Source organism: Lemur catta, chromosome 7 (assembly GCF_020740605.2).
Source record: "Lemur catta isolate mLemCat1 chromosome 7, mLemCat1.pri, whole genome shotgun sequence".
Lineage (NCBI taxonomy): Eukaryota > Metazoa > Chordata > Mammalia > Primates > Lemuridae > Lemur > Lemur catta.
This window is the reverse complement of record NC_059134.1, coordinates 46,466,341-46,754,698: the sequence shown is the minus strand read 5'-3', so window position 1 is coordinate 46,754,698 and position 288,358 is coordinate 46,466,341. Positions and strand designations below refer to the sequence as shown.

The following is a 288,358-nucleotide window of genomic DNA, read 5'->3' as shown; positions in this document are numbered from 1 at the left end:
AATAAATGTAAAAAAAAATGTAGATCCTGTTAATATCCTCTCATCTCTCTACATTGGCCCTTAATTTTTTTTTATCAGTCCCATATTAAAACAGAAAATGTCCCAATTGAGATACTGATAGACCCAAAGATGGGAGGCAGATTGAGGTCTCTGGTCACCAGGCATTTGTTTGGCCAGGTTTCCTTAATGAATAATAATGAAGCACAACAGGAAAATGTAAATGTTAAGTCCCTGAAACTGCAATACCAGCAAGGGAGAGTCCAGTTGCTGTCCTCAATTCCTCCAGCATTGATAAACAGTCTGCTTGGCTCCTTACAGATGTTGTCTATGAAGTGTAGGGTTACAAGTAACTATTTTCCAGCATGTAAAGGGATCCAGTCTTGTCCTTCAAAACAGCTTGGCTGCTTCCCCAGGATACATGTAATTAAAAATATATATCCCTGCAAAAGCTGTTTCTCCAACAAAATTGCCACTGATGTCAGGATATGTGCTGTTTCCAAACTGAGAGCTAGAGGATCATTTCTTAGGCTTTTATAACCTAGTTCCAACGTACTGAAACTTCCAAAGGGATATTTCACCAGCAATAGGTCTAATCCCAACCATCTTTCCAAAACCACAATCTAACTTTTAAAATGACCTGTGTAAGAACATGCACCTAGTAAGTAAGCTATATGTCTGTTTCTTATCTCTCAGAAGTTACAGCCAGAACCACAGATTCCTGAAACTTAGCCTGGACAACTAACCTCTATTTTTTCCCCCACAACTTCTCTCTTCTCAAATTTTCTAAAAATCACTCAGCCTCACCAACCAAAACACAACCAATGTTAACACTTTTTAACTTTTCATTTCAGTCCTTTCCCCCCAATGAATTGGTGGTTATTTTTGTGTTTGTTTTTCCAAGATAACAATCACCCTGTACATGCAAATTCTTTCTTCACTTATTATTGTGGCATATTTTCTAAATCATTACATAAGCTTTACATTTTTTAATGACTGCAAAAAAAAAATTTCTTCCAATATTCCAATTTGCCCTTCTGGAGCTTTTTCTCGCTCTCCAAGCATTAAGCCTGCCTTCAACACTGAGAATAAGAACTCAAGCCAAACTAACCGTTCCTTCATGCATGACCTCTAAAACCGCGAGGAGGGGGCATTCAGACGAAAACGGTGCAACGGTGTTTCATTTAATAACACTGCAAAAGTATCGGGGAGAAAGAAGGTTGGTGAGGGACCGGGAAAGGAGAAGTCCTGTCTCCTTATCTCCCCTTCCAAGTCTCAGCTACAGCTGGCTGCCCTATCCGGGACTCGCCCACCGAGCAGCAGCAGCCGAATCCTTGGCAAAGATAACTTTCAGCTCCACTGGGGTTAGGGGCTTGGCCAGACATGGGTGGGCAGGGGAGAAAAACGGAAGGGCGGGGTGTAAGAGTCGGTTCTTTCCCAGGCCAGATGACTTACACAACGTTTTGGCTTCCAGTCCCTGAGAAAGGACAGAAAAGTGGGGGTGGGGATGGAAATCACTTTTCCAGCAGAGTTGCACCCTTCAGGCTGGGAAGCGGACAAGGGGTTCGACTTGGCACGGACTCCGCCAAGTTAGTCTGGAGCGTCCCTCCCCAAGGGGGTCCCGCCAGGGGTGGGGGGGGCGCCCACCTGCAGCTGGCTGGAGCAGCCGTACTGGATGAGCGGTGTGAAAGTTGTCAGCTGCAGCTCGGCGTCTGTCTGCAGCTCGTGCCCCACCAGGTTGGGCATCTTGGTCACGTTGTAGCCCAGGTTCTGGCACATGGAGATACGGATGGGGTCGCAGCGCCGCTCCTCCTCGTCTCCGAAGCCCCGCGCCGGCCCCAGGAGTAGCAGCAACTGCAGCAGCAACCGCAGACTGAGCCCAACGCCCCCGGGCGCCCCCGGGACGCTCGGCCCTGCGCCCCGCCAGGCCATAGCCAGAGTGAGGGGCAGCGGCGGCGGCGGCGGGGGCTCCTCCGGGAGACACCCCCAGGTTGCACGGGGGAGCCGGCTGCCCGTGCTGCTTCCAGCTCCGGGAGACGAGTGTGATAAGGCGCCAAGGGCGACGAGGGGGCAGCGGCCGGCTCTCCGGCAGCTGCGCGCGACCGTGTGGGACACTAGACGCCCCAGGCCGAGGCTGAGGGACAGACTGCGAGGGTCATGGCTGCAGGCGACGAGCCCACAACCCGGCGCCGGCCGCGTCCGCTCGGCGTCTCGGCGAAGCCCGCCAGCACCCTGCGCCCCGCCGCTCTCGCCGCCCGAGCCCTGCGCGGCGCTGGAGGCTCGCTGTGCGGCGGCGGGCGGGACGGACAGCGCGCCGCTCCAATGGCCGGGCGCCGTGGGCAGCGGGGGGCGGGGCTGCGGGCGGGGCCGCCTCCCGCTGGAAGGGTCAAGCCCCCGCCCTCCGGCCCCCCTCTCCGTCCGCCCCACCCTCCCTCCCCGGAGCGCCCCGCCCCGCCCGGCCCGCCCCGCCCGGCGCACACTTTCCTCCCACCCGGATCCAGGCGCGCCGGGGGCCAGGCGGGGATGGAGCCCAGTTGCTCCGGCCGGGGCAACCCGCCCCCTCCTCTCCCAGGTGAGAAGTGCCGTCCCATCCATCTGCCCCCTTTCCTCTCCGTGTCTTTCCAGCTGTCACCTAGGCCCGTGGCAGGTTTCGCTCCCCATCAGGCAGAGAAACGTACACAAAGAACACGGGATTTGGATTTACGGATTGTGGCTTTAAATCCCGGCTGTGTGACCTTGAGCAAATTGCCCAGCTTCTCGGCGTCAGTTTTCTCCTCCGTCAAGTGACTTGGGAGGATTAGCGATAAAGCGTAAAACGCTTCGCGCCGTGCCTGGCACAGTGCGAGTTCGCAGCTATTTTCACTCCTGCCTCGCTAGGGTGGGAGCCCGGCCCCTCTCCCCGCCCCCAGACTCGCCGACCTGCGCCCGGAGCTGCCTAACTCCTGCAGCCGGGGGGGGGGGGAGGCGCCCCGGAGCAGACGGCCCGCCGACGGGCTCGCGCTCCGATTTCCTCACCGTATGAAATGAAATTCCACAGGGGGATTCGAAAGGAAATGAGACCGGGACGCTCCGTGCTTCTCGGCCCGCCGCCCTTCCTGTCTCGGGGACACGGTTTCTAAATAAGGTTGGGAGGGTGAAAGGGTGGGAGGGGAGAGGATTGACCTGTGCACTAAGGGCGAGGACGGCGCTCAACCACCAGGACTCCCCTCCCCCAGCCTTCCGGGCACCCCTCCCCTGCAGCCCGCACCCCTTTCTTCCATATTCTGCTTCTGCGTTGGGTTCTGGGGATCTGGAGCTCATGCCACCTGAGTTTCAATCCAACTGTCGTGACTTTCATTCCCACCCCGGGGCTTTGTGCTGCTCCACCCTCTCTCTGCTTTCCAGTCGCCAGTGAAACTCCCAAGCAGGTGGATTCCGCCTTGCTCGACTGTGGTCAAGCTCCTGCGCCTCTCTAAGCCTCAAACTGGCCATCTGTAAAATCGAGAAGTTCGTGTCTGCCTCACACAGTTGTTCTAAGTTAAATGAGATAATGCCTGTAAATCATGCAGCGCAGTGTCTCGCGCATAGTAAGTACTGAATAACTTGGTTACTGTGTTTGGGGATTTTTTTTTTTTTTTTCTGGAACAGCTAGGGGAGGCCAATTATGGTACAACCGCCTGCTTTCCAGCCCGGTGTTAAAGACATCTCCAGCAACCCAGATCTGACAGTCTGGATAAAGGGCTTTCTGCCCTCTTCCTGAGATCCTTTTGTCCACACCTGCCACTGTTTTCCTAGGGCTGTTTTTATGCATGTTTGTATCCTCTCATTTCAGCCAATTATCTGGCACACGGCAGAAGCTAGATACAAGTTGGAAGGATATCTGTACCACTCATGTGGTGCTCATAGTCTGTCTTGTATTTTTAGTCTTCTTTACTTATATTGGAAGCTAGACTTGGCTGAGGGCAAAAATGGAATCAACTTTTTTTGGTATTTGGCTCTGTGCCTAGAACTGTGTTGGACATATAGAAGCTGCATTGTCTCCAGTGATCATCATAACATCCCAGTGAAGGAGACCGTATTAACCCCTTAAAGAGATTAGGAAACTGAGGCTAGAACCAGAGTAGTAGTTGGAAAATGACAGCACCAACCAAACCAGGGCCCAGTCAAGGCCCTTTAAAGATGGAAAGCAGGGTTATTTCTCCAGAAAACGTTCCCAGGTGAAAGTCAATGTACTCAGCAGTAGGGTTGAATCTTCATGTGTTGAGTGATGCATGAGACCCATGGGCCTGCAGAGATGAATAAATAATCATGAATAGATCAAATGAATAGATGATCCCTATCCCCTAGTACCTCACAGGAGGAAATAAAGAATAAATAAACAACAATAACTTAGTGTGGTAGGTGCACAGATAGAGAATTTTGAGTAAATTGAAAGTAGAGGTAGCTGAGTTTGGAGGACTACTCAAAGGGGGATGACCTGCGAAATTCTGAACTCAACAAAGTGGAGTTAGCATGCAACTGGCACTTCTCCTAGGGTGGAGTGGGGGAGAGGGCAAGCTTTGTGCTGAACATATACGTATGTGGTTATTAAACAATGAACCCCTCGAAGTTCCTCACACAGAGCCTGGCACAGAGAGGGACATCATTGGTGCTGGGTGAAGGAATACTATTATCAGATCAATAACAAACCATTTACATAGAACTCTTACTCTGTGCCAGACACTGTGTTACGTGCCTTACATTCATTATTTTACTTATTTCTCACAACACCTTGAGAAAACTGTTGCTGTGAGAGGCCAAGTAGTTTGCTCAAGATCACATAGTAAGTGTTGGAGAGGGACCTGTGCATATCTGCCTAAACTCTGCAAGCACGGTACTGCTCTTCCAGAGGAAACTGCTTAACACCTGACCTAATCTGTAGTTAAAGATGACTCTTTTGTGATCTGGATCTCTTATTCCTAAACCTGGCATCTCTGCCTCAGCTTGCTTGAAGCAACTGTCTTCTTTGAGAACACACGAAGGAGCCGAAGGAGCCGCTTGCCTGTCAGAAGCTTTTCCTGTCAACAACTTTTCTTTCTAGTCATGGAACTCATCACAGGTATTTTACAAAAAAGAAAGCCAGGAGAATCACATTTCAGTCTGAATGAGGAAGAAAACAAAGACCACGACTTAGAGCTGTGTGTGAATGGCCTGGAGCCCCTCAGCCTCCCTCTCATGGAGTGGTTTACACAGTCTACAATCTGCCCCTGGTGACAGGCACGGCATGTTTGTCTTTGTTACAGAAAACACTTCCCTGAGGGAGTTCCAGGCAGAGGGATATCCACCCTGTGACATGCACAACAGTTCTGAGAGGAAAAGACAGGGACTAGTGAATAGGACCTTCAGTTAAACTAAAGCACAGGCCATGGGCCTCTGGTGGCTCTGGCTTGAATGCCTGGGCAGTTTCCCTGGTCCCCCTCTGAGCAGTAAAGATGCAGCTACTTCGGAGCTGCAACAAACATGACTTCAGCAGGCTGTTGGGCAGTTGGAGGGCTCTCCATTTGTATCTAATGAGAGGCTGGGTTCTAATTAACTCCTGTGATGTGTTAATTTTTCAACCTGACATTTTCTGCTCTAATAGATTCTTGTAATGGTTCCTAAATTAAAGGCTGCATTGGAAGACTAGCGTTTAGGTTAAAATCCACCACCTAAGGGGGTGGGAGCCATAAACATCCTTTCCCTCCTAAGGAAAACCTCTCATTTGCAGTTCTCTGCTAACCCAATTAAGTGCTGAAGTAGTCACCCCAGAGCCTGCTTTTTATTTCCTGAGAAACAATCCAACTAATCCATATTCAGTAGCTTCCAAGAAAAGTCTTATTCCAGCCACTCATGAAGAAATCAGCTTCTTTGAATCTAGACAGAACATTTAGAACTCACAAAGAGCTGTCTTGATAGAAAATGCAAGAAAGTGGTTCATTATTACCCTAGTTGGTTTTTGAGGGAAAAATTCACTGGGACTAAAACCCCATAAGTAGTGGGAATTTACTGCGGAACAACAGAAGCATAGGGAGAAGGCATGCCACATACCATCAGTTTATAAATAGTCTGAGTGCTATATCTTCCTCTGCACCCAAACTAGGAAGCAAACAAAAATGTGTCTACTGGGTAAGGTGGAAAGGATCTTGCTCCAAGTTGAGGAATCAGAGGCCCCAAAAGATTAAGCAATAGCTATTAAGTGACAGAGCCAAACTCCCTTTTTAGTCTGTTGCACCACTGGCCAGCAGAGAAGAATCATCACCACAGAGCTTGTGCACATCAAGAAAGCAAAGCCCTGTTGCTCCACCCACCTATAAAATTAGCAAGCACAAGATGGTGCATCAGACATTGTTATTTATTGGTGGTGATTGTTTATTGTAAAGATAGGCAACCAAGAACCTCTGCAGGAGGCCAAAAATAATGCAAAACACTTTGTACCTCTACAGCCTCTTTTCATTTCGGTATTTATCAGTGAAGCCATTAGCAAATGTTTAGTGATGGGTTATCGCGGATGTGTCACTGAGCTGGGTACTGGGGGGTGGTATGCAGACATGTAAAAGGTGGTTCCTGCCTTCAAGGAGTGTATAGTCACATTGGGCATTGAGGGAGATTGAGACATGGGACCAAGAGTGAAATGAGTTTGTTTATGGTTGTGTGCTTTTACTTGGGCTTCCTTAGCCTCAGTCTCTCCTAGTCATGGTACATAGGTTCTATGTTATAAGGGTTTTGTTTTGTTTTTGGCTCTTTCATTGTCCCGTAAGGTCAAAGTCTGTATCTTATTCACTGTGGTGCCCCTGAACAGCATAGAACAATATTACCTGACCCATGGAAGGTGCTCAGTCATTATCTGTTAAATAAATAAATGAATAGTTCAGGCTATAAGTGACCTGATTCTTCAGAAGAAGAGAACCTTCATTATGGGCTAGGTATCGGCAACCACAAAAATACAATCCAACTGGTTCCAGAATGATGGTCAAGTCCAGGTTATAAACCACTCCTAAAAGTCAGACATTGTTCACAGCTTTCAGCTTTCTTCTAAAATCAGATGTTTTGCCAATGATTTATCTTCTTTTTTTATTTTATTGTGCCTATTCTTAAACCTTTAAGGTAGAAAAATATCTTGATCAAATTCATTTACTTCAGAGGCAAATGTATTTCTCTATTTCTTGAATCAGCCCAAGACATCTTATCACTGTTTATTGGCTAGTCAATAACTTGCCTCATTATTGTCAGCTGAAGCTGTTAGGAATTATATATGCCACAAGAAAAATGGTAAGAGCAAGGCTCTCAAGCCAAGGCATTGTAAGTCAGGGGATTAGCTGTAATTGGTAAATCTGTAGAAAAATTGAAATGTGAGCTTAGCTGCAAAGGGTGGATAAGTTTCCAAGAGACCTGGGAAGCATGGAAAGGAAGTCACTTGTAATAATATTTTCATAGGCGGTACTCTCATCAGTCGATACAGATGAGAAATGAATATGAATAAAAATAATGCTAAATAATGACAGAAGCGTAAACTAGCCACATGTTGTATATAAGCATGAATAAGACTAGATAAAGTCCCAGGTGGTGGTTTTAAAACATGGCCTCAAATCCTTCAATGCTTCTCCCATCAAAGGGTAGAGTTTATGCTCCCTGCCCTTGAATATGGGAGAGCTGTGACTTCTTCAATCAATACAGTATGCTGTAAGTGACACTAGGTGACTTCCAAAGCTACATCATAAAAGGCCATGCAGTTTCTACCTTGTTTGCTGGAAAATTCACTTTGCACCTCTGAGCAGCCTTGTAAGAAGTTCAACTGACCTAAGACTGCCATGCAGGAGAGGCTACATGCAGGCTCTTCAGTTGATAATCCCATATGAGCCTGCCCTTCAGCTATCCCAAGCCAGATGCCCAATATGTGAGTGAAGAAGCCATCTTGAAAGGGAATTCTCTGACTAAAGCTGTTCTTGCCCCCAACTGTTTTGAGTCATTCAACGCAGACATTGTGGAGCATAGGAGAACCATCCTTGCTGTGCCCTTTCCAAATTCCTAACACACAAAATCCATGATGGTTATTGTTTTGTGCTTAAAGATTTAGGTTGGTTTGTTGTTCAACAGCATATAACCAGAACAGAATTAAGTAATGAGATATCAAAGGAGAATGTGACTCAGCTAGAAAAAGAATGCATGCATATCACACAAAGATGGATAAAGGGACTTTATATTCTCTCTTGGGGAGAAGGATGGCATGTTTTCAGTTGCATGAGGGATAGTTGTATCATATGAAGTGAAAGCCTGATTTTGCTATTGTCTTTACTTAGAGGTTAAGTATGGTTCAAAGAAGTATGTATGCTTATCAGGCATATAAGTAGACCCTGATAGCTTTGTACTATGTTACTTTAGCTAAAATGGAACTACCTTTCCCAGAATTCCTTTCCTACATGGTTTCAGATTAGAGTTGGCTACAAGAGAAATTGGCACAAGATTGGAGAGGTGCAAGTAAAACAGCATTTTAATGCTCTGAAAGTCAGTAAGTGTTGGGTGCCAGGCACCGTGGTGGCTCATGCACATTGTCACTGATCTGCTGGCTCCTCTGTTGGCATGGGGCAATGCCTGAATGTGCAGCTCTTCCAGCTCCTGACAATCCCCTCTTTCATCTTCTCTGAGTCCTAGGCCAAGTGTATGAGTAGATCTGTGGCTATGGGTTCTAGCTTCTGCAGGTAACTGGCATCATCAAGTTTAGAGGTGATTAAAGATAGACATGGGATCTAGTTTGTCCCTGTGGGTTCCACTTTGCCTGTGATTTCCCAAACTTCATATCCAGCTTTCCTTCTTTTCTTAAATACCTTTCTTTAAAAGTTTTGTTTTATTTTTAAATTGACAAATAATAATTGTATATGTTTATGAGATACAATGTTATTTTTTAATACATGTGTACATTGTGGAATGACCAAATCAGGCTAATTAGCATATGTGTCACTTCAAATATTTATAGTTTCTCTGTAGTGAGAAAATTTAAAATCTTTTCTTTTAGTGATTTTGAAATATATAATACATTGTTATTAACTATAGTCACCATGCTGTGCAATAGAATATGAGAACTTCTCCTATCAAATGGAAATTTTGTATGGGATATGTTAGTCCGGGTCTGATCAGAGAAGCAGAGTCACTATGAGTGAGGTAAAATAAAGAATTTATTACAGGGATTAGACTTTACAAAACTGTAGAAGCCAGCGAAGTACCCTATGAAAGGTGTTGCCTCTGTGTCTGGTATTAGGTGTGAAGTCGCTATAGATCAGCCAGGCCTGCAATCAGGAAGGAAAGCTGACATATAAAGATGCACATAAATTGGAAGTGAAGGGATGGAAAAGGATATTCCATGTAAATGGAAACCAAAATAAGAGCAGGAGTAGCTATACTTATATCAGAGAAAATAGACTGTAATTCAAAAACTGAGAAAATAGATGAAGAAGGTCATTATATAATGATCAATGGATCAATTCAGAAAGAGGATATAACAATAGTAAATATATATGCACCCAACACCAGAGCACATAAATATATAAAGCAAATATTAATAGATGTGAAGGGAGAGATAATTTTGCCACACAAGAATAATACCCTACTTTTGGCAATGAATCATCCAAGCAGAAAATTAACAAAGAAACATCAAAGTTAAAATATACTCTAGACCAAATGGACCTAAGACATTTGCAGAACATTTCATCCAACTCCTGCAGAATACACATTCTTTTCATCAGCACATGGAACATTCTCCAGGATAGATCATATGTTAGGCCACAAAACAAGTCTAAACAAATTGAAAAAAGTTGATACCATATCAAGTATCTTTTCTGACTACAATGGAATAAAACTAGAAATCATTAACAAGAGGGACTTTGGGAATTACACAAATACATGGAAATTAAACAACAGGCTCCTGAGTGATCATTGGATCAAGGAAGAAATTAAGAAGGAAATTAAAAAATTTCTTGAAAGAAATGAAAATGGAAATAAAATATACCAGAACCTATGGGATACAGTAAAAGTGGTACTAAGAGGGAATTTTATGGCAATGAATGCCTACACCAAAAAAATAGAAAGACTCCAAGTAAACAAACTAATAATGTACCTCAAGGAACTAAAAAAGCAAGAACAAATCAAACCCAAAATCAGTAGAAGGAATTAAGTAATAAACATCAGAGCAGAAATAAGTAAATTGACACTAAAAAAAAATACAAAAGATCAACAAAATTGAAAGTTGGTTTTTTTTAACAGACAAATAAAATCAACAAACCTTTAGGTAGACTAAGAAAAAGAATACCCAAATAAAATAAAATCAGAGATAGAAAAGGAAACATTACAACTGATACCACAGAAATACAAAGGATCATTAGAGACTATTGTGAACAACTATACTCCAAGACATTGGAAAAACTAGAAGAAATGGATAAATTCATGGACACATACAACCTCCCAGGATTGAACCAGGATGAAATAGAACACTAGAACAGACCAATAATGAGTAAGGAGATTGAAGCAGTAATTAAAAAAAAGTCTCCTATCGAAAAAAAAAAAAAAAGAAAAGAAAGAAACAAAAGAAAAAGAAAAAAAGCCCAGGCTCTGATGGCTTCACTGCTGAATTCTATCAAGCACTTAGAGAAGAACTAATATCAACTCTACTGAAACTATTTCAAATAATTGAAGAGGAGGAATACTTCCAAACTCATTCTATAAGGCCAGCATTACCGTAATACCAAAACCAGACAAAGGCACAACAAAAAGAAAACTACAGGCCCATGTCCCTAATGAACATAGCTGCAAAAATTCTCAATAAAATATTAGCAAGCCAAATTTAACAATGAATTAAAAAGATCATCCACCATAATCAAGTGGGTTTTATTCCAGAGATGGAAGAATGGCTCAACATACACAAATCAATAAACATGACACATCACATAAACAGAATCAAGGACAAAAACCATATGATCATTTCAGTATATGCTAAAAAAGCACTCAATAAAATTCAACATTGCTTCATGATGAAAGCCCTCAAAAAATTGGGTCTAGAAGGAACATAACTAGACACAATAAAGGCCATATATGGCAAGCCCTTGGCCAATATTATACTGAATGAGGAAAAATTGAAAGACTCTCCACTAAGATTTGGAACAAGACAAAGATTCCCACTTTCACTACTTCTATTCAACATAGTACTGTAAGTCCTGGCCAGAGAAGTTAGGCAAGAGAAAGAAGTAAAGGGCATCTAAATTGGAAAGAAGAAGCCAAATTAGCCTTGTTTGCAGATGGCATGATCTTACATTTAGAAAAACCTAAAGGCTCCACCAAAAAACTCTTAGAAATGATTTTTAAAAATTCAGTGGAGTTGCAGGATACAAAATCAACATGCAAAAATCAGTTGCATTTTATACACCAACAGTAAATAATCTGAAAAGAAATCAAGAAACAATCCCATTGTTGCTACAAAGAATATAAAATACCTAGAAATCAATTTAACCAAAGAAGTGAAAGATCTCTACAAGGAAAACTATAAAACACAGATGAAAGAAATTGAAGAGGACACACACACCAAAAAGGAATATATCCTATGCTCATGGACTAGAAGAAATAATATTGTTTAAATGTTTATATTACCCAAAGCAATCTACAGATTCAGTATAATCCCTATCAAAACACCAATGACATTCCTCACAGAAATAGAGAAAAAACTCCTAAAATTCATGTGGAATCACAGAAGACCTCCCAAAGCTAAAGCAATCCTGAACAAAAAGAACAAAGCTGGAAGTGTCACACTACCTGATTTTAAATTATACTACAAAGCTATAGAAACCAAGACAGCATGATAGTGGCACCAAAACAGACACATAGACCAATGGAATAGGATAGAGAACCCAGAAATAAATCCATGCACTTATGGCCAACTTATTTTCAACAAAGTTTCTAAGAACATATATCAGGAAAGTACAACCTTTTCAACAAATGGTGCTGGGAAAACTGAATATATGCAGCAGAATGAAACTATATCTCCATCTTTAGCTATATACAAAAATAAAATCAAAATGGATTAAAAGCTTAAATATAAGACTTAAAACTATGAAACTACTAGAAGAAAATTTGGGGAAAATGCTCTAGGACATAGGTCTGGTCAAAGATTTTTGGGATAAGACCTCAAAAACACAAGTAACAAAAGAGAAAACTAAATAAATAGGATCACATCAAGTTAAAAAAGTTCTGCACAGCAAAGGAAACAATTAACAAAGTAAAAAGACAACTTACAGAATGGGAGAAAATATTCGCAAACTATCCATTTGACGAGGGATTAACAACTAGAATATATAAGGAACTCAGAGAACTCAATAGCCAAATAATGATAATAATAATCCCATTTGAAAATTGCCAAATTATCTGGACAGACATTTCTCAAAAGAAGACATACAAACTGGGCATGGTGGCTCATGCCTGTAATCCTAGCACTCTGGGAAGCTGAGGTGGGAGGATCACTTGAGGTCAGGAGTTCAAGACCAGCATGAGCAAGAGCCAGACCCCATCCCTACTAAAAATAGAAAAATTAGCCAGATGTGGTGGCATGTACCTGTAGTCCCAGCTACTCAAGAGACTGAGGCAGGAGGATAGTTGGAACCCAGGAGTTTGAGGTTGCAGTGAGCTTTGATGATGCCACTGAACTCTAGCCAGGGTGACAGAGAAAGACTCTGTCTCAAAACAAACAAATAAAAAAAAATACAAATGGATAGGTATATGAAAAAAAATGCTCAACATCATTAATCACCAGGGAAATGCAAATCAAAAGCATAATGAGATAGCATCTCACCCCAGTTAGAATGGCTTTTATTAAAAAGAAAAAAAACTGGTGAGGATGCAGAAAAGGGGAACACTTGTACACAGTTGGTGGGAATGTAAAGTAGTACAGCCATTATGGAAAACAGTATGGAGGTTCCTCAAAAAACTAAAAGCAGAATGACCATATGATCCAGCAGTCTTGCTGCTGGGTATGTATCCAAAAGAAAGAAAATCAGTATATCAAAGAGATAGCTGTACTCTCATGTTTATTGACGTGCTCTTCACGATAGTCAAGATATGGAATCAACCTAAGTGTCCATCAATAGATGAATGGATAAAGAAAATGTGGTATATATGCACAATGGAATATTATTCAGGCATAAAAAATAATTAAGTGCTGTCATTTGCAGCAACATGGATGGAGCTGGAGGTCATTATGTTAAGTGAAATGAGTGAGGCACAGAAAGACAAATCTCAAGTGTTCTTACTCATATGTGGGAACTAAAAAAGTGAATCTCATGGAGGTAGAGAGTAGAATTGTGGTTACTAGGGGCTAGGCATGGAAGCGGGGAGGATGAGGAAAAGTTGATTAGTGGGTACAGAAAGACAGTTAAAATGAATAAGTTCTAGTATTTTGTAGTATAGTAAGGAAATTATATTAATTGTTAACAGTAATTTATTGAATATTTCAAAATAGCTAGAGGAAATGTAATGTTCTCAAGACAAAGCAAAGATAAATGTTTGAAGTGATGGATATTCCAATTACCCTGATTTGATCTGTATACATCGTATATATGTATCGAACTATCACATGTACCCCCAAAATATGTACAACTATGATATAGCAATTAAAAAATACAAAAAAGAGAGAGAGAGAAAGAAAGAAAAAGAAAGGAATGAAGAAAAGTAGGAGGAGGGAGAAGGAAGAGAAGGTAAAGGAAGATAGAAGGAGAAGGAAGATAGAAGGTGAAGGAGGAAGGGAGGAGGAGAAGGAAGGAGGAGGAGGAAGAATGAGGGAGGAGAAGGGGAAAGGGGAGAAGAGGTGGAGAAGAAGAGGAAAAGGAGAAGGAAGAAGAGGAAGAAGAAGTAAGAGGAGGAGGGGGAAGAAGAGAAGAAGGAGAAGAAAAGAAGGAGGAGGTGGAGGAGGAGGGAAGGAGAAGAAGAAGAAAAAGAAAAAGGAAAGAAAAACAAAAAGAAAGAAGAATTGGCTGAAACTTTGTACCCAGCTGGGTACCCAGCCAGATAACCAATCAAGTACAAAGTTTCAGCCAGATTTCCTTCTTGATACTTTGTACCTAACTGGGCATCAACCAGGTACCCAACTGGGTACAAAGTTTCAGTGAGCTTTCCTTCTTGACTGTAGGCCTGGCCAGTCTGTAGTAGACTTCAGGCTCAACACCAAATATGTAGGCAACACCTTGCATAGAGTACTTTACTAGCTTCCACAGTTTTGTAAGGTCTGATCCCTGTAATAAATTCTTTATTCTACCTCATTTATAATGACTCTGTTTTTCTACTTGGATTCTGACTGATATATCTCATAAAAATGATTAATAGCACTGGAAGCTACCTTGGAGTGCATCTTCTCCACTCCTCAACTGAGGCCCCAAATGTGATTTATGCAAGTGGCACATAAATAATGAGTGGTTGAATCCATTTGCTAATCTGCACCTTAGGTCTATGACCTAAGTATTTTCCAGATTTTTCTTTGACCTATGGAATTGCAACTGGCCTGCTATATCAGATCATATTATCTATAGCAAGCACCTAATTGAGCCCCTCTGTCAGGTACTATGCTAAGTACCCAACTATGCGAAGTTTTACATAGATGATCTCATTTAATCCACATGATTTCCAGATTATATCCTAAATTTGAACTACTTCTCTCCATTTCCACCACCACAAGCTGTCCAGCCTTCATCAACTCTCACTTGGATAACTGTCTCTTAACCGTCTTCCCTGCTTCCCCATCACTCACTGACAATCTATTCTCTACACAGTAAGAGGGATCTTTTAAAACCAGCTCCATAGATCATGTTCCTCTACTGCTTAAAGCCATCAGTGGTTTCCCATTGCTGGTGGAACAAAATTTATCAGACCTATGAGATCTGGCCCCATCTCCCCTTCCCCTTCAGTCATACTCTGCCCTCCTCACTACACTCCAGTCACCTTGAGCTCTCCTGTCTTCCCAAAGCATGCCAAACTAGTGCCTGCTATAAGGTCTTTGCTATCCCCTCTGCCTAGAATGCCTCTCCTAGATCTTCCCGTGTCTATTCCTTCCTGACAAATATCATTTCCTCCGAGAGGTCTTCTCAGAACATTCATGTTGCATCCTTCCCTTCACTCACTCACTCCTTAGCCACATTTTATTTCCTTCAAAGTATGTATTGATGTATATCACTGTCTTAGGTATTTAATTGCTTACTTGTTAATTTTCAGAACATAAACTCCATGAGGGCAGGGTCTTGACTGTCTTATTCTCTAGTATATCCTTGGTGCCTAGCAGGTGCTCAGTAAATATTTGTTAAATGAATAAACCCATATGGTACCTACTGTTATTCTCTCTATGTTACAGATGAGAAAACAAGAGTATCTGAGAGATTAAGAAACTAGCCTGAGGTCCCACAATAAATGGCAGAGTTGATATTCTAACACAGGTCTGTCTGACTCTACAGCCTGTACTTTTAACCATTATGCATACAGCTTAGACAGCTTGATTGCCTCCACAGGTTTCCTCTGCAAAATTTATCATAGAATATTAGAACTGCAAGGAACCTTTGATAATCAGCTAGTTCCTTGCTTAGTCATTATAGTAAAGTTAATCAGTTGACAACTATTTATTGAATCTTTATAGTATGTACTGCTAAGTTAACTGAAATCCCTCCCCAAAGCAGGGTAGACATTAAGAATCACCCACTCGTCACATCCTGGAAATTTCCAGATGCCTGCATTTTTATCTGATTTTCCTTCAATAGCCCTTAATTTTTTCAAGAATTTGATGGAATTGTAGGCCTCCCTGCTTTAGTTTTTCTCTTAATATCCCTTTTGCCCTCAAAAATCCAAACCTGCGGTTTCATTTTTATTCTATTCTAAAACAAGAAGGGTTGCATTTTAAGAAAACAATTTGCACACACATGCAAAGAAACAGTAGCAGCTGATAGCATCAATTAGATTATTAGGGACCTACAAGGAATCTTCCAGATTATCTGCTACTCCACTTGACAGATAAAAAGTCTGAGACCTAATGAGTGGAAATGACTTATCTAATTCAGGGTTAGAACTAGATATCCCTTACTCTGTCTCCAGAGCTCTTACCACCACATCACTCTGTCTTCTGTCTCCTTTCTCCAGAAACCATGATTTCTGTGGAAACCAGGTTATGGAGTAAATATTAGTAACAACAAACCTATCAATTGGACCTGAGGCTTCAGACTGCACACACTGGGAACTAGGTTATAGATCTCTCTATATAACCAGGCCCTTCCCTGTTCTCAATAACACCGCCACACATTATCACTCACTAATAATGAATAGATGTGACCTGCCTGCCTGCCCTTCAGAGTGGCCAATTACTCCTCTACCTCTGCCATCTCATTTCTCCTTCCTCCTTGTCAAAACATTGTGTTCAGAAAGACATTGTGTTGCATGACTTTCTCATTTCTGCCTCTGTGATCTATTTAAATTTCCCTTGAGGAGCAAACTAAGGATGTCTGAATTGCAGCGTCTACAAGAGGCTGGAATGGTAGACGTTTTGTGGCTCAGAGGATGTCAGAAGTGGAAGATACCTTAGAGACCAAGGAGTCTACCTCTTTACCCCACTTTGTAGATAAATGTAGACACCAAAAGAAAGGGAAATGTTAGTTGACTGTCCATGTTGATATTGCTAGCTAGATGCAGAGCAGGGCTAGAGAACCCAGGCCTGCTGGCTTTGTAGTCCAATATTTACTACGTCACACTGAAGCCTTGGCATTTAGAACACAAAGGACACAAGGAAGGAGCATGGTAATCTGAGGGTGAAATAAATAAATAAATAATCTCTTTGAGGTTCCCAATAGAGCCCTAAATAACCAGCATCCTTTTCCTTCCTGGGTTCAAAACAAGTTGAATAAATAAGTTGAAATATTACCTTTAGTAATGAGAGAGGGTAGACTGGTCAGTAGATGCTCTAGTTCCAGTGCAAAAAAATAGCTGCCCTTTATTCACTAACTAGTATATGCCAGGTGTTGACACTATTTCTAAACCTCCTCCAACCACTGGGTAGGTAAATATTATGATCCCCATTTTGTAGATGATGAATCTGAGTTAGTAAGTTCAAGAAGCAGGATTCAAACCTAGACCTGACGAGACTCAATGCTCCCATTTTCTTACTTGGCACTGCTGCTTCTGAGGAACCAGCTGGAACTTCTACAACCAAAGCCCAATTAAACTGACCAAAAATTCTTACGCAATTTCCCAAGTTGTCTTTTGACAGAGTTTCCCCCACCCCCAATTTCTCCTTTGGCACAAACCATAAGGCCTGGCTCCTCCAGCAGATGTAGAAATGTGTAAAGCCTCAAGTCCTCTGATTCCAGATTATTTCTCATTGCCCCTGGGAGCACTAGGTCTAATGCCAGCACGGATGTACTATTTTGGAACTAACTGCATTTCTCAGAAAACTCAGGCAGAGTGCCATTTCAAGGACATATTTTATATCATTGCCCCTCGGTGCGGTATCACTGCTACTGTTCTTCAGTCTGGAACTTGCTCTCCTATGGAGAAGAGTTGCCTTGTTCAGTATTTGCCTCCCAAGTGTGTTGGGAAAACCACATTCACAAAACCCAAAGGGATATGTTACTTTAATGGGTTTCATCATTGCAAAGACACATTTTTCCATGGGATAGTTCTTATCTTAGTTTGGATTCCTTAGAAACAGAGCCTGAGATGGGGATTTGTACTCAAATGATTTACTAGGTGTTTTTAAGCCAAAGGGGAAAGAGACAAACAGGATAGGACAGGGAAGACAAGCATTTGGCCTCTACTGACATCTAGCTTCAGCCTGACCTCACGGGGAGCACTGAACCACAGATGAGGGTGGCTGGCCTTTTGTGCTCCCCATGACAGTAAGTCCTGAATCACTGGCTGAGGAGGTCAGATTTTTGAGTGCTTGTGCATGTAGCTTCCTGGTCAAGGTGGCTCCCATTAATTAGCTCAAGGTTTCTTCCCGTTGGCCAAGAGCAGTTCTCCAGAGAAGGGAGTAGCAGTGAGTTATATTAGCCAATTCTCCCCGTGGCTGAGGGTAACTGCCTGGGTGCATTCGCTGTAAAGGGGATCTGAACAGGGCACCCACAGCAGGTCTGAATCATATGACACAGAAATCATTTGAATCTGAGTATTGGTTCATTAATATCACAGTTCCCAGGGACTATGCCTCAATCTGTATTCCTTTCTATGCATTTAATTGGTGAGTAAACCAAGGCAAAAATCACATTGCAAAATAGTCCTACAATTCCAAGTAGCTGTGACTAAAGATCATGTTCTAGTAATATCACCCTATTTCAACATTCAGCCAGCCTTCTGAATTTTACAATTTTGAATGTTACAGCATGAGTCCCCTTTATATTCATTTTTATGACCAACAATACTGCACATAGTCCAATCTCACCATATGACCAATAGGTGGCACCATAAACACCCATACTAATTTATACAGTATGTATATATGTGCTAAAACATCAATCGTTCTCTACTTTTTCATGTTGAGAAGGGACTTACAACATAGAATCCAAACCAAAACTTGGTAACCTGCAGTTTCCCATTTGCTATTTGATCTCTTTCTTGTAGGGTTATGTGAGTGTGAAAAAAATAGGGTGATAGGGCCAGTGAATTCAGAAAGAAAACATCTATTCATTAGCAAAAGGAAGGAAAAAAGACTGGAGCCCTGCATCCTTTTCCTTCAAGGTCTCTTGAGTGTATAAATGCTGAAGATTATTAGGAAATATTTGAATAACAGGATAAAAAAGTCAAGGATACTGCCTCCAAAACATGAACTTTATTCCCCACTGAAAACAAACTTGGATGGCAACCAAGTATTCAAGTTCAAGTATTGCCCTGGCCGATATCTGACCACAGGGTTCCACTCCGGGAAAGGTGTCTGAGTCCAGCATTCACCATTTTCAAGTTTGTTTCTTTTGAAGTTTGTACTTTATTGTTGGTGAAGGGAAGTAAAGGGGCGGAGGGTGCACTACATCTTCTAATTTTTTCCCAGCAATCCAGCATTGTGCTCTTTCCCTACATCAGACTATTCCAAGGAGCAGAATGACTTAGAGGAAAAAGCACTGACCTGAGAATTAGGCCACAATGTTTACCTTCCAAGCATGTTGGGAAATAACTAAGTAAACTTAACATTTACTAAGTATTTTTTGTGATCATTATTTGATCCTCCAACCATATTAAAAATGGGGACACTTAGTCTCAGAAAGACCATTTAGCTAGCAAGGATCCCACTTCAGTTCATCTGACTCCAAGACCAAGGTTAAATCTAGATGTGCCATGAGCTTGCCATGCAAATTGGACAACTTATTTCACCTCGCTGGGCTTCAGTTTCTTCTACAACATAGGAGGCTGGACTGCTTGGCCCCAATGTGCCTTCCAGCTAGAAATCTCCAGATTCTGAATAGTACGTGTAAAGTGTAGTGTCTTGTGTACTGATTGGGGCTGGAGGTGTGGTTTGGCACCATAGTCAGTAGGAAGGGAGGGTAAAGCTCACTTTGATAGCGTTCCAAAGTGGAAGGTGACACGGCTATTATACAATGCGTTAAACAGTCTGGTTCTTGTATTTTGGGGCAAAAGCAAATACCAGGTCCTGATTAGCCTTTCCTATACCTGTCATCAGCTTATTATACTGTAAACATGGTGCCTCTGGGAGCTTTTTTTTTCCAGATGAAATGATCCCAAGGTTTGGAATTTCTTTTAACATGGCATACTCTTCTGCCAGGCATGCCGCAAATTATTTTCACTGCCCTTCTCTGAACCTTTGCTATTTTTGCTCTGCCTTTTTGATGACAGGACTGATTAAAGAGAGAATTTTTTCTTTTTAAATTTTTACTTACAAGATAGAGGTAAATAGAGGTAACAGGACTCTTCAAGGGTACATATGGATTCCTTGCTCGCACACACTTCCATAATGTGAACAGGAAAAGTCAGAAAAGAGGAAGAAAGTAAACTAATCTTAACTAAGTGCCTATAATGTGTCAGGCTCTCTGCTAGGTGCGTCTGTTATCTTACCTCCCTTCATTCCCCTGGGTGGGAGGCAGTGCTGTGTAATGGTTACAGCCCTAGGCCTGGCTTCCCAACAGGCCCTGGTGCTGCCTCACTGGTGACTCTGGGCAACCTATGTAACCTTTCTAAGCATTGGTTTCCTCAGTGAGATAATATACATAGAGTACTTAATATTGGCCCACAGTAGGTGCTCAGTGAATGTTAGCCAACATCTTTGCAATCACTCTAGGGGTAGATTTTATCTACATCACACTAGATGAGAAAATTAAGGTTGTATAGGAAGTTAAGTAAATGATTTTTGAATCTATATTGATCTGACACTATTATGAATATCTGTTTTTCTTTTCCCCAGCACCCTGTTTATCCAGGGAAACCATCCTCCTCCCCCACCCCCATCCCACTTTGTTTTGCTAGAACAGACCCTATAGGTTTTGAGTGAACTCCGGAGTGGATGGTCTGCTTCAAATCTCAGCCCTACCACTTGGGTTCGTACAAAGATTAAGTTAATGCAAATGAAATTCTTACAGCAGTGCCTGATATATAGTAAGTGCTCAACAAGTGCAAAGTATTCTTCTTACCCTACCTGCCTCCCAGCTTCAGCCGTGGGCACATGACTCAGATCTGGCCATCAGATCATCTTGTTTGTTTACCATGATTGGTCAAGGGCAAGGTCAGCAAAATTTTTCTTTAAAGAGCAGATAGCAAATATTTTAGGCTTTGTGGGCCACGTGGCCTCTGTCACCACTACTTGACTCTGCTGTGGTGGTGGAAAAGCAGCCACAGACAATACATAAATAAATGGATGCTATTGTGTTCCAATAAAACTGAAATGTGTGGACACTGATGTTTAATTTTCATATGGTTTTCAGGTGTTATAAAAGATTACCCTTCTGTTTTTTTAACAAATCATTTAAAAATTTAAAAATCACTTTTAGTTCATGTGCTGTCTAAAAGACAGAAGTCAGGATGGATCTGACCTGTGGCTTATAGTTTGTTGACTCCTGGTCTGAGGAATGGATATGTAACCCACAAAGGCCCAAAGTCCTGCCATGCGATTTAACACGTGGACAATGGGAGAGAGCATGTGCCTCTTCCTTTTGGATCATGATTCCTGTGGCCATCTTCCTTCCCACTTGGAGAGATCCTGTCTGTAGGAGGAGAGCATGAGGCCAAGAACAAAAGGAAGTAGAGCCAAGCAGAGCCAGCTAAGAGATAAAGAAAGAAAAACTGAGCCCTGGCTTCATCAGAGCCTCTAGATCTAGCCATGCCTACTATTTCCATGGATTCTTTTCTTTTCTTTTCTATTCTTTTCTTTTCCTTTCCTTTTCTTTTCTTTTTTTTTCTTTTCCTTTTCTCTTCTTTTCTTTTTCCTAATTTGGTGTGTTAGGTTTTTGTCACCTATAGTGAAGTTCCGATAGAGACTTAAGGAGTTGTTTTCCGTACACTATGCTGTATACCACTGCACATAATTATTAAGAAACAGGGACAGCTAGCCTATATTGTGTACTTGCCATTTGCCAGGCAATTTGGTAAGTGTTTTCACATATGAGCTCCCATTTACTTCTTACAACAACACTCTGAGATTGGCATTATTATCTTCATTTTACCAATAACACAGACACATTGGATGCCAGTATGTAGCTTGCTCAGATTCAATATTTGATGGCAGAATAAAGCAGTTAAAAGGATTTAGTGCGAGTGGATTGTTGAGGCCCCTTTTCTCACTCACCTCACTCCCCGGGAAAGAGTGATGGGAGAGTAAACTTCGTCACAGCACACTTAATCCCTTTTCTGGGAAAGAGGGCATGTACTGATCAGGAATCCCCACTGTTCCCGCTGGCTGTTCTGGGCAGGGGGAGTGGCGGTCCTGCAGTTCTTGCCCAGCTGCCCAGCAGAGAGTGGACAAGCAGCTGAGGCGCCCTGATGAACAGCTTGGGTTAATCCAGGCTGCAGCTTGCAACTCCCTTGCAGGACCCATCCAGGATTTCCTTCAGAAGTATCACATCACAGCAGCTGGCTGGCTTGACTTTGCCAACTGCTTGACCCCTGGCTGCACAGGAAACTTCAGCAGGTAGAACTTGGCCAGCCTGAGGAGCAGACACACCCTGTGATCCTTAGGATAGAACAGAAAGGCTTGCACGAACAGGGCTTGCATGACAGAGGATGAGAAAGCAGCCAGGTAAAATAATTTCCATGTCCAGTAACTCTCACCTTGATACATCAGCCCTCTGAGTTTTGCACTGAAGACAAACAGCTACCATATTAACAACTACTATTAATACTTATTGGACAACTACTGTATCTCATTCCATTTCTTATTAAAATAGCTATCACTGTTTATCAATTGCTGTGTGCCGGGTACTTCACCTATATTATTTTTAATCATCTCAGCAACCCTGCAAAATAGACATTTAAATGTTACCTACTGTTTTATGGACGAGGAGATTGAAATGACTAGAGGTTACAAAATGATGCACACTAGAAGGGAAGGGGAATGTGCACCTGGTCTGTCTCTATTTCCATCCGCTACCCTGAGGGGTGGGATATTAAATGGGAGGAGGGGGCAAGACTTTTCCAGCCTCCAGTCATTGGTCAGGACATGTCAAGCCAACCAAAACAGAGATGGAACATGAAGCTTGAATCCCTCCTCAAGCTCTGGGACTCTTTGAAGGCAGGGAGTTGTGTTATTTTGTATTTACCTGGTATACCATATGCACCTAACTCATACTTGGCCCAGAGCAGGGGCTCAATAAATGTTTGTTGAATAAATGAGTAAATGAGTCTAGGTATCTCTTTCAGTAAAACAGCACGAGGCTGAGGGGACACTGATTTGATGAGGTCCTCTCCTTGTCGAAGCTGCTTTCTGGAACTCTTAGAGGTCATGTGAATGCCTGTGAGCATCTACACTACCTTTTAGGGCAATGGGGTACAAGTTTAAACAACTTAACAGGTCATTTTATAGGATTGCTTTACCTAATGCCATCAGAATGGTCCAAAACAGCTAATACATCTTTCAGAAATACATCTCCTATTGGACTTCGGGGGAGTAGCTTGAAGCAGGGAAAGAATCTGATTTCAAAAATGTTCTTTTAGGCCTTTTTGCTGAACCTTCACCAGGCAGCGATCAAGTACTGGATGCTGAGAAAGTTAAGCAGAGACCTCTAGAAGGCAAAGGGGGTGGAGCACAAGGAAGGAAAAACTGGGCAAAAAGGTCAAAAGCTGGAGGTTTGCCTATTCCCTGCTCAGGAGGAAGGCCCTGAAGCCAGTTCCCTTGTGCTCGCTCTCTGGGGCAAGGCTGAGTTAGCAAGCTATAAATTCCACCAGTGTAAGTGTGAGGAATGTGAAGATGAGTGTGGGGAAGTCTTCGTTCCAGAGGAAAGGGCACGAGAGTGGGCCAGCTGGAGATGGAAGACAGAACACATCCCAAGTGTGAGCCAACGGAGATTTGAAATTAGAATCCGGGCTCAACCTGCATCTGGGTTTTAAGAACTCTCGTTGTAAGTGGATAGGGCTGTCAAGTAGTTGGAAGAAAGTCCGTAGAGACCTGAAGTGACACGGGATGATTTGCCAAGAAAAATTATTAGCATATTTATCTGATCATTTGAGTCAATGGTTTTCTTGGCAGGCAGAAGCATTTGTGCAGGGAAATGCTTTATGCATAGGAAGAGTGAAAGAAGAGGACAGCCCTGTAAAGGTGAGCAGGAGGTCAGGTGGTACCCAGAGAAGCCCATCTGGCTTTGCCATCAAAGGCATGTTGATGGACATGAGAAGTGCAAACAACTGGCTAAATTTCCCATGTGTTATGGGTGGCACCCTCCCCTAGAACCTGTGGACTGGGATCCAGGCCTGGAGCTTACTTTGGAAATTGCTGCTGTGAAGGATCATTTTTATTGGGAGGTGTGGTTTGGAAGATAAAACTGATGAAGACTGTCTATCTTTGAAGATCAATGTTTGCTGGCACTCACTGAGGATCTCTGGGTTCTTGGAAATTTAACAACTGCCCCTTTCCTCACCACAATTAGACTAGGTATAAATAATGACAATGTGAGAACTAAGAATTCAAGGATGATGGCCTCTTTAAGGTTTGCTTTGAGTGGAAGGATTTAAAACTATGTCCTCTTAACATGACTTCTTCCAGTCATAAGGATTTAAAACTATGTCCTCTTAACATGACTTCATCCAGTCATAAGGTGTATGAATAACAGAAAAGGTATTGCATTAACAGCCAGAAAGTCGGGGCTCCAGGCCAACTCTGCCATTAATGTGTGAGGTTGGGCAAGCCAATTTACTTCTTTGTGTCTCATTTTCCTTACCTTTACACTGGAGATAATAATATCTTCTTTACTTTTACAGAGGTTCTTGTCCAAGTAAAATGAAATGATAAGTAGCCAAGTGTTTTCCAAGTATGAAAATTGATTCAACTGTGTTACATGTAAAAGGCTTGTGAGTTTGTGTTTAAATCCCAATTCTGTGATTTACCACCTGTACAATCTTGGACGTGTTTCTTAACTTGTCAGTGGCTCAACTTCCTGTTCTCTAAATACTTCTCTCAAAAAGTTGTGAAGACTGAATAATGTATGGTAAAGCACCTAGCTTATAATGGGACTTGAAAAATTCTGGATATGATTATGACTCTTATCAGGCAAGGAATACATGTTAAGTGCTGGAACCAGTACCTAATTCAGTGCTTGGTAAATGATAATTATTACAATGATGATGATCATTAATGTTTTATCACATATGAAAAACCAGGTAGAGGCAGAATTCCTCTTGCCCCTCAAGAATGGCTGAATAAAACGGAAATAAATCCAATCTATGCAAAGCAACCTGAGCTTCATTGGACCTAGACCTTTTCCCACCACCTCCGGAAATCCTGTTTCACAAGAGTTTTCATTTTATTCAAATGGGAACAATGAAGGGAATGAAACCACTAACAGTATTTAATGCATAGGCAAAACCCAAACTGTGGATAAGCCTTGGACGTGATTCCTCAGCAATAACTCAGTAGCAACCACAGCCCCACCAAAATAATGTTCTGCCAGAAGCCTCAGAGCCAGGGTGGTGTCCTTCCACTAACTCACCACAGAGACTGTACCAAAACAGTGGGGTAGAAGGAGCCCACGTTTTAAAAATTACAGGATAAAGAAACGGAAGTCCAAAATACTCACAGGCAGAATGTATAATAATCTCATAACATCTATAACTTCTAAGAGAGAACTATGCCGGGATGGTTTATTCAGTGAAAACTTATGGTAGGGTAGTAAGATTGGTATAGGCTTGCTAGAAAGCTAATAAAATACCTAGATATTTATATTTCTAGCCCAAGGGTCTAATGGTCATATCTAAATTTTTTTCTGCCCATTAATATCTTTTTGGAGGCTGTTCTATTTTTGTGTTTAATGAATTCCTGAAAATTGATATGAAAAGTGTAATATATAAAAATCAAGCAATAACTTCACATGTTATATGAGGAATTTCATCCCTAAGAGCTAAAAAAGAATTATAAATTCTTTAAGTATACATTATAAATATTTTAATCTTGGATTAAAAATAGAAACCTGAGGATTGTACAATATATATGTGATTATCAAAAATGTTCAAAACACAAATTAAACGTTAAGTACAGACAATAAAATTACTTATCTAAAGTAATTGCTTACCTCAAATTCTACTCTTAGCCAACTTGAAATGACATTTTGTAGACATAAGATATTGATTTAGTATTAGGAAGGAGGACTTTCTGATGGAGATTTTTCACTGACTTGGGCAGGGTATTTTTCAGGGGAATGAGCAGACTGTTCAGCAAATTGTGATGCAGAGGTGGCTTATGAATCTTTCACCAAATTTCTTTCTTGGATCAAGATGATGAAATAGCCATACCAGTCAAGCCAATTATGCAATCTTGCTTCTCCCACCCTCTAAAGCCCTTAAATGAACATGAGTGATAATAAAAAAGAATTAAGGTTGACAGATTTCACAAAAATAAAAATTAAAAAACAGGACACATCAGTTAAATTTGAATTTCAGATAAACAATGAATTAATCTTTTTGGTATATCTCAAATGCACTGTTTTTGACATACCACAAATGCACTATTTTTTATCTGACCACCATAAAAGTAATATATTCATAACATCGTACCATCAGTGGATCATAATTATGAAGAATTTTTGGATTCAATTCAATTGGATTTGTCCTGCAATTCTATTTGTAGGTATTTACCTAATAGAAATGAAAAGACATGTCTGTAAAACACCTGTTATAAGAATGTTCACAGAAACCTTACTTACGATAGTCAAAAATCTAGAAAAATGCAGTTGTTCATCTGCAGTATTCTAGATAAACAATTTGCATTTGTAACAAGTTCTGAAGTGTTGCTGATGCTGTTAGTTTGGGTACTATATTTGGAGAACTACTGTTCTAGAGAAATCTATAGAAAATACATTGAATCATAAGGATAAAAGAAGATTGAAAGAAACTCTCAGCTCAGAGTCGGGGTTACTATAGGTAAGAGCAGGAGGGGGTCCTGAGACAAGCTTCAGGATGATTAATTACAGACCTGCAGCCAGAATGGCAAAGCCAGTCACATCCCTGACTCCCCATCACTGCCACCACTGAGTAGCCAACAGCAGCAGCCTCAGACCCTGAGTTAAAACCCCAAAAGACTGTCCCTCCACATGATATGAACTTGCTATTTGGGAAGGATAGTTATGTATGGGAGGAGAGGGCTAAGAAAGACAAACAGAAACTTACAAAATGGACTGAGAAGAAATAAATATATGCCATTTTTGCTTAGGAAAAGCATTCATTGAAGTCCTCCCATGCCAAAGTAAAGCCCTCCTTATTCTAGCAATAAGGTGAGGAGGGCAGAGGGTCTTCAGCCTGCTTGTCTGCCCCAAGCCCATGCTCTTTACCATGAGTCTCTGGATTAAGGACCCATCCATTTATATGCAGACCACAGCCACCCTTTCTTGTAGGGCAGAGACCTGTGGGGAGAAACAAGCCTGAGTAGCTGCAGAGGGAGCCCATTGCCAGACACCGAAAACCACAAAGACGTGACCAGACAACTAGGGATCACCAGACACCTGAGGATCACCAGGCATCAAGACTGAGAAGGAGCAAGAAGAACAGACTGACCAGAGGAAGCAGAGATAACTCAGGGAGCAGAGAAGAACTTGAAAGAAATACTAACTTGTGTACTAGGAGGAATTTGAGAAGCTATGATATTCATAAAACACAAACAGGAGCAATCATAGCTTACAACTGCCCAAGAAATGTAATAGATGCTAAATATGACAGAAGGTAGTTTCTCCTTTGTTTTCTTTGTAAATAATAATGGCAAGATGCAATAAAATATACAGAAAAACCGTTGAACAGAAAAAATGTGACCCTGCCAAAGCAGAGCTATGGGCTGGCAGGTGGTGCAGCCACGGGATACCTCAAATTGCTCATTAAACTGCAAGTGTATGAAATTCCAGATTTGGTGTGGGAAAGGCATTTTAGGGGTGGCATGTGTAATGTGTGAAAATCGGGTTGTATAAAAGTTGAATATGTGAAAGTTAAGAACCATCTGTGTCCACATTCCACTTGGCTTTCCCTAGAGCTTAGTAATATAAATCCATCAGCTTAAACTCAGGGTCACCATTACAATAACTAATATCCATATACTACTTTCCCACTTAATAGTTTATAAAATGCTTTTACTAATTATTATATTTAATCCTTATCTTGGAAGGTAGATAATATCTCCCTATTCTACCCTTGAGGGAATAGAGGCAGCCAGCAATTTTTATCTGTAATCTTCCAGGAAATATGAAGACTGGTCAGAAAGGCATTTTTGCAAATTATTTCCCAAAGAATGATCTGCAAATTGTTGATTCTGTAAGACAGTAATTCTCAAACTTCAGTGTGCATCAGAAGTGCCTGAGGGCTTGTAAACACACACACACACACACACACACACACACACACACACACACACACACATTGCTGTGTTCCCCCAGTTTCTGATTTAGTAGGAGCCTGATGATTTGCATTTGTTTGAAAATTTGCGTTCCTAATAAATTCCTAAGTAATACTGCTGCTGCTGGTCCAGGGTCGACATTTTAAAAACCATCAGATGCTTCTGAAGAAAGAGTTCCATGGTTAAACTGAAGTGTATTTATTGTGTTATAGCATGCAGATAGCTTCAGAAAGAATGAAAATAGTTATACTAGAGTAATAGGATTGTAAATAATTTTTACTTGAAAAATCTTTTTAAATGTCACAAGTTTATCTTTTAAACTAAAATGGAGAGAGGATATAGTGTACTGAAAAATAACTAAAATAAAAGGTAATATACAAAGCTTAACAAAAAATTCTTAATGATCTGGGAAACTGTTTATAATGTATGATATGATCTTAATCATAGATCTTAAAATAGATCTATCTTTTTCTATGACAGAGAGAGAGAGAGAGAAACTAGAAGAAGCTACCCCAAAATGTTTGCAGTGATTATCTTTGGATTTTGAGCTTATATATAATTTTTAGTTTCTTTCTTTATAGTTTTTATAGTATATACATACTATTTATGTGGTTAGGAAAATAAATGTAATTTTTCCTAAAAAGGTGCTTAGAGTCAGTAAGCATCCCAATTTAAGAAAGGAAGAAAATTCCCCATTTTTTAAGCCCATCTTTAAAATTCCACCCCCTTTGTTTAAGCAATCTCTCTGATAGAATTACACATTTCTTGTAACATACTTCATATAAAAGGCAATTTGGGGCTATTTGTGAGTGCAAAAAAGGAATTATACCATTAAATCAACTAGTGTTAAATTACCACATTTCATTGCGTATAGGCTATTATTAAGGCAAGTCTAAACTAGACTAATCTTTTCTGGGTTTTTTTTCCTGTTTCCCATAATAATCTAGTTTTGTCTACTTCCATAATACTCTTATGTATTTTTCTCAACTGTGTTTGAAAACTGCCCCAAAGTTACAAGCCAAACTCTGATATTCGTACACAGCAGTTAATGTTTTGTGTATTTCAGAAAAAGAATGTAGATAAACCTGTGCATGTTGTAGTATGTTGAGTGCAACAACTGCATGCTAGAAGAATGGGTTCCCATGACATAAGTTTATACTATACAAGTTTCAGTGTAGGGAAAATAATCCCCCCAGAAAATGAATGAATCAATAGTTCAAACATTAGCTGAATTTTAAAAACATTTCACAGACTCAATATGATTTTTTTTTGCAATAGCTAGCTTGAATCAGACTGAGACTAATTAAAATGACCCAAAATTATTCTAATTTCTGTAATATGTTCATTAAAATACCCCTTCAAATATTCAGTTAATAACATATATGTTGTACATCTTTTAAGTACCCAATTCTATAAGCTCTACAAAAAGTTTCCTGCTGTAAAAGAGTTTCTGTCTAAATAGGTAGAGATAAAGTTTGCACACATGAAACAATAAGAGATAAATGAAAGTATAAATGAGTGCCTCAGTGAGGGCTAGCCCACTAAACGAGGGAACAGGCTATATCCTAACTATCTTCAAACCTCTTTAAACACTACTATAACAGATCAGTGATATTAAGAGTTCAGAGTATTTCACAGTGTAGCAGTTTGCCTTCTTTCCTTCCTTCCTTCCTTCCTCCCTCCCTCCCTCCCTCCCTTCCTTCCTTTCTTCCTTCCTTCTTCTTTCTCTCGCTCGCTCTCTTTCATTTTCTTTTGTCTTGCTCTGTTGCCCAGCCTAGAGTGCAATGGCATCATCATAACTCACTGCAACCTCAAACTCCTGGTCTCAAGCTATCCTCCAGCCTTAGACTCCCAAGTAGATGGGACTACAGGTGCACACTACCACACCCAGCTAATTTTTTCTATTTTTAGTAGAGACAGGGGTCTCGCTCTTGCTTAGGCTGGCCTTGAACTCCTGACTTCAAGCGATCCTCCTGCCTCAGCCTCCCAGAGTGCTATGATTACAGGTGTGAACCACCGTGTCTGGCCCAGTATAGCAATTTCTAAAAGGATTTTGAAATTTACTAAATTTCTAAATTAAAATGAATCCTTGATCTGGGAAGTCTGCAGTAAGGAATCATTTATTTTTTTCCTTCTCAACCCTACTACTATCAGCCTTTAGTACATTTACTATTGCACTGCAAGCTAGTGCAGGAATAGACAAAGAGTATTTTCTCTTAGCTCTTGGCAGCAAATAAAAGAAAAGTCCACTCAAACAGACATAAATGAAGAGGAAATCTCATGTCTCACAAGATAAGAAGCACAAAGTGAAGGTGAGTTCTAGGTGTATCAGGATTAGAAGTTTCTATCAAGGACCCAGGTCTTTTCTTTATTTGTACCTAAATCTCTCCATCCACAGGCTGGTAGCAGAATGGCTCCTGCCATTCCAGGAGGCACTCCCAGACTATATTCCAGTGGATGTAATCCAGGGCAAGGATGGAAAAACTATGACCCAATGGGCAAATCTAGACCACCACCTGATTTTATAAGTAGGTTTTACTGAAACACATCCATATGCATTCCTTACATATCATCTGTGGCTGCTTTCACATTATAGCAGCAGATTTGAGTAGCTGCAACAGAAAATTTGAAAAATTCTCACAAAGCCAGGCCAAGACAAGAGATGGCCAGATCACTGCTGCTCATTGTTCACATTAGCCATAGCTATTTCTAATGACCCATTCATCTGTCCCTCCATGCATTGACCCATACTTTCACAAACATTTATTGGATACTGTCTGTCTCTACATGGGTACGTTAAGCTGAACTATACACACACACACACACACACACACACACACACACACACACACACACACACACACACACGCACACCCCTGTTTTAAGAGAGTCAGAGAGATCCCAAATAGACTCAGAAACTTGTGGGACTGCTTGACTCTGAAAATTTCTAAACCCTTGTTCCTTGTTGCTCCCAATCCTTGAACTAATCATTCTTTCCTCCTCTTTCTTCAGGCTAAAAGTATCTTCATCATGGGGCTCCCTTCCGTAATAGGTCTTATTCTTTAGTAAATGGAGGCTGCGAGCGTGCAAGATAAGGAGAAGAGAGGAAAGGGAAATAGAATAGCATCTACCGTGGGTTTCCTATGAGCCATGAATTACGCAGGGCACCCCACATACTTCTGTCTTCACATCTGAAGTCAGCTGAGGCAGGCATGAGGAACCTTGGCAAGCGACCCAGGAAGGGGATGCAGACGGAGACTTTCATTAGTTGTTACTAGGGAGAGAGCATAGCTCCAATTTGCTTGACAATCACTCGGGACCTTTTCATACTCAGGCTCCCGCTAAATTAGATATTCTTTCTAGTCCTTCCCTTTCCTAGTCTTTCTGAGGCCTTGGAAACTTAAAATTAGAGTAAAACTAGAGATGACCCTGGAAAATATTCCATGCTAGGGGATTCATCCTCAAAAGGAGCTTGTGCAAAATGTTAATACTGATCACAAAGGTAATGATGTCAATTTTCTGTGAAATGACATGTTAAGAGGACCATCATTTATTGAACATCTGCTACATGTCATGTGATTTGTATATTAATCTCAGCTAATATTCACAATAAGCCTGTGATATATTGAAATTACTTAGGAATAGATCTGGCTGAAAAAGGCAGAAAATCTGACCACAGTGGATTCAAATTGATGGGTCCACTAGGTGGTGCTGACATTGATTCAGCTTCTCAGTGAGGACATCAAGGAGCTAATCTCTGTCTGCATTACTATAGTTAGCAAGTTAACATTTAGTCTCATGCTTGTTATCTCATGATTCCAAGATGGCTTCATCAGCTCCAGATGGCATGTCCACATTCAAGGTAGAATTGGGGAAGGATAAGGGCTGGCACAAGAGTCCTCATTTCATTAGGAAAGCAAAAATGTTCCCAGAAACCCTCCCCCCATCAGACTTCCTCTTAGGTATCATTGGCCATAGCTGGGCTGCATGGATACCCTTAGTTGCAAAAAAGGCAGAGAAAATAGGCAATAGGATTGTTAGGGTTACCTTAGACCAGGGGTGGGCAAACAACAACTGAATCTGGACCACTGCCTGTTTTTGTAAATAAAGTTTTATTGCACCATAGCCACACCTATTCATCTCTATGTATTGTCTATGGTTTTCTTCACACTACAATGGCCGAACTGTGACAGAGATTGAACAGCCTGAAAAGGGAAATATTTAAAATATTTTCCATCTGTCCTTTTTCAGAAAAGTTTGCTGACCCCTGCCTTAGACCACTTGTGAGCCATCACCTAGGCTGGACACTTTGCTCCCCCAAACAAAACTGGGAAAGCTTCTGATAGGAAAAAAAAAAAAAGAACATTGTCACTGGATAGGTCACAATCATTATTGCCCTACACAGCTGTTGTTATCTCTGTTTCAGATGAGGAAACTGAGAATCAGAAGGATTAAGTAACTTGCCCAAGGATACAAGTTAAATGAGTACAGTCCTATGTTCAAATTCAGGACTGAATTCATGTCCTTTTGACAATATCACGATTTTGTGAGCTTTCTCATCTGTGAAGGAGCTGTAAGGTAGCTGCTACCTGTTATTCAGTTCAGCCCTTCAGCGAGTTATATAAAAGATTCAGAAAGCTCATGAATCTATCTAAATAGGTTCACAAGAAAATTAAGCATTTACTTTTAAATTACATTTCAATGTTCATTTTCTATCTTAGTCTCTTTCCCCTGCATATATACGTAGTCTTTTAGAACCCGAGCTATATTAGGATAGGTTTTTTTTTTCATCTTTTTCTCCCCAGCTCTTCACAGCTATCTAACACACAATAAGGACTCAATAAATGTTTGTAGTACCCCTACCCCATTACTGTCTTATATCAAGTAAAGATAATGCCATTCATATTTGCACATATTATCTTCCAAATGAGGCTGTAAATTACAGCAGTGGATACACACTCTGCACTCAACATACGCTTAATGACTGAATGACATGCCTCAACCCCAGCATTGGCCCTTGGCACTGAAAATGATTGTGGTCGCAGTGTTGAAGGGCAACATGAATGGCCAGTTGCCTTTGGCCTGGCCGGTCAAGCTCACCTGTGTGTGATGGCAACAGCATCTATGTGGAGCTTAGGTCTCAACCTTGGGCTGCCTCTGCTCCTGTATTTCCTCTGCAACCTTGAAACAGTAGCACAAGTGGTAAGAGAGCCAAAAACAGCATACTCTGGCACAAAGGAAAAGGGCAAAGTTTTGAGATGAAGAAGAGGAAGGCTTTAGAAAATCTATTTTTCTTCTTTTTCCTCTCACCTTTCTTCATAAGTCTAAGGAGTCACTGGAAGAAACCACTTCCCCTCTTCCCGTCTTCCATTCCAAGTTTTTGAAGCTTCCTCAAATGCTCTACCCTCTCTTGCTTGCTGGTCTAAGCCATATCCTCAGCCTGGAAGATCCTTCTCTCTCACTCTCCTTCACCATTGTCAGGCTAACTCCTCTTCTAAGGTTTTACTTTAGAATCAACTTCCTCCAAAAAGCCTTCCTCAGTAGTTGAAGGTGCCCTAATGTCACAGCCATAGCATCTTGCACAGTGGACCTAAGACAGACAGTTATGTCTGTCTGTCTGCTGTCCCTTGTATGAGTCTATCAGCAAAGCCTATAAGGAGCTATATCTGACTATTCGATGTACTCAATAAATAATCAGCAAGTGAAAGAATGAGGAAGAGAAGTCAAAACTGAGAGGGCCTCCACCCCTTCCAATGGGTCAAGCCAGGGATTTCCTACGGGCATCTGATTCTCTACTCCCTAGAGGGTTTTATTTGCTCCTCAGACCTTGAAAACTGTTAACCAGAATGAGTGTCTCTGTTTGGAGATCTTATCTGTGTGCTTCACCACGGGTGTTGTTTCCCTCTATCTCTCCAGCCAGGCATTCTTCAGCTCTTTAAGTGGTGGAGCCTGTCTTCCTGGATAGAGTGCAAAAGCTACAGTGTAATCTTGCTTTTTTGCAGGGCCACTGACCAGAGAAAACAAAAACTGGACTGATTGGGCTCCCCTGATGTGGACCAGCCAGTGGCTCTGTAGTTTCCTTCTGTGTTTAAAATTCCTTATCTGGCATTGCTAGCAAATCCAGCAGGCCCACAGGTCAACTGGGGACTTATCTCCAGAGCTGGCACTTCAAAGAGATATATGCACACCACTCCCATGGGTCAGATAGGCCGTGTCAGTGAGAGATGGAGTAATTTGGGATCCGTCAACTTAACACACATAACACAACCCATTAACTTTTTTTTAAGAAAAGCAAAGTTTATTTTATTTTCCCCCCATTATGAAAGTAATCAGTGTTCATTATAGCAAATCTGGCAGACAACAAAAAATGTAAAGAAAAAAATTCCTAATAATTTAGTATATTTGATATATTTCTCTTTAGTTCTTTAGCATGTTATTTCTTTAATAGTTGTGATTATATACATTTTGTAATAAATACACATTTGTGTTATGGCTTTTTTAAACTTAAAAATATAACAGAAATATTTTCCCAGATTTTTATGTTATTGAGTAAACATAATTTTAATGGTTGCATAATTGTTTATATTTATATATAGAATAATTTATTTAATTATTTCCTAATTCTTAGGTATTTAGATGTTTCCCAATATTTTTCATCTGAATTGTTATGAATGTCATTGAACATAAAGCCTGTTCTAAATTTATACTTATTTCCTTAGACTGGATTCCCAGGAGAGATAAAATGATACGAATATTAAAGGTTCTTGGTATATATTGCAAGATGATTTGACAGAAAGCTTTTTCTAATCTATGCTGCTACTAGCAATGTTTGAGAATGCCAGTTTATAGCACACTAGCCAGTTCTAGATAGTCTTCTTCAATTTTGTATGTTTTTCTTATTGGATATGAAAAAAATTCATCACAGGTTTAACTTGTATTTCTTTAATTATTAATGAGGTTAAACATTTTTTTCTCGAGTAAGTATTCCTTTTTTGAACATAATCTATTCATGTCCTTTTTCAACCTCGTTATTTGTCCCTTAATATTATTCTTGTTAATTTTCATGTGAATTAATTCTTATCTTCTATATATGCTACAAATACTTCTAGCTTGTTGCTTTCCATTTGATTTTGGTTTGTCTAAGGTACAGAATAAATTTTTTTGTACTTCACTGTATTGCTTTTCAAGATTATGTTATTTTCTGTTACTTTTAAACTTAAATGGTCTCTGTCCTAGAGATTTGATAAGAATTCTTCTGTTTGTTCTGCTCTGATTGCATGGACTATGTCTGTTAGTTTGTTTGGCTAATGAGGGTAGTGATGAAGAACCCAAAATCTGGAATTGGACTGTCTAAATTCCAGTACCAGTTCTACCATCCCCCAGCTCCATAATGTGGGGGCAGGATACTGAAACTCCCAGTACCTTCATTTTTTTACCTGCAAAATAGGGACACTAATGTACAACTACCTCAAACAGTTGTGCTGAGTATTAAATTAGTTAATATATAGAAAGCACTTAGAACTATTCTCAGAAGCTTATGGTAAGTGGTATGTAAGTTTTGGCTATTAATATTTATGGTAGATTTGTACTGTTTTAAAATCTAACAGAGTTGTATTTCCTTATTTTTCAAAATTGCTTATTTTACAAAAATTTGGATAGTTTTACATACTTGTTTTTCAGGATGAAATTTTAGTCATGCTCCTAAAAAGATTTCCAGCGAGAATTGTATTGGCATTGCCCCATCTTCTTTTGTGCTGGCTTTACAAGGCTGCATGGCATGGTAAGAGGCACTGGCATAGTGGCCAAGAGAAAGAATTGTAGTATCAGGCACAACTGAGTTTGTGTGCCCCTCAGCTTTGCCATTGTCTGGCTGTCTGACCTTGGTCGAGTTACTTTTCTGAGGTTCAATTTTCTTATATCTAAATAAAATAAGAGTAGTAATAATAGTACCTGCAACAATCCAAATGTCCACCAACTAATGAATGGATAAACTAAATATGATACAGCCATACAACGGAATATTATTCAGTCATAAAAAGGAATGAAGTATGATACATGCCACAACATGGGTAAACCTTGAGAACATTATGCTAAATGAACGAAGCCAGCCAACATTTATATAAAATGTACAAAATAGGCAAATCTATAGAGACAGAAATTAGATTAGTGGTTGCTTAGAGCTTGGGAAGCTGGGGAAAGTGAAGGGTGATAACTAAAGGTATGGAGTTTCTAGTTAAGTCTTATATGGTGTAACTGGCTGACAGTGCTAAAATCGTGTGTCTGTGTCCTTATTGCAAAGGGGACTGAGAATTTCGAGTTCTATTACACTCAAAAATTTACCACTTGAATATGAAAATTTCCCCGAAGCTAAAAAAAGTTATTCAAAAGGCAATGGGCTTTTTGATTATAATAAGATGCCTACTATAAGGACAAAGCATAGAATCCCAGAAAACCCAAAATCTTAGGGGCAAACAGAGGAAGAGGATCCAGAGAAGAATACATAGAAGGAGGGGAAGTATAGATGCAAAGAAAATCCAAAAAGAAAAACAAAATGTCAGAAAGTGGATTAAGGAATTGCAAGAAGGAGGGAGTGATCAAGAGTATTATTAATATACTACACGTAAGTCAAATCAAATAAAGGCTGAGAAATATCCATTGACTTTAGCCATTAGGAGGTCATTTATATCTTTAGCATGAGAAGGAACTCCAATTTCAGTGGGATGAAAAGAAAATGGGAGATGATGACATAAAAATATACACTATCTCAAGACCTGAGGATCTAGTCCCAATGTATAGGTATTTAATAAACATCATCATATTTAATCCTTGTAAATCCTTATGAGGAAGGGACCATTATTATTCCCATTTTATAGATGAGCAAACAGATTTTGAGACCCAAGATCATGAGAGCAGCAAGTCTGGATCTTACACCAAGACTTATCTGACATGAGTCAGAAAGAACTCTTAAGCACTAGATCACACTGCCAACATTTTATAATAGTTGTGTGTTTTAGGACAATCCCCCAAATCAGAGATTCTCAGAATGGGAAGGGATTTGAACTCTGTTCTTCCTGGTTCTACCTCATTGGTTTATTCTTAGATCCTTAAAGCCAGAATATGTCTCTACCCAATCCTTTCATTATGTTTATTCCTCTATTATCTTTGGTTTTGAATCCATTTCCCCCCTCCCTGATTTTTTTTTTCCCTCTGAGAAAACACCCATTCTACCTTGATCCATTTGCTTTGACAAGTGCCAACTTCACCTCTGTCCCCAAGGCTGAGCAAGTCATTCAGTCTTGCTGAATTAGAACCTGGCATCCCTCTGGCCACTGTGGTAAGTGTAGGGGTAAACCTTGCAATGAAAGCCAGGCCACTGTGAGTCACATCTAAGGCTTAATGCCATACTATTGTGCAAGAGAAGTTCTATTTTCTGTTAGATTTGAATCTGGGAGCATGTAGACCTGGAACCGTAGGAACCATCACACAGAATCTAAAAATGAAGGCTACCCTTAGGTGAGCAGATCCAGAGGTGAATAGATTTGGGGTCCCAGTAATATTATTTGAGCCCTTGGCTCAACTTTCATTCAAAGCCAGGATCTCTGTACTTTTCATAATATGAGCTAATAGTTTTGTCTGTTTGTTTAAGTCTGTTTGAATGGAATTTTTTCTCATTTCATACCAAGAGAAACCTAATACATGGCTTATCCCTGCTTGCACGGTATTTTCTCCCCCAGTAGAATGTTAGCCAGAGTGCCCCGATCCTGCCATGTTTCTACTTAGGCTCTATCCCCGTCGATGACTAGGATGGTGTCTTGTATGTAGCAGGTGCTCAGTAACAGTCTGATGGATTCGGTAGAATTGAATGTAGGCTGATTCCACAACATTCTCTGAAAGTTGCTTTAGAAAAGCCTCCCATCTGTATGTATGCTGACTGCCACTTTGTCTCATTTTCACAAACGTATCTGTAGAAGAAGTTCCAAATATTTGATCTTTCTGTTTGTTTGAATCCACGTTAAACTGGAATTTAGTGTAAATACGTACTTGGAATGTTCACTGCGTGCTCCAACAAAACAGATTGGATGATGTGGAGTGGATTGCTCTGTCAGTGACTCGATAAAATGCAATGTTTACTTCATGTCCTTCATAAAAAACTGGTTTTCTCTGGCGCTTGATTCCTTTCACACAAGGTTAATGACATCCTCTCAAATAAAAAAGGGGTAAAGAAGTAGGACATTTTTCTGTTTATGACTGTGAAAACTTGGCAGCAATTCTGCATCAAAATGGCCATGAGCTATTGCTGCTGGGTACCGTTTAGGAACACTGCTCTTTGGGCTGGGCTCAATAAACCAGAAAGACACAGATAGAAATTAGTACTTTCAGAACACATTAAGGAACAATGTTAAATGATGTGTCATAGCAATGAACATCAGGAAAAACCTGATTTGCTTGTATTAATAACTGCTGAGATGACAGTTTCACATTGAAATGAGTAGGGAGAATCTTCTACCATATCTTTACAGCAAAAAAACAAGGGAGGAAATATGAATTGATCATATAAATATTTCAATTCATCATAACTATAATTATATCTGATTCTTACTGAGTACTTATTACATACTCAGTATACTCGGCACTGTTCCAACATTTTATGCTTATCAGTAAGAGGTAGCAACTATTATTATCCCCATTTTACAGATATGAAACTGAGGTACAGTACAATCACTTAACTTGCTCAAGGTCATACAGGTTGTAATGAAGAGCTAGGATTCATATCAGATACTCTTGCTCTAGGGCTTCTGTTCTTAACCATTGTGCTTTATTGCTCCTCAGAATATTTGCTCAGATAAGTTGATAAGCTTATAAGAATGTAGGAACATGACCTTTTGGGAAAGTCATCTTGTAATATCTACTAAAATTTAAATTACACTTAACTTTATCTTAATCTAGGAACATACTCTACAGAAGTAATAGACATATACTAAACAATTTATGTACAAGAATGTTTATTGAAATGTTGGTAGGAACTGGAAATTTCTGATGTCCATCAATAAATAAAGGTTGAATTAATGAGACACAATCATATTTTGCAGATATATTCTGAATGAATTGGATCTAGATATACTGACCTGGAAGTATGTCCATGTGTATCATTAAATGAGGAAATCAAGTAGCAGAGAACTATATGGAATGTGATACATTTTTATCAAAAAATGAGCAAAGAGTACATGTGTGTGTGTATGTGTGTGTGTGTGTGGTATCATGATAATTGAATAGAATTAGGATATATCAGGTTGTTAGTATTTGGAGGTGGGGGGGAAGAAGTGGGCACAAAATAAGATAAGAAAACAGACTAAAACAACACAGAACAACAAGCATCGCATAATGTCAAATATAATATAAAATTCCATAATATTATTGTAAATATGTAATAATTGAATATGCATTTTAGGAAGAGCTAGGCAGTAACAAGAACAAATGTTAAGTCAAACATTAAATTGATTAAATGATCATCGTATGAGAAAACTTTTTCTTGGATCTTAATATAGATGTTTGTAATAAAGGACCATTAATAGAGGGAAAAAGGATTATAAACCTTTTTAGGAGAGATGCAAGTTTGGAACCCAGAAGTAAAATTAAGATGAAATTAAGTACTGTGGTCAATTTATTGAAATGTGAATATGGACTGTATGAAGTGTGGTGGAGATAGCATTGCCAAGTCTTATGGCTGGGAGCCCAAGAGGAAAAAGTCAAGGCAACAATGAGCTGGAATGAGACTGATTCTCTCGTTCCTGATTTATGACTTGTTTGGCCTCAGATCACAGCTGCCTTGGACATATTATATATTTATTAAAACAGTCACTAGTGACTTATCCCTTGCAAAGACATTGGCCATCTCATCTATCCATCCATCCACCTATCCATTCAGCTGTTCAACTAGCAACAGTTACATGCCTACCATGTGCCAGTTATTTGCCAGGTGTTCATTCTATGGTAAGGTTGCTTCTATCACCAAAGATAAACTTATTCTATCCTCCCTCCCAGAAACCTTATCTATGCATAAGCATGTCTGCTTACCCTGCTTACCATGCAAAACAGAAAGGAAGGGAATACTTTTTTTTTATTGAGGTTGGAGTGGACTAGTGGCCACTTTTTACTGGTAATGTCCCTGTTGAATATCCATTACCTCCCATGGCACACAAGGCTCTTTACATTGTAACACTGACCCGTTTGCTCAATATCCTCTTCTACCACATCCCACACTCTGTCAACACAGCCATACTAAATTTCTGGGTGTTTCCAGAACATAGCATGATTTTGTAAGCCTCTTTGTCTTTGGAAATGCCAGTCACCTTGCCTGGAAAATCCTAGACATCCTTTAAAAGTCAACTCAAATGTCACCTGTGTGAAGCCCTCAGTCACTTTTTCAGAGAATTCTGAATTTCTCAAGAATTCCTCCATTCTTGTCAGTACCAGTTGTTATTAGTACTTGAGGTCTACAGTAAGTTCAAGAAGTTGGAAAACTGTGAAATAAGCTACCTGTATGATAGTGAACCTCTAAAGACAAAGAATGATGGTTCAGACCGGACATAAAACATCACCTAGAAAACAACAAAGTTCTCAAGCCTGTAGGATTTGATTGTAACTTGATTGAAAGAAAAATTTTATCTAAGAGAGATTGTTCAGTTGTAAGGCACAGAAAAATAGTATGAGAAGTGAATGTGAGCAATTCCCATTCCAGCATTGCCTCAGAGGGTGAAACTTCCTTGCTGGAGGTAAGACTTGAAATATTTCCAGGTCTAATGACAAAGCTGTACCTAGTGTGGAGGTGGATATAGGACATTATCGATATCAGTCCCATCAGCAAAACCATCCTGTTGTAACAATGATATAACAGAATATCTTAGCCAGGCCACAAAGGAATATTATGATTATGATTAGTTTTCCTTAATAACAAGAAGCATAAACATCCTTCAATGTAATGTTAATATTTCAATCTATTTGACAGTTTAATTTCTCATTGACAATTTTTTAGAAAAGCATTGTGGTATCTATTTTTAGTGTTCTATACATTTTATTTATCATGAGTCAGTCTGGCAGGCTCCTGTTATCCCTGAGCACTGACCACAGCAAGTTTATAGTCTGGCAAAGCAGAGGGAGAGATCTTGGAGGTGAGCAATCACTGAGACGCAGGCCAGTAGTTCTCAGCCTTTATTCCGCAGTGTAAGTGGTGAATGGTGTTCATGTGAACAGTTCCCGTGGTCAGTCCCAGGCTGATGTGAAATCTTAGTGTGCTAGCTGTAACTCCTTTCTTTTCCACTTAAGAAAGTACATCAAGGCCCGGTGCAGTGGCTCACACATGTAATCCTAGCACTTTGGGAGGCAGAGGTGGGAGGATCACTTAAGGCCAGGAGTTCGAGACCAGCTTGAACAATAGCAAAACTTCTGTCTCTACAAAAAAAAAAAGTAAAAAATATTTAGCTGGTCATGATGGTGTATGCTTGTGGTCCCAGCTATTTGGGAGGCTGAGGATGGAGGATCTCTTGAGCTCAGGAGTGTGAGGTTGTGAAGAGCTATGATCACACTGCTACACTCTCACCCAGGCAACAGAGCAAGACCCTGTCTAAAAAAAAAAAAAAAAATATATATATATATATATATATATATATATATATATATATATATCAGAATACAAGTGAGTACAAGGTTGCCGCAGAGATAACCTTGAATCTACTCTAATTTTTAGAAGTAAATTATTCTTGTTATTATTGTTTTTTTTCTAACAGCTCCACTCTGGTTCTGCTCAGTTTTGAGGGTGAGGTTTGTAAAGGACTTTAGCAGGTCAGTGACATGACATGATTGTATTTTAAAATTACAAAATGACAGCTATGTATGTATGTATATGAATGCTGCTGCCTTATCTGGGCAAGAGATAATGGTGGCCTAAATCAAAGTTATGGCAGTGAGGATGGACAGGAAAGGATAGATTTGAGAGCTATTTAGGAATAGAATGAATAGAATGAATGGATATTGGTGGGAGTTGAGTGGAATTAGGGTGGGGAGGAGGGTGGTGATTATGATGCAGAAGTTATAGACAGCATTACTTTGCTTGAATGAATGCAGATATAGTGGAAATTGTAATACCACTAATAGTAAAAGGACTACAGGATAAGAGCTGGTTTGGAGTGGGGGAGGATACATTTGCTTTATATACCCCGAGTTTGAGGTTCCTGAGGGAAATCCAGGTGGGGATGTCAAGTAAGCTGTCAAAAATACAGGTCTGGAAATTAATACAGATATGTAAATATGCATTTAAGAGTAACAGGAGTATGAATGATAATTGAAGTCAAAGCAGTAGTGTGCAAGGTGAAAAGGAAAGGCAAGTGAAGAATTAGATCTACGAGTAGTAATATGGAAGGCTGACCAATGTAGGAAGAAGCCAGTAAGAAATTAGAGAAGAGAGATATTGGAACTCATCAGGAGAATCAGGAGAATGAATTGTCATGGAAACAAAAAGAGGAGAGGATACTAAAAAGAAGAGAGTGATATCAAATACCCCAAAGAAAGCAAGGGAAGCAATGACAAATATGCATTGGCCTTGGCAGTAAGAAGGTCATTGAAGACCTTTAAAAGAACATCAAAGTCCACAAGCAACAGAAGAAAAATAAATCAGTGAGACAACATCAAACTAAAAAGCTTCTGCACAAGCAAAGGACACAGTCAACAAAGTGAAAAGGCAACACATGGAATGAGAGAAAATATTTGTGAACCATATATCTGATGAGGGGTTAATATCCAAAATACATAGAGACCTCAAACAACACCGTAGCCAAAAACCAAATAATCCAATTAAAAAGTGAACAAAAGACCCGAGTAAACATTGTCCCAAAGGAGATATACAAATGTCCCACAGGTACATGAAAAGGGTCTGAACACCAGTAATCATCAGGAAAATGCAAATCAAAACTACGATGAGATATAACCTCACACCCGTTAGATTGGCTATTATCCAAAAAACAAGGAATAAATGTTGGCCAGGGTGTGGAGAAAGGGAACCCTTGTCCACTGTTGGTGGGAATATAAATTGGTACAGCCATTATGGAAAACACTACAGAGATTCTTCAAAAAATTCAAAACAGAACTACCATATGATCCAACAATCCCACTTCTGGGTATATATCCAGAGGAAATGGAATCAGTATCTCAAAGAAAATCTGCATTTCCACATTCATTGCAGCATTATACACAGTAGCCAAGACATGAAAATAACATAATTGTCTGTCAGTAGATGAGTGAGAAAAGAAATTGTGGTGTATACATACAAACAATGGAATATTATTCAGACTTAAAAGAGAAGGAAATCTCATCACTCATGACAACATAGGTAAATCTTGAGGACATTATGCTAAGCAAAATAAGACAGAGAAAAACAAATACGTATTATTTCTATATAGAATCTGAAAAATTGAACCCATAAAAACAGAAAGTATTAATAGAATGGTGGTTGCCAGGGGCTGGGACTGGGGTAAGGGAAATGGGGAGATGTTGGTCAAAGAGTACAAACTTTCAGTTATAATATGAATAAGTTCTGGGGATATAATGTACAGCATAGTAACTACAGTTAACAATACTGTATTGTATACTTGAAATTTGTTGAGAGAGATCTTAAATGTTCTTAACACACACACTCACACACACACACTTACACATATATACACAGTAAGTAGGTAGAGTGATACATATGTTAACTAACTTGATTGTGGTAATCATTTCACAATATATACATATATCAAATTATCACGTTGTACATTTTAAATTTATACAATTTTGTCAATTATACCTCAACAAAGCTGGCAAAATTTTAAAAAGTAACTGTGAGGAGATGGATTTGTTAATTAGCTTGACTGTAGTAATCATTTCACTGTGGATATGTATATCAAAATATGTTGTACACCTCAAATAGATACAAAAAAGAACTATTTAAAATGAAGAAAGGACATCAAAGTGTGTGGAGCATGCGCACTGGATCGCAGGGGGTTGGTGTATGAACATAAGGGAAGGAATAAAAGGATGCACAGTAGAGTTTAGTGACGAAGGAAATAATAGTGATAGTAACATTTGTTGAGTGCTTATTTTGTGTCAGGCATAGTGCCTGACACATAATTTCTCATTTAATTTTATGAGCTATGTAGAATCATTAGGCCCTTTTATACACCAGAAACACATTTTGGAAGTTAAGCAAGTTGTTAAAGAGCATACAATGAATAGGCTGCAAAACATAATTCAGACCTAGTGTTGACTGACCCAAACCCAGGATGTTGACCACCACAGTAGAGCCAGAGAAGAAGGCGGGGCCAGAGTGCAGTCTTGTTAATATGACTATAAAATTATAAAAGGAATGCTTCTTATGAAATGATAGATTTAGTTTTTAACAATGAAAATCACATGCACAAACAAAACCACAAGGGACTATTTTCCTTGAATTGCCATTGTGATCTCATGTCTGGAGTGAAGTGATAATGAATGACTCCTGTTATTTCAGTATCAAAACTTTGCACTCAGCCAGCTAGCTGGTCAGTCGTTTATATGTGCTGAGCATACACTGTGCAGGAGGGTAAACTTGAAGTGGAATTAAAACACCAATGTCAACTTCCTGGACCCTTGAGGAAACAGAGCAAGTGAAATAGAGAGGAAAGAAGAGTTCTAGATCCAGAGAGATCTCAGAAAGGTGTGGTTGCAGTGTCCTTGAGGCGATTCGGGTCTATTCTTGAGTGGGCCTGAGAGTCTGTTTCACTCTGGGACTCTGGGTTTTCTTCAGACTCAATCTGGAAAGACCTGAGTTCTCGATTCTATTACAAAAGTGGACTTCCTGACGTCCCTTGGCCCCATGAAGCACCCATCACATGCCAGCCATGTGCCAGATGCTCTGAGGGTACAAAGCTAGCTGCTGATGATGATAGAGAAGAAGAAAAAACCATTATGACCTCATAGACCAACCTGGAATCCAAATATAATCACATCTCTTTAATCTCTTCAATTAACTGTTGTACCCCATATGCCTTCACTAGCACAAAGTCCAGCACCTCTCTCCCCTAAATTATTTAAGAGTTCAAAACATTTCCTCAGTCCAAAGTATAGTGACTCACCTCCAAAAGTCAGGCTGAAAGAAGACCAGTGAGTTGATCAGTCCAAAAGTTTCTTTGTTCTGTTTCTGCCATACTGGGTCCTTGCTGAGCCATAACAGTCTATTGGGTTTATTTACTGCTGAGGAGGATACTCTTGTGGTCCAGATCCTAACCTGGCTGCAGGGTGCACCAAGCTTTGCCCTCCAGGTTCAGTTTCTCAGCTTACTTACTACACACTCCGTGTGTTCCATCTTTGTTTCCCAATGGCATCCAACCTCTGTCAGAAAGCTGAACCAGGCCCAGTGCTCTACAGACAGCCCTTCCCGTATGGCAAGTGCCTCTCTGGGGCCCTTGCTCTTCTTTCCTGCCAGTAGACCTCAGTCAGTATCATCCCAATTCATTTGGGGTCCAATAACCTAAAATGTCAAAGAAAAAGGGTCAGAACTTCTTTTCCTTTCCTCTTTCCAGGGCAGCCTCTTTGCACAATTCCAGAGGCACCATCCACATTGTGCCCTCAGAATACATCTTTCACAATAGATTATAATATGGATGGAGTTGTGCAACTCTGCACTGACTCACCCACCTAACCCCCAACCTTCTATACAAGGGGAATGGAAGGAACAACTATTTCAGGACTAAACCATCCTATTGTTCTCTTCTTCCAAGGCAATAGTCACATAATTCACTCAGGTGATTCTTGCAAAATAAAGATCTGCTCCAGTACTATTTTCCAAAGCTTGTTTTTTTAAAATAAAATATATTTTCTGCTCTTCCAGGTACCTCATTACACAAGTACCAACTATCATTTATCCAGAAGACAGGGTACTAATATTAATACTTTATGTGCATTTTCTCATCTCTTGTGGAAGAATTCTAAGAGTGGAGCTAAAATGTACAGAAATTATAATACAAGGTAGAATGTGACAAAAATTACATGAGTGAGGTAAGTGCAAAGCACCAAGGGAGCTCAGAGGAGGGAGAGATTACTGCTAACCAGACAGGCTCATTCAGTCAACATTCAACACATCATTATTGTGTATCTTTTACATCCTGGTATTAAGAATCTCACAGACCATGAAGAAAAGAACAAGGAAACAGATAATCTCAACAGTGTGATGTCATTTGATGACTGCAGTCAGACCTCCAGGGCAGGCTCTTTGAAAGAGGCAGCACATGAGCTACAAGCACTAGAGGTTACAGGGGCTTCTGAACACACAAGGATGGGGATCCCTGATATCCCAGGGTTGCACCTGGATCCTATTACACCAGCCCCATCCTCTAGAAGAGAGAGAAACAAGGGGTTGTTAACTTCTCTGTTCATTTCTCCTCCGAGGCCCTAATTTTGAAGCCTTTAATGGTAACCAGTCCTTACCCTCTGTGCAACTGGCTTTTCTCCCACTGCAGATTGCATTGCACTTTGCCTTACTTAACTCCATTCAGTTTGTGACCTCTTCTCCAATTTACCAATTCTGATTCACATGTTCCATCTTTCTCCCACAGAGAAGAAACAGCCAGCTTTTGGACTTCCAAACCTCCTGGAAAAAAGCCAAGCTTTCATAAACTCCAGAATATTATTGTGTGAATTAAAATGTTCACATGGTATCAACCATGCAGTTACTCCAACGTTTATTTTGGAAAATATTACATTTGGAAAATGGGAAGCATTCCAGAGCATTCCCTTACCTTGAAATATCAGTAGACACAAGGGTATTTTGAGATCATTCTTGCTTGAAAGTTAGCAAATAATCCGTACAATTAGACACATAAAATTGCCTTAAATAACATTAGTTAAGGACTCTGGGGCTTAAAAAATTTCTAGAGTATTTGTTGTGAAATTTGGGACAAAAGGCTGCAATTTCAACTCACTGAAGAAAACTTTCAAAATGCTTTTGAGTCAATTCTCAGTTGGCTCTTATTGCACATTTCACTTCCAATCAGTGATGATTAGACCTTGCTCAGTTGCATTTTTTCCCAAAATCTTACATGTTTCAAACTCCATCCCTCTGGCTACAAAAGGCAAAGCTGTCTAGAGCCCTAGTGATTATCTAAACCCTAAAGACCCAGGCACCCAGCTGCCCTAGGGGCCCATACATTTCTCCCCCACTCACCCCTTCCATCCTTTTCTTCTCAGCTCTGTTTTTGCAATGTAAAGCCACAAGAAGAGAGTGCCATGGGGTCAGATGTCCCATGGGGGTCTTATTGATGCACCTCTATCTTCAATGTGGCACAATTCTCAGTGCCTATGATGTGTTTGCTGTGGCTACAGATGAGATTGGAGGGCCTTGAGGAAGAAAAGGCCTGGAATGATGGACAGGTTGCAGTCCTTCTTGTATGTTCTTTCTGGCTTTGAAATTCGATATGGCTTGAAACTCAACATTGTCCATCATTTCAGTTACGAAAAAGAAAACCCAACACACAGACGTGTATGTGTGTATAAATGCATAGAGAAAAAGTAGGAGGACATATACCAACAGAAACCAATGGTTACCTCTGGGAAAGGAAGTATAATTAGATGGGAGTAAAGGCAGACTCTTAAAAAATATATATACATATATGTAGGCTGAGCATGGTGGCACATGCCTGTAGTCACCATTACTCAGGAGGCTGAGGCAGGAGGATCACCAGGAGTTTGAGATTTTGAGGCTGCAGTGAGCTATGATGATGCCACTGCCCTCTAGTCTGGGCAACAGAGCAAGACTCCACCTTGAAAAAAAAAAGAAGAAAAAATATATATATTACATTGAGAATATATTCATGTAGTGTGTGAGTAATTAAGCATAATGAAAAAAATGCTTAAAATACAATGAGAAAATATTTAAAAAAAACTAAATAGAATTCTCTATATAATTTCTATGTACTAATACAGAAATCTCTCCAAGAAATGTTGAGTAAAAATAGCAAGTTTAAAGTGATATAATAATTCAGTTTTGGGGAAAAATGTAAATGTACCCACACATAATCAATAGTATATGCATAGAAAAAATCATGAAGAATATACAAATCTTATAACTGGTTACTTCTACATTCTCCATTCAGTTTGTGACCTCCTGTCCAATTTACCAATTCTGATTCACATGCTCCATCTTTCTCCCACAAAGAAGAAACAGCCAGCTTTTGGACTTCCAAACCTGAAAAGAAGTCAAGGTTCCATAAACTCCAGAATATTATTATCTGAATCAGAATGTTCACATGGTATCAACCATGTAGTTACTCCATTAAAGGACATTCCAACTTTCTACACTGTATAGTCCCTATAATATTTTAATTTTTATTTTTTATTTTATTTTATTTTATTTTTTTTTTTTGAGACAGAGTCTTGCTCTGTTGCCCAGGCTAGAGTGAGTACCGTGGCATCAGCCTAGCTCACAGCAACCTCAAACTCCTGGGCTTAAGCAATCCTTCTGCCTCAGCCTCCCGAGTAGCTGGAACTACAGGCATGCGCCACCATGCCCGGCTAATTTTTTGTATATATATTTTTAGTTGTCCAGATAATTTTTATTTCTATTTTTAGTAGAGACGGGGTCTCGCTCAGGCTGGTCTCGAACTCCTGACCTCGAGCGATCCACCCGCCTCGGCCTCCCAGAGTGCTAGAATTACAGGCGTGAGCCACCGCGCCCGGCCAATATTTTAATTTTTAATAATAGTATGTATTGATTTTTCTAACAAACTAATTGGCTGACATAGTATCATGCCCTTGTTTACTTGATATTGCCCTCAAAAGACTTACTGGCTAGTTTTAACGGACCAACATTTAACACCACACTGGTTGATCTAAACAGCTAATTCACACCCCAACCCAAATGATAATGTTCATTGGAGGTTCTTAAGTTTAATAAAGACCCTAGCTTTCACACCTGTGTCTACCTTAAATAAGCAGTTCCATCTGCTACAAATTCCCTTCTTCATCTCATTCTCCTGATAAACTCCTATTCATCCTATAATAACCAGCTCAACCATTAGCTTTCCCCAACTTCCTAGATAGGATTAGTAATTTCCACCTTATTCCCATAGGATTTGAAACATACTTCCATTTCTACAAGTTACTCCCTATATTCTAGTTCCTTTTTCAACCTTTTTATCCTCTTCTGAATTGTCAGCTCCTCCGGGCAGGCATAGTATCTTATCTTTCTATGGGATCTACCTCGGGGCTTGATGTAATGGACAGCACTTAGTAGGTATTTAATTAAAATGTTTCCCCAGCCTTCCCCAATATAAGAGTTTTAGATCCAGTGGACCCCAAACATGGCTATGATCAGAATCACCTGGAGGCACATTAAAAACCACAGATGCTGATACCCCACTATCAACATTCTCAATCCAAATCTCCCAGATGGTTCTTTCTTTTCCTCTGCCCCTTCCCTTTCCTTTGTTTTCCTTCCTGAGCAATTCAATCCAAAGCCATTAACTGGATCTGCACAAGGTAGGGATCTGCACAGTGGTGGTGTGGACAGAGACTCAGCATGGGATAACAAAGCCTCAGCTAGGTGAGGAGGGTATCTAGGAGGGAAGGTGATGCTGCATGGATGTCTGAGCCTGAGCAGAGTGAGGCGGGCATTCACGCAGGGAGTGACGCAGTGGTGGCCTGGGACGGAGTGTCAGGGCCTAAACAGGTTCAGAATTGTACTCCCGTAGGAGTGAGATGAACCCAAGCAAGATGAAAAGTGTCTCTGTGCAGAATCTTCCTGCTTGGATGGAGTGTTAGAGCCCCAGAGGGGTGAGGAGCATATCTGCTTGCATGGTGGGGACCAGGGAAAGAGAAGATTACTAAATAAGTAAACTTCTTGTTGGAGGTCTCTTACTGTCAAGGAGTTACAAACATGGAACAGGAGAAAACTAGAATGAATCTTATGGTACTGTATTAAAATGGGAGGCTCTATGGGTTTTCAATATATAAATAGGTATAGAAATAAATACAGATGTGAATGTGTGTATGTATGCATGTGTGTATGTGTGCACATGCACATGGCCCTTCATATCTGCATGTTCTACAACCACAGGTTCATCTAACAGCAGATGGAAAAAATTCAGAAAAAAGCAACAACATTAAAAAATAACAATATAATAATAACAAAAACAATACAAATAAAAAAGCAATATAGTATAACAACTGTTTACATAAGATTTACATTGCTTTATGTGTTAAAAGTAATCTAGAGATGACTTAAAGTATACTAGAGGATGTGAGTAAGTTATTTGCAAATACTATGCCATTTTTCGTAAGGGACTTGAGTATCCATGTGAGGTCCTGAAACCAATCCCCCAAAGACATTAAGGGGCGACTGTGTGTGTGTGCATGTGTTTGTGGGTAAGTGTGTGTGTGTGTGTGTGTGTGTGTGTGTGTGTATATATATATATATATATATATATATATATATATATATATCTCCACTTGAAGAGTTGGAAATAGCAACATCCCAGTAGCAAAGGACATACCTAGCATCTTGATTTCCATACACTAATAAGAAACAAGAGTTCATTGGAGAATTGGCTGATTCTACTGCTAGGACAGTGAAAGTAAAAAATGAACTTGGACACCTTGTCCTAAAACAACTGAGTGTTCAAAGAATAATGGGGACATGTCTAAGGAGCATGGAAGATAGCCTGAAGGAGTTTCCACTAGCTATAGCTGGGACAATTTGAGCATCAAAATGAGTAATGACAGTAATGGATTAAAAACCATTGGATAAAATAGGAATCCATGTGTGTATACTAATGTAAATCAGTGAATAAATTGAAAGTGGGATGAAGAACAGGATATTTACATAGCCTTAAGTTTCTTCCCCACAAAAATCTTATTAATTGCAGAGAGAAAAAGAGTGGCTTTATAGGAGACAGCAGACACCATCTTAATAAAGTGACCAAAGTATCCATAACCAGTAATGGGGGGGACAAATCAAAACTGATAGGACACAATGAGAAGAACGTGGCTTCACTTGTGTTATTCCTTTCAGAGATGCACAACCAAAATCTAATCGGGAGGAAACTTTAACCAACCAAACTGAGGGGCATTCTAAAAATACCCTGTAATTTTAAAATGTCAAGGTCATGAAAATCAACAAAAGACTGAGGAACTGTTTTCAGCGGAAAGGAGACTAAAGAGACATGACATAAATATGACGCGCAATTCTCTACTCTCCATTTACTTTAAAGGATATTGAGGGAACACTTCGCAAAACTTGAATGGGGTCTGAGGAGTAGAGTGAGGAAGCATCAGTGTTAATTTTCCTAGGTTTGTTAGGTTTTCTTTTGTTATATAAGGGGACAGTCTTGTATGTAGCAAATACTAAAGCATTTGAGAGTACTAGGGCATCCTGTCAACAACTAACACTTAAACAGTTCAGAAAAAAGTCAATTGTACTCTGCTTGCAACTTTTATGTAACTTTGAGATTATTTCAAAATAAAAAGTAAAAACAAAAAAAAATATTCTCAGGTCCAGGACATCTGTTACAATTGAAAAGCTTCCCAGGTGATTCCAATGTTCGGGCTTAGAAACTACTGGGCTAAAGAATGTGAGTGGATCCTTATTAATCAACCTGGGTTTTCCCTTCTTATTGCAAACTTCTCCATCATATGAGGGTGCTTGGAAAAATATAGATTCTTAGGCCCAGCTTGAAATCCACTGGATTAGAATCTTTAGAAGTAAAGCATGGATATTTTTATTTATAATATGTAACTCTTAGGATAAGACAAGTTTGTGAAACACTGTAATTCATCATGAAGGTCACTGAACCTTTGGTCCGTGGCATGCAAGCAGGGGGTGGTGGTTTAGAATCAAAATAGTAAATTATATCTGTGCACTGAGGAAGGTCAGGTGGCCAGGACAGAGTCAGAGGATAGGTATGGCATTCTCCTCTGACAACACCTTCCTACAGGTGGTCTGCAGTTTCCTGACTCCTAATGGAGACCTGGGAAAGTCTCTATTCCAGGTTCTCAGGCTGAGACGGGCAGGGTTAGGCAGAGGAGGCTTGGTGAAACTAGTTACACTAGAGACACCACCTGAGGCTATTGCAAGTGTTGTGCAGCTGCACGGCTTAATTGCTAAGACTCCTGGGTAGCACGGGTTTATATTCCTTGCATGGCTCTGAAGACCCAGGTTTTTCTGGGACCTAAGTAATGCTGAATTCCGCTCTTGTCTTTGGCAGCTTTATGCAACATAAACAGAGGTGCACAACTGACCATTTTAAGGTATGATCAGCACAATTTCATTTGTTACTATTTATTCAGAAATAACTGCTATTTTCCTTTCTTAAACTCTGCAAGTCTCAAATTTTTCATCCATAAAATGATCTACTGTGAGAATCAGGGGTAAATGTTAATAACATAGGTAAACACCTAAAACTGTGACTAATTCAATAAAATGATAATTATGATTGGTACTTTTGTTATTATCATTATTAATTCTTTCTCCAATTGACAATTCTTCTTGCCTTTTTCTGTTGCTGTTGGCTTCTAAAACCCCTTCCAAATGCATTATCTTCTTGCATTATCAGTTGTCAACTTTTAATCATCAATAACTCTGTGGTAAAGATGTAAAACATCTAAACAAATATAATTTTTAAATTCCATTGTACTTTTGTATTTTACCAAAAAAATCATTGCGGCATTCCTGTCTCCTGTGATTGGCAACTGTGATAAGACCTGGATTTTGTCTTTACCTGGGATGCGAACATGATTATTGAAATGTAAGCTCCAGGGAGCTAATAGTCTAGCGGAAATGATAAGATAGTGGGTAATGGTAACTACATGCTCAGAGATGTCCGAACTACCTTTCATTTTCATTGGTGTGTGTAGGACTGCCATGCTCCCTTACTAAGTATGGCATTTGGGCAGGAAACTCCAGTTGAAAGTAAAATAGCCACTCATTTTAGAGACGAGCTTCTGCCTGCCTTCCTGGCTGCCTTCCTGGCTGCCTTCCATTAAGATGGCAAGTGGGTGCAGGAGAGGGAAGGTGACGTAAGTAAAGATGAGGATGAGGCACTGGGGACAGAGGATGCTGGGGGGTGAAAAGGGCAATGGTGTAATTGAAAGAGGTAGTAGGGGCAAGTTTGTTGGTGGGACTATGCAGAGTGGTTGAGGGTCCAGGCTCAGGGAATCAAAATACTGAGACTCATATCCTGCCCGCCCCCCACCTGTTAGGTCTCTGACCCTGGGCAATCCTCTTGATCATGAGCGCTGGCATTTTCCTCATCTCTAAATAGGGGTAATGAATATACCATCTTCATAGGGTTGTGAGAATTAAATGAGACAAGAGACATAGAACAGAGCCTGTAATGTGGTAATGCTCACCAAATATGATTTTGGTGGATGATGGCTAGGACAATGTTTCTTGCCTTGGGTGTGGTTAGCCATGCAAGACAGCCTGCTGGGAGGACCCATGCAACTCAGCCACACGTGGGACAACTGCTTTCATAACTCTTTGCCTTTCCTCTGCCTCCAAGAGAGCAGGAGAGTCATTTGCCTGGCTTCTTGCTGTACCCACAGCAGCTAGAATAGTGCTGCTCACGTAATGCATACTCACTGGATATTTGTTGAATTAATGAAGAATGACTGCATGCCTGGAATGAGTTTTAATCCTTTATTCATCAAAACAAAAAAACCAAAAAAACAACCCTGCTTACTATTTCTTCAACACATTATTCAACTTCTTTGAATCTCCTCTGCTCTGTTCCTCCAAAACTTAAAGAGAAGTTAGGCATTTCTGCCTTTGCCTTTATTTACTCATATATTTTGCATTATACTTTCATTTTAATTTCCATAGATATCTTCCTCATTACACAGGAGAAATCACAGAAGCTGGACTGATTGTGTTTTAATCTTTGGCAGAAGAATGCCTTGCAAGGGACTAAACTTGTAAGTTTTCTTTCTACTATAGGAGGCCTTAGGGGATGAATTATTGAGGCACAAATCCATAATCTCTCAGAGGGTGACAGACAGGAATCCTAGGATTTGGAATTTGGGATCCAGGATAAGCTTTCTAAATCCTATTGCCAAGGAAGGACCTTTGGTGTCTAAGGGTCCACTGTTGCCCAGAGAGTAGTGGCCCTGGAGACCACCTAGGTAGTCACTTTAGCCAAGGGCATGCAAGGGCCTTTTGTATTTTTATGGTTGAAATGGAAAGTGTCTTGGCCTCTGGTTTTGTAGTCTGTGAGCCAATATGAGTGATATGTCACTGGATTGACGGTGGGGCTTGAAGGAGAATGGTTTTATGTGATGGAAAGGACGGAGCACTAAATGCTGCAGACTGGGAGATCCAGCAAGGGACATTCTCTGTTAATCATGGCATTGAGAGAATGGAGCCTCTCAGGAAGATACCCTCCATCAAAGTGTCAAACTGGACCAGCAGCAGCATGTGACCATGGAGCTGCTGTGGGGTCTGGCTGACAGTGGAAGGCCAACTTTCAACAGCAACACCATGAATAGCATCCGGGAATAGCAGTGGGTATTTGGATACCAGGGTTTATTTTAGCTTGGAGTGGAAGTCAAATTGGACCTCCTAATTGGACTGTGTGCACCCTTCAGGGTTCAAAAGATCTAGAAGAAGGGAAAGGGACCCCAAGAAAGAGATACCAGATTCCCCATTAATCTAACATGAGGGGACTTAGCCATTTTTCATTTAATTAGGAGAATTGAATATGCAATCATAATTCCACCTTGAGCGTTGAGGAGTTTACACCAGCTACACTTCAGGGGATCTGCTTTGGTTTCTCCAGTACTGCTTATCACAGGTTGGGATTCATTACAGGATTACAGTACTAACAAATGGATAATCAGAATGTGACTATAATGTGCATGATCAATATGATTTCCACAAATTCAGCTGGGAACCCATTTAGGCCTTCTTTTATATTATGCAAACCTTATGTTAAATAGGTTACTGAGACGCAAAGACTATATTTTATTGTGCGTTCCAGATATATAAATGTACCCAGTCTACTCAGACCTTACCAGACTGTGATTAAAGATGAGGTCAAGTTTACCTTGTAATGTCCAAATTACTGTGGCTCAAACTTTCATCTCATCTGATGACAGAAAGTCATGTCTTTTATGAGGCTTCTCTCTGCAAGTCGTCTTTGCACCTCCCAGCCGCTCACATGTTCCACGAATCCATGCTGCCCTAGCCACCTCTGTGCTTCCAGATTGCTCACTGCAGCTCTTCTACTGTTACCCCTCACCTCCTGCAACCCCAGGATTGATGCCACCACAGCTACACTGACCTCAGGTCGGGAGGAGAGGCTTCTCTTCCCCTTACTAGATGTTCCCAAAGATGGACACAGACCCTTCCTTTAATTTCCCACAGCATTATGAGCATCATGCTGCAATATAGCATAATTTTACAAAAGGCTTAAGGATATGAGAAAGGAATTATAAAACCGACAAACTTAAAAATGGCTACTAATTCTGAATGCTCTCAGAGTCCACAAGCCAGAGCACAGGCTGTTTTAAGCCATTGGAGGTCGCCTCCCTGCCTCGTTCCCAAGCTTGGGCTATCTGGTAGGGTCTGCTAATTGTCTCCCTTGAGGGTGCCCTCCAGTGAGTTGGCTCTACTGAAAATCCAGGCCCCAATTTCCAGAAGCCCCAGAGAAGACTACATTTTTCCCTCTAATGTCTGTAGGTCTCAGGCCTGCCTCCCCTATCCTCATTTCCCGTCCACTCCCTCTGGGGAAACTCCAGCCCTTCCTCATTCATGAAGTCACGGCTGTCCCTATGACTTCCGTGAAATCATCATATAAAAGCAAAATATCCAATGGCGCACATTCTCCAAAGTCTGCATCTCAGTATTACCATGTCTTAGATAGTAACAGGCCAATATTTTAACACTAAGCCTAGCCCAATCCTATTTCTTTCTACAGCATTTTATCCAGCGTGAACTCAAAATCAGAATTGTAGTTTCTCTGCAGTCCTAAGGTCTTCACTCCCAATCTCCTGTGAGAAGCAGTTTAAAGAGGAAGCATAAGCACGTCTATTAAAATAAACAATACCATACAGGCTGGGATAGTCTACACCCACATTTTACAGGATACATTTCTCCAAAGGGATAGTAAACTGCAGAGATGTAGCTCCACTCATAATGAAGACAATTTTTAACATCATTATGCTGAAAAGTTTAGCTCTCTGGAGACAGAGCTGTCAAATGCCCATTCCAGAAAAGGGTCTGACATGTTAGATATAAGCATATCTAAGTTGGTCTATTTAGATCACTTTCTCCAAAACCAAGGATTAATCTGCCTCAAGATGAATACAGTTTCCCCTCTTGCAAAAACTACTTGAAGATCTGAAATTACAACATTCAAGCCACCATCCTCATTCTAGCCTTCACAAATCTCCAGCCCGTTTTTAGTTAGGGCTCTAGTTACAGGTATCGTGTGGCTGCCTACCCCCAGCAGTCTGCTTTTCTTCAGGGCATCACTCCCAAAGGGGAGTCCAGTTTTAAGATGAGGGCAAAAGGGAAACTGCTGCCTCCTTCCACAGGACACAGCCTTTACCCTGCCACGTAAATATGGAACTAATTTTGATTTCTTTTTCTTGAAACTTAGATACCTAGCTTGTCAACAATAATCCAAAAAGAATTTTGTAAAGGTTAAATAATTAGAGTTAGCCAAATTGTGGAATTGAAAATCTTTAGGGATTCAATTTCTGTAGTCATAGGTCATGCAGAATTAAATGAATTTGGAGGTGTGGATTTTACTGGGTTTAGGCTGTGGAGACTGTTAACTCAGACAAATTGAAACAAAAGGTGGGTTTTCTCAATATGTTTCTGAATAAACTTGAACACTTTATAATTAACAACAGCTGGCAAGGACTCCCATGTCTATTTCCATTTATATTGGCCACTAGCCCAAACAATAAAAATAGATTTTTGCAAATCATAAACTTAAAAATCACAGTGGGGAATGCCATTTTTAATTTAACAACACAAGTAGATATACAGTATACAGAAATGAGTCATAGAGAAGTTTCCATTTTCTTTTCTTTCTTTTGGTTCCATTCATTGAAATACTTATTGCCTATGATGTGCCTGGCACTGTGCTAGGTCCTGAAGTTGACAACAAGATGAATAAACAAACCTACTGTGTGTGTCATTACCATGTGGTTGGGGGATAGAGGTGAGTGGAGTAGCAAGAAACATTGTTAGTTAAAATATTAAAATAAAAAGTCTATTCTCAGTTGATAAGAGAGATGTGGATCATGTGTTACGGAAGCACAAAGAAGAACATCTAACTCTACCCAGAAGGCTTCACAGAGAAGGTGCATTTCAGCTGGATTTTGACAGTTCAGTAGAAGGTCACAAAAAGAAGGGGAGAGGAATTAAATATTTATTTAATGTTTATCCTTCTTACTAGACTGACTATAAGTTTCATGTGGGTAGGGACTTGGTCTTATTCAAGGTTATATCTTTGGTGTTCAGCTTAGCACTTGGAACAAATCAAGTGTTCTAAAATATTTGTTGACTGAACAGCATTTCAGCCAGAGAGAACCACAGTACAATAACAAAATGAATTAACACAATGATTTTTCTAGACTATGGCTTATAATAGCAACACCATTAGCTCCTGGAAATGAAGAAGTATATCTTAAGACAACTGAAAAGTGAAGGGACTGTAGAAGGAACCAGAAGATCTGTGTTCTAGTCCCAGCTCTATAATTAACTAGCTACATAACTTTGAATAAATGATTAGTCTGTACCACCTTTGGTTTTCTTATTTGTACAATAGCCCTGGAAGGGTACATTATTGTAAGAAAAAAAATTAAAGGAGAAAGAATGTAGCACTACATTTTTTTCTTCTTTTCCTCAATGTAAAATTAATACATGCATCCCAACTTTAAGATGGCAGGCTGCATGCATACTAATCATCTCTCCCTCCCTGACCAAAATTGCAGCACTGACGGAAATTGATTCATGAATGTTCGAAAACAGGAAAGGGACATACCTGGGATCAGAAGCTGTGATTAAATAAGAAACCAGGGGAGTGGCTCTCCCCATTGCAAAGCTGCTGTTCTTGATCATGTGCTGCCCTGACTGGTAGTCTTCTAGTTCTCTCTAACCTAACTAAAAAGATAATGACATAGAAGATAGAAATGGAAAGAAAAGCTAAGAGGTATGGAGGTTACAGAGATTTTACCATTAGTCTAAAGCAGGCATTTAAAAAATGTCTTTGTACCAGGAATCTCTTTGGCAGTTTAGTGAGGATTATGAATTTCTTCTCAGAATAATACCTTTTGATCCATAAAATACATAAGATTGCAAAAGAAATCAATTATATTGAAGTATAGTTATAAAATATTTAAATTATGTGATATATTAACATACCAACAGCTGGTTTACTATCATTTTTGAGATATCTGCCAAATTATAATATGAAAATATCTGTGATTTCTATTGATGATAATGTCACAGATACTGTCAAGACTATTGTGGTTTGTTGCCTATATTCAAATGGTGTAAAATATTACATTTCAGTTAGTGAAATTAAGAATGCAATTGTAATTGTTATGAAAATGAAAATGTAATTGTCTAAGATAATGGACTCCCCTCAACTCTGTCCATAGATCCGTAGGTTAAAAAATTCTGGTCTAACAGAATTTCTAAAAGATTTCCCAAGAACAGAAGATATATAATACTTTAAGTTTCTAGAACTAAAATAAAATGTGATACTTCAGATTTAAAAGGTTTACTAAATGCTATCAGAACAATACAAAAATATGAAATAGAGAAACCTTACCAGAAACATATAGTATTAATATGAATATCAGAGATACAGAGAAAATCCTAATAAACTACCAGAGTAGAAAGACTAAAAACTTACAAAGGAAAAAGAATCAATACCATTGGCTATTTCATGAGAAATTCTATGCAAGAAAGCAATAGAAAAATATTTTTTAAATGCTGAGGGAAATTTACTTTGAATCTATAATTCTATACATAACCGAATTATCATTAGTTTGAGGTAGAGTTAGTAAAATAATGACATTTTTGGAAATGTAAAGATTCAGAACAAATAGCATTCATGACCTAAAAATAGACTCTAGCAAGAAAAAAATTAATCCAGAAGGAATGTTGGAATGCAAATATAATATATACCAATTGAAAAAAATTAAATAATATAGTATATATAAAATAAAAGGTGAAAGGGCTCCATCTCATCCCCTTATTTGTTGTGTATTCTCCTACACTTTTGTCAATGACTATGTAAATGTGTACACAAATATGTATACACACAATACCTTTTATTCTTTAAACAATGAATTTGCCCTATATAGTTTGTGCTTTTTTCCCCATTCAATGGAATATCATGAATATCCTTCAATACTGGCATGTGCATATCTACCTTACTCTTTTTACTATCTGCATTCTACCATATGGGTATATTATTAACATAATTTATACATGTACATTTAACATGATCATTTAGGTTATTTTAAATATTTTTTGTCCTTATAAATAATGCTGGAGAAATTTTTTTGTCAGTATTTCTATTGGATAGAGGTCTGGAATTAGAATTGTGGGGTCACAGGATACATATATTTAAAATGTTGATAGATCCTGCCAAAATGACTTCTGTAAATATTGCTAATTTATAGTTAGAGTAGAAGTATATGAGATGCAGTATATTAAGAGAGAAAATCTTCAAGCAAGAGGATAGATACAAAATAGAGAGAATCTGGTTGAGAATTTTTTTAGAGACAGAAAATATGTATTATTTTGAGTGCATATGACAGATGGCTTTGTCCTCCAGACCATGTAGAAAATACTTTTACCAAAAGAGATCACAAACTAATCCAAAGAGATTTAGTAAGCAAGGAAGTCTCCAACTATTCAGTTAGGTGTTATTCTGTTAAAAGCAGATTAAATAAATTCTTACAGATAATTTTATCTTAAGACATGTTAATTTTAATGAGGAAAACCTCTGCCTTTGGACTTGATTCTAATCATAGTGGAACACTGATTTGTACTGTGAAAATAACAAGATCCTTGAATAAAAAGAACTTGCATAATCTTAGAATTTGTAATATTTATAATACGCAAGAACATGAGAATATGATGAGCATGTTTAGACATGTACTTAAGACTTTGGGGAAACATCTATCAGGTACAATGTACACTTTTCTGGTGAAGGGTAGACCAAAAGCCCTGACTTCAGCATTATACAATTCATCCATGTAAAAAGAACACTTGTACCCCCTAATATTTTGAAATAAAAATTATTTTTAAAAAGATAATGAAAAATTTAGAGAGGGAAAAAATATAAATGGCCTATTATTTGATTCTTCAAATGAGAATATAACTGTGGGGTGCTAACTATAGAGGGTTAACTATAAAGTTATACTTTAAAATATACTTTAAAGTTGTATTTTACTAATTTAGCAAATATTTGATTGTGCTTCTATACTAGATACTGGGTTAGGCACTAAAGACATTGCATTGATTTTGGAGGAAATTTCAGTTTTAAAGAACTTAATGTGTTTGATATATATCAATTCTCTAAATTAAGCAAAAATGTATCTCCATTTTGCAAATGGGTTAACAGTTGCAGACAAACAATTGCATTTATTAATATTTTATTTATTTATAACTTGAAAATATTACAGGGCTACAAATGTTTAGGTTACATATATTGCCTTTGCCCCACCCAAGTCAGAGTTATAAGCATGTCCATTCCCTAGACAGTGTGCACTGCACCCATTAGGTGTGAATATACCCATCTCTTCCTCCCCCGCCACCTGCCTGACACCTGATGAATGTTGCTACCATATGTGAACATAAGTGTTGCTCAGTTACTACCATTTTGATGGTGAATACACGTGGGGCTTGTTTTTCCATTCTTGTGATACTTCACTTAGGAGAATGGGCTCCACTTCCATCCAGGATAATACAAGAAGTGCTAGATCACCATTGTTTCTTGTGGCTGAGTAGAACTCCATGGTATACATATACCACATTTTATTAATCCACTCATATATTGATGGGCACTTGGGTTGTTTCCACATCTTTGCAATTATGAATTATGCTGCTATAAACATTTGAATTTAGATGTCTTTTTTACAGAATGTATTTTTTTCGTTTGGGTAGATGCCCAGTGGTGGGATTGCTGGATCAAATGGTGGTTCTACTTGTAGCTCTTTGAGGTATCTCCATATTGCTTTCCACAGAGGTTGTACTAGTTTGCAGTGCCACCAGCAGTGTATGAGTGTTCCTATCTGTCCTCATCCACACCAACATTTGTTGTTTTGGGACTTTTTGATAAAAGCCATTCTCATTGGAGTTAAATGATATCTCATTGTGGTTTTGATTTGCATTTCCCTGATCATTAGAGATATTGAGCATTTTCATATGTTTGTCTGCCTTGAAAAGTTTCTGTTCACATCCTTTGCCCACTTTTTAATGGGGTTGTTTGATTTTTTCTTGTTGATTTTCCTGAGTTCCATACAGATTCTAATTATCAGCCCTTTATCAGATGTGTAGCATGCAAACATTTTCTCCCATTCTATAGGTTGTCTGTTTGCTTTCATGACAGTTTCCTTGCAACTTACCACGAGCACCATCTGCCACACAGGGAAAAACAAGTGATGATCCATGTCTTCGGATCACTTGCAATTGTGCTAGAGTTCCAAAAAATATGGTTTAAAAAAAGGGGTAGAACTTTTACAAAGAAAAATAAAATGCTGGTACTGTATGTCATGCACAGATTTTGAAAGGAATTGTGAAAAGTTAGAAAAAGAAACACCTCATCAAAAAAGGACACATAGGAGAAGTTGTAAGAACTCTGAGAATATAGCTAAATCCCAGAATGAATAATTGTTTGGGAGTCACAATATTGTCAAGGAGTAAGGCACTGTAGGTATGTTTGGAAGAGGCTTCAGATAAAGAGAGGAGTAGGCCCTGTGCTTAGGGGCAAATGTTGCAATCTAAGTGGATGAAAGGCAGAAGACAAAGTGACTAACTCCTCTTTTGCTTTTGTATTGTCTATCAAAAATAATCATCATTTATTAGAATGAATAAAATCAAGGATAAGTGAAATCCAACGTAAGTGAGAAGACAATAAGAATTAATTTGTTTTCTAAGAATTCAAGTGCCCAGGCCTAAGTAAGTTATATCACTTACATATTATATTAATAGAACTATAATGACTTGAAGATATTATGGAATTGTTGAGCTTATGGATAGTTTTGTGGGTTCACAGATAGTTTGAGAGAACCAGAAGCATGAAGTCAGGCTAATATTGTCCTAATATTAAAAAGGAAGTAAAAGGCCATTTCTAGAAATTATAGACTGGGATGATAAACCAAAAATTCTATAAGGGAGTTAGTCATTCATTCCTTCAAAATATTGTGGGTCCATACGTGTATGCTATGTGCTGAGGGAAAATATAATAATGACAGAGCATAGATCTGCCTGCAAAAAACTGAGAGTTTAGTAGGAGGGTTAAGGAAGTAAAACAAAAACAAACAAGACAAGCAAATAAATTAGAAATTGTAAGTTATAAATATTCTTGAATCTTGCCTTCTTTTTAAGGAGAAGAGTACAGGGCTTTAAAATTTTTCTTCCACCAAGTCTATCATTTATTTATTCATTAAATATTAAATGTGTTCTATGTCCAGGGCATTGTGCTATGTGGTACAGAAGATAACAAAGATGAATCAGAAATAGATTTTCTCTCCAAGGGGCTTACGATGAGAGGAAGGATTAATGATACAAAGGTATGTGATGATGATCAGCCTATTTAGTTAATTTATAATAAGCTATACCGTTGCACATAAATTCATTTAATAAAGGAGAGTCATGTAGTCCACAAGGGTGAAAGAGAATCAGCAGAGATGATTAGCTTGTTGTCTTACAAGTGGCCTCACTTTGGAGTTGGTGTCTGTGGCAGAGACGGTGCTAAATGCTTAACAAATCTCATTTAATTTTCCTTTTCTGGTCGCATAGAAAGACTACATTTCCCATCCTCCCTTGAAGTTAGGTTGGGGACATATGACTAGGTTCTGGAAATAGGATGTAAGCAGAAGTAATGTGAACCACTTTGAGGCCTGGCCCTTAAGGTAGAAACAAATATCAGTTTCTACTAAAGTTAAACATATGCCTGTCCCATGACCTAGCAGCTCTACTCCTAAGGATATATGCTTAAGAAAAGCAAAAGCATACACCTACAAAAAGATAAGTAAAAGAATGCTCATTGCTGGTTTATTCATAATAGCTTGCAATAACCCAAATGTCCTGGAATAGAAATAATCATGTAGTATTCATACAATAGAATATGACACAGCAATGAAAACGAACTATAGCTACACACAAAAACATGCCACAAGATCTTGAGTGAAGGAAGCCAGACACAAAAAAATATTCAATGTATGCCTCTGTTAATGTAAATTTCAGAAACAAGCAAAATGAAGTTATCGTGCTAGAAGTCAGAATAGTGGTTCTTTGTTTACAGGCTTATTAACTGGGAAGGTGCACAAGAGAGCCTTCTGGGGTGATGGAAATACTCTTTTTCCCAATCTGGATAGTAGTCTCAAGAGTGAAGGCAAATTTAAAAATTCATCAAGCTGTACACTTAAATTTTGTGCATGCTACCATGCATAATAACCAAAAATTATGTACAAAAAAAAATCAAAGAAGAAAAAAAATCAACCTTTGAAGGCCCAATAAAGATTAAAAATGCTGTATCCCTATATCCCTGAATCATTACTTGGAGAGAACTTGCCCTGTTGCCCTGAAGAGCTGGCCAACCTTCTTTGGACTTTGTGTAAGCACAAAATAAACCTCTCTCATTTTAACCCCTGATATTTAGGGGTATATGTCATATCTCAGCATAGCCTTACCTTTTTTGGTTGTACAGTAGTCATCGCCAACAAACCACCAGGATCATAAACCTGTTTTAGAAGCACAACAGGGTGGGTTCTATCTCTAACAGGCTAGGTGACACAAAACAAGCTTAAAAATGAATGTATAAATCAAAATGCCAATTTATTAAATGACAATAAGAAAAAACCCTCTCATACAAAATAGGATATCTGTTACTATGATCGTACATACTCATTCTCTCACTCAAGACAGACCTGCAAGGGCAGCTAAACCATAATAACATTTTGTTTGGTATACCTATTCTTAGAAAAAGGGCACTAGTTAGATGAGTCAAATGTTTAATGACAGCTGTCCAAGACAGCCTATGAATCCGTTTCATAGTTAATACCTGAAATGCCTGGACTGCAGTTCTTACTTCTAGGCGTATGTCTGAATTGCCTCAGCGACTCTTCCTTTTTGTGCTTCCAATTTTATCAACACGCTTTTCTTCTCTAAACATGTTATTGCATTAATCTAACTTTTTAGACATGTGGCTGGCCTCTGAGGCATTCCTTTTATACATCTACTTTTATCTATTATATGTTGATTTTGTATTTTTCATTCAACGAATAATCACGAATCTTTTATTTTTAAATTCTATGGCTGGAATGGTAAGAGTTTGAAGTGGAGAGGATGATATTCTTAGCCATAGCTTCCAAGTACTGATAACATCATCAAACTAATATAGATGCTGGGAATTTTAAAGACAGTGTCCCTGAATATTTTGTAAGGTTGTCTGAGAGTATTTGGTGCAATTCTTGAAGGTTTGAAGTGAGGAAACTATTATCAGGGGCTGGGAAAAAAGGGATTCCTGTTATGTGGTAGAGGAAAGTTTGGCAACACTATTGCCTGCTGAAATGTTGAAAATAGAAAATATATCCAACAAACTGGTGCATCTGGTTAAGGAAATTTCCAGGCAGAATGTTGAAAGTGCTAACTGAGTTTTTAAAAAACTATGTGTGATAAGATGTTCCAAGATGAGATATAAAAGGAACTATTCAATTTTTAAGCAGAATTTAGAGGAAATATAAAGAAACTAGGACCTTTGGGTTCAAAAATAAAACTGTAATTCACAGCCTCTCCAGATGGTAAAAGCTTTTGAAAATAAGGCATTACCTTAGGGGAAAGGTTAAATGCAGGTTGCAGCTGTAAGACTCTTTTAAAAAACTGTACAAAGATTTAAAGCTGTTTTACCTAGACCCTTATCAGTTAGACAAGAGGACTTCTATTACAGGTATTTTCCATCAGTTTTCTGACTCTCAGCCCAAGACGAAAAATGTCTGTCTCAAAGAGATTTGTGGATGTGGCTTTTTTTCTAATGGAGTAGATTATAATTTGATATATATGAAGTACTCCAAATTTTAAAGAGAATTGTATTGGCAGAAACACTGCCTGCTTGGATGGAAAGAGCATATGGATCTCTCAATACCTCAGCTTTCAAATATTTATATGGTAAAAATTTATATTTACATCTTTTAAAACTTTTTTTTTAATTTTTAATTTTTATTTTTTGAGACAAGTCTCACTCTGTTGCCTGGGATAGAGTGCAGTGGCATCATCATAGCTCATTGCAATCTCAAACTCTCAGGCTCAAGTTGTCCTCCTGCCTCAGCCTGCTGAATAGCTGGGACTACAAGCATGTGCTACCATGCCCAGCTATTTTTTCAATTTTTTTGTGGAGACTGGGTCTTGCTATGTTTCTCAGGCTGGTCCTAAACTCCTGGCCTCAGGTGATCCTCCTGCCAAAGTGCTAGGATTACAGGCGTGAGCCACCATGCCTGGTCTATATTTACATATTAAAAACTCAATATAATATATATGTATTTTTAAAGGGTTCTCATTTCTTTTTCTTCCTTTCCTTTCCTTTCCTTTCTTTTCTTTTGTTTTTTTTTTGAGACAGTCTCGCTTTGTTGCCTGGCTAGAGTGAGTGCCGTGGTGTCAGCCTAGCTCACAGCAACCTCAAACTCCTGGGCTTCAGCGATCCTACTGCCTCAGCCTCCCGAGTAGCTGGGACTACAGGCATGCGCCACCATGCCCGGCTAATTTTTTCTCTCTATATAGTTTAGTTGGCCAGATAATTTCTTTCTATTTTTAGTAGAGACTGGGTCTCACTCTTGCTCAGGCTGGTCTCGAACTCCTGACCTCGAGCGATCCACCCACCTCGGCCTCCCAGAGTGCTAGGATTACAGGTGTGAGCCACCGCGCCCGGCCTTTCTTTATTTTTTTTTAAGAAAATAAAAGCTATGTTGCCCAGGCTTGTTTTGAACTCCTGGACTCAAGAGATCCTCCTGCCTCAGCCTCCTGAGTAGTTGGGATTAGAGGCATGTGCCACTTCACCCAGCTCAGTATCATATTTTAAATAAAATGATGTAAGTTATATTGCAACAAAAATTGGTAGAAAATCAGAACCATATGTAGGTACTCTGAAAAGCTTGCCTAGTATCAACAAAGGGAATGTGTATCTTGAATGTTCCTGGAATCAAGATGTACCATAGTGTCATATTTAGTGTGATTTATGCTTTGTCATTGTGCTTGCGCTTGATAAGCATTTCTACAATGACTGTGCGTAGATCCAAGCAAGTTTAGTGTTGTTAAATCCTCTGCAAAGGATCTTGAGAGCTCTTCCATTCTGTTCTGTTGACTCTTCAAAGCCAGAATATTGCAAGAGCAACAGTTTCCATCTTGGCATCTCTTCAAAGCCTTTGAATTCTACTACAAATTGCCAGATTAGTTTTCGTCATTCACTGTGCATTTTCTTTGGAGAAACCCTTTGCTTCACCATGTTGATGCACCTTAAAGCCTTTTTTTAATAAAGGCCCAAGAAAGCATCCAGTCAAACTACTGTCATAGCCTAAAAGAATAAATGGCCCATGCACATGCAAAGTTTAACATTATTCTTAAACTTACTGGCAGCTTGATGAGAAGCCTTTCTTTTAAAAAATGACCTGCTATGTTTCAAAATACTATGCATAGAAACTTATAAATGTAAACTACTGGTTTACTGCAAATTGCTCCATTTTGAAAATTATTTTTTGCATTCTAAAGCATAGATAACCTCCTCTGAGGACTTATTAATGCCTTCCTGTTCTAGAGTCTGTACAGCCACACTAGAAAAGATAAAGTATGCTTTTTTTGAACCTGAGAGTTTGCCTGAAATTGCCCCTTTGTCACCCAACTCATAAGCATTGTCTCTTTGGGCCCCAGTGACAACAATAAGTCCGTTCTCAAATTCCTTTAAGCTTCTAGTCTCCATTTCACAATTAATTTAAAAAAATCTGCCTGGTTTTAATTGTAATTTTAAAATTTCCTTAGTCATTGATGTGTAATTGCTGTGCTACATGGTAAATATATTGTTTATTATAAGGCATGTAGACTGCATGTGCTATTACATTCAGAAGCAACTTACAGTAACTGTATTGTTTGATGAATAAAATGCTATTTTTAAAGTACTATGCGTCTTAACATGATAGTTTGTTGCTTATATTAGACATTTTACTTTATTTTAAATTTCTGTTAAGAATCTTTGGGTTGATATGTAATGCATTTTATTTTTTCCCAGTTAAAAATAGGCTCCTACTAACAGGATGGAGGTTCCTCAAAAAACTAAAAATAGAAATACCACTGCTGGGTATATATCCAGGAGGGGAATTTGGTGTATTGAAAAGATATCCGTACTCCCATGTTTACTGCAGAACTATTCACAATAGCCAAGATTTGGAATCAATGTAAGTGTCCATCAGTGGATAAATGGATAAAGAAATTGTGGTAAATATACACAAGGGAATATTATACAGTCACAAAAAGAATGAAATCCTGCCATTTGCAACAAGGATGGAAGTGGAGAACATTATGTTACATGAAATAAACAAGTATGGAAAGACAAATCTCACATGTTATTCTTCATATGTAGGAGCTAAATATTAAAAACAATGGATCTCATGAAGACAGTAAAATGATGGTTATTAGAGGCTGGGAAGGGTAGTGGGTGGGGATAAAGTGGGGATGGTTAATGGGTGCAAAAATATAGCGCGATAGTTAGAATGAACAATATTTGATAGCAGAACAAAGTGACTATGATCAATAATAAGTTGGGGTATACTTTAAAATAACTAAGAGTAGAACTGGAATGTTCCTAACACAAAGAAATGTTATATGTCTGAGGTGATGGCTACCTCAATTACCCTGATTTGATTAATTCACACTGTATAACTGTATCAAAACATCACATGTACCCTATAAAGATATACAACTATTATGTATCCATAATAATTCAAAATAAAGAGTGTAATTGGAATGTTCCTAATATAAAGAAACAATAAATGCCTGTGTTGATGGATACCCGTTACCATAATTTGATTAATTTGCATTGTATTACTGTATCAAAACATCACATGTGCCCTATCAAGATATACAACTATTATGTATCCATAATACCTAAAAATTAAAAAAATAGGCTCCTATTTAACATTTTCTTGCAGACAGACCATCAGATTTTCAGGAATGGATTACTGAAATTAAGTGAAACAGGCTTTCATTGCTATTCCTGTCATTTTTATGGACAAGTTTATGCTGTATGTTTCTGATCCTCTTTATGAATTGGAGATTTTTTTTTTAACATTGTGATTATCTTGTTCCTATTCCACCATTGTATACTGGGTGTGTTGAGGGGGAAGATAACTTTAACATAAGAGCTGCATCTGATCCTGAGAAAGACCTGGACTTTGAATAGGTTACAGTAACTTCATGGGATTTTAGGTTGTTTCCCTTGGGAAGGGAAAGTATTAATATGTTTATCTGTGGGAAGAATGATGTGCCCAGATATTTGGGTGGCCAGAGCTGCAGAACTATGGCAGATAGTGCTAGTTGCCCCCAGTATCTGTTCTTTCTATTTGGCTCAGTAGTAAAACCCAAATGTTAGCTGGGAATTTGCCCAATTAATAATAAAAAAAAAATAGTCCCCAGCCTCTCTTGCAAGTAGGTGTGGCCATTTGATGGAGCTTTGGCCAAGGGATGTAAGGAAAAGTGATTTGTATGGATCTTGTGGGAAGTTTTCTTAAAGAGAGGAAGTATGTCCTTCTTTTCCCCTTTCGGTAGTCTTCCTGGCTAGCGTGTGGCTGTCATGCTAGGTGACACAGTCATTTTATAAGTCAGGGTGGAAATCACAGGTAACAGTTGGCAGAATAATAGCCTGTCAGAAAGAGACTGGGATTCTTGATGGTTTGAGCCACTATCTTAGCCTAGATGATTAAGAGACGGGGGAGAGAGGGAGAGAGAAGGGGAGTGAGGGAGAGAGAAAGAAAGAGAAACTTTTATCTTTTTATCATTGTTGTTTTGGGCTTTTCATCTGAGTATTTCTCTTTTATTTCCCTCAAACAACGATACCTATCTTATATAATCTTGTTTGGTTTTCTTGCTTATTTTCTGTCTTCTCCCTCTAGAATGTTAATTTCATGAAAATAGAAACCTATCTGTCTCATTCACAGCTGTCTCTTCAGGGCTTAGAAGTGTCTGGAAAATAGTAATGGCTCCATAAATATTCGTAGAATGAATGAATGAAGACTGGAAGATTAGAATGGAATTCCTCAAAAGGGAGTAAGTTCCTGCTTTAAGAAACTATAGAATTTAGAATTCCAAAGAAAGTAGGTCATTATGGGTAAGGAGACTGACATTTAGAGGGGTTGTATGACTCACGGGCCACACAAATCCCTGTTTACGCTAATGGTTGGCCAAGCTCCCTAGCCCGGTTTGAGTTCTAACACACCACTGCTGTCCCCACTGCGTGCGCTGTTTGGTTGACGAGCATCTGTCAAGGACGCTGTAGGTAGGGCTGCGCAGTGGCTTAGCGTTCGGACAGGATGACCCAGCCCCCTCTCCCCACATGGCAGGTGTATGAACACAGCTGAGATTTTGTCAAGCCTTCCCAGAAAGCAGTTCAATTGTAACCAGCGGGCAGCCTTATCTGGCCGCTAGGGAAGGGGAGCTGGCAGTTCTGGGGAGGACGTCTGCCTCAGGCACTCCTCTGGCAACCCTCCTCCTCTGCCAGCTCCCAACAAACACATTTAATCCCTTTCTTCCACTACCCTCAGCTGCATTGTGCCCGGCTTCGGAGCCTGAAGTACAATCTGACCCAAGCCGCGAACCACTGCGCACTCGGCAGAGCGCTCGCGCCCCAGCGCGGGGAACGGCGTCCCGGTGGGGCGGCCGGCGCGTGCGAGAGCCGCGCTCCCGGCTGGAGAAGCGCGCGCTCTCGCGGCGACGATTCTCTCCTCCTCCGCTCCCCGAGACGCGGTGGGTTCCGCGGGGCGCCGCGCGCCAAGGCCGCGGGGGCGCGCCCCGGCGGAGGCCGGCCTGAGGGAGCGCGCACGCTCCGCCTCTCCCCGCCTCCCCGGTGCGCGACCCGCCCCCTCGAGCTGCGATACGCCGAGCGCTCAACATCCGAGGACTCTGGCCCCGAGTAACCCCGCTCGCGTGACCTTTCCCCTCCATTCCGCACCTCCGGCTGCAGGCCCGGCGAGAGCGCGGAAGTTGGGCTCTCGTGGCCCTCCGTCCCGAGCGCCGGCTCTCCCCATCCCCGGCCCTCCGCGCCGCTCTTCGTCATGGCGGCCCTCAGCAAGTCCATCCCTCATAACTGCTACGAGATTGGCCACACTTGGCACCCTTCCTGTCGGGTCTCCTTCCTGCAAATCACCGGGGGCGCCCTGGAGGAGTCTCTGAAGATCTATGCCCCTCTGTATTTGGTGAGACCCGGCAGCCCCTCCCCTAGGGCGAATTAGTATGGAGGATGGGCGGGGGGCTGCAGTCAGCGCACCCGAGGAGCTCTGGGGCACTCGCCTCGTGTCGGTTTCTCTTTTGGAGGGTCGGAGTGTTTTGGTGGAGGGGTGAGCGGGATGGGGGAGGTCGCAAGGGGCGGATATCCTACCTCCTGCACAGGAAAAGGGGAAGGGGAATTAGAGGTTGAGCTGTCATCCGAAAGCCTGTTGCTGGGATGAGAATGGGCGCCCAACTTTTAGGATTAAGTTTAGGACACTTAAAAACATGAATTCAAAGACCTGCGTTATTTTTTCTCTCTCCTGCCTTTTGATGGAGAGGTGTTTGTAGGTCAGCGAAGCAATGAGAATGGCCCTCAATCTTCTCTCGTCTAATTCCCCCTGTTTTATTTTGCTTTTTATTTTTTCAATGAAAAAGGGTATATTTGACCTTAAGTCCCTGTGGCCACAGATCTTGTCTCAGTGTGGAATGACAAGATTGTGACTTGAGGGTTTTGCAAGTGTTTTTGCAAGTTAACAAAATAGATTACTGGCTTGAGGTTGTACGTGGTGGTTTAAAGGGTGATTCCAGTCTTTGAGTCTGTGTTGGTGTTTAGGAAATCTGACTTTATGTAATCTAGATCCGTACACAACTTTACATGTAGGGCGGTTAATAGAGAGTATTTGGAAATATGTGTATGTAACACTGACTGAGAACTAAGATGTTTGTTCTTAAATGTTCTCACCAATATCTTTTTTTCAGTAACCTCATCCTTGATATTAAAGATTTATGATTTTGGCCACTTAAGTTCATTGTCTAATTTTCTTGCCTTATAAAGTCTGTGTCCCAAGAAGGCAGAGAAAATTTCATTCAATATTCAGTGATGAATACTTATATCTCATTTAAGTAATTTGGATTTATACCCTAATATGCCTGAAAGTGTGTCATGGCTATATCTGTAATACTACTTGAAAAGCCTGATTATTTATTGCAGAGATAACACAGAAGAAGATGGTGATACTCTCTTGAGGTTGCAGGAGCCTGTTTGATTTTTATCATATAGGCTGATGCTTTTCAAACTGTAATGTGTGCTAGGAATTCCCTGAGGATCCTGTTAAAATGGGAGTCTTGATTCAGTATGTCTGAGTGGGGCCTGAGAGCCTGCATTCCTAACAAACTCCCAGGTAATGCTAATAGTGGGGGCCACACTTTGAATAATAAGGATCTAGAGTAGAGGCCAATAATAAACTTATTATTGGAGCTGGAAATTTTTTCCTTGATTTTCTTTGTCAAAGTTTCATTTTTATCTGCTTTTCTCCACGAATTGAGGCCAGTCTATGGCTCAGATTTCTTTTTAAATAAAACATCTATGAAACATTATTAGCTCCTGATGTATTCGACTATACAAAAAGATTGTTCCGGCCCTCAGAGGATTATGATGTAGTTGGGGAGAGTTTATGCTATGTAATTCTCCCTCTGAAAATCCATAGCACTTTCATTCATTCATTTAACAAATGTTTGTTGAATGTCTGATACTTGTATCTATAGCTTAGACAATTTATTGATTATGTTCTATGATAGGGAAGTTCAAGGGAGCAAGAGGAACATAGGTTTTCCCACTCCAGCGAGGTAGGGTGGGGTGGGGGAGTCAGGAAAAGAGTTGTATTTTACTATTATATTTCCAACTAGATTAAATGCTTCTCGAGGGCAAATTTTCCATCTCATATGGCCTTTATCCCTTCTAGCTATGTATTTCAAACTTTGGGTTGTTACTCATCAGTGGTTGTGAAATAAAATTAATGGGAACTAAGTAGCATTTTATGTTAAGTGAAATAGAAGAGAATAGAAAGTGTTAGAGTGCATTGCAGGTGCTAAGGATAAGCATTATTTCATGATAGTTTTGTTTCAGTTATATATGTATGTGTGGGGCTACTTAGAGATATAGCAACACTATGCTCTTTGTAAGTATTGGATACTTATTGGTTAAATGTGTACCTCCACTTATCAAGTTGCAAGGTGGTATGGTGGGAAGAAGTTGGTCTTTAAAAGAGAATCAGGGATATCTGGATTTGAATCTCAGCTCTGTTAGTTACCAGCTATTTAACTTTGTACGTGTTACTTTAACTTTCTCTGTGAGGATTAAAAGAAGTAATGCATTGATGATGTGTCATATATTTTCTAGTATATAATAGGTTTTGAATAATTATGCATTTTCTTCTCCCTCTTTGCCCAGTGGCACTTAAATTAGGAGTGAAGTTCATGGAGGGTGGCTAGAAAAGGCTCCTTGGAGGGAGTGGCATTTGATTTGGGCCTTGAAGATAAGGATGGACAGACATTGATTCATTTCATAGATATTTATACAGTACCTATTATTAATGGAGAGGAAGGAGAATAGTGTCAATTGAGGGAGAAATCTAAGTGATTTCTTAAGAGAAGCAATACATACATTGTCTAAAACAAGGTTTGTGTACAGGAGTTATGAGCTATAACTCCTATTTATTGAGCACTTATGTGCTTTACATATTTTATGTTATTTAATCCTCACATAACTTATCCCCATTTCATTGGTAAGAAAACTGAAGGTTAGAAACATTGAGCGATTTATAAGATTTAGAGTTAGTAAGAGAAAAAAACGGGAGGCAGTTATCAGTTTTTTTTTTTGGATCAAAGTCAGACTGAAGATCAGCTCAAGGAGCCATTGAGGATTTTTTTTTTTTTTTTGAGCTTAAGGCAATGTCTGAAATTGAGGGTTTTTCTGAGCAAAAGAGTTTACAAGTACAAAATGGTGCTTTAAGATGATGATATTGGTGGCACTGGGTAGACTAGCTAGAAACTGGGTAGACTGGATAGGAAAGATTGCTTAAAATTGATGCAGTAGATTCAACAAGTGGTGGAAAGAGTCAGAACTCTTGTGGAATTCCACCTTGCAATTTACTATCAATGTTATCTTAGGAAAATTACCTCATTGCTTTGAGCCTTAATCTCTTGCTTTGCAGAAGATAATTATACCCATTTTTTTTTAAGGGCTGTTTTGAGTACTTAAATGGGATAATTGTGTGTTGGAATAGCAGCTGTCACGTAGTAGGCCCCTAATAAAGTAGTGTTGTTATTGAAGTAGTGCGTTAATTGTGATCTTTGTGTCTATCTCCTGTTAGAATAGTGGTTTGTTCAGAACTAACACAGTACTTCAATAAATGCTTAATAAGTGTCTGAATGAGTGCAGGTATGAATGAAGGAACTCATGGATAGTGTAGGAGTGAGGAGATACTGGGCAGATCTGCTAGAGAAAATGAAATGGCACTTCTAGAGGCATTTCACAGAATGAATGAATGGGACTTAGAGACTGAGGATACTGGGGCAGCATGAGGACTTGTTTAGCTTCTAGAATTTCAAGTCTGATTTGACACAGTTGCTGTTATTGGTAGAAATGGTGAAGTTCTGAAGGGAAGCTGCTTTGGGGAAAGATTTTAACCAAGAGTGTTTTCTGCAACCTTTAAAATGGGTCTTATTTATCATATTTACTCTCTTGTTCTATACATCTGCTCTCATGCTTCCTTTCATTGTGGTGTCTACATCTGTTCTCAGTGAGTATTCACCTCCTACTACTTAAACCATTTCAAAATGTAGATGTACTGTTCCTTTTAATGGTGAATCTTTGTGTTTTCACAATTTGTAAAAAAATATCAATCTTCAGTCATCAATTCACTTCTTTTAGGTTTTTTAATGATCCTACATATTTTGTAATATATGCTAAAAATTTATGTACCAAAAATGTATTTTAGGAAGTTATATTTTATTTCTTGGATGTTAGTTATCGCCACACATTCAAAATAAGTGGGACCCCTTGCCACACACATACACACAAAACAGTAGTTAAATTATTTAAGCCCTAGACTGCTGGTAAAATTAAGGAAAGTAGTGTCCTTGGTTTTTGTGGCAAATTTGAAATACACAATTGCCCATTTGAGAGTATGGATTCTATGCTGTTTAGGTTCTTAATTGCCTTCCCTAAGAAGGAAAATTTGTTCACTAACCTCAGGTGATTCCAAGACTTTTTCTTTTCCTAGGTGGCTTTCTTCAGGACCTCCAGATTAGAGTACTGGCATTTAATCCTTAACTAAGTTCAAAGTAGAGCCTTTTGCGTTTTGGGGAAGGAATGATTTAAAACTGGCTTTTTCAGCTGGGTGAGGTGGCCACACCTGCAGTCTGAGCACTCTGGGAGGCCAAGATGGGAGGATTGCTTGAGCTCAGGAGTTCCAGACCAGCCTGAGCAAGACCCTGTCTCTACTAGAAACAAAAATTGGCTGGGTGTTGTGGCTTAGGCCTGTAGAAGGTTGAGGCAGGAGGATTGCTTGAGCCCAGGAGTTTGAGGTTGCTGTGAGCTATGATGTTGCCACTGCACTCTACCAGGGCGACAACACACTCTGCCTCAAAAACAAAACGAAACAACAACAAAAACAAAACAACACAAACCTGGCTTTTTCATTGATCTTTAGACATTTAGAGTTTTCTTCAGAGTATGAATATGTTTATTCAATATTTACCCCCTTTGAACCATTTAATGTAACAAATCTATTGTAGTCTAACGAATTTGTTAGATTATAAAGGATCAGTTCATCACTTCTAGGCTGAGTAAACATTTAAACAAGAGTTGGAATTCCTAGAAATAAAAAAACAATTTATGGACAGTCCCCAGTTGCTAAAGGCTTGAAAACCACTAACTGTGAAGAAATTATTTCAGTGATACAAACTGAGTTTTTAAAGGCAGTGATTTAGCAGGTTTTCTAGAAGAAACAAGAATAGCAATGAGACTTTTTGAAATTTTAGGTAACAGATATTTGTTTTGTTTTTGCTTAAAAAATGCAAACTACTGAGAATATCTGTGTGGATTATCTGACCTTTGGAGACCATAGAATTGTAAATCTTTGTGTAATCCACCTTTGATTTTTGCTTGAGACCTAGTTTACAGGAGTGTCAATGAGGGGCTCATCTTCTCTCTCTATTTAATAACTACAATCTTTTTAATATCATTTTGTGTTAAATGATGATTTTTGCATGATATGTTGTTATCCCTTTGGACCTCCAGATTAGGGTACTGGTCTTTGAAGATACAACAAGTCATTTGGTCTTTTTTCTTTTAAATGAACAATTAATGATGAATTTTCGTATTTATGTGACATTTTGAATTTGTTGAACTTGTTTTTGTATGTGACTTATTATTCTTTGCTCTCTGTTGAGTACAAAGTACAACTCCTAGCACATCACTTCTAGTTGAGAGGTGAAGGCTTGCTATTGCAGTAAATACTTTTTCATTATTATTATTAATATTTTGCAGTAAATACTTTTTCATCATCATTATTCATTATTATTTTGAATAATCAGGCCTTTTATTTACTATTTAGAAAATTATATTTGTTATGAATTTTTGACTCTTAAAAACTTTTTTTTTGGTTATTTGCTGATAAATATTGATGAAATATATACAGTAATGAAGGGAGAGACTGTGAGATTTGATGGTTAGATTTAGTAATATCTGAACCTAGACTGTTAGTGTTGGGATATTTATCCCTTACTTATTTATCAAGTATTATTGAGTCTGCAGCTGTGTCTGCTGGGAGCATTTGAGTCTTGGTCCAAAGAGTCAAACACTGGATCTGGAGGAGGGGAAGGCCCCCCACAACCAGAATCAAATAGTGCATGTGGAGTGTGTTCCAATCTGGGCTCCCTCCCCTTACAAGACTGGATTGGAAGGAGATTTGCCGAAGCTGAGCTTTCTCTTAGGTGGCGAGATCTGTGGACAAGGATGGCTTTGTTAATTGGGGCTAGTCTGTGTTTGACGTTGCTGGGCACCCCAGCCTGTTCCCTTGGTCAGTTGCGGGGAGTGAGCCCTTGGGTAAGGATGCTCCTAAGGGAAGGGAGGGTGCAGTGCCCAAGGGGGCACTCCTTAAGACAAAGGGAACAAGAGTGCACACTTTCCTTGTGCCTGAGAGCTCTCCGCTCGTGGCAGAGTGACTGTGCTGCTTCCAGCAAAGACGTGGGTACTGTGCCTGGCTCAGCAAGGGGGAATGTGATTCCATTCCAGTGGCCAAGTGATTTCAGCCTTCTGGGATGGACATGGAGAGGGAGACTCACCCCCAACCCGCTCCCACTGTTGTGGTCACAGCCATGGCTGCTCCCGCAAGAGGTCTGCCCAAGTGCAGCAGAGGACGGCCATTCTAGGGGTTTTTGAGTGCAGCTGCAGTGCCACTGGTAGAGCTGAGGTGGCCACCCCCTGACAGAGTTCTCGGCGAATTTCACCAGGAGATCCCCTCGCCACCCTCATCAGGGCTGGTGCTTGTGCCCACCATAGGAGTATCTAAGGATAGGCTAAGCAGTTCAGCTCCACACAGCTTTGCTTCCCACTCAGGCTGAGCAGGGAGTTCAGGCCACTGTGCATTCCACAGACTAGCCCTCTGCTTGAAGCAATTGATACCTTCTCCTGGTAAACAGAGAATAAGCATATACCCATCTGCTTCTGCTACAGCCTGCACTTACCCACAAGTGCCACCTACTAGCCTATAGGTTGAACTGCCCACACCAGTACAAAACCTGCTTATACAAGTATACAGCGATTGGGAAGGAGGTTAGCTTCTTGAGACCCCAGTCAGCCTAGCCACCTAGGAAGTAGTGAGCCTGCTCACGTGCCCAGCACGTTGTTACCATAACCAGCATTTGAAAAAAACACTGCACAAAGGATATCTGTAACCAAGGAAATCATACTGATTTGTTTTTGCTTTGTTGCTTGGAGTACCCAGAATCAATGACAAATGATTCTGTGCAACATACAATATAATCACATCTTCAAGGGGGGAAAAATCCCATCCAGATGAAAGTAAATTTAAGTATAAGAAAAAGAGATAGTTTATTCAAATGAGAAGGAACCAGAGAAATAATTCTGGGAGTATGAAAAATCAGAGTGTTACAAACTGGTCACACTAACTCTCTAGCAATGGATCCTAACCAAAATGAAATCTTTGAAATACCAAATAAAGAATTCAAATATTTTAAAGAAACTCAATAAATCCAAGAGAAAGTTGTGAACCAACACAAAGAAATCAGAAAAACAAATCAGGATATGAATGAAAACGTTATTAAAGAGATACTTTTTAAAAAAACAAATAGGACTTCTGGAAATGAAAGACTCATTGAAGGAATTGCAAAATACAGTTGAAAGCTCTAACAATAGAATAGACAAAGCAGAAGAAAGAATTTCAGAGCTTGAAGACAGATCTTTTGAATTAACCCACTCAGAAAAAAATAAAAAAGAATTTTAAAAATGAACAAAGCCTTCAAGAAATATGGGATTGTGTAAAATGTCCAAACCTATGAGTGTCTATGGAAAACTGTATGGAGATTTCTCAAAGAACTACCATTTGACCCCACAATCTCACTAATGGGTATCTATTCAAAAAGACTAAATTTAAGTATCTTCTTTTCTATCCTGAAAATTGTATTTTTATAGAGGAGCCAGTAAAATGCCAGCATTTTTACCTTAATTTTTGACTATATTCTTTTATTCAGTAGCTTTGATGTAAGAACTAATGTAAGTGAGAAAAGTTGGTTGATTAAACAAAAAAGCCTTTCTCTTTCCAGATTGCAGCAATTCTCCGGAAACGAAAATTAGACTATTATTTACACAAACTACTCCCTGAGATCCTACAATCTGCTTCATTTCTGACTGCTAATGGGGCCTTGTATATGGCTTTCTTTTGCATATTAAGGTTGGTACTCATAATCACCACTGGATGTTAATACAGATTCCTTTGTTGAAATGGAAACAAACATGTTTACATAAATGTTGTATGGGTTACTGCCTCTGTTTTGTTTTTTTTTTTTAATTTGTGAATTGACATTTATCTCAAAGCTTATGAACCCATCTTGGCCTCAAGATGTAAAATAAACTTCAAATTATTGGTGTGATTATATAGCAAAAATGCTTTAATATATCATATATTTTCTGAGGCCTGTTATATTTACCAAGTTGTTGATCAAGATTTCTTAGTTTTTCAGTTTCGTAGATCAGGAATTCAAAGCAACTGTCCATAGCATAGGTTAGGGCCATTTGCAGAGAACAGACTTCAAAAGGACTATAAAATGTACATATTTACCTACAAAACAATAAGTTAACTCCTGGTATATCCTACTGTTGGAACCTTTGCTCCTGATTTAGTCTTATATACATTACCTGTGCTGCATGCTTTGTACATTATATAAATGTAGATAGAGTTCAGTCTTTTGAGTGCTGTGACATACCTAACATAAATATGTTAGATATTTACTTCTTTTTATCTTTTCCCCACTGATTCTTGTTGAAAACTCAAACCAATATTTTTTTAATGTGTCAAGTTAAAATATAACTTTTCCTTATCCTCATATTAGTGCTGTCTAAAGTACTTCTGCAGGTATATTTTAACTGAAAGTAAAAATGTGATTTCCAAATATCTTTTATAGATTTTTTTCCCTCAGAGCATTAACATTTATAAACTTTTAGATTTTATACTGTTAAACAAATCATGTCTTTAAATTTACATGAAAATCTGTGTAAGGAAATCTCTTCATCACATGCTCTCTGGAAAGTTTCTAAGACTTATTAATGCTTTAAAAATAAGGTTATAAATAATTAGGTTTTGAAAACTTGCTGTGAGTATATGTTGCTATTGCAGCATATTTCTTTATGTTCTATGAACCTGTTTGGTTAAGTTGTAGAAGGATAAAATACTTATAATTAAATAATGTCCATGTTCCTCCCATAACTGATTCATTTAGTCCATTTTTCTTTAGTTTGTACATTCAATAACTTGTTAAGTCCTCTGTGGATTTTATATTGGAGGGAAAACCATTTTCAGTCTTCTCAAGCAGGTTTCTGAAAGTACCCAAGTTAATGTGTCCTCAAAAGCTTTTCTAATCTTTTTAAATATGAGCTTCAATTTAAAATATTATTTTGTCTGTGATTGTTGATTCTTGCCTGTATATATACATTTTTGTTTTTGTATAATACATCATTTAGCAATTGATCAACTGAGTTCAGATAATTTCTTATAATTTTTATGTGCTGCTTCTCCCTTGCTTAGGAACATATTGTTTTGAAAGGAAAAAAAAATGTTCCTAACATCTCCAAATTTCTTTGTTTCCTCTTTAAAATCTCAAGCCACTAATGGTCATTTATAATGTTTGAGGCACTATGAAGATTCCTACTTTCAAGGAACATACTCTGGTGAATGAAAAATGATATACACATAAAATTAAAAATATAAAATGCTTTAGTAAGTGCTATAAGAAAAAGTTATCAACGGATGTAGAAACAGAAGGAAAAACATTTGTTGAATGTCTATTACGTGTTAAAAATAGTAATAATAATAACAGTAATAATTGTAATTTTTATAGCTAACACTTTCTGAGTACTTTCTATGTGCCTTGCATGGTGCTGGGAGACATCTCATGAAGTCCTCATAACAGCTATATGAGATAGCTAATGTTATTATTCCTATTTGATAAATAAGGAAACTAAGAACACACAGGCTTTGCATAACCAGCAGGTTTGAATGCAGGGAATGCCTGAATGAATACGGTTGACTAAATTATTGGAAGGAGAGATGAGATACTCATTACTTTGCTATTGTTGCAGCTTTAATGAGTGATGGTGAGGGACTTAACTAAGAAAGGGACAGTAGGTTGGAGAGGAACTTTAGAGATAAATTGTATATGAAATACTTTAAGGAAATGATTTAATACATGGGGTAATGGAGACAGAAAGTTGAAGATGACTGTAAGTATCAAATATAAGTGGATAGGTAGTTGATGATGCCCATTAACCTAGAAGAATAGAGGAGGAAGAACAAGTTCATAGGGATAGAGGAGAAAGATAATAAGTCTAGTTTTGGACATGTTGAGTTTGAGGTGCTAGGGGACATTTAGAGGGTAGACTAAGAAGGGAAACTTCTACTCATAATAACTGAAATGAGCAACAAGGAATTTCATACAAAAATTCCAAATTTGAATTTCAGGAGGATACTTGGAAAATTCTACTCATGGAGTCCTGGCTTTGGTGCCGCTTTGCCAGCATCTTATGTGGCCATTCTAATTGAAAGAAAAAGCAGGTAAAGTTTTACATATCTATTTAATAGAACTGGTTGCCTGTCCCTCACCCCAACTAGAATTTTTCTTTTTTTTGCTTATTATTTATTTATTGTAGTCCTGGGATGAGAAATATTTCCAGGTGTATTTTTTCAATTCTATAAATATTTGATTGAAAATTACTTTTATATTAATATTATTTGTATTTATTGTCTATAAAAGTACAAAGATTGACATTATAGAGCAGCAATACTCAGTCTCCAGTCTCTGTTCACTAAAAAATTAGAGAGTTCAATAATGTGACCTAACTAAAACATGGCATATGCAAATTCTAAGGAAAGATCTTTTCCATAGATACAATACCATTATTACATCCAAGAAAATTAATGATAGTTTTCTATTATCATCTAGATTTATACTTTGCTTCAAGCTCATTGAGTGACCTCTGTTAAATCAATTATTATTTTTAAGGCATCTTATCATTAAAAAATATTTTGATTATTGTCAACCTGAGATTTTACATGTGCATGAATAAGATTTCTATAAAATGCTATAAACTTATATAAACTGTTCAGTCAGGTGAAGCATTGAAGTTAAAACTTTTGCATAAGAAAATATTTGCCATCTCATGAATAATTATTTTTAATTACTCAGAAATTTATCAACCTTTGTTCCAGAGAAGCAAGATGGGGGCATGCATTAAAACTGTTCAGTTTATGAAAATGCTTATTGTAGTCATTGACCCCAGAGTAAGAGTATGAATAGATCTTATCAGATAAACAAATATTTACTTAAACTACCTGAAGCCATTCTTAATGCACATTTGTACATATGATATTAATAGTATCTAAATTTTTGTGGTTCTCTCTTTGATTATATCATACTTTTAGATTCTTAGAATTACTAAACTCAAAGGTCTGGTCAATATTATAACCTCAGCAAAATCAAGTTGGTATGCTAGAAACATAGGTTTGTCCACCTGAAAGGACAGTACAGCATGATAGTTAAAGCATGGATTTTGGAGCTGTGCTATCTGGTGTAGGAGTCTGGCTCTGCTACTCACTGTGTGGCTTATTCCTTACCTGAAAAATGGAAAGATTGCCATTTTTTTCTTGAAGGAGTGTTCAGATAATTAAGTGAGTTAATATATGTAAAAATGCTTATAACAGTACCTGGCACATAGTAAATGTTGTGTCTGTGTTAAGTATTATTGTTGTTTTTTTGCCCGTAGTTATGAGGAAGTTATTCTGGTGATTGTAACTTCCTGATCAATTAAAAATGTGAATATTGGTTTTGAAAATATATTTTCAAAATATATGTTACTCGTATGTGAACCTTTACAAATGCTTTAAATCAAGTATACTACTGTATACTAATTTTTAGCACTTGAATAATAAAATAGCATTTTTGTAGTTATATGCCTATTTTTCAACAGAAACTGTTAAACATCTTTGTAACCGGAGTCAACAGTTGTTAACATTTTGCCATTTTTACTTTATTTGTATATGAGTGTATGTGTATGTATGGTTTTGTGTGGGTGTGTGAATCATATGGAAGCATTTTGTAAACATCGTGACACTTTATTCTAAATATTTCAGCATGCATCTCCTAAAATGAGGATGTTCTCTTACATAATCACAGCTCTATTATCACACATAAGACAATTAGCAATCATTCCTTAATACCATCCAGTCTATATTGTCCTAAAATGGCCTTTATAGCATTTTTGAACTAGAATCTAGTGAAAGTTTATGTATATTTTTATATTTCTTTATTTTCTTTTAATCTAGGATAGTCTCCCCACCTTTTTCCCTCACAGCATCGACTTACTGAAGTGACCAGGACAGTTGTGTTGTATGTAATACATTTCTGGTTTGTCTGAATTATTAACTCAGGGAATTGTGTAGTTGGTTCATTTATCTTGTATATTTCCTATAAACTTAAAGTTTGGTTTAAAGGCTTGATTAGATTTAAATTAAAAATTCTTGATAAGAATATACTTCATAGGTGATGCTGAGGCCAACAGGGAGTCCATATCTTGATGGTTGCAAGTTTGAATATATGATTGAGGTGATGATCACCAGATCTTTCCAATAAATTTATTATTTATAATGAATTAGATTAATGGATTTTATGATAGTTCATGATCATTGCTTTGCTGGGATAAACCTCACTTAATCATTTGTGAGATTGAGATTCTAGTCATTTTGTGTGTGTGTGTGTGTATTTGTTTATCAGGATTGGGTGCCATTGTGATATTTACTTCATAAAATATGTCAGAAATTTTCCTCGTTCTTCCTTGCTCTGGAATAGTTTAAACAGTGAATTTTCTGGCCTTTGAATTCTGGTCACTTGCCTCTGTGAAACCTCCTGGGCATGATGACTCTTTTCGGTGGTAGTTCTTAGAAAAAGTTATGTTTTCTCTATGAAAATTGATCTGTTTAAGCATTTAGCTCACTCAATAGAGAGTTTTAGTAACTTTGTTTAAGAGCTAGAAAGTTATCTATTTCTGAAAAATTATCCATTTCCCAGAAATTATCCATTTTAAAAGATTTTTGTATTTATTTATGTGGAGTTTTACAAAGTAGTCAGTTATGATTTGACTGAATTTTTTGTTTTTGATGGTATTTCTGAACTTGTTTACTTTATATAATTGTGCCATTCCCTTATTTATTAAGTTAGCAATTTTGTTGATTTTTTTCAATGAGTCATCTTATTTATTATTGCTATTTTTTGTATTCTATTTTGGTGTTCTAATTATTATTTTTATTGTTTTTTTCTTTCTACTTTCATTTGACTAATTTGTATTCCTTTTAAAAACTTTAGTTTGATGCCTAATTTATTTTCATTCTTTAATTTCATTTGATATAAGTATTTAAAACTATGAATTTTCTTCTGATCACTATTTTAATTGTATACCATAGATTCTGATATGTAGTATTTTTTTTATCATTTTCTGGAAAAGTCTGCAATTTTAAGTGCTATTTCTCCTTTGATATAAGAATTATTTAGTACAGAGTTTAAGAAGATGAAAGGGCCTCTTGTTATTAACTTCTAGTTTTATTACATTCTTACCTGAGAATGTTATTTGTAGTATTTCCTTTGTATGGACTTAATAAAATTTTCTTTGGGGCTTAATTTGTGCCCAGTTTTGTGATTGTTTTATGAATGTTTGAAGAAAAGGTACATTCTCTATCATTATGGTTCAAAGGTTGATAGATAGCCATAAGATCTATGCTACTGATTATGTTACTTAGGTTGTATCTTCATTTTCAGGTGGCATTTCTAGCATTAAATTTATCTTTTAATTATTGAGTTGTAAGGATTCTTTAGATATTCTAGATATAAGTCCCTTATTGGATACATAACTTGCAAATATTTTCTCCTGTGTAGTGTATTGTCTTTTCATGTTCTTGATCTTGTCCTTTGAAGCACAAAAGTTTTTAATTTTGATGAAGTCCAGTTTATCTATTTTATTTTTTTGTTGACTATGTTTTAGGTGTTATATTTAACAAACCGTTACCAATACATGGATTTACCCCTTTATTTTCTTTGGTAAGTTTTATAGTTTAAGCTCTTACATTTAGGTCTTTCATCCATTTTGAGTTAATTTTTGCACATAGTGTGAGGTAGGGGGTATTACATTTTTAATTTCATTTTCTACAGGTTTATTGCTATGACATATAAATACAATTGATTTTTGTGTGTTTACCTTGATGCCTGTGATCTTGATGAATTCACTTACTAGTTCTAAAAGTTTTTGATACATTCCTCAAGATTTTCTATATAGGCAACTATGTTGTCTGCAAATAGGGATAGTTTTTTTCTTTTCCAATCTGTATGTCCTTTATTTCCTTTTCTTGCCTTATTGTGCATCCTTGCCTTGTTTCTAATCTTAGGGGGAGGGATTCAGTCTTTCACCATTAAGCATTACATTAGCTGTAGGATGTTTTTTATACACTTTTTGTCAGGTTTAGGGAGTTTACATCTATTTCTAGTTTGCTGAGAACCTGTGTTATGAATGATATTTTGTTACATGTCTTTTCTGTATCAATTGCTGTGATCATGTGATTTTTCTTCTTTAGCCTATTTATAGTATTCTTTTAATATCAGTAAGATCAAGGTCATTGGTAATATTTTTTACAGCTGAGTTTCTCAACCTTGGCACTATTGACACCTTTTGGGCCAGATAATTCTTTATTGGGAAGGCTATCTTGAGCATTGTACCCATACATGCCATTATCACTCTCTTCCCCTCCTCACCAAGTTGAGACAACCAAAATGTCTCCAGATATTGGCAGATGTCCCTATGGGACAAATCAGTCCTTGTTGAGTGCTACTAATCTATATCTTTACTAATTTTTTTGTCTAGTTTTATTATTTGCTGAGAGAAAAGTATAAAATCTCCAACTGTAGTTCAGGAATTGTCTATTTCTGTCTTTAATGTTACCAATTTCTGTGAAGCTTCTATTGGTAATTACACATTTATGATTATCATTTCTTTGTGATGAATTGACCTTTTATCAATATGAAATGTCCTGTAACTCAGATAATACTCTTTGTTCTGAAGTCTGTTTTTATTTGATATTAATATAGCTGTTTTGGTCCTCTCTGGCTTACTGTTTGCATAGTCTATATTTTCTAATTAATTTCAAGCACCTGTGTCTTTATATTTAAAGTATGTTTTTAGCAGGTAGCATATAGTTGGGTCTTTTTTTTTTAACATCTATTCTGCTAGTTTTTACCTTTTAATTAGATTATTTAACTGCATTAACATTTGATGGATTTAGTGATATAGCTAGGTTGAAGCTACCATTTTATTTTTTTCTGTTTTTCATTTTTCTGTTCCTCCTTCCTTCCTTTGCATTATGTAGTTTTTTTTAACAATTCCATTTTAATTTTTTTGACTTTCTTCTTTTAGTGTTTGATGTATGGGCTACAATATCCATCTTTAACTTTACAGCTTCATAGTGTTAATATTTTACCACCTTGCAACATGTAGAAATCTGTCTAGGTCTATCTTAGAGGCTGTTTATCATTAGATCTGTTTTTTGTTTTTTTTGTTTTTTTTTTCTCTTTGAACACTACATTAGTTCAAATACAATAACAACAAAGTAAAAGTGTGTTATTGATATTAAAAGCAATAATTTCTTAGGGCATAAAGAGAAGTTTGCTTGAGGTGAGGTGATAACATGAATTTGGGTTGCTAGTTTATTTTCACTTTTGATAGGTGAGATTTTTGTTTTTCAGTTTTTCTACTTTTTCTTGTAAGTGAGCTTTTGCAGTAGTGTTTCATTCTTAGACACTGGTTGTTTATAGAAAATTTATAGATGTTATAGATTATGACCTATTTTAAATATTAACTGAAGTGTTTTTATTGTTTTGAAGGCTTGCTCAAAATTTTGAGTCTAGCTTTACTTATAATAGCTTCTTTGTAACTGCTATCGCATGGTTGCTGAAGAAAAATTTATCCTTCCCTTGATTTGATTGTTATATAATTGAACTCTTTGTGACATGTGTTGATTTAGTTCTTTTTTTTATTAGGTGATACAGTTAACAATACTGGGAAATAGCTCCATAGTTCTTTCTGTTGAGTGTTGTGTGTATATATGCATATATCAACCACAAATCCTGGTTGGGTGTAATTAAAAACTGTAAGTTTTAATTTTTAGTGTTGTTCGGAAGCTAGTGACATTTTTAAAAAGCAGATTTTTGTGGGTTTTTTTTTTTGGAATTTAAAACAGAGGAAAGCAAATCTTTTTGCTTTATCTCTTTACAAGTTGTCTTGTAGTGTCTTAAGTAAACATCTGGTCTGTGCATATTTGGAATTGTACAAGAGTTAACTTAGTGGCCTAATTTGCTCTGAAAAAGTATTCTTTATTTACCACAAATTTATATTAAGATTTCATTACATATCAAGATCTCTTAGTAGATTATAAGTAATTTACAAATGTTGAAGTTATGTATATTTTAAAATTATTACATCTAGTGCCAAAAATGAAGCATATTAGTATTATAGTTCTTGTTTTATTAGGATAAGGAAAAGGAATCTATAATTATGCCTTTAATGGAGGAAATCAATAATATGTTCGTGGAGCTAGCCAATAGGTAGCTGGAAATATGAGTCTAGATTCAAGATAAAGATGATAGAAAAATAAAATTGGAAGATTCCTTCTTATAGGTGGTCATTGAAACTATGGGAGTAGATTAGAATGTGACAGCCCGGAAGAAGAAGAGGTCTGAGTTGAAAGTTGGGAAACAGCAACATTTAAGGAGCCATTTGTCAGTGGAGATGTGTATAGTTTAGTCTTTTTTTCTATTAATATCTACAATATCTATTACTATATTGGAAAGAATGGAAGGAACATATTGTGAATGACTAACAGGTTTTTTCTATTCTCCAAAATAGTAAATACTAATAGTCCTAATTTCTCATGCTCTAAAACTTTATTTAATGGTGAAATCTTTACTCTGAGATTTTGTACTCAGTTGTGTAATCGGTTTTTCAAAATGTATTTAATGAGGTGAGAATATGCAATATGCATCTCTAATCTATCTACTTGGATATAGATACAGATATGTAGATGAAGATCTATCTGTATTTATAAATATGTCTTCGTGTATATTGATTGAACTCTCTTTCTTACTTAACTTTTTTTTCTCTCTAATCCATCCATCCATTCATCCCACCCTCCTCCCTTTCCAGTATTGAGTAGGCTTTGCCTGCTAGTAGTTTCTGACACCTAGTAAGAGGGCAGCTTACTTAAATCTTAATCATGTCATTGTGGGGTTCTGAGAAAGCTTTGAAGTTGTTTCCAGGGTTGCTTAAAAAATTTGTGCCACAAAGAGCTATGATCATAGTAACTCAGCAGGAAGCATTGGTAACATCTAGTTTATCTGTAGGAGGGCTGTTAAGAACGAGTCTTCTCTTTCGTTTTCTAGGAAGTGCTTTGTGGTTTAGAAAGAAGTTCTGATGGATTTTGTTTTGTAGAATTGCTATAGAATTTGCTTTGATATTTAGTGTTAGTTTAGATAATTTAAAAGTTGCAGTGTGCTCAAACATGAGCCTGAATTAAAATATCAAAAACTGCATATTCAAACATACTCATGGGTTGAGTTATTAAATTACACTATAGTGGTTATATAATTCCTAACCAGACATGACCAAAATGAATGAACCATATAATGTGAATAACAGAATACTGTGAATTTGGTCTGTAAATTCTTGGTATCTTTAAGTTTCAGTGACATGTTATATTCACAGGAAGAAAATTAAATACCTTATAGTCTTCTGAAAAGTTTACTCTGTATTATGTACTGTATATGATAGAATATGATTATAAATTCTTGCTATAGACTGAAAGCTTCCCTTGTTCATTCCTGTGCATTAAGGAAGTATTTTTATACTCTTCTAAAACATTCTGACAGATTAAAATCTATTACATCTTGAAAGATTTTCTGAGATGATTAAATAAAATTTCTTAGCAAACCATTACAATATATAGGAACTTTCGCTTTATTTTTTCTTTTATCTCTTTCTCCTTATTTATAGAACATGTAATTATTTTTATATGTATATATAGAATATATAAATATTTAGAATTTAGATATTACATCATTCCTACTATGCTCCCCAGTGAGACCTCAATTATGAAATGTGTTACATAGTGTCATTCAAAATTTTGAGGTTAGCTAAAGAATATATGCACTATAGTTTCCAGAAAAAAAGCATTTTTATTTATTTAATTAGAAATGATAATGTTAGAATATATAATAATGCTTGGAATTCCGGCAGGATGTGAGGATACATTTTAATCTACTAAGATGTTACAGAAAATTATTTTAATTTTTCCCTATGGGAATGATGATACTCTGATTACATAGTTTCTATAGCAGTGGTTCTTAATACTTTTTTAGATAATACCCCTGGAAGGAGGTGCAAACCCATTTAAGCTTTGTATGAAAGTTTAAGAGAGTCAACCCCTTCCCCCACCAAAAACAAAAAATAAAAACAAAACAACAAAAAAAAAGCAAAAAACAAGAAACAATAACAAAAAAGCTTATCCATGGTTTAAAGAAATACTGTACTGCTTATTCACTGAGCTTCGCCAGCCTTCTACTCTGGTGCTTCTTGGCAGAATGGGAGAACAATGTATGTGTATCAAAATCTCCTGTGAAGTTTAAAAAGTTACTTACTGTACTTACTGGTCTCAGCCAGCCCCTTCTCTTTAGTCCTGTGCCACCATCTATTCTAACCTGCACCACTCCCTTCCCCATCAATATTGTAGCTATTTATTTATTTATTTAGTAATTAATTAATTAGAGACAAGGTCTCCCTATGTTGCCCAGGCTGAACTCCAACTCCTGGGCTCAAGCCATCCTCCCACCTCAGCCTCTAAAGTAGCTGGGACTACAGGTGGCTGTCACCTCTTGTAGCGATGTTTTTATATGTAAGTTGGTTTCCAGAGTACTCACTAGGAAGGGAGTGGCCTGTTTGTCTTCAGATTTAGGCTAGATGTAGTCAAATGTTAAATAATAAAATGGCACTTAATTAACTTCTCAGTTTAATATAACTGGAGAAGTGATAAAATAAATCATTGTTCTGACATGGCACAGCTACAGAGTTCACATTGAATGAACAGAAAATGAAGGCATTACACCAAGGAAATCCTGCCAAAAAGAGTGTGGCCCTGTAATCCAACATATTATGCCCTTCACAGATAATGTCTTCTCATTCTTGAGGCTATTAGCTTTGGGTTGGAATTCAGAAACAGCTGGGAGGGAGGTGATTTTGGGAAGGATAAACTGAAACTTGAGACCAGAATGGGACATAATCTAGTAACAATACATCCTCTGCTTTTTCACAATAGTGAATGTATGTCAAGGGTTTAGTCATCCTCAAAGTACAGAAGCCTGTTAGGACACCATATTAAATAAGCCAGTGAATTGCAAAGTTTAAAGGTAATTTAGTAGTACAAAGATTTTCCACTGTAGAAGCAGCGCATTGGACAGAACCCAAAACTGGAGTTAGATGAACTAACTCCTAATTTCAGCTTGTCTTTTTTGCTATTTTTACATTTTTAAGAAAACCACGTTACTTCTCTGATTCTTGATCTTCAACAGAGTAAGGGTACTAGTATCTACTTTATAGGACTATTGGGAAGATAAAATTTGGTTTCATAATACTAATTACACCTTGTGTAAGGCAAGTGTAACATCATCTGATCATTGCTTGCTAAAAAACTGGTATCATTAATTGGCTCTCTCTCCTAGTGGCTATCCTTGGTGATTATATGTTTATAATATGCTCCCTTTTACAAGGCTGTGTTCCTGGCAACAGCTTGATGGTTATATGTCTAGTAATTCCACAATCATTTGTTTAGCACTTCTTAGATGCCAGGTACTCTTGCAGGTTCGTGGAAATTTAAAGGTAAACAATAATAATCTTTGCCCTGTAGTTAATAGATAGTTTTATTATCAGATAGATGGAGGCTAGTGATGAAACTGTGGCAGTATTACTGTTGAATATTATAGAATTAGGTTAATGGAACAAATGTTTTTAAAAATATAGGTTGAACATTCCTAATCTGAAATCTGAAATCCTAAATGTTCCAAAATCTGAAACTTTTTGAACGCCAACATAACGCCACAAGTGGAAAATTCCACACATAAATACTTAATACAAACTTTGTTTCATGCACAAAATTATTAAAAATAGTGTATAAAATTACTTTCAGCCTATTGTATAAGGTGTATATGAAATATAAATTAATTTAATGTTTAGACTTGGGTCCCTTCCCTACAGTATCTCATTATGGATATGCAAATGTTACAAAATACAAAAATACCCCAAATCTGAAACACTGGTGGACTCAAGCATTTTGGATATGGGAGGCTCAACCTGTGGCATCATACCTTAGTTTACTTTGTATTGAAATGTATTCTCAGGCACTACCAGGGAAAGTACAGAAATTAAAAATAAAAGGAAATCATTAATTACAAATTCCAAAATAAAAATTTTTGGAATTTGTAATTAATGATTTCTTTTTTTTATATGTAACCAGCTTTTGGCAAAGATAGGTATCACGTGAAGCATTTAACTTTTCTTTCTCCTCTGTATGTGTGACTCCTGGATGTTAATGTTATCCTAATTTTTCTCTATATAAAGTAAGTAATATTAGAATATCTTTGATTTAGAATTTGGTAAGGAACTGGTAAGATTGGTAAGGATTAGTAAGGACAATTTCAATCCTTATGTAGAAATCATAGAAAAGAAGATATAAAAGAGACCTTATAAATCATCTTACCAGTGATTTTTAAATTCTTTTTTGGAGGAGCAATAGGGTTCTCTTATTCTGCTGGAATGAATTAGGATCTGCAGAGGATGGAAATTGCCTGGGGTGTGTGGCACTGAGGATCCTAGATCCTCTTCTACTTTCTGTCAGAGAAAGTCCAATGTTATATTTTATATATTGGTAATATATGTACATTTTTTCCTTTAAATAATTTTTATGTTTAAAGAAATGTAAGTAGATAACTAGTCTTGTTCCCTTGTTTTAATGACAAAATTACAGAGTACTAGAGAATTAAAGTTAACTGGAACCCTGACTTCTTTACTTCAGCACTATTCAGTTAAATCATACTGCCTCCATGTGGCTTTAGGAATATTAAAAAGCTTAGTAAGCTATTATAAATAATGAATTTTCAAGACTATGTATAAATCTGATGTCAAGATTTCATTTACAATATTAATATTAAGACCTGACATGATATTTAAATGAAAGTGATTTGATATTGGTATTTGTCTTATGTATGTGGTATTTTTTTTGAATACTAAAAATGTTCATAATTGGAACCCAAATAAGTTTTTGTAATTTTCAGAGTCTGTTCTTTGAACTCTGCCCTTGAACTCTGAAAACATGTTAAAGACCTCTTTCTGAGAGAATAGGATGTGCTTCATTTATTTCTTTTATGCAGTATAAACTAAATAAACTGATTAAAGGCAGAAAAGGATTCTTATCTTTTTCTACCTGAATTCTCATTAAATAAGTTTGGTAAATATGTACTTTTTTGGTTAAATGAGTGTTGAGAGAACAAACAAAATTTTGTTTGTCCTCTGGCATTAGAAAGTTCCCTTAGTGCCTAACTTCTCACTTAACAATGAAATTAAAACCAAGGTGATTAAGTATGATTTGTAATGATCAACTAATGAAATGAACAACTGTGTGTGAAACAAATGGAAAACCTGATTTTTTTTTTGCAATTAACTTTTATTTGGTCAGAATTATTCGAGATTTGACTCTTTTAGCAAGATAAATTAGTTAGGATTATTTATTATAAAATTTAGAATTCTCTAGCATAAACATAGATGAGTAACAAATTATACTATTCTTGTTAATAACAACAATAAGGCAATAGTAATTTAAAAATTTAATTAATGACCATTAAACAGAATATTTAATGACCACTAAACAGTATGATTTACTGTTTAGATCCAGCTAGTATTAGGGCACTGAGAACTTAGTTCAGCACAATTTACTTTTTTTCCTAAGATATCAGTATGTTTCTCAGCTCCTGATAATTCTTTTTGAAGATTTCTAATAAATGATAAAGTGATTATTAAATTGAAGCTTAATCTTACTCTATCTTTTTTTTTAATTATTTGCAGGAGAGGGCTGCTCACAATTTATATGGCCAACTTGGTAAGTAATTCATTTTATGTTTTTTTTTTAAATCTTTGAGGTTTTTCAATGTACTGTATTTATTTTTTTAAATCACGTTTTCTTAAAAAAACAAAAGGAAAGCCACTTGAATTTGAGAATGATTTCTGTCACTGTTTTAAAGGATACACTTACATGTTTAAAAGAGCCTTGATACCATCTGCTTTGTTCCTGTCATACAGAACTGAATATCACTTATTTTAGGAGGAAGTGATTTGCTGCCTCTTTGCTCGTGACTCAATCTTTTTTTTTTTAATCTTAGATCTTCATCTTTGATAGGCTGTATATTTATGTCTATATATCTGTCTCTCTACATGTTGAATTTCATACTCTGCTTCTGTTGCCATGTCTTGTGGAAAAAATGATTTAAGGATGGGTTTTTATCATATATATTCTTCTTGGACATTAAAGCAACATTAGTATTATCTCCAAACACTAAGTACATTTAATAATATAATTAGCTAGGCTTCCAGATTTTTAAGTTTACAGACATGAAGTTGATGTTATCTAGTCTGATATTCTTTAAAGTAAATATATACTCAAGGTTATATAAATTTTACTGCCAAGTTCATATTTTAAAAACATATTTATATGGAAGTCTTTTAAGGTTATTTAATAGAATTGATAGATAACATTAAAAAATTCAACTAAGAAAACACAAATAATTATTTACTTAAGGTTAGATTCTTGAATTCTGTAATAAGGGGATATATTTCTGAGTTATATTTAGCAATTCATTTCAGTTATAAAACATTTAATTTTTGCTCAGTACTTACCATGTGTTACTTTGCTAGATGCTGGCAAGCAAGATAGAGGTAGCTTTTGGATTCATGTTTACTGTATAGTGTAGAAGGCACAGAAAAATAATGTGTGAAAAGAACTGAAAGATGAATTATAGGGTACTGTGAAAGCCATAATAGCAGCACCAAACTCTTCTGAGTGGGAGGAGTTGAGTCAGAGAAAAGTGGTTAAAACTCTTTTTGGGTCATAGACCTCTTTGAGAATCTGATGACAGATATGGACATCCCTCACAGAAAACCTTTCATATGTGGAAAGATACTCAAGTTTTCATTACAATTTCAGAGGTTTCATGTAGCACCAATTAAGAAAACCTAGGATATGCCATCAGGTAAGTTATTTTAAAACACTGTAGAAAACTAGGTATTCTAAGTTTAATTGTGATGAAATGGAAATTTCAGGACAGCAAGACAGCAGAGTCTAGTTAAAGGATTTCTTTTTGTCTTTATTCTTCTCGAGAATTACTAGAATGTAAAATTCTGAGCTCCTAAACTGAGTCTGGCATGTAGTAGAGATTTGATAAATATTTATTGAATTAATAATGATCTTGCTGGACATAGAATTCTAGGTCGACAATGATTTAAAGATAAAAATCCTTTATTCTCTGTAGATACTTTTTGGAATCTGTTGTCAGTCTGGTTTTACTTTTTAGGTAATCTCTATTTTTTTCTCAATTGTTTTTAAAGATTTGCTTTTGACAAATTTATTTTTGGCATGTTGGGTTGACTAAGATATAGGCTTATTTATATTTAGTTTGATCAGGACTCATTTTGCTTCTTCAGTCTGAGGACTAATGGTTAGTTCTAGAATTAAATTCTTATCCATTCTTTCTTTGAATCTTGCTTCTCCCCTGTCTCTATATTCTGTTATTCTGGAACTTCTTTTAGATGTATGTTAAATCTTATTTTCCTCTTCATAGTTTCTTAATTACTCTCTAACATTTTTCTGCTTTTTCATCTCTCTGTGCTGAATTATGGTTATCTTATCAGATCTGTCTTCAAGTTAATACCTGTTTTTAATGTACTGCTTAACCTATCCATTAAAAATTCACTTTGAATGATGACATTTTAATTTTCAAAAGGTGATAAATATCAGACATAACTTAAAATCCAGAAAAATTACATACTTTTATTACAGAATCATCTTGTACACCTACATAACACTTTTGCCCATCATTTATTGGTTATATGCTCTTTGTTTATTTCTTCATATAATGACTCTATAATATCATTTTTGACAGAGAAGATCTTAAAAATATAATTTAATCTTTCCTGTTGCATTATTTATAAAATATGTTTTTTTAAATTTTTGGTATTTAGAATAGTTAAAACCATCTGATTTAATACACAGACTTACCACCTGTTTTGAATTCTGCTACAGGTAGTGCTTCTCAAATATAGGAATTCTATAGTAAAACATTCTCTATAGTACAATTTCCATTGGGAGAAAACCCTATAAAGTTATGATTATTGATAATAATTATAATTATGTTCATTTTCTTTTTTTTATTTCAGAATATTACAAGAGTACATACATTGTTGGTTACATGTATTGCTTTTGCACAGTTTGAGTCATGTTATGAGTGTGCTCATCACCTAGGTAGTGTTTATTGTACCCATTAGGTGTGAATTTACCCCTCCCCTCTTTCCCCAACCACCTGCTTGATTTCTGTTGAGTTTTACTTCCATATGTGCACATATGTGTTGATCGATTAGTTCCAGTTTAATAGTGAGTACATGTGGTGTTTGTTTTTCCATTCTTGTTATACTTCACTTAGAAGAATGGTCTCCAGTTCCATCCAGGTTGTTAGAAAAGACATTATAATGTTCCCCATTTTTTTTATAGCTGAGTAGTACTCCATGTATACATATACCATATTTTATTTTATTAACCCATTCATGTATTGATGGGCACTTGGGTTGTTTCCACATCTCTGCGATTGTGAATTGTGCTGCAATAAACATTCTAGTGCAAGTGTAATTTTTTATAAAATGATTTTTTTTTCCTTTGGGTAAATGCCTAATAGTGAACATGCTGGATCAAATGGTAGGTCTACTTTTAGTTCTTTGAGGTATCTCCATACTGCTTTCCATAGAGGTTGTATTAGTTCGTAGTCCCACCAATGGTGTATAAGTGTTCCTTTCACTACACTGCATTTTCTTGACAGGAAAGAAATTTCATTTTGACTAGGCTTTGATAAGAATCAAATCCTCTGCTTACTATTTTACATACCTGTTAATTAGTAGAACTTTTGACAATCTATCTTCTGGCTTTGTGCATTTCAAATCATATTTCTTTTTTATCACCCATACATTTTCAGGGCTTGCCATCCTAGTACGTGTCCATATGTCAGTATGGCGTCCAGTTCTTTACCTTTGTGTCATGACAGAGTAAGTTGGCACAGTGGATGGTAGAGTATTCCTGGAAGCCACTCTTTTAATGAGCCACTGGCAATCAATTTTCTATACTTAGAAGCACCTGAAAAGTAAATTAATGAATATATCTTGCTAAACCCAAAGTCAGCATGTCTTGCTAAATTTAACTCATATGATCCCAAAGTGCCTGTGGATTTCAAAATGCCTGTGGCTATCCCAGTAGTATTCACCACAAGGGGACGTGTGACAGAGAAATTGGAACATAAAGCGATAGTGCTCTTAACCATCTATGGTTAAAATACTTTTTGCAAATTTTACCAAAATGTGACTTTGTGAACAGGTTATGTAAGGCTCTTCTCAAGGCTTGGAAGGAGCTTCCCTGTGAAAATGTGGGGTCTGTTTGCTTCTCTGGCCTTATTTCTTGCCACTGTCTCTTCCTCATTCTCCGCTTCAGCCATACTGCCCCCTCTGGTGTTCAGTGAGCATGACAAGCATCCTTCTCTTCAGGACCTTGGGATTTGCCATTCTTTCTGTTTTGAGCTTTTACTTCCAGATGTCTGTATGTCTTACTCTTTCACTTCATTGAAACTCTACTGAAATGTCACTGTTGTGAGGCTTTCCATATCTATCGCACATAAAATAACAGTCACCCTTCATGTTACCCACACCTTTGCAGCCCCTAACCTATGTATCTTTTTTTCATGGAATTTATTAATATCTGACATATATCTTCTTTGCTTATTATTTTACTATCTTTCTACCTTGGAATTTATGCTCCCTGAGTATAGGGTTTTGGTCTGTTTTATATATTGCTATATCACACCTGGAACAGTGCCTGATATGTACTGTGTGCCATAATTTGTTAAATGAATCATAGATGAATATGTTTATTAAAGAGAAGGATTTATAGGAGAGATACCAAATTATATTTAGATGTTTATTTAAAAGCTGGTTTTAAATATTTATTTACTTTACTTTGCAAGTAAAACTTTGCTTTATTTGGCTACATTAATGTTATATTTTTGACTAAAAAGAATACAAAGATAGAAAGTTGGTGGTTGTGATACTTAGATAAAGCACATGACTTAGTTTGAACTGAGTGTGGACACTCTTATTTTGTCAACTTATGGTGGTGTACTCAGAATCTAGAGAGATAAATAACTGGGGAAATCATCTACTTTAAAAACAAAAGCTTATGTTATTAAGTGATAACAAATGCTACAACATGCAAAAAGTTTAAAACAATTGATAAATCTTGGTTATGTATTATCTGTATTACCTAACAATGTGTTATTGTGTGTATCACTAGTTCATTCCTTTGCATTGCTGAGTAGTATTGCATGGTATCAGTATACCCAGTGAAGGACATCTGGCTTGTTTATAGTTTTTAGCTATTATGAATAAAGCTGCTATAAATATTCATGTGCAGTTTTTTGTGTGAGTATGAGTTTTCATTTGTCTGGGATAAATGCCCAGTAGTGCAATTGCTGGGTTATATGATGGTTACATGTTTAGTTTTTAAAGAAGCTGTCAAATTGGTTTCTGAGTGGTGGCTGTACCATTTTGTTTTCCTAGTGTTCCCAATCTAGAATAAACCTTTGACTCTTTAGTTCTTTAAAATGGAAAACTTTTTTTTTCAGAAGGGGGGTACATTTATCTGTTAAGTAAGTTTGTAATTTTTGTGTTCAGATTAATAAATTTGAGTACTAGAAAAGTTTCCGGAGTAGTGCAAAATATGAATTGGTCTTTTTTGCCAACCGGTTATAAAGGGTCTGTAATTTAAAAATTTAATGAGATCAGAGACTTTACACAGAGATTTTCGCTATGTCTAAGGGAAAGTGAATTTGTACATGATTATGTTATATTCTAGATATTAGTGATAATCTAATAGGCTTCATTTTCCTTTATCTAAACAGCCATTTATTTATACTACTACTGTATAACTATTACTACACTAAGAGAGTACTTGGTTCAGAATAGGTAGGAATTTAAACATTTTTGGAGAGAACTAAATTTAAGCTAAAAAAATAAGTGTCCTATAACTTGATTATATTCCTTATGAGACCGAGTTGAAATTGTTGGCTTATAACTAACATCCAACAACAAAATTTGTTAATGTTGGCAGCTTTGATTTAAACAAAATATTTATTGTATTTTGGTATGGGTTTCTGATTTGGAAAGTACAGGAAAACATAAAGAAGATAGCAAAAATCACCCTTTTACCATTTTGTACTTACCAACATTTTATTGTTTATTTTTTATTCCTCTCCACTTCCAATGTACATACATAAATATACAAACCTAGATGTACATACACATTACATGTTAAGCGCTTATCTTTTAAAAAATTGGGAGCATATTGTTTTGTGACATACTTCTTCATTACTATGCCATATAGTTTTTATTGCTTATCATATTAAATAATCATTTTTTGGGGGTTTACTCCTACTTTTTCACATTTTAGTTATATCTTCATTACAATAGATTGGTTTTACACATGTGTACAGCCCACTCAAATTGTTGGGAGATAATGAAATAATAATTATTTGATCAGTAATAATATCATTTTGTTAGTTTTGGCTGCGGCAATTACTCATTCCTTAATTATTTTGACAGGGAAGTTTCAAAGACATTGCCATGAAATGCATTGTGGATTCATGCATCATGAATACGTGATACAAGAATGTATAAAACTAGTTCCATATTATCTTTATCATCTTTATCTTTATTTTCATCAGTGAACATTTATTAAGTACAAAGCGCTATGTTAAGTATTGGGACACAAAATAAACCATTATTCTGTCCTTGCACTTAATTTATTAATTTAGTTGAAGGAACAAGATATATCTAGATCTGGATTTTAAATGAATAGATAATTAACAGTACAAGATAATGTATTCATGACAAATATGTGATTACACACCAGTCTTTAGAACTTTAAGAAAGAGTTAGCCTTGAGCTGGGACAACTGAGGAAGGTTCATGGGACTTGAACCTTCGAGAAAGGAGAGAACTTAGCTACATCTTAGAGATGTGTCATTGATGACCTCAGGACAAAATTCTTGCCTTTCTAAACTGCCAAGGTTTATAAAAAAAAAACAAAAAAGGATAAGAGACATTTATTGAGCATCTACTGTGTGTTAGACACTGTAAGTGATATTGGGCTTACCAAAATAAGCAAGATATAGTTTCTGTTTCCAGGGACTTCCTACTTTACTGGAGGAGAGAAATTGGTAAGCCAGTGAAAGCATACCTCATCTGTGTTTTTTAGTTTTAATAGTTATTTCAAAATAAGTGCTTGTACTATGTGATTGTAAATGTAAATTTTGCCAATTGTGTTTATGTTGGGTTTGTGGGGAGCAGGTGAAGAACCGTATACTCTGAAATAAGGGGACATCCCTATTATGCTTTCATTATTATAAAAAGATCTTCCCTTGGGCTCTCTTATAGTTACTTTTTATTACTCATGATATCTGCCAGTAAGGCCTGATAAGTTACAGTTAGACCAGTAGAGTTTATAGCCTTAATGATTAACTAGAATTTTTTAAAAATACAAACTAAAGGCAATAGAACTAATGTCCATCTGAAAATGTTTTCTTGTTATATGTTAGTGAACATGTAGAGGGAAAAGTGCATAATTTTTAGAATAGTATAGTTTTCTAGATTTTTTAAATTGACAGTGAATTAGTTATTAAAAGTCAAAATGAATAAAAAGCATATAGAAAAGGTATAGAATAAAAAATTAAGTATGTTCTCTGGCTTCTGCCCAAGATATGGCTATAAACTTATGGAAAAATTTTCCTGGGGCTAACTAATATGTCAGAACCAATTACCCACAAGAACACTTGCTGGTAGGATTCAACTTTGCAATAGTATATTTTAAAAGAGAACACATAAGCAAAATTTGCATTTACTGATTTCCCTTTATTATGTTGGTTGTGACAATTACTAAGTTTTCCAGTCTTAACCACCATATGCTAACAGTTACTTAAGATGTGATGTCATGTGTAATTTGTTCCTTTATGTTTAATTATAAGAAAAATAATTTAAGACACTTAAAAATCCTTGTGTATAAGTCATTTTGAAAACTTCTCTCTGTAATTTCATTTACACCACCAAACATTTAACAGTATATGCATTTTAAAATTGTAAACATACACCTAGTGGGCTTGTCTCTAGCATTTGTTTTTTAATGTTAAACATGCAATGTCTTTGATTAAAACATCTGTATTTGATTTTTCAAACATAAGGTTTGAAAATGTTGATTCATATGTTTTCTTATAAGGCCACTTCAATTTAATTGGATTTAGCAGGTATTTATTATATGTATCAGTGCTGTGGTCGGCATGTGAGGATCCAAAAGAAATACAAAACGAATTGTAAACTAGTTGGAGAAATTTGACAGATGAACTCCAAAGAAATAAAATGAGAGTATTAAATTAAAAAGAAAACAATTATAAACACTCTCAAATTGCTTCCTTAAGCCTTCTCTGTGTAGCAAATGACATCAATCATCCATTTGCTTAGGCCAGAAACCTAGGAATTTTAATTCTTTTCTTTTCCTTTATATTCCTAGTCCAATCCATCTGGAAATTTTATTCTGCTTCTGAAATATATCCTGGATCATACAGTATCTTATACTTCCACAGTTGTAACCATAGTCTAAGCTCTAACATCTCTTACCTAAGTTATCTTAGTAGCCTAACTGTTCTACATCTTGCCACTCTTGTCTCTCTGTAGTCTGTCTTCCACATAGTAGTCAGAGTCATTACAAATACAAATTAGAGCATGCTGATCCTCTGCTTACGATTCATAAAAGCCTTCCTTTCCTGCTGCAACCCAAATGAAATCAAATGCCTTACTGTGGCTCACAAGGCTCTTTATGATAGCCTGTACCTCTCTGACCTCATTCTTCTCATTCATTGTGCTGGCCTTCTGTCTCTATGTTGAACATTCAGTGCCCATTATTTCTTTATAGCCTTAGCACTTGCTTTTCTTTTTGCTTAGAAATATTTTTCTCTAGATTTTTCTAGGATCTTCTCCTTCTTTACTTCTCAGTCCAGTGCTAAGAGAGCCCTTCCTTACTATCGTAAAGAAGTTTTCCCTCACTTCTCTACTCTCTAACTCATAATCTTAAATAGTTTTTCTTCTTGCACAGTATGTAAGCTGTTTATGGGTAAGGACTCTGGCTTGCTCATTGACATATCCCTAGTACCTACAAATAGTGCTTAGACTATAATATATATTCAGTAAATACTTATTGGATGAATATAGCTTGGGAAAAAATACTCCTAAAATGGCTAAGATTAGAGAGAATGATCCCTTTCTTCTAACTTGTCAACGCTAATACTAATTCTTCTTTTTCCTCCCTTCCATTAGCCCCAAGGACCAAGGTCCTTTAAGCCTACAAAAATGACCTTTTTTTTTTGTCCCCACAGGAAGGTAAACAAATGAGTAAGTGGACCTGACCACTTTTTTTTTTTTTAAATTATAGATATGTAAGAAGGAAACAAGCTTAACTTTTAGAGAGAGGGTTCTCACAGGAATTTTATAAGCATTAAATGATCTAGTCTCTTACTGTAAATTGGTATAATCTATCTTCTGGAAAAGAGACCCAGAGAGCCTTGCAGTAACTTGTTAAAGAGTGGCACAGTTTGTTGATCTCATTTATTACCAGGAGTGACAAGACTTGTCAAATGATGTTAAAGAGCCCTGGACAATGAGGGGTTTTCCAGAGGGTCTCTTCTAACTAAGATCAGGCTTACAGACATTGAATAAAGTGTCTTTTTCATGTTCAACTCTGAAGAGCTAGGCCCTGAAGGGCTCTGTATTTTTCTTAACAATTTCTCCTTTGTATTCTAAATTGGGTGAAGAATATAAGACTATACTTTAAGGAACTGGTTCATAAACTTGATCTTTATCAGAAGCCCTGGGGTAGCTTTTAAACACACACACAGGTTCTCAGGCCAAGCCCCAGATCTACTGAATCAGAATCCTGATTCTGAGGCTCAAAAATATTAATATTTCTCTCCCTTCTTCTCTCCCTCTCTTAGTCTCTCTTCTAAATCACTCTAAGCGATTCTAGTGGATATTTTCTGCCTGCTGTTTGAGAATTACTGCTTTAAGAGAATTGTCTTCAAACATTATTTGCGAAGAAAGTAAATCAATTTGGTGGTCATTAAAATGGAGGCAGTTGATGTTAAAGGGATTCCCTGTGGGATTTTTTTAAGGAACTTTATTGAGAGATTTAAGACCAGTATATAATATTTTAAAATAAACTATAAAGTCGCATTCTATGTTTTTTCTGAAATAGAACTTTAGATTTATCTTGTCTTGTTAGGTTCTATTTTTACATTTCTCAAATAACCAATAATTATATAGGGTGAAAACCAGTAATTTAATTCTATTTCATTTATTATTTTTGAACATGAGGTTTTGTGAGCACATGGCAATACTATCATCACTGGTGCATATAAGATTCCCACTTATTTTCTTTTATTAGGTAATTTAATACTGTGTTTTCAAAATATATGCATATTGTTGTGTTTACTTTGAACTTGACACTGTGTTTTCAAGACCTATGTGTGTTGTTTTATATACTTCCAATGCATTGCTTCTGATGGCTGCATAGTGTGCCAGAATATCCACCCCTTCTATAAGCTTTATAATAGCTTTATTGAGATACAATTCATATACCATAAAATTTACCATTTTGAAGTTTATAATCCAGTGATTTTTAGTATATTCAGAGCTGTGTGACCTTCACCACTACCTAATTTTAGAACATTTCATCCACTACATTTTACTTGTCCATTTTTTCAGCAATGGATCTCCAAATTACTTCCAATTCCTCAATATCACAAACAATGCTATGTTTTTGTACATGACTGTTTTGTGAATTTCTCTGGGTGTGCGTGAATAAAGACTAGTGCTTTTTCTAGGCTACTGTATCCTATCTAAATGTTATTGGTTGATAACCTTTTAGAAGTTGAGACTTTTTGTATGGATATCAAGAAACAATCCTGAAATGTGTAAACGGTTGCAGTATAGAACAGGATTGTTTCATGTATGGTTTTTAATTAGGTTGTAGCTGGAGATCTGGAATGCAATGGCAGTGTTTATAAAAATTTAGCACCACTATGGCAGCCTCAGGCAGCAGCATGGGACATTAATTCAAAATACTTCTATGTTAAATCATTTTATGTCACTTTGGTCTGGAAGGTAAAGCATTACTTGTACGTCTAGGAATTAAATTATTCAAGTGTGTTGTATGTTTAAGCTCAAAAGAAAAATGACTTAATTTATATTCATTTAGACAACTACTAATATTTGAGTACTAAAAATATATTCTTTTACTATGTTACTGTATTTTGTAGCTCCTTGGTCAGCTAATCATATTTTTATGATTTTTATATGTTTCTTCTGTTTTGATATACATAACCATGATTTAACATAATATTTGGTAACTTTTTAAAACCAGAAGCAAAGAACTATGTCTTTATGTGATATCTATTGAGCTCATTCCTATTGTAGAACACAAAATTTAATTGTAAAGTTAAATATCTTTATAATCTCATATGTAAAATTATTATAATACTAAAATCACCCTTAAGGAAAATTTAAAGTAAGTGGCAAAGACACATTTACTAATTTAGAGGCTTAAATACTTTAATTTTAAAACAATATTATCTGTTAAATTTTTTGGAGGAAAGGGTGTAAGGCTGATTCCTAGCATGATGTAGGTTCTCATTTGTTAAATTATATGGCTGAAGGGCATGTGATAAATAAGTTTTTTTCCATCAGTAATATCTTGTACCATTTAGTGATACCTCTTAGCAGATTTTCATGAAAATAACATGAGTTTAACACTTAATTGTACTGCTTATCTGAAATGATTAATTGTTTAAGAAATTATGTCTAGATGTATCCTATGATGTATAGATTCTGGAATTTTTTGCACTCTGGCGTAACATACACTGTAAATTGGTTCGATAAAGTGAGCTGCATGATGAAGAAATTTCAGAGATATAATTGGGTTTAATGTGTAGGAGAAAAATAGTTTATTTACAATATGTCTCTAAGGCATACCCTTTATGCTTTCAATAGTAATTAGCAAATCAAAGATGAAAGAAAAGTCATGGCCCAGTTTATAAATGCCATTTGATGAAAGATAGTTCACTTTGTAATTTCTATTTTTGCTAAAAAGCTGCAGAGTCAGGCAAGGATTACTTTTCCTGAAAGTTGATCTTGTATTTGTGAAGAACTATTTATTTAAAGAAAAATTAAAAAAAGAAAAAAGTGAAAAGGAAAGAGAAACTTGTTTTTGCTAAAATGTACTTCTACGATATGGGCTCGAATCTTTCAGATCTGGCATTTATTATTTTACCTCTGCAATTATTTTCATTGATGATTAATAGAAATGACAATTTAATAAAGATATTTTAAAGATTTAACTATATTTCATAAAATTAAGTACTTGTCACAGGATCTGGTTCATTGTATTAGTTAATATTAAGTTGCCTTTCGGTCCCTGAAAGTGAGGCAGCAACAAGGTCAAGAGATAGAAAATGTGGAAGAGTGGGAAAGCAAACTGGTATGGAATCTGGAGACCTAAATTCTGGTATCAGTTTGCACACCAATTTCACACCAGTGTCCATGTCATTTGACTCCTTGGCAAGTCTTGTAAGCTTGAGATCTTTTCAGTACTTTTCAGTACCACTTCACTACTTTGTTTTTGTCACCAAGAAAAATTTTCTAGCCACTGCCTCTTACTTACTGGTTGTATGATGATCTTGGTCAAACCATTTTACTCTTATGCTTCTGTTTTCTAAGCTGTGAGATGGGGATCATAATAGTACCTACCTCATATAATAATATTGTGAAAATCATATAATACATATAAAAGACTTACTAGTACATTAGAATATCTCAATTGATGTTTGCTTTTATTATTGCTGTTGTCATTATTGTTGTGCCTATGATTATGATCATGTCTATCAAATCTTCATAGCATGAAAAAGTTTATCTGTGTTTTCAGGAAAGGTATATTTTGGAAAGTTTACATATTATAAAGGCAGAAAATTTCCTTTGGTTTAGAACTAAATCTTCTTAGTTTAATATGGTTTTATGATATCTGTATAGGTTCAACTAAATTTATGTATCTAAAAAGAATTTCTTTTAACTCTCCCACTCTTATGTGCACCCCTGCCCCTCCCCTTGAGGTATATAAGGTAGTTATTAGAACAATTGGGGTTTTATTTTTCTATGGTTTTATTAATTTTGAATTAGAAATGGCTTTATGGTTATGGATAATATTGTATAGCAAATTATACTTACTGTCTTTCCTCCAGGGAGTTCAAATATTTTATAGATGTAACTATATATTTTAACATTTAACATTTAGATATTCTTTTAATTATCTGTATTTTACTGAGGAGAAATATGCAATGTAGAGGCATTGAGAATATTTGTTATGTCTGAGGGATTTGGAAATTGGTGCTAAAATATTTTTAATCCCTGAGGAAATTCTTTCTCTTATGCTATGGATATTATAAAAATTCTTAAAGTAATTTGGTCAGAAATGATGATTAAGATTGAAGTTCTCTGCTTTTATGCAAGAAAACCAATAAAGAAAACATGAAAATATGATGACAGTTTGACATCAAAGACCAATAATATATTGATCAAAAATATTGATGATAAGGTGTGATTAGGTAAGTCTGCATCTGAAATATAGTTTGTAATACAGAGATGGTGTCATTTGCCAACAGGCTGTCTATTAAAAAGAGAAAGAAAATTTTCAAGGATCTTCAAGGTGGCAGACTGGTCACAGTCGTTTACTACTTCTGTCTTTCCCCCCAGTCTTAATGAAATGATAGCAAACATGTACAAAAAGGAATAAGTCTGTAAAAATATTGGAAGAGACTAGATATTTTGATGAATATCTGGAAGCTAAATAACTAAAAATCCTTAGAGCAATAAGGCACAATTTAACAGTCACAGATGAATGGTTGGAACCATCCTTCTTTCTTGGTAGAGCTCTGGGGAGATCTGAAGCTGGGAGCTTGATAAAGAAAAAGAGTCAGCAGGAGTCATGAATTCATGGGATGTATCTGGAGGAGTGAAGTCATTCCCCCTGTGTAATGGGTGGGGAGGAGTTGGGTGGTACAGGGTAACTTTATTCAAAAGTAAAATTTATTAAAGGGTTTTAAGCATTTGGGAAGCTCCCATATGGCTTGCTTACCTGCTTTCGGCTAGTTTCATTAAAGTGAGGTCTGCCAGTCATTATTCCTAGGATATGTATATAACTTACAGTTTGTCCTCCGTTCAGAGGAAAGTGGTGTTGGATAAACAACCTCAGAACCATAGTGGACATTTCTATGGTTGTATTTCTGTGTGTGTGTGTGTGTGTGTGTGTGTGTGTATGTGTGTGTGTGTGTGTGTTTCCCTGGTTTTTCATTCCTAAATATGAATAGACAACCAAGTATTACCAGGCTTTTAAATAAAAAGGAACAGCACAAAATAAAAGGCTCATTCTGAATAAACATTGGTCTTGGAGAAAACAGGTAATTCAGGAATAGGAGCAAACCTGCAAAAAGTATCCAATTTTCTCAGAGAATTTTGAGGCAGTATGGCTATTACAAATCAAGAGTAGATTGCTTTGGAAAAGAAGCATTTAGAGAAATAAAAGGTGTTCTTAGAAATAAAAAATATGGTTGGTTAAAAAAACTATAAAAACAAAAGGGTAAAAGATAAAGCAGAGGTTATTGCACAGTAAATGGAGCAAAAAGCTAAAGATGAAAAATACTGAAAGATAAATTAACAGATGTGGTAGAGTGCCCTAATTGGGAATTCTAAAAAGAGAAAATAAGATGGGAGGGAAACAGATAGTAGAAGCAATTTTCTTGAGCTGAGGAAAGCCATTAGTTTTCACATTGAAATAACTCATTAAGTGTTGAGCCAGATGAATGAAAAAAGACTTATCTGTCATATTCAGGTGGAATTTTTCCAGAGGAAAAAAACCAGGTGATTCACAGTGGAGGTAGAATCAAATTGGCATCAACAATCCTAAAACCAGGAGACAGTGGTGAAGTGCCTTCATAGTTCTAAAGGAAAATGATTTTTTTTTTTTTTCCATGTTTGGTTCCCTCAGCCATTTTAAGAATTTCCTTTCGGCTACAGAGGTCCATAGGAGAGCACAGAGTTCTAGGCCCTCCAGGAGACTCTGGCCTGTAACCAATTTAATCATGGGGCAGACAGGTGAGCAGCATGTAACCCCTTGTCAGATAAGGCAGTGGAATAAGGGTTGACACATAGAAGACAGCACTCAGGCTGCTCAAAGACAACAAACTCTTCTAGGCACAGATGATAAGGGTCTAATGCTCCCAGACTTGGAACACGAAAACAACAACTATTTCTTACTCATTAAGAGAAAGACACCAAATGTCCTCTTTGGTCAGTATTCAAGCTCAGGATATAAGAAGAAAGCTTCCCCATACTTTAAACATTCAAAGTGGAATTCCAAAAATCATAACTATAAAACATGCAGCTAAGCAGGCTCTATTGAATCCAGAAACATTTCCACGTGGTCAGACCACACGATAAATGTTGCTTTCAATATCAAACCTGGAGCTGGCCAGTTTCACAGTTAATCCCAAGGCATCCATGATGTCTTCCAAGCTTCTATTGACTTGCACACAATCTTTCAGCCAGACTTGATGGAGGGCCTGAAATGATTTGACTAGGAAGGCCACGGACACACTAACAGACCTAAGACCCAGCCTAGAGAACGAAAGCTGGAGCAGTGAGCCAAAGCAGAAAGCCCTCTCCCTAGGGCCACCAAATGAAGGCCAGTGAAACTAAGTTTGTTGTGCAGTCCCAGGCCCCAACTGAGAGGCATCCAAATGTCTTCTCCAGCTCAGTTTGCACACAGGACAATGAATGGAGTGAGAGAGGAAAGAGAGGCAGGGAAGAAGTTTTCATCCTGATTTCCAAAGAAAGCTCCTCAGGGTAAAAAGCAAAAACCAATGAATGGATTGCTGCAAGGTATGAGGTGTTATCAGTTTTCTATTCTTTGTGGTTTTAAAAATGAAGCAGAAGGGTCCTCCGAGTCCAACAACAAGGCAGCCTGGGCCATGATATTCTGCTCTGCTCTGTGATTTTGGCATCACAAGTGCATAAATTCTCTCCGTGCTTCTTTCCTCCCACATGGAAGGACTGCAGGAAAAGGCACAACACAGCAGCATTGCCCTGGGGTGGGTGGCTTCCCAGACCAGAGTTAGATGTCCCCATGGATGACTATGTGAATTCAGGATCCCTGCATTCAAAGCTCCAGTGACAAAAAACAGTCTCTGACCAGCTGCTGGAGACTAGAGAAGACCCATCAGGCTGTGTGCTCAGGCCAGCGCCTGTTTCTCCCACACCTCATGGGGGGACCGTCTTGCAGGTGGTGGCAGCTCAGTGGAAGCACTTTCGGCTCTGTTCCTGCCATTTGTTGTAAAGTATGATACCAATGACAATGGCAAATACAGAAAACACCAGAGAGAAAAAGACGATGAGAAAGAGGGCCAGGCCACTCAGGGGCGGCAGTGGAGCTGTCATCTCAGGCAACTTCATATTGTCCACCGAGGGTAAGAACACATCTCGATGCAGCTTCTCCTCTTCTGGGGTTCTTTCCACTGTCAGCTCAAACAACTTCAGGGAAATGACATCATGATTATCCGAGAGATCCCCAGTAATGGAGGAGGTGCCAAAGTAGTAGCCACAGGGCAGACGGACCCCAGGCACCTCAATGCAGTCCCTCCACTCATGCTTGCCATCGATGTCCATCATTATCGTCAAATGCCTCTTGACATAGTGAATCACAAGGAAGGTGTCATAATGGAGATTGCGGACAATGGCTGTACAGCCCCCCAGCTCTGTAGGCCGCCCATCCCGCTCGTGATCATAGCTGAGGGAGCCGTTGTTCACCATGGCTGAGATGTAGGGGAATACCGGCTCTTGCTGCTTCTCCTCATTGGGGTAGGTGTCTATAAACACTCCCAGCCCCACAAATTTGTCCATGTTTCCAAAGACTGGCCCTGGCTGCATCCGATCCTTTGTGTACCAGATTGCCAAGCCATCCCCATGCAGATTCTTCTTCCCTTGTCCATGGATTTTGAAGTGCACCTGCAACTCCCAGTCTCAGGAAACACGGCACCCGATTCCGCAAGGCACCCTGTTTACTTTGCATATCTGGGGTAAGGCGGATATACTGGGTCATCACCATGGCATTGCCCATCAGATTCCACAGTGAGGAACCGCCTGTGCCCACACCCTGGTAGGGCTTCGACAGCGAGTGCTCCCTTTTCAAGTACTCGAATGTTTGACTCACCCCGACTTGCCGTGGCCCCTGCCCAGACCCCAACAAAAGGAGAAGGAGCAACATCCTGGAACAATCCCGAGCTGACAAACGTCGCCGCCACTGCTGCCACCACCGAGAGAGTCCCAGAATCACCGCCATCTTTCCCACTCCTGTCCCTTCTTCCGGAAAATGGTTTTTTTAAATTAAATTTTTTTTTTTTTTTAAATTTTTAAAGACAGGGTCTCTCTGTCACCCAGGCTAAAGTACAGTGGCATGATCATAGATCACAGCCTCACACTCCTTGACTCTTTGATCCTCCTGCCTCAGCCTTCTGAGTAGCTGGGACTACAGGCACACGCTAGCACGATTGGCTAATTTTTTATTTTTTGTAGAGTTGAGGTCTTACTATATTGCACAGGCTGGTTTAGAACTTACAGCCTAAAGTGATCCTTCCGCTTCAGCCTCCCAGAGTGCTAGGACTACAGGCGTGAGCCACCACACCTGGCCAGGAAAATGATTTTGAACCTAGAATTTTATATCCAACCAAAGTCTGAATCTGAATCAAGTGAAGGCAAAATAAAGACATTTTCAGCCGTTTGAGGACTCAGAGTTTATCTTTTATCTAGTCTTTCTTGAAAGAAAATTATTTGAGAATGTATTCCAGCAAAATGAAAAGGAATCCAATAAAGAGAAAAGTAACACATCCTAGAAGCAGTGAAAACAACCCAGGAATGCAACAAAAAGAATTTCAAGATGATAGCTGTTTAGCAGATCTTGAAAGGAGTTGGTGTAAGTTTAAATAGGAAGTCAGGGGCTCCAAGAAGAATGTGGATTTCATTTAAAAATATGTGATTAAAAAAGTGGAAAACTCAGTAATCTAATAAAAGCATGTTCCTTCCAGCAATGAGAAAAGGGAAAATCAATTAGAAAGTCTATGAAAAACAAAAAGATGTACAGGAAAGTAATAGTCCAAATAAGAAACAGTATGACATGATTTTGAACAACTGATGGAGAATTGACCTTGACATTTGCAATATCCTCTGTAGAGCTGTACAGAGTTCCTGTCATTACACTGACGTCCAATTCTATAAGTCCCGACACAGTTACTGATACTGAACTTTATATATTTAGTACTTTAAACATTTATTAGTTTTTAATTTTTGCACCAATCAATAGACAAAGTTCAGGATACTTAATTATATTTACAGAACAGACTATAAGTGCGAACCATGACAATATAACAACTATATCAGATAAAAGCTGGGAAGTATTAATAGAAGAGGGGAAGAGGAGAGATGAAAATTTAGGTATTATAATATACTTTTACATACAAGAGAGTAATATGACTGAAGATGGTAGATTAAGAAATAGGAGATGAAAATATTATCTAAAGTTATAAAAAAACAGCAGAATGAAAAATGAGGTAAATAGAAAGAATTGGAAGGGTTGGTGCCAGGGTAGTTTGGAGGTAGCATAAGGGCAATAAATTCCTTTTTCAAGTTGATAAATCAGGAAATAAATGTATAAGCATTATTTAGATTTATGATAACCCAGCTGCATAACTAAAATAGTTAAAGAAAGCTTTGGGTTGCCAATTGAACAAGGGGCTAAAAATATTTACTTCTATTTCCCCTTTTGTCTCTTCTTTTTTATTTTATTACTTTTTTAACCAGATGTGATTATGGGGCAGGTGTTCTCATTATTTAGGTTGTTGCTATCAGCATGTATAGAATAGCCAAAATTGTTACGATAAATATTCACTAATTTTTACTAAAACATCTTTGTCAGCTTAACACTCATGTCATTGTCTTTCTCAGTCTCTAGATGATGTTTCATGTTGCAGACATTTGACAGTTCAATGCAGATTCTGTACAATCATTGCTAAATGAAATTACAGGTCTTGTTAAAGATGCAGCATTTCTTGTCTCCCCTAAAAGTTAGTATCTATGAATAAATTTAATTTATGACAAATGTGGAACTGGCAGTCAAGAGCTTGAATGAACTTTTTTAATTTTTTTTTTTGAGACAGAGTTTCACTCTGTTGCCCAGCTAGAGTGAGTGCCATGGTGTCAGCCTAGCTCACAGCAACCTCAAACTCCTGGGCTTAAGCGATCCTACTGCCTCAGCCTCCTGAGAAGCTGGGACTACAGGCATGCGCCACCATGCCCGGCTAATTTTTTTCTATATAGATTTTTTAGTTGGCCAGATAATTTCTTTCTATTTTTAGTAGAGACGAGGTCTCGCTCTTGCTCAGGCTGGTCTTGAACTCCTGACCTCGAGTGATTCACCCGCCTCGGCCTCCCAGAGTGCTAGGATTACAGGCGTGAGCCACCGCGCCTGGCCTTGAATGAACTTTTTAGAAATTTAGTTTTATTTTTCAACTAAGGTCCCAGTTAAACCCTTTTCTCACTATTTACTCTTAAATTTTAGACTTTGGTTTAAGCCAACCAAAATTCACTTTGTGGGCTTTTTTTGATTTGAATTATTTAGATAATGTGAACCTTCTAGATTCCTTCTTTATAATTTTGTTTAAGTTAAGGGAAAAAAAGTACTTAGACTATGGCTTAGGAGCCTAAGGAAAGAAAGTAAAATCATCATTCTGCCAGTTAGTAAATTAGACTTAGTTCATAGGGCCAAGTTTGCTTTTGAATAGTTTCTTCCATGTGTCAAATGAGTTATAGTTCGTACTGACAAGGCAAAATGAACCTCTTTTTATTGGTGGTAATGTGAGGCTTTTTTAACTTACTGAGTTGTATATGTTAGAGGAATGAACTATAGTATAACACTTAAACTGCTTTTGTATGTGTTACAAACCAGTTGTAAATAAGGGTAGAAGAACATAATATTGGCACTGAGAACTGAGGGACATTAGCAGTACAGAGCTTGGACATAATTTCACACATTAGCCAACCAAAGGTACAGTTGTTATAATGGCATGCATGCCATCATAAGGATTTGACAAAATAGCTAGTCCTGCACATAGCTAGGAAAACAGAAGTCTAGAATAGACTACTGATAATATTCCATTACATTCATGCATAGATACCATGATTTGTCATATTTGAACCCAAATGAAGGCAGTACACATGAAGAGTTTTGGAGGAATACTGAATATTGAGCTATGTAAGATAAACCATCTTACATGATGAGTTTGTCAAAGATGGGGAGTGATTAAGCACTTAATGACATAATTTACAGTGTAGGTTTAAAAACATATTAAAGAAATGTGTTTAAATTTATTTTAAAAATTTCCGTAGGCTAAATCTTAAGAAACATTTCTATACTGTCTATTATTTTGTTAACAAAATTTTGTCATAATGCTCATGGCCTGTAACATGTTGTTAATACCTTCTTAATAATTAAACTTAAATTCTAGATGATTTTAGTTTGTTTTTGTCTCTACAGTGGAAAGGATTTTAGTGAATTTAATCTTTAAAGACCTCTATTTTTATATTTCAGGTAGAATTTTTTTAAAGTACATAAAGTGATTTTATTTGGCTTGAGAGCTATGATTTACTCCTACCCCCCCTCATGCCAGTCCCTCTTTAAGTAAATGCTTTGGTAGTTACCTTCACTTTTATACTCCTGCAACTGAACTATATTTACACTGAATTTACTATCTTTGAGTTCTATAAATTGTATAGTTTCATTGACATTGGCTTTTCTATTATTTTTTTGACTTCTAGTTCATTTTAGGTAGCTAAATTTAGAAATATTTACTCTTGACAAGAATAGTCAAGATTTATCTTTTTTGGGAGTACTGCTTATAAGAGAAGTTTACTTACAACTCTGAAATTTTCCTTCCTAAATGAAAAGTAAGTTTTATACACATAGCATTTTGAATTTAATGTCACAAATAAAAGAAAAAAGATTAGATCCTGTCATATTTAAATTCATTACTGGGCTAATTATATTTGAAAGTCAATCCTAGAAGATCCTAGGGAAACTTGTACCAAAGAGTTAGAAATTTTTTGTACATTAAATCGATTTATGTAGTGTTGGCTAATTTAACATAACAGTGAAATAAAAGTATCAATCTATTTTTTAAGGATACATGTTAATGATAATTTTAATTACTTTAGTAAATCTAAGGATTAAAAAATAGATTTATGAAGTCCCTTTTCAACTGTTACTCTTGAAGAAAATCAATTAACATTCATTCTTTTGTTTTATAGTTTTCACTCCCCTGTGTCTGTATGTGTGTGTATGTATATGTATGTGTATATAAATGAGAATAGCTATTTATTGATATGCCGTAAGTGCATGTGTTGCCATAGTTTGAAATGTAAAATTCCACATTTTCTAGATCTGGAATTGACAGAATTCATCTAGATAATTGTTAGCCTTTATAAACACAGTTTTATTGTGCTTAAAATAAGAAAACAGTAATATTGAAAGCCTGTGCTTTTCTAACATATGGCTTCAATTTGCATTTTAATCAGAATATGGAAGTCATTACTCTGACATCTGAAACTGAGGTAGCAATAAAAAATTATCACTAACAGGACAGCAGACACGATTTATTTTGTGTTTATTGCTGGGTGGCCCACTTGAAACTTTTCCCGAACTTAATTGATTCCAGATATTAGAAAATTGCAGTTAAGTTATAACATTTATTTTTGATACATTTAAATTAACTGTGTTAATGGGATTGGTATAAATTGGTGATTAATATCTACTAAGATCTATAGCATATATTATATATACAAACACACATATATAGTACAAGCGTACCTTGAAGATACCGGTCTGGATCTAGATGACTGTAGTATCACAATAGAGTGAGTGACATGAATTGTTTGGTTTTCCAGTGCATATAAAAGTTACGTTACACTATACTGTATTCTATTAAATGTGCAATAGCATTATGTTTAATAAAAGTATATACTTTAATTAAAAATACTTAATTGCCAAAAAATGCTCGTTATCATTTGAACCTTCAGTGAGTTATAATCATTTTGCTGGTGGAAGGTTTTCCCTTGATGTTAATGGCTGCTGACTGATCAGGGTGGTGGTTGCTGAGGGTTGGGATGGTTATAGCTATTTCTTAAAATAAGACAACAATGATATTTGCCCCATTGATTGACACTTCCTTTCACAAAAGATTTCTTTGTAGCATGCAATGCTGTTTGATAGCGTTTTATCTATAGTAGAACTTCTTTTAAAATTCTGTTCAATCCTCTCAAACCCCGCTGCTGCTTTCTCAACTAAGTTTGTGTAATATTATTCTAAATCCTTTGTTGTCATTTCAACAATGTTCATAGCATCTTGACCAGGAGTAGTAGATTCCATCTCAAGAAACAACTTTCTTTGCTCATCCATAAGAAGCAACTTCTTTTATCCTTTCAAGTTTTACCGTGAGATTACAACAGTTCAGTCATATCTTTAGGCTCTACTTCTAATTCTAGTTCTTTTGGTATTTCCACCACATCTGTGGTTATTTCCTCCACTAAAATCTTGATTCCCTTAAAGCATCCATGAGATTTGGATTCAACTTCTTCAAAACCCTGGTTCATGTTGATATCTTGATATTCATGATTCCCATAAATCATAAATGTTCTTAATGGCATCTAGAATGATGAATCCTTTCCAGAAGTTTCTCAATTTGCTGTTCCCACATCTATCAGAGGAATCACGCCCTATGGCAATTATAGCCTTATGAAATGTGTTGCTTAAATAATAAGACTTGAAATTTAAAATTACGCCTTGATCCATAAACTGCAGAATGGATGTTGTGTTGGAAGACATGAAAACAACATTAATCTCCTTGTACATCTGCACCAGAGCTCTTGGGTGACCAGGTGCATTGCCAGTGAACAGTAATATTTTAAATGGAATCTTTTTTTCTGAGCAGTATGTTGCAACAGCAAGCTAAAAATATTCAGTAAACCATGCTGTAAACAGATATGCTGTCATTTAGGCTTTGTTCCATTTATAGAGCACAGGCAGAATAGATTTAATATAATTTTTAAGGGCCCTAAGATTTCCAGAATGGTAAATGAACATTGGCTTCATCTTAAAGTCACCAGCTGCATTAACCCCTCACAAGAGATTCAGCCCGTCTTTTGAAGCTTGGAAACCAGACCTTGACTGACTGACTTTTCCTCTCTAGCTATGAAAGTCCTAGATGACATTTTTTACAATAGAAGAGTGTTTCATCTACTTTGAAAATCTGTTGTTTAACATAACCACTTTCATCAGTTTTCTTAGCTAAATCTTCTGGATAACTTGCTGCATCTTCTACATCAGGACTTGCTGCTTTACCTTGCATTTTTATGTTATGGAAATGGTTTCTTTCCTTAAACCTCATGAACCCATCCATCTCTGCTAACTTCACACTTCTGAAGCTTCCTCACCATTCTCAGCCTTCATAGAACTGAAGAGAGTTAGGGCCTTGCTCTGGATTAGGTTTTGGCTTAAGGGAATGTTATGGCTGGTTTTATTTTTTATCCAGACCACTGAAAATTTCTTCATCTCAACAATAAGGCTGTTTTGCTTTCTTATCATTCGTGTGTTCATTGGTGTAGCATTTTAAAAATCCTTCCAAAACTTTTCCTTTGTGTTCACAACTTGACTGTTTGGTACAGAGGCATAGCTTTTTGCTTAGCTAGGTATTCGACATGCTTTTGTCATGAAGCTTAGTCATTTCTAGCTTTTGATTTTAAGTTAGAGACATGCAGTTCTTTTTTCACTGGAACACTTAGAGGCTGCTTTAAGGTTATTAATTAGCCTAATTACAATATTGTTGGATCTCAAGGTGTAGGAAGGCCCAAGGAGAGAGGGAGAGAGGGGAATGACTGGTTGGTGGAGTAGTCAGATCACACAGAACATCTATCAATTAAATTGACTGTCTTATATAGGCTCATTTTGGGGCACTCCAAAACAATTACAATAGTAACATCAAAGATCACTGATCACATCATCATAACAAATAGAACAATAATGAAAAAGTTTGAAATATCGTGAGAATTACCAAAATGTGATACACAGACACAAAGTGAGCACATGTTGTTGGAAAAATGATATTGATAGACTTCCTCAAGGGCAGGGTTTCCACAAACCTTCAATTGGTAAAAATCATGGTATCTGCTAAGTGCAATAAGACAAGCAAGGTATGCCTGTATATGCATATATAGTCATTGTATTTACATTGTATTTATGTAGTCATTTGCATGGCAAAGGACCCGAAAGGATTCATCTGAGAGTGCTAAATGGCTTAGTACTTGTATATCTGAAATGGGAAATGTTGGTGGAAAAAGAGGATTGCATGTTATATTATAAATATATTTTTAGTCTTATAATTTGAATATATTACTTGTATAATAGTTTGTAGCATGAGATGAAATTTTGTTAATTTCTAAATTTTATTTGAACTAAAATATTAATCACAATGGTTCAAAACACTTCAATAAATTGTTATAGCAAATTAACTTCTAAGAGTAAAAAAATACTTAAATGTACAGTGTTCCATTATTTAGAACTTTATTGTCTTGAATTAAATCTCCAAGATAATCTTTATTCATGTAGCAAATTTTGACTCTTATGTTTTGTACATTGAGTTAAATGTTGTAGAAACAATGATGAATTGGGAAACTCAATGTTTAATGAGATGTAGGTACCAGTAAATATATACATTGCAATATGATGTAGTAAATATTATTTTAGCAGTGTGCAGGATGGATAGAACAACTGCTGGAAAATGGAGGAAAAGTTGTCTGAGGAGTTTGCATTTGAAGCATGAGTAAGAATTTTCAAGGTATGTAAGCAGGGCAAAGGGAATTCTCAGCAGAAGGAGTACTGTGTGTGAAAAATGGAGTCCCGAGTTGACATCTTTATTCATCCTTTCTTTGTTCATTTATTTATTCTTTATTGAACTAATATTTTTTGTACTCCTGTGTACCAGCTGTGTGGATATATCATAGTGAACTTGATAGACATGCTTCTATCATAAAATTCAGTCTTGTGAGGAAGAATAAATAATTAAAATTATGATAAGTGTTACAAAAAGGAGAGCATAGGGTATTATAGTTGTATATAACAATGTTAAATATAGGAGAAGTGACTGTAATATTGAGGAGTGGTTGGGGGGAAATTTAGTCCAATTGTGAAAGGTATTATATACTGAGCACAGGAGTTTAAATAATATTTTATTAAAAAATTAGCTACAGAAGTTTCACATTATGATCAAACTTTCTATTTTAGGACAATCATTTTGAAAGTACTTTTTTTTTTTTGAGCCAGAGTCTTACTCTATTGCCTAGGCTAGAGTGCAGTGGCATCATCATAGCTCACTGCAGCCTCAAACTCCTGGGCTCAGGCTATTCTCCTGCCTCAGCCACCAGAGTAGTTGGGGGTACATGTGTGTACCACCACACCTGGCTAATTTTTCTATTTTGTATAGAGACAGACTCTTGCTCTTGCTCAGGCTGGTCTTTAACTCCTGGCCTCAAACAATCCTCCTGCCTTGGCCTCCCAAATTGCTAGGATTACGGGTGTGAGCCACCATGCCTGGCCTTGAAAGTACTTTTAAGGGTGGGTTATAGTAGGGATAGATTGATGTTAATAATTATGGCCAGTTAGGAAGTTTTTAGGATGTTCAGTCAATAGAAAGTTTTAATTGCTTAGAATTGGCATGTGGGCAGAAAGGAGAAGACCTAGAATGTGTCAGTCTACATCTGAATTTTTAAATCAGTTTTTTACTTCCATTTGATACAATTTTCAGGATATCTCTGCTAGATATTTTCTGCCTAAGTTATACATAATAAAGCAAATTAATAGTTTCATTCTAAATCCTTCCATTGTAGCCAGCTTCCTCATAACAATGACTAATTTGTATCTAACTTATTTCACAAAGCCGTTAGACTATTGACTAGCAGCTTTGTGTTTTGCCAGTCTTTTGCCAAATCCTGATTTATTTAAAAACTTTAAATAAAATAATTTAGTTTTGTAAACTGTCTAGCTATTACTACTTGGTCATATCTCATCAGTACTGTGCAGATCCATTTTAGAACCCTCTCTCAGGTACTAATTCCTCTCTTAGGCATTAATGTTCAAGGTCAGGGGTTGGCAGACCTTTTTCTGTTTAGATCCAGGTGGTGAATTTTTCCAGTTTGTGAGTCATATGGTCTCTGTGGCAGCTGTTCAATTTTGCCAATGTAGGGCAAAAACAACCATGGATGATATGTCAATAAACAAATGTGTCTGTGTGCCAATAAAACTTTATGTACACTGAAATTTGAATGTCATTTAATTTTCACATGTCAAGAAATACCATTATTTTGATTTTTTAAAAAACTATTTGTATTAGTTTTCTAGGACTGCTATAACAAATTAGCACAAATTTGGTGGCTTTAGACAACAGAGATTTATTCTTTCTCAGTTCCAGAGGCTAGAAACCTGAAAGCAAGGTGTTGGCAGGGCCATGCTCCCTCTGAATTCTCTAGGGAAGAATCCTTCCCCTGCCTTTTCCTGCTTTTGGTGGATCCCAGCAAGTCTTGGTATTCCTTGGTTTATATCTGTATCATTCTAATCTCTGCCTCTGTCATCACATAGTCATCTTCTCTGTATGTCTGCGTGACTTTTGTTTCCATATTCCCATTTCTTTCTTTTATAAAGGCATCAGTCATTGGATTTAGTGCTCACCTTAATGTAGCATGGCTCTACCTTAACTTGATAGCATCAGCAAAGACCCTATTTCTAAATAAGGTCACATTCACATGTACCAGGATTACAATTTATCTTTTGTGGGGACAATATTCAACCTAATACACTGTTTAAAAATTAAAAAATCATTGTTAGCTTGAGGGCCATACAAAACAGGTGGTGGGGTTGATTTGGCCATGGGCCATATTTGCTGACTCCTGCTTTAGCCAGAGTTGGCTTTTTATTTATTCTCCAATTAAACGTCTTTTCCTTATTGAGAGATAAGGTGAGAATTAACATTTATTGAGCCCTTACTATCTTCCAGACATTTTACTTGGTGCATTAACATCTTTTACCTTATTTATTCTTCAAATAACCCTATAAGGCAGATGTTATTATCAGCAGCAGCTTATGAAACAAACTGAGAACAATATTAAAATTACTTGTTCAAGCTTACATCTTATAGCAAGCAAATAGCAAATATAGGATTTCAGTTTGCATCTGAAACTAAGTGACAGTAATGTTTTTCTGCTATGTCACCATAGTTTCTGTGGATGTAGTGATTTCATACCGCTCCTTGGAATAGGTCCATAATGCTTAGCCTCTTGTTTTAGCTCTTCACTAGGATGATTTCACATATATAATGTTTCACATATCTATTATAGTCGCTTTGGATTTATAAACAGAAGCCAATTTCGATAGCTTAAGACAAAAGTAGGAATTAAGAGAAGGACACTTAGATGGCTCACAGAATTGAAAGAAGTTCTAAACAGTCAAGTCTTAGGAAAAACAGGAACCAGAGTAGCTACAGGAAACTCAGCAGTAGAACCTTTCGTATGACACTGCTATTTAAGTGACTCAGCTGTACCATCCCCTTCCTCCCACCCTACCTTTAACCTCAAATTTCAATCCTTTGGGAGGAGAATCTGATTGGCCTAGTTTGCATACAGTCTTATGCTGGATCAAACCCCCATAGCGGGTAGGAGTGCAGCAAGGGAAGAGGGCATTGCTCAGATACGACCTCTGTAGCGTTTTTCATGGATTAATGTGCAACTCAAATTTTGTCAGTGACACTTTTTGTATCATATGTATTCATAAGGTTACTCTGTGGTACAGAGGGCCACATGGGATGATGTCCATTTAATACATAGTATGTGCTGTTATTTACTGATCATGTACCTATGGCAGTGACAAATCTGAATTTAGAAATCTTTCCTTTAGAATAGGTTATGTTCTCTTCTGTTCTCTCATGGCACTTAGTTGATTATTCCGTAGTAGAATAGTGATTTCCCTCCCTTGCTGCTGCTTCTCTTCTTTTCTGCCTTCCTCCTCCTCTTTTCCCCTATCCCCTTTCCTCTTCCACTTCTGCTCTTCTCTCATTACACTGATAAGCTTTTCCAGGGCTGAGATTTTATTTAGTCATATTTGTTTTCTAATACTTGAAAAGGAAAATGCTTTTAGGATCAATATTAGTTTTACTTCCTTGCTTTTGTGTTACTACTTCTTCCACTTCACAAATATTTATTGAATACTTGCTGTATGCCTGGCATTGTTCTATGTTTTGAGACAAGGGCACAAATAAAATAGTCAGTTCTGCTGTCTTTGTGGAGCTTACATTCTAGAGGGAAAGCAGGACAATAATCAGGTAAATAAATAAATTAAAATATAAATGTCAGAAGTGGTAAGTGCTAGGTAGAAAATCAGCAGAGTAATGTGCCAAGGGTGAGTGGTAGGGAGTGGAGGCTTTTTTGGACTCAAAGTCCTCTCTGAACATATGACATTGAGTGGCCCCTGAATAACACGAAGGAGCTGAATCTTGAGAAAATCATCTTCAAGAGTGTAGTGCATGGTAAGGAAACAGGCCTCTAAATGGGAACAAGATGGTTCATTTGATTTATAGCTGAGAAGGCTGTTATAGCTGGACAGAATGGCATGAAATGAGGTTGGCAAGATAGGCAGAAGATCATATTTAGGACATTGTAGGCCATTGTCGAGTATAGACTTTATTTTCTATATAGTAGAAAACCACTGGAGACTTTCTTTTAAAAAGCAAAAAAGTGATGTGATTTGATTGGCATTTTAAAAATAGCTACTGTAGCTGATTTGGAAAGAAGTATTAATAACTGTATGGGAGATGGGCAGCAGATTTAGAAGCTAGGAGGCCAGTTCTTAGGCTATTGCAGCAGATTATAAGAGCTCCAGAAAATTTATATATAAAAATGCCTTATAAAAATTCATTTAATTAAGCTTTACAGATAGTTTATTTAAATGAAGATAAATTTTGGTTAACTTCTAAAATTTATGCTAATTTATACTCATTGTTTTACTCTTTTAACAAAGTAAATTTTGCAATCTGTACTTGGAACATATACCTTTTCTCTCCCTGCCATTCCCACTCACCCTTTTTCATTTGTTTGCAACAGTGGTTTCAGGAAACAATATTGTATTGAGGCCTGCTGTATGGCATGTTCCAGTAGATTTTTACTTGTTTTAGTGAAAATAGTAGAATTATCTCTTTAATAACATAAATTACCCTGAATTGCATCCCAGTGTACATTACTGAGTGGGAGACAAAAGGGTGAATTGTATCGAGCATAGCATTACCCATAATCTTGGAATACCCATGGGAGTGTTCTGTCAGCCATCTTAGGATTCATGATGCAAAAAATGGTTGAGAACCCCTCTTACACCAGATGAAGTGTAACCATTTTATTTGTTTATTTAGCCATTTGTTTTTATGGCAGTCAGAAACTATCTTTTAAATTAGAACATTTATATGAATGTGACTTGTTACTTTTAAAGTGAATTGCAAACATAGAGTATTTGTGTTTTAATTCATAGGATCTATGTAAATCTTTACTGATCATTTTGAAAAATAATTATCATTCACATCTTTATCTTAAAACTTATTTTTTGTAGCTATCTCTTTAGAAGTCTAGACTATTATGCCTAAGCACATAAATGTGTATTTATATAGTAGCATTAAAAACATATCTAAATTATTTTACTTTTTTCAAATATTTTATAATCTTTTATTTAACAGTTACCGATAATTATTTATCCTTTCTGTAAAACCTGACAGTTTAAAACAATTAATTACATTATTTAACTTTCTAGCAAAAATTAGTGTACTATATTCTACTTAATTTTTTTTGGAAGGATATTTTTAGTTCTTACTAAAAATGTATAAATTTAAAAGTGCAAAGGGTTTTGTTTTGTTCTGCTTTTTTTCATATACACACACTACATGTATACATACATGCTTGCAAGAGAAAGGGACTCATTGTACCATTAGAATGCGATGTTTTTAAAAAAACATGTTTTCCATTTTTCATGTTAAAAATTGGTAATAAAATAAAGTCCCCATGAAGTATAGCCTATGCATATTTAGAAGTACTAGAAGGAAGCATTACATTTAAAAAAGGCTGGTTTTAATTACTAAGTAAGCATATGTACTGTATGTGTTTATAAAATTTATGTTTGGATACTGAATTCTTTTTAGAGTAATTTATGATGGAAATAAAAGTGAATAGCAGAGGCAAACTAGAATGGGAAATGGTGAGAATTTGTGGAATTAAAGGGAATGATTAAAAATTGGAATATATTACATCCTTTTCAAGAACACACATACAAGTGTAGATAAAAAAGACTGAACTCGTTTACGATAGATTTATTAACAGCCCCAGCCTGGCAAAAAACAACGTTGATTGAACCATTTTGGATATTTGCCAACTCCTGTTTACTTTGTTAAAACCATAACAAGGTAATCTGGTTCCTTTTGACTTAAATAAGACAAAGAATTCAATATTGAGGCACTGTTTATAGGTTGTTAAACATTTCAGTTTAGTGTCTGAGGATAATGTTTAGCATTATGTTCAATTAGTGTGAACTAACCAGTTGGAGTGCCAGATTTGTAAATGTCTTACTTCAATTAATACAAAATACTAAGGGCTCCATTCATTCCAAGTTACTTGCTCCATGGGTGCCGGCCACGTGGTCGCCATAAGCAGGCCTTTCTGTGGACTAATCAAGATTCATGGCCTCCAGGTTTTGTGGCACTGGCATTTTAGAATCTGGAATGTCACTTTTTCTTTTCATGAGCTTCTCTGTTTTTATGCCTAGTTCTTTCTCCCATTTTAAGTTATATAAGGAATTGAACTTGTATGATAATCTAATGTAGTTATAAATGAGTATGATTTGGTAGAATATAGTGGCAAGTTATTAAGTAAGCAAATCCAAATAAAACTCTAGACCAATTTAGGATATTGATCTTCAGTAGACTAAATAAATTTCCATAAGAGCTCAATTAAAGATAGCAGCAACTTTGTTTCTTCCTACCCATGTTAGGGTAAGATGTTGGTAAAATGGTCAAATAGCCCAATTTTTTTGTTCGGTATTTTTTCACCTTTTTCAGCATCTCTGTTCCTAGTTCTGTTCCCTACCCAACCGCTACCCTCAGTGAGGTGCCTATCTGTGTAAGTTTCCTGTGTCCATAGATGTTTTCAATTTAGTGCAAATGTTTGTTATTGAATGAAAAATAATCCTGACTTTTCCAGCAGAAAATAATAATGTAAATGTGGTTTGTGATTGCACTGTGAAAGGAAATGAAGATCTATTTTGAGGGTGGGAGGAACTTTGAACATTTCTTAAATCCAAATAGGCAAATAAGTGCTCTAACTAGCTGATATGCTGGATCTAGGATTGCACTTTGGCCTCATTGTGTCCAATTCCAATTATTCCGTCAATTGGTTACACAGATAGTGGAGAAATTGCTATAGATATACTTGTATAGTCTAGTAAAACTCTTGTTTTTTAACCTTTCTTAATTTCCTTAATAATATTAGAGCTGGAAAACAAAACTACAGCTCCTCTACACTTTGATGTCACATTTCTTTCTAATCTTAATTATGCTTGTGTGTGCATGCATGTTAACATGTATGATTGCATGCATGTGCATAAGCATGTGCATATGTTTGCTTCAAATCTCCTATTGCTTTGTACTCCACTGACTATGGATCTTTGCTCTAGCTGTTTTAACTCTCTAAATGCTCTTTTTTCCTGGTAGGTTTCTGTTACCTGTAATAAGAGAATCTTTACCAGAGCAAGTGTCTTTGATTTTCTTGATACTACGAGAAGGTTAAGGAAATGCTTTTGACTACTGAGTTACCTCCACATGTATGGTACCATTAAGAAGATAGTCAATAAGTATTTGTTGAACAATGAATAACTGCACTTTGAATTATCTTTAGATACTTTCAGGATATTTGATGAACTTTCTTTTGTTAACCCTAAGAAAAATATTATTAGGAAATGAACTTTTATCTGTTGTTGATAGGAGTACCAATTAGTACAACCACTTTGGAAAACAGTTTGGTACTTTTAAATAAAATTGAACATATACACATCCCATAACTCTTCAGTCCATTCTTTAAGTATATTCTAGAAAAATTTCTACCCATGTGTAGAAACCAGGAGAAACCAATACGAGTGTTTAGAGAAGCATATTCATAATTATGAAAACTCAATTCAACTCAAGGGCCCATCAGCAGTTGAATGAATAAGTAAATTGTATATTCATGTAACGGAATACTGTCTGGCATAGGAGCTTAAGTTGGTTCTAAGAAATTCCAATGAATTATTTCATCTAAATGCCCATGCTGTTCCTTACTTAGAAATTAAGCAGCTTTATTTTACCTAGAGTTATAGCTTAACTCTGAATATCTGGGGCTTTTGTATCTTCTAACTTTATGATTTTGTAATTTTAAACTTTTATTTCTCCTGTAAAAAACCTTATTAGTGGTACGTGTATATATAAGGTTGGCATTATTAGCAGAGTTTATTTTAATATAAAACTGTTTATATTCTGCCTTTGGAAAAAATTGAGCCCTAAATTAATAAAATATAAATATTTAGGAAACTATTTCATAATTCTGCAGACATCTAGCATCCAGAATATAGGAATGCAAAGTTTCACTCCAAGATAAAGATTTTATTTTAATAAATTCTGAGGCAGATTCTTCACTGGGTTTATACATTTGTTTGGCTGCAAATACCGAGATACTCAACTACAAATGACTTAAAGTTTAAGTACATTTTTTTTTAAGGTAAGTTACAATGAGTCTTGAGGGTACCAGTTCTAGGATTTAGTAATGTTATCAAGGGCCCAGGCTATTTCCATCCTTCTGCTCTGCTGGCCTTGGTTCGTTGGACTTTTGCTTTTGTGCTTGTCAGTAAATTCTATGATAATGATGATAGTAATGATAGTGAAGGACATATAATTCCCATTTCTACCGTTTTCTAGGAGTACTTGAATGAACAAACTAAAAGGGCATAAATCTTCGAAAGTAAAGTTCTGTTGATACCATTTTAGAAATCAGAGGACTGAAGTTCTGACATTATTATGGCAGGGGAATGACCTTCCATATTGGCAGTTCCTCCTTCTGTCTCTTGCTCCCACTTCTTTTTTTACTATCCTTTTTATGGCTTGTAGAGATTGTATCTGGGTATCACCATCATTATGAATGACTCTTTGGAGATAGAATAGCTGTTAGATATTTTAAAATGAGTTAAATTCAAATTGTTAGAATGATCTAACTTCACCTATTTTTTGCATGTAATTAAATTAATGTGGTTTGTATAAAGGGATGCTAATTCTAATTTATGTGTTTTTGTTAAAGTTTTGGATATTTTTTTCTTTTCTTTTTTTAACCTTGCTATATGACCTTCCATTTTCTTTTTTCTTTTTTAGGTTGTGCATACATACTTTTAAAAAATAGGCTTTATTATTATTATTTTTTTTTACAGCAGTTTTAGGTTTATAGAAACTTTGAGCAGAAAGTACAGAGAGTTTCCATATTACCCCCACCTTCCCCTAGTATTAAAATCTTGCTTTAGTGTGGCACATTTGTTATAGTTGATAAACCAATATTGATACCTTATTATTAACTATTAATAAAGCCTGTAGTTTACATTAGGGAACATTTTTTTGTGTTACAGTTTCTATAGGTTTTACAAATGCATAATGTCAGGTATCCACTATTACAGTATTATACAGAATAGTTTTACTACTTTAAAAATCTCCTGTGTTCCACCTATCCATTCCCAATACTCCACCTATTCATCTCCTCCTCCCTCAATCCCTTGCAAGCACTGATCTTTTTACTAGCTCTGTAGTTTTGCCTTTTCTAGAATGTAAGAGTTGTTTATTGGTTTTTATCCCTCACTATAATGTAGTCTGCTAGGGGCAGGGAATATGTTATATATACTATTATATCTGCAATTCTGTATGCTTGGAATACAGTTAACATTCAATGCTTAGTTCTTAGTGAATGAATAAATTAATAATTATGTGCCTAAAGCTACTATGAATATTATTTAATTTTTATGATAAGATGTACTGCACATTGATTATAAACATACTGGGGCTTTGGAGATAGAATACCCGATTTCTGATCCTGAATCTGCCGCTTACAGTGTGTCCTTCAGGAAGTTACTTTACTTCCCTGTGCCTCAATTTCCTTACCTGGAAAATCAGGATAAGATAGAATATATCTTATAGGGTATTGTGAGGATTAACTGAGATAGTGCATATAGTACATAAAGCAGTGATTGGCACATGGAAGGGTCAATTAATGTTTTTTAAAATTATTATTGCTATTGTTAGTAAGGTTTTAAATAGGCTAGCCTGGCTTATATGAGAGAATTAGTGGAAAGTCCTTTGTAATTTAAGAGTTAATAACTATATATATATATATAAAATATAAGTGGCTTTACTATTACCATCATTATAATGTACATGATATTCATTGTAGTATAATACTAACAAAAAGAAAATTTTGATTTTGAGGTAAAGTCTTGACTCTTTTCACATACTTAATGAAGGGAATAATCAGGGATAAACTTATTGTATGATGTTTTGTTCTTTTAGATCTTTGTGAAGTCAATCAGAATTATTAGTTTTTGGTTTTTTTAAATAGCCTTATTGAAATTCATTGAATATTTAATAAAATACACTTATATTAGTATCCCCTTATCCACTGGGGATATGTTCCAAGATGCTCCATGGATGCCTGATATACTATGTTTTTCTTTCTTCTATATATACCTATGATAAAGTTTAATTTGTAAATTGGGCACTGTAAGTGATTAATAACACTAATAATAAAATAGAACAATTGTAACAATATGCCGGCATCACTACTCTTGCCTTTGGGGCCATAATTAAGTAAAATGAGGCTTACTTAAACACAAGCACTGTGGTACCATGACAGACAATCTGATAACCAAGAGGGCTACTAAATGCTAACGGCCTTGTAGCAACTACAGAGTGGATATTTGGACAAAGACAGGATTCACGACCTGTGGTGGGAGGGAGTGGGACATCTCAAGATTTCATCACACTACTCAGAATGACAAACAATTTAAAACTTATGAATTGTTTATTTCTGGAATTTTCCATTTAATATTTTTGGGCCATGAGTAACTGAAACTGAGCAAAGTGAAACTGAGGAAAAAGGGACTACGGTATTTAAAAGTATATTTTGATTAAGTTTTGACATGTTTATACCCCCATGAAGCCCCAAATAAGATAATTAACATAAGCATCATCCCCAAAAGTTTCTTCATGCCCCTTGGTAATCCCTCTCTACCTACCCACATACCCAGTGGATGTCTTCTGTTAACTATAGATTTATTTGTATTTTGTAGATTTTATATAAATGGAATCGTAGACCATGCAAGCCTTTTATTGAAGGTACCTCACTCTTTATCTCTTTTAAAAACAAAACAAAACTTCCCCCCCATTTTATTGAGGTATAATGATGTATAAAACTACACGTATTTAAAGTATATTGATAAGTTTTGACATGTATATATATCCATAAAACCATCACCGCAATCAAGATAGTGAAAATATCCATTACCCTAAAAGTTTTTTTGTGCCCCTTGGTAATCTCTCCTTTCATCCCTTCTTCCCATCTTCCCAAACAACCACTAATCTGCTATTACCATTGATTAATTTACATTTTCTAAAGTTTTATATAAATGGAATCATATTCTCTTTTTTATCTGGTTTCTTTTAGCTTAATTATTTTGAGATTCATCCATTTTATTGTGCATAACAATAGTTCATTACTTTTTATTGCTGAGTATTAGCCAATTGTTTGACTCTGTCACAATTTGTTTCTCTGTTTATCATTTTTTTATTGCTTCTAAATTTTGGCTATTGTGAATAAAGCTGCTGTATAATTCACATACAAGTCTTTTTGTGGGTGTATGCTTTAATTTTGGGGGATGGATTATGTTAGTTTGCTAGGGCTGCCATAATAAATAGCACAGACTGGGTGATATAAACAGCAGAAATTTATTTTCTCACAGTTCTGGAGCTAAAAGTCTGAGATCAAGGCATTGGTGGTTTTCTTCTGAGGTTTCTTTCTTTGTCTTATAGATGGCCATCTTCTCCGTGTGTCTTCCCTCTGTGCATCTGTATCCACGTTTTCTTTTCCTATAAGGAAGCCAGTCATATTGGATTAGAACCCACACTAATGACCTCATTTTACTCTATTATCTCTTTAAAGACTATGTCTCCAAATATAGTTACATTCTGAGATACTGGGGCTTAGGACTTTAACATGCATATTTTGGGGGAGAGGACACTATAAAGCCCATAATGGGGGTTGTATGATAGGCACATGTTTATTATTTTAAGAAATGGCCAAGCTGTTTTTCAAAGTGATTGTACCATTTTACATTCATATAGGCAATATATGAGAGTTCCAGGTGCTCTCCATATCTATGCTAACGCTTAGAATGGCCAGTCTTTTAAATTTTATCCATTCTCTTCATAATAGGTATGCAGTGATAGCTTTAATTTATGTTACCCTAATGATTAATGATGTTGAATAAGAAATTGATTTTTAAAATGTGATTATTAATTATCATAGATCTTCCTTAGTGAACTGTCTTTTTGAATCTATTGCACATTTTAAAATTGGCTTGTTTTTCTTATTATGGTGTTTTGAGAGCTCTTTATATATTCTAGATGTATGTTCTTGATTAGATTTATGTTTTGCAAATTTTTTTTCCATCCTGTACCTTATTTTTCATTTTCTAAACTGTACCTTTTGAAGAACAGAAATTTTGAATTTTGATTAAATCTAATTTATGAAGTTTTTTTCTTTATTCATTCATTTTGATGTGCATCTAGGAAAATTTTGCCTAATTCAGGGTTACTAAGAGTTTCTCCTAAGTTTCTTACTTTATAGGGCTAGGTTTTACATTTGGCTCTATGATCCAGTTTGCTTTAACTTTTGTATATGGTGTAAGTTCATTTTATTTTATTATTTTTGTATATAGTTGTCCAGAGGTTCCAGCATCGTTTGTTCAAAAGATCATCATTTTTCATAGAATTACGTTTGTACCATTGTTGAAAAATCAGTTTTTCACAAATGTGTAGGTCTGTTTCTGGACTCTATTCTCTTCCATTGATTTATTAGTCTACCAAAACCATGCTGTCTTGATAACTGTAGAGATATGATAATTTTGGCTGCCAGTTAGTATTAGTCTTCCAATTTTGTTCTTTAAAAGTTGTTTTGGCTGTTTTAGAGCCTTTGTATTTACATATGAATTTTAGAGCAGCTTTTTAATTTCTGCATAAAAAGCCTTCTGAGATATCTGTTAGAATTAGGTTTAATCTCTAGATCAATTTTGGCAGAATTAATATCTTGACAATATTGAGTATTTTGACCCATGAACATGTTATATTTCTCCATTTATTTACAATTTCCTCTAATTTTTCTCAGTGATGTGTTTTATTTTGAAGTATACAGTTCTTGCATATCTTTTGTCAAACTTATCCACAAGTATTTCATATTTTTTAATGCTGTTGTAAATAATGTGTTTTATTAGCTTGACTTTTCAATTGTTCATTGTTGATATATTGAAATACTATTGATTTTGTATTGTATATTGATCGTATGTGCTTAAGCTTTGCTAAACTCAATTTTTCGTTCTGGTAGCTCCTTTTTGGGATTTTTTACAGCATCTTTTACATAAATGAGCATGTCATCTGAAAAAGAGAATATTTTGCTGCTTCTTAATCTGGATGCCTTTCATTTTTTTCATGCATTATTACACTAGCTGAGACTTCCAGTATAATATTGAATAGAAATAGAGAGCATCATGACATTTGACCTTATTCCTGATCTTAGAGGGAATGAATATATTTAGTGTTTCACTATTAACATGTGATGTTGGCTATAGATTTTTTGTAGATGCCCTTTTTCCCTTTGAGAAAGTTCCCTTGGACTCCTACTTTTTATGAGAGTTTTTTTTTTTTAAATCAGGAATGGGTGTTTGATTATGTCAAATGCTTTTTCTGTACCTATAGAGATGATGATACAGTTTTTCTTTTTTTAGTTTAATATGGTGAATTACATTGCTTGATGTTTGGCCTTGTATCCTAGAATAAACCCACTTGATATATTATTCTTTTTGTATATTGTTGGATTCAATCTGCTCAAATTTTTTAAAGAATATTTATGCCTATGTACATATTGGTGTGTAGTTTTCCTGTAATGTCTTCATTTGGTTTTGCTCTCTGGGTAACACTGCCCTTGCAGAATGAATTAAATAGTATTTCCTTCTTTTCAAATCCCTAGAAGAGTTTTATAGAATTAGAATAATTTTTTCCTTAAATGTTTGGTAGAATTTACCAGTGAAGCCATCTGGACCTGGAGTTTTCTTTCAGAAGGTATTTTATTACTATTTCAGTTTCTTTTTATAGACATAGGGCTATTTAGGTTATATATTTCTTCTTGTGAGAGCTTTGGTGGTTTGTGTTTCCTAAACAATTTGTCCATTTCATTTAAGTTGTAAAATTAATTGGCATAAAATTATTCATAATGGACTCTATTGTCCTATTAATTTCTGAAGAATTTGTAGTTATGTCACTTCATTCCTGAAAATGATAATTTGAGCCTTCTTTTTTTCTCCAGATTATAGTTTATCTGGGGAAATGTTTTGTGTGGATTTGAAAAGAATATTTATTCTGCTTTTGTTTAATGCAGTGCTCTGTAAACATCATTAGGTCAAGTTGATGGGTATTCTTCCAGGCTATATCTTTACTGATTTTTCTCTCTACTTTTTCTATCAGTTATTGTAGAAGGATATTGAATTCTGTAACTATAGCTATGGATTTGTTATCTTTGTCTTATGAATTTTTGATTCATGCATTTTGAAGCCCTGTTTTTAGACACATACGCATGTAAGCTTTTTATGTTGTCTTTATAAATTGACTCTTTTTTATTATGGAATGACCTTCTTTATGTCAGGCATTATATGCCTATATCGAAAAAAACACATGAGAGGAATGGGATTACTATTATTGATTTAATTAAGCCAATATCCTTGTAAGAGAAGGTGAATATAAAACAAAATCAGCCTTTTGTTAGAATAGAGGAAGGAAGAGGAGGAAGGGAGAGGGATGTTGTATAGTCATCCAACAATTATTTACTACATATGCTAAACTATGATAGTTAAATGAAAGATCAAATTTAGATATAATTCTTTATTTCCCACTCTCAAATTTAAAGTTAAAAAGACTCTAAATTATTAAAATATTTGATATTATTGCCATTAAATGGTTGAGAAAACTCAGTTCTGATAGGAATAGTGACCCAATTTTATTTTATTTTGAACAGAATTGAAATCTAACTCTAAATCTCAGCATTTGTGTGGGGTTTTTTTTTGGTTGTTATCATTGTTTGTTTTGACTTTAAGTGTAAGAAGATAGCATTGTGGGTGAAAAAATCTCATGCTTTTCTTTTGTTAAGTTTTATTATGTTAAAAGAAGAAAAGCAGAACATAACATAGTATGTTATTACATCATGTCACATTGGATAGAACATGACAGAACATGTATTTACAAAAGTACACTCTTCTTTAGAGCCAGATGACTACTCTGAATTTGGAAACAAACCATCTGCTTATCATTTAAATTCCTGGGTAACTTACCAACCCACATTTCTAAACAGAATTAACATTCTTCATAACCTTAAAACCACTGCTAAGGTCCATTGTCTCCATATGTAATTCATATTTCCTGTATTCTGAATGAAAACAGATTATGACAATTATTATGTCTAAAAAGACCAAGTTGATTTCATTAACATAAGAGGCTAATGAAATATACTGTCAGCATTTGAAATTTCTGTAATACAGTTTGGGACATATTTGTTCACACTTTGGTAAACCACGTGCCCCCAAACAATCAATAAATAAACACTTACTTGACGTATTCTAAACGACTGCTTATTCATTAGATCTTACTTCTTTCATTCATTCAACTTTTATTGAGTGTTTCTTAGGTATAGTTGCTAGAGTTATAATAATGAGTGAGAGTCAACCTATAGTCTAGTGAGAATTTTAGATGACTAGTTAATATATGCTATGATGAATTGTTGAGGGAGAAGAAGGACTCAGATATGACTCTTAAGTTTTTGTTTGGACAAATGGTGGATGGAAACACAGGTACAAGAGCACTTGCAAGTCAAGGTGAGATTAGTGACATTTTTCGACTTGCTACTTTCTATATATAGCACTTATTTTCCTTAATTATCAAGTTAAGTGTATACTAGAGCAGTGGTTCTTAATTGGTGATATGTGTAGAATTTTGTATGGAATGCAGGGTTTTCATAACAATTTACTTTTCTTGGATCCTCAGTCTACCTACAAGTATGACATGCAGACTCTTGTCTTTACTGGATTATCCATATCTAACATTTATTATTGCCTTAATATTTCTGATCATTTTCTGCTGCTTTGATCACTCTCCACCTCTGCCCTGAGTTTATGTAAATTTTTGAAGTTTGTATGAATTTAAGATGAACTTAAGATGAATTTAAGAATCTATGTCTAAAGCACATGAATCTATGTCTAAAGCATATTTGTCCTTCCTAAAAAAAATTTCTGTGAAGGCTGTACCCAGGTTTTTCCTAATTAGTGGGAATTAAGTTACAAATTAGTTGAGAACTACTTTTGTGGGTGAGACTGGGTAGGGGGGAACAGGTGTGTTTTCTTTTTTAAAAAGAGCTTTATTTTCACTTAAGGAACATTACATGTTTTAAGTTTACAGTTTGATGAGTTTTGGCAAATGTTTATAGTCATGTGATTACAACCACAATCAATATGTAGAATATTTCTGTATTCCCTAGAATGTCCCTCTCTTCCCTTTGCAGTCAATTTCCTTACCCCAAGTAATCACTAATTTGCTCTCTATCACTATAGTTTTGGCTTTTTTCTCCCCCCAACAATTCATGTAAATGGACATATGTTTTCATTTTTCTTGGGTAGATACTTAGGGATAGAATTGCTGGGCCTTATGATAAGTTGTATGTGTACATTTATAAGAAACTGCCAAATTGTTTTCCAAAGTGACTATACCAGTTTGTATTCCCACTTGCAATGTATGAAAGTTCCAGTAGCTCCATATCCTCACTATCACTTGGTATTGTCATTCTTTTTACTTTTACCCTTCTAGTGCATGTGTAGCAGTACTTCATTTTGGTTTTCATTTGCATTTCCCTAAAGACTAATGATGTTGAACATCTTTTTGTTGACTTTTTGGTTATTCATATGTGTGTATGTGTGTGTTCCGACACATACATATATATATGAATATATGGGTTATTTCAGAGTTGTTTATATACTCCGAATGTGAATGCTTTGTCATGTATATTTGCATATATCTTCTCTGAGCATGTGGCTTTTTCATTTTCTTAATTGACTCTTTTCAAAGAAGAAAAAGTTTTTAAATTTTGATGAGGCACATTTTATCAATGTATTGGTTATCTTCTGCAGTGCAACAAACTACTCAAAACTGTAGTGGCTAAAAACAACAATCATATTTATTTTGCACTAATTTGCAGTTTGGAAGTGGTTTCCCGATAGTCCATTACTGCCACTTGACATCAGCTGGTGCAGCTTATGTCACTTAAGAAACATTGTGGGATGGGATGTATATTGGTATGGCCATCTTTGGGCAGTACAATTTGCAATGATGAATTTTTTCTTTAATATTTTATTCTTTTTTTCCCCTCATAATGTAACATATTTTTGCCTAACCCAAAATCAGACAGATTTTCTCCAGTGTTTACTTTCAGAAGTTTTATGGTTTGATCTCCAACATTTAAGTCTATGATTTGTTTTGAGTTAGTTTTTGCGTATGTGGTGAGATATGGGTTGAGGTTCATATATCCATTTGGAAGTTCAGTTGTTTCAGTTCCATTGGTTGAAAAGACTATTTTTTCCCCATTGAATTACTTTGGTACCTTTGTAGAAAGCCAAGTGGACATAGAGTGTGGGGTCTATTTCTGAATTCTAACCTTGTGCCAATACATGATGCCGTCTTGATTACTTGAAGCTGAAAATTATTCCATTTCATTGTATGTGTGTGTGTGTATATTAATATCTATTTTTGGTTTTGTTGCCTGCGCTTTTAGGGTCAAATCTAAAAAAAAAAAAAAAAAAAAAAATTGTTGCCCAGACCACTGTTGTGTAGTTTTTCCTCTTTTTTTTTTTTAATGTAGTTTTAGAGTTTCAGGTCTTATGTGTAAGTCTTTAATCCATTTTGAATTGAATTTTGTTTGTGGTGTGAGATAAGGATCCAATTTCATTCTTCTGCATGTGAAAATTGAGTTTTCCTAGCATCATTTATTGAAGAGACCGTCATTTTTCCATTGTGTATTCTTGGTACCTTTGTTGAAAATCGGTTGACCACATATATATGCATGAGTTCATTTCTGAGCAATTTATTCTGTTCCATTGGTCAGTGTGTCTTTTTTTTTTTTTTTTAGCCAATACCATGCTGTTTTAATTACTATAGTTCTACAGTATAGTTTGAAATCAGGTAGTGTGATTCCTTCAGCTTTTTTGTTTTTGCTTACGATTATCTCGGCTACCTGGGTTTTTTTTTTTTTTTTTTTTTTGTGTGTGTGTGTGTGTGTGTGTGGTTCCATATGAATTTTAGGATTGTTCTTTCTATTTTTATGAAAAATGATATTGAAATTTTGATAGGGATTGCGTTAAATGTGTAAATAGCTGTGGGCAGTATGGACTTCTTAACAGTATTAATTCTTCCAGTCTGTGACTGTGGAATATCTTTCCATTTATTCATGTCTTCTGTTTTTTTCATCAATGCTTTGTGGTTTTCAGCGTATAGGTCTTTCACCTACTTAGTTAATTTTGTTATATGTTGTATAAAGTGCTGGAAATACATGAATAAAAGATGTCATTTATGTCCAAGAACCTCCCTGTTTAATTGGTGAACTAGAATAATAAAGAAATAGTCATAGAATAGTAAAAAGTGCTATGCACTATAAATTTTTGTTTTTCATATTCACAGCGGTGATTAAGGCTGTGTTGTTTTTTATCTTTTCATTAATCCCTTCCATATTTTTAAAAGTCAAAACTATTATTTCTCAAACATCTGTTCATCTCAAGAAGTGCTATCCTCAACGAGACCTTGGATTAAATATTTTATGTTGATCTAGCTCTTTACAGAGCATTTTCCCATGTTAACACACTTGTATTGACCATTTGCAGACAGGTTGATGTTAACTATCACCATTTTACAAGATCAGTGCTTAGAGAGTTCAAATGACCTGCCTAAGGTTATCCAAGTATTGTCCAATAGTTGGAAATAAGATAACTAGAAATATAGTTGCTTGACTAATAGGAAATAAATACCTGCTAAATACAGCCATTTTTGTATTTGTATTTATAAACTTCATGTTAAATTAACCCACTGAAATCTTTCTATAAGATGATGCTTAGCTGATTAAAGGTATTATAATATGATGCTTTAAAGATATTATAATCATATTATTTTTAAAAGTAACAGTATATGGAGTATGTATTTCTTCTTGTTAATTTTACTTAGTATGTGCTAGTTTAATGAATTAGAAAGTATTGGACTATAAGCACATGAGTTTCTTTTTTGAATTTTGATTATTTTCACTTTAGGAGATACTCAAAGTACCACACTTATAACATTTCACAGTGTTCCAAAATTCTGTTTTAAAGGTTTTATCTTTTAGTGCAACAAAAATTGTTTTTTGTTTTTTTTTTTTTAAGAAATTGAGTCTTGCTATGTTGCCAAGGCTGGGTTCAAACCCCTGTACTCAAGCAATCCTCCTGCCTCAGCCTCCTAAGTAGCTGGGACTATATAGGCACATGCCACCACTCCCAGCTCACTTTTATTTTTTCACTTTTTAAAAAATTATTACCAAACAGTATATGTGCATACTTAAACATAGAGATTACTACTGTTATCACCTCAGAGTATGTCCTTCCAGATATTTTTGATTTACACACAAAGATGAACAAACGCGCACACAAGGATCCAACCAAGAACTTTGCATTTATTTACATCTGGGTTTTATGTCCCTTAAGTCTCTTTTTTCTAGTGCTGTTCTTAAAAGCAGTCTTTCTTGATACCCTATTTTTAAACAAGGATCTTGCAGACAGTTTTTCCCCGATGCCACTGACAGAAAATGTTGAATGAATGTTTTTAGTATTAATCATCTTAGATGTAATAAAAACCCCAAGGAAAGGGAAATTTCAATCAAGAATTTGCTATTGGTAAATTTACAAATGCTGAGAATTAGTTGTGTATTGTATTGTTTTTGACACTTGTTAGTAGTTGTTTAGGTGCAAGTAAATTAAAAGCAATCTCTTTAGTAAGGTTAGAAGAAAGTTGCATTCTCCGTTGCTTTCCTATAGAAACAAAGACATCGTTTCTGGTGGGAAGAGCTGATGTAACAAATCAATTTAGCTGGGAACAAAAGATTGAATTTGGTATTCTATTGGAGAAAGTACATAAAGGGAATTTGATCTTCATATTACCTTAGGTTTTTGAGACATAAAAAAGTAATTTAATTTGTTTTTGAGAAATTATTGCATACTTTATGCCAAGTGCTGATTGCCTGTGCCCTCCCCCTTTTGCTCCTCAAATGTATACAGTAACTAGCCAGACCTACATGCGTACTGTTAAAAATCACATCAGTAGATTAAATACATATCATTAAGAGTAGAGTAAATACAGGTACACCATTGGTGAGAAATGTTTTCCTTTAATAAAAATTTCTATAAATAGTTCTTTCAACATTTAATTTTACATGGTTTAGTAAAAATCTATTGTAGTGAATTTATCATTAATTTATAACTGGGTTGTTTAGTTTTTATTGTTAAGTTGTAGGAGTTCTTTATATACTGTGGATATTAACTCCTCATCAGATATATGATTTATTTGCAAATATTTTTTTCTTGGATTGCCTTTTCATTTTGTTGGTACAGTCCTGTAATGCACAGAAGTTTTAAATTTTGTTGAAGTCTAATTATCCATTTTTCTTTTGTTGCCTGTGCTTTGGTGTCATATCCAAGTAATCATGTTTAAATCCAATGTCATAAAGCTTTTCCCTTATGTTTTCTTCTAAGAGTTTTATAGTTTTAGATCGTAAGTTTAGGTCCTTGATCCATTTTTGAGTTGCTTTTTGTATATGGTAGAAAGTAAGGGTCCAACTTCATTCTTTTCTATGTCAATGTCCAGTTTTCCCATCACTATTTGTTGAAAAAAATTGTCCTTTCCTTCACTGAATGGTCTTATTACCCTTGTTGAAAATCATTTGGCCATATACGTAAGGATTTATTTTTGGTCTTTCTATTCTATTCCATTAACTTATATGTATTCCATTGTCTGTCTTTATAACAATACCAATTTTTTTTGATTACTATAGGTTTATAGTAATTTTTAAATCGGGAAATATGAGTCCTCCAACTTTATTTTTCTTTTTTCAAGATTATTTTGTATATTTGGTGTCCTTAGGTTCCATATGAATTTTAGGATGGGTTTTTCTATTTTCACAAAAAACGTCATTAGGATTTTAATAGGGATTGCACTGAATCTGTACGTCACTTTGGGTAGTATTGACAACTTAACAATGAGTCTTCGAAACCATGAGCACAAGCTATCTTTCCATATATTTGTGTCTTTTTAAACTTCTTTTAGCAATGTTTTGTTGTTTTCGGTGTACAGACTTTCATTTCCTTGTTTAAGTTTTGATCTAAAATTTTTGTTCTTTTTGATGTTATTGTAAATAGGATTGTTTTCTTAATTTCTTTTTCTGATTGTTCATTGTTGGTATATGGAAAACTATAACTGTTTTGGGGTGTTATTTAATATCTGACATTACTTCATTACTGTGTTTTATGTCTTTATTTCAGTAGCAGGCAAGTGAACTGAACTGAACTCGAATAAATGATAATGAGACTAAAATTCAGAATAAATGATAATTTCTAAATTGAATCAGAATACTAAATTTTAATTTAATTTTTGTATATCAACTGAACCTGGAAGAATACCAGCATATCAAAATAACCTTTTGAAACAATTCAGTTTGAGTTCGTTATAACATTAAAACATTGTGAAAATGATATTTCTGGCATATAATTTAGGGGAGTTTAGTTCTTATTGTGCCTTATTGATGCTTCTCTAAAAGTTGCTGGATATATAATAGTATTGGATGTTTTTCATATTTTTGGGGTGTGATATGCAGTTCAATACAGATTATAGATTATATATTTTTGCTTTTTTTTTAATTCACAGGCCACAGAAACACTATTTAGAATGGGTGTAGCAAGAGGAACCATCACAACTTTAAGAAATGGAGAGGTAAGATGAGAATTTTGATATAATTATTACTTGTTAATTCATAGTTTGCAATTTTTATAATATAAAATGTGGTGAGTTCTGTTATGCTTTGTCTAACAAATAGAGAAATACCTCATATACATAATATTGAATGTATCTGATATACAAATATATTTTTGTTCATAGTCATATTGGAACCAGATTTTAGGTCGAAAATAAATTGCTGGGACTTTTAATCTTTGGTTATCAATTGTTTTTACTCTTAAAAGAAAATGATATTTTATTAATAACAATTTCTATAAATACATATTTTTAATGAAAGCAATCCGTTACCTTTTCCTTTCTTCCTATTTTACGTTATACAGAACTCATACTTATTTCTTAGGATAAAACAGTTAGAGATGTTGACATTTACCATGGGGAGTGGAAGGGAGAGAATTTTGTTTGTTCTTTTGGTTTAATGAGGATCAATTAAGATGCAGATTCTTAGTTTAGTTTTCAAAAGTTTTGACCTTTCTAAATGCATCTGTGAATTTGTAAAAAGATTTTTCTGTCAACTGAAATAAAGTTTCATTTCCCATTTCAAAATTATTACTGGCCTGATCACCATTCTGTCTGCTTTTTCTTTATTTACTTCCTTACAAAGACATATTGAGTTTGAATGTAATATCACATTGCCATGTTCCTTTTTCTCTTCTACTAGCAAATACTTAAGGTTGAAAAATTGCACTCCCTATTCTGGAATTAAGTTCTATGTTATTTAATGTAATATTTATAATTCAGTAACCTAAATATTTAATAGTGGGGATGAGTGAATATCTAAGGAGTTAAGCGGAATTGTATTACTGTGCGACTATAAATTTAATTGGTTGATATATTTGCTCATTAGGCAAAAATATGCCATCATTTGAAAAGTATGTAATCTTAAATATTTAATTGTATATTGGCAAATCATTTGATATCATTTGTAACATATATTTTGTCTATGGAGTACAACTTAATTGAACACTTTGTATTCTCAACGAACTGAAGTATGTTGTGACATTTTGAAAAAAGAAAATTTTCGCAGTAATAAGGTCAGACATATTTATCTGCCTGTTATGTCTGAAAATAGGTTTCAGATTTCAGTAATTACTACATATTTTTTCATAGGGGAGGCAATGAAGTTTTGAACTTTATCTTCTGTTGTAGAAATGTTGATATGATGTATGCAGCACAGTTTTATAAATAATCATCAAGCATATCAACACATATTTGTTATGTACTTATTTTACTTAGTAGAGAGACAATAGTTAAAATAGCTGGCCTTTGGTTCATTCCTCCCCCAGTTATTGGGTATTGCTTCATGTAACCAACCTGGTTAACAGGTATTAGTATTGGACAATGTGTTTAAGTACTCTGATTTTCAGTTTCTAAAATGAGGTTAAAAGAGTAAGATGTACATGTTTTTCCTTACATTTTAAGATCTCTGAAAATGGAACATGTCTTCTAATCAGTGGTACTCATAGTCACCATCTGCTATTTTTCAAATTTAATGGTTCTTAAATTGGGAGATTTCTTATAAGTCTATGATATTTTAGAGTTGATAAAATAATACTTTATAGTTTAAAAAGCACAGAGTGACATGTATTAAGCAATTAGTAAATGCTGGCTAGGATAGGCCACTAATTAGTTTTAATTTAATGATTTGACTTTGGGAAGTAGAGAATTAAGACAAAACAAAAATATTGACTATATATACACACACAAGTATACACACACACACAAGTGGCATAGGTTTTCGGGGATGATGGGCTAAGTGCTATGGAAATAGTAGATATGATGTGAGAATAGCTTACTCTGGAGCGGGAAACAATTGCATCAATAATTGGGAAAAAGAGTCTGGGAGAGGATGGAAATACTTAGTTCAGATAGAGTCTGGAACTAAGTAGCATCCATATTGAACTTGGAATGTGCTAAACTTAAACTCTGTTTTAGTATCAGGGCAATCTGTTTGAGGGTAGGAGATGAACTAAAAGGTTAACAATTAATGGCTTATTTACAACAGGAGCTGAAATGACTATTTATCGTATTAGAAAATTTATAATATGCTAAGGGAGAGTAACAAGGAGTTTATCTGTCCCTAGGGCATTTTAAAAATTGTGCTAGCCCAATACTGCAAAAATCTTTGTTAAGCAAGAATTTATAGGTAACTTTATGACAATAATATCATGTAGCAGAAATAAAATTGGTATATTCAAATTACAAAAATATCAGTATTTGACTAAATTTGTAATTTAGATGGGCGATGACAATGAAATTTGCATGTGTTTTCTTCTCTCTGTTCTGGCTTTAATGCTGCATTTTGTCTACTTATTAGATGTTTCTGCTTGAATGTTTTAACAAATTTTGAGATTAGAAAACATTTTTCTCTTCTCTGAAAGTAAGATAGTTTGAAACTTACTTTATAGGTTGTATTGTATCATAGGAGTTTTTAACCAGAGTAGTGATACATTATCTTTTTAAATCCTTATCATAGCTTCACAAGGGAAAAATTATAATGGCCATATCTTATAGATAAGCCAAGGCTCAGAAAAGTTAAACATTTTGCCTATGGTCAAACAGATAAGAAATGGGAAAGCTAGGATTTGGACCCCAGTCTCCAGAGCCAATTCATTCAACTATACAATATTATCTCCTTTGATGTACAGTAATTTACTCACTTAGAGTTTTCTAGTCATTGTTAGCCCTCTTTAATTGTCATTAATTCTACAATTGAATGATAGCATTGTAGTTAATACCTCCAAGATTATGTAATTAGCAATGATTTTTCTTCATTCTAATTATTATGGCTATCTTTTCATGTGTGTAGAATAACATATGGCTTAAACTGAATAGAAAAAAAAATAGTGATCCTTTACAAATCCATTACCTCATCTAGTGTTTAACCATGGTGATGTTCTTTGTAAAGTCCTGTATGTGAAGTAGCTGGATCTTTGTACCTTGATTGAATTATATAAGCTGGAAAGAAGATCATTTTTCTGGGTAGAATTTTTTTTATGTGTTTCTCTGTTCTGAGGGCTAATTTTTAAAATAATCATTATCAATAAATAGTTATTGAATGTACTTGGGTCAAAAGTAATATTTTTGTATTTCTTTACAAAATATATAATTCTGTCTTATGCCTTCCAGGTGTTAAGTGTAGGATGAAACAAGTACTTTGTTGAAGATAAAGTTAGTCTCTTAAATTTATGTATTTTTATAAGTATCTAATGTTCTTTTATATAACTTGAGACGAGAGTAAAGTAGAAATTGGTATTTTTTTCATTTAATTTTTCTTAATCCAAAATTTTGAAAAAAGAACAAAGGTTAACAATTCTTTATGGGAAGGTAGGATTTCAAACCTTAGGTCTTAATTAAATCGTTTACCTTCTGTTTTTTAGCTGACACCATATATCCTTCTTATAATGATGACCAGGAGTCACTTTCTTTAGCCAGTGAGTTGATTCATCTATTATGGCATTACTAACTTTTTAAAATGTTTTGAGTTTTAAAAATATCAGGCATATCTATTTTCATTTACTCAAACATTTTAAATTTTTATAAATGTGTGTTTATCATTACATCTGGAATTTGGGAGAGATTCATGAGTAGAAAGAGAAATAATCCCTGCCTGTTCATTCAGCTAATACCTACTGAGCAGTTATATATTCCTGACGTTGTTTTAGATCCCTTGATCTACCAGTGAACAAAACTGATCAATATCCCTGCCTTTTGCTAGCTTATATTCTAGCCTATTAATAGCTTATGTTCTAATTATGGAAGAAAATAAGAAACATACAAAGCACTTAGGAAGTAATTACAGTCACAAAGCTTCAAAAGAAGATGTAAGCAAGTATATAGTTCAAAAGTACAAGTAATTTAAATAATGAAGGAAGAAATAAGTAAAGTAGGGTTAAGTTAGTTCAGAAGATTTCTTAAAGGAGGTAAATCTTAAACTGAGCCTTGAAGAAATTGATAAGCATTATTGAATGGAAAGAGGTCAAAAGGCACTGCCAGTTAGGAGAAACAATAAGAAAAGGGGGATAGCTCAGAGTTAAGGAGAGCTAATGGGGACAGGTAACTTTTCTTGTTGTAGAATCAAAGAGAAAGGAATCATGTTGAAGAGAAGTAACATTTGTTGAGTGCCTGTTTTATGTTCTGGATACATTATAATTATTCAGCTCATTTATACATCAAAACAACTTTATATTTTAAGTACTCTTATCACCATTTTTTTTTCCAAAGAAGATATTTGAGATTCAAGAAAAGGTAATGTTGGGGAAAATAATCCCTATTCAATAAATGGTGCTGGGAAAATTGGATAGCCACATGCAGAAGTCTGAAACAGGATTCGTACCTCTCACCTCTCGCAAAAATCAACTCACAGTGGATAACAGACTTAAACCTAAGGCATGAAACTGTAAGAACTCCAGAAGAAAATGTTGGAAAAACTCTTCTAGACATCAGCCTAGGCCAAGAATTTATGAAGAAGATTCCAAAAGTAGTCACAGCAACAACAAAAATAAATAAATGGGACCTGATCAAATTAAAAAGCTTTTGCATAGCCGAGGAAACTATCATTAGAGTGAATGGACAACCTACAAAATGGGTGAAAATATTTGCATGCTACATGTCTGATACAGGGCTGATAACTAGCGTCTACATAGAACTCAGGAAAATCAACAAGGAAAAAACAACCCCATTAAAAAGTGGGTGAAGGATGTGAACAAAAACTTTTCAAAAGAAGACAGAATAATAATGGCCAACAAACAGGAAAAATTGGTCAGCATCTCTAATCATTAGGGAAATGCAAATCAAAACCACAATGAGATAGCACTTAACTCCAGTGAGATTGGCTTTCATCAAAAAGTCCCAAAACAACAAATGTTGATGTGGGTGCAGAGAGATAGGAACACTCATACACTGCTGGTGGGACTGAAAATTAGTACAAACTCTATGGAAAGTAATATGGAGATACCTCAAAGAACTAAAAGTAGAACTACCATTTGATCCAGCAATCCCACTACTGGATATTTACCCAAAGGAAAAAAAGGACATTCTATAAAAAAGACATCTGCACTCAGATGTTCATAGCAGCACAATTCACAATTGCAAAGATGCGGAAACAACTCAAGTGCCCATCAATACATGTGGGCAATATGTACCCTAGTACAAGAATATAAAATTGGATTAATAAAATGTGGTATATGTATACCATGGAGTACCACTCAGCCATAAAAAATGGTGAACTACCTCTTGTATTATCCTGGTTGTAGCTGGAGCCCATTCTTCTAAATAAAGTATCACAAGAATGGAGAAACAAGCACCACATGTACTCACCATCAAATTGGTACTAGTTGATCAACATTTATGTGCACATGTGGAAGTAACATTCATAGGGTGTCAGGCAGGTGGGAGGGGAGGAAGGGATGGGTATAATCACACCTAATGAGTGTGGTGCACACTGTCTGGGGGATGGACATACTTCTAGCTCTGACTCGGGTGAGGCAAAGGCAATATATGTAATCAAAGCGTTTGTACAGCCGTAATTAAAAGGTAGTTTTTTAAAATCACATTTCTCTGAGGATTTGTGATATGAGTTGCTTATGCTATTGATTAAGCGTATGGTATTAATATAATCAAGAATTACTATTCTATCTCCCTCCCAACTGGAGTAGCCAGCCTCCTGTGTTAGAAAAAATGCTGGTCTACATGTCAATACACCTGAGTTCTTTTTCTGGCTTCACCTTGGGCAATTTATTGAACTTCTCACAACTTCAGATTCATACTTTAGAAGCTTTACAAGCATGGTACAATAGGTCCTCACTTAATATCATCAGTAGGTTCTTGGAAACTGCAACTTTAAGTGAAACAACATATAGCAGGTCCTCCAATAACGTCCTTTCATTCAACATCGTTTTGTTATAAGGTTGATGATGAAAAAAAAATGGTTTTCTTATACATCGTTTTCTTTAAAGTAGCAGTTTCCAAGAGCCTATTGACAACATTAAGTGAGGACTTCCTGTATATACAAAGGACTCCTAATCCTATCTCTAATGTGGTGGGAAAAAATGAATTTTGATTACAAAACAGAAAGTTTGAAACAACTGAAGCCACTGGTCATTGCTTTCAGGGTGATGAAACATTAAAAGAGGCTTCAAAGTGGTTGTGGGTTTACTATCTTGCTCATGTAGAAAAAAATATATTTCTTTTCTTTAAATTTATTTTTATTTTCTTTTTTTTCAGCCAAATGCTGTAAATCAAAAAATGTATTTCTTAATAGCCATCAATCTGGTGATATAAATACTGAACTGTCAGAGGCAAAAGACTGATCTAAATAACATCTTGATATTTTTTTCAATTCTCCAATTACATGAATCAAAATAACATTACATTTTGGCAGGTGCTTAGCAAATTTACAATCCATAGCAGAATCACATCATAAAACATTGAGCTTCTGAATTTGTATTCTTGCTGGAATATTTTAATCGTTGTCACTAAATCTGCTTTAAATAGTTCATTGTGTTATGTACCATTATTTCATACTGCCGATGAGCAGTTTTATGAAAATTTTGGTGCATACAAAGAAGGCCAAGGGCCAAACTGAGATTTTTTAAAATATCAGATCACAATGTTTAAGTTTGGTGGCCTTGTCTGTACCAACTCTGTGTGTACCTTTCTATACTGAGATAACTATCTTTTGAAAAGCCCTTATTTTCTTCATAATAGTAACTCTGCTTTTAATTTAAATACAAAAATAAATGTGCCATAATTTTGTCCTTAAACAAAATAAACAATATCTGGACAATATCTGCCTGACAGTGGAACACTTAGGTTTTATTTTTCAAAAATTGGAAGGGTTCTTAAGATAACATCAGTTTGTTTTGATCCTAATAGGAAGAGCTTTAGGCCAGGAAAGCAATTATTTCCACATGGGTAAGGCCAGTCCCAACTACCACCTCTACACCAACCACCCACTAAACTTATACTTGTCTACCTTGGTTATATAGATAAATGTGGTTGAATGCATTAGAAAATAGAGGCTCTATTTTAAAAATACAGACTTTAGATATATGGAAAATGTTTCTTTTTATAAAAGAACACGAAAAAAATTTTGTGTATGTTAGGATGAGTTCAACAGGAAGTAACTTAAGCTTTTTGAATTATCAAAGAAATTTAACTTTATACATATATGTATGTATGTGTATATGCATATGTGTATGTATAATTTTTAGTATTTTGTTTGTATATTATTTTTTCTTGTTTACTTGGCTATGTACTCAACAGATAAGTTTGCTATATAGAGGCAAGTATTGTTTGAAGTGGTTCGGTAGGGATGTGGTGGGTCAGAATAGAGAAGATTAGTATTTAATGATAAATTGATGACATTAATTTCAAATGAAATATTATATAAATTTAAAGAGAATTGAAGTCTATGAGAAAGATTGTTTAGATGGCTTGAAGAGTGAAGGAATTTGGAAAATGTCTGGTTTAATGACTTTTGCTATAGTGGTTTCAGTTTGTATTTGAAACTGAAGTCAGATTATAGTGGGGGGGGAGTGAATGAATGGGAGGTGCGGTTGAATAGATTTCATACATGCATTCCTCCTTTTTCAGGAGGGTGGCTTCAAGAGGAGAATTAAAGAACAATAGCAAGAGGGAAGCTCAGAAACTGCAAAACAATGACTCCCATATATACAATAACTTCTTCGCTTTCTCTCTTTCCTTATTGTTTGAAGTGTCTTATCAGCCAGTGCTGAATGCAAATTAGACTTTAATGTAATATACATGATAGTTCTTTTGATATAATTTACAGTAATGGATTATAAGATTATCGAGTAAAAAACATTTAAAAGGCAGAATCACAATTGATCTTAAAGTCTCTAGAACTAATGATGGCATAAGGGCATTGGCTAATCTCAGATTGCCCCAAATTAAAGCATCCTCTCCTTCTTTTCAAAGTCTTTTTCACAAAATTATAAATGTGGACATAATCCATCCTGAGTTTTTTTTAACCTGATTTAACAGTGCTGATTGTGATAGCATTCTTCCATCTAATGGTATGCTCTCATGACAGTTGCAACCCTTCATTTCTTGTTACTTTTTCAGTGATTGTTGCATTTAGTAAGTGTTTGTTGTTCATTATGAGAATACAGAATGAAGAATATCTGATTATTATAACTTTTTATGCCTTTTATTAAAGGCATAGTCTTGGAAATTTATCGATTAGATTTTGTTTTTTTAAACAGCTTTATTGAGGTATAATTTACATGCCATAAGTTGTACTCATTGAAAGTACACAATTTAATGACTTTTAAAGTACATTTATAGAGTTGTGCAACCATCATCAAATCCAGCTTTAAAATATTTCCATCACCCTAAAAACTTTCTGTTGCTATCACTTTCCACTGCAACATGGACAGCCTCAGGTAACCACTCATCTTTTTGTCTCTTGTACTGTTTCCACCCCATGTATTTGTATTATAATACAGTTTTGACATTAACTACCCATCAAATAGCATAAAACTCTACAGGCTCAGCCCTTCCAGAAGACTGCCCCCCTTCAAAGCCAGCCGTAGTCTCTGGGGATGCTTGCAATTCTGATGGCTGACTATAAATTTGGGGATTTCTACAACTCCCTCAGTTTCAATAATTCACTAGAATGACTCACAACTCATTAAAAATGCTACATTTATGCAGTTTTATTATAAAGAGTACAAATAGGACAAGGTCTGAAAAGGACCTGAAGGTAGAGCTTCTATGCCCTTTCTCTGTCTACAGGGTATGTCACCTTCTTTACACATTAGTGTGTTCACCAATCAGGAGGCTCCTCCAAGCCCCAGTGTTCAGAGTTTTTATTGGGGTTTAATTGTATGGGCATAATTGATAACACCTTTGGCCATGGGATTGAATTTAAATTCCAGTTCCCTTCTTGTCTTTGGAGGTCTGGTTGGCCCAGAGTTCCAACCCTGTAATTATGTACTTACTTTTCCTGGTGAGCAGCCCCCATTCTGAAGCTGTCATCTGTGAGCCACTTCATTAGCATAAGAAATACTGCTATCTCTCAGGAAATTCCAACAATTTTTGAAGCTATGTGCCAGGAACCAGGGACAAAGTCCAGATATATTTTTTATGATACCACAATATATGGACTTGCTTTTTCTGAATATTTTATGTACATGGAATTATACAATATGCACCCATTTGTGTCTAACTTCCTTGCTTTAACAGGTTTTTGAGGTCCATCTATATCAGTAGTTTTTTTCCTTCTCATGACTGAATAGTATTTCATTGTGTAGATATTTTGTTTATCCATTAACCAGTTAGACATTTGGATTATTTTTACCTTTTAGCTATTATGAATAATGCTGCTGTGATCATTTGCATAGAAGTCTTTGTGTTGACATATGTTTTAATTTCTCTTGAGTTGATGCCTCCCCAAGTGCTGGGATTACGGGCATGAGCCACCTCTAGCCAAGAATTTAATATAATATAGTAATAATTTAATATACCCAACTATTAACACACATTGGTTTATTCTTCCTAAAATTCAATGTGTGCACATCTTCTTTGCTACATAAAAAAATCTAGGTACCATTTATTACAAGAGGATTTTGCAGTTAAAAATTTCTTTTTATTAAGGAAAATTTTCAAACTTATACATAAGTAAAGAGGATAATGATCCCTAAAGTAACCATCATCACCTTTAATAATTATTCACTGGTTGCCCATCTTTTTAAAATCTATATCCTCAATCACTTTCCTGTTGCTACCTCACTTCGATAGTTTTGAAGCAAATTTCAGATACCATGTTGCTTTATGTAAATATTTCAGTATGTATCATTAAAAGATAAGGACTTTTCTTTTCTTTCTTTCTTTTTTTTTTTTTTGAGACATAGTCTCCCTCTGTTGCCCGGGCTAGAGTGCCATGGCGTCAGCATAGCTCACAATAACCTCAAACTCCTGGGCTCAGGCAATCTTTCTGCCTCAGCCTTCTGAGTAGCTGGGACTACAGGCATGCGCCACCATACCCAGCTAATTTTTTCTATATATATTTTTAGATGTCCAGCTAATTTCTTTCTATGTTTCTACTATGTTTTTAGTAGAGATGGGGTCTCGCTCTTGCTCAGGCTGGTCTTGAACTCCTGAGCTCAAACGATCCGCCCGCCTTAGCCTCCCAGAGTGCTAGGATTACAGGCATGAGCCACCGTGCCCGGCCAGGACTTTTCTTTTAAAAATATAAACACAATGCCATTTATCTCACTTAAGAATTTTTCCTTATTATCACTGTGTATTTAATCAGTGCTCACATTTTCTTAGTCATCTCTCTTTCTCTCTTTTTATAGTTTGTTAAAATCAGAGTCCAAATCAGGTCTACACATTCCATTAAATCAGGTCTGTACATTCCAGCTGGTTAATACATCTTAAATTTATTTTAATTGGTTGGTTTCCCCTTCATCCATCTCCCGTTAGTTTCTTAGAAATTTATTTATTGATGAAACCAGATTGTAAAGTTTTTCACAGTCTGGTTTTTGGTGATCCCTGTAGTATTCTTCCTCTGTTATTTGTACTTCTTGCAAATCAATAGTAGATGTAGAGGCTTTGATTAGGTTCAGGTGTGGGTTGTTTTTGGTCCTCCCAGAAATATTTCATAATTGATTTTGTGTAATTTCATCAAGAGCTACATAATATCTGTCTGGTTGGTTGGTTTGTATGTCTTGTTAGCAGTCATTGATGACCATTGCCTATTATTAATAACATTTATTAGATTTTAAGAATGGAGATATTCTTTTATCATTCTTATCAGTTAGAATACTTGTGTAAAGGAAAACTTTTCTTTGTCAGCTATTTTGTTGCCTTTCATATGGGAAAGATAGTATGAAGTATTGATTTTTCTTCCTTTATTTGACAGTATTCAAAAAGATGAGTTGGTTTCTTAAAATCCTTCAAAGATGAATAATGAAGTTTTCAAAAATATTATTAGGAAGTCATAGATTTAAACATTTTATGTGTTTCAATCCATTGGAATTATCCTTCTTGATGGTCAGATTGTCTCTTCTTTGGGCAATGGAAGTCTCTACAAGTTGCTTCTGAATCCTTTTGATAAAACCCTGGTATTAGTTTAGTAAGATAAGATATTCTAAGTTCAGCTTGTACATGTAGGCCCCAGCTAGAATCAACCATTTCCCCAGGAATCTCTGGTTAATTTACAAAAGGATTTTTAATTTACAAAATGTTTCATTCTTTACAAGCTACTTCTCTCCCATGAGTTAAAATTTTTCACTTAACTTAGTTTTGGTTATGTAGGATATATGAGTAGATGATTTTTAAAGATTTGTTTACTATTGAAATTAATCCTCTGAGGGATTTAGTTTTCCTGTTAAGGAATCTCTCTGTTACCTACAATAAAGTTCATCTTTATAGACAATTAAATTTTTCTCATGTAAGATTTGAATGATTAGCATTATAATACTCATTTAGCCTCATACATACATTTATTAAAATTATCTGCATTTTATTAGTAGGAAAACATAAAGATTTATAAGTTAAGTATATAAGTTTATGATTTTATTTGTGAAACATTTTGAAACTCAGTAATTTGAGTCACCTGGTTTATGGCCCAATATTTTTCCTCAGTGGTATGCCATATTTTGATTTAAAGTTGGCGTAGGAATGAACAGAAAGTTGTTTTACAGAGCAAAGGAGGGGAAAAATTAAGGCTAGTAAAACAATGTTTAAAAATGATGTACCAGAAAATGTAGTTATTATTGTGTGGTTCATTTTATGGATATTTTGATTTCAAGATTTATAATTAAGTGGGTCTTATCCAAAATAATGGTTTGACCAAATGCTTATAATTAGCTAAGGATATTTTATCCTGTTGGGTTCTCAAACTTTTTCTGACTTAGATTTTAAATGTTTAGAAATGTCAGTGCTTGGTTTGTGTCTTATGGGGAGATATGTCAAACCAAGTAAGAGTTCATTAATAAAACTCTTACAGTTTATTTCCCACAGACAGTTAGCTTGAACTTTATGTGCCAGAGGTTACCTAGCAGTACTTCACAGAAAGTCTCTGAGGTAAAGAGCAATAAGTTAGAGGGGCCAAGCAGGGAAAGTATGTGTACTATGAGGTTGACCAGGTGGAATACCTGAGGCCAGATTCTGATTAATGTGTTCATGTGAGATGAAAACAGGGCATAGAGAAATAGTTACTGTCTGTCATAAAGTATTGTGGTTGGGTTGGAACACTAACTGCCAAATCTAACAGATCCTGTTGAACTCAGTGTAACCCTCCCTTGGGTTTTGGGCCATCTTGCAGATCTTGACCTTAACCAACATGGATCCTCAAACCCCACTCTCTTTGGGCCCTGTCAGAATGTGGTTTGTTAATGATTGTATGTTAATATGACCTGAAATATGCTATGTACGTGTGTGTTGGTTGCACTGTGTGTGCGTGTGGTTGCCATTTGATTTGCTTTGTGCTGATAGTACTGACTGTTGAGAATGTTTTGATGATATTTTACAACTTCAGATTTCAAAGATTGGAGCATTTTTCAGTCAAACTGTAAAATTATAAAGGAAATGTCTAGCCACCATCCTGTTTCAACAACTTCTTATTGTTTGTGGTAAAATAAACAAAATCAGATTCTTTACCATTCATTTATCTAGCACAAAATGTTACTTATGCCTGGCTAGGGGATGTTTATTTGCCAATCTTTCAAAATTAAACCCTCTTAGTCTATATTATACTTTGAGACTCAGTTAATGTTGCCTTTATCTGTCTTTGTTTAGAAAGAATGTTTTGTGTTTATGCTATAGGATATTTTGCTAAATAAGGTTGTTTATTCAGAATTCCCAGTTACAGATTCAGAGTTGCACAAGGACAGAGAGCTTCCTTCCAGACCACTCCCTTTGTTGTTACGGTGAAATTCAGCAGACCACTGCGTGGTGTTCTGATGCTTGTTTCTTTAGAGTGTTGTAGAGAGGGCGTCAGTGTAGTTTGTACAGTCATCTTTTTGTTCATGCTCTACCCACCCCGCCAATCTCATACAGAGGCCTTTATGAAAAAAAAAAATTAAGTCTTGGAGTTTCACTGAGTTAATTGAATTGAGCTAATTGGAATTCAAATCTGAGAAAATAAGAAACTATAGCCTAGCATTCTGTATTTTATTTTGTTTTAATCCTTATCCTGTCTTTTAATGTTTCCACTGAGTTGTTAAAAAATTATAAAAGTAATATATGCTACTTGGCAAAGTTCCAAAGTATGTAGAAATGTGTGAAATAAAAAACAAATGTTCCCTCTTTTCACTCTTTTCCACTCTCGCCTCTGAATTAACCACTCAGTTTGATGTGGTGTCCTCCCTGTTTTGTATTCATCTTCATGTGTATGCATCCATCTATATAAGCATAGAAAAACAATATATTGTATCTATATTAGTAATAAAAATGGGATCATACACATTCTTCATATTACCTTTTTCACATAAAATGAATCATGAACATCCTTCTAATTGTTACATATGCCAGTCCAACTCATTCTTTATAACTGTTGTATAATAATTCTGCAGGATAGTTATGCCATAATTTATTTACTCATTTTCTTGTTGAACATCTGAGTTGTTTTCAGTATTTAATTTGTCTGATAATGCTAAAATGAACATCCTTGTGCATATACTCTTAGGCACTTTTATGTATTCTTAAGTAGGATATATTTCTGGAGGAAAAATTTCTAGGTCAAAGGGTGTGTATACTTAAAAAAAATTGATATGGCCAAATTGCCTTCCCAAGGCTTAGAATTAGTTTACACCCCAGAATATATTAAGAGAATGTTGATTTCCTCACATCTTTGTCAACACTGATACTTTAATTTTTGGTCTTCTTAATAGGTTGAAAAATGATACTATTTTCCCCCTTCTTTTTGATTTTAAACTGCTTCTTAGGTTTCCTGAATTATTCCTCTGATTTGTGACTTTGAGAACTTACAGAGAATACAGGCTATAGTCAAAGATTCCACTGAAGAAATGAGAAAGAGTTACAATGGTAAAGTTTCTTGGTGTTTTGGAAGACTTCTCTTTGTTATTTCAGTATGTACTTTTTCTGTTCAAATCTGTGTTAAGCTTGTTATGTTTATGTTTAAGCATCCAAAACATGTAACTTTTGCTAATATTCAGATTTTTATAATTTATACTACATTTGGGGTTTTAGAATATTAACGATTTAATGTTGAAAAATGAGATCATATATAGCACATTTTCAAAAATTATAAATTGATAAAATTTAATAGATTACTTTCCTTTTTATAACAATTTCTAGTCTTACTTAAGGGTTTTTTTTTTTTTTTAAAGCTAGGGAGGTAGCAAACTGTCCAGGGCAGGATCTGTATCTTCTACGTCTGTTTTTGACTCCACAGAATCTTCCATAGTCCTTAGTAAGGGTTTGATTTAGGTTGACTGATAGTCAAATATTAGACATTTGACATTGAATGTAGATTTGCCCTATAAATTTGTAAAGGAAATGTATTTATTTAAAAAGTTAAAGAATTTCAAATTTGAAGAATTCATGTTTTAATTAATTATATTTGTTCCAAACATGGTTAACTCTTCTTACTTTCTGGGAAGAGAAATTATTAATTTTGTGAAATATTTTTATGGTCAGTTTTGAGTGTTAGTCACCTATAACTCTTTGTTGCTCCCCAACTTTGAAATATTTTTCTCTAATATTATTTTCTGATATATCCTACAGTGTGCTAAGGGAATTCAAACTAATTTTATGAACATCCTATGAAAAATATATTAGAAATATAAATCTGCTACAGAAGCCATGTTATAACATAAAATAAATTGTAATGTAAATACAAACTTTATATTATATTTAAAATTATATGCACACATATTTTATATGCTTTTTAGCTTAAGTTCTAGCTTTTAAATAAACATTTCTCCCTAAGTATTCTATTCCATACTGGTCACTTTGCCTTGATTTTGCATTGTTTTCTGTTTTCCGTATATTCACTTTATATCATAAATTCCTAGAAAGCAGGGACTATCTTTGTCATTCTTTGAATTATATTAAAAAAATTTGCATTTTTCTCAATGCAGTCTATTCTTTCCATGATTACTTAAAGTAGAAAATTGTTTTTTAAATTCTGTTATTGGATTGGAGTCATGATTTTTAAAAGCCTAACAATCCCACGCATAGGACTTTCCTCTAATATATCAACTGTATTCATGACCTCCCTCACACTTCCTTTCTAGGAATTCCAGGCATTCTCAGACATTTCTTAATTGTTACAAACATGTTAAGAGTTTGTACAGTGATGAGGATGGCAGACAGAACATCTTGTCATGGGCAGTGTCCCTCTGGTGACATTTGTTTGACAAAAATATAGGACTGGGAAGTATACATTTGGAAACTACTGTTGAAGTAGATTTTTGAAAAATCGTTTGGAAAGGCCAAAGGTACAGCAGCAAATAACAAAATCAGCATTTTTCTTTTTAAATCAATGATGGAGAATGATAAACTGCTGTTGTGATACTTTTGAATCTACTTATTTCTAAGAGAGTTGTCTTACGAAAACTTCATACACTTCATTTCATAACTTTGTCAGATGGGACCAAAATTGATACTTCTCAAATTTTTTCTTGCTTGTTTACAGAGTTTTTCCAGATTTCAAAACCCTTACTGCTCCCTGATAGACCTAATCCCTATCTTTGTGAAGTACTGTCACTGCCTAATTCCAGTTTATTTTTGGCTACTGTCTGTGAGGATTATTATAGAGAAAATTTTTAATAAGAGGCAAACTTTTCCTTAGTTTTTCCTTTCTTGATGATGTTTTAGTAATTGGAAAACTTGAAATTTCCAAAATACTTACAAATCTTTTGGAATTTCAAAGTTTTTTTTTTTTCTTTTTTCTTTTTTAAAGATAACTATAGGCTGGGCACGGTGGTTCACAGTCCTAGCACTCTGGGAGGCTGAGGTGGGAGGATCACGTAAGCTCAGGAGTTTGAGAACAGCCTGAGCAAGAGCGAGACCCCTGTCTCTACTAAAAATAGAAAAAAATTAGCTGGGCGTCCACTGTGTGTGCCTGTAGTTCCAGCCACTCGGGAGGCTGAGGCAGGAGGATCGCTTGAGCCCAGGAGTTTGAGGTTGCTGTGAGCTGGGCTGACACCAGGGCACTCTAACCGGCAACAGAGTGAGACTCTGTCTTAAAAAAAAAAAAAAAAAAAGATAATTGTAGGCATTTGTTTGCGATCACTGTGAGACAGGTTAATAGACAAAATAAACAAAACAAAAAAACTTTGGAGAGTTAGGTGAAAAATTTGTAATTAACATTGAGGAGTACAAAATTAGTATTAAGAAGCTTCCTAAGGGTTACCAGTATGTCAGAGCAGAAGATCTGTGGAGAGTGATCTAAGAGAGAAAGCAGCAGATAGATCTATTTTCTTTATTTTCTATTGCCATCTAGGTTGTACAACCAAGGAGTTTATTATTTTTGTGGCATTTCTTGATGTTATTTTTTTGCTTCATGTATACTTAAATTGAATACTATAGTCATAAGTAATATTTCCTTATTTTCTTTGTGTATTACCAGTTTTCAGGTAATATACATTTACATGTTTATTTGATCATTACTTTTATTTTATTTGGTTAATTAACTACAATATTGACATATGCTTTATTACTTATTCCATGCTATAGTTCACTGATTTGTAAGATATCTTTTTGTGAATCTTCCAAAATGGCTCACGTACATAGCTGTTGACAGAAGACTCTTAATTCCTTGCAGGCTGGTCAGAGGAGACTTTAGTTCCTCTCACCATGTTTCTCCTTAGGTTTGCTTGAATGTCCTATGACATGTCAGCTGGCTTCCCCCAGAGAGAATGTTCTAAGAGTGAACAAGGAAGAAGTCACAATGTCTTTTGCATCCTGATATCAAAAGTCACACACTCTCACTTTTGCCATGTTCTACTCATTAGAAGTGATTTACTAAGTACAGCCAACACTTAAGGGGAGGGGAATTAGGTTCTACCTTTGGAAGGGAGGAGTAATGAATTTATAGGATATATTTCAAAACCACTACAATCATGATATGTGGTTTTTAAAAATTTTCCTCTTAGAGTATATTATTTGGGACTTTAGCAACAATGTTAATAAATGAAGTATGTATAATTTCTTTTTGATAAAGTTGTTTTTAAGTTTTAAGTTGTTTTAAGTGTTATATTCATTTTACAGAAATAACTTGGATGTTTTTCTTATTTTTTTGTGGTTTTGGAATAATTTCAAGTAGCATTGCACTCTCCTGATAAATCTGGGCCTGGGGCGTTTTTGTTGGAAGCTCTATTACTACTTTGTCTATTTCTTTTATAATTTATGTAGACATCTGTCTTCAGGCCATTTCTGGTACCAATTTCAGTATTTTTTAAAAATAAATTTTAAAAGCAAATTTATACCCAGTAGATCATATCTTTTGTTTTCGTGCTATAAGACAATGAGAATAACAATGAAATTACGTATTTATATATATAACATATGGGTAAACATCAGAAATTTATCAGTTATTTAAAGAGAAGTAAACTTTTCTTACACATGCTTGTATTTTAACCTCCAGTTGAAGGCATTGGCTAATTTGGTAAATATGAATGAATATAAGAGTTTTCAAAAAACCACATACGTACTTTTGTAATGTGTGTACTACTTGAAGGTATCAGCCATTGTATTACTTACAAATAAGAGAAATAAGTTTTTTATTCCATATAATTTGATATAGTGATTTGAATTTTTATTGTTTTTAGATCTATTCTCATGAAGTACGGCTTGAATTCACTTATTTATGAAAGCAGTTTACACACTTATAAGAGTATGATTGTATATGTGACTGAGCAATGTACTACTTTTAATAAATATTTTGGTTGTCATTTTTTCATTCTTTGTGTATTTCTTTCTTTTTTCCATTAAATATTGTAGTTCAGCATTAAGTTAAGATTGGGTGAGTGATACACAGCCATGGAGATAACATGGGACCTGCTCTTGAGGAGCTTGTATCTCGTAAATTCTGAACTAGGGCAGTAGTAATAAGACCTGATTCAAGAAATGTTTAGAAGACATTTGAAAATTGTAAGAGAAAATTATAAAATAACTTTATAGTTTTCTTGAGATGAGTTATAGATTATTAAATAGTGTAGCCTCTATACATTTTTATCCATTTTCCTTCTAATCTATAGAAGGAAAGTTTTTCAGGTTCTTCTATTTTATTTTCCTATTTATTTTTCCATAGAACTAAACATTAATGAGATTCCAGATAGTAAATTATTTTAGTTTGGTAGTAAGAATTGAAAATGAATCCTTTTGGTGGTGGTGGTGAAGGAATAACTTAATTAATTGCTGCTCAGTACTCAAGTAGTAATTGTTAACAATTTAATTTTTTTTTAATTTTATAGCTCTGCCATTAGGAATTTGGAATTTTCTTTTCAATGTACAATCAGAAATAGAAAATTAAAAACTCAGTTTTCCTTTTATTTTTCTTTAGTTGGTTTAAATTTGAGTCTTAAGTGTTCACTAGTGTAAAGAATTATATATTATGCTTGTTTTGAATTTTTAATGTGCTTAGGATTATGCCAAGACACAGTAAGATACACAATAAATTTCTATTTAATTTGTGTACATTGAAGTATTACTGTGGAATATGATAAAGCATTTTGTGGTAAGGCATAGTCTTGTTATTTTTGCTTTTTTTCACTTACTGACAGGGAAGGTTAATGTAATAATGTTCAAATTATGACATTCATGCTTATTCTTTAAAATCTACATAAAATGTTTTGAATCAGCTAAATACATCTAACAGAGTTTGCTTCTGTATGATTTTTAAGCCTTCTTAATGGTTTTTACTTCCATTTCATTTAATGAAAAAGGAACTGTGGCTTCACACAAAAGGCAACATTTTTCTTGTTCAAGTTAAAAAAAAAAATTGGTAAATGTAGATATTTGTTGAGTGAAGTGCTGGTAAAGCTGCTATTTCTTGCACATATTCTTAAAAATCAACAAAATACTGCCACAAGACAACTAGCAGCTGCGGTTGAACTTACAAAGAGCTATCCCCCATGCTGAAGTCTGCAGTATCTTCATCCAGCCAACCATCTACTATTCTACAAATAATAAAAAAGTCTCTTGGCTGGGCGCAGTGGCTCATGCCTGTAATCCTAGCACTCTGGGAGGCCGAGGCGGGTGGATTGCTCGAGGTCAGGAGTTCGAGACCAGCCTGAAAAAATAGAAAGAAATTATCTGGCCAACTAAAATATATATAGAAAAAATTAGCCAAGCATGGTGGTGCATGCCTGTAGTCCCAGCTACTCGGGAGGCTGAGGCAGGAGGATTGCTTGAGCCCAGGAGTCTGAGGTTGCTGTGAGCTAGGCTGACGCCACGGCACTCACTCTAGCCCGGGCAACAAAGTGAGACTCTGTCTCAAAAAAAAAAAAAAAAGTCTCTCAAATCCTTTCATGGGCAAAAACTTTTGAAATTCTCTTCTGTTATAGTGTGTCAGGTCTTCTTTGCTTCTATTTACTTTTATAGTTTAGTTTTCTCTACATTTTATAATTCCACTTTCTTAAAGAATACTATCAATATGTATGTACATACATATATAGTTATATATACACACACACACACATATTTCCACTACACATAATAGTACCCACACACAAAACTTTGTACCCATAAAACTCTAGTTAAAATGGTTGCCTTCTTATTCCTAATATACTGTATTGAGCAAGATTCGTATTTCCTTTCATATTCTCTGTCAATCCTCCAGAATTCTCTTTGAAGTCACTACTGGTTGCTGCGAGTATGGAAATAAAGAGAGAAGGGAAAACCTAACCCAGTGTATTTAAGAGTTCTCATTGAAGTCAATGTTGTGGCATGATTTTTTAGAAAATTATTAGATGTCTTGCTTATTTCTTGGTACTGTTTTATAAGTTTAGCTTTTGTGTAAAATCATAGATGAATTATATCTTCTTACTAAAGTTATGCATGTATATGTTATTTAATGAATGCTGGATTCTATTTTTTAAAATTTAAAACCATGTCTGTATATATATTGTAGTTTTAAAAAATATGCTTTTTATTAGCATGTGAAACTTACACTAAAAATTATCTTCCTTATATGTTACTTGATGGAAGTTCATTAAAATCTGAATTATGTTTTACCTAGAAACATGATATAGTCTTTGCAAGATACCAAATGCAAATCCAACCATCCAAATATAGATAATTTATTTACTGTAAAATGTCTGTCTTTCCTTCTTCCTTCTCCCCTTCTTCTTTTTCTTCTTTTCCTGAGTATGATTCTGCCAAGAATGATAAATTCTAACCTGCCTGATTGAAAAGTCATTTCCTTGTTGCACATAAGTAAAAATTATTTTTGTGTGCCTGTTCTGTTCAACCTGCAGTTGTTTGGAGTGTGCTTCTTAATGTTAATGTTCCATGTTATTAACAATGAATACAATTTAAAGACATTTCAAAAATATGTCATTTACTTAATATTTTTATGATGGTATTTTAAAACAATTTTTAGTATCTAGGCAAGACTATTGTAGCATTTGTAAAACTGTATGGAATGATACCATTTTGTTGTCTAGAATAATAATTAAAGAAAACAAAACAGTTTTTAAAATCTCTCTTCATGGTTTTAGTGGGAGCATAGAATCATGTTACAATAATATTTGTGACAGGTTTTTTGGAAATATTTGGGGATTTTGCACTAAAAAGTGGTCTGTAACTTTCATCAACCTTTACAGTGATGAAATACCTGCAAATTATTTACTTAAATATGTGATTAAATAGTGCACATACATTCATGTTATAATTTGGTTTGCTTAAAATCAAAACAAAGGTTATTAAAATTATGTTAGCTATCATTTAACACATTTCCCCTCCCCCTTTTTATAAGTAGTTAACTTAGTTTGGAACAAATGCTGAGAAAATAAAATTAAAAAGAATGATAAAGTCACAAAAATCTATATGCTTATTTTAGGATATGGCAGTCTTTTTATCCTATAAATTGTTATAATTTGTCCATATCAGGCTTAGATGCCTGGCTGATAGAATGTTTTGTTTTTTTCTTGTGCATAGTTGGGACCATTATTTTTAGGGAATTTGATGGGGGAGAACCTGAAATTGAGGCTTAGTTTTACAGGAAGATCTTTTCAGAGTTGTCAGGAAGTAGACTTCAAATATAATTTTTTATAGTCTAGCCACTTATTCAGAATTTCCTGACTTTCTGATAAGACAGAGCCCAGAATAAGTGAAATTTTCAATGAAACCTGAACTTTTAGATTTTAATGCATAATCCTCCAAGTGGGATAATATGTATATTTGGTGGGCTTTTGAAACTGTTAAGAATTTTTGTTTTGAAAATTACTATCCAGAAAGGAATTTAAATTACTTTACAAATAGATACATAGTTTGGAACACATATTTACTAAGGTTAAATATTAATGTTTTCAAATTAGAGATTTGGAGCATTGAGTGGATATTGATGAGGCATAGTTACATTTCTCCAAATTAAAAAACATGAGCAAAATTATTTATAGTACCAAGAGAAAGGAAAGAAGGTATTTCTCAGGTTTAGGCTATTTTATCTTTAGACAAACAAAAGTATAATTTTTATTCTTTTTAGAAGTTTCCTAATATAAACAGAAGGTGCAATAGCCACATAAATACATACTCTTTTGATTTAATGCAAGATATTCTAATTTAAATAAGTGGTAGAACATGTCAGACCCTCATACAGTTGTTAAGTCTATAAAAGGAAAAATATGCTAAATTCCTTTGTGTTGTCCCATAAAATAGAAAACACTGTATTCTTAAGCTATTGGATGCTTAAATATTTGTATCTCAGAATCAAGAAAGGAGTTGGTAATCTGACATTAGATATAGAACTGTCTCTGACGTTACTAAGTGCAATTTGCTAAATTTTGGTTATTAATGAGATATAGATTTCTTTATGATGCTACTTGCCAGTTCTGTTAAAATAGGTAGTTTTTCATTATTTTCATGGTTTATTAATGGGCAGTATCATTTGATGTGTGGGTTGGCAAAAAAGTATTACTTGAGGCTATAGGTTGGTTTTAATTTCATAGTTAATTATTTGAAGTATTTCTTGCAAACCCATTTATCAGGGATGCCATATAAGTACAATGCTAATTAGAATGGAAAAGTTTCAAAAAGGTTTTTTGTTTGTATGTTATCAGAGAAGAAATTGATATTTATTGGGAAAATAGTTAAGACAGCACAAATTAATTCCATCTCAAAACCCATTTTAAAAATGTATTTTATTATATATTTCTATTAGGATACTTTTTTTAAATCTAATTTTTTTGGGAGGGTGAGGCATACTAAAGCAGGAATCTTGGAAACCCTTGAAAACTGTTAAGAGTATTCTAGGGAAGAACAAAACAGAACAAAACAAAAACAACAAAATAATTAGTATGAGTACTTTCTGAGCTGAAAACATCTAATGCCTAAGGTTTTTTTATGTCACTTCTTTTCATTCCTTCCCTTTCCAATTTTTTTTTTTTTTTGAGACTGGGTCTTGCTCTGTCTCCCAGGCTAGAGCACTGTGGCATTGTCATAGCTCACTGCAGCCTCAAACTCCTGGGCTCAAGGGATTCTCCTGCTGAGTAGCTGGGACTATGGGCACTTGCTACACACCTGTATGATTTCTCTGTTTTTTGTAGAGATAGGGGTCTCACTCATGCTTAGGCTGATCTTGAACTCCTGGCCTCAAGAGATCCTCCCACCTCGGCCTCCCTAAGTGCTAGGATTACGTGTGTGAGCCATTGGGCCTGGCCTTCTTTTCATGGTTTATTTATCCCTTTCTTCTTTCTCCTCTTTCTTCTTCCCTTCTTTATTTCTTTCTCTTTTCTTCCTTTCTTTTTTTAGCAATAAATGAACAAATGATGACTGAACACCTACCATGTAAAGGCACTATGCCAGGTGGTAGGTACAAGTATAAGTAATAGAAACAACAGTGTAAAAAGATGCTTAGAAATGAACATTTGCCTGAGTTCCTAGTATTGTAAATTCATTCAACTAATATGTCTCTTTTTAGTTTGCTAGGCACTAGGGATTTTCTTGCTCTCAAAAGGCTCATAATTTAAATTTACTGAGTGCTATAATAGAACTATGTACAAAATGCTATGGGAATATAGAGGAAGGAGCATCTTAGCCTTTGAAAATATTCTTTATACTGTAATTTGAAAGCCTAGTACAGAAACCTCTTGTACTATGAACATTTATTTAGTTAATATTAGAAATTATGAATTTCAAGCCTACATTTTGGCATACCCAGCTCAAAATCAAAGGCAGTAAGTATTCCGAGGATGAATTTAGAAGTTGAAATTATTTAAAGATTTAAAAGCCAAAACACATTTAGACTTTTATCTGGTCCTTCCAATTCTTACATTTGGTAATGCACCAAAGTATATATTATTCTGTGCTAAATTCTGTACAAAATTAAAAGACATGATTTTTACTTTCCAGATATTTATTGAATTGCCCTCTAAGGTGTCTAGAATCAATATAGGTATTCTCAAATATATTACTATTATTTGGTATAGTTTTCTCTGTCTCACAAATCAAACACTCCCTCCTCCCTTTCTCTCTCCCTCTTTCAGGAACAGTGGATTTGAAAACAGCCAGCTTTAGCTGATAGACAATTTTGACTATTGATATGATAGCAGACATCATTTGTTTAGGAATTTCTTCATTATAAGAAAATTATTTGTTTAAGTGCTCTGTAATGTGGTATGTAAATGTCAAGTATTAAATTACTATTATTATATAGATCAATGCAAAAATATTATTTAAAATTCATAGGCATGTGAAGATTAATAAGTTACCATCATTCCTCTTCTCTGGGGATCTTAATTGTACTTTGAAGACCAAAAGTATTTAAGAAATTCTAATACAATGGGGACCATGCAATAATACAGTAGCTTCTGGGTTTGGGGACAAAGTGATAAACTTAAGTCTTTTTGATTCTAAACTTCATGCTTTTCCGAGTACTTTGGAATTTGGAGTAGAAAAAGAACAAAAGTTTGGGAATTTTACTAAATTTATTTTTCTGGAGTTTATGTAGGAGTGTACTAGAAAGCAAGGTTTAAAAGTTTAGACCGGAGTTTGGAAAGATTTTCAGTGACTCACAGTAAACTCCAATTGGGGTGTTATTCATAAGTAGTGACACAAAGAAGTGGACTAATACTAAATGTACTAATACATTTGTACATTATAATGGATTGCTCTAGTAATTTCTTGTAGATTGGTAAATATATTTCTGGATATTCTGCTTTTTGTTGCCATGACAGAGCAAATAACGTATTAGGTCTTTCACTCTGAAGACCTTTGGCAAAGTACAGGTGTTCAATATAAAGGAAATTAATATGGGCATTAATTTCTTCTACTAATAATTTTTAAACACAATTCCCTGTGTGATCAATCTTACAGAATATTTTAAAACATTTATGACATCAATGGCCAATACTGAGAAAATAGGAAAGTGCTTCAAGTAAAGGCAAATCACTGGGAGAGGAAATAGAAGTAAATCCTAGCCAAGCACTAAGTTTTGCATTCAAGTGTAAGTCATTCTGGTTATTTTACAACAGAATCACACCTTTGAGTATATTTTACTTTCTCCCCTTTTGTATTTCTTTAGCTTTCATACCATTTTCCTTGACCAGATATTCACAATTTGGGAATAAAATTCAAATGAAGACTTTGACTTTCTTTTTGGGGAGATAGTGAAGATATACATTTTTTTATTTTTTAGAAATTCTACCTTCTATTGAGTATATATTCTATGATATTGATTAAGTATAATTCTACCTTATATTAAGTATATATGTCTTCAGTTATCTTTGTAAATGGAATTTGTAGTATTTGAATATGGGATGTATAAAAGACTTAATTAGTGACATTAATCCTATGTCAGAAGAAAGCTTTTGATAAGCTGAACCTTTTGGTTATTTTGTTGTAAATTAAGAGTGTTGTACTTAATATTCAGGGTTGAAGATAAATAATAAATTTGTAGGCTGGCCCGGTGGTATAATTTTTAAGTAGTAGTAATATATATCTTCTAAAAATTTTTTTATGGTTATAATTTTTTTACTCACAACCTCAATATCCTAAAAATCAATTTTTGAAGTTAATAACAATGTTAGAAGTTCTTATGTTACCATATTAGTCCAAGAGCAGTAGTTAACAGTTGGTCAAATTTATCAAGTCTATGTATTACATTCCTCCCTTAGCAGAATTGTTTCCACTAAAAGCCTACACCAATGTAACGCAAGACAGATGGCAATTTTTACAGATACTGAAATAAGGGTACTTGGCAAAGATATTGTCATTAATGAGAATCTCATAAAGTCATGCCATATTTGAAAACAAAAATGGAGACTTAAGCATGAAAATTTTATTATTTACTTTGTAAAAATTAAAGTTTTTTTTATTAGTTTGGTTTTTGACTTTAGAGAAGTGTCTTCAAGCTATTGCTTTTTAATCATAGAAAAAGCTTTTCTCTTTAATTAGGCATGTCTTACCTACCAATGTGTACTTTTACCACAGGGCAATTTTATGAGAGAGATAAAACTTATATGATGTATGTTTTTTCCTGTGTAATTGCCTTTATGTAAATATGTATGTTTAGGAAGATTTTTTTTCATTTAACTATTGCTGTGTAATATGATACTTTTCTGTCAACATTTTTGTTGGATAAGAACATCAATTTACACAGGACATGGTATAAAAAAATTTGCTTGAAGTGTATTGTTCTTTCTTTCTATATTTGGAAAAATTTGTGAAATACTATGGAACTAACTTTGGGAGAATTAATTTTTAATTTGGTACTTTAATAACTTCAAATTCGTGTATCACTTTTCTTATATTCATCCATGTCTTTGGTGTATTAGCATAATATAATTGTTGATATAAATAAAATTTTATCATAGTTTCTATTTTAGTGAAGGCAAATTTAATTTATATTTTGAGGGAGAAGAATTCAGCCTTAAATCTTAGCAATCATTATCCTTACCCTTTCAGCTCTGTTTTTGCTGAAATTGTATGACATCATCATTGGAAATTTGGGCTGTTACTTGATAATGAACTCTTAATTGTTTTTTCAAAAAGCTATTCATAAAGATGAGAACATGTTCAGGCTACCTTTTGCAGTCTAAATAATGCAGCACTGAAGATAAAGAATTTACTTAGAGTCTAGGCACTGGGAATTCCTTGTGCATGCAATGCTATTACAAGTGGTTAATGTTTCTGAAGAGGGTAGGTTAAAGGGAGTCTTAAGAAGATGGAAACCTTCTTGTATTGACCTCTCTTGAGACAGTGCATTCATGGCAAAAACTAATCAAGTGCAGCTGCAAGATTAATTGTGTAGGGTAGCTATAAACATAGAAAACTGTGACCTCTACTCAGAGCTCTGTTTTATGTACAAGCATTCACTTTACAACTACTGACAATGAACCTGAATGAACAATAATTTACTCAATTGAGCATATAGAGTAGTATTTAAAAATTACTGAGCTTGCAGGGCATGAGGTGAACACTTACAGATTTCTAGTTGAGGCATTTGAGGAAACTGAAGTAGGTCTGAGTAAATGAGAAGAGGGAATAAAAGAACTTGGTCTATAAAGCCATGAGAGAAATTTGCCATTATTAACCTTTAAATCTTTTTCTTGAACCCTTTTGCTTATAATGGAATTTCACTTTAATCCTCAATGTAGTTTGCTTCCTTCTCTAAGACTCACTAATAATTGTTAAAAAGCCCTCATTAAAGTTGTAATTATTTGTAATTTTCACTCAGTAATTACTGTTGTAGAAAAGTAAAATAATGTTTTAAAATTTGGGATATGTTAATTTTTATTTTTAGTAAGAAGTAGCTTACCCATGTAAATATTAGTAATTAAGATAAACATTCACAGGCTTTAGACTTTTTCTAAATACATCCAATATTTAATAAGAAAGTAACCTAACTGAATATTTGAATCATCTTCTTAGGTTTTTGGTAATCTTAGAGTTCAAGATCGTCAAAGTTATATACTGATTTCTCTGTATAGTATATAGTTTATGTTATGATTTTCTTTTTAATTAGCAGAACTTAGTTTTTAGAGCAGTTTAGGTTCATAGCAAAATAGAGCAGAGAATACAGAAAGTTTTCCATATATGTTTCCAAGTACAGAAAGGGTACCCTGCTCCACACGTGCATGACCTCCTCCTCCATGATCACTGTCCCACCCCAGAATGGTACATTTTGGTACAGTCAAAGAACCTACATTGAAACATCATTATCAATTTACATTAGGGTTCACTCTTGGTATTGTAACTTCTGTGGGCTTTGACAAATGTATAATGACATGTATCCATCATTATATTAATAATATCATACAGAATAGTTTTACTGTCTTAATAATCTCCTGCGCTCCACCTGTTCATCCCTCTTTTTCCCCAAACCCCGGGCAACCACTGATCTACTGACCTTTTTTACTGTCTCCATAGTTTTACCTTTTCCAAAATATCATGTAGATGGTAGCCTTTTAAGATTGGCTTCTTTCACTTAGTAATATGCATTTAAGATATGTAAGTAATATCTATTATTCCGTGTCTTGTCCTGGCTTCATAGTTCATTTCTTCTGGTGCTGAATAATATTTCATTGTGTTCTTTTAGCTGTTAGGAAGGAAAGAAAGCTTATATATGTTAGTGTTACTTTTTTTTAAATTTCATTTTAATTTTCATTTCTGCTAAGTACGAAACAGTCATTCCTATTTGCACATGAGGAAGATGAGGTATAGAGAAGTTATATAATTTTCCCAAGATCACATTGGTAAGAATTGTAATTCAGAATTTGAATCCTGGAAGGTCTTGCTTCTGGTAAATCATCCTGTCCTGGAGAAGGAACCTGTAACATATATAAAATCTTATGTGTTGTAGTTTTAAGTGCAACTTAATTTACATAAAAATACTGTCTTTTTACATCCTTCATGTTTCATTAACACTTTTTGTATGGAAAAGAAATAAATTGCTTTTGGAAAAGAAAATATAAAGTCTGTATAGTATGTATTGACTTTTTACTGAGGTTTTAATGTAGATCAAGTTTAAATTTCAGCAACTTTTAAGTTTTCATTCAGTACAAAGTGTCCTTGGCTTCTGTCCTTCTGTAATTTTGTGATTATATATATATATTTCTTGATATAGTTGGTGAATATAACATCATATTAATAATTGTTAAGGTCATTGTTGAGGTGCCCAATAGTTGGAGAAGGAGTAAATTTTATCGTATAATGATAGCTAATGTCAGTTGTACATTATAAAAGCTCCTATTTGGGAAATGTGAGAAGTGAATTTGGTTCATGGTTAACATGTTGTTTTTCCACCTCAAATTATCAGAAAACTGGTATGTGAAAAATTACATATATCATAAATAGACTGAAAAAATCTCACTTAGTTTGCTAAAATGTATTAATACTGAATCTGTACTAAGCCATCCAGTAACTTTATTTTAATGACCAGTAAAGAGGCAGTTTATATGTATCATTCTATAATGAAATGTCATGGGATTACATTTTCTTAGACATAGTTGGAAATTTAAAAACACATGTACTTACATATATACATACGCTTTTGGTTTTTATTTTAAAAAATTCTGTAAAAGTATTTCTATCATTACTATTTTAGTGGCTTGCATTTTTATTAACCTATGTAACTGTTGAGAGGAAAGTGACAAATCATATGTGTGTATGTAAAATATACTTTTATACTATGCAAGTGTGTATGTATAATATATTGCATGTAAATAATGATTGACATTTGTTGTCAAGCACTGTGCTGAATTATTTACATGAATTTTCTCATCTAGTTGAATACTGATAACCTATAAAGTAGATTCTATTGTTAATTTTGTTTTACAGGAAACTGTGGCTTGAAATTAATTAAATGCCAGATGATCACACTCTTGATCATTCTTAAGATCAAGAATTGTAAAGGGTCTGAGATTTTACGCTATTTGCTGGCAAACACATGAGACTGCTACGGTTTTGTGGTTGTTGGCAGAATACATAAGATTTCTGATCAGAGATAAAAGACTTTATTACTCACAGAAATAGCAGTAGACAGAATACCATCATTTTCTTGTGGTGGTTTCCTGAGCCTCAATTCTCATAGGGCAAAGAGAGCCAGGCGATACCTGCAAACATACTAGATTGTATTATACCAGAAGAACTCTGAGGGAACCCAAGTCTTTTATGATGGGCAGGAAGCATGCTTGACTTTTTGGTTCCAGAGCAAGAAACTATTTCTATCTTCCAAGATTTTTCATTGTATACAAACATCCTGGAAAGATAGTCTGGAACAAAGTATGAGTGCCCTGCATACACGATGGATGTGCAGAAACATGAAAGACCTATGCAGAATTGTCTCATAGTGCAATCATGTTGCCAGCATGACTCCAGAGTGAAATCTCTTAACCACTCTTTGTTGTACTGTCTCTCCAAATGGAAAGTTTTTTTAAAGACTTTTTTTTTTTTTTTTAGCAGTTTTGTTTAACATCAAAATTGAGTAGAAGGTACAGGGATTTCCCCACACATGCATAACCTCCCTTGTTATGAACATCTTCCACCAGAGTGGTACATTTGTTACATTTGATGAATTTACAATGATACATTATCATCACTCAAAGTCCATATTTTACATTAGGGTTCACTCTTCGTGTTATACCTTTTATGAGTTTGGACAAATGTATAATGATATCTATCCATCATTATAGTATTATACAGAGTATTTTTACTGCCAGAAAAGTCCTCTGTGCTCTGTCTATTCATCCCTTTCTTCTCTCTGTAACCCCTGCCAATCACTAATCTTTTTACTGTCTCCATAGCTTTGCCTTTTCCAGAATGGCATATAGTTGAAATCATACTGTATCCTTTTCAGATTGGCTTCTTTCACTTGGTAATAGCGTTTCAGCTTCCTCTATGTCTTCTGATGGCTTTTTTCTTTTTATGGCTCATTTCTTTTTAGAGTCAAATAAAATTCTATTTTCTGGATGTACCAGTTTATTCGTCCATTCATTTACTGAAGAACATCTCGGTTGCTTGCAAGTTTTGACAATTAGGAATAGAGCATCTATAAACATTTGTGTGCAAGTTTTTGTGTGGACATCAGTTTTTAACTCCTTTGGATAAATACCAAGGAACATGATTGGTGGATTGTATGGTAAGAGTATATGTAGTTTAATAAGAAATTTCCAAACTGTCTTCTAAAGTGGCTATACCATTTTGCATTCCCACCAGCAATGAATGAAGAGTTCCTCTTATTCCACATCCTTGTCAGCGTTTGGTGGTGTCAGTGTTCTGAATTTTGGCCATTCTGAAAGGTGTGTAGTGCTATCTTACTGTTGTTTTCCCAAGTGAAATATTTTGGTTTTTATCTTTCTTTTCCTTTTCTTCTCTATTCAGTCTATTATAGGTTCTTGTCATTCATTCAAAATACTTTTTAGAATATTTTTCTCTTTCCAGCTTGACTGCCCATGCCCAATTGTAGACCTTGGTCCCCTTTTGGCTCACTTACTACTGGTAATCTAGGAAGTCTTTTCCATTGCATTTTTCCTCCCTCCTATTCATTTTGTTTTTGTCTAAAATACCTCTTTCTGAAAGTTCCGTGTGAATCTGTGATGGATTTACTTAGCTAATCTTTGTTCAATGAGTGAATGAATTGAATATTCATACAGATGATCCACCAAATCTAAGCCCTTTTGCCTGGTATGCAAGGCCATCTATAATTTGATCCTTTCTTGTCTATTCAACTTTTTTTCCTGTTCCATCCTTACAGAGTTCCTTTTTTCCCATTCAAGCAGTTATAAGCAATACAGTTGACCCTTGAACAATGTGGGAGTTAGGGGAAACCAACCCCCCATGCAGTTGAAAATCCATGACTTTTGATCCCCCCAAAACTTAACTAATAATAGCCTACTGTTGACTTGAAGCGTTATCTGAAGTATTAAGTCAATTAACACAAATTTTGTGTTATGTGTATTATATGCTGTATTCTTACAATAAAGTAAGCTAGACAAAAGAAAATGTTAAGAAAATCATAAGGAAGAGAAAATATATTTACTATTCATTAAGTGGAAGTGAATCATCATAAAGGTCTTCATCCTCATTGTCTTCACATTGAATAAACTGAAGAGGAGGAGGAGGAGGAAGAAGAGGAGGAGAGGTTGGTTTTGCTGTCTCAGGGGTGGCAGAGGCCAAAGAAAATCCACATATAAGTGAACCTATGCAGTTCAACCCATGTTGTTGAAGGGTCAACTATGTATTGTTTTATGACTATTCTTTCTTTATATTATTTCTTCTATCAGAAATTCCATTTATAGTTTTTTCCTAAATTTTATATTCTACCCTACTTTCTCCATGAAATCCTCTCAGACAACACTGAATATCCATCCTGTGAACTGTATTTTTTAAATTAGTGCTTTATTGTTTAACACTGATTATTCTTTAAATGAAATTATGCTTGCTAGTTTTGCCTCTGGCAAAAGTCAGAGACTGCATTGTCTATGTTCTTTGCATTTCTGCTACTAAAAGAAGTGGAAGTTATAAGCTTCAGAAGAGGAAATGAGAAGTTATATATGTAGAAAATAATAGAGATCTAAAGATAGTTGTAAGACACGGGAACCTGGTTGAAATGTAAGGCGATTTTATGGAGTAATGTGAAATGAGCTTGGATAGGAATAAGCTTGTTTAATAGAGTGGTAGCTGGAATTTTAGTAGGCAATAAGGAGCTACTATAGATAGTGTAAAAATGGTGTGATGAAAATGGTGCATTAGAAAGACATGTCTGTCATTAGCTTATGAAGGATTGGGAGAATCGAATACCGAGAAACTTGCTAGAAGATGCTGGTAGTAATCTAGATACTGATGAATAAACAGTGTAGATCATCTAGTGTGAAAACTCATATTTGAGGGTGATCAGAGGATGGAGTTAGGGTGGAAGCATTGCCATTTCTGTAGAGAGACATAATTAAATGCCACTGTTTGTGAAGCTTTGATATGTTCTCAAAGTTTAATACAGCAAGCTGTATTACAGCCAGCTTTTTAAAAATATCAATTAATCACTTAATATTTGTGATTTTAGTGTTGGAGGCCCTAGAGATAGACAGATGAATAAAGCAAAATCTCCTAATATTTTTTCAAATCTAAAATAAAACTTTGCCCGAATATAGTAATTTAAGTTAGATTTTGTTCTTGTTTTATATCCCCGTGTCTTGATTTTGTACCACATGCTCTGCCTTCACTGTTTCCCAACATGCTTCTGGTCAGAGAATAGGGAATTGGGGATTTGGAAGAAATAGTTCGTGCCTTGGTGACCGTTATTCTTCCCTAAGGTCGCAGGAGATCACTTTTTTGGCAGATGGGCTTGATAGGATGAATATGGGGATTCACTTTCCTGCTCATTGTAATAAATCTTTGTTTTCCCCTATATCACTAGGTCTATCTGCACTAGTGGTTATGAACTACTGCTGTAGTAATTTAAAATGTGATTCATTTTGTAATGCTTTTATTGAAACTCTGTAGTAACGTTTCACAAAGTGAGGAAATGATGTGTATCTGGTTTGAAAGGACCATACTCTGTTCCAGATTGTTGGCAAAACTCCAGAAACTGCATATGAGATTAATATGTAATTTGTGAAATGCTGTGATTTAGTGTTCAGTAATGCTAGTAATACATGTCTATATATAGTTGATAGAAATTGAGGATTGTAAAAATTTGTTATATTAATAATCAATCTCAGATTACTCCAGAACTATAGAAAGGCAGATAATGGTACATATAATTCATTTAGAAATTTTTAAATTTTGTTTTCTTTCCTCCTATCACATGGTACAAATTACTTCCATAATTATTCAGAGATGAAGATTTATTAAATGAAACAATATAAAGATGAATCTCACAGTGAAGGCAAATTTTGGTAAACTATCCATAATATAACCTGTGGCAGTGTTGCTAAGAGGTTAATCAGAAACATCTGTTAAGAATATAAACATTTAATGTTAGTTTAAGAATATTTATTACATTCATATAGTGCAGTTAACCAAAATAAAAAGTTTAGTCTACTACAAGTTTAATATTTAAAGGTATTTTGACAGGATACTAATAATTTAAAAACTTTTATAGTAGGAACAAATATTGTGGGCTTTTTATTTTCAGTTTCACTAGTCTTATGCATCCATTTGTAATTGCATTAGATGGTTATTTAAATTTGAAATTATCTCCATGCCTGTATTCTTTATTTTAATATGTATTTTTATTTTAGTATGTGGTATTAGAACCTGTGTTGGGCAGAATAGCCCACTCAAAGGTAAGATTAATCAAAATTCTCTTTTGGTATGATACCTAAAATCATGAAGACATGCATTTTATCTAGTCATGACATGATTAGGCAGGATAGCTAAATTACCAAAGTTGTACCTAGCTACCACGATTAGCAGGAATTTTTTGGATTAAACTCATTGATGATTAGCATAGAACAGAATGCTAGGGAATGGTACAAAAGGATGAGTGAGGGTTGAGAGATAGGAAACTTTTTAGAATATGTAGCTTAGATACGTTTCAGTTTGGAGCTTTGGGCTATTTGCTTTTAGGACTTTGGGTTCTTGGGAAGGATTCTGAAAGTAGTACCAAGGATAAACTTTCCTTACAAAGTTTTATCTCAGGTTTGTGAAATTAATAAATCTGCTTTTGTATTGTCTTTGGAACTTCTTCTGTGACTCCCTTAAATTATGGCTCTTGTTCTCTCATCATTTGTGATTTTTGCTATACCTGAAATAGTTTTAGTAGACTTTCCAGGTGTTCCTTAGATCTCTTTTCGTGATTGAAGGACCACATGTTTCCAGTTTAATGATTTGTCATTAGGTAATATTGTTTACTTAATTAAAAGCATAAATTTTCCAAGCTATGGTAATAATCACCACCATTTATTGAACCTCATCAGTGTGCCATGTAACGTGCTAAATGCTTTCTATACATTTATTATTTCATTAAGTCCTCAAAACAGCTCTACAAGGTATGCATTCTTAGTCCCATTTTATAAATTTGCCCATGGTCATACACAGTAAGGACTTGAACTTCAAAGCTTTAATACTTTCCAGAATACATATAATACCACCTCTTAGGATAAATTTTTAATGAAGTTTGATTTTGTTATTTCATGTAAATATACTCATCATTACCATCACATAACTATATACTTTTCATGCATCCTTAGTTCATAGAATATTTTAAAAGCAGAGATATTATTGCTATTGTGAGGTTATGTCTCCTTGACCTTATATTCCTAGTCATCCTATTGTCATGGACTTAGTGAGATACATAGGGTGAAAAGTATATTCAATAGAGTCAGGAAAAGAACATGGAAGGCAAGGAGATATTGTAGAATTGAGGAGGCCACAAGGATCATTGCAGAATTGGGTGGCTTTGGCCCATTCACTCTCTTGAGTTGGTATGCATTATTTTTCTATGTCTGTTCCTTTTAAAGGTTATTTAGCTGATTGGTAGGAGGAAGGTAGAAAGAGAACAGCTAAACAGCCCTGTTTTAAACTACTTTTTCCTACTGAGCCCTTGTTTGTAAAGAGTGCCAGGTATAAAGTAACATTGAAATTCTCTTGAGATGGTATAGCAGGATAGTGCATTGTTTAAGAAAAGGCTTATTGATTTTATAGCTGTGAGGTCTTGGGCATGTTTATTAACTTGTCTGAGTATATTTTATCATATATAAGACAGATATAGTAATAGCTACTCATTATTTAGAGAAGATATTAAACATCTGTCTACTCCTTTATAATATAAAGGATAAGGCTTGACACATAACAAACACCCAATAGCTGGTAGTGAATGTTAACAGGTAAAATTGATCTGCATTAAAACCTTTGGTTTTTGAATAAAATTTGCAGACCTCTTTCAGTTTTCTACCCAGATTAGCTCTTCTGCATTTTTTCTTGTTAGTGAACAGTGGTAACTGTGAATACCTCTTGGCCCAATTGTGAAAGTCACAAAATGGATTAAAGCAGAAATATGTACAGTAATTACTTTAAAGGGTCAAAATTGTTCCCAGGTCAAAATAAAATTTGACTGAAATACAGTTGAATATATCAGTAATTCTAATAGAGAACTTTGTAAAGTACAGCAGGTATTGGTTATTCAAGAAAGAGGAGAGCAAGGAGTTGCAGATCAAAGGTTAGCAGTGCCCGTATAGAAGAGAGACACCAAAGCTCAAGAATATAAATATTCTGTCTGTTGATAGGTGTATCTTTACTGGTTTATTAGAAATGGTGAGTTTTCTTAGTTTGATATCACTATGTAATATTCAAACTTTACCTCATCTTTCTCTGTTCCCATGCTCATAAATAAATCTCTGATTATAATCTGACTTCTTATAGAGCTTACATTCCAGCAAAAGTATTCATTGATACGAGCCTGAGAATGTATAGGACCTTTGACAGTTAAATTTTATAGTATAAATTTATAAACTATATTTTGGCTGGATCTATCTTTGATAGCTTAATGTCATTAAGCATTTGTGAAATGGTATCTTTGCTAAGTAATTAGGTTTTTCTGTCTGCCTGGTAAGAGCCAAACTGGTGCTTTTCTACCAGTGTCCCATGGAAAGTGTACCACCAAATTTTAATAACTATAACTTTTATTATTGCTGTAACTATACAATTCTATTATGGCAGCATATGGCAGAACATAGAGCTAAATGAGTCATAAAAACTGATATAACCTAGGGTACCTAGGGTGTAATGAGAAGCCAGCACCAAAGAAAGATTTTTGGACCATTTAAGAACTTTGCCTTTGGAGTAAATGACAGAGCCCAATTAGAGCAGTGTCTACTTATAATCAGAGATCCTTTGCAGAAGAGCAACTTTCAAGCTTCCAAATTAGTAGGTAGTGTCTGTTTTGCTCTCTACTGTGTCCCCAGCATGGTACTAAGTGTTCAGTTAATTCTTATAGAATGAAGGAGTAAATGGAATGAATATTCAATCAGTGTTGAATAGGAGGTCAGTTGTGGGCATATAAAACCTAGAACAAACTTTTTAATGACCTAATAAACATGCACATTTTGGCTAATAACGCATCTGTTATCATATACTGAATGTTGACTAAAAGTGATCATATAACTGTTTAGTTTAGCGGTAGAAAGCCTATATAAGTAAAACCATAATGTCAGTCTTTCCTTCCCTTAACATTCCATAGTGATGTGATATAGGAAAAAAGTTTTAAATACTTAAAATGTGACTAATTAAGAATGGATCCTTTCATGGATCACATATGGATTATGTGAGACATTGCCTTATTGTTGTTGTTGTTGTATTAGTAGTAGTAGTAGTACTAGTAGTAGTAGTTGTAATCATTGCTGACGTTAGTGTTGTTCTGAGTCTTAATTTCTTAATTCTTAAAGTGCTCTGGGAATACAAAAAGGATCAGATCCCTGTTCTAGACTGTGGTGAATCCTCAATGAAATATAGTAGTTCTAGGGACCTATGGGGCCACCAAGTAATCTTCTCCAGGTACCTTGCCAATACAAACCAGACTTCCACGTACTTAGTCCTTCTTTACTATCACAGCAGTGCAGTACAGTTTTTCTGGTGGGCAGGAGGAGTGGTCAGATTGGTGGAGGTGTGCTAAAATCTTATTAACAGAAGACCTCTTTAGGGAAGTTACTTCTTTATAGGTTATGATACAGATCAAGTGAATGAGAGTTTCTTTAAGGAAAACACCTAAACACTTTTTATTTTTTGTATTTTGGTTACAGCACCAGGTTATAAGGCAACAAATACATATACTAATAATTATAGTGTTTGCTTAATCAAATGGTTTCATTTTAAGTATTTGAAACTTTTCCCCCTGTATTACATCACTATAGAATGTTATGAGGAGGAAAAACTGAAGTTATGGTTGACTTATGCAGTGTCTACTATATTATAGCAACTAATTAGTTGTAAGATCTTTTCAGCCAAAGTTTTTAATAAAGTATAGGATTAAGATGTATTAGCAGCCAAAATATGTGTCTTTATTAGGTCATTAAAAAGTGTGTTCTAGAGTTCATATATCCATAATTGACCTTCTGTTTAACACTGATGGAATATATAATGAAGTGTAGGTACTAAGCAGTTTTATTTATTGTATTGTATTTCTAAGGTCAGTAGAATTTCCTGTTATTCAGTAATACAAAAATCCAAATTTTCTATAAGTTTTTGATTCATTAAAATATTTTTAGTCATCTTATATTGAATTGTTCCTAAAAATTATCACATATTTATTTTTATAATTAGAATATACTAAACAACTTGAACCTTCTATTAACTGTTATTAATGTGAATTATTTTATATACCAGAATATTTATACATTTAGGACCTATCAAATTGAGTAGGGCTCTTTGTTCTACATTAAGTGATCTCCAGGTGACTATTAATTTTGAATTTCACTTTCTCACTGTTATCTATTGCTACATAATGAACTACTGGAAAACTTAGTGGCTTTAAAACAATGGTCCCCAACCTTTTTGGCACCAGGGACCAGTTTCATAGAAGACAATTTTTCCACGGACTGGGGGTGGGTTGTCGTGGGAGGGGGCGGGTGGTGCAGAGCTCAGGCAATGATGTGAGGCCCGTTTCCTAACAGGCCATACATAGACTGGTATGGGGCCACGCGGCCCCTGGGTTGGGGACCGCAGCAAACAGCAGCAATGTTATTTATTCACGATTCTGTGGATCAGCAGTTTGGTCAGGGCTTAGCTGGATAGTCCTGCTGGTCTCTTTTGGAATCAGTTATGCAGCTGTAGTCATTTGGGGACTTGACTGGGGCTGTGTGGTCTTACATGGTGTCATATTTAAACCGATTGTTGACTTTTCTGTCATCATTGGAGCTCACCCTCAAGTTGTCTAGCTCAGATTTCTTTAAGTAATGGTCTAAAGGTTCTAAGAGATGAAAGTGGAGCACTAGACTTGGAAGGCACACAGTGTTACTTTTGCCACATTCTACTGGTCAAGGCAAGTCTAGGAAGGAAAGAGAACTAATCTCTATATCTGTCTCTAGGAGCAAGGAAGTATGGATATGGGGATGGGAGAAATTGTTGTGGCCAGCTTTGCAAACAGTATATCATTCTCACTGATTCGTTACTTTTCCATTGCTTTCACTATAACTTCATCAGTATTTTTATGCCTCCCTCTAGCATTACCTCTTTTCCCTTTCCCTTCTATGCGGAATTTGCTACTATATGTTAGTTCCCCTTATCCACAGCTTTGCTTTGCATGGTTTCAGCTACTGGTGATATAGTACAATAAAGTATTTTGAGAGAGAGAGAGAGAAAGAGAGTCCACATTCCCATAACTTTTATTACAATGTATTGTTATAATTTTTCTATTTTATTATTATTTATTGTTAATCTTCTATTATGTCTAATTTATAAACTAAACTTTATCATAGGTTTGTATGTATAGGAAAAAACATGGTAAATATGGAATCTGGTATTATTAGCAGTCTCAGGAATCCACTGGCGGTCTTGGAATGGATCTCCTGAAGGTACAAGGGAACTGCTGTATTTTTGCAAACCACTTAACCTATATTGCCAAAATAATATGTAAACTAAAACCAGGCTAAACCTTGAGAAAGGACATGACATATTCTCCAACAAATAGTGAGGTGTTCTACTACAAATCAAATGCCCGTTCATGGTGATTGTGGAATTTCTCTTTTCTATCCTTGAAACTTTTTTTTTTTTTTTGAGGAGGGAGTATAGGGAGGAGGGTAGAGCAGCTTACTGTACCCTATTTCTTTGTATTCCCTGACAGTGTTTTCTAAGATATTGTTCGTATATTCCCAGAGTTTTGCATAGTATGGGAGACAAAGCAGGATGCCAGAGCACCTTGTCCTACCAAAGGCAGAGCGTTTCTGCATTCATTTCTTTTGCTTAAAGTTTTTGCAGGCCTGATTTTTTTTTTTTTTGAACAAAGAGTTTCTTTGCTTAAAAAACGAAACTTTAAAACCACTATTTTAGATAATTGGACTGAGTTATTGGCTAGCTGAGTTTTGGCTATGTAAGGTTAATTATACAGTTAAAACACAAGTGATTTAAGGTCTTATAAAAATATATTTGCCTTAAGCTATTTCTAAAATATATTTTCCAAATGGGGAATTTAAATGCTTTGATTTTTATCAGTTACTTTAAAATGATACTTTAAAAACATATCCTAGAACATAGCAATCCCAAATTTAGAGCATCAATTACACAAAAAATAAAATTGTGTAAAATTAAGGGCTTATTTACATCTCAGTAAGCAGTGCATGTAATAAAGTAGCAAAATAACAAGGCTTTCAGTATATTGAGGGAGGCATATCATTTAGCCCAACAATTTTAGATTTTTAAAAAAAATTAACAAATTAGGAGGATGAGGAAGAAAAGAAATACACCAACAGATTAATCTTTATCAGAAATTGACTGCCCATTTGAATGAAAAGGAAAAAATATAGGATATGTTTTTGAGTATATAAAAGCTTAAATTTTAAAAAGTGTTTATAAATGTTGCCATAAATGCATATATTGTCCAGGGCTGGACCTGTCTGGAGCTTGGAGATAGTCTAATTCCGCTAAACTCCCGTGGATAGCTTGGGTGACTCCTTCACCATTGGGTATACAAAATGTTAATTGAAGTTGTTCTGTGTCTCTTGTAGTTCTGACCTACAAAGAATCAAGGTATAGAGATTATTATCTTATATTTGAAGGGCTGGTTTTGTGGAAGAATGATTAGTTTTCTATAAAACTAGGAATTAAACTAAGAATTATGAATATAATTTAGAGAAAGACAAATTTCAGTGCAATAATGAGAACTGTCAAAAATGGATTTTGGACTGTTTTAAAAAAGGATTTGGTTGTCTGATAAAGTTGAGAATGTCCTATTGTAGGAGATGTTTAAGCAAAAGCTAGATAGTTATTTTTTAGGCTCATTGCAGAAGGGAATCATGTAGCAGAGAAGGGGTTAGATTAGATGATTCTCAGACTTATTTTCAGTGCTTAAGATTCTATGAGTGTTCTAATCTCTAAGCTTCTTCAAAGGCAGTAGTTCCAACTGGGATAATTTTGTATGTCCTCCAAGAGATATTTAGTAATGTTTGGAGACATTTTTGGTTGTCATCACTGGTAGGAGTGGCAGGGGGCTGCTATCTAGTAGGTAGAGGCCAGAGATGCTGCCAAACATCCTACAATACAGGACAGCCCTTTCTCCCTGCCGCCCCCGCCCCCAAGCAACAAAGAATTTATCTGCCCCCAAATGTCAATAGTGTTATGGTTGAAAAACTTTACTCTAGGGATTGAACTCAGTTGGTGGTTCATTTGATCTTTGAAACTAGTCCGGGCCTAAAGTTATTCGCCCAGCCAATACTGGCCTTAGGTAAAGGTGCACAGTAGGAAAATCTCATTTTTAACAAATTTTTGCCATGCCCATCACACCATCATTTCCATTGCTCTCATGCTCTATAGGTTCTGCCTCTGTATCACCCTTCTGGGCCTATCTTCTCTAATGACTCTTGTTCTCATCAGATTAGCTCCTTTGGTCCTTATTCAACATCTACTCTCTATTACCTAGATAATCTGAAAAGTGAATATACCAACTGATACTGATTTAGTACTATTTTCTATGATGAAAATACCAAAATCTCTTTTTCTTTCATAGTAATCCTGCTGGAGCCTTCCACATTTTTCAGTTATCTACTCACAGAACTATAAAATTTGCAAGTTGTCATTCACACAAAATACATATGCATACTTTATTAAAGCAAGACTGTGTGAATCCTGTCTAGTATCTATTCAAAATTATTTAAATAAAAATTCAGATAAGACATTAGAAATATTTACATGCATTTATATGTACCTAATTAGAGCTAGCAACTCAAAGGTAAATTAAAATATCAATGGAAGCAATTTTATACTGGAAATTATTGATACTAAGAATGGTCTATAATCATCTAGGTAGAGATCAATAACTTTTGGGGGTTGTATTAGTCTGCTAGGGCTGCCATAAGAAAATACTACAGACTGGATGACTTAAAGAGCAGAAATTTATTTTTTCACAGTTCTCACAGCTAGAAATCTAAATTCAAGGTGCTGTCTGGGTTGGCTTCTGGTGAGGGCTCTCTTCCTGGCTTACAGACAGCAGCCTTCTTGCTGTTTTCTCACATAGGCTTTTCTCTGTGCATATGGTGGTGGGAGGCGGGGAGAGAGAGAGACACACACACACGTACAGAGACAGAGAGAATTCAAGAATGCAGAATGCACTTGAGCAAGCAAGAGCTCTCTTTGGTGTCTCTTCTTTTTATAAAGATACCAATCCTGGTGGATTAGGGCTGAACCCGTAAAACTTGAGTTACTTCCCTAAAGGCTCTATCTCCAAGTACAGTGACATTAGGGGTTAGGGCTTTAACATGAATTTTAGGGGAATACAATTAGTCTATAACAGAAATTAACTGACCATCAGTTCTGTTTGCATATGTATACCAAAATGAAATAATCGGGCAATAGTTTTGTGTTGAAGCTTAGTTGGTGTAAATAAACTGCTCTGATGTTTTGTAGTTTAATGGCATAGCAATCCAAAATGAAATTCAAGCATCACTATATTGTAAAAGATAATGGGCAAATTTTTCTTCTAGTCATTCATGCTGTACTCACTACTAAGTATTGAGTATATATACATGGAGAATTTATTTTTGTTCAGGTAGTTCTCAGTGCATGCAGAAGTCTAGGTTCTAATGAAATTTTTGAGGCAAAGTAATTAGTAATACTTTAATGTTTAGTTTTCATGAACAACTGGTTGTTTTGCCCTGTTTCCTTTATATAAAAATGAAATCATGCTCCACAAATGCCAGTTAATACTTTGGCTCCTAACTTAAGATGAAGGAATGTATGCTTAGGATAGCTCAGACACTGAGACTGTGTATACCAGGAACCACCTGCTTTCCTTAGGGGCATTGTCTATTAAAATGTTAATCAGACTATTAGTTGTTAAAGACAGAATTTCCACATGAAGATTTTGGCTAACATACTGCATACCTCATTTTTGCCATGCCCTATATTTAATACACTAGAAAGAGTACGTTTAGAAATACTTTTCAGAGTTTTGCAGTTTCCCCTCCCAAATTAATCTAGTTGATAATTTATTCATTAAGTTTGGAAGATTGTGAAGGTTCAGTCATATCAGTTTCAAAGTGCTTTGGGTGCTGTGAGGACTTACTTTTAAGGATGTTACTCCATTTCACTCCTAATCATCTTCCCAGCATAACAATGTGGAGTTCTGCTCTGCCAAGTTACTGCTTGCTCATTTCTTTCTACTTTGTGGGTGGAGACAACAATGGTATTTAGACATGGTGTTTTAGAAATATCCTAGGGAGAATTTTCCCTATGTTTTGCTTTGTAGAATTTTATTTTGAGAAGGCTTTAGCTTTGTTTCTAAATTGTAAGATACCTTTAAAAGTAGACACCAAAAAATCTGTGAGATGGATGAGAGAAATAAGTCTATAATTCATATGAGTGAATAAAATGAATGTTTCTTTTGATCTTAACTATGAAGCCTATGTCCAATATGTCTATATGTCCAATAATCTTAATTTTCAGGGTACTACTTTGGAATATAACCTAGAGTAAATATACATTCATGTTACTGGTGTTTTTAAATAAAAATTAATGTGAATGTATTCATAAAATAATACAGGAGAAGTAAGCTAAACCTGTGTTGCTATGCTAATTGCTACTAAAAAAGACTGTGGAAACATTAAAAATGCTATTGTGAGAAATTTTATTCACTTCATCTCATGCCTTTTAAGGACTTCTTCTGGAGAAAAAAAATTGAGAGGAAAAAACAAAACTAATTTTTCCTTTCTTGACAATTTCTATTGGAATTGATGATTATCAGGTTGTGAACATAATTGAGAGACTAAAATACCATATGAGGACCACATTCTTCATTCAGAAACCTCCTAGTCCTCTCAGATGCAGGCATTATGAAAAATCAAGTAAGGTGGAGACTGTACTCAGATTTTATGGTACATTATTTAGAGTTTATTTAGAAAGTTCAGGGAATACTTTCCTTTGGTAAGAGAATTCTGAAAGGGAGTTGTGCTTATAAACCTATTTATTTATTTATATATGCATACTAAATATTGACACCATCATTATAAGCGTAATGGTCTTTTAGGGTGAGAGTTAGCACAGATATTTCCAGATGTTAGTGCCTAAAATTATGGTTTTTGTCTTTAAACATAGACAGATTGCCTTTGCATTTTAGATCATATAGACCAGACTCATCCTGAAAACTGGCTATATACAAATTTCATATAAGGTTTTGACCACATGCAACTAGAATAAAAAGCAGAAGAGAGATTTTCCATGCTAGAGGTAAACTCTTGTCTATAAATCTCTTTCTTCTGTTTAATCTCTTTGGAATCCATAACATATCATAAGAGCTGATTCTAGATAAACTTGGTTTTACAGTTGCACTACATTTTTATTCCTCTGTTTATTCTTATTTCAGTTTTACTGTTGAAGCAAAGCTAGCTAAGCATTTAAGTTTCATCTCATTGCCTTAGACACATTAGATATTGAACAAAGTTGACTTTCAGTTTTTAAAAATATCAGTGGTGATTATTTATTCTTTTATCACTCTTATCTGTAAACTGTTAAAATACTTTTGTAGGTATTCTGTAAAACTCTGCAATATGTGTAAAACTAATATGCATCTTAGTGATAAACCAGATACTGAGTCTGTCTTGCTAATTGGAGAGAGAAAAAAAGCACAGAAAATGAAGTTTTCTTCAGATAACCCAACACAGCTGAGAGGCCTTGATCTATTGTTTCCTTGATGGAATAAACATGGGAAGCTTGAAAGGAGAATTCTTGTGTGTAGATTAATTTTGGTAGACATCACTGAAAAGTCTAGGTTCTACAGTAAATTGAGTTGAAAAGCACTTCTACAGTTCATCTGATTTAGAATTCACTCACATGTACTCCTTGTGCTTTAAGACTTCTTTTAATGTTCATTAGGGAAACAAACAAAAAATAGTTCAGGACCTTACTGAAGAAATGGTAGTAAGTGGGAACTGAGTATTCAGAGAGGAACTCGTTACTTGATAGAAATGGTGAGAACCAAACTAGATATGAGCAATACCATGCCTAACCAAGGAACGGTTTTCTCAAATGAAGTTTGGAATTAGCATATGCCTAAGGAACTGGCAGATGGCTTGAGGGTGGGCACACGGCACACCACCTGGGAGAACTAAGTGACATTTCATTGTACTAATACATGAGTAATATATCTATATGCTATGTTTAAAACAACAGTAAAGAGATTATATATCCTTCTACTTATTGTTGATGGCTGTGTTTTCTTGGATTATGTATTGGGATCGAATTGGCTGTCAGTGGTTACCTAAAAAATGTAGAACTCAGCTACAGGGCAGCTGTTGGCCTTTTGTCCACAGAACAGTTTGGTTTGAGGAAGTAGTGAGTGCATGCTATCTTACTTGCCACTTTAATGAACAATAATCTTCACTCTTATGGTCTTTTTTAACTTTTATCAAGTGAGAAAAATCTGAATTACCATATTGGTGTGTGCTGTTTGTATGTGGCCCTGCTGTGACCTTTCTAAAGTAATCTAGACAGTTTTATTTATTTATTTTGTAATGTCTTCGAGAGAAAAACATAATATGACCCTAAGCCTGGTTCTTATTCTTATTTAAGGTTGATGGGAATACCACCCTTTGGATGAAAATAATGAATTTGCTACAAATTGTCTATTTATAACAAGAAGGTTTCACTTAGGTGACCTGCCTACTTTGCCCTACTGAAAACATAATATTTTTTCAGCTGTAACATTGCCTTGCGTTCATATAGTGCCTTTTTCCTCCCCCTCTTTCATACACTGAATGACATGTGAGGTTTTTTTTTCCTTTTTTTAATTGAAAAAGTAATATATTTGGCGGCATTAGAATAAAGAATGGTCCCTTACATAGTTAGGTATATAAGGGAATATTGGAAAACTGGCTCACGTAGCTTATCCTCTCATCTTACTGCGTATGTAAACAAGTGAGGTTTTTAGTTTTTGTTTGTAACATTTGGATTACTTATTTTGGAAATTTAAACATTATGCTTCTTACATCTGCTATTCTTCACTAGAATAAATATATTTTAGAAGTTTTGAGAATCATGGAATTTTCTTGTCACCTTCACTTGAATCTGGTTCATTATGTAAACAGTGAGCTGCTTGACACACAGACTATATCTTAACTTATTGTTTTATATGCTGGGCATGAAAACAGTAGATGTTTCATAATTAAGTTAAGTGGAATTTATATAAGCTATAAATCTTTAATGGGCGTTTTAAAAATCTTTAAGAGAAATCCATGACTTTGGAATCTCACCTGGTTTCAAAACCTGGCTCAATCGCATAACTATCTGTGTCTCTCTAAACTTCATCTCTGAAGTAGAGATAATAATCCCTACATTGCAGGGCTGTTTTGAGCATTACATAAAACAATATATGTCAAGGATTTAATATAACATGTAATATATAGTGATCATTCAATAACATCAGCGATTGATGTTGTAACACTATTTTAATTATCATTATACTGAACTCTATGAGATTCTCTCTTACTCCCTTTTTAAAAAGGATAGACACTGCTTATAAAAAAAAATATTGGAAGCATTATGGGGATTATGCCTACCTTGGCAGCATAGTAGCCACTAAACCAAAATATTATTTTGAGGTAGGAGAAATCATTGAAAGCCTCAGGTTTGAAGTCAGACAGTATTAACTTTGACTTAGTTCAGCCACTTAAATATTCTGTGATTTTAAGTGAGTAGCTTATCTTCTGACTACAGTTGCCTTATCTTTAAAATGGAAATAGTAAAAGCCTACCTTAAAGTGCTATTGTGAGAATTTGAGACAATATTTTAAAAATATCCAGTGCTTGGCACTGTTAATAAATAGTTTATTATTATTATTTTATTCCTCCACTTTTCTTTTTTTCCATGTTCTCTGGTCTCTCGTATTATTTTTTTAATTTACCTTCACTAGCTATCCATCTTTACACTTGCCCACAATTCCTTTTGTCTCCTCAGTCTTCCTTTTCACATTTATTTCCTTTATTTTTGTTTTGAATCACATTTTTAATGATTTATAATGACCAATTAATTCATCATAAAATAGAGGAGTGAATGTGGGAAAGAAAAGGAGCAGCTGAATATCTTGGTAAGTTTTAAATATAAGTTATTAGCTAGCTTTTACTTTCTCTAAACTACATTTCTGTTATGTGATAATAGAGAAGTGTACGAAGTCTGCATGTTTGATGACTATGTCTAATTAGTTTTTATAGTCTCAGCTCTGAAAGTATACTTTTTGAATTTGTACATTGTTTAATGAATGAATTCTTGTCTTAAATTTTATTTGACCATTAAATTTTCTTTTAAATTTTTAGTAAAGGCTGGATATTTCCATATGTAAACCTTTATGATAATCCTTCAAGTAGCAAGTTGTTTTAAACTGTTTATTAAAAATAAATCTGCTAGTAGAATTATAATTCTGTTGTTATAAGGACTATAACTTCTAGAATGTATTGGTTACCGAGCATTGAAAATATCCACTTATATACTTTAAATTGTTCAGTTTTTACAGAAGACAAGACACAACTTGCCTTCTTACCATAAAAGGACAGGATATCATGTAGGCTTACTTCCCAGCCACTACTTCTCAGCCACTATGTAATATATCTGTTTCTTCAACTGGACGGTTTCAAAACTAATATGTTGCCAGACTCTGTTTACTGGCCTTGAAGTTATAAATCAAGAATGGTGAACAGTGCAAGGAAGTAGGACTAGGCCCAAGTTTCTGGTGTATTTAGTGTAATTTCCCACACTCAATTCAGTCAAAGTAATTTTATTCACTTGGTAAATATATAAAGTTTGAGATTTGCCTGATATATATTAGTGACAGTTGGCTTTGAAATAAATTTGTTGTACGCTGAAAAAAATTAACTCATGGAATGATAGAGTTTTGAAGTTCTGACGTATCCTAGAGATTAACTTCTTTTTACAGGAAAAAATTAAGACTTAAAGAATAGAAGTGATTTGATCAAGTTCACAGTTAACCTGGGAACACAAGACAACTTTCTTAGTCTGGCATTTGTGGCCCTAAATTCCCCATAGGAGTTTTATACTTTTCCTGTATTTGTTTTATCAAGGAATGGAAACTTGACAAAAAATCATTAGGTAAAGTGGCTAATCCAAAACAAAGAAAATTATTGAAAAGATGGACTGTATATATTATGTAAAATTTGAATTATATAATGATTTTCAAAATTATAAAGCCATACATAGCTATTTAACTTGAGAATTGTGCTGCTTAAAATTATGCATTACTTTAAGCAAATCAATATTAGGATAATGATATGTTGCATATATTTTGACTTTGAACATACAATGTAAATTATGATTACTTTTATTCATCCAATAAGAAGCTGTATTCCCAAGAGACCATACAATAGTCTGTTTTCAGAAAAGTTGAAGATGCTTAGTAGAGTCTAAAGCTCAGCTTTTTAAAAAAGTGTATGAATGGGAGTACTATTTAGTTTCTTGAAAGATGGTTGCTGTAAATTTAAACTAACATCATTATCAAAAGCCATATATATATATGTATGTATAATATATATATCAAGAATCTATCCATGTATGGACTTACATGAAGGAAAGACTCTGCCCTCTGGGTGTTTGTGTTCTAAGTAAGTTTTGGTACAGATCTAAAGAAAGCATACAGACCACCTGAAAACCATTGCTTAAATACATAAAATAATTAAAATAACAATATAATCAGATGTTTTAGTGAGTACTGCCTATAAAATGAATTATAAATACTTTTGCTCTTACATATTTCATTGGAATGTTTTATTAACATGCCTGCATTTTCACCAAACCAAGTTCCTCAGGGGAACAGGAATCAAATATTAGGTATATTTCCCTGGTATGCTGGGACTACAGCAGGTACTGAATAGATAAATAAAGATGGGTGAGAGCTTGTGTGGTTCCTGGTTCCTTGTCTGTTCTGTTTCACTTCAAGATCATGAGGGCTCTGATAATCTGGAGCTTACCTCTATGTCTTTCTCCTTTTGAGTTGCTAAGTCACAAAGTATTGGAAGTACATGATACCAGATCAATTTTTGTTGACTGCATGGCTAAAACATGAATGAAGTACAGATGAGGCAAGAGGAAATTTATTGCTTTTCTTGAAAAGAGAGATGAGTTTAGTATTTATTTGAGTAGTGGCAGGAAGAGAATCTTAATGAGTATAGGGAAAAATGGGCTTGATGAATAGTGAAGGCTAGGTTCACTATTCATCAAGCATCATTGTCTTTGGATCCACTCAAGAAGGAATGTTTAAAGGCACTGTGATCAGGTACAACAAACATTAGATTGAGTGTGTTAAAGAAAAGCAGAAGAGTTCTGTGGCAGGAAATAGTTAAATGTACCATCTGTTCAGGTCTCTAGTAGAATTTAAAATAACTCCAGGATATATGTTTTAACCATTTTGAGTCTTAACTGGCAAAAAACCAGCTTTCTTTACCAGGCCATATTCACATTGGGTTATCATAACATTTTTTATATTTCTGATGATTTTAAGGATTTAAATGTATTCCTATATTGTGATTTTGTGTGTTTGTTACTGCCTTGAGAGGCATAGTTTTTATATAATTCTACACAACACAGTGTTGACAATAATAATACAATTTTTCTTGGAAGTTTTGTAAGCTCTGTAGCAGGAAGCAATGTATTATAAATCCGTCACTTCTTGTGAAGTCTTTCCAGACAGAAAGACTATTTTTCAGCTGAATGCACTTTATTTTTACATTTTGTTATACTTTCTGTATCTTATTGCTCTATTGGCTTAGTACATCATGAAATTTCCTTTACATAATTACTTTTATTAAAACACCCATATTTTTGGTGATAATAATGAAATTAATTCCATGTTTTCATATAAATATATTTAGCTTCAAAAAATAAAAATGGTTTCTAAAAGACCAACAACCAAACCAAAAATAAGCAAAGGATATGAAGAAGCAGTTCAACCAACCAACCAACCAAGAAACAAACAAAGGCTTATAAACCTGAGAGGCTCAGCTTCACTAATAAGAGGGATGTAACTATAATATATCATCACCCATCAGATTGGCAAAGATAAAACAGTTTGATAAAACACAGTTTTTGTGGGGATAGAGAAATATCTATTGTAGGAAAATAGCTACTTTTATATACTATTGGTGGGAACATATATTGGTACAGCCTTCTTGGAGGACAATTAGGCAGTATTTGTCAAAACTAAACATGCACTTGTCCTTTGACTCAGGGAATCCAGTTCTGAGGATTCACCTCCAGATATGAAAGTTTACAAAGTATACTTCAGTATTCAAAAATGTTCATTTCATCCACTCTAAATATCTATTCATAGGAGACCTTAAATAAACTGTACTATTTCCATATATGTGTATGTTTGTATAAAATTGAAAAGTTTATAACAATGTCTTTATTAAGTATGTGCTTATGTACAAAGATATATGCATACACATACAAAATTCTACACAGATGAAGACCAGAGGTCTGGGACAGAAGGGAACTTTATTTCATTGTATTTTTGTAATTCTCTTTGAATTTACTTTTTTTGTATCAGTTTTAACAGCTTTTTTGAGGTATAGTTTACATGCTATGAAATTTATGAGTTTAAAATATTAATTCTGTGGGTTTTTTATGTATTTACTGAGTTGTGTGTACATCCATCCCTATAAGATAGTTTTAGAACCTTTTCATTGTCCCCAAAAGAAACCTGTACCCATTAGCTGTCCCTCTTCCTCACCCTTCACTCCCCCCAGCTCTAGGAAGTGCTGTTCTACCTTTTGTAAATAGATTTGCCTATTCTGGAATTTCATATAAATGATATCATACAATAATTGGTCTTTTGTGACTGGCTTCTTTCACTTAGCATAATGTATTCAAGGTTTATCCATGTTGTAGTATGACAAACTTTTTTTTAGTTTAAAAAATGTTAAGAAAAAAAGTGAAAATAGCAATTTTTAAATTACTATTTTAAGTATATTGCTCAATAGTTTTGCAATGGTAGGGGATTACAGAGAAATTATTTCTTGTTAAAAATGTTACCATTTATTGAACATCTGTCATGAACTAATATAATGAATAGTCATTATATTAGTCATTATGTATGCTGTGTCATTTAATTCTTGTAGCATATGTAATAGGTAGTATTATATTGTTTCTACAAATGAGCAAATTAAGTGATATGATCAATTTTTTGTTCAATTTATACATAAAGACATAAAGTATATATGTGCACAGATGCATGCTTTATAACCAAAGTTAAAAATATGTCAAGTGTTCTAACATTGCCACATTACACAGTGAAAATGTCACTCACTAACCAGAGTTGTCCAATAGAACTTTTTGCAGTGATGAGGATGGTTATATCTGTTCAGTCTATTATAGTATCCACTACCACATATGGCTTTTGATTCCTTTTGATATGGCTAGTATGAATGAGGAACTGAATTTTAATATTATTTAATTTTAATTAATTTTAATTTAAATAACCACACTCTGCTTCTGGCCATGAATACCACTGATTGGATTATTCTCTCAACTGGAAAATTGAAAGACTGGGCAGAAAAAGTGCACAAAATATGAAAGAATGGTTTGCAAGATCTTGCATATTAAGCTCTGAACAACAAAGTTCCCTGAGATATGGGAAATAAATGAGCCTGTGTGGGAAACATTTGCACTAGTTTATTGCCTTGAGAGAATTTCCAGGCATGTATCAAAGAGGAGTCACTCAGACAAAACTCAGAGGACTTTCTGAATTGAGGAAATAAAGCTGAAAGTGTGGGGAGACCATGCTACATAGCGTTCACAGAACAGAGAGCTAGAAAGGAAAGTGGTCACCTGATTACTGTTTCAGGCACGCATGCGAGAAAACTACTCCAGGCCAAGGAAAGAACACCTGAAGGTTTAGAGGTCTTTAATTGCATGCTTGGCACTCAAACAGTAGTAGGAATAGTGTCTGTTCCTATTAGCCAAACTGGAAAATTTCAAAGATTCATGTGACATGGGATAAAGTACACATAAAGTTTACCTCAGTAAATTATAGGGAATAATTAACCTTTTATTGACCACTAATGCAGCCTCTCCTAATATATCTTAAAAGCAAGTCCTTAAAAGATTAAACTGTTTCCAAGTAACTTAACTGTGTCCGAGAACAAAGCTCAAGAAGATTTATAAGAATACAAAAACATATAGCACCCATCAAGGTAAAATTCAGAATGTTTGACATCCAGTAAAAATTTGCCACCATGCAATAAGAAACAGGAAAATTTGACCCATAATGAGGAGCTGAATCAGTCAGTTAATAGCAAACCAGAACTGACCAATGTTATACTTAGCAGGCAAAGACATTAAACAGTGTTATAATAACTGAATTCCATAGTTTCAAAAATTTAGAGACATGAAGATAGGAAAAAGATCCAAATGAAAATTTTGGAGATGAAAATTGCAATGTGTGATATGGAAAGTTTACTGGATGACATTAATGGCAGATTATACATTGCAGAAGAAAATATTAGTGAATTTGGAGACATAAAAATAATCTAAAATGAAACAGAAAAGAGAAATATTTTTCACAAAGTAAAGAGAATATCTGTGAGTTGTGAATGATCTATTATATATGTAATCGGAGTTCCTAAAGGATAGTAAAAGAGAGAAGAAAAAATATTTGATGAAATAATGGCTGAAAATTTTTTCAAATTTGATGGAAACTATAAATCCACATATCCATATAGCATAATGAAACCCTAGTATAAGAAACACAATGAAGACTACTCTAAAGTACATCATAATCAAATTGTGAAAAGACATTAGAGTGACATGTGTAAGCTACTGAAAGTAAATGAGCTGTCAATCTAGAATTCTATACCCAGCAAAACTATTTTTCAAAACAAAGTGAAAAAAAATTTTTCAGACATACATTTTTAAGGAAAAGTGATTAAAATGTAGTGATGAGTTTATATATGTGTATGTGTAAATATAAATATATATATAAATAATGTCTTCAAGTTTACTAATATTTTCTTTAGCAATGTATAATCTGCCATTAATGCCATCCAATAAACTTTCCATCTTACACATTATGATTTTCATCTCTAGAAGTTTCATTTGGATTCTTTTTTCTGTATTTATGTCTCTAACTTTCTGAGCTATGGAATTCAGTTTTGATAACTTTTTGAAATTTCTTTGCCTGCTAATTATAACATTTTTCAGTCCTGGTTTGGTATTAATCAACACACACACATATACACAATCAATGACAACAATAGAACAAAGGTCAAGAGGGCAGACATGGAAATATACTATTGAAAGGTCCTTATACTATATGTTAAGTGTTATAGTTGAATGTAGTGGTATCATTTGAATGTAGACTGTAACAATTTAAAGATGTGTACTGTAAACCCTAAAACAAACACTAAAATTAGCCCACAAAGGAAAGAAAATGGAATCGCAAAAGAAAGAAACCTCAGTTAATCCAAAGCAGGAAAAAAGGGAAAAAAATAAACGAGACAAACAGGAAAATAAATAGCAAGATGATAGATTTAAATCTAAACATACCAATAATCACTTTAAATGTAAATGGTCTAAATATCCCAATTAAGGGACAGGGTCTGCAGATATGATAAAAAAGCAAGAATTAGTTATTTAATATATACTGCTTAGGAGCAATGTACTTCAAATACAAAGTCCCCAGGCAGTTAAAATTAAAAGCTAACACTAAAAAAGTTGGAGTTACTATCAGACAAATAATGAGAGAATGTTATAAACTGCTTTTTGCGTGTGATCAATATGTTTATTATCTTGATTATGATGGTGATTTTATAGTTACATACCTATGTCAAAACTTACAGGCTGGGTGGGGTGGCTCACGCCTGTAATCCTAGCATTCTGGGGGGCCGAGGCAGGAGGATCACCTGAGCCTGGAAGTTTGAGGTTGCGGTGAGCTATGATGTCTCCAAAAAAAAAAAAAAAAATACAAAAAACACAAAATTGTACACTTTAAATATGTGTAGTTTATATTAGTTATACCTCAGTAAAGCTATTAAAGCATTTAAACAGCCACAAGTTTGCCACAATACTGCAGTAACTGCAGTATTGGAGTGTAGAGTAGTATTCTGTAAACTCCTTGAAGGTCAGAATTGTTTTTAAATATCTTCTTTATCTAGCAGAGTAACTGCTTGCCCAGTATTTGTTTAATGAAGGAATGCAAGATACAGCTAGCTCAGTGAGCATGAACATACCACTTACCTTCTCAGAATCTAAGTTTTCTGATATGAAAATCTGTGACGGTTTATTTTGAAGTTCCGATTAGCTCTAATATTCTGTAATTTGAAACACAGAGAAAATATTCTTTATTATTTAACTGTAGATTTAGCTGGAAAAGTACTTTGTTAAAGTTGCAGTGATAAAACCACAGCAGAGTTTAAAAAAACGTTAAAAACCTTACTTAGCTAAAAATGAAATCGTTTCTTTACCATTTTTAATTAAAATAATATTAAATGTATTTTACAATAAGTTCCAATCTTTTGTGATAAAATCCTAAGTCCTTCCAGAGGCTGTGTTCATTTGGTCCCCTTGCTTTCTCTCATCTCCTCAGTGTCTCTGCTGACAAGTCTCTGCTATCTTGACCACTTTGTATAAAATAACAATTCCTGGCTGGATGCAGTGGGTCACACCTGTAATCCCAGCACTTTGGAAGGCTGAGGTGGGAAGATCACTTGAGGCCAGGAATTTGAGACCAGCCTGGGCAACACTGCCAGACCCCATCTCTGCAAAAAAATAGGGAAAAAATTACCTGGGTGTGGTGTGTGCACCTGTAGTCCCATCTACTTGGGAGGGTGAGGTGGGAGGATCACTTGATCCCAGAAATTTGAGGCTGCAGTGAATTATGATAAAGTCACTGTACTCCAGCCTGGGCAACAGAGTGAGACCTTATCTCAAAAAAGAAGCAAACAAACAAATAACAATTCCCACTCTCCTGTATTTTTATTTCCTTATTGTATACTATTTTCCTTTAAAACTCTGACCACTGTCTGACATACTTTTTTTTTTTTTTTTAATATCTTCTCTCACCCGACTAGAAGATAAGTTCCATGAGGGCAAGGACTTTGTGTATTGTTGTAAGTTCTAGAACAGTGCCTGGTACATAGTAGGTGTTCAGTAAATATTGAATGAGTTAATCAATTAGACTGCAATATCTCTTTGATTTATTCCCCTGCTTGTAAATCCCTGTTGTATAAAAAAGTGAGGTCCAGTTAATTATTGGTGATTTGAGAGATTTCAAAAGGGCTGCCTCTTTAAAAATAAATTCTTTCCAAACTTATGTCTCTGGTTTAAATTTTTATATCTAGATTACTTCTGTGAAAAACAAAAGATAAAAACAATCTGCTGAGTGCCTGGTACTTTTATAAACTTCATCTCATTGACTCTTCCCAACAATTCAAAGTGACATATTATCATCCTCAGTATAGATAAGGAATATAAGTAAGGCTTAGGGAAAATCTTAAAAGACAACCAAATTCACACAAAATTAGGATTCAAACCCAGATCTACCTTACTCCAAAACTTGAGTTCTTAAACATTGTACTTTTTTTCCAGTTTCGAATATATTATTTTTAAGATTAAGTATCAGTTTAAAATGAGCACAGATAGGTTTAGTATATTAGGATAGAGCATAATAACATTTTGAGGGAAAGAGACATTGGATATTTTCTTTAGAGAAGGTTGGAGAGCGTGGGAAAGATTTGTGAGACACTTGCAGAGAGGCTTTTGAGTGTGGTCTGCAAGGAAGACACTGACTATTGCAGGAAAAACACGAAGCATTGAACATTGGAGAAAGATGGCATTGCCCAAAGGGTATAGAATAATAGGGAAATAAAAAATTTAATGATCTGGGTTTTGGTTGGCAAATTATAGCCAGTAAATAAACTCACTTGGACTTTAACTTACAATCGATTAATCAATAACTGAAAATTATTTCACATGCTTTGTGTCTCTAGAAACAGTGAAATGAACCTTATGCACTATGGATAGAATAATTTTAAGTCAATGGAAAAGAGAGAGAGGAAAGAAAGGAAGGAGATAAGTGGAGAGGGAGGAAAGAAAAGTGTGTGTTTTTATCAGAAAAAGAGATTTTATATATAAAATATAATAATTGTTATATAAATATGTATAATATTTATTTAATAGTAATTGTTACCAATCCTTTGTTGGTTGGTGTGTTCATATATTTCTAAGTCATTCATGCTAATATTTATGGGCTAAGAAGGCAAACTTATCAAGCTTGATTTGTAATAGCAAAACTATTGTACTTTCCTTGAGTTGACTAGAAATTATTTTTGTTGGAAATAGCAAATCACTGTTTTACATGATTTTCATTTCTGTTATTCTTTTGGTTAGCCTTTACAGTTGAAAGATTGTTCATTTCTTTTCTATGATGCAAGGCCATTGACAATTCTTGTGCTTGATTTACATTGTTATTGTTAACATAAGAATGTGTTTTACAGCATCCCTTTTTTACGGAGATGCACTTTGTTGGCATAACAAAGCCTTTAGTCCAGACTGGGTTCTGGATTCCTTCCATATGCCATTTTAGTATGTTGTGTTTAGTATGATGTTTTTGAGGAGATCTTCTTCAATTCAGATTTATTGTGTGTTCTCATGCCTCCTTTTAGAGGAATTTTTTAAAAAAAATATCTAGTCTGTGGTCCACAAAAGATGATAATATTTTTATGAGCTTTTCTTATTCATTAGAATTGGTTGACAACTGGACTGTATTTTACATTTAAAAAGTCTGGTTGTCTTGATATAATAGTTATTATAGTAAACTTTCTGATTTATTCACTGACTTGATTATACAAAAGCTATCATCCTTGTTTTTTAGTTACATGCTTCTTTGGGCATTGTAACAGACAAGTTAAAAAATTGGCTATTCCTTTTTTGAACCTTCCTACCCTTATATGGAGTCTGTGTAACTTGTGTGTGTGTTATGTGTATTTAATACATACATATTGTATATATTATATGTATATATTATAACTATATATATAGTTTATTATTGCCTTAATATGACTTATATGAAGAGTAGAGAATATGTACCTGCCTAATTTTGTATGTCTTTTTATTTTTTCAGGTACAAGATTTAATAGTGGGTATTTTGTTGTTATAAGTCACTCAAATGATGATGTCAGTGTTCTTTTGCAAATAATGTATTTTCTTCTTTTTTTAGGTTCTTTTGTTCTGCATCACAGCTGCCATGTACATGTTCTTTTTCAGGTATGTTCTGTTATACTTATTTATTTTAATACCAAAAATAGTATCCCATTGTAATTTCTTTGTCAACCATGAAACTAAAGTAGTCCCTAAATAATTATCCTTTACAAGTGGCATAATTTTCTTTTCTCTAGAGTGGCCAGAAATAAATCACCACTCCTTTGTAAGTAAAGAGAAATAGAGGAAAGGAAGATTTACTTTTATCCCCCCTCCAAATTCTACTTATAGGTTCATAAATAGAGCATGTCAATTAATAGCAATCAAATCCCAATAGTTGAATTTTTGGTTTTTGTCAACCAATTTTAGGGATTTTTTTCACTCTCCTTATAAAACAATCAACATTTTAAATTGAGATGACAAAAAGGATGTCACTTTTTCTATCAAAGCCTTCTGCAAAGGTAACCGTTTGTTAATAATGTTAAAATTGTATTTTTCCTTGAAAATTGTATTTTTCCTCTGAGAAATGTGGGGGATGGAGGGCAGGTGTGAGAGGGTGAGCATTAGGATGGTCCAAGATTTAAATGCTAGTAAGAAGGATATTTGCCTTCTTCATAAAACCACAGCAGTATGGGAATATGATTTTTGATTAGGGAGAATCTGTTCCTTCATTGCCTTTATTTTCAGTGATACCAATTAATTCTCATTTATTTCAGTGTTAGTCCTCTTATTTGAATTGATTTAAAAATTTTTTTTCTGAATCTAGGCAGAATTCAATCCCAGCAGGAACGACTAGGCTTTTAATAAAATTAGCACTTAATTAACAAAAGCAGTTATGGATTTTTAATAAGGTATATTTGATAGATATATTAAAAAAAAAAGATGATTCAACCATACAGAATTTTTAAACCACTAATTTCCTGCCAGAGCATCCTAGTAATATTTGGTAAAGCACAATGATATAATTTTAAATTATTGTGACATTTTCAAAATGTGCTATATGCAAATATAAAATAATTATTTTATAGTTATTAGTTTTGTAAAGAGATGGCCATGCTGTTAGAAAGGGGAAAAAGATATATAAAGATTCAAGATAGAGAGAACTTGATTTGCAAAAGACAGATAATAGGATGCATAATATGTTTTATCAGTCATTAGTGACTGAAAAATTATTGAATTTTTGTCTTTGTGAAATTGATTTATTATTTTTACTGTATCTTCATATGTACTATACTATTCCAGTGGTCTCTTTCCTATATTTTAATAACTTAGGGATGGGTTGAGGGAGTTTGGAACGATGACTATTTCATTTCCAAAAACTTAATATAATTGTGTTCAGACACATTATTAGGACAATACTGCAAAAAATTCACATAGTTTATATCTTTGTGTTCTTTCTCATCTGAAGATATAGCATATCCAATGGGGAAAATGCAATCATAAAAAGTTAAAATGTTAGAAACATAGCTTTTGTTGATATGCACAGGAGGAAAGTACAATAGCAAGTAAATTTTCTTTTTGTGAAAATTCCTAACAGAACAGATAATTAAAATCCTTTCCATTATGGCACTTACAGACAGCATATATGACTAACATTTAGTATTTCTTAGGCATCAGAAGTTTTTCAGGTTTACAAACAAATTGTGTGTTGAATACACTGATATATGCCCAATTTATAGCATGGTTCTAGGAAATTATATTTTGAAAACTGCTACCATCAACCTAGTATTTTTGGTGTAGAAAGAAAATCAACCCTATAAATATGTGTTTTGGTGCAGAGCTAGGAACCTTTTCCTGTTTCAGTCACAAAGCCTGGGTTAAAAACAACAATTTAAAATACTTTCCAGAAGGCTCAATACAAGGTTTAAGTGCCAAGATAAACACTTACAATTTTCTGAGGTAAGCAGTTGTTTTTCTCCCAAAAGAAGCACTATCACCAAATTCAGTGTTCTTGGCAGAAGTTAGTTTGAATAAATCAACAAGAGAGGTTTAGTAAATGGTAAAATAAAACCAATTATGAAGTACTACAGCAAAACAAAACAATGTTACATGTTTGTCTGAAGTCTAGCTTGTGTTTGGAATGAACAAATAATGTTACATGTAGCATTTGGTGAGTCCACTTGCATTGGAATATTTTATTCTTAAATTTTACTATAAACACATACATTTGAGGATATTTATACCATTTATTAACAATTATTTTAAATCTAATAGCATGAAATTGGATAATTAAATATCAAATGATATTTTCCCCAGGACTCCATTTTTGGTAACCTTCTTTGAGAAGAGGATAAGGGAAAAATTTGAAATGAGTCAACTTGTGTTTTTATCCTAACCTATAAATGGGAAAAAGGGAAATTAGACCCCCTTTCAATAAAAAGAAAATATGCTAATTTTTTTTAAAAGAAAGAACTTGAGGAAATAGTTCCATAAGTATTTTCTAAAGGCATCACAGGTTGTGATGGTTTTAGTATGAATTTACTTAAAAAGCAACACAGTGTTTTTGGTATTGAAAACTATGGTTAACAAAATGTGTAATGAAATACCTTACTTTTGCCAGGCTCTTGAATAGTTTTTTATTGTTCTTTTACATATATTATCTCATACATGATGATCATGATTTTTAATTTCAACACCAGAAGTAAGGTTTAGTTGAAATGGAATCCTGGAAATACTTCAAAGGCTTGGGTTTGGGGAAAGTAATGTGTGAAGAGAGAGCTTTAGTTCTGTCCTAGTTTTTAGCCAGCTGGCTTATACCAGCCATGAGATATCTATCCATACCAACACATGCTATGGATTCTGTTATGAATTGGGGTACAAAGGAGGAAGAAACATATTTTGAAGATGTTTGGAAAGAAGAAGACTCTTTGTATAATCCCAGTGGGCATTCTTCATAATGGTTGTGCCTCCTTTGTTCAATCACTTTATTATTACGCATGCTGTTGTCATTCACTGATGCATCTTAGAGCATTGTCTATCACTATAAATTCAGGCCAAGCAGAAGTCATGGTTGAAAACGCAATAGAAAATTTTGTCTCATGCACTCCTTTAAAGCATTTCTTTACTTCCAAATATGTATTTATGGGTAAAGCAGGCTGAATTTTTCAAGTCGAAGGATTTATCATAGTTCTTGATTTCAGCTTACTGGGATCTTGCCAAAAGTCATGTAGACGGAAAAAAAAATGAGTTTCTTTTCTACTAGCTCATTTCTGTTTTAATTAAGCAAAGGAAAGACTCAGCAACAAACACCAAGCAAACCTATTGCACTTAATCATGCTCATAAAAAAAATGAAAAATGCAACACTTTTAAACATTAATTCATTGGTTTTATTTTCAGCATTAGGTATGTATGAAGAATATTAATATTTGAGAGAAAGGAAGTAATTTGGCATCATTTTTCTTTAAATAAATTAATCTAATTTAGAATCATAAAGCATATTATATTATAACAGCCTGATCACAACCTAGTGAGTACTAGCTGGAAATTCTTTCCACATTCCTTTGCAAAGGAAACAACAAATCCAACAGTTTGTTTAAACATTTAGATTGAATGGCTCAGACTTGTCATCATAGCAGTTAATCTATAGACTATATAGTACTGATTCATAATAGACATATCGTAAATAATCTGATGTCAACATTGGAAAAACATTGCATTTTTAGTTAGAAACCAGTGCAAATGAAAATTTATTGGCGTGTTTTAAACATATTTAGAGACAGTATATTTTTGCCATTTGATGAATTCTAATGAACTCCCTGTAAAGGCACAAATAATGAGCCATTTCATTAGTCTCAAGGTATAGATTTAGTTTTTGTGTTTAAGAAAGCCAGACTATTTACTGGCTGGACAACCTGCAATTCTTGATTTAAAGACACTTGTGTTTGTCCTTCAATCTCTTTGCATAAGCTTACCCTAGTATCTTTAAAATAACTTTAACAGCAAGATCATGGTCTTTCAACTGTTTACTGATTTTTAAATGGAAGGAAGTCCTTTATCAATTAGATTCTATTTTTTAAAGTATTGCTTAAAAATACACAAATGCCCAGTCTAAAAATTATATTATATATGGCCTTTGGAGGTTAAAAAGTTTTACTTTAGGGTAAGGAGAATTTGCCCTGAATAATTAGATTTTATTTTAAAGAGATTGCTTAAAGCAATGCAGAGAGTGAAATGGGGATTTGGAGGGGGCATATGACAGGTAATTCAGGAGGAGGGGGGTGTCCTGTTCCAGTTATCTCACTGAAGGTTATGGTAATGATATGGTGGAGACTGAATTTATCTGAGACATGAGGATTGCTGCTTAGATGAAGAAGAGGAAAAACACCGTAAGGTGAACAAATTGGAAAATAGGGAAATTGTGTGGAAATTGAGTATAGGTTTTGCAAAAACTGAGCCTGAGATGCTTTTATTACGTTCAGACAGAGACATATAGATATCAGTTGGGTATTTGGTGCTCAGGAGATAAATGTAGGCCTATGATAGAAATTTAGTGTTATTAGCATATAGAAAAGAATTTACACCATGCAAGCAGATATTATTCCCTGGTGAGGAGTTAGAAAAAGGGGTCTGAGTATGGACTGGGGAATACTGACATTTGAAGTATAGGCAGTGGGAAAGGAGTCAATGAAGGAGAGGCCAGAGTTGTAGCAAGAGACATAAATATCTTCTTAAATTAAGGGGCTATATGTGGCTGTCACACTGGCTGTTTGACTTTGGACAAATTACATGACTTCTCCATACCTCAGTTTCTTCATTATAAAAAAAGTGTAACCTCACATATGAGCCTCATAGGTAGGGTTGTGAGGATGAAATAAGACACAGTGTCTTTCAAATGATTTTGGATGTGACCCAAAATAAGAACTATATATTGTGTGACTATATATATAAATTTCCCAGAATAATACTTGACCTTGCTACATGTGATACATTTAGATGTTTTGTATTCTAAATCATTTATTTAAAAAGCTGCTTTGACTCATGAACTGGTAATAGCCAGTAATGTGAAAAAACATGGAGCTAATACAGGTGAACACCTAGCACGGTGATTAGTCCCTTAGCAAAAGTATAGTTAAGAGTAGTGATTATTGTTTAGTTTTTTTTTTTTTTAAGACAGAGTCTCACTCTGTTGCCCTATGTCGAGTGCAGTGGTGTCATCATAGCTCACATTAACCTCAAACTCCTAGGATCATGCAATCCTCCTGCCTCACCTCCTGAGTAGCTGGGACTATAGGCATGTGCCACGACACCCGGCTAACTTTTCTATTTTTAGTAGAGACGGAGTCTCACTCTTGCTCAGGCTGGTCTTGAACTCCTGAGCTCAAGCAGTTGTGATTATTGTTTCTAAACTAGGAGAGAATGTTAGTTAAAATAGATAATTTTTCAGAAATGAAGGATTTATCTCTAGTGTTAATGCTGTAGATGTGTCCATTAAAGTCAGGATTAAAAAGTGTTCATTTGCTTTAGCATCCTGGTGGTCAGTGGTAACCTGCTAGAGAAATTTCTGTAGTTGGGTTGAGGTAGTGGATTAAGAAATAAATATGAGCTGAGGAAGAAGAGTGGGTTTAGTAAACTCAAGAAGCTTGAGAGAAAGAGAAAGATAGGGCCAGCTGTTAGAGGATTAAGAGTTTTTCTTTTATTTTCTCTCTTCCTTCTCCTCCTCCTCTTTCTCCTTCTCCATCTATCTTATGCTAGAGAGCCTAGACTGTGGGAAAGTTTAAGTGGGTAAGAGAAGGTGGCACAAACAGGAGAGATTGATAAGTTGCAGGATGGGAAAGGGAATGTCAACATATACGGGTAGATTGTCCAACTTGTCTGAGACCGATCATGATAAATGATTAAGGGAAATTAAGACTGTGTTTGGAAGCCTTGGACACGTGGTTTAAGTGAAAGAGGACTGATAGATAGAAGAGGTAGGATCAGAAAAATCTAATGCTTTTGCATTTCTAAATACATGTTCATTTTGAAAAGGTAAATTAACTTCTTATAAAAACGGACATGGATATATGAAACCAGTATTCCTTAAAAGATATATGCAGGTGAAATGAGTTCTATTATTGGCAACCAAACCATGAATTTACCAAAAATGCAGAATTTTGTCTAATGAAAAGAGGAAATATAACTATTGTTGGGACTCTTGCTTTCTTCAAAACAAATGGAAAAGGTGAGAAAACATAGGTTCATAAATGTAAATAATTTCCTCTGAGAATGCAAGGCTTATTACTAAGTCAGGTGACTAATCTGACTTTCTTTTTTGGTAGAAAAAAAATCAATCTGTTCATTTGATGAGTGTACTCCATCTAAGAATGAGAAACTTGTGACAGATCTCTTTTCTCTTTTTACCTGTCAGCCGTTGAGATAGCTGTCCCCAGATAAAAAAATTACTTGAATATTTTATAATGGATATAAATTGTTTTTAGTAGAAAGCAAATAGAAATATTGTATGGAGAAACAGTATGAACCTGAAATAGAACCCCTAAAGTAAGGACTTAATGAGATACAGTCATGTCAAAAATGGTCAGTTGGCCTTTCATAAAGTTTCTCTAGCCTTGTTTTCACAACAATAAGAATGACATTTTTAGGTGGTTTTCTAAATGCATGTATTTTGTTTGTTATTTTCATTGATGTCAAGGTTCAAGAAATGGATGACATCCATGTATTATTAAATCAATGGAAAGTTTACACTATTAATATGCTATTATTCATTGCCAGTAGGCTTATTCTAATTCCATAGTAGTTCTGAGAGATTCTACTGGATGCAGGAGCCTCTTTGTAAATCAAGATAGTGGTTTGCAGTTAAAATAAAGGCTGAGCCATAATTATGTATATATTTGTTATACTAGTATGCTGGTATATACTTCGGACTCAATGCAATTTTAACCTCTGTTAGCATTGTTAAACTAAATCACGTTGGCACTTTGCAATCTTATTTCTTTTTTATTGATTCTATAAGTTACAAGTTCACTAGAATTTATTGTAACAATAGTTGTATCATGAAAAAGAAGTAAATTTTTTTAAGTTTTATAAATTATATTTATATTTTTGACAAAACATAATTTTTATAAATTCAGTTTCCTCTTTAGGAGTTATGATAAATGAAAATAAATTTTTTTATGACAGTCTATAGATTTTAGCAAAGCATTTTTCAATAAAGCATTTTTATTTTGAGCAAGAAGAAATTTCTCTTGTGTATAAAATTCTGTTATCTTTGCAGAAGTCTCAGCAAATCAAATACTCATGGTAAAAGATAATAAATCATGATGAATTTCCAACAAAAATGACAAATCATTGAAATAATTTTAATGTATTTTTTCTTGACAATGTCAGTTAATACTATTGGTGATTATTACAAGAGGGAGTTTTAGGTGAAACAGTACTCAGCAAATGTTTGAATGAATACTTAGTTAAAAACATTTAATGATTAGAAGTAAAATTATTAGCCTTCCAGAATTTTCATTGACTTAATTAAAAACATAAATGTGTTTTAGGAGGTTCCATGGCATAACAGAAATTGGATAGTCTTTGATGCCACACATAACAGACTTCTCTTTAGGTTTTGGCTCTACCACTTTGTGGCCTTTAACAAATTACTTGGCTTCTTTCGTGTTAAATTCTTCATCCATAAAATGATCCCTGTAGCTGTGAGAAGTTAGAACAGATACTCCTACAAGAAAATAATGTTTTTTAATGGTATTTGTATTTCCAAGCCCATCTTTAGTTATTTAATCTATTAATGAATCAATACAATATGTAACTGGAGTATAGTGCCGTGGTGCTATAGAAACAAGTAATATTTATGATAATATTTCTTTGGAAAAATACATTGGTGTCCAAGTATGTTAGAGCTAAAGCAAAATGATTGGGAATTATCTAGATTTAAGCTACTTTACAGAGTCCCATGTTTGTAGCAAGAGTTCAGAGCATGGAGAATGAAAAGTGAAGGGATAGAAGAACAAAATTAGAACTCTTGGCTGGGTGTGGTGGCTCACACCTATAATCCTAGCACTTGGGATGCCAAGGCAGGAGGATCACTTGAGGCCAGAAGTTCGAGGCCAGGTTGAGCAATGGTGAGACCTCATCTCTACAAAATATAGAAAAATTAGCCAGGTGTGATGGTGCACACCTGTAGTCCCAGCTACTTGGGAGGCTGAGGCAGGAGGATTCATTGAGCCCAGGAGTTTGAAGTTGCAGTGAGCTATGATGACACAACTACGCTCTAGCCAGGGCGACAGAGTGATACTCTGTATAAAAAAAAAAAAAAAATAGAGCTCTTAGGGAGAGAATGGTTTAAAAACAAAATAGGTTAATACTGCAAACTGGGGAGCCAAGGGGTTGGGATTATGGTTTAAAGTGGGGCTTTTCCTTTCATTCTTCTTTCATTTTCTTTCTTCTCCATCTCTTCCCCACTCTGACTAGAGGCATTTGGGGCAGCACCAGTTAATGGGACTGGAGAAGAAGAGGTCTTGGAGGGATAGAGTGGATGGGCACTGTGGGGCAGCGAGGGGTGGGATGAGGAGGACAGGGCAAAGAAACAAGAAATGTGTTGGCTCTGAATTCACAGAGCTGCAAAATGCTGCCATCCTTCTTTTTATTGCCAGCTTTACTCTCAACTAGTTTAGTCCATCCATTGAAAACCAGATTAAAAAATCTAGAAAGATTAAAATGGGTGAAGAATGGAACAAAATAGAGTATCCTTTCCCCTCCATGATCCAAATATCTCTAGGGATTTTATCACAACTGAACTAAATAAAGCCACGTGTAACTCTTAAAAGTATCTGCAAGAGCTGGGCACTACGGTGCGTAACTACAGTCCCAGCTACTCAGGAGCCTGAAGCACGAGGATCTCTTGAGCCCAGGAGTTTCGAGGCTGTAGTGAGCTGTGTCTGTCAATGAGAATGGACACTCCCTCAGCATGGGCAAGACCCTGTCTCCAAAAAAAAAAAAAAAGTATCTTCCAGTACTTTTTTGTCATCTTTTCATCTCCAAACAGCTGCCATGCAGTTTACTCTTTTTCCCTACATTTGACTTTCTCTTTTCCTGTCTGTAGGGGAGGGAGTAAAGGTGAAGAGGAAGGATAAGAGGAAATAGAGGGGAAACAGTTGCTGAAAGCAGTGGGGTAAGAAGAGGCCTTAGCTATGTTTGGCTAGCATAGCCCCTTTGTATTTAAAGAATATACATTCATTTTATGTGTGTTTTCAGTGTAGTTATATGATATTATTTTACCAGAATTTGTTAGTATATCATCTGCTTGGTAAATTATAAAACTGGGAATGACTTTTCAACTTTATAATGAAATTCACTAATGTTTCAGGGGTCTGTTACAAAAATTGACCTCAAGGTCTGCTTAGTACCCAAATGTGTAGGCTATTTACTGTTTCCATATAAACTTCCTTTGTGTTAAAGGAAAGTCTTTTAATGAGGGTCTTTTAAAATGAAGTTTGAAATTATAAACTTCTTTGAATTAAATTGAATATTTACCTTTAATCCAGATACCAGTTTACATTTAAATATTTTTAGAGGATCCTTATTAGCCAAAATAAGGGATTCCACCTGTACAAACTTATACACCTATATACCTCAGTTATAATTACTACTTATTCCATCTCATTTAGGCTTAAGATATAAATATAATCTAGTTTGAAAATATGAGATTAAAATTATTTGGAATAGAGTATGATTTACAAGCTATGGAAATTGGAAACTGTTTGCTATGAAATGATGGTGAAATGTTTGCAGATACTTTTAAGAATCACCTTTTGGCTTTGTTTAGTTGAATTATGCTATAATATGATATAATATGATGCCTTGAGAATTTTAAATTTGGGAATTTATGGCTGGGTGCAGTGGTGCACACCTATAATTCTAGCACTCTGGGAGTCCAAGACAGGAGGATTGCTTGAGGCTAAGAGTTCAAGACCAGCCTGAGCAAGAGTGAGACCCCCATCTTTACAAAAGATAGAAAAATTAGCCAGGTGGATGGTACATGCTTGTAGTCCCAGCTACTCAGGGTGCTGAGACAGGAGGATTGCTTAAGTCCAGGAGTTCGAGGTTGCAATGAGCTGTAATGAGACCCCTGCATTCTTGCATTCTAGCCTGAGCAACAGAATGAGACTTTGTGTGTGTGTGTGTTTGTGTGTATGTATATGTGTGTATATATATATATATATATATATATATATATATAAAATTATAAAACTTACTTTATAATGAGACATGATACCCTGTGAATTAATAAAGTAGATAGCCAGAATATTTTTTTGTTTGTTTTTGTTTTTTTCTTTTAGCCTCTTTCCAGAAGAAGGTACCCAGAGGTTTTTTTTTTTTTTTTTCTTGAGACAGAGTCTCGCTTTGTTGCCCGGGCTAGAGTGAGTGCTGTGGCGTCAGCCTAGCTCACAGCAACCTCAAACTCCTGGGCTTAAGCAATCCTACTGCCTCAGCCTCCCGGGTAACTGGGACTACAGGCATGTGCCACCATGCCCGGCTAATTTTTTCTATATATATTTTAGTTGGCCAGATCATTTCTTTCTATTTTTAGTAGAGATGGGGTTTCACTCTTGCTCAGGCTGGTCTTGAACTCCTGACCTCGAGCGATCCACCCGCCTCAGCCTCCCAGAGTGCTAGGATTACAGGCGTGAACCACCACGCCTGGCCGGTACCCAGAGTTTTGTAGAGCATTTTAATGGGCAAATGGTCTCAAATTAAGATTATATTAATGAGACTTTTTTGTAAAAAAAAATATTTTGCTCATTTTAGAAAAATGATTAAATATTGCTAAACAAAAATAATATTAATCGCCCATAATCTCTTTTTTCAAAGATAAGAAACTACCAGCTTTGTGTTCATCATTACAGGCCATCTTCTCTGTCCCTCTGTGTTTCTCCCTCTCACTTGCCCTCCCTTGTCCTCTTTTTCTCCTTTCTGTGGCCCTTTCCTCCCTCCCTCCTTTACTTTTTTCCTTTCTCCCTACATGTGTATATATATGTTTCTCCCAAGCTTCTCAAATAAGGTATCATATAGGCTGAATGATAATATGCCTTTGTATTTCCACATAAGCCATATAAATGGATTCTGATACTAATCTTCTGTTTTTCTCTAAGAAACTGGTGATAACAATATGGATGTGACTAAACATTCAAGCCTCATATTCTTTCAATCCTCTTCTGTGTGCTAAAATGTCTGCTTCTTGTTTAAGGAGCATGATTACTAATCCCAGAAAGTTCTTAGACTAGACTTTGCTCAAATTTGAAGCAGTTAACTGCTTGCTTTACCAGTTGTGAGAAATGCAACAGTTCACTATGTCTTTCTCAAGCCTGACTCTTTGTTTCTACTATTTTCTACTGCTTGAGTTCTCTCAGAGGTAATCAAGGAACACTATACTATAGTTGAGATGGAACTCTGGGGTCCAGCTGTGTTGGTTCAAATTCTGACTCCATCTTACTTGTTTTGTGACCTTGAGTAAGTTACGTAGCCTCTCTGTGCCTCAGGTTTCTTCTCTTAATTGAAGACAATAATAGCATTTACCTCTGTGGGTAATTGTGAGTATTAAATGTCTACTGCATAGTAAGCACTCAATAAATGTTAGCTGTTTTTTAGAATTTGTATCAGAACTATTAAAGATCACATATCATATGATTCCATTTATATGAAATGTCCAGAATAGACAAATCCGTAGAAATAAACATTAGATTGGATACCTAGGGCTAGAGGATTTGGAGGGAATGGAGAATGACTACTAATGGGTATTTTTTTTTTAAGTGTAATGAAAATGTTCAAAAAGTAATTGTGGTGATGGCTGCACAAGTCTGAATATATTGAAAACCATTGACTGATACACTTTAAATAGTGAATTGTATAATATGTCAATTACATCTCAAGCTCTGAATTTATTCTCATATATAAGTCTGGTACATTCTTGATCAAAATTAAAAGTCACAGATTGCCAGATACAAACTATGATCTTAAGTATGTACTTCATATATCTGTAAAGTTTCTTGCTAATAATACATTCCAATTTAGTTTGAATGGAAATTACATTTATAATATATAAATTATCACTTATTTCATAGATTACATTTGATAATATATTGGTATTGATTATATTGTGAAGAACAGTTATTTTGTTGTTTTTTCTATTTATTTTGGGGGGGGGTGTTTCAAAGTCACTGTATTTGCCATGTGTAATTTTTGAAATGAAGGAAGGATATAGGAGGAAATTATATTAATATATTATTTATATCAGACTTTTTCCCTTTCTTGATCTATTTTAGACATTTTTCAGAATTATCATAGATAGCAAAGATGGGAAATATTTGGGTTTATTCCAATCTAGATCCTTAGTACTTCAAATAGTATATCCATCTTTTTAGTCTTATTTTTCATGCTGTATCAGTTCAGTGACTGTGCTAACTGGGAGAGAAAGTACACCATGTATGTCCAAGCTCAGCTGAAATGTATAGTAAAACAGAATATTTTTTTCACCATTATCAATTTTTAGTACAGATTCCGTTTCAGATGAGTGACTGAGTCACTGAACCAGGAGTGTGTTTACCTGTAAGGTGAGCTAGTGGGAATGGGAGAAGCTTTTAAGTTCTAAAATTTCAGCCATCTTTGTCCAGAGTTTTTCCTAGAAGAAGGAAAAAGTGGGTCTCCTCCCTTTTTTATTTTCCCTTGTCAATCACAAAGCCTCTTTGTACTGGTGGGGGCTTGATGGTGACTGAGTGCTGGCTGTTTATCATGTTCTTGTCATCCTCAAATGCAAAATAAAAGGAGAAGGAGAACACAGTTTTGAGTTCTCAGGCATTGTGGCAGCCCAGGACCTGTGAATCTGAGCTGCCCTGGAATGCTTTCTGAAGTGATTTGTCACTGAAATAAAGTATGCAGTTTCTATGGTTTTGAGCTCCTTATGCATGTTTGCAACAAGAATGGTATTAAAAATCAGATGATGCAAGATAGTTGAGCTTATCAGATTTGATTTCTTCTATCACAAAAGCATCAGTTCTAATATTGGAAGCACAATTGCTTTCTTCACTTCTGTTTCTTCCTTGAATATTAAAAAATGTTTTTTGAATTGAAATAATTCCAAATTCTAATATTGTCAATAAGCCTTCCTTGCAGGGTGTCATTTAAAGATAATTTCAGAGAATCTTATGAAAGATAAGACTCTCTTCACCTCACCTTTTAAAACCACCAGCAACTTCTATTGGTATGAAATATGCAGAGAAATTTATTATAGCAAGCCTAACTTGTTGAAATTACTTGAGTCATAAGAATTTTATAATTATTACAGTTTTTGATCACTTTCCTGAATTTATTGTCTTTCTTTGGATTTATCTTACATCCTTTATAATTTTCTATTACATGTCAGTGATTTGGAAAAACTATGTGAATGAATGTAAGTTAGACTAATGGAGATTTCACCTTCTTAAAAGGATATAGGCCTAATAAAAAAGGGAGTTAATTTTTTTAGTCTTTGGAAAAGCAGAAATAAAATTGTATTGATAAGGATGAAAAATAAGAGTTTTGTTATCAAATGAGATATTTCTCTTTATTAATTCCTAAGTCCCCTGTTGTTGTTAATGAACTGTTACAAATTTAAAGGTCCGATGTAAGGGCTTTAAGGCAGCTGACAAACTTTAATATGCATCTTATAAAATGCAGATGATGAGTCAGTAGGTCTGAGGTTTGATCTGAGCTTCTGCATTTTCAACAAGCTCTTACTTAGGTGATGCTGGTGCTCCTGGTCTGGGTATCGCACTCTGAGTAGTAAAGCTGTAAGTCATATCAAGTATTAAATGTAATTTTCTATACAATCTGTAATTTAAAAAAATCCAGAGAATTTAATTCTACTGCCTCTCTTGGCAACCAATTCCAGTAGTTCACAGCAAGCATAGTCAAGACATTTTCCTCAAACATCTTAAATCTCTGTAGCAAGAGGGAATGAGCTTACCTTTTTCTCAGTTGAAACAGAAAATGACTATTCATAAGATTGCTTTAGAAGCTCAAAGATTGTTAAGTCTCTTTTCCCTCCCTCTTTCTTCTCAACATCAACTTCCATGAGATTTGTTTCCACTAACATTATCTACAAAATATGGATACATGTATATGTACCTTAAGTATTTTATTACAATCTAGCACACAGAAGTATCTCTTCATTTACCAAGGCATTTTCTTTGAGTTTGAGTTCCCTAGCTGGAGTTCTGAGTTGTTTTTGTTACCAGATACTATCTTTCCAAAGCATTTAACTCAAGTTTCCACAGGAAAAAAGCTTTCTTCCTTTTTGGTTTGTGTAATGTGTAAGTCAGTTGCATAATTACATTAACAAGTACAACTGACATAAACACACTTAGGGACAAACACAGCTGATGCTTGGCAAGCATATGACTCAACCAATATGAACGGAGGTGTATGTGGTCATATTTGGGAGTAGTGTTTTTATTTTTGAGCAGTCAATGTACACATTAGAATGTTTTACAGAGAAAACAGGGAAACTAAGATAAATTGGTCTTATTAAATATAGTCTCTTAAATGAAGATGGGAAAAGAGAACTTTTACTGTAAAGAGCACATTTTAAAAATATTTACTAACTTCTGATTCTACAGCTTTTGTAACTGCAATATCATCACCACTGTCCTCTTCTTTATTCTTTTAGAATTTCTTCTATGCCTTAAAGCTCTCAAGATTTGACTTCTGCATTTTTTTTTTTTGGCTTGTTATTTATCCTAGTAGAGCCAGCCAAACTTCAGCCATACTTTTATTGTAGGAAGTAGTTGATATATTTGACATATATATTGATGCTTATATATTCTAGCCTAAAATAACAGCATTTCAAAAATTCATAGACTGTATGCTGATTTAATGTTCTTTTGTGTTTATTTCATATGTTGCAAAATTCCATAAATAAAAGTGCCATCTTTTAAAGTGAATAATAATACTTAATGTTTAAGAGGATCGTGGATTTTTTAGAATAGGAAGCAAATAAGTGAAACATTATGTAATACAGCACTGTCACTTTTCTGGTGAAGAAACTGAATCTTCAACTTTTTTTGTGGCTTATCATAGATCAGATAGCAGTTAGTGACAGAGATAGAAGTAGACTCTTGAATAATTTACTTTAAAATATTACCATGAACTATTTTAAAACAATTGAATATTTTGAAATTTATGTGAAGGGTATGGCAAAAGACCCAGTATTATTTTTGTGCTCTTAAATACTACAATGTGATGAAAAGCCTTTTGAAAGGAAAGTTGAAATTAAACAGAGAGACTTAGAAATTAAGGAAGATAGAAATTTGGTCAAAGAGTTCTTAATGCACATTTTGGATTTTGTATATGACATGGTTTAAACTACACGACGGAAATACCATCTCGTAGCACTACTTATCTTTCTCTTTGAAATAGTAAATATTTCTTATTGCCATTAGAAATTTTTGAAATTCCTTTTTTGTGACTAGGTTTTAAGCCAGAAAAGGATAAAAGCTACTTTGTAGTCAGATGGCTATGGTTTCTGTCTCTGTGTTTCAAGCTCTCTCTCTCTTCCTCTCCTCCCCCAGTCCCACTTTGTTTCTTATCTTTTTGTTGTTTTGTTTTCTGCTTTTGCTTTAATTTAGAATATCAAGGAAATAACTAGTAATACACCATGGCACCTAACATTAACTAGCCATCATGTCATTTTAAGTGTGACAAATGTGTGGATGAATGGCATTGAAGAACCAAATTAAATTTGTTACTATTTCTTTATGCATTATTGGTGATTTCTTTTTAAGAGGAAGAAGCTATACATTAGCATATCTTTGTAATCATTTCTGATCTTTCATCATGATTTGATCACTATTTCTCTTATGAAATGTGTACAGATGAATATTAAAGGTTTATTTGAACAGCAGTCTGTACATTTTAAGGATTTCAGCTATTTAATCTTTGTAATGTTGTTCCAACCTTAAGCATACTGGATATATAGTTAGTTGTCATTTAAAGTAAATTTTCCAAATCTATAGTAGGTTAATTTCATCTAGAAAAATAAAAAAAATGTCTTAAAAATATTCTCTGTTTATTAGCTTAGAGGACATTGTTTTGAGTTCATTTTGTTGAAAAATAATTGACTAGATTTCCAAAGAGTTGTATAAAAAAATACTGTATGTTATTTTTTAAAACTGTGTACTACTTGAAGTTTCACAAGATAGGTCTGAAATTATGCTGTAGAATGTAGGTTTTACATTTTTCTTTTCCAGAATGAATTGGCCACAGTATTAATAAGCTACAATTGAAATATGAAACTTTGACATAAAGAAGAAATTGGAGTGTTACTAACAGCTGTTGTCATAAAAGAGACATAGAAATTTATTGTGTCTCTAGAACATTATCTTCCCATGAGTCTCCTTTCTCAGCTTACCAAATTTGAGTTCTTCTTCCATTCTGTTTTATCTTACTTCAGTTAAATGTCTTTCTTCTTGTTCTGTACTTGAATTAAACAGATACTAGTGTGATCACATCTGCCATACATAAGGTTCTGTTTCATCTAAAAGTATTCTTTTCAAACCATACTTCATTTGGTTTAACTGTTTTTACTGGTTATTAATGTCCAGATCTGCTCTAATCTTGACCTTTTGCCCTATTTCTAACCCTAGAAATCTAACTCTGTTCCCTAACTGTGGCTCTTTAACTTTTTGTTTAAATTTAGCATGTCTCTTCTTTTCAGCATCCTGTTTCTACTTTTTCTTCACCTGATAGTTACATCTTCTCTGTGAGTGGTCAGGTAGTATATCCCCTCATTTACAATGTGGTAGTATTAATAATTATACAGGCCACAATTTTGGAACAACATACTTTCCTTCAGTGTGCAATTTTATTAGGAAGTGTATAGTAATTTTGAAAATGTTAATATATCCTAAATAGAACCTATCTGCATCTCAATGTTTTGTAAAACTTTTCTGCAGGAAGTAGTACACAAGTAATATTTCTGGCTTGTGTAAATTTCTGGCTTGTAAATTTCTGCAATTTACGTGGAAGAAGTCTTAAATTCTTATGGGAAGAGCTAACAGTATTCCAGTGAGAGAGATGAATATAATGAATTTGAGCAACAGATATTTATCTGAATTTTATCACCTTTGAAGGAGTCATGTATCACTAGGAACTTTACATGTAAATAGCATACAGACACATTATGACTTTAAAAATCCACTGTACTAGTCTTTGTTTCCCACAGCACAGAGCCATTTTGTCCCTTTCTTGCAGCTGTAAAGGCCTCTGGATAGTGAGGCTTTGTTGAAAAGGGAAAAAATAATAGCTAGCCAATATTTATTGAATGCTTATTATGGGGAAGGCCCTGTGCTAAGTGCTTTACAAACAGTGCTGGGTTAATCTGTGCCACCACCCTAAGAGGGTAGGTACTAACATTTTCTCCATTTTACAGGTGAGGAAACTGAGGTTTTGAGAGGTTAAATAATTTGCCAAGAATTATATAATGAGAAAGAAACAAAACTTGAATTTGATTCTCTCTAACCTTAGAGCCTGCTTTCTTCATTACTTGTTCTACCTGACTGATTACATCAGTGCTTCTCAATTTTTTTATACCATATCATATATAGAAAATATTAGTGTCTGTTTGTATAGTATAGTGACAAAAATGGCTGAGGCAGCTCAGAGCTGGAGACAACTGACCTGGAGTTCCCAGACACACTAGAAGCCCTCCCCTCTCCCTCTACCAAGTCAAGTCAAAGTAAGGAAGGGATCAGTAACTAATCTTTCAAGCAGTTGTGCAGACAGACCTATTGGGAAACTTCTCTACACTGTAATGTCTCCCTCGGAAAGAGAAGGCAAGAGGTAAATGCCCCTTTTTGTAATGTAACAATGCCTCCAACCCCCCTTATCATCACAGGCTAGGTTAGAGGAGTTTGGATGGTGATGATGTGTTTCCAGTTCTTCTGTGTTCCTTTCTCTGTCTCATTTTTTTCCTTCTTCTTTCCTGTTTGCTATAGTAATAACTCCATATAATTGATGGTTAAGTTTTGTTCATTCTGGAAATATTTATTGAGCTATATGCTTTAATATGATGTACAAACTTATATGTAATAGTACAGTGGTACAAACAAAGTACAGTAAACAGGAAGGACACTGTGATTAGTTTTAAGTAGGGAGTGGAGCACTAACAAATGGTTCACTAACAAGTAGCATCTTTTTCAAGCCCTGAAAGATCAATTGAATTTAAACCCAAGGAGGTCAGGAGATCTGTGGTGATAGGACCATAATGCAGATAGAATCAGTAGTAGCAGGAAAGACTTAGAGGTTGGACCACTTAGAACTATGTTTACATGTTTAAAAAACAATAATAAGGAAGAGAGACAGAGAGGAAGGCAGGGAGAGAGAGAAAGAGAATGCTTTCTTGCCCCATTATTTGTTCTAGTCGCTACCTTTTTTCTTTCTTCTTCTTTATAGCAGATTTCTCTAATCAGTTGTCCATATTTGCTGTTTGGCTTTCTTATGTGCCACTGTAATCTGTTGTCTACTCCATCGCTCCTTTGGAATTGATCTTTCTGAGGACATCAAAAACACCCTGTAACTAAATCTAATGGACACTTTTATGTTCCTATTTTACAGGGTCTCCCAGCTACTTAGGACATTGTTGCCCACTTATCATCATTCTTTTCTTAGTTTCCCTGCAGTGATGCTCTCTTGGTACTTTTTTCTGTTTCTCTATTCACACCTCCATTTCCTTTTCATTATTTTCTTTCTTGTACCATCCCTTAAATGTTAGTATATTCAATATTCTGTTCTAGGACCTCAGCTTTTCTGACTCTTTATACACTCCACGGGTAATCTTACACATTTTTATGGTTTTCATTACCATTTATATACTAATGACCCCCTAATCTGTATCTCTAGTTCAGCTCTCTTTCCTGAACTTCAGATCCATGTATTAAACTGCTAACTGAGCTGTCTCACACTGCTCCTCAAAGTAACTTTTACAAAACAGAACTTACTGTCTCTGCTTTAACCCTTCTCCTACCTAACCCCTTCTCATTCAAACTCTTTATTTTTCTTCAGGTGTTTATTTCAGGGAATGGAAATGCTACTCCACAAGTTTGCCCAAGTTTGAAATTTGGGCATCGTCCTAAACTCCTCCCTTTCAATCACTCCAGTATTCAGTCAGTAATAACTATCTGTTTTACCTCCTTTATATATTTCAAATACATGAGACTGTGTCCATCCATACTATTGGTGCTATACTCCGTAATCAAGGCCTTCCTTGCCCTGGTTACCACAAAAGGTTAGACCTGCCTTCTAACAAGTTTCCATGCATCTACTCTCTGTTCCATCCAGTTCATTTTCCAGCTATAACCAGAGAACAATTATGATCCTATGCTTCCAGTTTAAACCCATTCAATGGATTTCTTGTCCTCAGAGTCAAGTCTAAGCTCTTAGGTAGTTTGTGGCTTTTATAAAGGTCTGTTCTCATTTGTGGGACTAGGAATGAAGGAATTTGAGTCTGTTGCCTGGATTTGATACCACTTGGTGTGTGATATTGAACTAATTACTTGTCTTCCCTTTGCCTCAGTTCTTTGCTTTGTTAAAATGGGGTTCATAATAGAGTCTGGGATTATTGCTAGGATGAATGAGTTGTGAAAACAGTGCCTGATAGATACATAGTAATTATTTATCCAGATAACGTTACTTTTAAGAAATCCAGACTAATGGCATCAACTAATATGGTCATTCACTAGTTAAAGGACAAGAATATCTGTAACTTCAACATACATGGAGAGCATGTGGTAATCAGTGCTCCTTGTAGACACATACTAGCAAAAAATGGATAGTGTATATACTGGGTATTAATTAGAAAATAGACAAATGAACACCATAGGAGTTCAAAAGAGAGGACACTCTGTAAAGATTTGATGTGGCCTTAAAAGGATAAGTGGAAGATACAAGAGCAGCTAACATTTTTTGAACCTTTACTATGTGATAGACACTGTGTTTAACACTTTATATGCATTATTTCCTTTGCTTCCTCAAAAGACCTTTAAGAGATATTATTTATAATTTTATTTTACAGGTGAGGAGACTGAGGCTTAAAAAGATTAGGCAGCCCTGTGAAGTATAGAGCTAGAATTTCAATCCAGATAGATGACAGAGAAGTCCTTTAATTATTCATGATTTAAAATGTTTTTCCTTTTTGGTCACAAGTCTTTTGAGGCAGTGTACGCATTCTTTCTTTCTCTCTCTCTTTCTCTGTCTCTCTGTCTCTCTCTCTCTCTCTGGAGTTGGGGGTATGTGTTTAAAAACAATATAGTGTTACTTTAAATGTATGTAAAATATGGTGTTTATCCAAATTTTTTCATGCATAAAATATATTTTGCAAGTATATTTTTGTCTCAGTATATAGAAAGAAAAAAATACCAAACATCAGCCTTAGGCATGAAAGTTTTGGGGAGAATATTTATAGTCAGGGTTGAATTGCAAAAAAACGAATAATTTGCAGGTTATATTACCTCAGGCTTTTTAACTGACAGTTTATGAATTATGATTAGAGAAACTTGTGTTAAATATGTCTATCTCTTTAATGACCTTTTGTAATTTTGCAAATGTAGAAAAAGAACTGATATTGACAATTCAGAAGTTCTGTTCAGGCTTGATTTAATCTGATTTTTACAGGCTTAGTACATTTCTTTGAAGGTAGAGCATTTGCAATAGAACTTTTGTTTGAATAGATTTGAGATGTCTGTATTTGTCTTTTGTTTTATTTGTGACAGACTTTAAATGGTGTTATATCAAGTACTATATTTTTGAACATCAGACAGGCTAGATTCTCTTGTGAAGATAGATTGGCTTTGGTTATCACCAATGTGGGTAATACCCTTTTTCTTTCATTTCATTGGAAAAGATTATTAAACAATTCTTGTCATTCATCCTAAACTTATTTTGGTATTATGCATACCTTTTGCACAATTTGGTTTTTGTTCTTTTTTTTTTTTTTAAAAAAAAAAAAAAACAACAACCCTTTTTTAATCTTGATGCTTTTGTTTTGATAGCTTGCCCTAGCAGGCCAAAACTGAGCTTTTTGCAATTTTCAGAATATATAGTTCTTTTGTTCTTTTTATTTCTTTGTTAAAGAGATTATAAACTATGTTCTTAACTGTCAAAATCTAGACAACAAAATTCACAAGTTAATTGAGTTCGTATAAAGGGAACAGGGCTTAGTGCTTCTCACTAATACCATGTTAAAGAAAGATTTTTTTCTTTGATAATTTTTCTCCTGGACATATTAATTTGTATTATTTAATGCATTTGTATTCCAGGTAGCTTCTGATTTTTCCTCCTTTTAATTACATCCTCCTGGAAATGAAATGTTGGGAAATGATACCTCTTTTTCACTGTTTATTATCTGTGTCAATAATTTCAGTTCACTCATCCTGATATTTTATTTTGAATTGGACGTGGGGATATATGTAACTTTAAACTCTTTTTTAAACTGCATCTTGAACATAAGAGGCAGCTGTTTTGTAGTGGGATGAGTACAACTTTAGAATCAGACTAATTTGTATTCAGATTTCATTTTTACCACTTACTACTTGTGCAGCCTTAAACTTTATTTAATTTCTTGGAGCCTATTGCTTTATTCATAAAATGCCAATAATTTTTTCTTTGCTGATTGTGTTGAAGATTAGAGACAGTGCAATCAAGGTCCCTTTCAGTGCCTGACACATAGTAAATACTCAGTAAATGGTGTGATTGTGCCACTTCTCTTAAGGAAGATATTTTAATATTATCTCAGTTGTGAGAAAATATCTGTTAGAAACCCCTTCTGGTCACATGACAGGATTTTATTTTACTGACTCTGGAAGACAAATGTAAACATGTTACTGTTTTTGGCCAAAGGAATGTGATTGAATATGATATATGCCACTTCTGGGCAGAAGCTTTTAGAGCCTGCACTTCAGATGCCATATCATCTATTCCTGTCTTGCTGATTAATATACACAAATTGCCTACGATAGTTCTATTACTCCAAGTTCATCTTGAGTATGCTAACCAGAAAACATAAGAATATATTTTATGAGAATGTGATGGTAAAGAGACATGTTGGAATCTGGAAATTAAATTTGTAATGAATATGCTTAATAGAGTAACATACTTAATGGGGGAAAGGGACATTGTTAGGCAGTAAGGCCTTTGGGTTTCATGTACTGTAGACACCCAAGGCCTGATAACAGCAGGAGTAGCTGTTTAACAGCACTGATTACCATGGGTCCTGAGAGAAATGTAAAAGGTTATCTGTTGAGTAAGATGAATGATACTTCATCGTAATGGTAATTCATCTTGAAGAAGTGGCTAGTTTTTGCCACTTGTGTTGTTACTATGATTGCCTATCTGAGCATCTACTTTGTGTGCTTTAGGGGGTTGGGAGGGAAAGAAGCTCAACTGATTAGAGCAGTTTGCCTACAGATGTGAAAATGTGTACCACTTCCTAGCTGTTTAATCTTGAGCAAGTTCTTTAATTCTTTTAGTTCTGTTTTCATACACATAAAATGGGTATGATAAATGCTTGTTGATAATGTAAAGATGTGAGATGGTGTATACTGGATAACATATTAATTGCTTAGCTTTGTGATTACAACTTAGAAGATATAAAAAATATTGGAGTTGTCTCCCTTGTTAACTGCATTTGTTGAGAAAGGTGGTGCTGATGCATTATCAAGAACTTCCTTTTTCTACATGATTTTAAAAAGGAATAACACTATTCCTTTTCTGGTGATAATACCTTTTATAAAATCCTTTTATTTATTTTCCTTAATACTGCATAAAACTGACTAAGCTATAAGTTTACTGAAGGGCATACATTCTTTTTCATTCCAAAGTCCTACTAAGGTACCTCGTCAAAATAGGTCCTCATTTCCCTTCTATAGTATAGGCTCTCAATAAATAGTAGATTAGATTGAGTTTCTTATTTAGTTATTCAGCATTATAATTGTCATGTTCATATTTGTACATATAAACTTTGCATATTTACTGTTATAGAGATATCTCTTATCTGTGCAAATGGGTGTTAGGCTAGAAAACATCTAAGAAATTAAATAGTCCAAATGCTGTTTGCTTCATGCTCATCTGATAATTAAAAGTTGTTAATGAAGCAAATTCCTTCTATCAAATCCTATTTTTTTCCATTGTCTTACATTTGAAAAATTCTTACTTCTTTGTATAGGGTTGTCTGAGTATGGTACCCCCTGAGATTAGAGGCAATATTTAGCTGAAATTGCAGCAGAGGTTAAAAATCCCACTGTTAGCCAGGTGCAGTAGTCCTAGCTACTCAGGAGGCTGAGGCAGGAGGATTGGTTGAGCCCAGGAGTTTGAGGCTGCAGTGTACTGGGATCGTTGCTGTGAATAACCACTGCCCACTGCATTCCAATCTGGGCAACATAGTAAGACCTAGTCTCACGCCAAACAAAACAAAACAAAACAAACAAACAAACAAAAAAACCCACAATTGCAAATTTATAGATTTGGTAATAGATAGTTGAAACATCTGGTGACAAATATCAATGTAAAAGGTTTAAAAACAAATTTTAGCTTAGCCTTAGAAATAGTCTTGCTTTTGTTGGAGTAGCCCTATAGTATTCCTAATGAGTTTAATGCTATGTAAGGATTGGATTTCATACTGTGTATGAGACATCCTTATAAGCAGAACTTTGAGTTCTAAAGTAATTAAACCTGCCCTTGATTAGCATATACAACGATAGAACCTTATGCAGAATTTGGATCCATCTGAAATTCCATTATAATAAAATTCTAATTAAGTCATTATTTTAATGATATATTAAACAGAATTTTGTATAGTAAAAAGAGTAAGAAGTATGAATGACATAAAGTATTAAAGAATGCCATCCTTTAAGAAATTTATAATAGATTACATGTTCTTCCAAAATGGAAAAATCAAATGCAATATTTGCTTTTAAAGAAATCACAAGTGTTTAAATTATAACTTTAAAGTTGTAAAGTTTACTCCATGTACATGAAAAATTTCCTGTATTGCATGTTCTTGACTTCTGGTAATAAAATAATGCCGTTGAATGGGGTAGAAAACAAAATACTCTATTTTTTATATTTTAACTGGAACAATTTCAAGATAGCACATGTTCTTTCTTTTACCTTATTTGCTTTTTTAAAAAAATTGTATAGTTTTGTTTTTAAATGTGCAATTGTTTTTTTCTCTAACATATTAGGTTTCTATTTATTTAGACTTAATTAAACATATTCAGTTACAGTAGCATAATGTGTAGATTCCATCTCAAGCTAAATCTTATATTCTTCAGTATTAATAATGTATAGCTGTGGTCCTCAACCCCCAGACAGGTACCGGTCTGTGGCCTGTTAGGGACCGGGCAGCAGAGCTCTTCCATGTACAACACCCCTCCCACCCCCACTCCCCACAGCAAAATTGTCTTCCATGAAACCGCTCCCTGGTTCCAGAGAGGTTGGGACCACTAATGTATAGCTTTTCTTCACACATTTTATTCCAATAAAATGAAGAAATTTTTACAGTTAAAGATGGCTATGGTATTTGACACAATTTCTGTTATTAGAAAAACTACAATATTACTTAAGAAGAATCTAAAATTTCCCATGATTTAGATAATAAAATAAAAATATCATGCTAATTACATAAAAAAAGTATTGTTGGTACTCAACAACCTCAGTTCTGAGAATTGAATTATACAGGAGTTGAGTGAGCATCTGAGTCCATATGTACTACGTGGAAAACAGCCAGTTACATCTAAAACATTTTCTCATAACATTCATTAACTTTCCATAGAGAAAGTGTTTCACACTTAGATCAGCTCTTTTGGAAGGAAAAAATTTAGAGCTAGAGCAAATAATATTTAATGCTCATTTTATAAACCAATAGTGAGAAATCTAGCTAGAAGCCAAGATTTTTAGTCTTACACATCTGGTCATGATGATTTTGGAATCTATGCTCTGATGATATGCCTTTGTTATGACTTTAAAATATTTTCTGGCCGAATCATTAAGCAGGTATGGGAGCAAATCCTGAGTCAGCCCAAATTCCTACCATCTGTGAAGAATACTGGCCTCTTCATTCTGAAAGAGAACAATTCTTTGGATGGTTTCAGAGAGCCATTTTGCAATATTGCATATAAGAGGAGTGTATTACTCCACAATATTTTCTCCTCTCCCCCCAACACCTTCAAATTTGTTTCCTGTTAATTTGAACACTATTTTAAACCAAATTGTAATAAGGACCTAAACACTTCTAGAAAATAATTGGCATGCATCTTTTATAAAATATTCGGATATTCTCTTAAAGATACATTTAACCTAATCAGCTGCCATTTTGATATCATATTTAAAGAAAATGAAAGACACACTCAACTTTAAAATAGTTTTTAGGTGGCTTGTATAGTATGTCAAATTGTCTCTAAGATAAAAACAGAAGCACAAGGTATTTTGTATTCATTTCATCCTTTAGGTCATAGTTAATTATTAAATATTATACAGAAAATATCAGTGATCATTGTATGCATTGAGACAATTTATTTCTTTTTGGGCATCTTCCCAGTTTACCCAGAGTGTTCCTTGAGATATTGAGAAAGTCATTTAAGATCTCTTTACATACATTTAATTTGTAGTAGTAGTATCTATTGAATGTAGTTTACTTATAGCTAAAAGGTTTTACTGAAATCCTTTCTGTTTTTGAACAAAGATTAAATGTTTTTCATGACTCAGAGTAATGAAAAAGGAAATATTTATCTTGAGGATAAGCCAATTTATATATTATTGGACATAGCACAGACCACCCTGAAGTCTACTGTTTATAGTTAAGGATTTTAAATCTACATATGCACTTGATGAGCCAGAGCTATCTTTGTTCCAACTCTAAAGTTTTGTGTCTGCAAAGGGTAATAATTTCATGTTCCCCAGCGCTAACTTCCCCCTCCCTTGGCTAATAAAATTCTGTCAAGATCATTTTATTTCCACAGTGGAAAAGGCTTCTTTGGACCTCAGTAATAATAACATAGAGAAATTTCATCTATCAAAGGACTGATGTTTAATATTGTTGGAAAACACTATAGAGTTATATTTGCTTTCAAAACCAGTTTCTTTCATATATATATGTTATATATATAATATGTACATATTATATATGTAAATTTACAGCAGAATGTAGCTGACTTGTTTTTAGTGCAAATTTGTATTTCATTTGAAGCTTTATTCTCCTCTACCCAGCCACAGATTTTAGAATTTTTCAAGGATTGGTTCTAAGCTCTATTATTGTCTTTCTGTATTTTCATTGTAAACAATTTACCCCATGCTCATAGTTTTAACTACTGCCTAATATAATAGAAATGGAGTATTTTCTAGGGTCATGGAATTTAAGCTGGAAAAGGAGGATAGTGAAGAAGAAAGCATGGGTAGTTGGGAAGAAATATGGAGCTACTGAATTGGAAGTCTCTTAAGAGGCCAAAGAACCTTCATGGTGGGAGTAAAGAAGAATGTTATTAGAAGGTGAACTGCTTCAATAAATTATTCAAGAGTAGTTAGGATGACAGGATCATGGTAGTAACTGTACATGTAGATGGCTGAAGTGAAGTGGAGTTACTCATTGGAAACAGGTCCAGAGGACTGCGTGGATGAGGATGTTGAAGTCACCTGGAAGAATGAAAGGCTTTGGAATTGAGAGAAAGACTGAGTTAAATTCTAAAGTCTTTGATGAATAAGGGAGAATGATGGAGAGATTAGCAGATACAACAGTGATGTGGAAGCAAAGAGGGTGGTATGAGTGAATGGCATGAACCTCAAATGATCAGGGTCTCTACTATAGAATTGAAGATAACCATATGAAACTATTGTAGAAATAGGGAGCAAGAAGAAGGTGATAAGTAAATAAACAGCCTCCATTTGAGATGGCTACAGGGCTTATGTGTCTTTAGGGGACAACTAGTTTTCAGTGGAGGCAAAGAGATGAAGAAAACTTTCCCAGATGGGTTGAGAATTTAGGCAAGGTAAAATAAGTAATAAGTACTCAGTAAATGCAATTTGTTTATATAGCATTAGGAGAAAGTTGACTGAAACACTATTATGCTCACATCCCTTTCTGTGTTCATTTGTATTGGTGTTTGGAATGGAATAAACATACTATAAATCTGAGGTCCCCAACCTCCAGGGCCATGGAGTGAGCTGAAGAGTTTTGCACTTCCTCCTTCCCCTGTCTGTGGATAAATTGTCTTTGAATTGGGGGGGGGGGGTGGCACACAGCCAAAGGTGAGCAGAGTGGTGAGTGAGCAATCTAACCTGAAGCTCCCCATCGCTCGCATCACCACCTGAGCTCTGCCAGCCACCCACCTTCCATGGAAAAAATGTCTTCCATGAAACCAGTCCCTGGTGCCAAAAAGGTTAGGGACTGCTGCAGATGGATTTTAATAGTCTTAGCATCAACAGAATGAGGTCAAGAGTACTAGATGGGTAAGAGAAACAATGAGAGAGCTATGAGTGAAATCAGTGCAAAATTTGCAAGTCAAAGGAAGCATTTGCTGCCTTAGGACAGTAGAGTTCTATTTGTAAGTGTGATAGATTGATCACACACATCTTGGAATTGTTTTCCTAAATATCTGGTGCTGCTTAAAGAAAATGCTTCAAAGTTTTATATTTTTTGAGTTAATGATCCCATGATCACATTTATAAATTACCAAGATAGTATGAAATTGTTTTCTCTTTAATATGATGATAAATCATCATCATTTGATTTATAAATAATCAATTATTTAATCTATTAAGTGGTAAAACTAAGTAAAAATTTTCTTATTGAATGATCTTCTTACTCTTTCCTGGTAATGCTTTCTAAATTTTCCCAGTGGAGTAAATTACCTCTTATTAAGCATATATATTTGGCTGCACTGTCAGTGTTGGACCTTGTATATGTTTGAGACAATTTCCTGGTGTTGAACAATTTCCTCAACAAGTTCATTTAGTATTGGAATGTAAATATATAATAAAGACTATTAACTATTATTAGAAGTATTAATAGTAACCATGATAGCTAACACATATAGAACACTTATGCCAAGCACTGTTTAAATACTTTACATATGTTAGTTATTCCTCAAAACAACCCTATGAGGTGTAGGTACTATTATTGCCATCCCATTTTTATAGATGGGTAAGCTGAGGTACAGAGAAGATTCACTAACGTGCTCAAGGGCACATAGCTGGAAAGTGGTGGAGCCAGGATCTGGACCAAGCTTTCTGGCTCCATAGTCTGTGCTCTTAATCATTCTGCTGTACTACTTATTTCATGTGATCTCAAGAAAAATATGACCAATAAAAAATAAAACTTTTCCTTTCCTCCATTCTGTTTCTTATTTTCTCAGTCCATATGGACTACTTAGGATTGAGTTCAGTGCTTAAAATAAAAAATAAAATACAAAATACAGTGGCATAAACAAGAGAGAAATTTATTTCTTACATAAAAGAAGGCTGGCAGTGGGCAGTACAGGGCTGATGAGGTAACTCCACAGTAATTGTGTCCTAACCTGCTGTTATACCACCCTTCATTCTTAAGGTTACTTTATCTACTAAGATGGCTGCTAGAACTCTAGCCATTATGTCTGTCTTACAGGCCAGAAGGAAAGTGAATGGCAAAAAAGAGAAAAAAAAAGGCTTCTCCTATCTAAATCACCTTTCTTTAAGCAAAGCCCCATACAACACTTCTGCTTACATCTCATTATTTAGAACTCAGTCACATGGCCATATGAGTTGGAAATTATAGTCTCCTGTTCTGGATAGCAGCATGCCTAACTGGAAATTGAGTTTTTGTTATTAAAGTACAAAAGGAGAATGCCTGTTGGGGTAAGTCTCTACCAGTTTGTGAGACACCATCCTTGGTATTCACATCTTTCAGACTGGTCTTTAATACTGATTTGCATTAACACAGTTTGAACTGGGAATTTTCATAACTGACACATGTGAGAGGACAAGAATCAAGGAGCATTGGAAGGGGACTTCCTGTCACTCATGGCATACATATGGCATACAGTAAGGGCATACCCCCCCAAAAAATAAATGGAGAGGGAATAAATCATAATCACTATAGTTTTCAATCAGAGTAAAGGCCTGCCATAAAATGGTAAGTGAGGTTGAATTAAACATTCACATAAAATATGTTATATTATTAATGTAAAGGCTTATAAAGGGCAATATTTTTTAGTTGGACTTCTAGTTCCTGCATGTGGAGGGGATGAAAAAAAAATTCTCATCTATTTGTATTATTTATTTAGATATGTAGAAAAAGATTTTCAACTGAGAAAGTCCTAAATGATAATGAGAAAGTCACTTCCTAATTCTTCTTCCTCTCTCATAGAAAATAAGCATTCTAGCCCACCTCCTTTTAAAGAATGGAAAACATTCTGTATCTGACTTTACATGATTATGGGGGTTTTATTATATAGAAAAAGAAAAGTGTTCTGGAGAAAAAAGCATTTCATCAGAAAGGTATTTTTGTCCACTGAAGATAATAGTAAGCTTCGAGTAGTTAAACTTATTTCTTATTTTAGTCATAGCCTGGATTTCTTGATTGTTTTCGGTAATACAGAATATAAAAAGTTTTCATGAAAGTAGATTTTATATATGATAAAAACTAATACATGAAAGTAAATGTCATGATGAATATTCTTATTTTCCTAACAGTTGTTGTTTCTCTGGAGTATAGGATAGCTAAGTAAAGTCTTATTTACTTTCAAGGGAGATTAAGTACCTGCTCCTTTCTAAAGATAGTCTAAATATGAAGATTTACATGTCATTCATTATACATTCTTTGTCCATCAAAGATCACATTTGAGATGACTTAAAGTTTCTGAAAATGATGTAAGGATTTAAATTAGAATGAGACAGCCTTCTTAATCTTTATTTCAAAAGTGTGTGAGGAACAAAATTTGGACCTTATGGGTCAAGAATATTGAATGGAAGATCATGGATTTCACAAAGAATTCTATTCTGTCTCCTCTTTGCTATTCTATTTTTTTCTTTTGCTGCACAATTAGTAAACCCAGTTTACTAGTGTTGTTAATGTTCTTTGTTTTGTTGCTTGTGGAAACCTGATTAGAGCTTTTGAGAGTGGATTTCAGTCAGAAGTGATTTATTTTGTGTATTTAAGCTGGATTCCAGCTGTTTGAGGTTTTTCTCTTAGAAGTCTAAGTTTCAGATAGCATCTAGATTGAAAAGACAATTCTGCTTAAGATGTCTGTCATAGTTTTTCTTGAATAGTTTAAGTTCTTTGTTTTTCTAAATTTTTAATAATTTTATTTAGATTCTAATGTTAAAAATCACAATTTACACCAAATTTGTTATACTGATAGCATTATAGATTCTAAAATTCGCTTTTAAAAATACCTAATTTTAAGGAATGATTATATGTTTTTTGAAAAGCTATTTGTACATTTAAAATTTCAATTACCTGAAACAATAGTATTCAGTAGGCTGTCTGTAAGAAAAGTTCCACAATATATAGCAAAATAACTTTTTCTAGTGCTTCTAATTTTCTAATTTAGAAGTTGCAACCTTATACTTACCATAGGATTTGTCATATTTATTTTTTCTCCTGAAAGTAAACAAAGACTTTACTTAACTATCTTGTATTCCAGAACACACTATTCTTATGGGGAAATAAGAATATTGATTATGACATTTGGTTTCTGTGAATTATTGCTTTTTAATTGTAGTCACCAAAATGTAAATAGTTTCACATGTAATATTTACTTATGTGACTTGTCACATTTTTTCTGTTTATTATTAAAATAAGTTTTATAAATTTCATAATGTCATAAATTAAAAAATAAAACATTTTCTAGTTAGGTATCAACCAAAATTATTCTTGGGCTACAGATTTCTGTTTATTCTCCCATAGTTTTTTTTTTTTTTTTTTTTAGTTTTTTTAGGTTTAGTTTTTTTCAGATTCAAGTCACATATGCCTGTAGGAACATCTGAATAAATTATATTTCTCTCATGTGAGCTCTTAGTTATAAAATACTTCTCATGAAACTTGCTGTTTCAGGTTACCTATCACTTTACTTTTAGAAAGGTATTGTGATTGCTTCCTTCTTGACTACAATCCTTAGAAGAAAAGCCCCCTTGAAAACTATATGCCACCACTCAAAAAATGTCCGTAATCATAGTCTTATTGGGTTTGGGAGCTGTTCAGTTTGATCAATAACCAGCTCCCTAGAGCTATGGTGTGGTCACATTAACTTACTCTGAATTTCTATGATGTTTCCATGGTTCCAGTATCAATGAAGAGAAGAAAGTTGTATCACACATCTTCCTACCACCCTATTAATTTTAATCTTTAGAAAGTCACTTGACATCTGCAGGCTGCAGTCGCTTTTGTAACCGTCTAAGATAGCATTGTCCAGTATGGTAGCCACTAGCCACATGTGCCTATTTAGCATATGAAATGTGGCTGGTTCACATTTTGAGTGCTGTAAATATAAAGCACATACCAGATTTCAAAGACTTAATATGGAAAAAGAATGTAAATATCTTATTAATAATTTTATATTATTTATTGACATGATAATATCTTAGATATATTGGATTAAGTGAAATATATCATTATAATTAATTTCAGCTCTTTTTTCTTATTTAACATGGCTATTAGAAAATTTTAAATTACGTGTATGGCTTACATTATGTTTTTATTGGACAGTGCTGCTCTAGCATTTGCAAGATGATCTCTATGGACCTTTCTGGCCCCAGTACTGTAATGATTCTGGTTGATGCTCTGATCGATTCTGAAACTATCATTTTATTTTTAATTGTTATAATGTTGAAGTCTCTATTAAGGATTTTTACAGTATGTTATTTTAGAATGTAGAGCTCTTGGAAAATCCTTTTTGTCTCAAGTCATGAACCAAACTACTTTTGCTGTAGAAAAATTTAGCCTGTAGGCATTTCATTATGCCTAGATCTTTTCATTTCTGAGTGTGGGCCTTTCTACCTGGTACAGCTATTATCCTGCCTCCCTTCATCTTTTTATAGTTAAAACCCTCAAATTTATTAATTTATCTCAGTGACCTGATTTATTCCATCCAAAACTTTTGACCTCTGTAGTTCTGTCTTCACTAGGACTAGGATAATATAATAGAAAAAGAATGTAGGATTTAGAGTCAAAAGACTTAGATTCTAATTCTGATTTCTCATTTTATTAGCTGAACACTCCTGCACAAGACACACTGCTAAGCCTCCATCTTTATATCTGTAAATTTCATTTTATGAGTATTAAATAAAACATCATACAGATATTGTTACTACCTACCCATGGTCTTATTCAGAGATTTCTTTTCAATCTTCTTCTTGACAGTATTTGACTTTAACTGTCAAAATACTATGCTAGTATTTTTTATTTTTTGGTATTTGTTCTTATTATTATTTTAGGTCTTTTCTTTCTTTCATCTATTGATATTATTGGTTCTATCAAACTGTCCTTCTAACAGACTATGGCTATGAAGAAAAACATAGTCCTTCTAACAGACTGTGGCTATGAAGAAAAATAGAACAAACAAAATATTGCTCACAAAATGGAAATCATCACTTGGAACTTGCTTCTAGATTTATAAAAACTGAGATCATAGATTTGGAAAAAAAGTTCCAAACACCAAGAGAAGAAAAGGGAGAATACTACAAATTGTAGGAAACAAGACCCAAGAGAAAGGGAGAAAGGAACTTAACATATATTGAATACCTATCACGTTCCAGGCATTGCTCTTGATAGATGATTTATATATTCCTTCTTTTTATTTTATGCTCACCATAGTATTTTAAGGGAGGCCCCCCACCCGTTTTATAGAGGAGGAAATTGAGTAACAGGCATATTAACTAACTTGCTGTTAGGTTTTTCGGGGCCTTCCTTACTGTTTTTGGCATTTTTCCTGAAGACTATTGTTTGGTAAACACTGTTTACTTTGGACTTTTGAGTTCTATGCTAACTACGTAGATACAGAGTTGATCTCAAGTGTTCTAGCAAAAAGTAAATGAAACTTGAATGTTTTTAAACAAGGATACCAGATACGAGATTTATGAAATGTATTTTGCACTGTTCTGGGAAACACAGGTCTCCAGACCAGTCTTTAGAGTGGGTTGAGGGAGTGGTAGTAGTAATTCAGGAAGCTTTCCCTTCCCAAGCTAGAAATGTCAACAGAACTTTCAGGTCTGAAAGCTGCTGGAGGCTTAAAAATGAAACCCTCCTCAGTGACTGATTTTCTTTCCCACATTCCCCTGGGCCCAACTCTAGCTATTCTACCAGCTAGCTATTCTCTTTCCTAACAGGCACAGCTAAAATGGTAATTGTAAATCTGTGAATTATGCCTTGACATTAGGGCTAAATCCAGACATTTGAAATATCTTCACAAATGTTGCTTATGGCAATCTCTGCCCACTTACCTCAAAGCTTTCCTCCCTGTCTACACTTTTCTGCTTATTAGCTCCCTAATGCTCTATGCTCATACATGGCTTTCTCAGGTTCCACCAGTACATTCCTACTTTCTGACTTACTTTTTTAGAAAGACCAAAACATGCTAAATATCATCTGTGCTTTAGAGGTCTTGTGGTAAAAATTCTTTTTTCACTCAAGTGTAGAAGACTTAGTAGGAGTAAATGAACTTTTAAAAAATAAATACCATATTTTCAACTCCATGTCCATTAAAGAAGGCTAGACAAGATATTTACAAAATATGACTTGTAAGTGAACTGGTTACTGAAGAACTCTTTTTTCCCTTAAAGAGTTCTAAGAGGCATCTTATGTGTTTCTAAAGCAAATAACCTTTAACCTCTTCTTCTTTATTTTGTATTTAAATGAATGAGTATTTGAGAAGCCTTTGTCTCCATGTTCAGGCGCCTGCAATTTTTCTATTGAAATAAAGCATGTGAAGTGTTACTGTTATATTGGGTAATCTTGTTTTCAGAGAACTACATATAAGAATGTTTCTTTTACTTTGCTGTATGGTTATCTTTTGTGTTTTTACTTGACTCTCCTCTTTATCCTCTTGGAATTTTGCCTCTGAAGCTTGAATTCCCTTCCTTTTTCCTACAAAACTGAGATGCAGAACAAGGCATGGCATGAAGTCAAAAGTAAATTCCTGTATGTAAGTGCTAGCAACCATTACAGGCTTCTCGAGGCCAAAGCCTGCCTATCAGGCACTTGGCTGCTGGGTGACCATATGTTCTAGGCAAGGGCACTTGACAAACTTCAAGGATGTTGAGTTTTGATACATTGTTGCCAAAAATTAAAAAAAAACTATGTGTATTAAGTATTTGTCTGGCAGGATACTGAAAACCTAAAATATAGCCCACACATGCAAACTCATTGGAAAACAAAGTACATTTTTCACCAAGTTAGAGTCTCAGAGTAAGAAAAGCCAAGCTAGTTTGGATTTTAAGGTTTTCCTTGTACTCTTCTCTGCTGCCAAGCTCCCCAGGGACCCCTAATCATGTAGCACTAAAAAGAAAATTATTTTCTGCATTTTGAAATCATTGTATTGCTTTTGACTCAGCAGCATTTCAATTTACATATGCAAAAGAAAATAGAGAATTACAAGGAATGGTCACTAACTATCTAGGATGGTATTTGAGGAAGGAATTAAGATGTGATTAGAACTGCCCATATATCAGTTTTACCCTTCTATAAAAGGAACATATATAATTCTAAAGGTATATGTGTAAATATGTATGTGTATACTTATATTAATGTATGTACACATATATTAACATGTATACACATATATATATGTATATATAAAATCTTGTTAGCTTCCATCAAATGTTTTTAAACATTTCTTGATGTAGGCTCATTAAATGTTCTAAGATATTTTTCTGTTAAATATTATATGATATCTACATTGACTATTCTAAGACATTTTTCTGTAAAATATTGCATGTGTGTATTTCTTTCACCTTTTGAAGCTAGTAAACTAAGAGCATGTTGCAGAAAATCAGCTTATAACAAATACAGATAGTACTGTGTACAATATACTCTTATTATTTGCTATACATAATTCTACAGAACTCTGATAATTTCCACATACAGACATATTATGACTATATTAGAAGTTCTTGTACTTTGGGTAGAAATAATTGTGTAACTTTTTTTCCTACTTAGAACATATAAGGAGATAGCTTCAGTGCTTCCTTAGAACTGAATGTTCCAATCTAGCATATACAATTTTAGTATTGATTCAATTATAGTATTTTAATTTGAGAACTCAAATAAGATTGGGACCATATCAAGTGTGAGCATATCAAAAAAATTTGTCGATGGCATTTTGTGTCAGAGTTTTTAAGTTGTGAGCAATCTTAAGGACCATTCAATTCAATCTTTTCATTTCATATTTGGAAGAAACTAAGGCTCAGAAATGTAAGTTTCTTTTTAAGGTCTTGTAATTATTTAGCAAAAGAGCTAGAATTAAAAATCAGATTTTCATAGTCTGTCTAACCATAGTCAATTGTAGAGTCTAAAATGGGAGAAGAATGTTCACTAGAAAGAAAAGAATTGACTTCTCAGTTATTAGGCCATATATGTCTATTGGCCTGTTTGCAGATGAACCAGTGATTGCTGTTAAAATCCATGATAACCTTAAGACCATTCTAAGTCCTTAATGTTGTTGGCTCTGATAAAGTAAATGAAACATTGCTCAAGTAGTAGTAGCTGTCTCTCTGTTTTTTTTTTCTCTTGCATTTCTAAAATATCAGTGCCACATGATTGATATCTAAGAAATAAGTTCCAGATGGTTTTACTTTTGTTTATTGAACTGCCTATTTGCAACATTAATGGACATCTTTGAAAGCATATGGGGCTTATAGTTTTTGATGACCTTTAATTCCTTTCTGTTCCTCATTTAGGCAGGTCAGGTAGGTTTTTTTTTTTTTTTTTTTAAAGATAAGGATGGCATGATTGTTTGCATATATACTCATTCTCACGTTTTATGTATATATTCAGAAATTTAGGCTTTCCAAATAGCTTTAGGAATTAAAACATTTTTATTTTAGTTTTCTGCCTATTGTAGAGTTTTGCCTTTAATAAAACTTGAAGGAAAATAAAGCTTCGCAAAATACCAGAGTATTCCTGTAACCATTCTCCTACTCTTCCCTGCTCCACCCAACTCGCCCCAAAACAGATCCACAGAAGTGGAGATGTAAGGCCGATAAGGGTCATCAAATATTAGATTTCCCATGATATCCTCATAGAAGGGCCTGGAATTTTAGAAACCTATTCTCCTCCACACCTTCCCCTTGCTAAATCCTTTCTGGTGGTCTTTTCTGACTGTCTTTATCACTTATTCTTTCTCTGGGGCTGATTTGATTTGTCAACCATATCATCTTAAAATTATAATGCCACAAGGTTTTAAATCCTATGTTCAGTGAGTAGTTTTGAGATTTTTATAAGTCTTATTAAAAATATTTAATCTCAATATATTACTGTTGAGCATTTTACCTCTATTTCAGACTCTATATATTCTTTAATTTTCTTAAATTTAAGAAATTTTAATTTTTTAAAAATTCTTTAATTTCTTTAAATTCTTTAATTTTCACTTTTTTATATTAAGTAATATTATCTGATTTTACATTTGGGGAAACTGATGCTCTTGATTAAGTAGCTTAAGCAAGACTAGCTAGCTTTCAAAACTTGAGTTCTAACTGCATCAGAATTTGAGTTCTGAGAGTATCAGAACTCTGATCCAGGTCTTCCTTTAATCTTAGACTTTTAATCAATTTGGTTACTCTGGTACACTAGTATCAAAAGTTTATATACATATATATAAAGGTATGTGTGTGTGTATATTTTATATATACATAAATATCTACCTGTCTATATCTATATCTGTCCAGAAAATATCCAGCCACGTAATATGAAAATTACATATTAACAATGGCAGGATACTTTCTGAACAGTCCTGATATATATGTGCACACATGTGCCCGTGTATTTATTTGAGAACAGTTCCCTCGAATAGGACATGTAGAATTTTATATTAGTAAGCTATAATGCAAAGCTTCTTTATTTTTAGGATGTTTGTGAAATTTGTTTTTTATAATTTTAATATTTATAGAACTTTGGAGCAGAGAATTTTAAAAAGCAGTAGAATTTTAGATTATTAATTTTTAGGATTAATAAAATATTTGGAGATTTCAATATATATTATTACCCAGCCTTTCTTACCCAGAAAGTCAACTAAAATTATCTAAAGAGAAGATTTTTTTTAAAAATGGGAAGCTACCATATTGGATCATATTTGCTGTTTGAGAACAAAGATTACCAAACAATTCTTAACATAAAATGTTGCTTTTATAAATTAGAAAGACTTTTCATTATTTACTCCATGACCTACCCTGGTTTCTTAATGACACCCTGGAATCAATCATTCTTTAATAAATTTATAGAAGATTTAAAATATCTATTTTGTGCTTGTAACATATGGCTATGCTATGTCATTTAGTTCAGAAGCCCTCTGTGGTTTACCTATTGCCTTCACGACAGGCTAGAATTCTCTTTACTCAACCTGAGCTGTGGTGCTGCCACTCATACTTTTACCGTGTATCCTTTGTTAGCCTTTGGAACCCTTACTCTGTTATCTCTGTACTCAAAAATTAAAAGTCTGCCCAAAGGATACCTTTTCTCTAAAACCATCTTTGATTATTTAGTTTTAAGCAGTTTATTTCATAACACATAAATATCTTTCATAACATAGACGTTTATAATCTCTTATTATATTTAAAACATAATTTTATACCTCTATTTAATTCTATGTTATTAATTCAGGCAAATTTTCATTTTTCAAAAGTTAACTTTGAGTTGTAATTTATATACAATAAAATGCACACATTTTGAGTATACTCTGAATTCTTTGATTTTTGACAAATGTTTACCTTAGTGTAACCACCTTCATAGTCAAGATTCAGAATATTTCCATCATTCCTAAAAATTCTTTTGTGTTCTTTTATAGACAGTTTCTACCCTTTCTGACATCTCTGATACCAGTAAAATACTGATCTGTTTTCTATTACTATAGATTTTATTTTATTTTTCTAACATTTCACATAAGTAGAGTCTAACAGCATATGTTTCTGTGTCTGGTTTCTCAGAATTTTTTTTTCTTGAGATTCATCCATTTTGTTGAGTGTATCAGTAATGTATTCTTTTTTATTGCTGAGCAGCATTCCATTATATGGCTATGCCACAATTTGCTTATACATTCACAAATCCATGGCCTCTTTTCCAGTTCAGGTCAATTTTCCATTTGACAATTTATATTACGTGTAGTATTATCCTCAACTTGTAAATAATTGTGTACTAATATGATTATATCTTTTGTGTCTTTGGAGGGAGGCCTGTAATGATGAATCTTTTAGATAATGGTGTTAATTTCAGGGCAGAAACTGTCTGTACTTCCTTTTGCTGTTTGTGGCTCACTGTTTCACCTCAAGGTTTAAGCCTAGGAGCTTGATATGGATATAGACTGCTGAATTTTTCGTATAGCCTTAGTGCTTAAGACACCACCTGCTACACCCTCATCCTTATAGTTGGTTTGTTGTAGTGATAGTAGTAGCAGTAGTAATAAGTAACATTTGTTGAGCACTCAGTACAGTAATCATATGATATAAGTTCTATTATTTGCATTTTGTAGATAGAGAGACAAGTACATAATTTGAACAACTTGCTTGCCTGAATCTACAGTTCTCCCTTTTAACTCTGCTGCCTCTGTGCTTAATAATTGCTTATTGAACAAATAAATTATTGTATAAATGAATAACACTTGCTTCATAGTTTTCTGGACATAGTGTAAATTACACAGAAGTGTATAACTACTCCACCTGATATGACTTATTGGTAGTCTTGGTTTTCATTATCCTTCCTTGTCCTCATAATAGATAAATGATGTGACTTTATTAATCACATATGTACAGAGCAATATCTAGGACTATATTATAATTGACTAAAATGAGGTTACTCTATGTGTCAGGGACAGCCTAGATGAATGCCTGATTGTATAATGATAAACAAGAAATAGACCTTTATTATGTTTAGGGTACTGAGATTTTTTGACTTGTGTGTTACAACAGCTAAAATTAATTATCTGAATTTTATGGTCTCATTAAGTTTGATATTAATGAGAATATCTTGGTTAAACACAGATATATCTTTGTTAAACATGGAATATCTTTGTTAAACACAAATCTGGTCATTTTTTTCCTCTGGGGAGTGGAGCCTTTTGCCTTAGAGGTAAAGTTCAAGTTCATTTTTGGCATGATGTGATCTGTGCCAGTCTTTTTCCATTTGGCTTCCATACCTCTATGCTGCAATCATATTAAACCTCTTCAGTTCTCAGAACACCCAGTGTTCTCTTTTTTCTAAGTCATATGTATTGTCCCTCCCTGCTTTTTTCTTCCACTTCTTCCTTTATATAGCACCTAAAATATCTCCTTTTCTGGACAGTTATATGACACCAAAGCCAGGGTTAGGCACCCCTGCTTTGTGCTCCTATACTACAGCACTGTGTACTTTATGTTAAAGTACTTTCTATAATGTAGTATCATTATTTACTTGCATGTATATCCTCTCAAAGACAGGGACAGTGTCTATCCCCAGCTCTTGGCAACCTGCCTGATACGTAGCTAACTCTTAGTAAATATTTGTGAAATATTTAACTGTGTGAATGAGTGAATCAACGATACCTGAAGGTGAACAATGCCCCAACCTACAAATTTTATGGTCTCACCTCTTTTGCTGGATTACAATTCCTAGTGAAGTGATGAACATGTCTGTCAGCAGCATTCTTATTCCTGTCTTTTGGACTTGATAGTTTTATATCACAATCACTGTTATATTTCTTTGGGAGTATTAAAAATAGCTCCTAATTAAAAAAATGATTGGAGTTCCCTATTTAGAATATGCATATTTATATTTAAGTGTAAATTCATACCAAATTATCAGTATAAAGAAACTAATGGAAGTTTGTATTACGAATGATCACTGGGAGTTGTTAATGAGTATCAGGTAGCTGATTTAAAACTAAATACATTTCTTTAGAACCTGAAAATCAAAATGAAACAAAACTCTAGAATTTCTGTCGAGAAAATAAATTCAAGAAACTTGCTACCCAATTAGAAATATTACTACTATCAAATGCAGTTTTTTTTCAGTTACTATACAGATAAAAATTTATTTCTTTTACTACACATTTATTGAGTGAATTATATACTGAATATTGTTCTAGCCACTTGGGATACATAACTGAACTATGTGTAATTCTTGAATGCTTCAGTAATTAGAAAAAAAGGAAGCTCAGAATACACATAGACACATGCATTTATGTGTTTGCATATATTGTAAAATACTATTTAGGTCATTAAATATGAAATGTCTTATTTTGAACTAAAAATGTAGTTTATTATATCTCAAACAAGAAGCAGTACAATTAATCAAAGTATATGCCTAAAGTATTGACATAGTTTTGCCATCTTCATCGTAGCTTGTTTATGCCAGCAGCAAAGAAGTCTGGAGAACAAGTGGCTATGAAATCATGAAAAGCGTTTTCCATAGCTTATTGAGAATTGAATATTTTTCCTTGTAAGGAGTGGTCCAAAGCCTGGGAGAAGTGGTAGTCAGTTGGTGCAAGGTCTGGTGAATATAGTGGATGACAGAGAGTTTCCAAGTACAGCTTCTGTAGTTTGAGCATCATTGTTTGTGTGACTCATGGTCGAGCATTGTCTTGCAAGAAGATTGGCCTGTCTCTATTGACCAATTTCAGCTGCTTAATCACAAACATCCTCAACATATCGTCCAGTTGGTTGCAGCAGACATCTGCTGCAATCAATTGACCAGGTTTCATGAAGCTGTAGTGGATGATAGCAGTGCTGGACCACCAAACAGACACCATTAGCTTTTTTTTAATGAATATTCAGTTTCAGACTATGTTTTGGCACTTCATCTTATCCAACCATTGTGTCGAATGCTTGTGATTGTCAAAAAAAATCCATTTTTCCTCACATGTAACAATACAGTATAGAAATGGTTCACCTTTATGTTGTGACAGCAAAGAAAGGCAAGCTTCAAGATGATTTCTCTCCTGACACTTGTTTAATTCATGTGGAACCCATCTATCCAGCTTCTTTACCTTGCTGATTTGTTTCACATGGTCCAATATTGTTGGAATAGTAACGTCAAACTTTGCTGATAATTCATGCGTAGGATGAGATGGATTTGCTTCCACTACAGCTTTTAGCTCACTGTTATCCAGCTTGGTCTCAGGTCGCCCACCTGGCTCATTTTCAAGATTAAAATCACCAGAATGGAACTTCTCAAACCATTGATGTACTGTGCGTTCATTAGGTACATCTTTCCCAAACACTTCGTTGATATTTTGGACTGTCTGGGCTGCATTGGTTCCACGGCGGAACTCATATTAAAAAATAACATGGATTTTTGACTTATTCATTGTTTTCACAAAAATTGCTCTTAAAAAAATTTGAAAGATAGTCACAAGCCAAAATGTGCATTTGAAGGACTGAGGACGTACCTTCACAATAAAAATAAAACAAGAAGTGTTATAGTGAAATGTCAGAGATATCAACTGTCAAACTTTGTACTTAAGGAAATCGGACATTTCATATTTAATGTTTTATAGCCAAGCCTATTTCTGAAACCAGCATCAAAGATTTTTAATATTATTATAAAGTGAAAGATTGAAGTTATTGTGAAAAAGACTAATTGATGATAGTATTTTAGGAGGAAAAAGGGAATTGTGGTTTGAATTTCCTTACATATTATAAACAAATACAATTGATCTTCAACAATTATGTGCTTGGCTTGTATTTTTCAAAAACCTTAGTTACCGCTCCCAATTAACAGTATTTTTGGCCGTAGGACTTGCTTTGGCTAAAGAAATATGAGTAGAAGTGATTTTTGTTTATTTATGAGCAAAAGCTTTGAGTCAGAACACAGTTTGTTATAGTCCTTTTTTTTTCCTCTGCTCTGATAATCAGCAGTTCCAAATAGATGTTTCTCCATTACCCTATGGTACAAAATAAAGATTACATGTAGTTGAGCCATAGCCAACGCTGGTTTGACACGTAGTGTGAGCAAGAAATAAACTTTTGTTAAAATCTGTTGAGATTTTACTGCAACATAACCTAGCCCAATGGTTCTCAAGCTTTAGCATGCGTCAGAATCATGTGGAGACTTAATTTTTAAATTCATTGTGTCTGAAATGGGAACCAACAATTGTATTTTTGAAGTGAAAAATAGATTTGGTGAAGGGGAGGTGGATAAGTGAAGCCAGTGTCGAGTCTTGACCAAAGTACACTCTCAGGTCAATCATGTTTAGATAGGAGAACGTGTGGAAGTAAGGAACTGGACACTGATTCCTTTAAAACTGCCTATGCCCTTTGTCCCTCATAAAGTTTTTACAAAATACCTATTGGAATACCATTGGTCTCTACCTTCATTCAGGTGATCAGTGGTTTCTTTTATTTAGTCAAAGATCTCTTTACTTCTCTGTAGTATTTCTTCTTTGCACTTGAGACTTGAGCAGGCACAAAGAGATAGTTGACTGGAATGAATTTACTACCATTTGAAGATGTCTGGAGACCAAACTCTGTTTTGGGGCAGATTACTTTACCTCCCTGGGCCTTGGTTTCTTGATCTGTATAATTCTCTCAGGTTACTCTAGTTCCAGTATTCCATTTTTCTGATACCAGCTAGATTCCAATGTGTTGACTTTCCCAATTTTTATTATACATACCATGAATTAAATTCAAAATCTTTGAGTAAGTAAGCAAGCTCTGGAGTATTTGAAATTAATGTTTTTCTTAGAGTCAGGATACTCTATAAGTCTTAAGTTAATCAAAAAATAGTAGTTTCCAGAAGCTTCCAAAATGATGTTTTTGCTCCATTATTGGAAATTTTATTTATTTTAGATTTGAACTTTGGTATTAAATAAGCATAAATTTATGAAAAATTATAGCCTAATGTTATAGTTTCAAATAGCTATTCATTTTGTTCACTATGCAAACTACTTGCCATATTATTGTAATGACATAGATACCAATATGCATTTGAAAATAATGTTGATTCAAAGAGTTTATTTAATTGAAAACATTTGTTTTCATATTATTCACAACCATTATAGAAAAGAAAAAAATGAAAATACTTGCCAGTCTTGAGGTCTTTAAAAAATAGATTGGTTCAGTAATGTGATTATACTGTAATTTTGTTTAATGTAAACAATTTTGGTTCCTAGCAATGCCATGATTTTAAGACACTTGCTAAGTTTTTCCTTGGATTTGTATGAAACACAATTTTAATCTTATTTGCTTGTTGCCTATAGTTAATTTATCAAGTCTAAACAATGCCACTTGCTTGGAACTGCAAACAGGCCTTTGAGTTTAGGCCCAATGAAACCATACTCTGCTCCTTTTACAAGTATTTTAAAGTTGGGCTAGTATTCCTATTACCAGTTCATTTTGAGGGGCACATTTACCCTAATTAACATTTTTTTATGGAAACAGTCTGAAGGTGATTCTTGCTTCCTTAGCTATTGAAGGCAGCTTGGAGCATGACCTTCCTAGTTTGGATTTTAAAGCAAAAACAGTTCCAGCTTCTCCAAGTTTAAGGAGAAATCTGATTCTATTGGAATTGTTACTGTAAGTTTGAGTCCAACTGTTTCCAATTTATATTTGGGACACACTAGAAAAAAGTGCACAATAATCATCTGGGGACTTACAATCACACTTGATTACCCATAACTGCTGCCTGCTTCGGCAACTTTCCTTGGGTTCTTGAGGACAAAGCCAAATACCGGTGTTCCATTCAGTGTGAAATAAATGTACTGTAAAATATTTATCAGAATCAAAAATAATATTTTAATGCACTGGGAAAATTCACTATTTAAAGGAATCCTATTGGAAATTATTTTGAAGATAAGTGTTCATTAAACAAACAAAATAATCTTCCCCATATTTCTTAATTTGTTGTTATTCTAACTTCAAATTTTTGTATGTGAGGTTTCTTAAAATAGGAATACAACACTAATTGTTATGTTTGTTCATGTTAAGTGCCATGTACAGACTGATACTGAACTCTTAGTCTATTTTATTATTCAAACAATAGTAGAGATAAGAGGAAAAACCTGTTGTATGTGTGTAAACAATGCAATGCATTTTAGCCACACACCACAAATTTGGAACAGTAAATTGTAATGATAGATTTAACCTATTAGAGTGTGCATATATATTAGGAAATTGAAGGTTTTTAGAAAAAATTAACAAAAATAAAAATCTGAAATTAATTCCATGTCAATCTTTTCTTGGTATTCTTATTGTGAACAACTGTCAATCAAAATCTACAATTGTTGATTTGGTTTCAAATATTAGAGTATAATTTAGTACTAAGTGAGCTTCTACACCTGAAAATAGATTAGGAAAATTAATTACAAAGTCTGGTTTATTCTTTTATGTTGGTTTTTAAAAACAAAATAAGAAAGATTTAACTTAAAAACAAGCTACATAAAATTGCTTAAGTTTTTTTTCTTTTCTTTTCTTTTTTTTTTGTCCCTCCTCTACTCTAAAGGAATGTTTACGTTTTCTTTAGAATGAAGACAACTGTGAGTCACAAATTAGAGGCATTTAAATAGGTATTCTGGTTCCTGTTTGACTTTAAAATTTTCAATTGTGTTCATTCCAATTATATTTATGCTTTTAGTACCAATGATATAATAATTAGACAAATAAAATTTTGAAGTTCCAGCTATTGTCTATAACTATTATTTATAATCAAATTTGTCATTCTTTTCATAACTCCAATATAAATGTTCACACTTAAATTCTCAGCCTGTTTTAAATAATTTTGCTCATATAAAATAATGAAACTTAATTTTGATACTGAGTGATACAATCAGAGTGGAATATAATATTTTAAGAATTATCAATGTGCACAGCTATTTTAAGTCCAATTTTTCTTTATTTTTTGCTGATCTTTCCATATCTTTAGTTGTGCTTTTGCTGCATGTGTGTACTACTTTTCTCCAATCAAATAATTTAAGGAGATAGATGATATAAAATTCTAGATTAAAGAAATTCAAAGCTGAACTCATGGAATACAAATAAAATAGTTAAGCTTCTAAAAATCTTCGAATCCTCAAGTGATCAACACAATATCTTCTGTATATTAGTTGATCAATTAATGATTATTGCGTGAATAAAGATAGATCAGATAATTGTTAACCAATATCTGAGTTTCCTTCTAACCAATTCAATGAGTAAAAAAGGACAAAAGAACTCTGAAGTGCCCCAGTTGTTGTTAATACTTAATAAACTTTTCTGTTTTATCATTGTAGTCACCTAATTATCCCTGTTCATTGGGATCCCATTTTCATAAAATTCCAGTCTAAAACATTTATTTTAGTTAGTAGTTTTATGCCTCTTTCTAACAAAACTTTTATAGCACTGTTAATTGGTAAAGTTGATTAGTTAGAGTTTTACATTCTTTGACATTGTGTAGGTATTAATAAAATAAAGATGCATAACTTTTACATTGCTTAATCTGTTTTCTGTGTTCAAGAATTGATTTTTTAAATTAAACAATTACACAAGTAATATACAAATTTGTCACTGTAAACACGTAAAATGATATAGCAGTATAGAAAGTAAAAAGTTATATTTTCCTTCATGTCTCTTAACCCATCCAACTTCAGTTAAGTAGCCCACTAACCATGGTTTGGTATGTATCCCTTTAGAGTACTTTCTATAACGTTCCATATGTGTATAATAAACATTTTATATTTTACCATTAATAATGTTACTATTTTAGCATTGGTTCTATACATAGCAATAATGTAAAACTTTATAATTAATGAGATTATATCTATATAGAATTGCTTCTTTTACTTAACAGTGTTTCTCATGGATCTTTCTGTAACAGCATGTATCTATTAGAGTAGTTGGTCTTTTATCCTTAAAATTAAAGAAGCAAAGTTTCTCTTTGAACCTTTGCAGGAATAAGTTCCACCTCAATAAGTATTATAAACTGATAAGTAAGTGTAACAATTTTAGCAGCAATGAGTAATCTCAAGGCAAATTCATAGATTTTGTTTGTATTTTTTTATTGTTTTTATTCTTGGTGTTAATAAGATCATTTCTTTTACATCATAAGTGATTTAGAAGAATTCATTCTATTTTTCCCTTATGATTTCTAATAATGAAATTAGCATTGAATGATAAAATTTCAGAATTAGAAAGCAGTTAATCAGCTAATTATGGTGGTCATTTACTTCTAGTCTCTTTTAGTAGACAAAGAAGTTGAATCCTAAAAGTTAAGTGATTTACTCAAGGTTGGCACAGAAGTTATGATTAGTGTCTGTATCCTCACTCATATCAAGATTTTTTTTCACTAAACCCATGCCTTGCTTGTGAAAAAATATTTTAAAGGAGATTTGTAAAGTATATCTTTTACATCTGTTATATCACCCATCATTAAAAGTCTAATACATGATATTTACTTGGGAGAACTTAATGCAATTTAATTAATATTAGTAACATTTTTGCATCCCTATAAATGTGTTTTTAGTGGAAAACTTGGAATAAAATGTTTGCTATAGCAGTCACATCAAAGTGCTGTGCATTCTTCCAAAAACAGTTTTCTAGCGACATCTGCTGGTAAAACATTGTAATAAAAATGGAAGTATCTCTTGGAAGTAATTTCATGGAAATTAAGCATGAGTGAAAACTTTGTGAACAGAATGAATCCTTCCTTCCTGCCTGTTTGCCTACCTCTTCCTCCCTCCCTTCCTTCCCTTTTTTTCTGAAGTTTCACTCTGTCACCCAGGCTAGAATGCAGTGGCATGATCATAACTCATTGCAGCCTCAAACTCCTGGACTCAAGTGATCGTCTCACCTCATAGAATTATTTCTTTTACTATCATTTACACTTTTAATTGAAAAATTTGACACTACACTAAGAGTATTATTCTGATAATTATAGCATTAAGCTTCTTTATACTTCCTTGTACATAGTATGCAATTCTAACCGGAACCACTACAATTAGTTGTATATTGACTAAGTTGTTTGATAGAATGCTGCAAATTTCTTTTCCTCCTTGTCTTTCCTGGCTCCGATTTTTTTTTTTTTTTTTTTTTTTAGGCAATGTCTCACTCTATTGCCTGGGCTAGAGTGCAGTGGCATCATCATAGCTCACTGCAACCTCAAACTTCTGGGCTCAAGCAGTCCTTTTGCCTCAGCCAGCCAGTAGCTGGGACTATAGGTGTGTGCCAACACACCAGGCTAATTTTTCCATTTTTTGTAGAGACAGGGGCTCACTATGTTGACCAGGCTGGTCTCAAACTCCTGGCCTCAACCGATCCTCCCATCTCAGCCTCCCAAAGTGCTGAGATTACAGGCATGAGCCACCGCATCAAGCCTTTCTGGCTCTGTTTTATGTCATACTGTACCTTAGCACAGAACCTTGCAAGTAGAGATTCAGTAAATATGATTAATTTATAGTAATTATTTTATGTCATTTGCATAGATTAAAGATAAAAGTCTTATTTATACATGAATTAAATGTATTATCTTTATGTACACTTGAACATAAGAATGAGACTTTATATCAGAGGATAATTTTATTAGGATAAATGGAGTTTTGTCTTCTGTAGAGATTTTCTGCAATATAAGTTATGGAGGAATAAAATATATGCAGTCCTTGGATATTTTCTTTACATATTTCCTATATGATTGTGTCTGGTCTTAGGAATTTAAGTACTACACATAAACAAATCAGACCTCTTCCTTGGTCTCCAGACCTGTGTAGCCAGCTGCTTGCTTCCTTAACATTTCCCTTTAATTAGCTAGCACATATCTCAAATTTAACATATCCAAAAGAAAACTTTTGATTTTTTCCTTTAACCTGTTTCTTCCATAGTATTCCTCACTTCAGTAAGTAGCCATTTATCCTTCCATTTGCTCAAACCAAAATTATTTCAATAACTTGTAAATTCTCTCTTTCTCTTTTACCCCATATTCAAATCATCACGAAATTTCTCCAGCCCTACTTTTGAAATACATTCAGAATCTTACCACTTCTCTCGATGTTTACCAGTATGATCTAGATGGCCACAGTCATCTTTCCCCTCCCACCTAGCCTCCTAACTTCTAACCTTGCCCTCCTGTAGTCGTTATTTTCTACCCAGCAGCCAAAGTGAGTGTTTTAAAATTTAAGACAGATCTTGATACTCTTCTTCTGAGAACCTTCCAAAGTCCTTACCTGAAGGGCCCTGGGTGAATTGTAGACCACTCCTACCCTCCACCTCTATTACTCTGACCTCATTTCCCACCATTGCTTCCTTCCCCTATTTTGCTCCGGTGACATTAATCTCCTTGCTGTTCTCCCTAAATGCCATTTAGACTCCTCATCATGGGCTTTGTACTTGCTGTTGCTTCAAACTGAAATGCTTTTCCCTCAATGCATTAAGGTTTCTGATCAGATTACCAAATGTTACCTCTCAGAGAGGCCCATCTGACCACACTATGTAAAATAATAAAGACTGACTCCATCACTGTTTCTCCCCTTATCTTGTGGGGGGTTTTGGTGTTGGTGGTGGTGTTTTTGTATGATAATAATTATCACCTTATGATATATTTACTTCTTTATTATATCTCTTTTCCAACTAGAATGTCAGCTGTATGAAAGCAAGAATTCTCTATTATTCACTGTTAGCTCCTGAGAACCTAAGCCAGTGCTTGTACATAATAATCATTTAGTTAGTATTTGTTGAATAAGTGAGCCCTAATACTTAAATGGAGAATGTGATTTTATTTACATTATAATAACTGAGTGTATAGAATAGTAAGGAACCTTCTAATGGGCTGCTTTGTTTAAATTTTTATGTTTATATCATACTTTGTACATTTAACACAGATTATAATATTGTTTCATAGTTGGGTTAATGCTCAGTGCTTGGTGCTCTTGGTGTCAAAATTTGGGGTCATATTACTATTTTAAAGATTCTTTTTATGGGAATAATTACTTTTTTGTTCTTTTGATATAGACATCTGACCCTCAATTACATTAACAAACCTTATACACATGAATGGAAAGAAGAATAGCCCCTTTTGAATCCATACTAAGACTTTATCAATCTGAAGTGCTTCCCACAGAATTCTACTGAAAGAACCAAACTTCCATCATAATGAAATTGCAAATTCATTTGTATATGCTTCTTTTATATTTGAAAGCTACTTTTTGATGTTTTGGTCTGCAATTACATTTGTTGTTTACAGTCACAAATATGCAATCCTGACTAGAACAAATTGTCAGAGTCCTTTATCTATTCAGCATCACAAAGATAAATGACTATCTTTTGATTCTAACATACCAAAGTCAACATTTGTTTGTTAATTTACATGATCTTGTAATCAGTATACTGCTTTCTGTTTTCCAGTCTATAGACTCCTAGTCTACTTCCTCAGCACCTCACCTATCTAGATTATTTTAAATTAATGCAAAACACTTTCGTCAGAGGGAAAAAGATAAGTTTAGGAATTTTAGTGCTATAATTTTCCCATGTACATTTTTAGCTTAACGTGAATTCTTTTGCCTTTACCCCATTCTGTGTAGATTAGATAATTATGTAGTATGTTAGCGAAATTCTGTGGTTACATTTCTTGCTGTTAACATGACCACAAAGTAGATCATGTTGCTTAATTGAAATGAGTTTTTAAGTGTTTTAAAATCTCTGTGTACATGAATTTAATTCTTTTCTCAGATTCTATACCACCTCCAATAAAAATGTATATATTTTAAATTGAGATAGATTTCTTATATTTTTGCACATTACCTTTGTGACTTTCCATACAAAAGATATACAAGAAGAATTGCCCAATTATATTTGAGTCTATACTTTTTGTCCAAGAATATCCAGTGTCTAATATTAACATACCCTAGATCATCATTGTGTCACCAAACTTTATAGATTTCTTCAAGGAATTTTGATAATAAATACCCCAAAGCTCTTTATGAAAGGTGATGATACCTATAAAGAAGAACAAAGAAACTGAACAGCAACACGATAATGTAAAATTAGTATAGTAATGTTCGCACTTCAAGATCTTGTTTAAACATTTTTTGCAGATCGGAGAATTTTTTTTTCTTAGTTACCATGTAGTTTGAATCTTCTCCACTTAAAGAAAATAGACCCTTTCAGGAGGATGTATAAAAGAAAGCCATGACTTTTTGAGTGAGACAGACTTATTTTTCCCCCTGAATTTTGACTGCTATTACTTTTTTATCTAAGTTACTCCATTTTTTGAGTCTCTGTGCAGTTATGGAATAGAAAAAAAAACCCTATTTATAGAGTTGTGATATAATTAAATGAGACAATAGATAAAAAGGGCCCAAAACAGTGCCCAGCAATAATAAGCACTCAATAAGTACTATTTGAGATCTTCTTTTTCTGCCTTCCCCCCACCCCAATCCTGTTCCTCATGCTATGTTATCTGTTCTAATTGGGCTTAATCAGAAGTTAAAACAGTTGAACTAAATTTGAAGCCTTTCTTTGCCTGCCAACTCTACTTATTAATTCAATGAATGCAGAGCAATGTAGAGAGAAGTCAGGACCTTGAATTGACCTATATATAATACCCAGCAGGTGTATGTGGCCTTTTTCTTCACAGCAAATTGGTCCCCCAGGGATTGGGCAGAATGAAGAATGTGGACCCCCCCCCAGCCCTCATTTTAAGTCCTGAAGGCCCCCTTAGAATTTGCTTAAGTCTCTTTTCAACCTGAAGATCTGAGAGTTGAGCCCTAAGTTATGTAAATGTAACAATGGAAAACATTATCATATTAATCATTTTGTTTAAGGTGACTTATTTCATTGCTTGTTGCTTGTTTGACCATTTGTAATGCTAAGATCATTGCCTTAATAGAGTTTCACCTTTTGAAACATCATTTTTTGTTAAAAAATTAGTAATTTTTTAATACACTACTTTTTATCTCAATATTTATGATTCTAAATTTTTATTGTTTTAGGTGCAAAGATGGTTTGAAAGGATTTACATTTTCTGCACTTAGGTAAGTAACATTTTATTTATCTTATATTGAGAGAGATTTTACAAGTTAACTTTCTTTAAAAAATAAATATCATTGTAAGTAATTATAATAAATATTTATTGACTGACTTTTTAAGCTGAAAGTGATTTTAGAAGTCACAAAAGTGTTTCTAAACCTTTGTAGTTCATTGAAAGAGTTATTTATCATATTTTTCCTCCTAAAAATCAGTCACTCAGCAACTACGTTTTGGGCCTTTTGTGTGCCTTATACTGTGGGGTGTTGGAAAAGAAATACAAGAACTCTCTTCGAGGAGTTTGGAAAGACAAAGCTGCACGTGAACAATTAAGTACTTAATTGTGTGGTACCAGAGTATGGGTTTCTTTAGGGCAGGACCCGCACTGTCAAACACGTATTAGATTCTAAGCATTGCTAGGGTTTTTTCTTTTCACTTCATAGCCTATTTCTTAGTATAGTAATTGGCACAATGGTATACTGTAGAAATGTTTGTTAGCATTAGCATTTTATGTTATAGTTCACCAAGCATTTTCACATAGATTAGTAAATTAAATTTTTGCAAAAGTTCTGTAAGATGGGTATTTTTTAATCCCCATGTAACAGGAGAAAGCTGAGGATTAGAATGTTTGGCTAATTTAATTTAGCATCACACAAGTAACTATATATATACTGACTCCAAACCCAATGTTTGTCCTGTTTCTGTCATAAATGTTGCCTATTTTATTCTCCAAATTACATATAGTAGATGCTTAAGGAAGATTAGTAGCATGGTATGTATTGCAAGTATTACTGGGAAAAATTAGGGTGGACTTCAATACTAGGAGAAGTTTTTATATGATTACTTCATAAGGGCATTTAGGGAATCACGTGAGTTAATACATGAAAAATATTTAGAGCAGTGCCTGACACATAGTGAGTACTCAAGAAATGTTGGTTATTATTGTTATTATTCTTATAGTTGATATGCCTTAAATTGTACTTGAAGGATAACTTTAGATAACTGCAAGGATGAGGGAGAGCACTCTGGGTGGAAGTGAATAATATTAGCAAAAGGATGAAAATGAACTTAATTGGTATAGAAAAGTTTGAATTAGGGAATAAAGGATATTTTTTTAATAAGTAGAGTAGGGCCATATTACAGAAGACCTAGAACAAAAAAGACAAACTTGGATTTGATAAGGTGACACATAGGGAGCCATTAATGGTTTTTGAGTGGTATAGATGACAGTGTTTCAGAAAGGTTAGTCTGTCTACAGTGTATTTAGGACACTGAAAAAAGAAAGAACCAGAAGGTAGAAAGACAAAATGATAAGGAGTGGAATTTGGGTGCTAGTAGGAGGATTAAAGAAAAAGAGACAAAGTTGAAACTTGGAATGGAAGAAAACGATGGCCTAGTAAACTGATATTTTCCTTCTTTCTCTTCCTTTCGACCCCTCATTCCCAGCCAAGTATTGATAACCTAAGTGCCTAAAAGACAGTGCTATTAATAGAAAATCAGATGGCATGCAAGGAAACTGTTTTGGGAGGGAACAAATCACTGTATGATTAAGAATGTCTTTGGTTGTAGAAACTCTATGGTAACAGTAACTTTCTAAGCGATAATACACAACAGTAATTTCTTTACCTCATATTTTTGATTAAAAGATCATGAAATTTATTAGAAAATAACTTTTTTGTTATTGTTGCATTGGCTATAAAGTATTCTCTATTAAGTTGAAAGTTGATAATAAAAACAAAAGTTTTCCTGAAGAGAAAGGAAAACTTGCCTTGTTTTCCTACATATCTCTTTAGACTCCAGAATCCTTGCAAAAACTCAGAATGGATCAGATGTTTTCATGTCTCTTCTTCAAATCCACTTGTAATAAAGGCTAGTTTGGACTATTTTCACTTAAAATTTTCTTAGTATAGTAGGAAAATATTCTGGAAAAATGTTTATTAATTCTTGCTAATGTTCTTGTTAAACCAAGAAAATTGTGAAGTATTGTGAATTGTCATTTATTTATATTATACATTTCCCTCTACTAATTAGATTATGTTTCATTTCAGATTCCCCATATTGCAAATTGATTACTCTCAAACTTATAAAGTTAATACTCAGAAGATATTATTAAAAGCCAAATATATTTTCTATTGTCAAAAAATAATGTGGGTTAATGTATGTCAATCTTGCAGGCTTCCAGAAAGTATTACCTGACATGACTTTCCAACTACCTCTTTGCATTCTTGGCAGCTCAGATTTTATTGTGGGTATATGCTATGAATTTATAGCATGTCAAAAACACAACGTTTAATATTAATTACAAAAGGAAGGGGAAAGAAAAATGCTTGCTGTAGCCTAATTTAATATAACTTCCTGGCAATATTAAATGTTGGTGAGGAAAAGATATTCAGTGCCTGATAACATTGGAGAATAATGAGATTTAAATGAATAGTATCCTAAAAAGGCTTAAAGGAAGTACCCATCTTATACAGATTATAATTATTCTATCATGAAAACACATATTGTTTATTCTGAGGAAAACTGTCCTTTATTCACAGAGGGGGTGAGTATTCTCAAAGTACCCCAATTTAATGTCTCCTAATTAGACATAGAGTAAAAGCTTTAAAATATTAAACTTTAGTTCAGCACCCATTTTTTAAGCACTCCTCAACATGTGCAAGTTAATAAGGGAGCTACAAAGATAACACTCATTCCTACTTAGTGTACTTCTACTTTGTCCCAGCTCTTATACTAAGCGTTGAGAATACACTTGGGAATAAGTTAGATCCAGTCTCTGTCCTCAGAGCTGTGGTCTAGTGGGGAAGACAATATTAATTATAATTGTGCCAAATGTTACAAAAGAGAAGTGTGGATTATCTCAGGAATATATTTTAGGCAGACCTAATTTAGTGTCTCTTCTCAAGCTATGGATAGGAGTAAAGGCAGAGACGACAGCAGGAAAATTGCACAGAATTACTTACAGAATAGAAAAGCCCAAATGCTATAAGAGAATAGAAATGAAGTGCTATATGGTTCACAGATTACTTTTTTGTTTTTTGAGGGGGGGTGGGAGGGAAAAGGTGGAAGAGAGGAATATTTAAGATGGATTTTAGAAGACAAATAAGATTTTAGCAGAGATTAGGGAAGAATGATCCAGATAAGAAGAGCAGTACACAGGTATGGTTTATTTGGAGAATGGCAAGTAGTTCAATAAGTTATAATGTATAATAATATCTCATACACACTCTGTGCTAGGTACTGTTTTAAGCTTGAAGTTTTTATTTAATTCAGTAGGCCATAAGCCTGTAAAATTCTTTGCGAATGAGAATAGTATGTTCAGATCTGCATTTTAGGAAGCTTCCTCTAGAAATGGCATGATTTGAAAATTGTCTATCTGTGTAGATAATAGTAGAAGTCATGGGACTAGATAGAGTTAAGGACAGAACCATGGGAGAAAAGCTAGTGCAGGAGTCTGAATTCATCATTGTTTAAAACATGGTTAGAAGTTGTCTTAGTCCATTTACATTGCTATAAAGGAATACCTGAGGCTGAATAACTTATAAAGAAAATGGGTTTCTTTGGCTCACAGTTCTGCAGGAGGTACAAGAAGCATGGCACCAGCATCTGCATCTGGTGAGGGCCTCAGGAAGGTTCCAATCATGGCAGAAGGCAAAGGGGGAGCGGGCTTGTCACATGGCGAGAGAGGGAGCAAGAAAGGAGGAGGTCCTGGGATCTTTTTAACAACCAGAGCTGAAGGGATCTAAAAGTGAGAATTCAGTCCTGTGAGAATGGCACCAAGCCATTCTTGAGGGATCTACTCCCATGACCCAAACACATCCTACCACGCCCCACCTGCAACATTGGGGATCAAATTTAAATATGAGATTTGGAGGGGGACAAATATCCAAACTATATCAGAAATGTACCTAGCTCAGTGATTAAGAAGCCAGGCTTTAGGATCAGACTGTTCTGGGTTCAAATAATTATTGATAATTTATTGTATGTGGACAAGATACTATCATGTTTACTCTCATGGGAATTATGATACCTTGGTTGTTGCTGTGAAGACTAAATGATTTAATATTTGTAAAAGACTCAGTTGGCACTGTGCCTGTCATGTAGTAAGTGCTCAGAAAATGCTAGCTATTACTGTATTCATTCATTTGATATATAATTTAATATTTAATTAAAAATTAAAGTAATGAAATATTTACTTTGGGCCAGACACTATGCTAGGCACTGGGATATGATAGCTAAGAAGATAGACATAGTCTCACAGGCCCCGCAGTTTAGTGGGGGATATAGACTACTAAAATGGTGATTATAGTACTGGGCATTCACTCATCACCCTGGCTTGAGGCAGGGACAGCTTCTCCAGGGAAGTGACCACTAATCTGAGATAGTCCTGGCCAAAATAGCAACAATATTATGAAAGGTGTGAGAAATATTGTTGTATCTGTTTTAGCATAGTTTTATCCTTATTCCTGATAAAGAGCAATAGTACAAATCTTAAACGTCTGTGGACACCCACAAGTAAGAAATTGTTTTGGACTGATAGCTACCCAGGCTGCACAGCTGCTATCTGGTAACAAACAAACCCATCACATACCCCTTATGATTTGATAAGCGAGATGTTTTACCAAGTTTGTCTGAACTGGATAGGTTGCAGTTGTTGGTAGTAACAGCTTTCTCTCTTTTCCGAGTGTTTAAATTTTCATATTGTTTGTCACATATCCCAAGTTGCAGAATTTTAATGTAGTGTTATTGATCCCCTGTTTTATTTATATTTTATTATATTTTCGGAAAGGTTAGGAGGTAGTTTCCTTAAGAACGCTTAGTTATTCTTTATGTTAGGGTAGGTGGTAAAAGCAGTACTGAAAACTCTGAGGAACGATACTTCTTGATTGATACCTAATGGTGGTAACATTTTCCTTTGCATTGTTCTTTGGAAAAATATAGTCCAGTTTTGATGAAATAGGAATGGTGTCATCTTCTAGATATTTGAGTTTTCCAAAGAGAAATAAATAGATTGGAGTAACATCAAGTTTAAGATTTTCTAGTGAAATAATTTCAGGATATGTGGAATCTTGACTGTTTTCTGATTCTCATTCTACAGTTCCCTCTCTTTCCCTTTATGTGTACAGATGACCTTCTACTGCAGTTGTTGACTCAAAGTGACATTAGAGTTTTACTCTAAGTGAGGAACTCATTCAATTGTAACTATTAGCAGAATTTAGGGAAAAAATAGAATTTTGGGGATTGTGTATTAGATCCAAGTTCACCTGCTTCTTTTGAAAAACTTTAAGGCTTACACTTAAAAAAGTGGAGTTAAAGGATGCTTCATAAAAGTGCTGTGCTGTATTTTACTTGATTTGAAAGTACCTGCGTTGTCAAACAATTGACTATTAAATTTTTCTGAGTATTCAGATTTTGGAAGTCTGTTTTTCTTCAAAGGATGATTATATTTTATATAAGTTGTGAAAATATTAATATTTCAAATAAGATACTCTCCAAAATGTATTTGTTTATAAACAAAACCTTTTTTTTCTCATTGATTTCTTTAAAGGTGAAAAATGCCTCATGTTGTGCTCTTTTCTTTAGGTTCATTGTAGGGAAGGAAGAAATTCCCACACATTCTTATTCGCCAGAGGCAGCATATTCAAAAGTGGAACAAAAGAGAGAGAAACATGAGGAAAAACCAAGAAGAATGAACATAATTGCTGTAGTCAAGAAACTTGTGGATTCAATGTGAGTTCTTTTTCTTGATATTTTATCACACTTTGTCACTTTTATATGATATCTGTACCATGCCAAGGTATTTTTGTTTTCTATTCAGGTAATGATGGTCATTTTTCACCAGAAACTGTGCATAGAGTTTTAAGGCAAACAATGGCAAGTGAATGTTATTTATTATTTCTGGCAGTACTGTAGAGCATCATATGCCTTTGAAATAGGTTTTCATGAAATTGAAATATTTTTGTATTTCAAACCAGGAAGAATTACAGGAGGCAATAATGGAGAACTTTAGGAAACAGATTAATACATGTTAATTTATTGTGCTAAGTATGGAAAGGAGAAAGAATAGGTCCTGAGAGAGATTCAAGAAGATAAAGGAATACTGAAGAGCAAACCTTGAGTAAAGTATATTTTGTAAGACTGAAAATTTTTAGGGCTCTCAAACTGAAGTAAGAAATCTTTGTTTCACATGAATAAGTCTATTTATATTTCTAGTGTACATATTTAAGAAAATAAATTCAATAATTTAAACTGAGAACATCAGCCAATAACAATAATCTTGGTAGTATCATTTTAGAAAAGGTAGAATGAGTAGGCAGTATATTATAGAAAGTCAGGGGATCAATTTTAGGAAGCTGAGGCCCTTTGAGAAATCAGAAAAACTGTATTTGACTCTCATTTTACCTTACCAGATTTCCGACTTTGGAAAAGTGATTTAACTGCTATGCATTCCAAAGTCCTTATTTATTAACTGGGGTTAATAATCTCTATTAAGGATTGTTGTGACCATTAAATGAAATAATGTATATGAAATTGCCTAACATGATATAGGAGCACACAGTGAATATGCAAATTTTTACCGAATTTAAAGATTTTCTTTTCACCTTAGCATACACCACACACAGAAGGTAAGAGTAAAGAAGGGAATAGTAGATGACAGGAATAATTGTGGTAGTGAACTTATTGAGCAAGTTCAAAAATAGTTATGGAGAACTTTAGTGGAGAAAAGGGAGAAAACATACCATTAATGGAAATAATTTCAACATGAATCAGAGGGAAATATAGAGAACGAATTATGTGAGTAAATGTGGCCTTGAGCATCAGAACTGATCAGATCATGCAGAACTTGTCAGAGTAGATGCAGAATAATCCAGAAGCAAAGCGAATAATATAGGAGATAGGCAGTCAAGGACTGGGGAAGCCATTTTAATGTGTGACTACGGAAAGATTAAATGACAGCTCAGATGATATCAGGATTTAACTTCACTAGCAAAGAAAGTTTAATAATTTCTATCTAGTTCTGGTAGCAATGGCGGAGAAATGTCTTTGAAGAGGACACTTAGAAGTATGAAGAGTGATGGTTTGCATCAGGCAGTCCTTCTTTGATTCACCTCTTTCCAGGCCTCCAGCTTTAATCATTCAACAACTTCATATGACCACATATGTCATATCATTCTAATGATATAAGGGCCATGGTCGGTATGAACTCTCGCTGTCACCCTTGACTAGGAAAGGCTGCTTGTGTACTCCAGCTGCGGTGCAGAATTGGATTTCAGAAAAGGTCTTGCTAATCAGTTTGCAAATGGGATTGGAGAGGTGCAGAGCCAGAACATTGCTCTACAAGTTCTTGTTGTAAACAGGAAGGGTTCATATGGTTCAACCATGAAGATGATTAATTAACTACAGTCTGAAAGGAGTTATGAAGACTACTTATTTTGGAACATGAACCCTTTAAAGAGAAAAGGAAAGAGCTAGATGCATGTTAAATACTCTACTTAGTTTTTTATGCCTACGGTGAATAGTCTTGGAGTCAAACATCCCAAATAATGAAAATGAGTGTGTCTTGAACAGTAGCCCCCTCAGTGGAAATGTTTATTAAACACTAGAGGGTTAAGTGGTTTATAATTAAATCACAAATAACCTACTTTTGAATTCCCACATGATCTTTATTTCTATATTTATTTTTAAAACTGAATTTTGAATCCTAATACTATATCATGTTTCTTTTCCAGATGTTTTCCCTCAAATATAATTAAGTATAAATTCCTGTAACCTGAGCACATTCTCATTATGATTTTTGCTCAAGTACTGACTTCATGGATGATTTATGACTGTTAGACTCTACAATAATTGATTTAAAACTTCCAAAAAGATTTGGCAAAGTATATAAATAATATATACATATTTTTCATTTTTAGTCACAAATACTTACCAGTGTGGTTTTTCTATTCCACATTCAAGTATTTTGACTGCTGTCACATATTTTATACAATGTTTCAAGTGGTAAGCAGCAAAGGAAAAAACCCCTAAAATATCTGTTTTTCTTGCTTCTATATGTCCTAAAACACCAAAAGTTGTACACATTTAAAAATAAGTGGGTGGGTGATGTTCTGGGTTTTTTTTTTTTGTTTGTTTGTTTGTTTTGGTTAAAGAGTTTTAAATCTCACACACATACATTTAAATTATAATTAGTTTAGCTTTTTTGGTTTAATTTCAGATGTAAGCATGGACCAAGGCATAGATGTTGCAAGCACTATGAAGATAATTGCATCTCTTATTGCATTAAAGTAAGTACATGAAAGTATGTACTTTCCTAACAACAGAGAATAGGTATAGAAATAGCTTATTTATTAATAAATAATTTGAAGTAAACAGAAAAGTTAATATTAATAATTGCTATCATTTTTGCATTTGATTAAGAAATTGGTGAGAATAAATGACAATGACAATTAAGCTTTTAATATTCACTTACCAGATCCTTAAACAGTTTAAAAATTAGCTTGTTTAGAAATCAGCTTATTTAAAATTTATGAGACAGGAGAGCAGATGGGGTAACAACAAGAAAAAAGAAAAAGTAATTTAATTTGTACTTTGTAATGTATTCTCATTAGAACTATATCCTAAAACAAGATCCCTGGACTGTGCTGTGTTCTAGCTAGATTAGCAGTCACACATATACTTTATACACTGTGTACAATCTGTTACACTGGCTTATGGTTTTGGACTTGTAAAGATATTGCCTTTTTTTAAGGCATCAGTAACTGGAGTATGTCCTCAGTTGCTCTACATGCAAGCTAGCTATGCTCACTGGCATAAATTCCCAACTTCCTAATATACTTGTGTACTAGTGTGATCCTTCCCTCCCACCCCCCTTCCCCCATTACCACCAGTTCTGGGAAGAAAGTTATTTTCATTGCAGTTAATGTGGCACAGGCGGTACCCCCTGCTGCAGGCTTCTTAGTTTTGAATGGTGCTCTAACAATTCTGATGCTTTAGAAAATTTATGTTCTTCTTGCAAGGTCTATTCCCTACTCAGTTGATGATGAAAACAGCAAAGTTGTACTATACCCCAAAAGACGGTCTCCTTATGGTTACTCTAGAAAGGAGGAACTGTCCCACATTAGTGCTTATTAATGTAAACACCTATGGCCCGGTATTGACAGTACATTTGCCCAAGCCCACACTTACCTTCAGAATTCCCCAAAATGGAGCAAGGATAAAAGGAGTGTTTTTGTTTTTTGTTTTTTTCAGTTGTACAGTAGTTTCTGATACACTCCTTCCAAATTTGATTTCTTGCCTCACTTTTAAAGTGGCAAAAAAAGGGCAACATTGCTGACAATTTCAGAGTCTGCTGGCTCCTGGAGAGTTATAATTCTTCTAACTGAACAGGATTGTACTTCAAAGGGAAACTTCAGGAGGGAAACTAAGAAAAGTATTCTGATTAAATTGGAGGTATTTGAGAAATTTGGGGTGGAGGGAGGTGACATTAAAAAAAACATATGAGAAAGTTAGAATTACCAAGCAATGAAAAATTCTAGTGATTCTTTCAAATGTGTACCAGCACTATAAATTTGGTAGTGTATGTATAAATTGGAATATGGTATTATGTCCATGAAAGAATTTACACCACAAATATGGTAGTAAAAATTTTTGACAGTGCACTTCATTATTCCATGGACTTAATTACACCATATGTTAAATCTGTGTAAATATTCTTATTAATTGCATTCCCCTGAACTCCATTTACTTTTTCTTGGTTCCTTATACCTGCCAACTTCTTTATTGGCTTTGTGCCTTCTGTCCATGCTGTCTGAAATGGTTGTCTCATGCTAGCGTCTTCTCTTTTGGGTCTATTGAAATGTCACTTCATTTAAATGCCTACAGTCACCATGAATCTAATATAGTAATAGATTGATTGCCCTGTTAACTTCCATCCTAGTGCTCTGATTATTTTCTTTATAACATTTATTATAATCTGCAATTATTTTGTGTTTATTTGCATACTCTTCCTTTATTTTCTCTTCCTTTAATAAGCATGAAAGCTCCATGAAGGCAAGAACTTTGTGTCCTCCTTGTAACTGTATACCCAGCATCTAGTGTAATGCTTTGACACACAATAGGCATTCAGCAAATATTTCCCAAACACATGGATGAGTGGATCTTTTGAAAACAACATGAAAAGATTATAATGTGATTGTGATGTATAAATCCTTAGATTAACATTATAAGGTTATCGATGGCAAGATCAAAGTGTGACCATTTTGTTTCATGCATTAAACATATACTAATCAGTTTCAGTTAAGCAAGTGCATTATAATTCACAGTAACTGGATGATTTGATTCCATGTTTTAATCAGGTATTAGGTAGTTTCAGGTAAATTAACCAATGTTCCTTCATAGTAATTCAATTTTTTCTAGAAAAGAAAGCTGCAATCTGGGTAATACAAACCTGACCTGTGGAATGTAGCAGGCAAGCACTGCTAAGAGATAGATATTTTCCCATTCCACTAGGGGCGAGAGAGGAGGAGGATGGAGACTGGTATTATTACAATGTACTGGTTGATTTGTATATAAAATACTACTCTTTCTGTTAATGTTTTGTTTTGTGCTAATTGTAATTTTTCAGTCTCTCAGTGTTAATTAACTTTTCAGTCTCTCACACATCTAAACTTCATTTTCATAAATTTGGTACTAGTCATCCTCTCTAGATCTCTTTTGCACTATAAATAATTGAAGGAAATATAGGGAAATGTTGGCAGTAAATATGGGTTTGTAGTGGATTTGCTTTTTCAAGTTTAGTATATCTTAAAGCTACTGTTCCTTAGATATGTTTTAGTCTGACAGTTGAGCACAGGAATAAAAACCTAGATATAATTATTTTTTATGGGAAATTCTTTTAACCTGATCATTGAGGAAGTTGTTACAAAGGTCTAAACAAATAATAAAATTATTTTTCTATCAATAGAACTCCTATTCATGCTAATAATGATTAAGAGTAGTTTTCTGTTAAAATTTCCAAAAGCATTTGGTTTTGTTAACTATTTTTTGGAATTTCAGTGCTTTTGTCTCTAAAATTCATTTGTGGTTTAGGAATTTAAAATCCTGGTTATTGTCAACAAAATGTCAAGAAGTGGAATTTTGGTGCATAGGCAAGCTTGGCCAGTGCTTGTGAGAATTTTTAAGTCTTTGTATATCAAAGAAAGTATACTCACTCCAAGATTTCACCCTTATTTTTAAGGTAATTGTTTTAAAATTATTGTTTGAGGTTTTAAGACTTTATTTTGCAAATTGCTGTGCTATAAACTTCTATTAAAATTTTTTGACTCTGGTTTTGATTCAGAGACAGTAAAATTCATATTCTATCAAACTTCAAAATTTGGTTGTAAATCAGAATTTCTTCCCAATTTTCTCTAGGGTTTCATCAGAATGTTTAGCGTGGGATACTTGATCCAGTGCTGCCTCCGAATCCCTTCTGCATTTAGGCATCTGTTTACACAGCCATCCCGGCTACTTTCTCTCTTCTACAATAAAGAAAACTTCCAGCTCGGAGCTTTTCTTGGCTCTTTTGTTAGCATATACAAGGTAAGGTTTTCAGAAGTGGGAAGAATGAGAATTAGATATGGCTGTTGTTAAAATGAGATATGACCTTAATTCATCTGTGATTATTTAATGCTTCTTTCTGGAGTATTCATAAACATCTTGACATCACCAAATATATATAATATATTGAGAATTGAAGTTGGAGAAACTTTTTCTTTTAAAATATTATTTAATGTGCTTGAATGTGTAGACATGTTTGCATTTACATATAATATTAAAGATTCTCAAGGACACATTTTCTTTTTCAATTGATATTCTGAGAAGATATGAATTTTCTGATATTCTCAACATCAAAAATGATATTAATATACCTGGTATGTTTTTCTTAATCATATTTCCTGCTTGCTTATTAATTTAAACAGATTTTAGAACTTTCTAGGTGATATCAACACTTGATAGAAGAGTAAGGATTTTCTATTATAACTTACATAAACAAAGACTTTTTCCTTCCTCCACCCACTCATTATGCCTACTCCACTGTCTCAGATAACCAGAGTTAAAATTCTAACACCCATTCTGCATAATCCTATAAATGTGCCCACACAAACATAAACCCACACCTAAACAAATATGTAAAGATAATTCTTGAGACAGTACTCTGAAACTTTAAGAATAGACTTTTGTTTAATGGAATCACTAATATGTAAATCATATTAGTGACATATTAAACATTTAAAATTTAGATTTTATATCTAAATATGGGTTCTAAGTGGTAAAGTGTGTTAATTAAGGTTGACCTGTGTGTGTATATGTGTATACATATGTATATACATGTGTACACATACACACATATATTATTCTTGTTAAACTCAAAATTAATGCTGCTAAAATTGAATTTTGGAGTTACTTTGGGTAAAATGGTCATGTATCATTTCACATAAAAATTTATTCATAAAAGGTAGATATGGATAAAGTATTTTAAAATGGAAAGGAGTAACAAACTATAAACTATAGGTAATGAATCACTTTTTATAAAATATTACTGATGTTAAAAACATTTTCAATATGGTTTGACTAGAAAAGATTATTAATATCTTTGAATATACAAGAGTTAAGGACAAATTTTGGGTAATTACATGTTTAAATTCACATTCTTTTTCATTTGTCACGTCATAGTGTTTGTATTTATACTTAACAGAAATTCTTAAATGTTTCCATGTATATTATATTATCTCTAACATTTTTAGCCCTAGGTTGGTTATTTTGCATTATCTAGCATATCTCAGAGTATGTTTTGTTTTCTATTTCTATTACCATTTATTTGCTTAGGTAATACAAACTAATGGTATTAAACTAGGAAAGAGCAACTGGGTCAGAAAATCTCATAGAAAATGTTCATACAGTGTGTTCAAAAGCCATATGTGATTTTTCAAAAGAAATTGTCCATGCCATTAATATCTTTGTAAGAATGTAATTCAGAGAAGATCAGGTAAATAAACCTCATTTTTTCTGTTTCTCTGTGAACTGACCCTTTTTACATTTTGTGAGATTCCAGTTTATCCCTGGTAATATTCCTTGTTCTGAAGTCTACTGTGTTTAATATTAATATAGCTACCCCAGCTTTCTTTTGTTTAGCATTTGATGGTATACTGTTTTCTATTCTTTTACTTTAATCTTTGTCTTCATTTTTAAAGTTGGTTTCTTTTAGATCGCATAAACTTGTTTCTTCGTTTTTTATCCAATCTGATAATCTCTTTTAATTGATATGTTTATACTGTTTACATATAATATACTTATGATATAGTTGATTTTAAATCTCCCTTTTTTTTTCTTTGTCTCCCTTCTAGATTGATTGTGTATTTTTCTGTGTGGTTCCATTCTATCTTTACTATTGGCTGATATTTATACTTCTTTGTTTTAATTTAGTAGTTGCCTTAACATTTATAATATACTTTTTTTTTTTTTTTTTTTTTTTGAGACAGAGTCTCATTTTGTTGCCCGGGCTAGAGTGAGTGCTGTGGCATCAGCCTAGCTCACAGCAACCTCAAACTCCTGGGCTTAAGTGATCCTACTGCCTCAGCCTCCTGAGTAGCTGGGACTACAGGCATGCGCCACCATGCCTGGCTAATTTTTTCTACATATATTTTTAGTTGTCCAGATAATTTATTTCTATTTTTAGTAGAGATGGGGTCTTGCTCAGGCTGGTCTCGAACTCCTGACCTCAAGCGATCCACTCGCCTCAGCCTCCCCGAGGGCTAGGATTACAGGCGTGAGCCACCGCGCCCGGCCTATAATATACATTTTTATCAGCCAATCTTTAATCAATATTGTGCCACTTTATATATAGTGTAAGAACCTTAACACCACTATACTTCCCATCCTTTGTGTTATACATATGTCTCTACATATGTTATACACTCCACAATACATTGTTGTTATTTTTACTTTAGCCCCAGGGTCAGCAAACATTTTCTTTAAAGGGCCAGATAGTAAATATTTTAGACTTTGTGACCATATGGTCTCTGTCACAACTATTCAACTCTGCTGTTATAGTGTGAAAGCAGCCATGGACAATATTGCATGAGCATGGCCGTGTTCCAGTAAACCTTTATCATGCTGTAATTAGAATTTCATATAATTTTACATGTCACAAAATATTGTTATTCTTTTGATTTATTTTTCATCCATTTACAACTGTAAAGATGATTATTAGCTCCCAAGCCATATAAAAATAGGTAGCAAGCTAGATTTGGCTAGTGAGCTATAGTTTGCTGACCCCTGCTTTAGATACTTAATTCACTTTCAGAGCAGTTAAAGAAAAATATGTCTTCTAAATTTACCTTTATTACATTTCCAGAGTTCTCCATTTCTTTTTACAGATGAAAATTTTGTCTGATATCATATTCATTTTACCTGAAAAACTGCCTTTAACATTTTTGGTAGCTCAGATCTGGTGGTGATGAATTTTCTTAGCTTTTATCATTCTGGAAAAGGTCTTTATTTCACCTTCAATATTGAAAAATACTTTCTCTGGATGTAGAATTCTGGCTTGTCAGGTTTGTAGTTTATCCAGATTTTTCTTCCTTTTAGAATGGGAGCGACACTTTTCCCATTATTCTAGATCTAGGCAAAAGTAGAATTTATAGATTTATTTTGAAAAATCAGTACAATAAAAATATGTGTAATTTCTTAATTGAGTCTATCCAGAACAATAACTTTATAAAAGATTATTGTTCATAATTTTTCCATTTATTCAGTTTCATTTAGATAAGATCACCAATTTGCCTCCAAGGTCATCTAGCGAATCACTCATTACAATTGTTTTTGTTTTCATGCATTTTCTTCTACAAATAAAATAACCAAAGTCATTGTATTTTTTCCTTAATACAGGGTACTAGTTGCTTCCTGCGCTGGGTCCGAAACCTAGATGATGAACTACATGCTATTATAGCTGGTAAAAGAATAATAAAAAATGAATGATTATTATTATATCAATCAGTGGTAGGAATGAATCTGAAATAGCTTCCAAATTTATCCAATTTCTATGTATCTTCCTTTCTCTATTGTAATAGAATACCTGTTGAGGCACTCGTCCAAACATTTTATCTCATGGCATACTTGCCATCTGGTGTTTTGAGTTGGCCATATAGTGACTTGGGTATCTGCCCTGCGACAGGCCAGAAATCCTGGATTGTGTCACAAAAGAGCATAAAGCCTTATGTTATTATATAAGTGATGAATGGAAGTCCAAGTAGACGTCTTTAAAAATTCTTGTTTTAACACTATAAAATAATATATATTTTAATCATTTTTAAAGGAACTTAATCACTTTATAAAAGTAAAAACTAAAGAGCATTTCCTATAAGTGTGTTATATGTATTACTTAAGTTAAATAGATAAATTATCAGGTATTTATTAGTAATAATTTTACCATTAGTATTCCAGCCCTCCACTCCCTTGGTTTTCCATTTATAGAATGAAGGCAATGTTATGGACATAAATGTGATGATAGCACTAAAAATAATTTGAGCTATTAGGAGAATAGCTGAATAAATATTTCAGCTATTAGGAGAATAGCTGAATAAATATTGTTATATTTGGCAACACTACTGCTGTTTTTAAAGTCAAAATTGAAATTTAAAGTTTCTTGTTATACATAAATCAGAACTGTTTGTTCCTAACTCTGAAGGTCAATTTTTTAATTTAAAAATATGTAGTAATAAGAACTCACCCTATTTCAATGTCATCTGGTGTATTACTGTCCTTGATTGTGTTGTAACAAGAGGCTGTGCTACAAATCACTTCTTTCCTATTTAAGTTAATTAACATTTCTGGTGATATGACAACAAAGAAATACCTTATGATCTGATTAGTTTTTCTTGTTTGTTGTTTCAGGATTTTTGGCAGGTATATCAATGATGTTTTATAAAAGCACAACAATTTCCATGTATTTAGCATCCAAATTGGTGGAGGTAAGCAAAAATTTTCATGCATGATCAGTTCCAAAAGATATAAAGCTTTTTTAGCTACTATTTGACTGCTTAAGCAGCAAGTATATATCCCAGTTACAAAAGTAAATTCTAATCCTATAAAAAGTTTTGCAAAGTCAGTTCCCCTATTTGTGTGTGTGTGTGTGTGTGTGTGTGTGTGTGTGTGTTATTTTCAAATATACGTAAGTATAGAAAGAACAGTATAATTAACCATCATGCGCCCACCATGCAGCTTCAACAGTTATTAGTGTTTGGCCAATCTTCTTTCATCTGTAGTCCTCAGCCCCCCAGGTAATAAATTATTTTAAAGCAAATCCCAGACATTATATCATTTTATCTATAAACAATCAGGATAAAGACTCCTTAAAGAATAAAGGCTAAAGGCTAAAGTCTTCTTAAAAACAAGCAAATCAACAATACTACCAAAATATAACCACAATACCATTATCATAAATTAACCCTCCCCCAGTAATTTCTTAACATTATTATATATCCAATTAGAGTTTACGTCTTCACTGATTATCTTATAAATGTCTTTTTGCCATTACTTTTTTTGAATCAAGATTTAAGCAATCTCTTTTAATTTATAATAGTTACCACCTCCTCCTCCTCCTTTGTTTTGTTTTGTTTTGTTTTTGGCCATTCATTTGTTGAAGATCTAGATCATTAGTTCCATGGAATTTCCCATATTTTGGATTTTGCTGATTGCATCCTCACTGGTGTTTATCATGTTTTTTCAACTCATGTATTTCCTAAATTGTTAACTAGATCTTGAGGCTTAGGCAAATTAAAATCCAATTTTGGGGTGGTGGTGGTGGCAAACATACTTTACGTTTACTGTGTGTGTGAACTTCCTGTTGTATCGCATTAGGAGCCACAAAAATGTCTAGTTAGCTCTTCTTTTGTAATGATGAGATTAATCTGTGGGCTCGGATGTTGATAGTGCCATAAGGTTCCCCGGTAGTCTTTCACCTCGTAGTTTTAGCAGTCATTAATGATCATTACTAGGATTCATTATTTCATTAAGGGTTGCAAAATGGTAATAATCTACTATTATTGTTTCTTCTATATTTATTAACTAGAATGCTTCTAAAAAGAACTTTTCAACTATTTTGTTACTCTGAATAGTTTGTTCAGGAAACTCTAAATAAAATGCTTGTTTACTGCCCTTTATTTACCAGTGTTCAGAGTGAGTTAGTACCGTATCATCTTGCAAAGTTGACATGAGTCTTTATTTTCAAGTATCATTATAAAAACATAGATTTTAACATGCTTGATTTATTTTAACCCATTACAGTCATTATGCTCAAATTGTCCTCATCTTTGGCCATGAGAGCCTCTAGTTGACTCTTGTTTGTTTAGACATAATGCCATTATTCTTGATAGCTTTCTTGCTATAAGACAAGATATTCCAGGCTCATCTTGGACATTTTCGCCCCAGACATTGATTCAGCCTTTTCTCTAATGGCTCCCAGTTTCTTCTAATGGGAAATGGTATTTAGAGACTTTAGTCTGGGTGCTAAAGAATATTTGCTCCCAGGCTAGTTATTGTTTCTTGGCTTTCCCAGTGAAAGGAGCTACAGAATCCTTCCTCCCCACCCCCACCTTCTTTTTAGAGAGAGAAAATAGATTTGGAGTATATTGATATTCTGTTTCAAAGTTAAGATTGTAGATTCTTTTTAAATTGTTTGATTTTTAAAGAGTTTTCTCTCACTGAAAATCTGTGTCCCTGATGACATTAAGAGAATTACATATTTGCTTTACCCAATTGTGTGTGTGTGAGAGAGACAGAAAGAGAGAGAAAGAGAATTAAAGAGAGAGATTGAGATAATGTACACTTAATGAAATCAGGAAGACAGCAGGAGCCAGGTCATGTAAGATTTTAAAAGCTGGGGTAAGAAGTTTAGTTTTTTTTCCTCAGTGCAATTGTAAACCACTGAAGAGTTTTGAGCATGAGATTGGCATGATTTAATTCATATTTTAAGAAGAACATTCTGGCTATTATGTAGAGTGTAGTAGGGGGAGACAAGACTGGAAACTGAGAGAACAGTTAGTCTCTGGCAGGAGATGGTGGCTTGCACCAGGGTGCTAGCAGTAGAGGTGCAGAGGAGTACACAGATTTGGTTTATGTTTAGGAGTGGACTTGACAAGACTTGCTAATGGAGAGGAAAAGGAGAGTGGGAGAAAGAAAATAAGCCATAGGTGGAAAAAATATATTCTTTGACGCAAGAAGAAACCAACATTGATATCTTATTTGTAAAAGATGTTTTTATAGCTGCTTCCCGAAGTAGCTAGGGTTATTATTTTGTTTTTGTTTTATGCTTTATTAATTTTTAAAATTATGTGTAGACTGTTTATTAGATTTTAGGTTAACATCATAACTTTAGTTAAGAAAAAGCCACCTAAATTTCTAGGTTCCCGAAGTCAATAAAGATCCAACTACATTCTCATATTAATACATGAAATGCCATTTTTGCTTACTTATTTTGAAGACTCAAATTTATCCCAGTCTTCTTTCTATACATAATGTGTATTTTTTTTTTGTTTGTTTTAATAGATTTAGGAGGTACTAATGGTTTTTTATTACATGATTGATTTGTTTAGTGGAGAAGTCTAGGCTTTTAATATACTGATCACCTGAATAGTATACATTGTACCCAATAAGTAATTTTTCATACTGCACTCCTTCCTACCCTTCCCACCCTTCCCCTTCTGAGTCTCCAGTGTCCATTATGTTACTCTGTATGACCATGCATACCCATTGCTCAGCTCCCACTTGTAAGTGAGAACATGTGTTATTTAGTTTTTGTTCCTTGGTTACTTCACTTGGTATAATTGCCTCCAGTTCTATCCAAGGTGCTGCAAAAGACATTATTTCATTCTTTTTAATGGCAGGGTAGTATTCCACAGTGTGTGTGTGTGTATGTATTGGTGGCCACTTAGGTTGATTCCATATCTTTACAATTGTGCTGTGGTAACCATACAGGTGCAGATTTTTTTTTTTTTTTTTAAGTAAAGTGACTTTTTTTCCTTTGGGTAGATCCTGTAGTGGGATTACTGGATTGAATTGTAGGTCTACTTTTGGTTCTTTGAGAAATTTCCATTCTGTTTTCCATAGAGGTTGTACTAATTTACATTCCTACAAACAGTATATAAGCATTCCTTTTTCACTGCATTCACACCAACATCTATTGTTTTTTGACTTGACCATTCTGACATATGAGCATTTTTTCATATGTTTGTTGGCCATTTGTTTCTCATTTTGGAAAATGTATGTTCATGTATTTTGCCCAGTTTTTGATGGGGTTATTTGTTTTCTTGCTGATTTGTTTGAATTCCTTATGGATTCCGGATATTAAACTTTTGTCAGATGTATAGCTTGCAAATATTCTTCCATTCCATAAGTTGTCTGTTTACTCTGTTGATTATTTCTCCTGCTGTGCAGAAGCTTTTTAGTTTCATTAAGTCCCATTTATTTTTGTTTTTGTTGTATTTGCTTTTGGGGTCTTAGTCATAAATTATGTGGGCCAATGGCAAAGGTAATTTTTCCTAGATTTTCTTCTGATATTTTTGTGGCTGCAGGTCTTACGGTTAAATTTTTAATCCACCTTGAGTTAATTTTTGTATATCGTGAGAGATAGGGATCCAGTTTCATTCTTCTGCATGTGGCTATGCAATTTTCCTAGCACCATTTCCTAGCAGTATGGACCTTTTAACAATGTTGGTTCTTCTAATCCCTGAACGTAGGATGTTTTTGAATAGCACCATTTCTTGAATAGGGTGTCCTTTCCCCAGTGTATGCTTTTGTCTGCTTTCTGAAAGATCTATTGGTTGTAGGTATGTGGCTTTATTTCTGGGTTCTCTATTCTGTTCCCATTGATCTATGTGTCTACTTTTTGGTTACTATAGCCTTGTAGTATAATTTGACATTGGGTAATGTGATGCCTCCAGCTTTGGTCTTTTTGCTTAGGATTGCTTTGGCTATTTGTGCCCTTTTTTTGGTTCCATATGACTTTTAGGGTTGTTTTTTCTAATTTTATGAAAAATGATGTTTGTGTTTTGATGGGAATTTTATTGAATCTGTAGATTACTTTGGGCAGTATGGACCTTTTAACAATGTTGGTTCTTCTAATCCCTGAACGTAGGATGTTTTTGCTTTTGTCTATGTTATCTACAGTTTCTGTTATCAGTGTTTTATACTTCTCATTGTAGGGATCTTTTACCTCCTTGATTAAGTATATTCCAAGGTTATTTATTTATTTAGCAGCTATTGTAAATGAGATTGAGTTCTTGATTTGATTCTAGCTTGGTTGTTTTTAGTGTATAGAAATGCTACTGATTTGTGTACATTGATTTTTGTAACCTGAGGCTTTACTGAATTTACTTATCCATTCTAGGAGTCTTTAGGATTTTCTAGGTATAAGATCGTATTTTCAGCAAACACAGATAGTTTGACTTCCTCTTTTCCAATTTGGATGCCCTTTGTTTTTCTTGACTGATTGTTCTGGCTAGGACTTCCAGGACTATGTTGAATACATGTGGTAAAAGTGGGCATCCTTGTCTGTTCCAGTTCCTAGGGAGAATGCTTTCAACTTTTCCCCATTCAGTATGATGTTGGCTGTGGGTTTGTTATATATGGCTTTTATTGTTTTATTATTAACGTTTATTTTATTATTTATCTAACAGGCAAAGGAGGACCTAAGCATTATACAGAAAGCATTGAAGAACATATGACATAAAAGCAGTAGAAATAAAGTGCTATTGAATTTCACAGAAAAGTATTATTACTTAACAGCTGGGATTTGGAGTGAAGGGGTGAAGGAAAGGGAAGAACTGACTCTTCACTGTCATGGAAGATGTGACATATGGTTTAAGATCTGAAGGGAGTATTAGGATTCAGAAAGGTAGAAAACATAGTCGTAGGTAGGGAGCATACCGTGCAACCACATTGTTAATGCTTTTTAAAGGTTTTTTTTTTTTTTTTTTTTAAATAACTCTTGTCTGTGCTTGTTTTGCAGACAATGTATTTCAAAGGCATTGAAGCAGGGAAGGTTCCCTATTTTCCTCATGCAGATACTATAATCTATTCCATCTCTACAGCAATTTGCTTCCAGGCAGTAAGTATAGCTTTTTGAAATGAGAAATAGAGTGATTTGTTTTTAGTGTACATTAATCTAATAAGGGGAAAATAAAATCTGGGAATGTTTCTCTTTACAGAATTACATTTTGTGCTTCATTTTTGTTTTTCAGCAAGATAGCTTGTAAGTTTCAAATTGTTAAACATGTTAACTTAATGTGTTTTATAAGCACACCAGTTTTTAGGTTTAAGTAGACTGCAATTTAAAGGTAAATTATTACTCAAGTACCTTTGGTTGAATGTCGCAATTTAATTATCCATCTTCAAGGAAAAAGATACCATGAGCATAAATATGAATAATTTGCGTTTCTCCAATATTACTCAGGGAATGAGAATGGAGAACTAGTTTAATAGAAGCATTATTCAATCTCTTTAAATTCTGTAATCATTATTGTTGATGTTTATGGTTTTAGGTACAAAGTTTTGTGGAGAGATTTTATTTGCTCTTTCTCATGGAATGCTGCCAGGTTGATAAACTCATTAAAACTAGTGAATTGTCAGCTATCTAATGGGTACTCAGTAAATGCTTCCCTGTAGTAATGACTGTTTACTTAATTATTTCCAAAACAGCATTCCTATTTGAAGGTATTTTTACAAAGATTCTTGGTAGTTCTTGACTTAAACATAAATAACATTATTGTCATCACTTTCATTTTTAAAATACAATGAGCAATAAAGATAGAGATAAAACAACTCTATTGCCTAAAACTGCTGATAATATTTGTATTTACTAAAAGAAGTCTCAAACTGAATCTTAGGCTGTCATGGAAGTTCAGACCTTGCGACCATCTTACTGGAAGTTCCTTTTAAGGCTCACCAAGGGCAAGTAAGTGACTTAGATGTTTTAAATGCTCATTGAAAAAAGCAATTTTCATTAAAAGATTATGTATATTTTTGTCTTTGAGAGATTGTTCTTTCAGTGGTAAAGTATTTATATGTAAATTAAATATGACCAACTTAATAAGAATAACATGGGGCATTCTTTGAATGAACATTATTCTGACTTTTCCCTGTAATATTTTAGATATTTTAAGTGTTCTGGATTAATATCATTTTGCTTTTCTAACTGCTAGTTAGTTGCTGTATGAATACTTAAGCCTAACTTTTTGAATCATTGACTCCTTTTTCATTAAAAATATTAAACATTCATTAAAGATTATCTTTACATAATTAACTGATTTCCATTTTGGAAAAATGATCATATTCTGTTGCTTATTGTTGTAGGTGTATTTTCCTTTGGCTTTCTTATCATGTTTTTTTGTTTGTTTGTTTGTTTGTTTCCCTGATCTTAATCTAATTCTTTGGTGGCCAGTTTGACCTAATATTAATAGAAAGAGCATGGGCTTTGGAATCAGACAGACCTAAGTTTGACTCCAGCTCTCATATCTTCAGTTGTGTTACTGTGGGAAAGTTATTTACTTTCATGAGCCTAAATTTCCTTCTTTCTACATGAAACAATAATTCATACATTGTATGGTTGTAGGAAAATTAAGGTGTTTATAGTAATACTTAGTAGGCATTCAGTAAATCACAGCTGCTGTTAATATTACTATCATTAATAATATCAAGTGCTTGTATAGTGCTTACTATGTCCAAGATATGGTTTTAAGATACATACATACATACAATATACATACGTATGTATTTAATCCTTAAAATAGCTCTATGAGTTAGGTACTATTATTTATCCCTGTTTTATATATGAAGAAACTGAGATGCACAGAGAGGTTAGATGGTTTGCCAGAGTCACACAGCTAGTTAATGAAGGAACTGGGATATAAGCTAGGCAGTCTGGCTTTAGAATTCTTCCTCGTAGCCATGACATTATGTGTCCTTTATATTATTATTATTTAATCATTTTTGTCATTTAGTTTTCTGCACATTAGTGAGGTTTTTTGTTTTGTGTCTTCTTCTGTTGCCCAGGCTAGAGTGTAGTGGCATCATCATGGTTCACTGCACCCTCCAACTCCTGGGCTCAAGCAATCCTTCTGCTTCAGCCTCCCGTAGCTGGGACTACAGGTGCGAGCCACCACACTAAGCTGAGTTTTCAATTTTTGGCAGAAACAAGGTCTTGGTCTGTTTTCCAGGCTGATCTTGAACTGGCCTCAAGTGATCCTCCCACCTTGGCCTCCCAAAGTGCTAGGATTACAGGCATGAGCCACCACACCTGGCCACATTAGTGAGTTTTTCTGGTTGGTTATTTTATAAGAGAACTTACTTTGGAAAATAACTACAAGCCATACTTATTGACTGTTAGAATGATGATACTGGCCAATGATTCAAAACTAATTTCATTCAGCTGTCTTCTCCAGAAAGGAAATGCTTGTGAATAGGTACAGAGACACAGAACGTCCATCTTGTACATTAGCTATATATGTATCTTTTAAAAATTTTAATATCTCAGACTAGGTAATAGATAACATGAGAGTATGTTTTTACTCTGTTTTATCTATTAGAAATTTGAAAACCTATACACTGTTTGCCTTTTAGTTATTAAATTTGCACATTTGGATGTGTTTTCTTTTGATTGTGAAACATTAAGAAGTCAATTATGAGAGAAATTACATTTAATACTTTTGCCTCATGGGTAAATATTAGTTCATTCATTGTTTAGTTTCCTAGGATTTCATTCATCAGAAAAATAATAACCTAATTTTCTATTTGATATAGTCTAGTGGAAAGAGCCCTAGAAGGGTTTGAAGTAATGATTGTAATTGCTGGGATTTCAGATCTGGGATTTTCTCTTTAAATAAAGTATGAGAAATGAATCTTGAAGAAGAGTATCCATGTGATTTTTGCATTTGCCATTGAGTTTGAGTCTTTTGCCATGTCAGCCTTTTCTGTTTTTCCATCCCATAAAAGATAAGTCAACTAAAATGAATTATTTTATTTTATAGACTTCATTAAATACTATTTACTGTGTTCTCTGTTTTACAGATTTGCGGTCATGAACCGAAAAGTCCTTGATGTTTTTGGTACTGGTGCATCTAAATACTTTCAGGATTTCATCCCCAGGTTGGATCCAAGATACACAACTGTAGCGCCAGAGTTGCCCATAGAGTTTTCTTGAAGATGACTGTAATTTATTAATGTGACTAAATGTTTCATCATTTATCCTGAAGAGTTAATTATGTGAACACAAAGAAGGGGGCCCGAACTCGAACTTCAGTGTTATTTCAATGAGATACTCTTTTTTTGTTTGTTTTTCATACCAATCAGAAATATAGAAGCTTTTTAGGAAGGTATTGCTTAATAATTAAGCTTCCTCCGTAGCCAGAATCAGGTTGTGGATCACTGTAGTGGTTGACATTATTGATATATTATCTATTAAATTATGTCCACAAGCAATGTCAAATAATCTATGTAGACATATAATAGCAAATAAGAGTATACTTAAAATTACTTTAAAAGATTTCTTTAGTTCATTCCAATATAATTCTTGGTTAAAAAGAGTACTATTTCTACGTTTTAGGATTTACAAAGGATCACGGGTACATGGATTTGGTCTGTATTTTTTTTAACTTTTGAATTGGTATCTGTAGTCGTGGAATGTTACAGATTTGCAGTAACTTTCCACAGACAATGCTGCTTTAGTATAGAGCAATTTAGTTGGAGAAAGTGGCCATTCTTACTTCAGGGATGCAAAGATGGGTCTTATACCATTTGGATAAGTAAATGTCGTGGTATCCATGCTCTTATTTTTAACTGATAGATATCTCTCTCCATGACCATTTGGGCAATTTGAGAGCCCAGCAAACCTATATACTAATGGCAGGTTAGGAGCAAATGGAAATGGACACATCTGATAGAGTTAAAATGTATGTTTTAATCTTTTGTAAAAGCATTACACTTGAATATTGTTAAAACAAAACTTTTACAACTTCTATAGGTTTATTATGTTATCATTTATAAGGATGTAATTCTTCATAGCTCAGTTTATATGCCATTGTTTTAGAAGGGATCAAAAGTAGTTTTAGAAAGTTTGGCAGTTTAAGACCTTTCAACTGCTTCACCTATATAATGGATGTTTTACAACTAAAAACAATATAAAAACCCAGTGGTTGTTTAAAAAGTCCATTTCATCACTAATTGGATTCAGGTTCTCCAGCCTTCTTTTTAAAAATCATTGTCACCATTTTTACTGGTAGAATAAAGAAGTGACGAAATACAATCATGTTGATTATGAAAGTAGTTCAGGACAGCTATAATTGAAATATGACTATTTAGAGTTTTTCAGGGAAAAGTCATACTTTTCTAAGTTAATAAAAAGCTTAAATGGTTGTGATGTCTATAGTTAATGTAACTTATAGGCATGATGATATTTTTTTAATATAATTTTGTTGCTAAAAACTTTTTAGGCCATTGTAAATTATGCAGTAGAACTGTTGTTGCAAAAGGAATTATAACCAAGACTTTAAAAATGTTTAATCTACCATATTCAATTTCATCAAGTCTTGTATACTTCTGTTTATATGTAATCCTATCCTTCGTTGCTATAGCAAATTGAAACCCAACAAAAAGGCAGACTCTGGTACCATAGTAACAGAATGAGCCATTTTAATTTGGTCAAAATTTTGCTTTGTGATTAACTTTTTAGAATTGACCTGTCCATTTGGCCATGCTGTTGAAGGATCATTTTGGTTTCAGACTTCAAAACTGATTAATAAAGTTAATTTTAACTTTTTATTCACTGGAATCAAAATGAGGATTGGCACTGTGTTTACTTTTAAAAATGAAGTACTAAAGCACTGAGAAAGCACTGTTACCTGCACCTCATTTTCTCTATTCAGCAATTATGTTTATACTTTTTCTTGTCAGGTTAAAAATGTTTTAATTCATAAGTAATTGTTTCCATAAACATTAAAAGACTGTGATACTGAAAGACAAATTATGAAATTTGCTGAGATTGTTTAGTAAAATTTTGCTGGTCAAAAAGTACATTGTTACAATTTACTTTTTCTTTTTTATAAATTGCAGTCTTTTTTTGAAAGTTTATATAAAATGTAAAATGAAATGACCATCATGAAGCAGAATACAATAATGAATGTCTAGCTTGAATGAATAATTAACTAATTTGCAGTGGTGAATCGAAAAGTCCAGTTTGATTTCATTGGGATGTAGTGTAAGATGTAGTTGTTCAAGCAAACACAAAGACACTTTGTGTTCCTGAAGACAATCAGAATCATTATCTTTCTACCTCTACCTAATCAGGTATTGACTGACAACTTTTTGGCATCATAAATAAAGTCAAATAGAGCTCTCCATTCCAAAAAATGTTTTTTAGTTTATTTATACTCTGAAGAAATGGAAGTTATATGCCCCTTTAGTCTTTCTGACATCTTTATGTAGCTTAAGAATGAAAAATGGTGCATTTAGGGCAGTAGTATTATGGTCATTTCATTGCTATTTCCTGTATTAATACAATCCTAGAGTTAGTATTAATCAAGTAAAGATTGAGGTTACAAAATAACAAATTTTCTCAAATCTATTAGATCCTTACCAGTTTTTTCGTCAGCTAATTTCAGTGTCCATTTTATTACACATTTCTAAAATAACACCTTTGGTTCAGTTATTTTTTATAAATTCTATGTTTGCTTCTGTAACTTTTTTCTTGATCTGTAAACATAGTTGTCACTCAGTTCATATCTAGTTTCTTTTTTTGCCTACATTTTTTGTTGTTTAGTCAGTTTTTATTTAATTGAGAATTTCATCTTTTTACTTTTTGCTCTCAGATTTTATAATTCACTTTTATCCAGAATGAGTATATCATCTTTTTTTATGAAACCCAGAAGGAGTATTTGTCACACAGTATTTTCTTGTGCTCAAGTATTCATCTCCTTGTAGACTGTGTCTAAGCTAACATTTGATTTAGTAGTTAATGCTGACAAAATTGTTTCTGCTTGTATTTTATCATATCCCTGAGTTTCTAAATCCTCTACCAATGCATAGGTAATGAAAATCAATATCCCTTACTGTCAGGGAGCTTTGTCCACTTGCCTGTGTTATAACCAACCTTTTCCCTGGTGGTGGTTGGGAGGCCTCTTGGCAGGGCCTGAGGGGAGGTGCCCGCTGGGAGCAGTGACCCAAGTGTTCTTGTTGTTTTTGGAGCAGAGAAGCTATCAGCCCAGAGATTCCTTGAATTCTTCCTGTGATTTATTTTTATTTGTATAAGTAGCAAGTATTATAGTTTTACACGAAAACAAAGTTCTTTGCTTCACAAAGTCAAAAGTATTCACTTCGTGCTAAGATATCTGATAAACTTTATCTCCCCTAACACGTTGAGCTATTGTGGCTTATCTCCTTAGTATTCATTTTCACACAAAGAATTTATTCATTTCACTCAACTGAAAATGAGTGACCAAGAAAAAAACATAAGAAAAGGAATAAGAAATGAGTATTTTCTGTAGGACTGGGCTTTGACTGTGATAAGTAATAATGTTACCTTAATTGTAGAGGCCTAGGAGACTGTTCTTACGGTTGCTTCATCTTTGTGCCTTCCTTTTTCATAGCCCTTCACTGTTGGTGCTAGTTCTATAATTTCTTCTTCTTGTGGAATTAACAAGGAAAGGAGTGTCAGGGACGAAGGTGACCCTGAGATCAGGGTGCTGACTTGGCCTCAGGTGACTACTTGTAATAGCCCCGAAGTTATAAAAAGAGTAAATGCAAAGAAATGAGACTGACACTGCTGTGTGACTTCTAGAAGCACAGGAAGGGCTGGAACTTGGCCGTGATGTAACATGAGTCCTAAAACTGCAGCAGGGCAGTGAATGGCCTTGCGCTCACAGCTGTGGTAAGAATGTGTGCTATTTTATATAGCAAGAAAAGTAAGTGACTTTTAGTTGGAGTAAAGAATTTATATCTGATCTTTTAGAAATTGTTGTCTTGCTATTTGATGTGAGCACTCTCTCTCCCTCTCCTTTCTCTCCCCTCCCCATTTCAATTCTCTTCTTTCTCCTTGTTCCCACCTGTGGAATCTTTATGCCTGGCCTCTTGCCTCCCCCCACCTCATCCCTGTGCTTCTTGGGCTTCTCTTGCTTGTGGGTGTGTTGCTTTATGTTAACTCAGCTCCTTAGACTGGAGAGTTCTCTTGCAATATTTGCTGCTGGCCAGTCAAGTGGGGGGCTCTGGAGGGATCACAACAGTGAAGTAAACATTTCCAGGGACAGTGATTTTTGATATAGCTCTGTGTTTCTTAGACAGGATGGTAGTTGCACAGATGTAGAAAGACATGTTTCCCTGTATGTGAAACCTTTAAATCCAGAACAGTCAATCAGTTCTCTTCTTACAACCCCATAACATCATTTGTTTGACTCTGGAATGTGCTGTAGCTACCCAGAAGGGTCAAGAACCCATTTCCTATTTCCTTTTACTTTCTACATTTTTTCTCCCATCTGTCCCTCCTCCAAATGTGTCCTAAGTGAAATAATGTTTTGGGCTTTATCCTTTGTCCTGCAAACCTGCAAATCCCAGTAATAACCAGAGACACACACCATCTGGTGAACAACAGGGACAAGTGAAATTTGTACGTCTTTCTCCAACTGTCAACTACTGTAGCTTGCCTGTTGAGTTTTCTGCCACATCTCCCCCGCCATGCAGCATAACATTCTGATCTGGTCAGACTGTAGGTGATGGGATGTCCCCTGGTCTTGGCACAAGGGCCAAGAGGCCGTGGGCACACAACATGCCTTTACTGGCCTTGCTCAGACTCACCCTCCCTCTGTGGCTTGAGAGGTCCAGGCTTCCACAGAGTGGGCCTGTGGACCTATACTGGCTGAAGTTACCCTGCAGTACTACTTTTGTCCATGCCTTAATTTGGACCAGTTAATTTCTGAGATCTATTTCTTTAATATCTGTTAAACATATTAATATTTCAGTCATTAACTTCTTAAATGAATTTTCTTTTCAGATTATTTTTGGTCCCCCAAGAGTACCCTGAGGCTATAGAGAAGGATTGGTGCCAAAGGTTTAAAAGGATTTAAGCAGAAAGTACATCCAGTCGTTGGTCATTATGGGATAGCATGCCAAAAGAAATGGATGCGAAGATGCTATAAACACCATTTCAAGACTTATCTCTTTCTTCCTATGCCTTTTTTTTTTTTTTAACCTTTCCAAGCCTGTGCTTTCCTACCATATTTTTGCCATTTATTTCTTTAGCTTGAGTTCCTAAGGGAAAAAAAAGAGGTACATATTTTCCTGCTTATATCAAGGAAAATTGAAGGTGAGGACTAGTAAGCCACGCAGCACAGGTATAAGCATCAGTCTGACTCTTAATCAGGCAATAGCCTGAGGGAATGTTGTTGAGTCTGGAAGAAAAGAGGTACCTCCCCTTTCTCCCCTCACCCCTCAGAAGTGAACTAGAGCGATTCGGTCAAAATGGGAATATTTAGAGTCGTGTCTCAGTGACATTTATGACAGTGTACACTACCAAGCTTGGCACAGTGAAGAGACACAGTCTATGAAGGGAGAGGAAGGGGGATTTTTCTCAGAATCATTAATGTAGGGGCTGTGTCTACAAGCATTTATTATAAATATAAATCTAATTGGAGGTCAGTAGTCAAACTAGGAATTGACTAACAAAATACTTTGCTCCATCAGAGTGTTCAGTGTTTGTGGCATGAATGATTGAATGGCTTGTGATGCTTAAGAAAGGACAGCAGTTATTTCCTCAATTAAGTTGAAAATATGTTAAATGTATTAAGAGTTTTTATATGAATAGAATTTTCAGTTTCCTGCTTTTGAAATTTAATTTGTAATAGATAAAGTCTGCAAAGCTTCAGGAAGAAATTCAGTTGCATCTACATCTGAGTCTACAGTTTTTGAAAGCCTGTCATTGTTCATGGGTAGCACTAAGGCTGTGTTAAGTCCCAAGAGGGTGCAATAAATGAATCTATGAAACTAGAGGTATTATTGAATCATCTGGGCATCCTTTCCCTCCCCCCACTAGAACTCTTCCTATAACTTAAAATTCAAAAATGGGATTGTAGTCATGGTTAATTGATCATCTAATGGCTGTTTAATCCTCCTTGCTTACTGATAGAATGCTGATGTTGTTTAAGACAGCAGTATGCCCATCCTTAGGGATAAATCATAATTATTGTAAGTCCTTCATGTCACATCTTTATTGTCGTCTAGACACTTTTCCAACCAGTTTTTCCTCTGAGGCTGGCCATTTGACTTAGCTTGGCCATTAAGATATGATAGAAAATCTGAAAAACTCTTGGGAAAATCTTTTCTCCCTATTTAAAGGAAAGCTCTTTTTAGCTCCTTCCTTTTCTCTTATTCAGGACACTAGTATTAGTTAATGAATGCCACTAGATCTGTGGCAACAATCTTGCAAACATGAGGTAAGAAGTACAAATATGAAAATCCACCATGCTAAAGATGTCAGGGCAGAAAAATAGCAAGAATTGCCTCTCAGATGACATTCTTGAGCCACTGAATTGACGTCAGTAACCACAATAGACCTCTGAGCATTTTGAGGAAACATTCTACTGCTTAAGGCTCTGTATTAAGGTTTCCAGAGAGCCAGAACCAATAGCATAGGTAGGTGTATAGATGATATAGATGAGAGGGGATTTATCTGGGGAATTGGCTTATGTGGTTATGGAATCTGAGAAGTTCTACCGCAGGCCATCTGCAAGCTGGAGACCCTGGGATGCTGGTAGAATGGCTCAGTACGAGTTCAAAAGTGTCAGAATCAGAGAAGCTGATGTAATTTTCAGTCCAAGACTGAGGGCCTGAGAACCCAGAGGGCCGTTAGGGTTGAGATAAATCCTAAAGTCCCAAAGCAGGAGAACCTGGGGTCCTGATGTCCAAGGGCAGAAGAAAAGTGTGTCCTTTCTGCAGGAGAGAGAGAGAAACCAATTCTCCTTTCCTCTGTTTTTGTTCTTTCCAGGCCCCCAGTCGACTGAATGGTGCCTGTCTATATTGAAGGCAGGTCTTCCCCACTCGGTTCCCTTAGATTCTTCACACACCGGTGTTCTCTGGAAATACCCTCACAGACAAACCAACTCTCCAGGTACTCCTTAATCTAGTCAAGTTGACACCAAAAATTAACCATCACAGGCTTAATTAGTCAAGAATTCTGTTATTTTTCAGCTAAAAACATTTCTAATTGACATATTCTAATCCTGTATAGATCAGCCTCAGTTTCATTTACCATTATATTCTTCCCTCCTTTGATTTAGAATTCTCTTTTCCTTCACTCCTCCACTTCTGCCTGTGTCCTGAAATATTCAGTCATCTCTTTCAAGGTTTTGTTTTGTTCATCTTTTTTAATCTTAGCAGTTTATTATGATTTATAAGTGTCGTTTATAAAGAGACTATCTGAAATTCTAGATTTTTCAGTCACTTCGCTATTAATCTATGACAGCCAAGTTATCCTTAAGTTGAATAAAGTAAGCTTCCTAAATCCAGCTTCACTGTAGATTCCAACATCTATGTTATCGTCTGTCATTTGCCCTTTAACGTTTCCTTTAGGTTAAGATGGCTATATAAATGGCATCTTAAATTCCCAATCTTTGTTATATGTTTTCTCAAGGGACGTTTTCCCCTTCACATAGTTCTTTCCATTTACTGTGGCTTTCTAGGCAAAGAAAGCTCCAGATGGATCTGCCTAAATAAATATGGCTGTCCCTCCTTCCCACCACAAATAAGCAAGGAAACTCCAAATTGACAACCACCACCTGACTGGGTGTAATTTTGCATTTGAGAAGCTAATTTCTGTACTAGCAGAGCAGTGGGAATGGGTTCTTAGTAAACTAGATAGCATTGCCGAGCTAGTTTTTGAGCTCTGTGGACAAGCACTGTGTAATCTGGGCCTGTGCCACTATATACCAAATGTATACGCTTGGCAGTTGGTTCCATTTGGTGTACACTTTGCTCACCATCAGAATGGATTTCTGCTTTTTTGGTCGTTAATACCACACCACTTGCAGCTTTAATTCCCAGTAAAGAGGCTCCTCTAGCTACAGCAAGCAAAACATAGTCAGTATAGGCAAGTTTACCAGACAGGCTGAATGTGGCCAATGAAAAGCCGTAACCATGCTCTGCATCTTTACCCAGAGAGCCCTTTGCTGATCTTTTTTCTCTGTCTTGCTTAATTGCAGTAGTTTGCCAGTACCTCCTATAAAGCACATTTCATTTGATTCTGATTAGCTATGTATCACCTGTTGCTCTTTTAGATTGTGGTATATGTTTGAAGAGTGAAGACTATAATTTATCTTCCATCTCAGTGCCTGTGTCAGGCCTTTATAGGGGAGTGAAGTTAGGATGGGAAGTAGTGTTCTCAGCAGCTGCCTCTTGAATGCCTGCTAACTCTATGGAATCTGCAAACCAAAAAATCCACCCTTAGCTGTCCCTATAAAAGTCTGGAAAATATTATCCTTACAAATGATTTTGTAAATACTCCAGAAAATTGGCTCCTACTGCTATCGCAGCAGCTATTGGAGCCAGTTTGGCTTCAGGTCTTAGACAAATGATTTGTCATCTGTTTCATTTGTTTGTTTTTTTCCTGACAGAACTGGAATTCTGGATTATTCCCCACTTAAAAAACTGCCAAATCCAAACCAGAAGTAGACAGGGCAGAATGCATGGCTATCCCTTTCCACTTAGTTTCACAGAGTGAAAAATCGCAGGCAGTTTGCCCAGAATTACATTTTGTGTCTGACTTTTCAGTACTGTGTTATGATAAAAAAATTTTTTTTATGTAATAGATGAGATCTTAGATATGAGAGAGAGAAAAAGGGTTGCTTATTGATTGCTTTTATCAATATAGGCAGACTTCTAACAAATAGTTTCTTCTGATAATTCATTTTTAGGAGAAAGAGAAGAAAACTTAAATCTTAGAGGTATGTCTCTAATATATAGTAAATAGATTGTTTATGTCACATTCAATCCTCACACCCTATGAGGCAGGTGTTATTAGTTCCATTGTACCATTAGGGAACTGGAAATCAAAGAAGCTGGTAATTTACCTAAGGAGACAATACTGGAATTTGAACTCAAATCTCTAAGAGTTGAAAGTTTAAGTTGAAGTAGCACCTTTACTTTCTTTCCTTAAAACTAATCACATAGCATTGAAATAAAAAATCTTGCCTCCAAAAATGGTTTTGATATTTACTTTCAGTCTAGATAAAAGAACAGGAACTAGATTTATCTTCTCGCCTGAAACTGAAACATCTGACAATATATATGAAACAATAGTTTTCAGGCACTGGTCATTAAAAGCAGTGAAGGGCAGCAATCCTGAAAGAAGGAACACAAATGAAATGAGTCCTACAATTGCCCTAGCCAATGCCTGGAGAGAGATTCCAGATTGCAGCTCAGGGAGAAAGAGCTCAGGCAGAGCACAGAGATTTCCCTGAGTTGAGGAAACACAGCTGGGAGTCCAGAGAGGCCAAAATGGGTGCAGTTCATAGGGCAGAGTATAAAAGAGGAGAGAGCTGCACAATAAAAAAGCTTGGGGATCTAAAGAGGGTCCCCTCGAGACTTAAGCTGAGTACTTAGTGCATGCATGGGGGAATTACTAAGGCTGCACAAAGAACCACCCGAGAAGAGCAGAGGGAGGAATCATTGAAGTTCATGGGAGGTAGTGAGTAGTTTGTGTTCCTGGTAGCCATGGAAGGAAAAGTCATAATTCAAAGGGTACTGGATAGAGTAGTCATGAAAGTATAGCCTCATAAGGGAGCAAATTAACCCTAGACAAAAGGCTGATCTCACCTAGTGCAGCTTAAAAGTTAACTTCAAAAGTCTCAGTTTCCAAATACCTGTCTCTTGGAACAAAGTACAAAAATATTTATAGGAATACAGAAATATTCAATATGCAACAATGCAAAATTAGAAATGTTCAGCATCTAATAAAAAATTATCAGGCATGCAAAAAGCTAGAAAATATACCCTGTAAGAGAAGGGGGAAAAAAATAGAAATAGACCCAAAATAACACAAATAATAGAATTAATACAAAAGGATTTTACAACTATGTCATATGGTCAAGAAGGTACAGACCAGATTGAGTATGTTAAGTAGAGACATAGCAGATATAAAAAGAACCAGAAAATAATATGTAAGAGATGAAAAATATAGCATATTTAAAGAAAATACACTGGGTGAGATTAACAGCAGTTTAGACAGCAAAAAAAAAAAAAAATCATAGAATTTGAAGACATAGCAATAGAAACCATCTCTAACTATTTATAGTGAAACATGATGGAAAAGCTTCAGTAATCTGTGGGTCATCTTCAAGCAGCCTGATATGCACATGACCAGAGTTCTCAAAGGAGATGAGATGGGTGTGGGGAGCAGGGGTACAGAAAAAAATGCTTGGAGACAGTATGGCGAACAGTTTTTTTTTCAAGTTTGATGAAAATTATAAACAGATCCAAGAAGCTCAATGAACCCCAGTGTCAAGAAACAAAGAAAACTACATCAGGGCATGTCTTAATCAAATTGCTTTAAATCAGTGATAAAAAGAAAATTTTAATAGCATCCAGGGAAAAAAGACATCCTATATGCAGAGGAGCCCAAATAAAAACGACAAGAACCTTCTCATTGAAAACAGTGGAAGACAGAAGACAGTGGAACAACATCTTTAACAGAGTGAAAGCAAAAAAATCCTCTCAACCTAGAATTCTATACACGGTGAAAATTATCTTTCAAAAGAACAAAGGCAAAATAAAGACTTTTTCAAACATCCAAAAGCTGAAAGAATATGTAGCCAAAAGACCTACCCCATAAGAAATGTTTTAAAATGTCAAGCATATGTAAATAACACCAAGTGCAAATATGGTAAACATGCAGGTAAATATATAAACACTTTTTTGTTATTTTTAAATCTCTTTCAAAGATAATCAATTTCTTAATGCAAAAATAGTAACAACTTACAGTGGAGTTTGTAACACATGTAAAAATAAAACATAATCACACAAAGTTCAGGAAAGGGCCATGGAATTATGCTATTGCAATATTCTTACACTATGAAGTATATAATATTATGTGAAAGAAAACTGCAATAAGTTAAAGATTTCTAATATAAACCCTAAAGTAATTCCTCTCTCCAACAAGTAAAGCTATAGCTAATAAGCCTACAAAGGAGATATAATGGAATCATTAAAAACAATTCAGTTGATTGAAAAGAAGGAAGAAAGGTGTATGTGGGGGGCAGGTAATAACAAGGGAACAAAGAAAGATGGGACAAAAAGAAAATAAATAGCAAGGTGATAGATTTAAGCCTAACCCAATAATTACAATGATTGTTAATGATCTAAACACCCAATTAAAAGGCAGAGTTCCGACTGAATGAAAAAAGCAAGACCCAACTATATGCTAACTACTCAAAACCCACTAAATATAGATACAACTAGGTTTAAAGTGGAAGTATGAAGAAAGATATATCATGCTAAGACTAATTTAAAAGAAAACAACAGATTGGCTATAGTAATAGCAAACAAAAGTAGACTTCAAAGCTGAGATTACCACCAGGATTAAGGATTAAGATAGTTGTTTATAGTGACAAAGGGATCAATTCAACAAGAGGAAATTACAATTATAGATGTTTATGTGCATAATAACAGAACCTCTAAATACAGGAAAAAAAGATTCCTTAGAACTACAAGGAGAAACAGCCAATCCACAAATATAGGTGATTTTTTAATACTTTCAATAATTGACAAAACATGCAAACAGAAAGTCAGCAGTGGCCCACGCCTGTAATCCTAGCACTCTGGGAGGCCGAGGCGGGAGGATTGCTCAAGGTCAGGAGTTCGAGACTAGTCTGAGCAAGAGCAAGACCCCGTCTCTACTAAAAAAAAGGAATTATCTGGGCAACTAAAAATATATATAGAAAAAATTAGCCGGGCATGGTGGCACATGCCTGTAGTCCCAGCTACTCGGGAGACTGAGGCAGAAGGATCCCTTAAGCCCAGGAGTTTGAGGTTGCTATGAGCTAGGCTGACGCCACAGCACTCTAGCCAGGGAAACAAAGTGAAACTCTGTCTCCAAAAAACAAAAAAGAAAGTCGGTAAGTATGTGGAAGACTTGAAAAACACTATCAACCATCTTGCTTTGACATTTATAGAGCATTCCACCAAACAATACAATATGTATATTCTTTTCATATGCTTTCAGAACACTTCCAATAGAGACAATACTTTGGGCCATCAAACAAGTCACAATAAATAAAGGGTTCAAGTCATACAAATTATATTCTCTGGCAAAAAGAGAAAGAAAGAAATTAGAAATCAGTAACAAATATTATCTGGAAAATCCCCAAATATTTTGAAACCAACCTACACACTTTTAAGGACAAAATCAAACTAAATTATGAAGTACATTGACCTGAATGAAAATGAATATACAATATATTGACATTTATTAGATGCGGATTAAGCGATCTTAAAATTTTTTTAGAGGGAAACTTATAACACTAGTTGCCTATATTAAAATAGAAGAAAATTTTTTAATTGATGATCTTAGCCTCCATCTTAAGAAAATGGAAAAAAAAAATAAGAGCAAATTCAACCAAAAATAAGCATAAAAGGAAGTAATAAGGATAAACACAGTAATCAGTGAAATAAAAAATGTTAAAGAACAAAGAAAACAAAACCAAAAACTGGTTCTTTGAGAAAAATCAATAAAATTGATAAACCTCTGGCCAAACAGATTGGAGAAAAAAAGAGAAGACACAGAAATATCAGGAATAAAGAGAGATGCCCAGTCATTACAGATTCTTAAGAAATTAAAAGAAGCTATTATAAACAATTTTATGCCAATAAATTTGATAACTTAGATAGAATGGGCAAATACCTGGGAAGATACTGTTATGATTTAGTTGTGTCCCCCAAAGTTCTTGTGTTGGAAACTTGACCCCCCCAGTGCAGACATCCTGGGAGGTGGCACCTTTAAGAGGTACTTAGGCCATGAAGGTGCAACCCTCATGAATGGATTAATGCCATTTTTGTGAAAGTGGGTTTCTTATCACAGGAGTGGGTAACAATTCAGCCCCTTGCTCTGTTTCACCCTCTTGCCCTTCTGCCATGGCATGACAGAGAAAGAAGGCCCCTGCCAGATGTCAGCCCCTGATCTTGGGCTTCCCAGTCTCTAGAACTCTGGAAATTTCTGTGTATTGTAAATTACCCAGTGTGGTATTTTGTTATAGCAGCACAACATGGACTAATAGATACAGATTAACAAAGCGCATACAAAAAGAACTAGATAATCTGTACAGAGCTGGACCTATTAAAGAAATCGAATTTTTAGTTAACCTTCCCACAGGAAAAACCTCTAGGCCAAGCTGGGCTCACTGATGAGTTTCACCAAACATCTAAGGAAGAAATATATCAATGCTATACATACTCTTCCAGAAAATTAATGAGGAAGGAAAACTTCTTATTTCATTCTATGAGGCTGCACTTTTCTGATACCAAAACCAGGCAAGGAAATTACAAGAAAAAAAACTAAAGCCCAACACCCATCCTATCCACAAGGAAAAAAATTCTTAACATTTTAGCAAATCAAATTTAACAATAAATAAAAAACATAACACATGATGACCCAGTGGAGTTTAATCTCATGAATTCAGAGTTAGAAATCAATCAGTTATAAGAATCAACCAGAGCAATTCATCATATTTACAAACTAAAGAAAAAGAGAAATCACGTGATCATCTCACTAGGAACCAGGAAAAGCATTTGACCAAAACCCAACATCTATTGCTTATAACTCTCAGCAAACTAAGAATAGAAGGGAACTTCCTCAAATGAGAAATACAAAGGAGTTTGTAATAAAGGGCATCTACAAAAACTCTCTAGCTAATGTCATACTTAATTGTGAAAGACCAAATGCTTTCCCTCCAAGATCATAAACAAGGCAAGAATGTACTCTAACTACTTCTATTTAACATTGTACTGGAGGTTCTAGCCATTCCAATAAAGCGTGAAGAAGAAATAAAGCCATTCAAATTGGAAAACAAGTAATTCTGCCTTTAATGGCAGACAACATGATTGCCTCTGTAGGAAATCTTGTGGAATCTACAAAAAAGCTACTAGAATTGATAAGTGAATTTTGCAAGCCAATTCTAAAATGTATATAGAAATGGAAAAGGTATGAAATAGCCAAAATTACTCTGAACCCATTAAGTATCCTCTCTAAAAAGACCAAAGTTAGGGGACTTATGCTATATGATTTCAAGACTTATTATAAAGCTACCGTAAGCAAGACATTCTAGTATTGGTGTGAAGATAGACAAATAGATTGAACATCATACTGAGTCCAGAAATCATCCCATACATATTTCAGTAATTGAATTTTGGCAAAGGTGCAATGGTAATTCAATGGGTAAAGGATAATCTTTTCAACACGTGCTGGAACAAGTGGCTAGCCATATGAAAAGAAAAAAAAAAAAAGAACTTTGACCCCTGTTGCAAACTATTACAAAATTAACTCATACCATCTATACAAATTTAACTCAAAATATATCATTTTGAGGCCTAAATGTATAACCTAAAATTATACAACTTCTAGAAGAAAAAAAAAAGAGAAAATCTTTCTGACCTTGGATTAGCCAAAGATTTCTTAGATATGACACCAAGAAATATAGTCCATAAAAGAAAATTCTGAGAAGTTGGAGTTCTTCAAAACATAAAACTTTGGTTCTTCAAAAGGCACTATTAAGAGAATGAAAAGACAATCCACATACTGTGAGAAAATATTTGCAAATCACATATACAGTAAAGAGCTTTATCTGCAATGTATAAAGAACTGTTGAAACTCAATAGGAAGATTGACTTCTGGCATGACAGAATGAGTAACTCTCCTGACCCATTCTCCACTGAAAGTAGTGAAAATTATTTTTTAAAACCCCTAACCCTTGAAAGCCTCTGGAAGCGGCCCTAAGGACAAACAGCAAATAAGGAAACATCTCTTCAAGAAAATTCAATGAGAAAGGTAAGAATCTGTGGTCTTAGAACCAAGACTTCTCCTACCTCTCCCCTCCCAGCTAGAAGAAATAATGGCTGAAAACTTTCCAAGTTTATTGAAAAACAATAACCTACACACCTAGGAAGTTTGATGAACTCCAAGTTAGATAAACACAAGGAGATGCATAAATAGACACATTATAGGAAAAATATGAGAAATCAAAGACAAATAATTTTGAAAGCAGCAAGAGAAAAATAATACATCACTTTTAAGGGAACCCCAATAAGATTAATAGCTGCCAACTTAACAGAAAAAATGGAGGTCAGAGGCAACGAGACATATCCAAAGTGCTCAAAACTCAATAACACACAATTCAATTTTTAAGGTGGACAAAAGATTTGAACACACTTTACAAAAGACACATGGATGACAAATAAGCACATGAAAACATGCTCAACATCCTTGCAAATTAAAAGCAGGTGCAAATTAAATGCAAGTTAAAACCAGAATGAGATACCATTACACACTCACTAAAATGACTATCATTAAAGAGACTGACAAGTGTTGGTAAGGGTGTGGAGCAGCTTGAACTCTCATATACTGCTAGTGGGAATATAAAATAGAACAACTTAGTTTGAAAGTAATTTGTTACTTTCTGAAAAAACTAAACATATAGTAGCATATGACTAGGCATTCCAATCATAGGTATTTACCCAAGAGAAATGAATGGTTATACCCATACCAAAGACTTGTACATGAGTGTTCATAATAGCTTTCTTTGTAATAAGCAAAGAAGTAGAAACAACCTAAATATCTTTTCAATAGGTGAATAAATTTGGTGTAACCACATAATAAAATATTTTGCCAAGATAAAAAGAAATAGCTAGTAATACATGCAACATGTTAATAGTTTTTTAAACCTTTTATTGTGAAATATACATATAAATTATTGCACACCAAAATCAAGACATAGAATGTTGCCAGCACCCAAGAAGCCTATTTTGAATGCTCTTGCAATCACAACGCTTGCCTTTCCCAAAGCCAACCACCGTCCTTCTTGTAATAATCATTTTTGTCTTAATGGGCATTTCCTGAAGACCTGGAGGTTACATTGACTGGTAATTGAACCTTTTATAAGTGGAATTATGCACAACATGTTCTTTTGTATCTGGCTTCTTTCACTCAGCCTTAGTCTTACTATTGTGTTTGCGACAATCTGTTTGTTGTCATTTTGTACAGTACTGTGAATTTACCGTGGAGGTGAGTTGTCCTGTCCAGGGCTGTTACAAAAATGCCATTGTTAGCACTGCCATATATGGCTCCGGGTGCAAACACTTCTCTGTGGGTTATCTACTTAGGAGTGGAGTTCCTAGGGTATAAAGTATGTTATAACTTCAAGTTTATTAGCTGTCAGACTTTCTGAAGTGATTGTTCCAGTTGACATTACCGGAGTTCTGTTGTGGTCACAGCTTTGTGCAGCCACATAGTCTCTCAGCTAAAGCAACCCCAAGTGCTGGGCTCGCCTCACTGGGCTTATCTCCCGTCTGAAATCTGTCTTATTAATTTGTTTTCTCGTTAGTTCTGTAATGCCTTCAAAAAGTTGTTTCCTTCATATTTTGTCCCTATTTGATGGTTGTCTTCTTTGGAGGGTTGGTCTGAATTGCCCATTCCACTATTACTGGAAGCAAAACCTCTATTATTTATGGAAACATTTATTATATGCCTATCTACAGACACTACTGGGTACTAAGGGATCATTCTCAATCTTAAAAGGTAATTACTGTAGTTACTAGGGACTGTAGACCCAAGATGTTCCCAGTGATCCAGAGTATAGGCTTTGTGTCAGGGTAACATGAGATTTCTTGAACACAGGGGAGTGGTTGCACAAAGTATAGAAAAATAGGGGGAAAATGTCATTAAAATTTACCAAGTTTTCTCTGGGTGCCAGGTGGGCTCCTGGAAATTGCATGTAGATTTATAATAAACACCAAGATCATATCTTGGTGATCTGAGACTCACAGATGTATCATTAACCTTGGTATTCTATGCACCTGTTATTTGGATTATACCCCTACTTGTATAAATTCTGGGAAAACTTGACATTTACAAGTGAGAGAAATCACTGCTACTTTTTGGTGTAAGTGTACTCAGCAGGTCATTTTGGAATAAAACTTTATGTATCACTTCAGAGGTCCATCTTAATTGTGCAAATGTGAGGCACTAGAAACCTGTTGTCCTGGAGTATGGGTACAGCTAGGACTTCTGTGACTTTGTGAAGGCCAAGGTCACTGTCTTCAAGGCTTTGCTTAAATGTCACCCCTTCAAAGCTTTGCTTCAGTGTACGTTCTCAGTGAAGCCTACCCCATCTTAGCATCCCAGACCTCTTTAACCTGCGCTACTTTTTTTTTTATCCTTAACACTTAATACTCTTTAATATGCTAAATTATTGACGTACTTATGTCTATTGTTTGGCCAACAGCCCCTGCCAGAGAATAAGCTCCGTAAGGATGGAGATCTTTGTTTCGATCACTGCCAGATGCCAGCATTTGAGAATTTCTAGAACATAGCAGGCATTTAGTAAGTGGTTACTGGACTTTCTCATTATAAGAATAATCAACTGAAAAAAACAAACAATATGACCATATTTATTCCCCATACTGGTGAAGTAACCCATATTAATTGCAGAAAGTTTTGAATTTTGGAAGGCTGTTTTAGGTACATGTTATTACTATTCTTTCAAGGGTTTCACTCAGAAATTTTTCAGTATTGTTTTGAATGCTTGTACACTGATTCAGTGATCTTTTCAGTATGACAATAAGAATAGTGGGAAGTTAGAGCTGCCAAAGATAAGAGAGTCAGTTCTCCCCTGTCTAAGATAAGACTCGAGAGCCATTGATCCTGGAGTCACAGGACAGGAGGGCCCAGCCTCCCCTGGATGGGCTTCTGTGCACGGCTGGCTGCCTTCTCCTTGGAGAAGCTGCCCACGTGTTTTCCTCACGGCATCGGTGCTCCCGGTGCCACTCACGAGCACGTTTGAGTCAGACCCTCTAGAAGTCGGAAATAACTCCTGCTGTCCAGCCTCATGCCTGCACACTATCACTAATGTCCACGTTTTCTTTTTCATCTTTCCAAAAGAAGAACAATTGTATCCTTCTTTTCCCTTTAATGTTCCCTGAGTGCTGTGTCTTGATTTCTCTTAGGTCTACTCTTTTTAACTTTTTGATATCTTGCCTCCCTACACTGTCATTAAGTAGGAAGGGGCCTGAAGCCTTTTCTAATAAGG

The 288,358-nt window shown here is 34.9% G+C and overlaps 3 protein-coding genes across 6 annotated transcripts in view; 1 reads left to right on the top strand and 2 right to left on the bottom strand.

The window, feature by feature from the left end:
• FZD4 (frizzled class receptor 4) overlaps positions 1-3,025 on the bottom strand; it is a 9,950-nt gene extending 6,925 nt beyond the window's left edge. Inside the window, exons 1-2 of one of the 4 annotated variants that reach the window (XM_045557170.1) lie at positions 3,013-3,025; positions 1,645-1,851 (exon numbers count right to left, since the gene is read on the bottom strand). In XM_045557170.1, coding sequence (XP_045413126.1) covers positions 1,645-1,776 — 132 coding nt within the window. In that variant the 5' untranslated portion in view covers positions 1,777-1,851; positions 3,013-3,025. Of the gene's footprint in view, positions 1-1,108; positions 1,191-1,644; positions 2,275-3,012 lie in introns of those variants that run through there. The other 3 variants (XM_045557172.1, XM_045557171.1, XM_045557169.1) reach the window with 3 other exon arrangements.
• A 67,341-nt stretch (positions 3,026-70,366) lies between these two features.
• On the top strand, positions 70,367-272,435 carry TMEM135 (transmembrane protein 135). Its single transcript, XM_045557167.1, has 15 exons — positions 70,367-70,711; positions 78,354-78,481; positions 80,765-80,857; positions 92,503-92,536; positions 138,371-138,436; positions 194,916-194,962; positions 245,963-246,004; positions 251,580-251,726; positions 254,212-254,281; positions 257,409-257,576; positions 260,925-260,988; positions 261,930-262,006; positions 267,043-267,141; positions 267,920-267,987; positions 270,099-272,435. Exons 1-15 carry the CDS (start codon positions 70,571-70,573, stop codon positions 270,229-270,231), a joined length of 1,377 nt encoding a protein of 458 aa, XP_045413123.1. The 5' UTR covers positions 70,367-70,570; the 3' UTR covers positions 270,232-272,435.
• LOC123642244 (VIP36-like protein) lies at positions 107,922-109,227 on the bottom strand. The gene is given in 2 exon segments (XM_045557168.1): positions 107,922-108,909; positions 108,911-109,227. Coding segments are annotated over 2 exon segments (1,044 nt in total). The 3' UTR covers positions 107,922-108,182.
• Positions 272,436-288,358: the final 15,923 nt, after the last annotated feature.

Excerpts from the sequence above, each read along its gene's own strand:
- TMEM135 (XM_045557167.1), top strand. The coding sequence starts at position 70,571 with ATGGCGGCCCTCAGCAAGTCCATCCCTCATAACTGCTACGAGATTGGC. Across the intron at positions 254,282-257,408 it reads GCATCTCTTATTGCATTAAA|GGTTTCATCAGAATGTTTAG; the intron begins GTAAGTACATGA and ends AATTTTCTCTAG. Across the intron at positions 267,988-270,098 it reads TTAAGGCTCACCAAGGGCAA|ATTTGCGGTCATGAACCGAA; the intron begins GTAAGTGACTTA and ends TCTGTTTTACAG.